General features: G+C 39.8%; 3 protein-coding genes across 4 annotated transcripts; 1 reads left to right on the top strand and 2 right to left on the bottom strand.

Annotated features, from left to right (window-relative positions):
- Window positions 1-7,837: 7,837 nt before the first annotated feature.
- On the bottom strand, window positions 7,838-136,327 carry SHC4 (SHC adaptor protein 4). The gene is made up of 12 exons (XM_043555463.1): window positions 135,273-136,327; window positions 96,503-96,573; window positions 65,922-65,985; window positions 62,697-62,816; window positions 52,523-52,576; window positions 48,194-48,245; window positions 38,258-38,381; window positions 36,312-36,483; window positions 34,146-34,206; window positions 24,933-25,112; window positions 16,713-16,966; window positions 7,838-10,262 (listed from the first exon to the last, which is right to left on the bottom strand). The coding sequence occupies exons 1-12, from the start codon at window positions 135,855-135,857 to the stop codon at window positions 10,107-10,109; spliced, it is 1,893 nt and encodes a 630-aa protein (XP_043411398.1). The 5' UTR covers window positions 135,858-136,327; the 3' UTR covers window positions 7,838-10,106.
- On the top strand, window positions 56,127-58,012 carry EID1 (EP300 interacting inhibitor of differentiation 1). Its single transcript, XM_043555464.1, has 2 exons — window positions 56,127-57,508; window positions 57,775-58,012. Exon 1 carries the CDS (start codon window positions 56,337-56,339, stop codon window positions 56,910-56,912), a length of 576 nt encoding a protein of 191 aa, XP_043411399.1. The 5' UTR covers window positions 56,127-56,336; the 3' UTR covers window positions 56,913-57,508; window positions 57,775-58,012.
- A 27,738-nt stretch (window positions 136,328-164,065) lies between the features above and the next one.
- SECISBP2L (SECIS binding protein 2 like) lies at window positions 164,066-229,931 on the bottom strand. Of its 2 annotated transcripts, XM_043555461.1 has the most exons (18): window positions 229,689-229,931; window positions 220,890-221,068; window positions 218,510-218,834; window positions 216,749-216,884; window positions 211,717-211,946; window positions 211,413-211,437; window positions 210,880-210,995; window positions 204,756-204,890; window positions 202,714-202,794; window positions 202,041-202,208; window positions 201,772-201,913; window positions 194,177-194,346; window positions 193,125-193,257; window positions 191,106-191,268; window positions 178,976-179,196; window positions 177,502-177,656; window positions 175,540-175,759; window positions 164,066-168,382 (listed from the first exon to the last, which is right to left on the bottom strand). In XM_043555461.1, the coding sequence occupies exons 1-18, from the start codon at window positions 229,710-229,712 to the stop codon at window positions 167,706-167,708; spliced, it is 3,300 nt and encodes a 1,099-aa protein (XP_043411396.1). In that variant the 5' UTR covers window positions 229,713-229,931; the 3' UTR covers window positions 164,066-167,705. The 2 variants fall into 2 exon arrangements, with proteins under 2 accessions (XP_043411396.1, XP_043411397.1); XM_043555462.1 differs by lacking the exon at window positions 204,756-204,890 and having other exon boundaries at window positions 229,689-229,920.
- Between the last annotated feature and the right edge of the window lie 1,060 nt (window positions 229,932-230,991).

The raw sequence follows: 230,991 nt of genomic DNA, 5'->3' as shown, positions 1-230,991 counted from the left end.
TTGGTAGCACCGGGTTCACCTATCTTTTTACCTTCCTCATACATACGAGAAAACCCTTTCTGCTATGGTATGGAGAAAAATGGTTGTTTAAGGCTTTTCATAATCTGACTAGTTTTCTTCCCACCCCAGTGATGCCTACACTGACCCCTGTAATCCCATCAACTAACCTAAGGTTATGCCATATAATAGGTATTCACTCAATCCATAGCAATAACTGAGTGAAATTACTGGCTGAGCTGCCTATCGTTCCCAGAGTGCTTTTGTTTTGCTCACGCTCTTTCACCTGTATTGCCCTATCTTACTTACCTACTCAGTCTTCAAGATAGATGAGCACCTCCTCTGAAGACTTTCACGACACACTTCCCTCCCTTGGCAGAAACAACCCTTCTTACATCTGTTTACAGTATAGGTATCTTATGGTGCTTATTATCTTCTACAATTAGTTGTGTGTCTGATTTACTCAGTTCGATGTTAATATCTTGAGGTACTGACATTGCTCCTTGGACATCAAACATGCTTCATAGTCCCTGGTGGGCACTCAAAGTTGTTAAGTGAGCAGATAAATGAATGAACAAATAAATGAAGGTTTCTGTGCCAGAAAATGTGAGTAAAAGGCATTCAGGTAAATGGCAGTTGTTGAAACCTGAGCCAAGGTATCTGTTAGTGGGAACTAGGCTTGGATTAAGAGGATGCTAAGTAATCCCTGCCCACAAACATAGAGGTGAACACATAAAATATATAAGGGGGGGGGGGGCAAAGCACATGAGGAGACAATGTTTATAATCCCTTACACAGTGCTTTAGAATTTGGTAAGTTCTTTCTCAGACAGTAGCTCATGTGTTCCTCACAACAAACCTGTGAGGGGCTAGGACAGGTAAAAAAATGACTAAATAAATAAATAAATAAGTGACTTGTCCAAAGCTACACAGCTAATGTGAGAGGAAGAATTTGAATACATATCCTTTATCTCCAAATCCAGAGCTATTTGTATTTAATATTATATTAAATGTGAGATTTAAGTACGTATGTCACAAAAGATGCAAAGTAAAGAATAAATCAGAGCCTCTTGTCTCTAAAAATGGATTTGGGTAGAGTTTTATAGGTATAATCAATGAAATGTTCTTGACTGCCTATCTTGTGTAGTTCCTGGCCTCAATGCTTGAATATAAAGTGTGAGGCAGGACCCTAACCCTCCAGATAATCATACTCGTTAGCAGTGCAAGATGCTTACATAAGAAGGCAAATCTCTCTCTCCCTCTCTCTCTCTCTCACACACAAACACACACACACAACACACACACACACACACACACACACACACACAGTTTACTACATGCAATATAAGAATGGGTGATGATTCTGGGGAAAAATGAGCATTTAAGAAAGGATTTATCTGACCAAGTTCTTGGAAGAAGAGGAAAAGAGAGTTAACAGGAAGGTTGTTAGCATGAGTGATTGTAAGGTGATACCAGACCACCAAGAGTAAAGGTATGAGTGAAGAAGTACACTGAAAAGGAGCAGCCAATAGAAGAGCTTGATGCCTGAAGAAATAGGAAAGCCATGCTATAAATGTAAGGTAAGGTGTAACAAGGAACAAACTTGACATGTCCAGAGAAACACAACCAGACAAAATCATTATGGGGCAATAAAATAAATGTGGGAAAAGAGAGAAAAACTGCCAAAGACCTTGAGTGCTAGACAAGATATTATTTCTGGAATGTTGGGTCAATATTTATCTTGCATTTTTTAAACAGACACACCTGTGAGCTGGGAGGGACGCTACCTCTACCAGACCTGTTTATGTTTCTAGGGGAAATGTCATGTTGCTGATGAGATATGGTCCTTCCCATTCAGAACATATATAAAGGTGGAGCTAAACCATCATTCCTCTTTCTTCCAATCTTCTCTTTGGTGCCAAAGCTATCAGGTCAAAGCAAAGCCATTATGAAATAAACAGTGCTATCCTTAAAAGAACACTGAACTTAAAAATGATCCAAGTTTAAGTTCTAGCTCTCTCACCCACTAGTTTTTATCCACAGTTTATTTAACCCTGACCCTCAAAGTTCTTATTTAAAAATAGGAATAATATCTACTCTGCAGGATTGTAAAAAAGGATGAAATGATATTGCGTCTAAAACGTAGAAATGCTATTTAACTGAATGTTATTTAACTGAGGGAGATCAGAACATTATTTGTAACACATTCAATAATATTTTTTGAGCATCCACTTTGCACCAAGCAATATTCTAGAGGATCATTTAATACTGACACATGGATCAAAATGCCTGCCCTAATTAACCCCTAATCACCGAATCTACTCTGGTCCAAGGTCACCGCAACTTTAGTACCATCACTTCCCCACCACTCCAAGACCTGGCTGTACCTGATTTGTTCAAAGGTAAGCACCAGACCCAAGCTGGGCCACTCATATTCCCTTCCCAGGTAACTGAAATAAGACGTAATGAAACTGAGTCAGGTGGTAACCATACAGAAGAGAAACAGACTTTTAATACAGTTGTCTGTATTTTATGGGAAATATACCACTTCCATTTATGGAAGTATATGTATATTGTGGAGTCTAGACTGAAGATCATGAACTTGCGTCACTCAAAGCCATAGATCTGTCTGGTTCTAAAACATTGTGAAGTCTAACAGTTAAGCTTTTCCTTGGGTTCTGTGATAACCTGAACCTTAAAACACTTTTTGACTTGAGCTGACTTGGGTCATTTAGGGGTTGAATAGTGTCCCCCCAAATTTTGTGTCCACCCAGAACTCAGAATGTGACCTTATTTGGAAATAGGATCTTTGCAAATGTAATTAGTTAATATAGATAAGGATAGACCCTAAATCTAAGACTGATGTCCTTAAAAGAAGAGGAACCTGAAACTAATGTAATATTGTGTGTCAATTGAATACACACACAAATATATATATATATGTTACTGTAGTACAGAGTTCACTGTTAAAATGTGTAATTTCCTCAAAAAAAAAAAAAGAAACAAGAAGAGGTAAAGACACAGAAAGACACACAAGGAGAAGACAGCCATGTAAAGATGAAGGCAGAAGTAAGAGTTATGTTGCCACAACCCAGGGAAAACACCCAGGGCCACCAGAAGCTGGCAAGGGATTCTTCTCCAGAACCTTCAGAAGGAACATGGTCCTGCCAACACATTGATTTCAGACTTTTAGTCTCCAGTACTGTGAGAGAATAAATTTTCTTGTTTTAAGCCACTTAGTTTGTGGTACTTTGTAGCAGGAGCCCCAGGAAGTTAATACAGGTGGGTTTTCATTCCTTGGAACAAAACATTTATGACTAAGATGCATCTGTGACAATAGATCGTATCTGAAAAGTCTAAACCAGTGATTCTCCAAGTATGATCCACGGCCCACTGCTGGACCTCAAGGATATTCCAGACGGTTCATTAAATGATACAAACCACAACAGTTTCTTCAATTCTCATGGGAAAATAACTTGCAATTTTATAGGCTTTTATTTTTATATACAACTAAAGTTTACCTACTAGGAATATACCAAGTAAGATAATGAGGGGTTACTAATGCTTAGAAATTGTTACAAGTATCACATTATTTAAGCTCACCAAGAACGGTTTTCATCACTTCTATGTGCAGCATTATAAAACTCCTGCTTGTGCATACTTGAAGATAACTGAAATACTTTTGGGGGAAGGGCATAAATATTAGGGTCATTCCCAGGCAATTGTGGGTTTTAAGGGTTATTATTCCCACATCTTAATTATGAACTATCTTTGCTTGGCTTAATATCAATTAAATTTGTTGTAAGCTGTTTGGTTAACTCAACTGTGTGTACTGTGGAACTATTTTAATACATGAATTTCCACTTTTCCTATAATGACTTTAAAATAATATCCAAGTTCAGGTTCCATTTTTGTCATTAGTCATCTATTAGTAAAGTCATCAATTTGTAATTCCTCTGAAGTTTGCTTATACTCTCTGGAAATGTGTTAGATATAAATTTGTTCTGTTTAAATAACTGACAACACACTATCAAGGAAAGTGATAAAATTACTCATTTTTTGAAAAGTTCATAGGGCAGTATTTTTGAATATAAAATCATATGAATGGTATTTCTCCCTTAAAAGTAAATAAACAATTCCTATCATTCCTCTTCAGTTCTTTCTTGTCATTGAGTTATTTTTCCACTACCTAAACAAACAAACAAACAAATAAAAAGGGGGGTTGAGGGATGAAAGTTATGTGGGGTAATAGGTCTTTCGCCCCTTCCGTGGTCTTTGGTCAAAAGTGTGAGAGCCAATTGCCTGAACCTAATGTTTAGGATTCACACCCTGGTTTTGAATCAGAAAACCTATCAGAAGAAGTGATGGCGACCATTTGATAAAGATCCAAGGCTGCAAAAATTATATTGGAATGTGAAATGCGGACCCGCCCAGATGCCATATTGCTTCTGTTACTTGAAACAGTAGGTTGAAAAGGAAAGAAAGAAGTACCAAAACAAGATCATAAAATTGGTGTGTATTTGAAATGCTTACGTAACTCGTTCAAAGCAGGTTAATGAGATACGATGTGAAGCTACCATAAGAAAATAACAAGATTTATTTTTTATTTTTTTAATGTGTATTCATTTATGACAGAGAGAGAGAGAGACAGAGAGCAAGTGGGGGTGGGACAGAGAAAGAGGGAGACACAGAATCTGAAGCAGGCTCTAGGCTCTGAGCTGTCAGCACAGAGCCCGACATAGGGCTCTAACTCACAAACTGAGATCATGACCTGAACCAAAGTCTGACGCTTAACCCACTGAGCCCCAGGCACCCTGAAAATTACAGGATTTCTTTAAAATGTTCATGTATTTGAACACTTAGTCCAGTAATGGGACACATAAAGTTATTTGATGCTCTTCTGCCTTGGGTTAGGTTCTCAAAAGTGAACCTTGGGATGGAAATTTGAGTGCATAGATAGGATTTATTAAGGAAGAGCTTTCCAGAGAAAGTTGTTAGGGAATGAGGAAGCAGGACAGGAAAAGGGAAAAGCCAAGCAGGCACGTGCTTTCAGGAGATGTGCCGGCCAGTCTGACCCCACAGGGAGCTCTGGAGTTTAATCAGGATGGGACAAGAGAGGCGGGCTTTCCCACTCTTGCACTAGTGATGGTGGCAAGGAAGAGGAGAAGGAAACACAGGCACTTCTGGCTCCTGGTGACTCGAAGCAGCTCCCCTTACCTGAGGCTGTGCCCAGAAACAAAAGTCAATCACTCTGCAGGCAGTTAGGAGCAAAACACACAGAGGCCGGCAGTGGGGCATGCAGAAATGATTCCAGGAATCTGAGAGGGGCTGGGCAGAGCTGGCAATGCCTGGCATGACATCTGTGTTTGCCATCCTTTGATCTTGTCAGCGTATCTCCAGAGGTGATATCAAACATGTTTGAGGCCCTTCATGAAGGTGGCTTCATGCAGTTCATCCTGATGACCCCTCCTAGTCCTGACATGACAGGACCTAAGATGATCCTACCACCACATTCAGCGAAAGTGCCAACATGAAAGTAGTTTTACCCCAAACCTTTTTTAAATTAAACTTTTTATTTTGGAAAAATTGCACATTCACATGCAGTTGTGAGAAACAATACAGGGAGATCTTTAAGCTTTATCCAGTTTGCACCCATAATAACATCTTTTTCAAAACTATAATACATTATCACAACCACGATATCCACATTGAATACAGTCAAAAATCAAAAAACAATTACATCACACAAGGATTCCTCATGTTGCCCTTTTGTAACCGTACCCACTTTCCTCCCCACACTTGCTCCCTCCTTAATACCTAATCTATTCTTCATTTCCATAATTGTATCATTTCAAGAAAGTTACATAAATACAGTCCTTACCTATAGTAAGGACTATAGTATGTAACCTTTTGGGATTAGCTTTTTTTGCTCTGCGTAATTCTCTGGAGATTCAGCCCAGTTGTATGCATCAGCAGGTTATTCCTTTTCATTGCTGACTAGTGTTTCATGGTATGCCTGTACTACAGTTTGTTTATCCATTCACCCATTGAAGGAACATCTGGGATGTTGCCAGTTTTAGGTCATTACAAACAAAGCTACTCTAAAAATTTCTGTCCCAGTTTTTGTATAAACGTAAGTTTTCATTTTTCTCTGTGATCTAAGCCCAGCAGAATTACTGGGTTGAATGTTAGCTGTACATTTAGTTTCTTAAATGAACTACCGGGGCGCCTGGGTGGCGCAGTCGGTTAAGCGTCCGACTTCAGCCAGGTCACGATCTCGCGGTCCGGGAGTTCGAGCCCCGCGTCAGGCTCTGGGCTGATGGCTCAGAGCCTGGAGCCTGTTTCCGATTCTGTGTCTCCCTCTCTCTCTGCCCCTCCCCCGTTCATGCTCTGTCTCTCTCTGTCCCAAAAATAAATAAACGTTGAAAAAAAAATTTAAATAAACTACCAAACTGCTTTCCAGAGTAGCTGTACTATTTTACATTTTCACCAGGAATGGATGTGTGACCGACTTCCTCCTCATTGAGCCAGCATTTGGTATTGTCAACATTTTTCATTTATCCATTCAGATACATGTATAGTAATATCTAATTGTGATTTTAATTTGCATTTCCTTACTGGCTAATGATTTTTTTTTAATGTTTTATTATTTATTCTTGAGAGACAGAGAGACAGCGTGAATGGGGGAGGGGCAGTGAGAGGGAGACACAGAATCTGAAGCAGGCTCCAGGCTCCCAGCTGTCAGCACAGAGCTCGAAGTGGGGCTCAAACTCATGAACCATGAGATCATGACCCAAGCTGAAGTCAGACGCTCAACGAACTGAGCCACCCAGGTGCCCCAATTTTTTTTAAAGTTTACCTATTTGAGAGAGAGTGTGTATGTGTGTGTGTGTGCACATGCAAGGGGAAGAGAGAAAGGGAGACAAAATCCCAAGCAAGCTCCTCTGTGCTGTCAGTGCAGAGCCTTACACAGAACTTGATCTCACGAACCGTGAGCTGATTTTGACCTGACTGGCTAATGATTTTGAACACATTTCATGTGCTTGCTTGCCATCTGTGTATCTTCAGTGAATTGTCTGTTCGCGTTTTTTGTCCACTTTCCAATGAGATGTTTTTACTGTTGAGTTTTGAGGGCTTTTTTTTTAATACATTCTAGATACTAGCCCTCTGTCAGATAAGTGGTTTGCAAATATTTTTTCCCAGTCTATAGTTTGCCCTTTATATTCTTTACAGAGTCTTTCACAGAATAAAAATTTATTATTTTGATAAAATACAATGTACTCATTTTTCCTTTAATGGATCATATCAAGTCTAAAAACTCTTTGCCTGGCCCTATATCCTAAAGATTTTCTCCTGTGCTTTTCTTTCCTAAAAGTCTCATAGTTTTACATTTGATGTTTAAATCCATAATCCATTTGAATTAATGTTTATGCGAAGTGTGAGGTTTGTTCTCTTGCCTACAGGTGTCCAATTACTTCAATACCATTTGTTGAAAAGGCTCTTTCTTCCATTCAGTATAATGTCCCCAGCCTCCTCACTGTAGGGTCACCAGGGCTGTGGGAGTCCCTCTACTGGAGGCCACACCTCCTAAAAGGCAGTCTTTCCACAGCTCTCTCTCTCCAGATTCTGTTACTGTGCTCTCCACTTATCCATTCGCTAGCCCCAGGGCACCTCATTCTCCCTGGTGGTTTCCCCATACTCTGCCCACACCTTTGTAAATAGTCCCTTTATTAAACTCTCCTCAAATTACCCAATTTAAGTGAGCCATCTGTTTCCGGTTAGGATCAGGATCCTGCAAATAAATTTTCCACATCCCAAACATCAGACATAAATACCGTGAATTGTCACAAAGAAATAATCATTTATTTTTTTTTGAAAAGTTGTTTACAGGTATTTTATAGGCAAATGGATTTCCACTTTAAAACAGATGAAGATAAATGTGTGTCATTAAAATAGCATGCAATCAAACATTTCTTCTGCTGTTTCATTCTGGTTTAACTGTGTCTGTGGTACTTGGTAAGTGCATTATTTGCTTATCTAACTACTATAACATTACAGTCAAACACGCATTTTCCATGTACTGGTGCCTCATGTACCAGTGCCCATGTACTACTCACATCATTTATACTCTTGGCATCTATTTGTATCAGAAACTTTTCCTTGTGACCCAGTTAACACTCTTTTCAAACAGACTGAGACCACAACCCTGCTCTGTCTCTGAAAGGTGACTGGATCACCCATAAATTTCTATGATCTACACTCATGCTAACCCCCTTTGTGAGGATGGACAATCAAGAACCAAGGTATATGGAAAACTGATGAAAGAGACATTATTTTCTAGTTGTATAAAAGGAAACAAACCTACCTATGCAATCAGTGGCAGTAGAAGTAGAATAAAATCATAAACCTTTACAGAAAAATATTAGAGTTCAGTGCACTTGGTTTCTGATGATTTCTACCCAAAAAAATTTTCTTGTATTTTATTTAAAACTTAGCAAATATATCGCAATTACAAAGGTTAAGTTGTATCTACAGAGCCAAAATGAAGTGGGGTTAAGGCAACTGTCCAGATTACTCGGGCTAAAAAAAACACCCCAAAGTCATGGCCAAACCATTATATGCAAAGGTGACTAAAAGACTGAAGCAGTTTTCTTCTACTCCAAACAACCAAATCCACTTCTACCATCATCCTGATAGCACTCCAAAGGTTCAATGTCTTTGACTAAAGGCTTGGGGTCTCTGCTACCTAAATGTTGATTTCAGTTGTGCCATTTGTTCTGGGAGTATAGATGCAGGCTAAAGGAAAAAGCTCAAGCTTTCGTCTTAATGACACAAACTGATTATCAACACTGACCCCTAATAAATGGAAAATTTGCTTCTTATACACTTATGTTACAGCTGAGATAGACTTCTAAATTCACCTAGCCCAATTCCCTTATTTCATAGACAAGGAAATGGGCATCCAGATAGGTTTAGCAGCTCGCTCACAGTCACATAGAGAAAACTGTCCAGCACTTTTCTCTACACAACACTTAATTATACCCTCAGATCACCAGTGTACTTACATGTGGCAAACCTTTCCAACTGCTTCATTCAATATGTCTTCTCCCTTCTGCATTTTGTCTGATCATATCTAGAAAAGATGCTAAGGATACATGTAGATTCAGTCATAGCCAATCAAGAGGATATTTCTCCATACTTTCAAATAGAGTCAATACTTAAATAAGAATGAAACCAATTTGGATATTGAATATGAAGAACACTGGTTTGTCTGCCGTGTTTTAAATCCATGCACGCATGAGCTTCCTTTGTGGGAGGGGAAGGGTAAGGAAAGGGGGAGAACCACATTGGAATCAGAAATGACTGATAGATTTGGGTTCTTCAGCTTGCTCTGTGCTGCATACAAAGTGTCCAAATAGCAAAGACTGAGAAATACTAGGCCAAAGAATTTAGGCCCCAACCCTTGGCTAGTAAATGAGACAGGCCAATGAAACAGACCAATGTTTTCAGTGGCTTTTGTTTTGATTCCACTGGCATAGACACCATCCAAATTCAATGTCAAATTTATTTGATCATTGTAGTGAAAGTGCTACTAAACAGAAAATCTGATAAAGTCAATAACTATCAAGCAAATTGCGTCTTATTTTTGTAACAAGGAAAAACTTTTTTTTTTGGCAAATAGTTCTATAGTTATAGAATATGAAGACACTTAGAACTAATCTCCCCAATATGAAAATGTCCCCAAATTATCAAGTTGAAAGGCACATACCACTGCCCCAGCAGTTCATCCAGGTAGTCTCTAGCATGGGAAATTTTAATTGTGCTTTTAGCTTGCTATCGATGCAATATGGCCTTAAAAAGTGACATCTGTGCATATGATAATTTCTTCTCAGATGGACCAATCCTCTTCCCCTTTTCTGATTTTCACTTTCTGAAGATCGATCTGTGTTAGTTCTTTATCATATAAAGGACATAGTCCATGATGCTCTTGGGAAAATGTAGTTCACAGATTGTGCTCTATTTTATCTATCAAGCAAGTTTGGATTATCTTTGTATCCTAACACAAAATGAACTTTCTTGAAATATCAGTGTGATGGTACTTCCATATTGTCATTTGTTGGAATGCAGAAGTCCTGGATTATTATCTTTTCTCACTGGCTGTTTAAGGCTTACTTCACTTCCAGAAGAGATGATTGGCAAACTATTATCCATGTGGTATCTGATAAGGTGGCCAACATTATCAAACACATGATCCTTGGTCCTTACCTTGAAAAGGAAGCACAAAGTCCTTAGGTTAAATGATAATAGCTCCCCTAAAAGACGTAAACAATCAGAAGGAAAAACAGACATATCCTTGAATGAGATACTTGGGCTGAATGAAAAAAAGAAAAAAAGGAAAGGTATTTTCCAACTCTATATCCCTTAGTAAACAATTTTCTCATTCCTCATTACCTTTTTAAAGCAATTTTCTGTCCCAGTCAGAAAAATGGTAAACATCTGTCACACAGTTCAAATTTACAACCAACCTGTTTGCCACGTTACTGTTTGATATATTCTATCATGTCACCATTCCTATAAATATTTAACTGTATACACAAGCATGAATCCCAGGATTACAATTTTGACCCAGCAAGCAGACTGCTTCCAAAATATCTTGTGTCTGTAGGAAGCAGGCCCTTCTGGAGAAGTCCTGCCTCTCCGTGGAGGCTGAACACAAATCCTGTCTCCTTTAAGAAGCCTCCTCAGACCTTCCCAATAGGTATTCTTATCTCCTTCCTGCATTCTTCATAGTAGCTGATTCATAAATATTTGCTACATGGAACTTCTCGTCTGCATGCCAAAGCAACTCAGTTTCCCAATGCCTGCCTTCTCCTGAGGACTTTCCTCCCCAGTATTACTGTATCCTCACCCTGTGCATGGGCAGAAGATAATACTCTCCATCATGACTCCATGGGCCATAATATAGTTCTGTTTGGAGGGTGGCTGGGAACTGTCAGGGAGTGGGAAGGCATGAGGTCAGAGAACACCTTGTTATGTGATTCTGCTACTTCTCTACAAGGGATTTTTAATTTCTGCTTAGATATTGATTTTCAATGTATTAAAAAAAATACACACTTATTGGAATAATTGACCTCATTTGAATATGATTATGAATTAGATACTGGTAATGTATCAATGTTTAAATTTCTTGATTTTGATCACTGTACTGTCTATGTAAGAGAATATCCCTGTTCATAGGGAATACACACTCAAGGATTAGGAGAAAAAGGGCACAACGTTTACAATTTACTTATCAAACCAAGACTTGGAAATATTTTTATATCCTTCATCTCAACCCCAACCCACGTCACATGAGCTGATCAGTTCTGCCAGTTTGTGTTGTTAATTCCAGTTCACTCTGCTATCCTCTCTTTGTTTCTCCTACCTCCATTCTGGTTCAGACTTTCACTAGTTTTTACCTCAGATCCCCTAATTACACTCTTCTCTAATCAATCCTGTATACAAATGTCAAATTAATCTTCCAGTACAGGGCTGGGACACCTGCGTGGTTAGGTCAGTTAAGCCTCTGGCTCTTGGTTTCGGCTCAGGTCATGATCTCATGGTTCACAAGTTCAAGCCCCACATTGAGCTCTGTGAATGATAGTGTGGAGCCTACTTAGGATCCTCTCTCTCTCCCTCTCTCTGCCCCTCCCACGTGTGCTCTCTCAAAATACATAAACAACAACAACAACAACAAACTTCCAGTGCAGGGATTATAAACTATCCACTCTCTAGCCAAACATACCAGGAGCTGTTTTAGTTAGCTGGGGGGGGGGGGGGGGGGGGGGGGGGGGGTAAGGCAGAGGTGCCCAATAAAGAGTTTTTAAGTATTTTGAATCAAAAATGGGGAGACTTCCTATAAAAATTTAGTTTTGCGGTTTCTTTGGGAAAATTAAATCTGGCTACACTGGGCCCTTCCTCCAAATGGCAGCAACTGACTGAGGCTGAGTGTGACGGTCCCCCTTACACAGGACATGTGCTTCCCAGTTAGTTCATTACAGCCCACCACACTCTATGTTCATTCCACCATTCGCCCAGCTTTACGCACTTATGATACGGGCCAGGCCCTGCAAACATTTGCTGCTGTGACCCCAAACACACTTCTGTGTGTGTGTGTGTGTGTGTGTGTGTGGAGAGAGAGAGAGACAGACAGAGAGAGAACAAAACCATAACATGAGACCTACCCCACGAACAATTTTTTTTTAATTTTTTAAAATGTTTTATTTATTTTTGAGAGAGAGAGACACAGCATGAGCAGGGGAGGGGCAGAGAGAGAGGGAATCCGAAGCAGGCTCCGGCTCTGAGCTGTCAGCTCAGAGCTGTCAGCTACCCATCCAATAAATATGGATCATATGTGAATTCCATTTTTAATTTTTTGAGGATACTCCGTACCATTTTCTACAACAGCTACACCATTTTACATTCCCACCAATAGGACACAGAGGTTACAATTTCTGTACACCCTCAACAACACTTGCTATATTTTTGGTTTTTTGTTTTGTTTAATATTTATTTATTTATTTTATTTTTTAACGTTTACTTATTTATTTATTTATTTATTTAGAGAGAAAGAGCATGCACATGTGTGAGTAGGGGAGGGGCAAAAAGAGAGGAAGAGAGAGAATTCTAAGCAGACTCCACATAGAGCCTGATGTGGGGCTCCATCTCATGAACCATGAGATCCTGACCTGAGCCCAAATCAAGAGCTGGACTCATAACTGACTGAGCCACCCAGGTGCTCCTGTTTGTTATTTATTATGGCCATCCTGATAGGTATGAGGTGATATCTTACTGTGAATTTGCATTTCCCTGATGATTATTGTTGTTGAGCATCTTTTCAAATACCTGCTGGCCATTTGTATGTCTTCTTTGGGAACGTGACTATTCAAGTCATCTGTCCATTTTTTAATCAGATTATTTGTCTTTTTGCTACTGAGTTCAAAATTTCATCATATGTTTTGAAAATTAACCCCTTATCAGATATATGGTTTGAAAATATTTTCTCCCATTCTGATTGTTCTTCGCTCTGTTGATTGTTTCCTTTGCTATGCAGGATTTTTGTAGTTGTATGTAGTCTCACTTGTCTATTTTTGCATTTGTTTGTATTTTTCAGTGTTATATCCAAGAAATCATTGCCAAGAACAAAATCATGAAGTTTTTCCTTATGTTTTCTCCTAGGGGTTTTATAGTTTCAGATATTACATATAAGTCTTTTATCTATTTTGAGTTAATTTTTCTGTGTGGTGTAAGATAAAGGTCCAATTTTATTCTTCTTCAGGTGGATATTGTTTTCCCAAAACCATTTGCTGAAAGAGTATTCTTTCCCCATTGTGAATTCTTGCCAACCTTTGCAAAGATCATTTGATCATACATAAATAGGTTTATCTCTGGGTTCCCTATTCTGTTCCATCTATATATCTCTCTTTACTCCAGTACTATATTGGTTTGATTACTCTAGCTTTGAAACCATAAATGTAATGTCTCCATCTTTGTTCTTCTTTCTCAAGATTGGCTATTTCGGGTTCTCTGTGGTTCTGAGTGAATATTAAGATTGTACTTCTATTTCTGTAAAAACTGCTATTAGAATTTTGATGGAAACTGCATTGAATCTGTAGATTACTGTGGGTAGTAATGACATTTTAACAACATGAAATCTTCTTATCAATGAACATGAGATGTCTTTTCATTTGTGTCTTCTTTAATTTCTCTCAGCAATGTTTTGAAGTTTTCAGTGCATAAGTCTTTTGCCTCCTTGGTTATGTTTATTCTTAAGTATTTTACTCTTTTTGATAGTATTGTAAATGAGATTATTTTCTTAATTTCCTTTTCAGAGTGTTATTATTATTTACACATGCAACTGATGTTTGTATGTTCGTTTTCTATTCTGCAAGGCTGCCACACTTGTTGATTAGTCATAACAGGATTTTTGTGGAATATTTAGGATTTTCTACATATAAGATTCTATCACCTGTGAAGCAATTATTTTACTTCTTCCTTTCCAATTTGGATGCCTTTTATTTCTTTTTTCTTCCCTAATTTCTCTGGCTAGTACTTCCAGTACTATGTTGGTTGTAGTACTTCACCACTAAAAGTGGTGAGAGGAAAAGATTTCTGTTTTTTATGTGGGGCATGATATTAGCTGTAGGCTTTACATATATGGCTTTTATTATGCTGAGGTCATTTCTTTCTACTCCTAGTTTGTTGAGTGTTGTTTTGAGTTTTTTTAATCATGAAAGGGTGTTGAATTTTATCAAATGCTTTTTGTTCATCGATTTTTATTCTTCATTTACTAATGTGGTGTGCCATATTGATTGATGTCCTTTGTTGAACCTTCCTGGCAATCCAGGGATATATCTTACTTGGTCATGGTGTATGATATTTTAGTGAACTACTGAACTTTGTTTGCTAGCATTTAGTTAAAGATTTTTATATATGTTCATTAGGTATATTGGCCTGTTTTCTTTTCTTGTAGTATCTTTTTCTGGGTTTGGTATATGGGTAAGGTAGGCTTCATAAAATGAGTTTGTAAGTATTTTGTCCTCTTCAGTTTTGGGGGGTGGGGAAAGCTTAATAAGCATTGGCATTCATTCTTCTTTAAATGTTTGAAAGAATTTACCAGTGAAACCATCTGGTCCTGGGCTTTTTTTTTTTTTTTTTTTTTAATGAACAGTTTTTGATTAGTGATTCAGTCTCCTTACTAGTAATTCATCTGTTCAGATTTTCTATTTCTTCATGAAGAAATCTTGGTAGGTTGCATATTTTTTAGGAATTTATCCCTTTCTTCTGGGTTATCCAATTTGTTGGCATATAATTGTTCTTAATCTCTTATAATCATTTAATCTCTATGGCATCAGTTGTAATGTCTCCTCTTTCATTTCTGATTTTATTTATTTGCGTCTTCTCTCTTCTTAGCCAACCTAGCTAAAGGTTTGTCAGTTTTGTTCATCTTTTCAAAACACCAACTTGTACTTTTGTGGATTTCTCCTATTATTTTTCTATTCTCTTTCACTTATTTCTGCTCTAATCTGAATTATTTCCTTTCTTCTGCTACTTTTGGGTTTAGTTTGTTCTTTTTGTAGTTCCTTGAGGTGTTAGAATGCTTATTAGAAAGCTTTCTTTTTTTTTTTTTCAGTGTAGGCATTTATCACCATCAACTTTCTTCCTATTGCTTTCACTGTGTTTTGTAGATCCAGTGTGTTTTTCATTTCCATTTGTTTGCAAATATTTTCTAATTTCCCTTTAATTTTTTCTTTGACACTGGCTGTTCAATAGTGTATTAATTCTGCATATTTGTGAATTTTCCAGTTCTCTTTCTGCCATTAACTTCTAGTTTCATTCCAGTGTGATCAGAAAAGATACTTGGTATAATTCATTCTTCTTTAATTTCCTAATGCTTGTTTTGTGACCTAACATGTGATCCATCTTAGTATTTGTGATCTAACAGGTGAATTTTCTGAGTATGCTTGAAAAGAATGGGTATTCTGCTGCTGTTGGGAGGAATGCTCTGCATATGTCTGTTAGATCCATTTGGTCTATAGTGTTGTTCAAGTACTTCTGACTGCAGGTTCTATCTATTGTCAAAAGTGGGGCACTGAAACCTCCCACTATTATTGTATTACTATTTCTCCCTTCAGTTCTGTCAACGTTTGTATCATATATTTGGGTACTCTGGTGTTGAGTGCATATACATTTATAATTGTCATATCTTTCTGGTGAATTGATCTCTGCTCAGGTCATGATCTTGGGGTTCGTGAGTTTGAGCCCCACGTCAGGCTCTGTGCTGACAGCTCAGAGCCTGGAGCCTGCTTTGAATTCTGTGTCTCCTTCTCTCTCTGCCCCTCCCCCACTCTCTCTCTCTCGAAAATGAATACACATTTTAAAAATGCAAAAAATAAAATAAAGTGAGTCTCTTCTAGACAGCATAGAGTTGGATCTTGCTTTATATCCATTCAGCTAGTCTATACTTTTTGACTGGGGAGCTTAATCCATTTACATTTAAACTAATTATTAATAAGGAAGGACTATTACCATTTTGTTAACTGTCTTTTGCCCAGGATTGTTTCTGTCTACAGGCATCCTCTGCCCAGCCATACATCTTTTATCGACTTAATATCATTCTTCTGCTCTGTCTGTTCCTGTGCTTCCTTTCCTATTCTCCAAATGTACCCCTTTAAAAAATTTTCTGTCCTTCAAGGTTCACCTTACATGTCAGACGCTGCAAGAAGCCTTTTCAGTGTGCCTCAAAGACAGTATTCCTCTATGCTGAGAAGTACCATAATACTTTGGTTGAACCATTCTTATGTCATTCACACTTGTGTTATAATTATTTAAGTATCTGTTTTATGAAATTATAAGCGCCCTGAGAGCAAGGACAATGTATGTAACACTGAGCAACAGTCAACTGTGAATCTTTGTACTTCCATGTAGTAGGTATTTATTTAATTCACTAGATTGAACTGAGAAGAGTGGAAAGAGCTGTCCTCTACCTGAACCTCCAGGGTGGCTCCCTCTCAAACCCCTCCACTGGCCTCTAGTTAACACTTCCTGCTCCAACTGGAGGGTTCAAGAAAAAGGAAACCCTTAGCCTTATCATGTTTCAATATCAGGTTTGGGACCGATCATTCAGAGTAACCTTAGTTACAACAACCTATGAAAAACATAAGAGGTCAATGATACCTTGCCTTCAGGATCCACCAGGAGAAGATGCTTTGCCTGGCCTCCCTGAAGTCCACTTAGCACATACTGACCAGGAGATGTTGCACTTTCTCGAACCAAAAAGTCCCCATCCTTTACCAAGAGGCTCTCTGCTGCCTTCCTGCTCAGCTTGCCATGGTAGCAGTCTTCATTCCGCAGCTGCTGCTTAATGTGTGGCAAAGAATGTGAGCTGGCAGGCTGGGCCGTGGCACCTGGCTGAACAGTTTCTGGTGCTTCTACAGTCAAAACACAAAGAGAGGCATCACCAAGCTACCTCCTCCTTCATTCATTCATTCATTCATTCAGCAAATATAACCTGAGGCCTGTGTGTCCTGTGAGGCCTGTATAACTGTGTGTCATGCACTGTTTAAATAATGCTGCTTCTAGAACAAGTGGAGTTTTTGTTTCCAGAACTTCCCACAGGCTTTAATTTAATGGTAGGACCAAACATTGCCTTTGGCTTCTGTTGGCAGGAAAGACTTGACCAGGTGCAGGAGTTTTCCTTTCAGATGAGAAATGGGACTGACCTGTGAGAATTGCTTTCATAACTGCAGAGAGAGGCACTCTATGTCCCAGGGGCTGTATGTTAAAGAAAAAAGAGGCTTACGCAGTACCTGGATCAAAGATAACTTTGAACACATTCCCAAACTCTTTGAAAATGCCTATGGTAACTTTGGATTATGCCCACTTTTTAGTATTTAGCTTTTTATTTTTTAAACCAAATTACTAATGTGCTTCAGAGATACCTCTGACCAAAAACTTCAAAGCTATGCTGAACCTCACAGCATTCCTATTAAATGACCACTCTGGTGTTTGTGTCACTCACCTGTGTGGATAAAGCACAGTTAATCAGGTAAAATAAGGCAAAGCATCAAGGAGGCCATGGTGTGATGCAGTTCCCCAATGTTCTGCAGAACAAATACTCTCTAGAGTTGAGGGCAGAGGGGATGAAAAGGTATATCTGGGTGGCATGTAATAGTATTTCGATACTCATGGCAATAATAATTATTATGCAGTCCTCATTTATCATATATGATAGGCAGCGCTCAGTGCTCTACACATATCTTGTTCGGTTCTCAAAACTAGACAGGCAAGGAAATGGATCTTTAAAAAGACCACATGAATTACTCAAAGTCACATTGCTAATATGTTGTAAATCTGGGGTTTGAAATGACATCTATTTGACTCCAAAGCCCAGGTTCTTAATCACCACAGTCTAAAACCCTTGCCTTAAAAGTGAAAATCTTTCCATTATCAAAAGTGGTCTAGCCAACTCTACTTCTGCAGTACCTACAATGGTCCCAAGTAAAGAGCAAGCCTGGGGTGCCTGGATGACTCAGTCGGTTAAGCATCCGACTTCAGCTTAGGTCATGATCTCATGGTTTGTGGGTTTGAGCCCCCCATCGGACTCTGTGCTGACAGCTCAGAGTCTGGAGCCTGCTTCAGATTCTGTGTCTTCCTTGCTCTGCCCTTCCCCTGCTCACACTGTCTCTCTCAAAAATAAATAAACATTAAAAAAAAATACCAAGGCTATCAGGATGATATACAGCATCTCCAGAAGTAATACAAATTCTTAGGTCTGAATCCAGGTAAAAGTTGTATGGTTTACATGGCAAATTTACTAGGAAAATAACTGCAGAAATCAGACTTTGTCTATTTAAATGCAAAGGATCTTTTGCATAGAAGCCACACTTCATCTTTATAAATGCAGAAGTGTGTTTCCATGTCCTTATGCAAGGGTCTTGCAAATGAGAAATCCTCTTAACTCTAAGTTCTACAACTTACACGTGACAATCTCATGAAGTCATTGATACAGGCAACCAGTCCCTGCAGACATAACCCAATTCTCCTGTTAATATGTTATAGTTTTGTCGCTACTTAAGAACTCCTCTCTGCATAGCACGATTATGATGCAGCATTCACAGATGTGTCTTTTTGAAAATATCTTGAGTCTGTATTTAATGGCTGAAAATATTCTCCTCCACAATCAGGTCTATCTATTGTTGCCAGAAAAAGGCTGAAAAAACGTGTCCAGATTTGATAAATAATAAATGAAGTTGGCCTTAGTGCTGCTTGCTTTGAGGCATAATAGAGAACTCTGATAAGTAGTTGCATGTGTGTTTGTGTATGTGAGAGGGAAAGTGTTTGTGTGAGTGGAAGAGAGATACATGCATGCGTGCGTGGGGGCACACATCTTAGTGCATGATGGCTTTCAGTTTATTCTGAGATAAGGGTGGAGAGCTTTTGGACAAGGACAAAACAAAAGAAAAACAGACATGATATCATCTTGAAAAGAGGCAACAGATCATGGGCCAGCCTGAGGATATGGACAATATTTTCCTAACACAGTTTCCCAGATTAGCACCAGAATAGCACACACTGTGCTGGGACATTTCAATCATCTAAAAATTTGCTGAAAATCTACTTTTCCTAAAACTAGAATATCTGAAAGATTTTTTTTAAATTTGTTTTAATTTTAAAAGTTGTGCATGCTACTTGTTTTTAAAATCTGGGAAACACAGAGAAACAAAGAAAAATAATCATCTGTGGTCCCATCACCAAATACAACTACTCTTTAACATTGTGGCACATTACCTATTAGCAACTCCTTTCTCACATAATGTTGACTTTGAGAAAGATAATCATAATTTAAATCTAGTTATTTACATAAAACTCCCATAGAAAATTTAGTAAGTTATTGCCTTGATATAATTAATAACATATTTTCTCAGAAGTAGTGAAGATCAAGGATGCAACATGATTACAGCCACTCTACATTTAAGTGAGACCTAAAAAGAAAAAAGTGATAGGAATCATAGAAGAAAGCAATCATGTCATCTTGCAGTTCCCAAAGCAACTGAAAACATATTTTTCACAATCAGAAATTTGGGAAAGCCCAAGACAGATATGAATATCCACACCCATAAGTATCTGATGGGCAAAACCTCAGACAGGGAGCCTAGGGCTTAAGGATGAGAAAAATATCTGACAAGCAAAATCAAATTAAACAATTGCACGTAATCCCAGTGATAAAGAATAAGACATTTAAAGAAACCAATGTGAAATGTGAAGACAGCATACTGATGCATTCAATTTTTAAGTAGCACATGTGACTGGGTATTTCGGGGGAGAAATGATTATTATATTAACAAAGGGCTGAAAAAATAGATGTCCATCAATAAGGGGATGATTATATAAACTATGATATACTCATATAATACAATACTATAAAACAATTGAAAATAACAAAGATTTGTTCATCCAACATAGGAGGACATAAATATGTAAAGCAAATATTAACGGACTTGAAGGGAGAAATAGACAGCAATACAGTAGTAGTAGGGGACTTCAATACCCATTTTCAACAATAGATAGATCATCCAGATCGAAAATCAGTAAGGAAACTTTCGACCTCAAAGTACACATTAGACCAGATTGACTCAACAGACAGTGACAGAACATTTCACCCAAAAGCAATAGACTATATACATTCTTCTCCAGTGGACATGGGACATTCTCCAGGGTAGGTCATATGTTAGGCCACAAATAAGTCATAATACATTTTTTAAAAATGAAATCATATCAAGCATCTTTTCTGACCACACTGATATGAGAAATCAATTACAAGAAAACTAGGTAATTCACAAATATGTGATTAAACAGCATGTCACTAAACAACAAACGGGTCAAAGAATAAATAAAAAAGTAAATCAAAAAATATCCTGAGACAAATGAAAATGAAAAAAAAACCTATGAGATCCTAGCAGAGGCAGTTTTAAGAGGGAAGTTCATAGCAATTAATACCTCCATTAAGAAAACAGGGGTACCTGGGTGCTCAGTCAATTAAGCACAGAATTCTTGATTTGGGCTCAGGTCATGACCTCACAGGTTCCTGAGATTGAGCCCCAAGTCTGGCTCTGTGCAGACAATGCGAAGCCTGCTTAGGATTCTCTCTTTCTTCTCTCTCCCTCTCTCTCTCTGCCCTCCCCTGCCACTTGCATGCATGCACATGTGCTCTCTCTCTCTCTCTTTCTCTTTCTCTTAAAATAAATAAACTTAAAGGGGTGCCTGGGTGACCCAGTTGCTTAAGTGTCCGACTCTTGATTTCAGCCCAGGTCATGATCTCACAGTTCGTGAGTTTGAGTCCCGAGTTGGACTCCGCACTGACAGTGTGGAGCCTGCTCAGGATTCTCTCTTCCTCTCTCTCTCTCTGCCCATCCCCTACTTGCACATACTCTCTCTCAAAATAAACTTAAAAAAAATTAGATAGTATCAATACTAGTAATTCCCTTCTGCCAAGTTTGATGAAAATAAAGATCGTGTTGAGCTTTTCCTACACAGTGTGATAGGGTTAATTGGGGAGCCCAGAAGGCATGCTTGGGAGATACTACACTCATGCCTCAAGATTTGTTTTTGTTTGTTTTATTTTGTTTTACTGAACTAATCAGTAAGCTTTTGACTGGAAAAGGGAAGCTAAGTATGCCTAAGTACGGAAAGAAATATCAGGAAATATTAAGGAGGAAAGGTTAAAAAGTATATTTCAGATATTTTGCAGAAATTTATGTATAAGGTTATCCCTACTCTATCTTATTTCATTTTATTAAATCAACACTATTTATACTTTTAGAGTTGGAATTAATTTTTTTGGAGAGAACAATTGCATCAGGGGGGCCAGGAGGGCTATGGTACACTATATCCTAATAGGAAATAAAGACTGAAGAAGTACCTGAAGCCTTTATTTAAACATGTTCCCTCCAAGTCCGGGAGAGGCAAAAGGATGACAAAAAGGCTGAAATCAGTAAAAATGCATTTTGACATTAAAATTTTGGACAAAGCTGGCCTTATTTACTTTCAACTAATGACAGGAATGTTAATATACATTGATTTTACTTTTTCATATTATTGAGTTGTCCATGACAAAAGACAAAGGTTCTTTGTTTACATTATAAAGATTTTTTCCTGCTATGCTGTGCCTTTTATTCCCATGATGTATTCATTCCATAACTGGAAGCCTGTTTCTCCCACTCCCTTTCACCATTTTGCCCAACTCTGTTCTCACATCCCCTCTGGCAACCATCAGTTTGCTCTCTGTATTTATAGGTCTGATTCTGCTTTTTGTTTCTTTATTCATTTCCTTTCCTTATAGAGCCCACATATGAGTGAAATCATATAGTGCTTGTCTTTTTCAGTCTGACTTATTTCTGACTTAGCATAATACCCTCTAGGTCTGTCCATGTTGTTGCAAATGGCATGATCTCATCCTTTTTTATGGCTGAAAAACATTCCATTACACCACACACACACACACACACACACACAGCTCTTTATCCATTCGTTTATTGAAGGACACTAAGTTGCTTCCATATCTTGACTGAGTTATAAAGATTTTTAACATTAAAGATTTGCTTATAAGGGAACTGCAGTTATGAATCAATGAATATCCCAGATCCCCTAACTCAGGCCACCCACTAAGTGAGTTTTCTTTTTTTTTTAAGTTTCTTTATTTTGAGCCTCAAAAAATTAAAAATAGATCTACCCTATGACCCAGCAATAGCACTGCTAGGAATTTACCCAAGGGATACAGGAGTGCTGATGCATGAGTGCACTTGTACCCCAATGTTTATAGCAGCACTCTCAACAATAGCCAAATTATGAAAAGAGCCTAAATGTCCATCAACTGATGAATGGATAAAGAAATTGTGGTTTATATACACAATGGAATACTATGTGGCAATGAGAAAGAATGAAATATGGCCCTTTGTAGCAACGTGGATGGAACTGGAGAGTGTGATGCTAAGTGAAATAAGCCATACAGAGAAAGACAGATACCATATGTTTTCACTCTTATGTGGATCCTGAGAAAATTAACAGAAACCCATGGAGGAGGGGAAGGAAAAAAAAAAAGAGGTTAGAGTGGGAGAGAGCCAAAGCATAAGAGACTCTTAAAAACTGAGAACAAACTGAGGGTTGATGGGGGGTGGGAGGGAGGGGAGGGTGGGTGATGGGTATTGAGGAGGGCACCTTTTGGGATGAGCACTGGGTGTTGTATGGAAACCAATTTGACAATAAATTTCATATTTAAAAAAAGAGAGAGAGAGAGACAGAGAGCATGAGTCAGAGAGGGGCAGAGAGAGAGAGGGAGATAGAGAGAATCCCAAGCAGGCTCCATGCTGTCAGCACAAAGCCTGATGGGGGGCTCGAACTCACGAAATGTGAGATCATGACTTGAGCCAAAGTCGGATGCGTAACTGACTGAGCCACCCAGGTGCCCCTAAATGAGTTTTCTAATAATACACTGTTGCTTTGAAAAGTCCATGAAATGGAAGCCATCAAGCATATACTCTTATCAAGTTAGTTTTAATACCTGAGGTCCAGAAACTTTTTTCAAAAAACTACCTCCCCTAACAAATATTACCTTATCCATACCGGTCACTGTACAATGGACTGTTAAATCCACTGCAGAAATCTGAACTGATTGCATATTCCATCATCCATCACACAAAATGTATCATCCAGATGGCTCTTCAATGAAAGACAGGTGCCCCAGGTGTCATCAGCCAGCCTCCAGCTGACCGCCCCTTGAGGGTCTGCCTCACCTTCAGGGAGCTGCCTTTTGCCCAAAGGCTTGCCCTCCCTCGTGTGGCCTACACCCACAGACTGAAATAAATGGGATAAAAGGCCCAGCCCTTTGGCGCAATGTGGCACAGCCCTGACGCGCCCCCTATTCTCCCTGTAGGGTTGGCTGAGGCTCCGTCAGGGCTACATAGTGACTTTGCTTCTCCATCTGCCCAAGCCTGCTTCTTCCCCCTCCCTTCCCGATAGTGATCCCAACAAGTACCCTGCATGCCAAAGCTCCATCTCAGTGTTCGCTTCCAGAGAATCCAACCAGGTTGTTTAGGTGCCAAGACTGATCACAGAGAGCTTGCAAGAAGATGGCTCACTTGTCACCTGGCTGGTAATGAGGACGTCTGTTTCTTAGTCTAGGAGTTAAGGTGGTCTGGTGAAGTCCCGGCTCAGCAAAATCTCCTTCTAAACTTCATCTTGTTATTGCTCACGCTAGCTGGAAAGTTGTCTTTGGCCTTTTGGAGAGACTTCCTGGGCTACCAAAAGGACTTTCCAAAGGACTGGTTCTCCATCTTTGGAGTGAACCAAATGTGGTTCACCCAAATTTGAACCCAACACACTTTAATATTTTATAAAAAGCATTATTTATTTATTTATTTTTTAGTTGATCCTAGGCTTTTGGTTTGTTTTGCTTTTATTTATTTATGTTACTGTGTACGCATTTACCCCTGGAAGCAATTTAGCAGGAAAATGATATCTGTCTTATTGCATTTAACTCACAGTATATGGCTGAAGAAAGAAGCCATCTTATTTTAGTGTTCCATAGATGACTTACCAAGGAGTTTCGAAATGAATAAAATTAAAACCATCACTCAACAGAGCCAAATAATGGTCACTGTTCCTCACACAAGCCCACAAATTCAAAATTATCTCCTGGCTTTGACCATCCTTCCTTCAGCAAGAGCACACAGCCAAAACCAAAAGTTGGGACCCAGTTTAAAGTATTTGAAAAGATTATTCAACATCAAAGACCCCAAACCTTGAAATCCATAATATCTCCCAAATTAACTGTGGTACAAGATTGAGGTAAGAAAGAATCCTTTTTGCTCCCTGAAAATGAGACCAAGGAAATAGTCTTCCTGAAAATGAGAGCCAGTATAGTGAGAAGAATAGTGGCCCCCCAAAATGATACATTCAGATCCTGATCCCCAGTCCCTGTGAATGTGGCCTAATTTGGGGAAAGGGTTTTTGCAGATGTAATTAAGTTAAGGATTGCGAGATGGGATCTTCCTGGCTTTAGGGCTCACCTAGTAGAGAAAGGGATTGTCCTAGAAGAGACAGGAGAGCGGTTTGAGAATGGAGGTGAAAGCCATGTGAAGACTGAGGCAGAGAACTGATGTGTCCACAAGCCAAGGAACACCAAGTGTTGCCAGCCATCAGCAGAAGCTAGGAGAGAGGCATGGAGTGGATCCTCCTCCAGAGCCTCCAGAAGGAACCACCCCAGCTGACATCTTATTGAGGACCTCTGGCCTCCAGAACTGTGAGAGAATAAATTTTCACTGCTTTAAGACACTCAGTTTGTGGTGGTTTGTTACAGCAGCCACAGGAAACTAATACAGATGGCGAACAGCTACTTACTCTGACGGTGCCACGGGCTCCCCAGGGAGTGAGCTGAGCTTTGATTTGGGGAAGAGCCAAGTGTATTTTGAAGACCCTGTGTATTTATGTAGCAGGGGTCATTGAGGAAATCCACTCGACACGTGTGCTTCATCAATGAGGCATCTCGTTGGCACTGCCCTCCTCTCTCCTGTGCGTTACCTGTAGTGATTAGTTAATGATCAATGGATCACGTTTTTACTTTGTAAACAACATGTAAAATTGTGTTTGAGTCTAGAATTGATAGGAAGGGAAAAGCCACCCTCATCCTATACAGATTTGAATACTGATCTCTAGATTTGACCTGTAAAAACAAGATAAGCACCGGGCTTTGAAGGAAAGCACCATCTCTTTGGCCTCCCAGGCCTTCCCTCCCCATCCCTCTGCTGACCCACTGCTTCAACACCAGACAGGAAACAAATCAGGAAGACCCAGGAGAGGAACAGCCAGAGAAAAAAGGGAGCCAGCTGTCTAGCAAACAGCACAAACCGCACACAACACTGCTCAAGGCCGCAGTCCAGGAACCAAGAAAACACACGTGCCATACAGAACTTGAATATCTATTATTTAAACTGCTTTTCAAAATAAGATAACAAGAGAGAGGGAGGCAAACCACAAAACACTCTTAAATACAGAGAAGAAACTAAGGGTTGCTGGAGGAGAGGTGGGTGTGGGGAGGGGCTAAATGGGGGCTGGGCATTAAGGAGGGCACTTGTTGGGATGAGCACTGGGTGTTGTATGTAAGTGAAGAATCACTGGTTCTACTCCTGAAATCATTATTACACTATATGTTAACTAGCTTGGATTTAAATAAAATTTAAAAAATAAAAAATAAATAAGTAAATAAACTGCTTTTCAAAAAACTCATTACATAATTATTAAGAATGGAAAGTCTGTCTCTCCCTATGCCCAAAGTTTTGTTTTGCCAAGCTGAGCCTTGTACCAACTGTTGACATTTATTCTGGCACTTAATGGAAAGAAGAACTCACCCCTCAGGATATCTCCTTTTTCCCTCTTACTCTGTCCCCTTCTCTTCCATTCTATTCCATATACTGTGGCCAAAATGATCTTTTTACAACTGAAAACCTGATAATATTTTTCAGCGGTTTAAAAACCCCTTACCTGCCTCCCATTGCTCTTTGGATACAGATCAAACTCTCCAACAAGCCCCAAGCCCTGGTCCTGGCTACCCAGCTTCCCTTGCACCCCCGTGCTCCTCAGTCACACTGACCTTCCTGGAGGCTAATCTCCACCTTAAGGCCATCTTCTCTGATTGACATGCTTTTCCCTCACCATTCTCCATCACCCTCACCCTTCAGGTACCAGTTTAAACATCTCTTTCTCAACAGAGCTTTCTCTGACCTTCTCAGACTAGATTAAGTCTCTCTGCTTTCCTAGAAGTTTGTTCACCTTTGAAGGCCATATCACAAGAGCAAATAATTCTATTGTGTCATTTTGTTTAATACCTGTACTACATCTAGACTGCATGTTCCATGAAGACAGAGATCCTGCCTCCTAACACATGCTTGCCACATATGACAAAAAATAGTTACTGAATGGATGGATATTAGCACCGTATTTCAGTACCTGGTGCATGAAGTATTTTGTACCATCCAGATGGTTCTGTTCTCAGAAAGCCAGGATAGAATATTTTTGTTTTTCCATTTAAACAGGCACATTTATATTTTTGGCCAGATGAGCTACAAGATCACCACCAGGCTGATCTGAAGTGGTGACACTGACATTCCATTGTCTTACCATAAAACATCAGTTTTTCTATTGTTTCAGTCATTAAACTCCTGGATGTGGTTCAGAAAGGACCAACTTTATACTGGATTTCACATCATGATGAGCAGTGCTATAATTTTTGTAACATAAAATATGGAAACCCAAGGGCACACCAAACAGGGGAAGCCCAGTCAGAAGGCTACAGGCTTACTACCTACTCCTCCTTTCCTCCTGGCCTGTCTGCCAGCTGTTACACATCACCGTGTCCCCTGTCATACCCCTGAGGGAAGAGTGAGATTTCTAAAGAAGGAGGGGTGGTCAGGGCACCTCGTTTCTTTGTTGCACTGTGCAACATATGGCAGTGTCCATTTGCTTGGTTAAGTGGATTTATGAATTATGTTATCTAGTTTAAACTTACGTCCATAAATGGACAAGTAGCTAAAAGATCACCGCAAATATCAAAGATTGAAGGTCATTCTTTTAATCTTATTACAGACTCCTCCTTGGCTGTATTATGAGCTTATAAACAAGAATGATCTAATTAGATAGGAACTTGGCCTCCCAAAAGTTAAAATTATCAGGATTTGAAATGTGGACATACGTCTATTTTCTTTATCAGTAAATGCGCTAAATGTATATTGGACCCTGAGATATTATCTAACAATAGTATTCAGCCACTGTAATTATCAAGGCATTTTAAAAATGTTTATTATCATTAACTCTAACTTTGAAATTTTCTATTTTCATGTGTGTGTTACATTTTTTTTAATTTTTATTTATTTTTTGACGGAGGGAGAGCAAGCAGGGGAGGGGCAGAGAGAGAGGGAGACAGAAATTCAACCAGGCTCTATGCTATCAGTGCAGAGCCTAGTGCAGGGCTCAAACTCATGAACTGTAAGATCATCAACTGAGCCAAAGTCAAGAATCAGATGCTCAACTGACTGAGCCACTCAGGCACCCCTTGTGTATGTTTTATAACACATGCATAACATATTAGCATATGTGTATATAACTTATACATGATTGGTTTATCATTTATTTAGGAGTGCCTGCTCACAAAAATGTACTGAAAGCAGACTATGATCAAAGTGTTGTGGGGCACCTGGGTGGCTCATTTGGTTAAGCGACCAATCTTGGCTCAGGTCATGATCTCACAGTCTGCGAGTTCGAGCCCTGCGTCAGGCTCTGTGCTGACAGCTCAGAGCCTGGAGCCTGCTTCAGATTCTGTGTCTCCTGCTCTCTCTGCCTTTCCCCCACTCGTTCTCTCTCTCTCCCTCTCTCTAAAAAATAAATAAACATTAAAGAAAAACTGTGGTAAGAGGTCTGCTTCAAAATCAACATGGACCTGAGTTCAAATACTTGTGATACTTCTTACTGTTTGTATGGTTTGGGGTAAGTTATTTACCTTCCCTAAGCGTCAGTTTTTGTATCTGTAATATGGGGATGCCTAGCTTAAAATATGGTTGTGAGGACTAAATGAAAGAACATGGGTGAGACACTTACTGAGAATGGTGCCTGCCTCATAGGGATGTAGTAGGGATTCGATAAATAGTTAATATCTGCTCATTTACATGTGTTCATTGATGCTGGGGCTCTGCACATGGTACTTCTCTCCTGCTGCAATATCCTCCCTCCCCTTTCTGTACCTAACTCCTATTTGTCCTTTAAGATTCCATCTCTTTCAAGAAGCCTCCACGTTAGGGGGCGCCTCAGTGGCACAGTCGGTTAAGCGTCCGACTTCAGCCAGGTCACGATCTCGCGGTCCGTGAGTTCGAGCCCCGCGTCAGGCTCTGGGCTGATGGCTCGGAGCCTGGAGCCTGTTTCCGATTCTGTGTCTCCCTCTCTCTCTGCCCCTCCCCCGTTCATGCTCTGTCTCTCTCTGTCCCAAAAATAAATAAAAACGTTGAAAAAAAAAAAAAAAGAAGCCTCCACGTTAGGGACACATAGGTGGCTCAGTTGGTTAAGCATCTGACTCTTGTTTTTGGCTCAGTTCATGATCTCATGGTTTGTGAGTTTGAGTCCTGTGTCAGGCTCTGTGCTGACAGTGCAGAGCCTGCTGAGATTCTCTCTCTTCCTCTCTCTCTGCTCACCCCCTGTGCTCATGTGCACAGGCTCTCTCTTTCTCTCCCTCTGAAAAATAAATAAACAAAAACATTAAAAACAAAAGAAGGGGCACCTGGGTGGCTCAGTCAGTTAAGAATCAGACTTTGGCTCAGGTCACGATCTCATGATTCATGGGTTTGAGCCCCACATCGGGTTCTGTGCTGACAGCTCAGAGCCTAGAGCCTGCTTCAGATTCTGTGTCTCCCTCTCTTGCTGCCTCTCTCCCACTCACACTCTGTCTCTCTCTCCCTCTCTGCCTGTCTCTCTCTCTCAAAACTATATAAACATTAAGAAAAATTTTTAAAAAGAAAAAGAAGAAGAAGCCTCCCCCTTAGACCTTCCCTCCCCCAGGCCAGGTCAAGTGCCCTCCATACTATAGGTGTCTGTTTACTTGTCTGTCTGTCTTCCCCTTGAAACTGCAAATTCCTTGAGTGCTTAAGGAGAGACTAGAACCCATTTATCTGTTGTATCCTCTGCATCTTCAATGACTGGTATGAAGTAGGTGCTCATGTTTGTCAGCTGAACAAACAGATAATGAATGTCCACTTGGTCTTCCTTTCTCGGCATATTTGACCCACGTTCTGAGTCAACCTTTAGCACAAGGCACTGACTCGTCTGCCCCTCACAGAGTATGGCATGAGCCGACCACATCAGGTTTACCATCCCATATGATTATACAAAAGCATCAATGTCTAAATCCAGTGTCTCTTGAAAACAACCATTCCTCTTTTTTTTTTTAATGCACTATTTCATTTAACTCAGCAATGTTGCCTTAAATTAAAAAAATTATAGGGGCGCCTGGGTGGCGCAGTCGGTTAAGCGTCCGACTTCAGCCAGGTCACGATCTCGCGGTCCGGGAGTTCGAGCCCCGCGTCAGGCTCTGGGCTGATGGCTCAGAGCCTAGAGCCTGTTTCCGATTCTGTGTCTCCCTCTCTCTCTGCCCCTCCCCCGTTCATGCACTGTCTCTCTCTGTTCCAAAAATAAATAAACATTGAAAAAAAATTAAAAAAAATTATATATTATATTATATTATATTATATTATATTATATTATATTATATTTCAGTCTATACCCAAAAATCTTTCTTGGCTAAAGTGTGTGGTTGATGAGAGCTTAACCACACATGACAACCATTATGCATTCCAAACTTTCTTTTTGCCAAGTATTACTCTGAGAACCTATCCAAGCTGCCTAAGAGAAGATTTGTGGCAGAAAATAAATACATACTATACACAGGGTATACACTGTAAGTACCAAAGTTTTTTAAGTACAGGCCCTTAGGGTTTGTGGTAATTTAATGTCTTTTTGATTAAAAATATCAATATTTCCATTTGAACTTGGAGGTCTGGGAAACATTATTCTGTTTTACTAATTAATTTTCTCCATAAGGGAATTTAATATTAAGAAATGGTATCTTTTATAAGTCTGGTGATAAATATATTAACTCCTTGAACAACCAGAAGCCTATTGCAGTATTTATAATATACTGGAATTCAAGTTTTAAATCATTATTTGAACAAATAAATGTCCTGGGAGGAAAAAGCCAAACCTTATTGAAAATATTTGCATAGGTGTTTCTCAAATGATTATGTCTAAAACTCTAGGAAAAGCCATAAAAATTATGCATTTGCTATTCTGGCAACTGCTATTAAATTGCTCACTGGTCAAGAATTTCAGATCAGTTTTTATTTTTATTATTTTTAGAGAGAGAGTGTGATCAGGGGAGAGGGGTGGGCGGGGGGAGAGAGAGAGAGAGGGGGAATCCCCAAGCAGGCTCCACACTCAGCACAGAACCCGACGAAGGGCTCAATCCCTTAACCCTGGGATTATGACCTTAGCTGAAATCGAAGGTCAGATGCTCAACTTACTGAGCCACCCAGGCGTCCCTCAGATCAGTTTTTCAACATATGACCAAGTAGTAACAGGCAGGCCTCAAGATAGGAACATCTGATTTCCGGGTATCTGTGGATGAATGGACATTGTAGTACTAAAGTCCTTCTTACCACAATAGGAGGAGCCTTGATTGTTGTGGCCTGTGGAGCAAGGGTCAAGCCCTTCAATCCCTCCTAGCATTCTGGGTCCCTGATGGAACTTAGAACCTGCTTTCCTTTTTCTGTTTGTTTGTTTTAAGTTTTTAATGCTTGTTTATTTTTGAGAGAGAGAGAGACAGACAGACAGACAAACAGACAGACAGACATAGAGTGTGAGCAGGGGAGGGGCCAAGAGAGAGGGAGACAAAGAATCTGAAGCAGGCTCCAGGGTCTGAGCTGTCAGCACAGAGCCTGATGCAGGGCTCAAACCCATGAACTGCGAGATCATGACCTGAGCCAAAGTCAGCCACTTAACCAACTGAGCCTCCCAAGTGCCCTGGAACCTGCTTTCCTAAGGAAATAAGGTTATAGCTCCATGATTTTCAGGGGAAGAAAGTATGCAGTTGGAGGACTTTTTCGAAACCACAAACACATCTCTCACCAGCCCAAGATCTTTAAAGGTTCCCAGCTATGAGCTGTTACCTTAGGGCCACCACAAGGAAGGCAGCTCTGTACTGGTTCCAGGATATCCCACAGTCAGAGTGCAACTGAAGAACAGGCACTTACTATAGAATTTTCTATTGGTGTGTTTGTCATCACAAAATATACATTTAAGCTTCAGTACAGACAAACCAGAACAGTAGAACGTGGTGTACTTATCTAGGAGATAGCCATCATGGCTAAAATTAATTCTGGAATTAATTCTAGAAAAATATGTGCCAGACTCCAAATAAAGGTTTATGAAAAAAGTCTGTTCATAAGTTTGGATTTGCTTATATTGGCTTAGGGCATATAGAAACCATGAAAGAATAAGGGGTTACATCGTTTGTTGGTTTAAAGGAGAAATAAAACTAAGGTAAATAGAAACAATAAACTGGATTCTATGACAAGGTTACACTTACAAAAAGAAATGTCTTAAATAAGATTGAAACAATACCTCTATATCTATTTATTCCTTTATAAATGTTCCTCAGGGTTCTATCCTATGTCCAAGACTCATCTATCTCGCCTCCGTACTCTCTCTGTGCAATGATCTGGGAAGTGGTCCTGGCACATTCCAGAAAAACCAGGAATGCTGGTTCCCACTCATACTGTTTTTTCTCTCTCTCTCCCTCTCTCTCCCCTCCTTTCCCATTTCCTTCTTTATGCCTGGATAATTCCCATTCATCCCTCAGGTCCTGGTTTGGTTGTTTTGTTGTAGAGGTAAGTTTAGGGAGACCCCCTAGAGCCCCTCAGATTAAAAAAAGTTACATTTATTCTTGGGAGAGAGAGAGACAGAGGGTGAGGAGGGGAGGTGCAGAGAGAGAGGGAGACACAGAATCCGAAGCAGGCTCCAGGGTCTGAGCTGTCATCACAGAGCCCAACACATGGCTCGAACCCACAAACCTCAAGGTCATGACCTGAGGTGCAAGTCGGATGCTTAACCTACTGTGCAACCTAGACACCCATAGAGCCCCTCAGATTAAGTTAGGTTTCCCTGGTATTTGTTCCCATAACATCTTAGGCTTTGAAACATCCATCTATTTGTAAGCATTTGATTTAGGTGTGTCTTACTTGTTAAACTACAGATGATATGAGTACCAGTTGTGATTCCATCCCTGCCGCCTAGCACAGCGCCAGACTCTAAAGAGGTCCTTGTAGTCACAGATGATGTGTTGAATAAATGAAGAATATAGAATGAGATCAAAGAGCATGTGGAGATATTTCCAAGTGAGCCTCAGCACAGGTACAAAATGATTATAATATTACAGGGCACATGTGGTAGGTTCCTGACTTTTAAACCCGTAGGTTAGGCATTTCCAAATAAGGAAAAGGAGGGAAGGTGGGAGGAATACAGATCTTAGGGAGCACAGTTGTAAAAACACATTTTTACTTACCATTAATTTGTTGTAGTCACATTACTAAAAGTTAGGTTAAAATTCTAAGTAACTTTAAAGAATGGCAAGGAATTTTAATGTCTATCAAAAAGAACCATATTTTTACACAATGGACTACTACGTGGCGATGAGAAAGAATGAAATATGGTCCTTTGTAGCAACGTGGATGGAACTGGAGAGTGTGATGCCAAGTGAAATAAGCCATACAGAGAAAGACAGATAACCATATGGTTTCACTCTTATGTGGATCCTGAGAAACTTAACTTAACAGAAACCCATGGAGGAGGGGAAGGAAAAAAAAAAAAAGAGGTTAGAGTGGGAGAGAGCCAAAGCATAAGAGACTCTTAAAAACTGAGAACAAACTGAGGGTTGATGGGGGGAGTTGGGAGGGAGGGAAGGGTAGGTGATGGGCATTGAAGAGGGTATCTTTTGGGATGAGCACTGGGTGTTGTATGGAAACCAATTTAACAATAAATTTCATATATTAAAAAAAATTTTTTAAAAGGAACCATATTTTTAAATAATTAACAATACTGTCTTAGTTCACTACTCCTACTATTTTTGCATGGTAGAGGAAGGTAGTAATCACAGCTGTACCTAAAACAATAAATCCTCATGTATCCCCTGTGTATAAGAAATAATAAAATGAATAGATTACATTGGCATAATTCCATAAGAAGTATGCAAGTATCCTTGGCGGTGACTACCTTGTAGGTGGCAAGTTCCTGCTAATTTGAGTCCCTAAGTGTGGTTATCCAACTTTATCCCCACAGTATTATTTATATCATCCAGTTATCCACTCCTCTAATGCTGCAAAACTTTGCTTCCCAAAGAAATAAGTACTTTCAGCAATTTATAAGTATTAAATGACTAACTAGCAGCAAAATTTTATGAAAACATACTTCCAGTCTGAGAGGTGATGTTCTACATTTGCATTGTGGAAAAGTTGTGCCCCACATCAATTATCGCATCCAGTAATAAGACACTGAATGCCCTGGGAAACGTGGGGTAGTTGGCCCCTAACTGGGACTCTCACCTTTCAGATTTCTTTTTGTTTTCGATGCCAAGCAGACAAAAAAGGTTTTATCTTAATCCTAATGGACTTGACAAGCATCAATTTTCACATTAGCTTAATGTCTGATCTTCTTTGAAGTGGAGCTGTCTTGAGTTTTAAGCAGAGAAAACACCTTTTCAGCGAGACTTTTCATGATGTTAAAGCAATCAAAGACCTCAGGAGGTAGAATGACAGTGTGGTCAAGCACACAAGAGTGAGGGGAAACCATGAGTCTCCCAAGTGACACACATGTGGCATTCTGGGCCTCTCAGAACGTGGGATGCAGCTGAAGCATTATACACCTGACTTTCCCATGAAGTATTTCAGAGCCAAGGCCACACACAACCATATGACTTACAAGGAACAACAAGAGTGGCAGATGGGGAAGGACAATTGTACCTACCTATTGCCCTGCTTTGTTCTAAACAGTTCTCGTACACACTGCTGCACTTGGAGTTTCCAGGCTGCACGAACAACAAATTGTGAGACATTTACAAACATGGTATACGTTCATAAACTTGCCAAAAAAACAAACAAAACACTAATAACAGTCCTGGAAGAATACAGCAGACAGCTCCACTTTCTGACATAGTTAGTGTCTGACAGGTAACAAAAGGAAGGTGAGATTTTGCATGGGGAACATAGACTCCTAAGATAGAGCACTGTGCGGGGGCTGCAGAGGTGGGTCTGAGGCAGAGGTGGTTGTAAAGGCTGCTGATGTAAGGCCCGCATCCTGAGCATCACTGCTTTTGTTAGGGAGGTCCTATTCCAGGACTCAATCCAAGTCTCAGCCAGAAACTGTGAAAGTGTGATTTCCAGGACACTTGTATAAACTCTCAGTATTTAGCAAGCCTCTATCTAACAGTGCATTGGCCGATTGGAGCCCTACTCTAATGAGGTTTGTGCCAGGCTCACTTTCCATCCTTAAAAATGTCATCCATCAAAGGGTTGCATTAATATATATATATATAGATATATAGATACAGATATAGATATATATAGATATATATAGATATACACAATTCAATAATGGAATGGGATCACTGATGCCTTTGAGAAGGGCAATATCTATCCTTTAGAAAGATTAATCCGGCAGTACCATGCAGAAGGGTTTGAGAGAATGAAACTGGAGACAAGGAAGGGGCTTTCAGAATCATCTGGGCACATGAAGGCCAGAACTTAGAAAGGTACAAGAGTAATGTAAGAGGTTGGGTAAATTCTATCAAAAGATTTCATGGTAGAATCTTCAGTCTTGAAGACTGAGTTGACACGGAGTCCAAAGTGTGAGATAAACAAAAGACTGCAGATTAATGAAACAGCAGCAGTGTCATTAATTAAACATGAGTAAGTCACTAGAGGAATCTGGTTTGGAGTCAAGGAGAAAATGCTGAATTCAATCTTACATAAACAAGTAATGGAATGCTTATGGCACTACAGCTGGAGAGATAAGTAATGGCTGAAGACAGAGAAGCTGGAAGACTGTGTATACAGGTGGCATGCCAGAGGAGAAACCAAGGGCAAGGCCAAGGGCAGAGCAAGGGTGGTAAAGGGGGGGGGGGCTGGGGTTTGAAGGGGAGGGGGTAGAAGAAAATAAAATATAAAAGAAAAGATGTAACTTACTTTGAAACAGCTCTATAAGATGACAGGGCAAATTTAGTAGAATGATAATTGTAGAATCTAGGTTGTGTATGTGAGTGTTCACTGTATAATTCTTTCAACTTTTCTGTGTGTTTGAAAACATTCATAATAAAATGTTGGAAGACATGAAAATGAGAAAAAAGAAGCAACTAGAGATGGGGGTTGAGAATGACACAATAGAACTGCTTTAGAAGCTAACAGAAGTTCTAAAATTAAGGGAGAGGCAGCCAATGGGTATCAAATTCTGTAGACAGACTCAGAACATTGAAGAAGAAAATTGATTTAGCAATGAAACCATCGGTGACCAAAAAAACCATTGGTGACCATTGTAAAAGTAATTTCTATCAAGTTGTCAAGCAGAATTCAGATCTTAGAAGTATAGTGTTGATGCAAAAACTGGTATGGAGATGATGGTTTCTAGAAGTTTGTGGGTAAAAGGAGGTGAGACATTGTAAGTTGGTTGGAGGAATCCAAATTCATTTGCAGACAGAAGATACTGGTAGACAAAGAGAAAATAAAGATTGAGACAGGGGTTGATAGACAGACAGAACAAGGGCAGAGAGTTGGAAGGTGGGGATGGGATCAGGAGCTCAGGGGAAGGATTGGCTGTGAAGGCAGTCGCTAAGGACGAGAAGCAAGGAGAATACGGGAAGACGTGGAGACGAGGAAAGGTGAAGTTGAATGTAACATGTTGGACTGCCCTCATCTTCCCAGTGAAAGGAGATGTGAAGTCATCCACTTAGGCAGCGAGGAAGGGGGTGGATTTGGAGTAAAAATGGTCCAGTGCAGGCTCCGACAGTGATTCATTCTCTGGCTCAGTACTGAGGAAGGCACTTTCTCTAAACTAGCATTTGGAAACTCAAATTAAACTCTCTAGTGACAAGGACAGAATCACATTGCTAAGTTCCGGTAACCATAAAGCATTACTTACCAGATAGCACAACTTTTCACACCGTATGGGGCAGTAAGCCATCTGTTCTGTGGCTTGGACTTTGATGCGCACATCTGAAACACCACCTGCAGGTGGCTGCTTCCCTGGGATTTCATTGTAATACTCATGATCTTCTCTCTCCACAGCAGGACCATCAAGAGGCACCTCCTCACTGCAAGGGAAAAAAGAATCCCCAAGAGACTGGGTGGGAATTCAAATGCTGTAGGGGAGGCAGAGGGATCAGAACCATGCAAATCATCCTGAAAAATGCTGCATTCATGTTTTAAAATTATAGCTGTGCTTAAGTGATGTCAAATATCTGGATGGAAGCAACCAGATGGTTGTTTAGCTTTCCATAGACAATTAAAGTGGGGCAAGCCAATGGAAAGTGCCAAGGGTGATGCTTTTGTGTCTCCTCCCAGTGATTAAGAGAAATACACACACACACACACACACACACACACACACACACACTCCTTGAATGTAAGTCATCTATGCCAGCAGGATACAAAATTAAAGTTTTCCTGAGTATCTTCAGCATGTTTGGATTGTACCATTTTGGAAATGTTTTGCTCAAAAAAAAATTAGATATTGGGCAGGGGGCCTGACCCAGTTTGTGAAACTAAGATGAAAAAAATAAGAGAGTTATGGCCAGCCATCTCGTCTGCACAAATCTGAAGAAGTATATGGGATTCATAAAGAAATATTAGAACCATATGTGCAAGTGGGTAGATTTATGTAAACATGCATTGTTTTAAAAACCGAAACAGGGCAAAAAAAAAACAAACAAAAACAAAACAAACAACTTTTCTTCCAAATTGGAATTAGTAGCTTTCTTATGAAAAAAAATAAATCAAGTCCTTTGGGATTGAACTGATTCTACTGACAAGCCACACAGTTTTGTTGGGTTCGTTACCTGTCAACAAAGTGATAGCACTAGGATGTAAGTGTCATCCTGGGAAAAATTCAACCTCAAGGCTTCCTAGGAACCCCCTCTCCTTTGCTACCCCAGACCACCTTAAAAAGGGAGATCTCCAAACCCAACGTTTGTTAATACACAAAGTAACTAACCTGGGGGGGGTGCATTTAAAAGTACCCAAGAGTTTTGTCTCTTGGGTATGAATTCTGCTCACTGTACTCTACACTGTTGGAGGCTGTCAGGCCTGAAGGGCTCAGCTTTCCTTGTAGACTTTCTGCGCCTCAGATAGAACAACCAGATCCTTGGGTCACATCACCTGCCAGCCCTGCCACAGTTTAACTGGAACTCATCTATTTACATTGCAAACTAGCAAACTAACAGCGATTCCTGCTATAGACATTTGATTCCTACTGTTTCCCTCTTCATTCTTGATTTTTTTTAATGTTATTTAAAAAAATTTTTTTAATTTTTTTAAAATTTATTTTTGAGAGAGAGAGAGAGAGAGAGAGAGCGCGCATGAGCAGGGGAGGGGCAGAGAGAGACACAGAATCTAAAGCACACTCCAGGCTCTGAGTTGTCAGCACAGAGCCCAACGCGGGGCTTGAATTCATGAACTGCGAGATGGGGTCCTGAGCCAAAGTAGGCCGCTTAACCGACTGAGCCACCCAGAAACCTCTCGATATATTTTTTTTAGTGGTATGCATGGGATCTGGGATTGAAACAATTCTGAGACATTTGATATCTGTTATTTTATGAAACTACTTAATTCATAGCTCTGTATGATATCAGAGAAACAGGGAAGACCCCTTCTTGGAGTGTCTCCTTTGATTTTGATACAAAGCAAGAGGAAATATCTGGACAAATACAAGAGAAAGAAAAATAGAAAATGTCATTATTAGTTTGTACTGAAACTGCCTATTTGTAAGAAAAAATTTACTAATTTCATTAGTTTGAAAATGCCATATTAATTTGAAAATACAGCAAAATAAATATAGCAAGTCAAATAATTATAGAACTCTTGGCTGACCTTTCACAAGAAGTATTCAAAGAAGGATTTTTCAAATACTGTTTAAACCGGAGTTCAAAAGCCTGCCCTATGGTGCTGATGACATCTTGGGCCATTCCGCTGCGGCATTCCAATATGTGGCAGGCTGCAAGTGGACGAACAAAAAGAAACTGTAATAAATTTTCAACAAGAAAAGGTTATAATAAAGTAAAAATATTTCCAGAACATGAACTGGTACTTGAATAAAAGGGAGTAGGTTTATAAGCTCTCTTCAGCTCTGAAATGGCAGAAAAGAATACCTCATATTTCATTTGCATCAAAGAGAAAAAACCATTCACAGTTTACATTTAAATATCTCAAAACACTGACAGATTTTGGTCTCAAGACAGGTTTTTGGGGGCCCCCATTTTTATAAAACCAGACTGATCCTAACCAATAACGTGACTCACGTTCAATGTTAGCTCTAGAATTCAATACCAGAGATGCTGAGGGCAGCAATCTGACAGGAAGGCTTGTGGTTGTGCTGTTGTCTTTGCAAAAATATAACTTTCCAAACCTTCTCTCCTCACTCAAAGTAGGGGATGAGCTGCTGGCAAAAACAGGAGCTTTATAATACCCCTTATTGCTATTTAAAAAATTTTTTTAACATTCATTTATTTTTGAGGTGGGGGGAGGGGCAAAGAGAGAGGGAGACACAGAATCCAAAGCAGGCTCCAGGCTCTGAGCTGTCAGCACAGAGCCCGAGGCAGGGCTCGAACTCATCAACCACAAGATCATGACCTGAGCGAAAGTTGGACACGGCTGACTGAGTCACCCAGAAGCCCCATGTCATTGCTATTATAAAGCAGTGATGGTATGGTAACCTCTGTCTTCACAACCCTACTAAAGAACTATCTCCATTAAGCATTAAAAACAAGATTTTGTGACAATGGCATGACCAGAAGATGTTAAAATTTTTTATTAGATACTTTCTCTGAGAAGCTGGTACTGGGAAGAGGAAGATTTTCACAATTTAAAGAAATAAATTATGGAGGGGGCAGCTGACAGAATATCACAAATGAGCAAATCTGCTGCTGCTGCTGCTGCTGCTGCTGCTGCTGCTGCTGCTACATAAAATCAGGAGCTTATGTGGAGAGACTATAAATTCACCTCCCACCATATGGAGTATCATTCTTGCTTCGATGAGAGTCTGGGGTCTTGCTTAGGGCCCTGCAATATGGAGATTTAATTGAAACGGAAGTTTCATCAGGATGACTTAAAGATAAAGGAAATAAATCTTGTGAGAAGTAAAATCTTTAAAATACATATTGATTTGTATAGCCTGAAGAATGGAGGGATGAGAAAAAGCTTAATAATGGTTAAATATACACAAGAACGCTGTAAAAACTGTTAGCTATTCTCTGAGAACAGCTTAAGCGAGTGCATGGGGAATTAGAATAGAAGCCCAGGAAGCCTCCTGGGTCTCAGGAACTGTGGAGCCAACACTGGGACACCTTACTAAAAGGGACAACAAAGGAGAGGAGAGAGAGCTGTCTTTATGGAATGAGCTAACTGTGCTGACTTGGAAGCATGGTTTTATGCTTTTGCATTCTCTTGGAAAGGATTTTGTATGTATGTAAAGTAAAAGGCAATTCATTGACATCTGATAGAATTTTCAGAGCCTATAAAAGTACACAATAGTAGTACCTACAACAGTGTTTCTTTTCTTAGCCTTATGTTATAATTATCTCAGGAAGGGGCTGGCTCCTAAGTAGCTCAATCAGTTAAGCCACCAACTTTGGCTCAGGTCATGATCTCCCAGTTCGTGAGTCTGAGATCCGCATCAGCCTCTGCACTGGCAGCGCAGAGCCTGCTTAGGATTCTCTCTCTCTCCCTCTCTCTCTGCCCTTCCCTGCCCTCTCCTCTCAAAATAAGTAAATTAAAAAAATAAGAATCTCAAAGAATCTCAAATAATTCTGATTCCAGAATTGACTTGATTTTAATTTAAAGGATTTAAATGAAATTTTTATAGAGTTGGTTTTTTTAATGTTTATTTCTTTATTTTTGAGAGAGAGAGAGCAAAGGAGGGGCATAGAGAGACACGCACACAGAAAGAGGATCTGAAGCAGGCTCTGCAATAAGAGCCAGATACGGGGCTCGAACTCATGAACCATGAAATCGTGACCTGAGCTGAAGTCAGACCCTTAACCAACTGAGCCACCCAGGCGCCCCAAATGAAATTTTTAGAAAGCATGTGTTTGTGTGTGTGTGTTCATGTGTGTGTGTGGGGGGGGGGCACAGTGGTATTACTAAATCAAACAATGCTAAGGTGTAAATCTCTAAAAGAATTGTCATTACCATTTCTTATAAGGTTATCCCTTTAAAGAAGCAACTTGGAAACTGATATAGACTTAGGAGCTAATTCTAGTTTTGAAAATCAAATTAAGAATGCTTATAGATGGGGGCACCTGAGTGGCTCAGTCGGTTAAGCATCCAACTTTGGCTCAGGTCATGATCTCACGGTTTGTGGGTTCGGGCCTCACATGGGGCTCTGTGAGGACAGCTCAGAGCCTGGAGCCTGCTTCAGATTCTCTGTCTCCCTCTCTCTTTGTTCCTCTCTCTCCCTCAAAAATAAATAAAAAACATTAAAAAACGGGAAAAAAAAGAATGTCTACCCTTTCTACCAAAGGAAAATGTTTGATCTATCTTTAGACTGTTATTTTAAATTGACCCTTCTTTTTCTCTGCAGTAGCTTCACACATGAGCAACACATAGAAGGTGTTTTAAAAATTGTGTTGAATGAATACATACTGATTTTCCTGAATCGCATCAATAATTCTAGTGTGAGAAGTTCTCTTCAGTTGCATTAAAATGACACCTGCAGCAATCCCCATAGTGGGAAAAGTTTCTACAGCCATTGAGTGGTGTGAATCATTGCTTGGTTTACTCATGGAGATATACTTAAATCTACAAGGTGCCCTTGGAAATGTGCTCTCCAACTGACCCAGTGTTACATTATGAAGTTGTGTTACATTCTGACTAAAAAAGGTTACACGCCCTTAAATTCTTTTGTTTTTCACCTCATAAATTTCTGGTCCAATTAAAAGAAAAGTCAAGATCCTAAATCATGTCAAAATGCAGAATATGATTTTTTCAATTTTATGTTTTTCTTAGGTTCAAGAAGATGTCTAGAGATGAAGACAAGGAAGATGAGAGAGACAGGAAATTCACACACACACACACACACACACAGAAACATGAAAGTGTGTCTCCCTTAAAAGGGATGAGAAAACAAGAATGCTTAAAAGAACTCTGGAAAGATTCAGATTCAAGTTCAAATTTCAATTATCCCACCATCTACATGACTGAACAAGTGACTTTGTAGCAATGTCCTCACCTGCCAAGACAGGGCACTGATTTTTTTTTTAATGTTTATTTTTGAGAGAGAGACAGAGACAGAGCACGAGTGGGGGAGGGTCAGGGAGAGACAGGGAGACCCAGAATCTGAAGCAGGCTCCAGGCTCTGAGCTGTCAGCACAGAGCCCGACGTGGGCCTCAAACCCACAGACTGCGAGATCATGACCTGAGCTGAAGTCAGATGCTCAACTGACTGAGCCACCCAGGTGCCCCAGGGCACTGATGGTTTTAAAGTCCCTCATTGCTTTATGGAGACCCCAACCTTCATCTGTCACAGTAGCTTCAGCCTTCTGAGGAACAGGCATGTGGGTTCTTGTGGCACGTGGGTACTCAGGAAGGAAAGACACAACTAAACCCACCAGCCGACCTCTACCACTTCTCACATCTAAAATGTTCTTACTTATCTCAACTCTTCTCATTCTGATACTTTGAGCATTTGGTCCTGTTCCTGGACTGATGCTACCAACACATTCTGCTTTGCTTTGGATGACCTCATTGCTGCCATATTACTTTTTCTGAGAAGATCAGACGACAAACAGTGGTGCCTGGCACCATGAAAGGAATGACATTGGACAGAAAGGTTGACCCTGTGCAGACGTTCTGTACAGCCTCACTATCTCCAGTGAACACACATGTTGTGATAGTGCTGTTGTTGGTATTCACAGACACACCACTCTGGGAAAATGGTCTTGGTTCTTTTTGAGGTTGGTCATGGGCCAGAATAGGGATGGGCTTTGAATCAAACACAGGTGTGCCCATTTCCCAGTGTTAGACCCATCTCCAGAAGCTTAGATAAGCAGCCAGGTTGGCCAAGAATTTACCAACCTTTAGCTAACGAGAAGGTAGAAAGACAAGTATATAAAAAGCCCCAACTGCCAAAAAAGAATGTGACTTTCCAGTGACATCATAACTTTGCATGGAGGTCTGAGATGGAATCAGATGCAGATATGAATTCTTTTCCCTCCACCTCGTAGCCAGACAGACCCATAACTCTACCTTTGGGTATCAAGCACTATATTAGGGAGGATTTTTTTTTTTAATCTTAGATACATATTCTTCAAACTTTATTCATTTGGTTTCCTAATTGGATGTTCATGGACAAGAGGCTGAGAACTCTTCTTAGAGGATAACAGGCCCTTCTTTACTAGTTTTATATTTATTTTTAATAGACCAGGGTGTTTTTGTTTTGTTTCTGTTTTTGCATTTTTTAATAAACTAGAAATTCAAAAGCGCAGCTTCTCAGGTCAACCACCAGATGGTGCTGTGGTACTGAAGCAAGGAGTCCTCCCCGCTTAGAACTCCGCCCAAAGAAGTAAGCCAGCGGTCAGTCCACAGTAAACTGATGTCACCAGGACAGTAGTCCATATATTTTATAACCATAACCATAAATGTAAATAAGCAGGCTAATTTAAATTATTTTTGTGGTCTTTAAAAACATTTTTTTTAACTTTCTTCAGAGACTGAAAACCATGGCCTTCCTATATACACCCAGGTAGACTGGGGCCTCTTCACATACCAGATTCAGAGAAACTATTTAAACCTCCCTGGACTACTACATATTTGGAATGAGAGGTGAAGAGAATATGTATTACGGGGCAAGCTGTGTTAGTCACTAAGTAAACTCAAAACATTCTTAGAGTGACTTACCTTTTCTACAGAAAAGGCCCTTTATAAAATGAGGCGTTCACTAAAGGGTCCCAGCAGAGATGGAAAAAAAAGGAGCAACTGCCCCGACTTGAATCTACTAATGCTAAAAGTGAATTGGGCAGATGAGAGATAGTGGGAACATTCAGGATTCTTAGCAAGGAGCCTGGACTCCTCTGCCTGACAGCTACGCTCTTCCTCATCCTGGAGGTCCCGCCCTCTGTCCCTTACCCATCCACTGACATCCTGCTTCCCAGGGGCACCTAGGGCCTGTTCATTGGCACACTGAAGGTTATTTTCTGCCTTCACGCCCCCTAACTCCTTTTCAGTATGTGACTTTCTGGGGTGCCTTATTCCAAGGTGTCTTCTCCCAGAGAAATTTGCTCTTCCTCCTTCTCAGGTGATACTCATCTCCTGATTTCCTCTCCTCCTCCTGACTACTCCTCTGGCCCTTTATGGTCTCCTCTTACCACTCCCGGAGAGCCTCAGCCCTCTTCTTTCCTGGTTCCTCCTTCAGTGATCTTGCTTACTCTTAGGGCTATGAGGCAGTTTTTCCAAACCTGCACCTGAAGGTCTGGTCTCCCTCTCTATCTCTCTCTGTCTCTCCCACCCCCACACTCCCTCCCATCTCCTTCAGCTCTACTCCCACCTTTCCGCCTCCCCGACCCTGAGCTTCTCCTGCCTGCTGAACATTTTCCCCAGATGAACCAAACTCATTAGATAATTCTGTAACATCTTCTTTCTGGTTTCACTATTTTCTTTATTTATTCAAGGACTTAGAACATTTTTTTTTCTTTTTTACAAATACAATAAATATTCATTACAGGAGTTATAGAAAATAAAAAGCTACCAAGAAAAAAAATTATGTAAATCTCACTATCTAAAGATAACTACTATTAATATTTTGGCATCTCTTTCTTTTTAATCTTTCCAATCTTTCTTCTCAGTATATCTCCCTACAAAATGTTACCTGGGGTCATGCTATACCCATTATTTCACAATCTCCTTTTTGCACTTAATAACATTGCCAACATTTTCCCCATGTCATTATTCACTCTAACACTAGCTGTAAATTGTTGCATAGTAGTACATCCTATGGGTTCATTTAAATAATTTGCGATTTATGAATATTAAATTAATTTTTTCTGTTATATAAATAACATATGACAACAATCTTTATTGCTTAGTCTTTGTGCATGTCCTAATTATTTCCTTAGAAGTTAAATTGCTGGTTCAAAAGTACTTCCCTCTTTAAGACTTTGGGTACAAATTGTCATCTTGCTCTCCAAAATGTTTGGATCTATACTCCTACCAGCATTGTTAAGAAAAACTACTACTCTAAGCCCCATCTTACCTTTTTTTCAATATTTAAAATTTGAAGATGAAATATGAGATCTATTTATAAGTTGATTCCTAACGAAGTAGCTAGTAAGCTTTTGAAAACTTTTAAATGTTTCTTGGTGCCTTGTAATGTTCTTTTTTAAAGATGTGCTCAGGACCCTGAATTGATTCACTTGCTTAATAGCTGGCTGAACTTAGGAGAATGATCTCACTTTCTCAATGCCAGTGTTTGCTTTGGTAACCAAAGGAATAAATTAATATCGACCTCCGAGAGTTGTTGTGAGGATGAATTGAGACAATGCCTGCCACATGGTGGGCATGCAATAAATGGTAAATGTTTTCCCCTATTTCCCTAGTGGATTGTCTTTTTCCAATTTGTAATAATCCCTGTTTCTTTAATGGCAACACCACTCCAAATCACAAGGATGATGATGATGATGATGATGATGATGATGATAGCTACCATTTATTATATACTTACTAGGAGCCACATATGGGGATATTTGCATTGCATATAATATCTCATTAAGTCCTCAGGAATATCTGATTTCTATTTCTTCACCAACCTTTATATCTAAATTGTTGCCAAGTTCCATTAGTTCCCATATTTGTCCAAACTGTCCCTTCCTCCCCCAGTGCAATGTAAACATTACCACTCCTGCCCAGGACTAATGAGATATCCTCAAAATTGGACTCTATAATTCCAGACTGCTTTCTGTCCTCCAGTATCATTTTCACAGATACAAATGCCAGAAAACTTATCACTTTGCAATTTCAGCAAAAAGGCAGAAGCCAGAATAATGGCTATAAAGCTCAAAATCTTTTGATGGCTCCCAGTGGCCTTCTGGCCAGCACTCAAAGCCCTCTACACTCTGTTTCTGACCTATCTCTTCGGCCATGGCTCCCCTACTTCTATTCCTTCACTTCTCTGCAACCCCAGCCTTCCACACACACTCACATACCACCCAAACACATAGCCCCAAGCTCTCATTACAGGACTTTTTCACCCACAAACCTCGACTGAGCCCCTGCTATGTTCCACACACTGTTTTCTGGACCCCCTCCTTCTCCAGGCACATCCTATTTCTCTCTGCCATTAAATGATGAGCCCAGGCTAGCCAGGAACTGTTTTCCTCCACAATGATTAGTTCAGCCCCTTTCATATTAGCATGTAATTAATAATTATTTGTGGGCTTGAAAATTATGTCAGCACCTCTGTGCAGAAATTAAAGTCCAGGGGCTGAGGTGAGTTGAAAGGATTTAACACCACAGGGTTGTGCAAGTAGGGGGTATGTTGACAACAGAGTGGCTTCTCACAGAAGTTTCTATAACCAAGATAAGTAAGAAAGGGAATGAGAGACTGAAAAAGGAGGCATAAGGATGATGAAATGCTAACATAGTAATCCAAGAAAATTACTCTGTGTTTCTAAGTCATCTGTCTTGTAGGTAGATCCATTCCCCTAAAGAAGAAAGCAAGCGACTGACTTGAATCTTAGAACTCCTCACCACTGCTTACTGAAAAGAAATGACATGCCTGAGCTGTTCAGCGACTGATGGTAAAGTTACCAAACATCTAGATTTCCTGATCTATTTTTTCTTTCTCTCACCCTGTCTTTTCAGGTTGAGAGAAAAGACTTTGTTGTTCAGAGGCCTTCCCCAAAATAGCATGCAGTTACTCTTTCGGGAAACTCAGGCTTAACTAAAAGCAGTTGCTCTTTTCTGGTATCTTTTGTTGTATTTCATTCTTACACCCCCGTTCCCCTTCACTAGTTCCTGTCTCTCCTACTCACCTTTGGTGATTATCCATTCTTCATTGTACAGTTTACAATGAGTCAGTTTCAACCGAGTATTGTGTAGTACTTGTCACCTGTTTCTTCCTTTCCATGTCATCAAGCCATATTCTTTTGGCAAGCATTTACTGAGTATCTACTACATGTCAGGTCTTGTGTTAGCAGCTGGTCCTTATCATTTCGTTTTTTAAAAGTTTTCTTTATTTCGAGAGAAAGAACACAGAGAGTGCGAGACAGAGAATCCCAAGCAGGGTCCAAGCTGTTAGCACAGACCCCAAGGTGGGGGTTGATCCCACGAACCATGAAATCATGACCTGAGCCAAAATAAGAGTCAGAAGCTTAACCGAACTGAGCCACCCAGGTGCCCCTTATCATTTCATTTTTTACTATAACAATAGCTTCCAAATAGATCTCCCTGTCTTATGTTTCTTCCTGAATCCATCCTGCTCCCAAATCAATCTTCGTGAAGCTCTGCTCTGTCAACAGAATTCTCCACCCATTTGCTTGAAGATTAAGTGCCTACTTATCAGCCCTCTGGATGCCTTTTAGAAATCTTTTTCTCTGGACCCAATCTGCTTTCTAGCAAATATGTTCTATTCATTTGCCCTCCACCCCCAGCATACCATGTACATTTCCATCTTTGTTTTATAGCTCTTTGAATTTCCAAATGCTACTCCATGTGTGTACTTAATAAATGGGGGCAGGGGGAACTCTATCCCTGGGGTGGCAGAGGATGCCACCCTAATAGGTTCTAGTCAAGGAGAAGAAGCAACCTAAGACTCATCCCTACGAGATTCTGAATGTCCCAGAGTTAGGGATAAGAAGCAACAATAACCATGTCTGTCTAAAGAGGTCCAATGATCTAAGGAACTTCCAGCCCTTCATCCAAAGTTTGACTGGGAGATGAGTTTCTTTAGGCAAACTTGCTAAATCCTGGGATGAGAAATCCAATCAACTTACTCTTTCATTCACTGAGATACTCAACAAAAATAGGTATTTTTGTTCCAACACCTATATGCTTGGCTTTGGGGTGAGTGCTTTGGAAACAACAGTGAATAAGGTAAACAGGTTCCTGCCCTCATGGAGGTTTCAGTAGAAAGGAAAGACATTAAACACATCAACAAATGGTAAATAAAATAACAAAAATGTGGGGTTAGTGTTAATAAGAAGAGAAATAAAGTATGATGATGCGAAAGGGTGGGATATGCTATTGGAGATAGGAGGGGCTATCAGTCAAAGAAGGTCTCTCTGAAGAAGAGACATTTAAGCTGAGATCCAAAACATGAGAAGAAGCCAAACACTCAAAATGACATGTCAGACTCTTGAACAGCAAAGGTACAGGCTCAACATACATGTGTGGTGCATGCGCACGTACATACACACACACACACACGCTTGCTGTGACTAATGTGGGCCAATTACCTCACTGGCTTGGGTCTCTCTCTATGTAGTTCATTCATCCATTGGGGATGCAGCAGCCAGCTCCTTCTATTATTATAACCAGAACAGCTTCTCTTTTGATTATACAAAAGATAATAAACCTTTTGGTATAAGGGTCCCTCAGATGACCGGGATCTAAATCCCAGCTACATAATTTTTCTACTTTGCTCTGCTAGCTGGGCTATTTATTTCCAACTCAAATTCACATAATATTTCTAGAACCCAATCCAGCACTCTAGTGATCCTCATTACCCTGTATATTGAAAAAAAAAAAAAAAACTCCTTGTTACATTTTAAAGTTGGTATATACCAGTTCTTAAGAAAATCTAGAAGTTGCTTTCCATACCTCGTTGATTAACTGGATCTTTAGCTACGTAGGCAACATAGTCTGTAGTATCCTATAAAAAAGGGAAAACGATTGCATTTAAAATGAATGGATTGTACTGTTGAAAGATAAGAGTACATTTAGGACATGATACTGAGGTACGGACTTAAATACAAATGTTTCTATTTAAAGAGAAAAGGAAAGCACCCTAAAAGGGAACATAAATATACACTGGGTAGTTTAGCAATTGTGGAGTCCTGATTCTCTGTCCCTTGGAGAGAGAAGTTGAAAATTAAAAATTTAGAGGCAGAGTTAGTGATACTTACTCACTAAGAATAAAAAGGAATCCAGATAGGGAATATATTGGTACAGATATTCTTAAAAAATGGTAAGGGACCATGACTCTCTCCTGTTTTGAAAGCTGAAATACCAGGGGTTATGCAGTCACAAAGGAGTCATAAACTGGGAGGCAGCACCATGATTTCCCAGTTGTCCAGACAGACACCATGTATGTCAGAAAATAAGTCAATTAAAGAGACACATTGGTTTTTGTGGTTGTTAGCTCGCTTGAGTGCAGTGCAAGTTAAGAAATAAAGCAAAAATACAAAGCATTTATCTGATCAATATATAGAAAGGAAAAATCATGTTTGAAAACGAGAACCCATGAAAACCCTAAGGATTTCAAAAAGAGGTGTTGCTGACGTTGTAAAAACAAGCAAAAAGCCACTTGGTAATTCTGACTTTTATTGAAAACAGTAAACTGATGAATGATAAGATCTTAATAATTAAAGATGCTTTTTGTTATCTCGGTTCTCAGGGAAAAAAATACACACAATGCCATTTGCAGATTAGAAGTATGACTCTCCAGAGGGAAGATGCAATCAACTGGCAGGAAATAAAAGCCCGTTTGTAATACCCTCAAGGACAATCACTTAATAACCCACAGTGAAACACACAGGAAGCAGATCTCAGGGTCAGCGTAACTTGTCTTCAGTTATTTTAAAAAATAACAAACACCTAAATAAATTTATCTTCTGCTAAAAGATAAAAGGCTTGAGATATCTTGTAAATAAATAAGGTCATATCTGTGAGCTTTGTTTTATATTAATTTAGAGGCAAAGCCACAGTTGCTGGGGACTTGGTTGCTATTTTTAAAACTGAAGGGATGGTAATGATGCCAGCAACATGGGTTGGCGCATTCGATGGTGGGAAAGAGGTTGTGGGACTTCATCCTCAAAACCGTCTCCAACAGTCTTACAGTTCTAAAATCAGTAACTGTAAATATCTGGGAGAATTTTAAGAATGTTAAAAGTAACGCACAAATAGTAAAAAAATATATACAAAAATATATTTGTGACATACTTGTAATGCATTTTTGAAAAAGAGAAAGTATTTCTAGATACAGAAGCATTACGAACGACTGTCTTAAGGGCTGACGGGAGGAAGGGAGTAAATTGTCTTTGAGAAGAGAGTAAAGGTGAGGGTTAGCAAAGGTCAAGAGGGAAGGAAGGATAGCTAATCTTTAACTGTTTTCATTTTTTGAAATGTTTATTTATTTTTGAGAGACAAAGAGACAGAGCACCAGCAGGGGAGGGGCAGAGAAAGAGGGAGACACAGAAGCTGAAGCAGGCTCCAGGCTCTGAGCTGTCAGCAAAGAGCCCAATGCAGGTTTTGAACCCATGAACCATGACATAATGACCTGAGCTGAAAATCAGATGCTTAACCGACTGAGCCACCCAGGCACTCCAAGAACAGCTAATCTTTTTTTAAACTCTGGAGGAAATCTGGTGGAAAGAAGGGTACTACTTTGGGCCACGGAGACTTTTAGCTTCTTACACCCAGTTAGCTGAGAAGTTGTAAATTTCTAACAGACAAAGCTATGAGCATGTGCTAGCAATAGTGGTGATAGCTATCCCCTATCACGCGGTGCCAGGCATGGTACTAGCAGGTTATACACATCAATTCGCTGAATTCTCACAACACTGTGAGGCAAGGGTGATCATTCCCCATTTTATAGATGAGAACCCTGAAGCTAAGAGAGACTAAATAAGTCAAGTCTCCCTGACTCCAAAGCCTGGCAGTTCATTTGGGGGACCTTGAATGCCAATGCTTATGATTGCCCCAGTTTTTTATTTTAAATAGAATTGCAGGTTTTCTTTCCAGCTGCAGAGAGCACAGGGGCCCCATTCAAATCAGTAGGTACAAACTTCCCCACAGGGGCTAGGAATTCTTTACCGTTTGTTTCTGGACAGTACTTTGGTGGGTTGAAAGTACTAAAGAACTAAAGGCACATGAAGACAATCTATTAGGACTGGGACAACTAGGATAGACGTCATGCAGGGCATGCCTAGGGTAAACGAGGATCTGAGTGCCAATGTGAACATGACAACAACTCTTGAAACTTGAAAGGGAAATTTAGAGCAAATGTCTGTAAATATTTTTAACACTTCACTTATACAACTCATTACTTTAAATAACTTAAGGAAAGTATTTGAGCTCCTTCGTGGATGACTGAGCTATAATGGGTTAGGAATAAAAGAGACAATGCTGGCCTCTTCAGGCTGGATTCAGTCAGCCCTCTCTGTACCAAACAAGTCCCTGGTTGTCACCGTTGAGGCAAAATTACAAGGCTTGGTGGATAGGAGTTCAGATTCAGTACCAGGCTCACACTGCAGCTAAGTGCTATGCTTTTTGCATACCCCCTGTTTGCTAATGAATCCATAATTAGCCATCCACAGAATCTCTTGAGGATGAGGTAGAGTTCTTAAAATCTGGTTTACATATTAATTAAATAGCACCATGGAACTAATATATTCATTTGGAAATAACTATGCCCAAAGCGGAAAGGTGAGGAAGTAGAGAAGCCTAAGGGGAAAATTAAGTATCCATTAATAAAAGAAAAAAAAAACCCAATGATCTGAAGTCCTACTATAAATACTGCTTTTCTTCCGTATGCTTCAGACAGGTTCTGAAGACAGGGTGTCTAGGTTTGACGTGCTTAAATATTTTGAATCACAGGTAGCCAGTGTGAAGACAAGTAATTATTGAAATATTTTTAAGAATAGGGTAATGTGAATAGCATTTAACTATATATTTCACACACTAAAAGGTTATACCAACAACCAAGTGAAGAAAGTTGCTTAAATACTTTAGATGCCAGTAAAGGAAGCAACGATTACAACAGAGTAGCTTTGGAACTTTATTTCCTTTTAGGATAGACCATAATTTTTCCTTTTGAATATTTAGCATAGAGGTCAAAACTCTGCAGTGACATCAGCTGCCAGATTTAGTTTTTACTACCATTCCATACCTCTCCTGGATTTCTGAGTTATATGTCCTATCGTTTATGGTCCTACATTTTATTCCTCAATTGGAAGTGAGAAACTAAATGTGGTGGCTAGAAAAAAATCAGCCGTTAAACTGGATTTTACTGCCGCATTTCTGAAGGATACAATCTGTAATAATAAATGCTCAGCAGAACAGAAGGCAATACATTGGCAGTAAGAACAAAATCTGCATGTGTTCCCGATATATTTTCTTGACCTTACTGATGTTCAATCATTCTAAAAGTCAGACTCAGTCCTCTTCTAGCTTCTGGATGTTTGCAGGTAGGAGAAAAATGTCATAATATCATGAAGCAGCAAAATCTTCCTTCTAACCCCTCAGTTCAAACAGATTTGTTTCTTCGTCAGTCTCAGGCTTCCTAACTTCAATGCCTCTCTTCTTCCACTCCGGTTCAGAAGTGATGTGGTAGGGAGTCAGGGAATGACCCTCCACTCTGTAAAGAAGGCTTGGAGACAGAGCACTTGCTCCGTCTCACACAATTCGTGGGAAATGAGCACCATGTGGCCTCTAGGGAGGAAGGAACTGCAGTTCTCTCCCACCAGCTGTGTGTTCCCTCTGTGAATTTCTGCAAACCTGGCTGCTCACTTTAGATTGGACATAGTTGCCTCAGTTGGCAGCCAGAGTGGCAAACAGGCTTCCCCTATTTCTAAGTCCAACTGCCTAATAGGAGCTGCCTGGAACTTTGTGTGAAGAAGAGTGCTGAGGGAGGACTGGTAACACATGTATGACATCCTTGATTTCCATGACTTAGGTGTTACCTACAAGAACAGTCTCGGATGATAACTCCATGACTAACAACACAATGGAAAATTATTAGCTCATTTGCTAATCTAAACATTTTAAAAATAAGTAATGGAAACTATTTTACCAAAGTCAAATTTTTGAATGCACATAGCTGTTCACAAATTGTAATAAAACACTGGAAAAGACATGTAATGGCTAACATGCTTTACATGGAAGTTCTTTTAACTCTTATAAAAAGGACTTTTATAAATCTATACTTACAGGATCCCCTCCAGAGGCAAATGAAATAGACTGCATATGATGATTTGCAATAATCTGTAAAACATAAACAAATTAAACATGTATGATGCTACAAATTAAATGCCTAGTTACATACAATCTAACAGTAATGGTCGTACATTTGTATGTTTTGTCTTTGCCTGCTCAGCATCCCTTTGGAAATTACTCCATCCACATTCTATAATAATCTCATAAGGTTCAAGTAGGTCTGACAAGCCCGTCTCACCAGCCCCCTCCTTATGGCTGGACACAGGATCCAGGCCTAGGCCATCAGAAAACACTATCCCTCTGGATACAGCAAAGCCAATCAATATCATGGGGGAGGAACTGAGACAGATAATAGGAAAGAATGCATCTTTCTCTGCCATTAAGGACCTTAGTTTAAGTCCAAAGCTTCTGGGATTCATCTTTTGCTGCCATGTGGGAAAAGCCTGATGGAAAAACAAAGTTTTCCCTCTGGAGAGTATCAGAGCTGAGAGTTAAAAAAAAAAAAAAAATCTGGTGGTAATATTTGTTTCATCACTTCAACCAATACATTTCCCCCCCTCTTTAGTTTTTATGCATTTTTTCTATTTTATTTATTTAATTTTATATAAGTTGGTTTGAATTGGGTTTCAGTCATTCATCACCAAAAGCATACTAAAGCACTAACATTAAGAATTTCAATATGATGTAGACTATCCAAGTGAACTGCATTAGTTAGCTGAGAAGACCACCTCTTTTCAGATTTTGCCTCTTGAGATTTTAGGCTTACTTATTTGGAAATCACAGAGTAATGACCAACTGACAGAGAAGTATTTGTCATACTGCTTTGAAGGTTCATTAAAATACCAACTGTGCACCAATTGGCTAAGCCTGTCTTAAGAAATGTTTAACATAATGTATACAAGAGTATAAGATACTCTTATATAAGATAGCCAGCAATTCTATTCTTAGATGTAGATCCACAGAATTGCGTAAATACAAGCACCAAAAACCTTCCCAAGAAAGATAATTACTGCCCTGTTTGTAGTAGGTCCAAACTGGAATCAATCCCAATGATGATCACTGTGATATTTAAACAATGGACTACTATGTAGCAAACACACACACACACACACACACACACACACACACACAAAACAAAACATATTTCTTGGGTAAAAGAAGCCACACACACACAAAGAATATATACTACATGGTTTAATTTATATAAAGTTCAAAAAACAGGCAAAAATATTTTATTCTGTTTGAAATCAGAACGGTGGTGCTCGTAGGGCAAAGAAAGAGAAAGCAAATGGTTTTCTGGAATCCTGAAAATCGTATATTTCTCGATCTGGGTAACGGTTACACAAATATGTCCATTTTGTATTAACCAAGCTGCGCACTTAAGATTTGTGCACTTTTCTGTATTTGTGTTTTCTATGTTTAGATTTCAGCTAAAAGTGATTACTAAAAATAAATCAATATACAAACATCAATGTCTTTCCCACATACCAGCAATAGCCAACTAGACACTGTATTGGAGTAAGGGGTACATTTTATGATAGTACCTGAGTATAAAATAGTAAGAATCACATAAGCCTTTTCGGAAAACTTCATTGAAGGGTATAAATAAGACACAAACAAGCAGAAAGATATATATTACTTTTATGGATGAGAAGACAATATTGTAAAAATGTCAATTCTCCCCCAAATTAATCTGTAAATTCCATGCAACTCAAATAAAAATTCCACCTATATCATTCCGGTAACTTTTCAAGCCACTTCTAAAATTCACATGGAAGAACAAATGTGCAAGAAGAGTTAAGGCAATCTTTTAAAGAACAAAGACACAAGATTTTTCTTATCAGCAAGACATATTGTAACACTGTAGAAATTCGTTTGAATACAAAGTCTAAAACAAACTCACACATTTGTTTTCTTTTAATACGATAAATGTGGCACCAAACAACCAACAAAGGACAGTGATTAAATCAGTGAAGTTGGCTGAATTAGTTGTATATGTGTAAAAAAATATACAAATGAATCCTGTCCTTATCGTACTTAGATAAATAAATGTTTTATCCACAAAAAAACCTATGCATGGGGGCCTGGGTTTCTCAGTCCGTTAAGCCTCTGACTTCGTCTCAGGTCATGATCTCACAATTTGTGGGTTTGAGCCCCGCATTGGGCTCTGTGCTGACAGCTCACAGCCTGGAGCCTGCTTCAGATTCTGTGTCTCCCTCTCTCTCTGCAACTCCCCTGCTCACACGCTGTCTCTGTCTTTCTCTCTCTCTCTCAAAAATAAACAAACATTAAAAAAATTTTTAACAACAAAATGTATGCAAACATTGAAGAAAAATAAAAGATCATGCTTGCGATCTTTGAAGTAGGAAAATCCAACTTAATAAAAAAAAAAGATATACAGGAAAAAAAACCCTTCAATTTGAAGGGTTTACATGAAAACTCATTTTAAAACTTTTATAGAAGAGACACCTGAAACCGGACAAATAACAACAGGGAGGGAGAATGTATTTGCAACTTGTAAAACAAAGTATTCATATAGTTTATAAGAAATTCCTACAAATCAGTAAGAAAAAAAAATAAACCAAAAATAAGGCCAGTTAATTTTCATAAGTAACACAAATGTTCAATAAACATGTTGAAAATAATCAATCTCCAAGAAATCAAGGCTATGGAAAATAAAACAAGGTATCATTAAATTGATAAAAGTGCTCAACAAAACAGTGTGTGGCAAGGATATGGATATTCTCAAACACTGCTGATGAGAGCTGAAATCTGTACAGCAATCTTGGAGAGCAGTTTGACAGTATGTATTAAAACTAAAGTATGCATGCTCTACAATTCCGCCTTTCCACTCCTAGGTTATTTATTCTGTAGAAACATTGGCACATAGAAACATTACCCATAGTTTATATCAAAAAATCGGAAATCACTTGTGTATGGTTAGGTCAACTATAGAATAGCTATACAAATGGAATGCTATGGAAAAAAAGACTCATCTATGTATACTAACAAAGCTAAATCTTCAAGTCATTGCTGAGGTGCTTTTTGTAGCTTGAAGAGTTAGGTAAGACTTGCAAAAAAAAAAAACCCCATACACACACAAGATTTTTCCACGAGGACATAAAGGTCCATATAAATGCAGAGGAAAAGAATTTAAAGAATACACACCAAACTGATTATGGTGGAAAGTTAACCTCCTGCGAAAATAAATGGAACCAAGTCCTTCTTCAGTATACTATCTTTTTAAAAAGATAGATAATATGCTTATTTGCGAATTTAACTTTTTTTTTTTTTTTTTTTATGGGGAAAGCAGAAGGGCTGAATGAATGGATCAGTTGTCAGCATGTTGAGAACACTGTGATTTGGAGGTGGGGATTTAGAAGTCATAAGCGCAGAGACCAAAGGTAGTTGGGGCAGATGCTATTGCCTGGGGCGGGAGGAAAAGGAGCAGGAAGAACGGAAGAGCGAAGGGGGAGGAAGAGCACTAAGCATAGTTACAGAAGCCACGTTATGGATTTTCAAGTTTACAGCATCATAATGCGCAGAACAGTTAGGGAAAGCGGAGATTACGTAACTCTCTAAACGTAGAGTCTACTAACGGAGTTCCAAAGGACCGAAACATACACCACAGTTCCGAAGAGCGGGGACCTCCCCCGCGAGGGGGACGCCAAACGGGAGGCGGTGTTTGGGGGTCGCGCACACGCACAGGGTCACGCAGGCGCACGGCGTTTGCGCACGCGCACAACCCCTCGGCCGCGTAGCTCCGATCTTGCAAAAACACCTTTCGAGAGGTTGAGCAGCTTGTACAATGTCGGAAATGAACGAGCTGTCCGAGCTGTATGAAGAGAGCAATGACCTGCAGATGGATGTGATGCTTGGCGAGGGTGACCTTCCGCAGATGGAGGTAGGCAGCGGGAGCCGGGAGCCATCCCCGAACGCCTCCCGCAACGGGGCCCAGCCACAGCTCGAGGAGGAAGGCCCAATGGAGGAGGAGGCGGCCCAGCCAATGGCGGAGCCGCAGGGGGAACGAGGCCTTGCTAACCGGCCCAGCCCTGGGGAGCAGCCAGGCCTGATCGCGGGCCCTGACTTCGAGAGCGAGGACGAGGGCGAGGAATTTGATGACTGGGAGGACGACTACGATTATCCGGAAGAGGAGCAGCTGAGTGGTGCGGGCTACAGAGTATCAGCGGCCCTTGAAGAAGCCAACAAGATGTTTCTGAGAACATCCAGAGCAAGGGAAGCAGCCCTGGATGGCGGGTTTCAAATGCATTATGAGAAGACCCCGTTTGATCAGTTGGCTTTTATCGAAGAGCTTTTTTCACTTATGGTTGTCAATCGTCTGACCGAAGAACTCGGCTGTGATGAGATTATTGATAGAGAGTAATTAAATGCTGTTATAAGAGGAGGAAAAGTTGAGGAGAGACCCAACATTCCACTGCCTTTTGGGTTCATTCCAGATAGTACCGTGCCAATGAAAAACTTAATCTTCAAAAAAAGATTTTTGTCGTTGTTTTGCAGAATAGAATAGGGCAGTGACTGCACAGTTATGAAAAAGAAAAAATTGTTAAAGAAGAAAAGGCATTTTAGGACTGTGGAAATCTGTTTTCAAGAACCTTCCTGAAACACCTGTGGCTTTGACTTTGTTATTGATCCAGATTATTCTCCTTGCATTGGGGAAAATATCTTTCATATTTCACTGTAAGGGATGGTTTTGCGAGAGTAAGTTAATGTCAAGACAAACTGCCAATACAAGAGCCCAATGATATTAATTACATGAGCAAAAGTAACTAATACATCCAGTTTAGGACACGAGATGTCTGAGTTATTTGGACTGAAAGCCCACTGAGAGAACTCTGAAGATTCCACTTTATGGTCTATCCAAGCCAATTATCAAAGGCTACATTTTTTTAGCGTAAAATAAATTGGGTGTTCTTCAGTATCCAAAAAGGATAAGCAAACCCAAAAAGAAATATGTATCAGGTGTGCTATATCTCAAAATGTGTTTTCAAGAGCATCTGAAATTTTGATTGTACATGTATCTTGATGATTTATAAAGCTAGTATGATCCATAATTCCAGAAAATTTATTGTCTTAACCATTTTTAAAACTCAAAAATATCCATAGTAAAATTTCAAATTTAGATATTAAAAAATATGTGAAAGAACAAAGAAAACAAAACTATTTCTAACACTCTTATACTAGAGAAATTGTTTTACTCGCTGTCTGTTTTTCATTTAACTTTACAGGTGAAAGACTTTGGTTGAACTTCATAAAATAAGAACTGTCAAAGGGAAAATGTCAAGTAAAAGGAAAGCCCTGCATCTAAAAAAAGACTGAACAATTATGCCCTCAATCTTTAAAGGTTTTAAACCTGCCCAGAAATCCTCATCAGTATCTGAAGTTTCCCTCTGTCTCCTCCTCTAATGAAGCTTGTTATTGGTTATGCACCAGCATTCGAGATAATAAAATTTCTTGTTCTGTGTATTTTGTTTGGCCAATAGTATTGTTCACATACTTTATTGAAATCCTACTTTTTATCGTATTATGCCATTTTATTTTATTACCGAAACCACTTTATGATTTAAATTTAACCACTACATGGGAAAGTGTTCCAGCTTCAAATACCTGACTTATAAGTTAATTTGTGGATATTAAACTTTGTAAATTCCTATAAGAGAATTTGCTAGCCTGAGAAAACCTGTCGTATTAACGAACATATTGCTGTGGTTATTGAGGTTCTGAAGTTGCATAAGACTAAAAATTGTGTCAGAAAGTTGTGCCCAATAAACAGTACATCAGTAGGTCTTAAGATCAGTAAGACCTTATGGCAGTAAAGGACACATCCAATACAACAGCACAACTCAACCTTATTTATGTTATAGTCACCTTTTAGGGAGTGGGTTCTTTTCTGTAAAAAAAATGGACTGAAGGGGCGCCTCGGTGGCGCAGTCGGTTAAGCATCCGACTTCAGCCAGGTCACGATCTCGCGGTCCCTGAGTTCGAGCCCCGAGTCAGGCTCTGGGCTGATGGCTCAGAGCCTGGAGCCTGTTTCCGATTCTGTGTCTCCCTCTCTCTCTGCCCCCCCCCCCTGTTCATGCTCTGTCTCTCTCCCAAAAATAAATAAACGTTGAAAAAAAATTAATTAAAAAAAATGGACTAAGGGTTGTAAACACTAGGCTTGGCGAGGAGAAGGATAGATAGATACATGGGGAAACAAACAGGAGGTGAGATGTTAGCACTTAACCCTCTTCATCCTGCCTCTCTCATGACTCACTTTCATTACATTTTCAAAAGGCTTGTAGCTGCAGTTAGATGCATCTGGATAGATAATTGCTTGTATGATGTGAATTAACTGAATTTGGTGGGGGCGGGGCGGGGGGGGTGGAGAAGGATGCCAGTACACAAGGAGCACTGACCAATTGCATTTACCTCCAGATAAAGATGTCAGGAAATCAAAAACTGGTCTTCATACCAGGAAGTGTGATTAGGAAATCTGTGATTAGTTTCCTCTCTGAGACTAAGGAGGGAACAAGAAGAAGGAAAAGAAAACTGCTCCCTGTTGGACCTGAAGGCTCATTTCCAGGGTAAAGACCTGGACTCCACAACTGACTTCTGATGGTTGGTTCCTTGGTCTTGGAAAAACAGGCAGTAATCTGAGAGCACTGAAATTAGTACTTGTTTGTATTTACTAAAGAAACCCCTTTTAGAATTGTAAAATCACTTTTTATGTCTTTTAAGCGTTAACACGTACTGGAAACAGCCTAGCTGGTTCAAATCTTGGCTAAATGGGAACTAAAAAAGGAGTTCTATAGCGATTCTGGTCCTGATTTTGCAAACAGGGGAGTGGGTGGGGATGTGGAATGGGTAGAGAGAATTTTAAAAAGCTTATGAGTATATAGGGTGATTTGGGGGGCAGTTTTCTGGATCTATCCATATATTATTATATAGTATTACATTATAAATGTTTGCTTAGATCAGACTCGCATTTGGCTGGCCTAAGGACACAGACTTACTGTGTTTGGCTCATGCTTAAAATTGCAATTCTTCATTAAAGACCAACATCTCATAATCCTGATAGAGCAACAAAACTCCCAAGATTTCCATCTTTTTTTTTCCCCCAAAAGGTTAAGATCTGGTAGCCCTTGACCAATAGTTATGTGGGATAAAGCATCCAATTCCCCATTCTAATCGGAAGATATTCTGTTGCCATGTTTCCCAGTATCGTCTCCCCAACATGGAGGCCAAGTGGCACTCACCATATATCATTATGTTTGCACCACTGTTTTTCTTGTACCTGCACAGTTAGCATTGTCTGCCTGGCCTCCCTATATTTGAAGTTCCCTCTCCTCATGGAGACTAAAGGATATCTCCATTTTCTGCCTGTTTTACCTTCTTTATCTCTTTATTACTCTTGGTAAAATTTCACTAGCTGTTAGAGTTGGTGGTAGGAATGTAGAAATGACTAAAGAATAGTGGGAGTGGAAGCTAGTCAGATATTTTTGCTTACATCCTTAACATATTGAAGTATATCAAGGAAGTCTGTTGCTTGAATTTTTAAAACGAGGAATATAGAAAAACTCCCTAGAACTTGCTTTTCCAAAATGTATTTCCCATCCCCAAATATGGCAAATTTTAAAAATCGCAAGCATTATGTGTTTAATATAATTTTATTTTCTGCCTCTGAGGTTCTTTAAGACATTTTCCGGGAGTGAATGGTTATATTCTTGAAGTTGTTCTCAGTGGCTGAAGATGAATGTGAACCATCCTACCCATAAATGCTCTGCCATCTATGAATGTACCTGTCAATTTTAACTTGTTTATGTTTTCAGTCCAAAGTATATCTTAGGAGTTGGGGGGGGGGGGGGAGGGAGACATTAGTATTTCTTGGTATTTATCTTAAAACTTCAAAGGGTAACTTTCTTTAAGGAAGATTGAGTTAATCATTTTCTCCTGCTACATCTATAAGGTCACTTCTCTGTTGCCTTCTCCCTTGAACAGTTTAGTTGCCCTATTAATGGGATTTGTAAAGCTTGAGTTGAAGCATCTATAGTGGCACATCTTTTTTTTTTATATGCCCTCCCTCCACCAGGGAGGAATGAAGGGGCCGTTTCCTCCAGGCCTGCAGAATAGTTCAAAATTATTTTTAAAAATCAGGACCTGGGTCTAAGGTCAATGAGATCCTAACTTTAGTCCCCACTCCAGCAGTGGGCTCAGCACAACCCCATTCCCTGCTACCAGTGCAGAAAAGATGTCCCACTTCCAGAGGCACTCATTGCTGTAACTGCTGGTAGTGGAAGCCACCCATGCGCCCTGTCCCTACTTCTATTCTGCCAGAACGATTATGAGCATGTGACAATACCCCTTCCAATTACAGTAGCCTGGAAAAGGGTAGTAAAAGAGAGAAAGAAATGAGAATAAACTAAGCCACCTACCACACACCACAGCCCTATTCTTCCTAAATTCCTAATTCCTCAGTCACCCCATAGAACTTTTTTTTTTTTAATGCTCATTAGGTTCTGCACAGAAGGCTGTCACCAGGACGGCTGTAGATTTGCTTACTCTTCCTCCCCTACAAAATTCTGAGATAATTCAAGTGCTTCTATACTCAATGAGATCTCATACCTAAAGGCATTAAGCACCCCTGGTACCACACACATGGGTGAAAACTAAAACTAAAATTTACATCTACAAATATCTTGAGGGCAAAGCATCTGAAAGACTGAACGATTGCTTCACCTTCCACCTAGATTTGTTGCATCTTCCAAGTATAGCCTCAAATGTTCTGCTCTCATTATACCAAGGGTATCACCTCTCTTAGATAACCAATCAGGGCCCAACGAGACAGAAATCTATTTTGAACTATTTTATATTAAGTATTTTCTCCTGTGGTGGTTTATACTACTGTGCAAGCAATGTATTTTATTCTGCTTTTGAATTTAGAAAATAAAGCAGACCTCAAAACTGCAAGTTTATGGCAAAAACATTGCAGAAAAAAATGTATATAACTGTACGTGCATGTTACTGAAAATTTTATGATTCTATGTTTTATGCTTTCCCTGCTAAGTACTGACTTTATGAAAATGTCTCAAGGAAATAGGAAAAATGTTTGAGTAAATAATAATAGGTACTGGGTGACTGGCTCTGTGCTAAGTGATTTACATCAATGGTTTTACTGAATCCTGTATATAATCCAGTGACACATATACTATTGCTAAATCCATCCTCTCAGAAACTATGAATAGGTACTATAATCTCATTTCACTAAGGAAGAAAATTGAGTGGTAGCATAACTTGCTCATTAGTGGCGAAGCCATGATTTCAACCTATATGTGACCTCAAAGCCCAAGAGCCAACTACACATTAAACCTTCTATGAGTCCCTGTTCAACAGTATTCCATACAGTAAAACCTTAAATACTAAGAACCTCGAATCACTACATATTAAACCAAGAAAAATTAGACTCTAACACCCATAAATAATCTGATATGAGAAATTTAGTTTAAAACATAAAAAGCAAGTCAAGAGTACCCTAGTTTAAGGAACACATTTAGCCCAATGCCTGTATATCTTTTATATTTGCTTCAGCAATGCTGTTCTTTGAGAAATAAGGTTCACAATGAGAACTCAGGCACACCATGGCATCACACATCATCAAAGAAGAAGAAACTGTGTTTATGTAATAATATTTTACAAAGCACTTCAAGCTTAAGAGTTGGAAGAAAATGTTTTATGCTTAAATTTCAGTTAGCTAGAATATTAACCCTAACATCACCCTTCCCCTCTGTCCTTCATTTGCACCCCCATCCAACACACAGTCTGTTAGTTCTGATAATGGATTTGCTTTCCCTTTGGGGAGCACGGGTGGAGAGTAATAACTGACTCAAGAATATGAGTTGCCAAATGGTATTTACCAGTTATTTGCACCTTAGTTCCTATTACAAAGCCAATTAGGTTGAGGCAAGTATGCAAGCAGTTAAATGCAGTGATGAGTTAGTAATACTGTTGTTCTAATTATTGTTATTCACAAATCCTTGGCAGATTTTTTTCCCTTGTGCCTTAACTAAATTTTAAGCACACTTTATCTGAAACTTTATTTTCTTTATTATGCCCAGGTTCTTCTAGAAAAATAGATGATACGTTAAGCTATAAATGACATTCATGATCTTACCTGTTGGTTGTCAATATTCATCAACGTGAGGCTGCATGTTGAGATGGTCAGTTTAATATTCATTCCCGAAAACTGAAGATTACTTTTGCCAAGAACTGTTGATAGGAACTTAACTGGAGGCTTTAAAAATAGCAAAACAATACTCTGAGTTAAGGATTTTGTTACAGGAGAATATTAATTTTTTAAGTGTTAAAAATGGGTCAAAACACACACTCTTCCTATTTTACTTTACACAAGTCAAATGAGATGGAATGCTTTATTTTAATGAAAACATTAAAAAAATTGGAATGCAGCAAATTCTTTAGTAAGCAGTGAAATCTGAGCCCTCAGAACTTTTCTCATATATTCCCTTCTCCCCAAGTGTTGGGAGTAGGGCCTGCTTTATATAAAAGGAATTCCTGTGAGAGTTTGGGCTAGCTGAACTCTCCAATCCTTTTGAAAACCAGAAGTCTAAAAAAAGAAAAAGTTGCTGGATTTTTTTGTGATAATTTATAAAAGTACAAAAAACATTCATATCAAATATATGGGACACAGTGAGAGTGATGCTTTGGGGGAGTGGAATATATAACTATAAACGCTTACATTAAAAAAGAAGAAAGATACCAAATCAAGAACCTAACTTTACAACTTAAGGAATTCAAAAAAAGAACAAATTAAACCCAAAGTTAGCAGAAGGAAGGAAATAATAAAGATTAGAGCAGAGATCAATGGCACAGAGACTAGAAAATAGAGGAAATCAATGAAACCAAAAGTTAGTTCTTCAAAAAGTTCAACAAAATTGACCAACCTTTTATATGGGCTAAGAAAAAAAGAAAGAAGACTCACATCACTAAAATCAGGAGCAAAAGTGGGGTGGGGATGCAACTACCAATTCAATAGAAACAAAAAGGATTATAAGAGAGTATTATGAACAACTGCATATCAACAAAGTGGATTCCCTAGACGAAATGGACAAATTCCTAGAAACATTAAAGTGATTAAGACTCAATCATGAAGAAATAGAAAATCTAGATAAACCTATAACTAGTAAACAACAACAATAACAGAAAATAACAAGTGTTAGAATGTGGAGAAATTGAAATCCTTGTGCACTATTGGTAGGAATGTACAAGAGTACAATTGCTTTGGAAAACAGTATGGCAGTTCCCAGTTCCTCAAAAAATTAAAAATAAAATTACCATATGACCTAGCAATTCTACTTCTTGTTATACACCCAAAAGAACTTAAAGCAGGGACTTGAACAGGTATTGGTATATCCATATTCATAACAGTGTTATTCACAATAGCTAAAACATGGAAAAAACTTAAGTATCCATCAACAAATGAACGGATAAGCAAAATGTGGTACACACACACAATGGAATATTATTCAGCCTTACAAAGGGAGGGAATTCTGACACATGCTATAGTATGGATGAATCCTGAGGACATTATGTGAAGTGAAAATAATCCAGTCACAAAAAGACAAATATGTATGAGTCCACTTATATGAGGTACTTAGAGTAGTTAACATCATAGAGATGGAAAGTAGAACAATGGCTGTCAGGGCTGAAGAAATGGGGAATAGGAAGTCATTGTTTAATGTATATAGAGTTTCAGTTCTACAAAATGGAAAGAGTTATGGGGATGGATAGGGGTGATGGTTGTTCAACAATGTGAATGTATGTAATATCACTGAGCTGTATATTTAACAATGGTGAAAATGGTAAATTTTATGTTACACGTATTTTACCAAATGTTTTAAATTAGGAGCAAAAAGAGTATAAAAACATAGTGTATAGAACAGTCCCTGGCGTGTAGTAAGTATGCAGTAAGTGCTAGCTATCAAAGGAAATTAACTCAAGATTTTTTTTTCTTTCCATGTGTACTTTCTGGAAACATGATAGCCTGGTTTGTTTTGTTTTATTTTGTTTTGGGGAGTAGACTCCCCATTTCTGAAATGAGAAAGTCTTAAATGATTGAGGCTATTTGTTGGGATCATGCAACAACAACAAAAAGTATCCTATTTGCAGAGGTTATGAGAGGCAGGAGGAGGCCAGAGGCTACTTTGGGGCCATGGGTTTTGTCAAAGTAACTAGGAATAGGGAGTTCTAATAGAATTCAAAGTCCACTTATTAACACTTAGTGTTTCCCATGCCATGTGGCTCATCTGAATCACTCTGGGTGACACTGAGTTCGGCCCTATGCAAACTAGTGAAGAATAATAAAGAATTAGGCAGGCGGGTGTGGAAATAAAGCGCTAAGCTGGAAATACGAAGACCTGGCTTCTATAGTTGGCTCTAAACTTCATCATCCTAGTAACTCAAGGCAAATCTCTTCTCTGAGACAGTTTAGTATCTGGCAAAATGGGAGGGTTGGACTGGAAGATCTCTAAACATTCCTTCTCTCTTAAACAATCTACAATTCTATGATTTATATAGTTATCTTAAGAACCTTTGCACCTCTCCTTTGGACATTCCAAAACAACTAAATGTTCTGCGTTGACAATTAAATGGCAATAATTCTATCTACCATTAGAGTTGAAAGCCTAATATACGCCCAAACACTGTGTAGACATCATTTTATTTAATTCTACACAACTCAATCAAGTAAGTGCTATTTTCTCCCACTTTACAGATGAGGAAACCAGTGATCCAAAAGGTGAAGTGACTTGTCCAAGATCACATAGTAGGTGGCAGAGGCAGGATTTAAACCTATGTAACATCAAATCTTTTGCTTTCTTTCAGCATGAAAATCTACTCACCCGTTATTATCTCACCTCTACTAGCACCCGCATTTCCATCTGAAAATAGGCTAAGGAATCTAAAAATTCTAAAATGTTAAAATGAAGAATAGATACATTATAAAGTATTGAAAATTGGAAGATGCCAAACTGGTCATCCAGTTCAACTTAACTTTACAGGAACAAAAATGGGGTCTCAGAGAGATGAGATACCATGCTCAAAGGTGAGTAAACACCCAGGCCTGGAATCCAGAATTTTTTACTGGAAACCCAGGTACTTTCTTCATTCTGTCACCCCAGGCATCACCATTTCAGACAGTGTCAGTCAAGTCAGAAAAACTTGAGAGATAAGACCAACTTTCAGTGCATCTCTGATCATGCCAACTGATAAAGGCCATTCTGGACCTTAGCTCATATAGTAGAATGAACTAACAACTATTTTGATATTCTCTTCCCCATAGTTAGGGAAACATAAAACAAGGAGAAACCACACCAATATTTACCTTTCGCTTTTTAACGGCTCCATTTGCCCCAGAGACAGCTTCACACAGGCGACTTATTGCTTCCCTGCAGAACAGAAACCATATAAAGACTTAGCACACTATCTAACACACAGTAAATGTTCAACAAATGTTAGCAAGTATTATGAACAAAATGTGCACACACATAATGGTGAGTCTGACATAAATGACTCTCTCCTACTCCTACCCTTATGCTGAAAAAAATCACTTTGCAATAAGGAATCCTATTATTTACCTTCTTCATCTCTTTTTTCCTTGGCTTTTCAGATTTGGTTTTTAGCAATGTTGATTTTTAACCAAAAAGGAGGAGTGGAACTTAGTTGTCTGGGAATACTTCACAGTTTTGCTTTTAGCAAAATCCTCTCTGTGGTGTTATGGATAAAAAGCTTCCTAGTATCTCAGCACCAAAGACAATTAAATACAAAAGAATCTGACACTAAAGGAAGTTTAAAGGGACTGGGAGAGAATTGAACTTCAAGGTGGTCTCAAATGGAGCCTTATTGACTGAGATACTGCTACAAGCCATTGAGCTTTCATGTAATTTCGCAGAAGAAATGAAAATCAATAACAAATTTCCTCCTTTGCTTTTTTTTTTTTCTGCCCTTACTCTATATTGCATTTCGTGAGAGAAAGGCACCACTAAAATATGTAGTTGTTCCTTAATGGAAGTGGTGAACAACCTGGCACCCTCCTCTCCAGAAATGCAGTTAGAACTAAAAGCTTTTGTCTCTGGAACTCAGCATTCCTAACGGCCCAAGCTTTCACTCAGCGTAATCTGAACCATAACCTCCTATCTTTCAACACATATATTAAACTTTTCACAAAGCACATCTCTAAGCTCTTTCCTGGATTCACCGGAAATCATTGTTTAAATTAGTTAACTGTATTAGTACACACACACACACATATGACCACCTGCAACATTGTATTAGTTTTTATATATATTTCCTGAAAATATTTTTTTGAGATGTTTTTGATTCCTAAGGAGGGGAGGAACACGCAGAGGGATGCAGCCCCATTAAAGAAATCTATCTCCCTCTCTATCTAGAGAGATATATAGATACAGACATATAGATATAGTAACGTGGATCTATGTCCTCAATGTTCTAGTAGATATATGGGAAAAACAAGTAGAATTCCAGAGACTCTAGGCATTGTTTTGGATTTATAATTTATATTTTAGTTCAGATTTTTTTTTTCTGGATAGATGAAATTCTTCTCTAAAGTATTCTCTTGTCTGATTTTTGCATAATTACCTACAACCAATACATAGAATGGCTTTTTGGTTTAGCGTATTTTCTCAGGATTTTGTATCTATGGTTTCTGTAGGATTCCAACCTTTGTTCTCTGGATGAAATAGAAGGACCGCTCAGAGAGTCAGACTCTTTTGTTTGGTTGGTTGATTGATGTTTGAGTCACCTTAATGATTATTCAATCATTGATGAGACACATAATAATTAATCTGAACTAGCCTCTGGTGTTGCCAAAATGACATGTCCAGGCACCTATGTTGTTGATATTTAATAAAAGGCGGTTATGAAAAAGGTATCAGATCCTTTACTCCATGAGAGCCAAATGAGGTGCTTTGGTCTAAAAAGCTCCTTGTAAATGGTTTGAAATAAAAGTAGAGACAAAGGTGGACATTGATACTGACAAGTATAACCACAGTTATTATTAGTTGTTACTTTTGTATAGCACCTCCTAGTTTCACAAAGTGCTTTCCCAGGCATTGTTCTCTTGATTCTCATACAGTTGATACCATCTAACAAAAAGTAAAGTTTTAAATGGGAATTAAAAGGAATGCTTTGTAGCATGAGTGCCTGTCAAGGACAGTTTGGAAGGATGAACCTTCCTGGCAGAGCGGAGTTTGGAAATTCCAGAGAGGGAAGAGCATGTGTAACAGCACGAAAGTATAAATTATCATATGAGGGAAACTACAAGTAGTTTGATATTGATGCAGCATAGAGTGTGGAAAAACAAGAATGAATAAGAGCTGAGAGATGGGATTAGAGTCTGAAAACTTTTTCTGTAAAGGGCCAAATGAGGGGCGCCTGGGTGGCTCAGTGGGTTAAGCGTCTGACTTCAGTGCAGGTCACAATCTCGTGGTCTGTGAGTTCGAGCCCCGTGTTGGGCTCTGGGCTGATGGATCAGAGCCTGGAGTCTGCTTCTGATTCTGTGTCTCCCTCTCTCTGTGCCCCTCCCCCGTTCATGCTCTGTCTCTCTCTGTCTCAAAAATAAATAAATAAACGTTAAAAAATTTTTTTAAAAATAAAGGGCCAAATGATAAATATTTTAGACTTTTCTCTGTTACAACTCTGCATTATAACTCAAAAGCAGTAAGAGACAATATGTAAACAAATGAGCATGGCTATGTTCCAATAAAACTGTTTCTAAAAGCAGGCAGTTGGCTATTTTTAGCCCAAGGGACATAGTGTGCCAACCCCCAGATCAGATAATTCATACAAAAGAGATAGACATAGTTCAATTTTTAAAAATCGGAAAATGTTCACATTCATTACAACTTTAAAATTGAAAATTAATACAACTACAAGATACTCACTTCACTGTCATTAAGTTAGCAAAAAAGAAAATGACAAATGCACTGTTGGGGAAGATGGGGAAAATTCCACGTCAGGCATACTTATCCATGCTGGGCGCCCTGATTAGTATCGATACAATCTTTCTAGAGAGTGATTTGGTAAAAGATGATAAATCTCTTAATATTTATCAGAGCTTTTGACAAGGGGAGGAGAATTTGTATCGAAATAGTATTGAGTATGTATACAGAATACATATTTATTTTAGAATAAAAAACCAACTCCATAGCTTGTGATATGGAATTTATCAATATAAATATTCCCACTTGGACTGTTAAGTATGAAGACTATAGAAATAAGGGGAGTCTATATAAATTAGTGGGCCGAGGGGCACCTGGGTGGTTTAGTCGGTTAAGCATCCGACTTCAACTCAGGTCACGAACTCGCAGTCCATGAGTTCGAGCCCCGTGTCGGGCTCTGGGCTGATGGGTCAGAGCCTGGAGCCTGCTTCCGATTCTGTGTTTCCCTCTCTCTCTGCCCCTCCCCCCGTTCATGCTCTGTCTCTCTCTGTCTCAAAAATAAATAAATGTTAAAAAAAAATTAAAAAAAAAATTAGTGGGCCAAAAGTAGAACTTGGAATGGCATATACACATTGGTAGCTACATAAAATTAATTCTGTCTAAATAGTGATATAGAAAGAGCTTATAAACAATGACTTGGTTTAGGTGTTTTTTGTATATATGGTTTGTTGTTTCCTATTTTTATTCTATTGATATTTATATGTCAACAATGTAAACAATGTTATCTTTTCCCTTCACTGTGCAGTTGATTGAGTAAATAAAAATATTAAAAGAATGCAAAGTAAGTTTCTCAGCAGGATTTTTGCTCATCTTCTGTCAAAATGTGAGGGCATGTCAAAGGTGTTCCAATGAAGGGGCCCCTGGGTGGCTCAGTTGATTGAGCATCTGACTTCAGCTCAGGTCATGATCTCACCGCTTGTGAGTTTGAGCCCCGTGTTGGGCTCTGTGCTGACAGCTTGAAGCCTGGAACCTGCTTTGTCTCTGTCTCTCTGCCTCTCCTCTGCTTGAACGCTCTCTCTCTCTCTCTCAAAAATTAATAAACATTTAAAAAATGAAAAAAAATATATGTCCCAATGAAGAGGCAACACAGCCTTTCTGTCTTTTGCCAACACCCACAGAGAGATGGATCAATGTACATGTCACAGATAAATAAAAGATCTTTATTTGTATCTCTGTCCCATTCCAGCTTAACCTTTAACTCCTCCATCTTTATGACTGCTAAATCCAGATTTATTTTTTCAGTTTATTTGGTAGACTTCCTTGTTTCCATTCCCCAAAGTTTCATAAAGAAGAAAAATCTTGACCGGTTTTAGCAATGCTTTTACAGTAGAAGCCCCTTCCTTTAGAATGATACACAATGCCATCTCAGAGAATCCGGGTTTTAATGAAGGAACATTTCCTATCTATACAGGCAGGCCATAAGTACCTTATGTACATCACCTCATTTCTTCTTAACAATGTCATTTCAAGATAGCTATTTTATATCCATCTTACAAATGAGGAAACAAAAGCGTAAAGAATTTAAATAACTGCTTCTGAATAATGCAGCTGAGAGTGGAAGAGGCAGAATACAAACCCAGGTCTGAATTCAAAACCTACACTCATTCAGGGAGTAACCATACTGCCATGTGCACGAAAGGGAGGGAATCCCACACTCCCAGGACCAGGAAAACAATGCAGTGGCGGGGGGGGGGGGGGGGGGGGGGGGGGGATGGGGGGAGCTTTTTGGCCAATCCTTACTCCAATGTAACTGGGGTAAACTAGCAAGGGACTAGTGCAAAGTGGCAGGGGTCAATTCCAGAAAAAGCCCAAAGGGATAACTCTAGCCCTTTCTCAGCCATTGCGTTCTATACATTGGCTGTTATCTCCTCATGGAAGAAAAGAGCACCCAGAACCCAGCTGTGTGCCCATGTGGGCAAGCATGCTCATGTATGCCTGGGCACACTCACTCAGATTTTAAAGTCAGGAGCACTACAAAAAAAAAAAAAAAAAAAAAAAGTACCGGCCAATATCCCTGATGAACATAGGTGCAAAAATCTTCAACAATATATTAGCAAACCAAATTCAACAATACATTTAAAGGATCATATGTTACTATCAAGTGAGATTTATTCCAGGATGTAAAGGTGGCTCAGCATGTGGAAATCAACCAACATGATGCTCCACATTAACAAAATGAAGTAAAGAAATCATATGATCTTCTCAATGGACGCAGAAAAAGCATTTTACAAAATTCAACATCCATTTATGATTTAAAAAAAAAAAACAAACTGTCAACAAATTGGGTATAGAAAGAACATACCTCAACATAATAAAGGCCAATGACAAACCCGCAGCTATTATCATACTCAATGGTGAAAAGCTGAAAACTTTTCCTTGAAGATTAGGAAGAGCATAAGGATACCTACTCTCCCCACTTGGTTCAACATAGTACTGGAAGTCCTGGCCAGAGCAATTAGGAAAAAATTAATAATAAAAAAAAGAAGTTAAAAACATCTAAACTGGAAAGGAAGAGGTAAAATATCACCATTTTCAGATGACATGAGATATTAGATAGAAGACCCTGAAGACTCTACCAAAAACTATTAGGACTAATAAGTTAATTCGGTAAAGTTGCAGGATATAAAAGTAATATACAGAAATCTGTTTCACTTCTATATACTCATAATGAACTATCAAAAAGAGAAATCAAGAAAAAATCTCCTAAAATCAACAAGAAACAACAGGTGTTTGGCAAGGATGTGGAGAAAAAGGCACCCTTGTGCACTATTGGTGGGAATGCAAACTGGTGCAGCCACTGTGGAAAACAATTTGAAGACTCCTCAAAAATTTAAAAATAGAACCACCCTACTTTCCAGCAATCACATTATTGGGTATTTACCCAAAGAATACAAAAACGCAAATTCAAAGGGACACATGCGCCCCTATGTTTACTGTAGCATTATTAAAATAGCCAAGATATGGAAACAGCCCAAGGGTCCACTGATTGATGAATGAATAAAGAAGATGTGGTATATATACACAATGGAATATTTTTCAGCCATAAAAGAGAATGAGATCTTGCCATTTACAATGATGTGGATGGAGTTAGAGAGTATAATGCTAAGCAAAATGAGTCAGTCAGAGAAAGACAAATACCATATAATTTCACTCATGTGTGTTATTTAAGAAACAAAACAAGTGAGCAAAGGAAAAAAAAAAAGAAAGAGAGAAACCAAGAAATAGACTCTTAACTTTAGAGAACAAACTGATAGTTACCAGAGTGGAGATGGGTGAAATAGATGATGGAGATTAAGGAGGGCACTTGCTGTGATGAGCATTAGGTGTTTTATGGAAGTGTGGAATCACTATACTGTGTCCCTGTATCTAATATAACACCATATTTTAACTAACTGTAATTAAAATAAAAACTGAAAAATAAAAAAAAGAATCCCACTTTCAATCACACCAAAAATAATAAAATAAATAGGAATAAATATAACCAAGGAGGTGAGAGACCTGTACACTAAAAAGTCTAAGACACTTTTGTGTCTTAGATTCTAAGATGAAAGAAATTGAAGAAAACAAAGAAAACACACATAAATGGAGAGATATTCCATACTTATGTATCAGAAGAATTTATATTGTTAAAATGTCCATAGAAACCAAAGTAATCTAGACATTCAATGCAATCCCTATCAAAATTCCATGGCATTTGCCACAAAACTAGAACAAATAATTCTTAAATTTATGTAGTACTACAAAGACCCTGAATAGACAAAATAATCTTAAGAAAGAAAAACAAAGCTGGAGGTATGATGCTTCCTGACTTTAAACTGTAGTACAAAGCTATAGTAATTACAACAGTAAGATACTGGCATAAAAACAGACACATAGATCAATGGAATAGAATAGAGGGCCTGGAAATAAACATATGCATATATGGGCAATTAATTTATGACAAAGGAGGCAAGAATATACAATGAAGAAAAGACAGTCTCTTCAATAAATGGTGTGGGGAAAACTGGACAGCAACATGGAAAAGAATGAAACTACACAACTATTTTACCCCATACACAAAAATTAATTCAAAATGGATTAAAGACCTGAAACCATAAAACTCCTATAAGAAAACATAAGCTCCTTGACATCAGTTTTAAATCTTTTTTTTTTTTTATCTGAATCTAAGGCAAGGGAAACAAAAGTAAAAATAAATGGGACTACATAGGATTAAAAGCCACTGCACAGTACAAGAAACCACCAACAAAATGAAAAGGCAGCCTACTAAATGAGAAGATATTTACTAATCATATACCAGTAATGGGTTAATACCCAAAATATATAAAGAACTCCTACAACCCAATAACAAAAAACAAACAATACAATTAAAAATGGGCAGAGGATCTAAACAATTTTCAAAAGAGACATCCAGATGGCCAACAGACACATGAAAAGAGGCTCAACATCACACTTTATATCAGGGAAATGTAAATCAAAACCACAATGAGATATTACCTCACACCCTTCAGAATGGCTATTTTCAAAAAGACAAGAAATAGGGGTGCCTGGGTGGCTCAGTCGGTTGGGCGTCCGACTTCAGCTCAGGCCATGATCTCACAGTTTGTGGGTTCGAGCCCCACATTGGGCTCTGTGCTGACGACTCAGAGCCTGGAGCCTGTTTCGGTTTCTGTGTCTCCCTCTCTCTCTGCCCCTCCCCTGTTCACGCTCTGCCTCTGTCTCAAGAATAAATTAAAAAAAAAAAAAATTAGAAAAAAATTTTTTAAAAAAGACAAGAAATAATAATTATTAGAAAGGGTATAGAGAAAAGGAAATCCTTATACACTGTTAGTGGGAATGTAAATTGGTGCAGCCACTGTGGAAAACAGTGTGGAGGTTCCTCAAAAAATTTAAAATAGAAATACCATATAATCCAGCAAATCCACTACTGGGTATCTATCAGAAGAAAACAAAACACTAATTTGAAAAGATATATGCACCCCTAGGTTCATTGCAGCATTACTTACAATAGCCAAGATATGGAAACAACCTAAGTGTCCATCGATGGACAAATGGACAAAGAAGATGTCTCTCTCCCTCTCTCCCTCTCTCTGTGTACACAGACAATGAAATACTTTTGCCATAAAAAGAATGAAATCTTGCCATTTGTGACAACATGGATGGACCTTGAGGGCATTATGCTAAGTGAAATAATTTAGAAAAGAAAAGGCAAATACAATACTGCGTGATTTTACAAAACAAAACCCAGACTCACAGATACAGAGAACAGCTTGGAGATTGCCAGAGGGGAGGGGCTCAGAAGGGGGGTGGGGGTGGGGGGCGGAATGGGTAAAGGGGATCAAGATGAAAGAACTTCAATTATAAAATAATTAAGTCATGAGATGTACTATATGTCACGGGGACTATAGTCAATAATATTGTATTAAATTTGTATAGTGGCAGATGGTAGCTAGACTCATTGTGGTGATCATTTCACAACATACTCAAATGACCAATCACTATGCTGTATGCCTGATACTAATATAATACCGTATTAAACTCCTTTTAAAAAAAGGAGTTCTAAAGTCGATCAAGGCATGTGGAAGCATTACAGACTCTGAAAATCTCTGGATATACAACTCTGCTCAAAAGAAAAAAGGTGAGGGGCGCCTGGGTGGGCGCAGTCGGTTAAGCGTCCGACTTCAGCCAGGTCACGATCTCGCGGTTCGTGAGTTCGAGCCCCGCGTCAGGCTCTGGGCTGATGGCTCAGAGCCTGGAGCCTGTTTCCGATTCTGTGTCTCCCTCTCTCTCTGCCCCTCCCCCATTCATGCTCTGTCTCTCTCTGTCCCAAAAATAAATAAAAAACGTTGAAAAAAAATTAAAAAAAAAAAAGAAAAAAGGAGAAACTTGTGCCTATGAACTTGCTTTTAAAAAGTGGCGATGGGGTGCCTGGGTGGCTCATTTGGTTAAGAGTCCAACTTCAGCTCAGGTGGTGATTTCATAGTTCCAGAGTTTGAGCCCCGCATCAGGTTCCTGCAGTCAGCACAGAGTCTGCATGAGATCCTCTGTCCCCCTTTCCCCTGTCCCTCCCCCACTCGTGGGTACCCTTGCACGCGCGCGTGCTCTCTCTCTCTCTCTCAAAAATAAATAAACATTAAAAACAAAACAAAAAGTGGTGATATTATACATCGGCGTTGATAGTAGCTTTACTCACAATAGCTAAAACACAGAAGCAACCCAAGCATCCGTGAATGGATGAATAGATAAGCAAAATGTTGTATATACATGCAGTGGAATACTATTCCTTAAAAATGAAGGCAATTCTGCAGTATGCTACAACATGGGTGAAACTTAAGGACCTCATGCTATGTGAAATAAGCCAGTCACAAACATACAGATACTACGTGATTCCACTTCCGCGAGCTACTTAGAGTAGTCAGATTCACAAAGATAGAAAGTAGAATGGTGGTTGCCAGGGCCTAGGGGAAGAGGGACTAGGGAGGACTTGTTTAATGGGTATAGAGTTTCGGTTTTGCAAGATGAAAAGAATTATGGGGTTGGCTGGTAGTGATGGCTGCACAACAATGTGAATGTATTTAATAGGACTGAACTGTACACTTAAAAAATGGTTAATATGCTACATTTTATGTTATGTGTATTTTACCACAATAAAAAAGAAAAAATACAAAGTGGTTGTTATTATTATTATTATTATTATTATTTTGGAGTTGAGACTCCAAAGAGTCACAGGCTCTCTCTCCAATGTTTGTACAAATTTTTCTATTCAATTTTAGGAGATCCTCCCTCCCCTCCCCCCACCCCCCCCCCCCCCCCGACCCCCACTCCACTACCCAGAAAACCATCTGTGGGGCTCTTGGGACTCCACAGATCCCAGGCTAAGAACCACTGCTTTAAAATAACCTCTCAAATTCTGCTTTCTCGGCTATCAGTGTTAACAAATCTCCCCAAACCCAGCCAGGGAAGACAGATAGATGGTTGCATTTTGTTGCCTTTCTTCACAAAGATCTTTTCTTTCCCTCAGACTAGGACCAAGAGATTAGCTGTAACATTTTCAAAAACAAATAGTACTTTGAATGCTCTTCTGGAGTTTCAGCCACACCCTCAGACACTTTACAAATGCAGAAGAAAAAGAAAACAGAGCCCAGAAGTGGGGATTTCCTCACAGGGCTGGGGGTGTCCCCGCCACCCCAGCTGCCTATGAAGCCCGCATTTCTACACAACCCTTTTGGAGCTGACTGGTCATGAGGCACTCTCCAGCTAGCAAACATTCAGCAAATGTCCTCTCTTGGAGAAGCAGAATTTTCAGAGTTTTAATGGCTCAAGATTTCCATCCTGGGAGCCTGCACTAGAAAGAGGCAGGAACGCCCCACAGCACCAACAGTGGCCACTTTGTTTATTGTTTTGCCACATGAGAGAGAAGGGGAGAGAAGTGGGCTGATGTAAGAGAATGAGAATGCCGTTGAAGATTTGCTTTTAAGCATTTAAAACCCTGCCTACGCCATAAGACCAAAAACAGATATTTTGTCTGTCTCAACAGAGTGCAAACTAATCATCCAAACAAAGCCACCTTTCTTCATCAACCCTTGGCCACTACAGTACTTAAGTTATAATTTTTCTGTGTCTTTAACCCTTAAAGAGTTAAGCTCTTCTGGAAGCAAAGTTGTCTAACCCCCCCTTGTTACAGGTTTGGAAGGCAATATCACAATCCAAGACAAAGTAGAGTGTTTGATAGAGGGACCGTTTGTCGGACAGACTGTTTCTACTAAATGTCAAAATGCAGCTCTTCAGTAAATAGGAAAGCCAGCAAATGTGTAACATGAAACCAGGCAAATGGCCCAGTGGGTTTGAGGCAACTCTCCCCATCTCCTGCCCCCACCCCCTGCCACACACAGAATGAAGGAATGGATTCAATTTTGTCCAGGCAAATAGAAATGAGAATAAATTTTAATCACAGCAAAAACCTTCCCTAAACAAAACACAAAAATAATGGGGCAAAACAAAGTCACCTATATTTCCCAAGGTACTTTCCTTAAAGAAAGCAGTTAACAATGTCAAAGGGACAGGTTGTCAATGTCTCAAAGTGCCCTCGTATTGATGAAGGGAGGGACTTGTGAGTACCTCAAGCCCCAGATCAGTGGGGTATTATGTTGTGACGTTGTTGTAGGGAAACTAGTGCCTTCTTTTTTTGAAATCTTTGCCTTCAGAACATCAAGGCCCAGTGATCTATGTGTTCAATTTTGTTCAGCTGGGTGAAATTAAAGACATTCAAAAATTTGTGTAGTCCCTCAGACAAGACACTTTAGAACAGGAGCCTGCCTCCATGGCGATAAGCAAACAATGAATGCAGTCAGTGCCCACAGACTGGTAGAAAATGGAAAGCTTCAAACTCCCTTTGTGCTATTATCAAGGGGCATCGCCTGTGCACTCTAGGAGGGTAGACAGAGCCCATAAAATATATCCTTTCATTTAGAAATAGGCACTTCAGGTCCCAAGATGGTCAAATAAAACCTTTCAGTACTGCCCACAGCATCTACTCCCACACTGACTTATCATGCCTCTCTGTTCAACCTGAATTATATTTAAAATCTGATTCTAAAGTACATCTGCAATTCTACCCAGCTCAGCAACCACAGAACACAGTTGTTCTGTCTGCTCTGGGATGCTGCCCTTGGGCTCTGATGCAAATGTTGACCCATCTAGTGCACTTGAATGAAGTGAAAGACCCCACTATCACACCTTCCCTACAAGTCTCCCCAGGTGATCAGAAATGAAGTACTGATTTTATCCTATCCCCACAATGATTTCCTGTAATGGAATCACATATTTCAAAACGCAAACAGCTACACCCACAAAAACACCTTCTAAGTGCTTAAGCCTTATGAAAATGACAAGAAAGAAACGGGGTTGATTTCATACAAAACACTCAGGAATTTGTAAATCTAAAAACTGTTTTCCATTACTTTGGGATAAACTAGGCTTTTTTTTTCTTTAATATAATTTATTGTCATGATAGCTAACATACAGTGTATACAATGTGTTCTTGGCTTGGGGAGAAGATTCCCATGATGTATCACTTACATACAACACCCAGAACAGACACACAGACCAATGGAATAGAATGGAGAACCCGGAATTGGACCCACAAATGTATGGCCAACTAATCTCTGACAAAGCAGGAAAGAGTATCCAATGGAAAAAAGACTCTTTTTAGCAAATGATGCTGGGAGAACTGGACAGCAACATGACAAAGAATGAAACTGGACCACTTTCTTACACCATACGCAAAAATAAACTCAAAATGGATGGAAGACCTAAATGTGAGACAGGAAACAATCAAAATCCTAGAGGGAAAAACAGGCAGCAACCTCTTTGACCTCAGCCACAGCAACTGCTTACTCAACACGTCTCCGGAGGCAAGGGAAATAAAAGCAAAAATAAACTAGGCTTTTCTAAAACAACTTTGTTTTAGACAAAATATTCAAAATACCATGCAGGCATGTCTTTGGGAGTGCAAGAGTGAACTGATATACAGTGTGATCACTTACAAATCAAAGCTCATTTTTTAAAAGGCCAAAACAGATCCAACTTCATCACCCACTTTATCCACCCTACTTCACTCCAAATGATGTTTATTTACTTCCAAAAAGTAGAGCTGCCTTCGAAGAAAGAAGATTGGCACTATTTAAGATATTTCAAGCAGTTTGCCATAGAAGTATCTATACTACTGAGCAAGATAGCAATTGGTAGAAAGAGTGTATAACTCCCACACTGCTCTTTTAAAAAAATAACTCTGATCATTTGAAAGGCCATTTGGCATATATATTATAGATTTTACCTGGTAAGTTCTCTCTCTTTTATTTATTTATTTATTTATTTATTTATTTATTTTTTAATTTTTTTTTTAACATTTATTTATTTTTGAGACAGAGAGAGAGCGCGCGCATGAACAGGGGAGAGTCAGAGAAAGAGGGAGACACAGAATCTGAAACAGTCTCCAGGTTCTGAGCTGTCAGCACAGAGCCTGACGCAGGGCTCGAACCCACAGACTGCGAGATTATGACCTGAGCCCAAGTCGGACACTTAATCGACTGAGCCACCCAGGCGCCTCCTCTCTCTTTTTTTTAATGTGTGTATGCACCCTTCAGAGGAATAAATAACTGGCCTTTCCCACTGTGGCAAATAATGGTAGGGCAAATATGCCTGCATACCTGCTAAAAGTTCAACAGCATAACCATTTAAGTAAGTAATGATTAAACTTTAAAGTTCTTTTTTAAAAATTTTTTTTTAACATTTATTCATTTTTTTTTACTTTTTTTTAATGTTTATTTATTTTTGAGACAGAGAGAGACAGAGCATGAACAGGGGAGGGGCAGAGAGAGAGGGAGACACAGAATCCGAAACAGGCTCCAGGCTCCGAGCTGTCAGCACAGAGACGCGGGGCTCGAACTCATGGACCGCGAGATCGTGACCTGAGCCGAAGTCGGCCGCTTAACCGACTGAGCCACCCAGGTGCCCCTTATTCATTTTTTTGATAGAAAGAGACAGAGCGTGAGTGCGGGAGAGGCAGAGAGAGAGGGAGACACAGAATCCCAAGCAGGCTTTGAACTGATAGCACAGAGCCCAACACGGGGCTCGAACTCACGGACCATAAGATCATGCCCTGAGACGAAAGTCAGACGCCCAACCGACTGAGCCACTCAGACTTTGAAATTCTTAAGAATCAACTAGGATGCTGGTTAAAATGCAGATTCCTGGGACTGTTCCTAGAGATTTTAATTCTATAGGTCTGGAGTGGGACCAAGAGCCTCCAGGTGATTCTTAAGCACATCAGTTCGTGCACCTCACAGTTGATTAAAATTTCTATTGGACTCACTGCACAGGATACCTGGTTTCTATGCTCTGCAGTTTCAGCCAGATGGTTGTGCCAGTAGATGCTAAAGAATTAGGTCACCTATTCCTAGCAGCTAGGTGAGGGATGGCCACATTGCCTGTTCACTTGATAATGTTCCATTTGGGGGAAATTTTGTCTTCGACTAATTCAATATGCTGGGAGAGATATTTGGCACAATCCTCTCCTCTCCCCTATCTCCTTCATCCCTGCCACCTCCTTGTGGGAAGGGCTTTCCCCAGAGGGCATCTAGAGGTCCTGAACATCTTTTCTCACATCAGCCCCAGAACACACAGGAGGTGATAAGTGACCTGCATTCTCTCTCCCATCTGGCAGTCTGGATGCCAACAGACCTCAGCCACCTATCCTTCAAAATGCAGGCAGTGGTTGTAGCAATGTGGACGGAACTGGAGAGTGTTATGCTAAGTGAAATAAGCCATACAGAGAAAGACAGATACCATATGTTTTCACTCTTATGTGGATCCTGAGAAACTTAACAGGAACCCATGGGGGAGGGGAAGGAAAAAAAAAAAGAGAGAGAGAGGTTAGAGGGGGAGAGAGCCAAAGCATAAGAGACTCTTAAAAAATGAGAACAAACTGAGGGCTGATGGGGGTGGGCGGGAGGGGAGGGTGAGTGATGAGTATTGAAGAGGGCATCTTTTGGGATGAGCACTGGGTGTTGTATGGAAACCAATTTGACAATAAATTTCATATATTAAAAAAATTAAAAATTTTTTTTTAAAAATGCAGGCAATGGTTCTCAACCTTGCCCGCACACTGGGGAAACACAGGGGAGCTTTAACAAATCCTGAAGACAGGATCTCATCTCCAGACTGATTTAATTGGTGCAGGGTGGGGCTTGGAGATTGGGAGTTTTAAAAGCTCCCTCAAGTGTTTCTAAGAGAGCTAAAGTTGAGAGTCTCTTAAGAGCATCAGTTGGCATGCCTTTCCTATAAAGGACCAGATAGTGAAAACATTAGGCTTTGCCAATGATACAATCTCTGTCACAACTACTCGATGCTGCAGTTGTAGCTAGAAAAGCAGTCACAGACAATACATAAATGAATGGGCATGATTGTGTGATGGTAACACTTATGGACACTGAAATTTGAATTCCATATAATTTTCACAGATCATGGAATATTCATCTTCTGATTTTTTTTCTGAACCAGTTAAAAAGATCAAAACCATTCTTGGGTCACAAGGTGGTAAAATCAAAATCAGACAGTAGGTTGGATTAGGCTCTCAGTTTGTGGTTTGCTAAGCAAAACCCAAAAATGAATGTTAGAGCCTTTGGGGTCATGGTCAGCTATGGAAAACCTATTAGAGCACAACCTTTTAATCTTTACAAAGATTATTTTTATATATTTTGGACTTGGTCTTGTGCAGTTTCTTGGTATAGGAAGCTAGTTTTATAAGAGATGGGTCTTCTTTGTAAATATAAGAATTATGGAACTCCTTTTACAAACTGTGAATTATCATTTTCCATTCTTTGTCCCTCCTATCAGTACTCAGTGGAGAAAGAGGAAAACTGAAATTCTTTTTTTTTTTTAGTATCAACTAAAGTTCATTAAGTGATACCATGTGCATTATACAGTGCATGGTACATGAAGAAATACAGAAGGAAACAAAAGTGCAAAATTACAGTAAGCATTAAAAGGAAAAAATGTTAAGGGCATTGATTTATCTATAATTCCACTTTTGCATGATAACAGGACCTGAAAAAAGGCTGCTTAACAGTGGACTCTGCAAGCATACAGCCAGAGTTGAAAATCTAGCTCTCTTACAAGTTTTGTGACCTTGAGCAAGTTATTGTTTTATCCATATAATGTCTGTCTTCTTTAAGAGATGCATCTGGGGGTGCCTACCTGGTTCAGTCGGTTAAGCATCTGATTCTTGATTTTGGGTCTGATTCTCAATTTCAGGTCGCGATCTCATGGCTCGTAGGACCAAGCCCCCCATTGGGCTCTGTGACGACAGCTCAGCTCTTGGTATTCTCTCTCTCCTCTCTCTCTGTCCCTCCCCACCTCGCTCTCTCTCTCTCTCTCTCTCAAAAATAAATAAATAAACTTAAAAAAATAAAGAAAGAGGAGTACCTGGGTGGTGTTCTTTCTCTCTCAAAAGTAAATAAAAACATGAAAAAAAAAGAAAGAAATGGTTCTAACCTGTTTTTACAATGCCTAGTACCCAGCTGAGCACTCTATGTGTTATAACTGGGGTGCTACAGATAATATGTTGTAGAAGAGGTCCAATTATGTCTGTTGTGCAAATAGTAATGGACAGTGCAAGTTTCTACACAGGCAGAATGAGTAAATGTTTAGACATCTCTATGGCACTGAAACACAGTATGATCCCTTTTCCCAGCTCCCCCTTCCACACAGAGGTACGTATTGCCCATGTTGCTGGAGTGTTCACCACTAATGGCTCACAGCTACGTTGCTTCCCCAAAGCTGTCTTCTCCTTAAGGCAGTTGCCTTGCCCACAGATGTGTCCCATCCCTAGAGACAGCAGGCATCCAAAGGCGGGTCAAAATTAATTCAAAGGCCTGGTCTCTTTGCCCATGAGATCTGCTCAGGCCTTTGTTGAGATGGCATCACTGGTCAACCTCCTGCATCCCTCACTCCCCCGCATGTTGATCCTGAGCGCCCACGCAATAAGCCTTCTGCATTTAACTCTCCACCTCAGCGTCTATTTCTAGATCCAACCTAAGCCCTCTAATGAGCTGCTGCCAGATTCCTGCCACCTTACATTGGCATACACACTTAACTAGAAAACGCCTTCTTTTTCTTTTCTTTTCTCTCTCTCTCTCTCTCTCTTTTTTTTTTTTTTTTTTTTTTTGTCTGTGTTGTCACCGATAACAATGGAAGAGATCATTTTCAGAGAAATTCTCATTAGTGGCTCAGATAATCTGGATCTGGATCCACCCTCTTATTGCTCAAACATATGTGAAAACAACCATTTTCATAGGGTAGGTGCAGTTCTCACAAGCCACAGCTCATGTGTAATTAAAGGGGTCAGAGCTGCAGACTTACTTTGTCAGGCAGTTCTCAGTTTTCCTAAGGAGAATACCAATAGGAAGTGGAACGAATCTGCCTGGCAGGTGGAGAGATGCACCAACTGTCCTGCATTTCCTTTGGCCACAAAGCTCTCTTTTTTATCAAAGAAAGGACTCTTTTCATCCTGAGATTAGTTTTAATGAATTTTGAGTGTCTTCCATCTGGCTCACTCTTCCCTAAAGGAAATGTATCATTGATTTTTCTGGCGATATATATACACATACATATAGCAGAATTAGAACTCGCTGCTCTGGCATTCCCCAGGCTTTGCCCTTTCCTTAACAACAAAAATGGAACCGTAAATGCCTCCAGATGCTTTTTGGGATCTTCGGGAGAACCACTTTTTCAAAATTAAGGGATTTTCATATGACCCCTGGTCCAATTATAAACCTCATTTTGAAACCACAGGATAGGGGTGCCTAGGTGGCTCAGTCAGTTAAGTGTCTGACTCTTGATTTTGACTTAGGTGATGACCTAACAGTTGGTGAGTTCAAACTCCATGTTGGGCTCTGCACTGGCAGTGTGGATCCTGCTTGGGATTCTCTCTCTCTCTCTCTCTCTCTCTCTCTCTCCCTCTCTCTCAGCCCCTCCCCTGTTCATGTGTATTCTCTCCCTCTCTCTCAAAATAAATAAATAAACTTTAAAAAACATATGGAAAAAAAATTTTTTTAAAGAAACCACAGGATATGCTTCCTTATACCTGTGATTCTCAAACTGTGGTTTCTTGACCAGCAGCATCATTAATACCCGGGAATTTGATAGACATGCAAATTCTTTTTTTCATATAATTTTGATATTTATTTATTTGTGAGAGAGACGGAGAGAGATGGAGCATAAGCAGGGGAGGGGCAGACACACACACACACACACACACACACACACACACAGAATCTGAAGCAGGATCCAGGCTCTGAGCTGTCAGCACAGAGCCCAACGCGGGGCTTGAACTCATGAACCATGAGATCATGATCTGAGCCGAAGTCGATGCTTAACCGACTGAGCCACCCAGGAGCCCCAACGTGCAAACTCTTGAATCAAAAACTCTAGGAGTGGGGTACAACAGTCTGTGTTTCAACAAGTCCTGCAAGTGACTAATTCCTTTGCATGCTAAAGTTTGAGAACCACTGTCTGACACAATCTTAGAAAGCGTCTGGTCCTACAAGTACCCTTACCTACAGATTTGTGAGTGTCTTTATGTAGGCCCTTCCAGGCAGTACTCACAAATAAGAAATCTGGCATACTGAACCCAAGTCAAATTCCAAATTGAACACTTCCTTATTCTGTCACTTCTGGCTGTCAGCATTTCCCCTTGCTTTGTTCCTTAAAGTTCTCTCATCTTGATGGAGGCAAGTACACAGGAGTCAGTCAACTCTGGTTTCTGGTTCTACCACTTATTAACTTGCTAGGTGACATTGTTGAATTACACAATTTCTCTAAGTCTCAGTATCCTCATGGGCAAAATAAGGTTAATAGTGATATCTATTTTATAAATGCTGGCTTTTGTTATGATGATAATGCTGCTGATAGTACCTATTACTTAATCATAAACAGCTCTGTAGATTGTTTGCTAATACTTGAAACTAGAAAGAAGTTGAAGCCAGTTCCATGGGACTTGAGAAATCTTTCTTTTCATCTGAATCAAGTCCTTGAGCTCCAAGGGTCTTTGAGCCAAACTGAGTATCTTCAGTGAATTTATTTTTATTCCTTTGTTTAACAATATATACGAGTGGGTGTCCATGTGTCAAACACTCTACCTTGGAGCTAGGAGCCTGACCCAGTTTTCTAAGAGCTCCTCATTCTGGAATTTGACCTAGTTCAGGATGCCAGGTTCCATGTTTGTAGATTATCTAAGTCTTTTCTGCTTTTCTCTGATTACCAGCAGTGACCATGGAGCCTTCAAGAACTCCAGAGTCACCTCAAGATCTGTGATCAAGGGTGGCGAAGACCTGAAACTTCTCCGTTAATCAATATATATTTATTGATCCAGCTATATTTTGGGCCTTGTGTCTTTGAAACCTACCAGGGCTATGGACCAGGTTTCCGTAAGAACATTAAAACCCAAAGATGATGGATGATGGAACTCTTATGATTGGTCTATTGAAGTAGAACCATGGGGGACCCAACCCCTTCCAGGCCAAACACAGTGTGGGACAAACTCTGAACTTTTTCAGGAGACTCCCATGCAGCTACAGCATTGATGTTTCTAGGAACACTGTTCAAAAAGCCTATTCTACTTGCACTGTTAAATGATTCAGACCAGTGTGCCTGTCAACATCAGAATTAGAAATCTACTTTCTTGCTCCTGGAAATTGGTACTGAGTATAAGTGAGAATGTTGGGGTGCTACAAATTCAGTACTGACTTCTATAGGAAACCAAAAAGGGCTACAAAAGGGACATCCTTAAACGCATTATCACCTGGCTGTGCACAGTAAAGAAGGCCTGGAGGGAAAAGATCACTGGAGAAAGTATTTCATTTCATTTCAATTGGAGCTAAAAACACTGGGGTCTCTCCCAAATGCATCAGCTTTAACATCCATGCATCTTAAGCTCTGAATTAATTTGTTCCTCTTCAAGCACTTGAGGCCATCCCCTACCATCTGTATTTAGGCCCAGACAGCTAACCATTCTCCCTTGGCTCAGTAAATGTGTATATATGACCTTTTTGAATGTGTGTGTTTGTTTGATAATATCTCCATATATGTAAATTTCTATAGACTCATCTGGATAAATTAGCAGGACCTGATTTTAGTTGCAACATATTTTTAGAAACCAGTTCATAAAGTGGATCACATTTTCCATGGAAAAGATGCTATAATTGGTAGTTTCATTCCTGATCAAATAATCCTCCGCAAATAAAATACAGATGTTGTAAACAACTTGTCATGGAACAACAATAATGACCATTTTACCATATTTACCTCTATAAATATCTGAAGCATTAAAACAATGCCCTAAGTCCTATAAAATGGAAATAAACATACACAATACCTATACATGCAGCCTCAAACTTTCTTTCACCCCACAAAAATACAGCTCAGTTGAATTATGTTCTAAAACTAATGTGCCAGCTATAATAACATGAAATATTTGATTACTAATTTAGCAAACCTTGGATTTGAGAGGAGCATTTTGGGGATGATTTAAATAATCCCAATCTTTCCTTGTTTTAAGGTGTCCAAAAAATTTGATCTAATGTCTTCTTTTCCCTTTGAGGTAGAAATCTATTTTTTACTGCATTTACTACCTCCATTTTATAAGCCTCTTTCTCCTCCTGCGTTTTCTGCTCTTTTTCCTCCTCCGTAGCCACTCCCCTTCCCAATATATGACTACTATGGAAATACTATGTTGTCACAATGCAACTCTGTTCTGGCCAAAGATAATTCCTCCAGGATTAGGTGCCAATCACTGTCTCACCTGGGAATTTGATATTTGGGACCCAGGGAACCAGAGATGGGCCTCCTGCAGAGGCCTCAGGACCCAAAACCACTGTCCTACTAGTTGGTTCACTCATTTTTCGGGTCCCATGAGCTGCCCCAATATCCTTCCAAGAAACCTTTCTTTTGGCTTAAGCTAGGCAGAGCCATTTTCTGTTACTTCAGGCAAAAAGACTTGGGGTGCCTGGGTGGCTCAGTCAGTTAAGTGACTGACTTTGGGCTCAGGTCATGTTCTCACAGTTCGTGAGTTCAAGCCCTGCGTCGGGCTCTGTGCTGGAAGCTGTTTCAGATTCTGTCTCTCTCTCTCTGCCCCTCCCCTGTTCGCACTCTGTCTCTGTCTCTCTCAAAAGTAAATAAACATTAAAAAAATTTTTTTTAATGAAAAAAAAAAAAGACTCTTGGGGTGCCCGGTAATTCAGTCCCTTAAGCATCCGGCTCTTCATTTCGGCTCAGGTCATGATCTCACAATTGTGAGATCAAGCCCTGAGTTGGGCTCTGTGCTGGGCATGGAGTCTGCTTAAGATTCTCTCTGTCTTTCTCTCTCTCCCTCTGCCCCTCCCCCGCTCGCTCTCTCTCAAATAAAATAAAAGAAATAAAAAATAAAGCAAAAAGACTGTTACTAAATATACCTGTGACAAATAGAGGCACTTAAGATTATTCTTCCACCTGAAGGCTCAGGTCAAAGCAAGTACTACTCATACTAAACAACCTAGAAAATTTGTACAACAAATGACAAAAATATGTAACAAATTAATAAACACTATATAGTTTCACTTTAGGTATTAAATGTATGACAGGAAAACCCTATATACCAAACTGTTACTCTTGGTTCTCTCCAGTGATTTGTCTGTTTTTTTCTTTTATTTTGCCCTACTTTCCAGTTCCCACAATAAGTCAGATTTACTTTTTGTAATTAGACAAAAAAAATAGTGAAAGAATTTTAAGAATGAGATGTCCCACAGAGGATTGACATCGGTGATAATGATCATAGCCATGCTGTTCTCTCACTTACAAGTGATTTTTAGGAGCGCCTGTGTGGCTCAGTCGGTTAAGTCTCCGACTATGGATCAGGTCATGATCTCATGGTTCATAATTCCCAGCCCCACGTGTCTGTGTTGACAGCTCAGAGCCTAGAGCCGGCTTCAGATTCTGTGTGGGTATGTGTGTGTCTCTCTCTCTTGCCCTCCCCTGCTCTCTCTCTCTCTGTCTCTCAAAAATATATAAACGTTTAAAAATTTAAAAAAAGAAGTGATTTTAAAGATGACTCAGGCCTGCTGTTATTCCCTCAATTGTTCCCCACTATCTTAATCTATTCGTAGCTAAAAGAGCAGTTTCTTAGCTTCAAAGCAATGTCACTAGGAAACATTAGGAGCGAGAGTACGCGGGTTTGAGCCCCAGAAAAAATGCTTTGTGGTCTAGGGATGGTCACTTACTTTCTCTAAGCCTCAACTTCCCATTTAGCTTCCCTTAGCTTTAAAATGGGGAATCACAGGGGCACCTGGGTGGCTCAGTTGGTTGGGCATCTGACTTCGGCTCAACTCATGACCTCGCGGTTTGTGAATTCGAGCCCCACATCGGGGCTTGCTGCTGTCAACCTCTCAGCACAGAGCCCACTTGGGATCTTCTAACCCCTCCTCTCTTCCCCTCCCCTGCTTGTTCTCTCCTCAAAATAAATATTAAAAAAATAAAAATAAATAAAATGTGGAATTACAGTGTTCTCTGAGGGTGTTTGTGTGGTTCACAAGAGATGTACAAAGATACAAAAGCCCTGTGCGATGGGAAACAAACACGAGCTATTGGTACCTACTCTCTCCTCCAGTCCTCCAGCAGCCCTCTCGGCCAGTGTGGCTTTTGGCTGGGCTTCTTCATCAAGAAATTAGAAGAGTCCACTCTGCACTCCTTACCAAATTCACTTGGCTGAGGATGGGCTGGAAACTCAGGCCCTGAGGTCTCAGTTATCCTTCTCTTAATGGCTTTGTATCCTTTCAACAAAATAAAATTCATTTATACGATACTGAATCCTACAAAAATATAATCCATCTAGTACCTATACTTTTTCAAAAATTGTAGTAAAATACACCTACCATAACATTTACCAATGTGGCTATTTTTAATATAGCTCAGTGGCATTAAGCACATTCATACTATTGTGCAATGATCACCACCATCCGTCTCCAGAACTCTTCGTCTTCCAGACTTCCAAACTTACAAATTAAAACTCTGTCCCCATTAAGCACTAACTCCCTCCCAACCACACAAGCCCCTGGCAATCCCCATTCTACCTTCTGTCTCTGGATCTGACAACTCCAGGTACTTCATATAAGTGAAAAATTACACAATATTTGTCCTTCCGTGACTGGCTTATTTCATTTCACATAATATATTCAAGATTTGCTATGGTCTGAATGTCTGCGTCTCCCCAAAATGTGTATGTTGCCATCTTAATGCCCAAAGGTGATGGTTTTGGCAGGTGGAGTCTGTGGGAGGTAATCATGCCATAAGGATGGAGCCCGCATGAATGAGACTGGTGCGCTTACAAAAGAGATATCACCGAGCTCCCTGGCCTCCCTAGCAATGTGGTTAGTCTGTGATTTGGAAAAGGGCCCTCAGCCAGCCATGCTGACGCCTTGATCTCAGACATGCAGACTCCAGAACTGTGAAAAATAAATATCTGTTGTTTATAAACTGCCCAATCTGTGGTACTTTGTTACAGAGGCCCAAATACATTAAGACAAGGCTCAGCCATGTTGTAGCACGTGCCAGTTCTCTTACTTTTTTTTTTCCAGCTTTATCGAGGTATCATTGACAAATAAAACTAACATTTTTAAAGTGTACAATGTGATGATTTGATATACATATACGTTGTGAAAGGACTCCCACAATCAAGTTCATGATCACATCCATCACCTCCCATATTTAATTTTTGTGCATGTCTGTGTGTGTGAGAACACTTAAGATCTAGTAGCAGCAAATTTCACTTATGCAATACAGTATTATCAGCTGGAGTCCCCATGCTCTGCATTAGATCTTCAGGTCTGACTCATCTTATAATTAAAAGTTTGTACCCTCTTACCAGCATCTCCACATTTTCCCTCAACCCCCAGCCCCTGGCAACTACCATTCCACCCTGCTTCAATGAATTGGATGTTTTTGTTGTTCCTTTTTTTTTTTTTTTTTTTAAGATTCCACATATAAGTGAGGGGCGCCTGGGTGGCTCAGTCAGTTGGGTGTCTTACTTCAGCTCAGGTCATGATCTTACGGCTTGTGGGTTCAAGCCTGCATTGGGCTCTGTGCTGACAGCTCCGAGCCTGGAGCCTGTTTCAGATTCTGTCTCCCACTCTTTCTGCCCCTTCCCCACTCATGCTCTGTCTCTCTCTCTCTCTCAAAAATAAATAAACATTAAAAAAAATTTTTTTAATTCCACATATAAGTGATACCATGCAGTATTTGTCTTTCTCTGACTTATTTCATTTAGCATAATACCTTTCAGGTTCATGCATGTTGCCACAACTGGCAGCATTTTCTTCTTTTTTAAAGCTAATATTCCATTATGTGTGTGTGTGTGTGTGTGTGTGTGTGTGTGTGTGTATCACATTTAGTTTATCTATTGTCCATTGGACAATAGATACTTGGGTTGTTTTTGTGTATTGTGAATAATGCCGCTCTGAACATGGATATACAAATATGTTTGAGTCACTGTTTTCAGTTCATTTAGAACTACACCCAGAAGTGAAATTGCTGGTTATATGGTAGTTCTATTTTTAACTTTTTGAGAAACTCCCATACAGTTTTCCATAGTGGCTGCACCATTTTACATTGCTACCAAGAATGCACAAGAGTTCCTAATTTCTCCACACCCTTGCTAACATTTGTAATTTTCTGTTTTGGGGATTTGTGTGTGTGTCTCTGTGCTTTAAATAACATTCTAATGAATGTAAAGTACAACCTCATTGTGGTTTTGATTTGCATTTGCCTAATGATGAGTGATGTTGAGCATCTTTTCATGTGCTTATTGTCCATTTGTATATCTTCTTTGGAGAAATGGGTTAAGTCCTTTGCCTAATTTTTCATAGAGTTGTTTGGTTTTTGTTGTTGTTGAGTTGTATAAGTTCTTTATATATTCTGGATATTAACCCTTTATCAAATATATGATTTGAAAATACTATTTCTATTCTGTGGGTTGCTTTAGTAACTATATTTCTTGGCCTTACACCTGTTCATTCAAATAGTAACTGTGCACCTATACTTGAAATACACTGTGCTAATGACTGAGCAAAACAATGTCATTGACTTTCATATTCTCTCTCCCTTCATTTCACACTGTCATGCTATCAGAACCCCTCCCAATGCTTGGAAACATTTTTTTTTATTACTAGATCTTTGGAGTCTTCTAAAAGGAATTTAATTGACTATTTCATCTCAGATATCTGAGAAATGAGATCTCAGTACTAAATAGGCTGTGAGGAACTGGGGAGCAGTGAAACTTGAAACTAGAAGAAACAGTCATTGTCCATACACCCATACACACACACACACACACACACACACAGCCCAAAACCTCCAGCAAGAGCTTCCTGACATCTACACGTGTGAGACAAGAAGCACGTCCACTTGCATCAGTGCTTGCCAAAGAGTGTTTGACTGTTAGGTTTTACTGTAACTGTTCTCACCAGCTGATAAAGGTTATAAACCTTGACCCTGGGACACTGGACCCTTACTGAGGTCTTAACATTCTTTCCTGACCAATGAACAATGGCACTTGTTTTATCCAACCACATACATTCCATCTCAGCCAGAGTGCTTGTTTTCAATCCTTAGCATGACCACCATAAACAAAAACTTAAAAACTCCTGATTTTTTTTTTCTCCTCACCACTCTCTTCAGCAAATTTCTTCATTAAGGAGTGTTCCTTTGCCTGGCAAGTTAATGGACTCAGTCTTTTATATTCACATATGGCAGTCTTTATTTTGTGTGCTCTGTGGGCTACAATCCTACTAAGTCCGGTGATCTCCTCACAAGTCAACAAAGAACCCACACACCAGATTCGGTACAGTTACTCCGTTTTATTCAGAGATACACTCATCCACGGGTAGCTGCAACCGAATCCCATTCCTATAATCCTCAGGACAGTTAGCTAAATGCCAGCCTGTTTTCAAACAGATATCTTAATTTAGCCACCAAACATACAGATATTTGACCTCTACAGAATACTTTCCCTCCTCATGCTCACATTTCTTAGAAACTATAAACACAGGCCTTTATGTAAATGTTCAGCTGCTTCTTGGATCTGCTTTACATCAAATGGTTGCTAACTCTCTCTCTCTCTCTCTCTCTCTCACACACACACACATTTGTCTCTGAAGAACTGAGTTTAATGCCCTGTTGAAGCCAAAGAATCAAAATTTCAAGATAGTGAATTAAATTTGCAGAATCACTGTTCATTAGCAGTAACGTTTCAAACAGGAAATTAGTCCAATTACAATATCCTCTGAATTATGATCTCTGCTTCCTCATTGCCTTATCTAGTACCAAATCACACAAATAGCCTGCTTAGTGTCTATGGCAGCAGTTCAAAAAACAATGTTACCCAAGGTTTTTCTTCCCTCGTGGAATGGAATGGAATGGGGCAGATAAATATTCCATGACTTGTGGCCCCTTAAGATCTGCTAGAGAAAATGAATCTTAAGCCAGGATCCCCAACAGGGAGCTTTACCACCCATTGTCTAACAGCTCCCCATGTTCCTTCGTAGACCCCCAGGGATGATAATCACGGGAATGAGGCAAACCCACTGCCAGCTGCTGCTTCCCAGCTGTCCTGGAGCCTGGCGTGGGCAGATCCCATGCTGGGTGTCTCATGCTTAGCCTGGCTGATTTAATTACCAAATATGAGTTACAAACATAAGACAGTAAATACAGGAAGCAGAGAGAATAGTAAGACAGTGATCTGGAGATCCCTCCCACCAGCACTGTGTTCTGCCCCTGGAAGTAAGTGATGTCCTACAATAAATGCAATGAACTAACTGTCCCCTCGACAGTTTCCTACGAAGTTCTGTTCTTTAGAGTTGAAAGTCAAGCCCTGTCCCACCAGCTCCACTTGGTGGCTCCACCCTGATACACATGTTTATCCCTCCTTTAGTATCTGAGGTAGGTTCCTAGCTAGACACAAAGAAGGAGGCACCTCTAGGGAGAGAGGGAAGATTTTTTTCTCCGTTGCAAGATGTGGATGCTTACTCAAAGGAGGGAAACCAGGAGTTAGGTTTTAATGACCTGATTTATTTTGTGTGAGTGTGTATGCACGTGTGTGTGCCCCGATTTAGATTGAATGAGGGTTTTTGTTTTCTTTGGCTTTGTTTTAAAAACCATGATAGAAACCCTTTTACAAGAGAGCAAATGACTATATCATCCTTGTCATGATTTTCACTTTCCCTTTCTCTTATTTCCTATTGCTATTGTTTTCAGAACAAGTTGAAGACAACTGTGGCTGTGAGTCTTTGTCGTCCTAATGATCTTGTTTCTCTTTTCTACCAGGAAAACCTCCTCCTTTGCCCTTTTGCCTGAATACCTGATTACTAAAAACTAAGATCCCATCCTAAATCAGTCAAGAGAATAAATGCCTGGGTAAGAACTAGTGCAGGAACAACAGTAAAAGCCACCCACGGGACTTTTTTGGGGGACTAAATCTGGAGTCAAAGTGGAGGGGCATGATGGAAGCTTTGAAAGGGGTATGATCCAGGGAACTGCTGAGAAAGTGAATGGCCTCTTATCCTTTTCTTCTTTTCTCTGCTCTATTTGAGTATTCTCTGTGTTCTAGAAACCCTGTGCATTGAGGCCTCAAACAATTGGCAGAAAAGTCCGTCACGAAGACAAGAATGCTACTCCGCCTTTCTTCTGTGTTCAAATGCTGACCCACCTGTTATATCAGAAATCATGGCTCCTCCTTTATTTTCAGGAATTTCCTGTTACTGTCTCCCGATTATCTGGAATAACGTATTAACTAATTTAGAGATGGTGAGACCATTTATCATGGGTGGGACATCAGCCTGAAATATCATCATTGGAATCTGTAGTGGCAGTTAGATACACTAGTTTATTAGCATTCACACCTGATTGATTTTATGTTTATGTTTGACAGTAAATATAGGGAGATAGCTGTGGTCCTACAAAATGACTTCTTTCTTTTGGAATTCTAACTGGTCCAGTGAAATCTTTTTTCTTTGATTAAGTAGGATTATGAGTTAAATGAAACTGTGTGAATATGTGACATTTAAATTTAAAATAGCTTGAAACCTAGGGGCATGTGGGTGGTTCAGTTGGTTGAGCATCCAACTTCGGCTCAGGTCATGGTCTCGCAATTCCTGAGTTCAAGCCCTGTGTCGGGCTCTGTGCTGACAGCTCAGACCCTGGCGCCTATTTCAGATTCTGTGTCTCCCTCTCTCTCTGCCCCCTGCCCCATTCACACTCTGTTTCGTTCTCTCTCAAAAATAAATAAACATTAAAAAATTTTAAAAAGTAGCTTGAAACCTGATTAAACTTAATGTTTTAATGATAACATCTAAGACCGTTGGTAATAAAGCAACTTGAAAATTGACCAAATGTCAAAATACATATAAGTGGGGAGAAGAAAGGAGAATGAGCTAAAAGAGGGAGAGAGAGAGAGAAGAAAAGTAAATATTTGGGAAGTGGGATAGGAATTCGAGGTTTTCAAGAAAATAAACGACCCTTAAGCTTGCACAAACCTGCCCAGAGCACAATCTACCATGCCTGAGCCACACATGGACACATCCACGAAGAATAATACCCAGATACCATACAAGGCACCTTCCCCAGGGTGTGTACATTAGTTATAAACTGAATCTTCACAGAATAGAACAAAATAACCTGTTACCATTTACTAAACAATAGGAAAATATAGACTTACAAGCTCACAAAGATGCAAAAAATAGATACTAAAAAAAAAAAAGACACTACATGACTGAGAGAAAGGAATATCAAGCAGTCAGTTCTGCATAGCAATCTAGGAATACACACCAAATGCTTTCAAAGCAGTTATATTGTTTGGTCTGGTGGTAAACCTTGAGGACATCGTGCTAAATGAAACAAATCAGTCACAAAGGGACAAATACCACATGATTCCACTCACATGAGGTACCCAGAGTAGTCAAATCCATAGACACAGAAAGTAGAATGGTGGTTGCCATGGGCTAGGGGAGGAGGGAACGAGGAGTTACCATCTGGGAAGATGAAAAAGTTCTGGGGATGGATGGCAGCAATGGTTGCACAGCAACATGAATGTACTTAATGCTACTGAGGAGTGCACTTAAAACTAGTTAAGATGGTAAATTTTATGTGACACGTATCTTATTACAATAAATAATAGTTCTGCATATTTAGCAACAGAGAAATGCTCAAGATGGTAGAAATAGTATCAACTATTTTCCAGATTTTCTATAAAAATCGCTGTAAGTTCATGTATGAGAAAAAGACCAGAAAGTTATCCAAAACACAAAATGTGGGTAGACATTATCTTAGGTAAGATTCTGAGTGATTTTCTTCTTTCATATGTTTCTGTATTTTCCAAATAGTTCTAAGTAACCATAGGGTATTGTTATACCCAGAAAATAAAATTTAAAAGCCCAGCCCCGGGGCAGATGGTAACTACACTTTGGTGAGCACAGCATAAAGTGTAGAGAAGTTGAATCGCTATGTTGTACACCTGAAACTACTGTAACGTTGTATGTCAGTTATCCGCAAATTTTTTAGAAATATAAAAATTAAAAAATAAAAGCCCACCCCCTACATCTCTATCCCCTTACCCTGCTTTATTAGTACAGTAATGGCGCTTATTACTACATGAAACTATATTGTATATTTATCTGTTTCCTTGCTATAGTCTTGTTCCCCCAGCTAGAACATAAACTCCCTGAGGCCAGACACTTCTGCATCCTTAATTCTTGAGCAGTTTCAGGCATTTAATGGGAACTCCATAAATATTTGAGTGAAAGAAAATGAGTAGATGAATGAACACAAAATCGGTCATCCTCAGGTAAAGACAGTGGGCATTCCTTCGTCCTGTGCCCCCATTCCAGGTACCTGGGGTGGCCACTCTGTTCCTCTCATCTGTAATCTGCTCGGCATCAGAGGAAGGGCTTTCTCCAGGTTAAGGATTGTGAGGATGAAAATAAAGCCTGGACACATCCAAAGTAGAGCTAATAGAGGAGAAAGTCATCTAGACACCAGGTCACTTGCAGGACAGTTGAAGGGACTGAGAAAGAGAAAACTCCAGCAAGAAGAAATGCAGCTATCTCCAAATCCCAGGAGGTAGTCAGGTGGAACCACGCATTTATTCAATAAACCTCCAGCGAGCCTCCTCCAAGTGCCAGGGACTGAGGTGGCCACCAAGAGTACAAACAAAAGTAGAATTAGATTTCATCTGTGAGACTCCAAAGGAAATACTGAAGGTTGCTGGGGAACTTGGGAAGACAGATTTGAATGCATCACAGAGAGTCTAAAATAGCATTTCCTAAAGAGCATTTCATGGAATGCTAGGGTTCCGTGGGATGTTCCTTTATGTTACATGAAAAAAGGACTCTGGAACCATGTAAGTTTAGACAATCTTGAGATAGACTTTTTAAACTACTGCACAGGGCTTCTTGGGGTTTTTAATATTTTGGTGGATACTGCCACTCTCCTAAAGAGCAATAGGATTCCTTTTCCCAAAAGTTTGAACCACAGGACACCTTTTCCAGGCCTACAGTTTCATGGGGTGAGTATTAGGAAGAGTTACCCTCTCTTCATAACGAGAACATTCACCTTTGGAAAAGGTGGCCCGCAACCACAGATGCACACGGTAGCACCACACAGAACAGACTCCCAAGGCTTCATCCTAAATCACTCACATCAACCCAGTGCTCTCACCTCTTCCCCTCACCTCACAATTACCCCACTTACCAGTGGGGGCATTCACTTGTTCCTCTTTCCAGTCTTGCCTTGAACTTGATCTTAATGAACCATGCTTTGTATTTCTGCTTCTGACTTGTGCTCTGTGTAATGACTCTGGTTCTTCCCTACACTGTCTAGGGCCACCCTGGGCAAGGCTCCCCTGGTTCAACCCTTCCATGCAGCTCACTGTATACAGAGGAGGAAGACTCAGACAAGGAGTAAGTGGGTTCTCATGTCTCACAAATGGGGAGAACTTGGGATTTCTGACACAGAAAATTCTTCCCCGGTCTTCTTTCCAGCTACTTCTTCAACATGTCTGAGATTCTATAATGTTCAATTTCCAGACATAATCTTAAGTACTTTTGGTACCTGGGAAACCAGCTATTTCTATGACTGCATCATCTTATCAGTTATTATATGGAATGCAGATGCTCCATGACACAACTGGGAAATCTTTCACATGATGAGACAAGCCCACTCATCCAAGGTCACTGGGCTATTTCCTACCTTCCAGCCATTCAAATAAAAGCCCATGGTGACTTTGGAGGCTTGCATGAAATACCTGCAGGGAAAAACTATTATGACTTCAAACCACAGCACTCAAAAGTCTGCCTTACTTTTGTTCTCTTACCTTGTAACTTGCGTTCTCATTCCAAAATCCAGTGACCTCATTGACTGTAGCACTTCGATACAGCCCATGTACTGGAATAACAAAAACAAAACAAAACAAAAGGGTAAGTAGGAAAAAAGCTAGCATGATGACATTTCTCATCTTCATGGTGACTTCCTAGGAAACACCTTAAGTCAGCTTCTGATATCAAGTTACATTCTCACACTCAGTCTACCATTGATATTTCTGACCATTAATGGGCACATGCCTTAAGTTTCAGTTCAGTTATAAAACATCAGCTAAATCCAAACTATGATACCAGGAATGCAGCTAACAAAGACAATGTGAGTTCATTGGTGAAGAGCATGGGCTCTGGGGCCAGACTGTGTGAATCTGAATCCTAGCTCTGCCACTTATTATTTATGGAACCTCAGGAAGTTACTCGACTTCTCTGCATTTCAGTTTGTCACTGATAAAATGGGAGATACTATTAGAATTGCTATGAGTTAATTTTTTTCCACATGGGTGAAGGTCTTAGGACAGCACTGGGTACCTACATGTGCTCAATTGTTATGTGAGGCAAACACTACAGCAATGGAGAATCTTCTGAGGAGATAAAACAAGCACATAAATGCGTAAATACAGAATTCAGTAAGATCTTCCTTTTTCACAAGATCATTTACTACAAGGGTTCAAGAAAGGGAAAAAAAAGTAATTTCCCACACAATGAATTAGTAAATTTACCTTGAACATGGAGTATTAGAAAAGGAATTGTGCCTTATAAGCTAAAATACAGCTTATATGTCCTGTGGCAGCAGTGAGAACCATGATAGGCTATGGTAGGAGAGGGAGGTGTTGGTCAGTGTGTATGTGAGAGAAGCCTCATGTCAGCAGCAGTATGGAGGTGGGTTATTAGTGAGGATGTGCCTGTCAAGGGGGAAGTAATGAGAGCCCACACCGAGGAGAGATGGTGGCAATAGGAAGGAGGGGATGAATTCAAGTGACATCACGGAAATAGATACTACATGATTCGGCAGTTGATTTGATCTAGAGAATAAGAGAGAAGGATGAGTCAAGGATGACTCAGACGCTTCCAGCCAGGGTAGCAGAGGGAACAGTGATTCCATTAACAGAAACAGGAAAACCAGGAGAGGGGAAGATGATGAGTTGGTTTGGGACCCGTTGACTGAAAGACATCAATGGGGTATCAGGAAATGACAAGCCTGCAGTTGAAAATTGGATTCTGGAATGGTGGAGAAGAATTAAGCCTAGGGATGCAGACTTAGTAGTCTTCTGTGTAGCTTTGCCAAGTGAGGCTGTGGGAGTAAATCCTCTTAGCAGAGCCTTAGCTGACGAGGGAGAGTGTTTCTCTGAGAATGAGCTCGGAAATGTTATGAGAGCCAAGCGGTCTGATTGAAAGTGATCTGTCAGCTCCTTGGAAATTATATGCTTCCTGTTTAGCTTTCCTTTGGAAGTCTTCCAGGCTCCCTCTGCTTGGAAATGGCAAGAGCAATGTGGAAAGATGGCAGGATCTGGGAGGGTGGGGGCCTTCCCAGACACTTCTTGTAGTATTTCTGAGCAAATTCTGCAGATTTAGCATCCTAACAGCAGGTCAGTCTACCAAATGTTGCATAGCCTAGTGCGGGGGAGAGGACCCTGGCCAGAACAATCACCTGGCCATTCTCAGTCAGATTCCTGTTTGTCACATTCTTCTTGGGTCTCCAGTATTGACACACAAAAACATTTTTGAACACTTCATACCAATCACACCTAACTTCCCAAGGATTGAACACCAGGGAAGTAAGTGATGTCTGGAGAGTTTCTGTTCAATAACCCATAAGACTTATTAGGGGAGGAAAGCTAGATTTAGGGGATGTGGTAGAAAGCCCATCTCAGAACAATCAGGAAAGGAGATTTAAGAGTCTGAGCTCCATGTCAAGGTGCATTAAAAAGATTGTTGTCATATCCTCCCTGGCTGCTCCAGCTTTTCATGCCCCTCAGTGTCTTCTTCCATTTCAAAACGTAGCTCCTGCTCCTCTGTTTTCTGTACCCCTCACCCTAGAAAGAATGAGCTCCCCACACAGGTGGGATATGGGTCTGGGCTGATCTCCAACTCCCCCAGGAGGCTGCGTCAGTACAGATGTGCGGGGCATCTTCAGCTGTAAATCATCAATTTAAGATGAGGTGATAATAACCAGCACACTTTTGGGAAATGTAAACAAACACCAAATTTTTCCACTTAAATTTTCAGCCAGAGTAAGTTTTTCAAAAATACACCTTAGGGGCACCTGGGTGGCTCAGTCAGTTGAGCATCTGACTTCGGCTCAGGTCATAATTCCAAGGTTCGTGAGTTCGAGCCCCACATTGGGCTCTGTACTGACAGCATGGAGCCTGCTTGGGATTCTCTCTCTCTCTCTCTCTCTCTCTCTCTCTCTCCCTCTCCCTCTCCCACTTTCTCTCTCTCTCTTTCTCTCTCTCTGCTGTCAGTGCAGATGCCTTCTTCGGATCCTCTGTACCCCCCCTCCCCGTCCCTCCCCTGCTTGCTCTCTCTCTCTCAAAAATAAATAAAACATTAAAAAATACACATCAGACCATGTCCCTCCATTGCTTAAAACTTCTGACATTTATTATCAAAACAAACTTGTTACTATAAACCCCCAGACCCTGCATTTTCTGGCCCCTGCTTACCATCTCCTCAATGTCATCTGTGTCCTTCTCCTCCTATATACTTCGTTGCCACATTGACCTTCTTTCTATTCCTCAAATACACCCAACTCTTTCCAAACACAGGGACTTTGCACTTGCTGTTTCCTCTCCCCTCATTGCTATCTCTGCCTAGTTCTTCTTCATTCTCTAAGACCGACTCCTTCTTATCCTTTAGGTTTTAACTCAAATGTCACTGCCCCAGAAGCCCCTTCCTGTCACCCTTCATCACAGCCTTCACTCATCACCTTCATGCCACTGTTTTTCAGGTTTACTTGTTAGCTTGTTTGTATATTGCTTGTCTTGATTCCTTTGACTGTAAACACCATGGTCAGCACTGTATTCCCAGCACCTGGGATAGTGCCTGGGATATGTTGGTACTCAATAAATACTAGCTGAAAGAATGAGTAAAGCTTCTATTGCTCAACTCCAACAGTATCTTTAAAATGAGCACAGGGAGAGAAGAGACGGAGGAAGGTGAAGGTTTGACTGGTCTGTCATCCTAGGGGATAAATGAGGAGTCCAGGAGAAATGAAGACTCAGAAGGAGACTCAGGAGTTATAAACCAGGATGATACCTTTGGAAGACTTCTGGATTTCTTTGTCATTTCCTCTGTTTATTAATTTTGTTAGTCCCCATCTTAGAGACTGGCAACAAACAGCCTTAATAGAAGAGGTTTTGTAGTGAAGTGGGAGGCTGGGGGGAACACGCCCCCTTCTCAGGCAGTTTAGCGGCAGTGGGAGGGGAGAGCCCTGGGTGATAAAGTGGATGGTGGGGACTTTAACAGGAAGGGAGAGCAGGCTGCATATCAGACAGGAATGGGAAAAGAGGCAAAGAGAGTCAGGTGGAATATGGATGCTCCAATGCCAATGAGGCTTAACACCCATGTGAGGGACAGTGTCATAGTAGGGGCAATTCTCAGTCCAGTGAAATGAATCACCAATGGTGGGATTTGGGTTATCAATGAGGAAAGGGGTTTTTACTGGAGAGAGAGAGAGAGAGAGAGAGAGAGAGAGAGAAACAGGGAGAGAGAGAATATTCTAAGGCTTTGTTCTTAATCACACTTTGTGGCAATAACCACCTCGTTGCTTCCTTCTGAGACAGACCCAAGCATTGCTTCCAATCCCCTTTCCTTCACTGAAACCTCGGTTTTGTTCCATACACTTGACTGTCAGCAGTGGCACAGGTGATACTTTCTGCCAGCCTCACTGTCATAAACTGAAGTTTCTGAAGACACAGGAGTCATGCCTGAGGAGATAGGACAACAACTACAATTCCTCTTCCACCATGGGTGTATGTGGAGAAAGCCACTCTAAGCAAAATGAAGGGAGGGAATCAATGCCTGATTTTTCACAATTAACCTGGATCCCAGAATGGACTTGGTCTTCCCATGAACTCACACAGTTCATTCTACTCAGAAACCATTACTATGAGGAAGCAGGGAAAGGGCAGTACATAAGTTGCTTTCTTTGTTTAGCAACCTGATGACTACATACGCAGACAGTGGTTGAGTGTCGAGGCCTGGGGAAGGAGAAATTTAGTCTGTTGGTTTAGGTATAAACTGGGAATGACGATACCTCTCACTCATTTATTAAATGTGGATCTGAATAAGATATGGTCTCTGTTCTTAAGAAACCCAGCCTCATAAGGATAGGAGAATCATGAAAGAGATGATTTATCTTCTCTTTCTATGAGTTGAGTCATTATTGTTAATTCCATTTAATAGAAGAGGACATTAAGGTCTATTAAAGGGAAGTGCCTGGCTCAGTTTCATTTATTCAGTGAGACTGAATCGGGGTTTATTCCAGAGTCTGTAGCCCATTCCTGGGACTCTGTGTGTAAGCCTTGTATAACAGGAAAAGAAAAAACAGAGAGGGTCATTGAGCTGGCTCCCACTGACTCTTCCTTTGGTCTACTCAGGTAGGTAACAATGAGATGAGCCTGGGGCCACGGTAGTGAGAACAGGATGAAACCAGCTTCTTCTGGGGACCACAGGAGGTGGCACATGAGACAGAAGACACTCCCTAATTCATGACCCCGAGAGGACACCGAAGACCTTTATTAGAGGCATACAAGCTTGGTGAGAAAGTAGCATAGCTCAGCAGTGCTCAGACAACCTTCCCATTCAGCACCTGACAGACAGCTTACCTAACTCCCAGCCCATGCTCTCTCTTCATGCCCCAAGGCAACAATAATATTTTTGTACTGTCTGAGCTTCAACCACTTGCTCCCAGGGAGAGGTGAACAGCCTATTCATAGCTGTGTGTATCCTGGGCTTTTGAAGACATTACTGGGGTTTTCAGAGAGGAGGCATGATAGCTAGCTTATGAGAATTTCTCATACTGACTCTTTTACAGAATGAGGACTTTGACTCTATTACCCAAAGAGAACGGATATATATTCTTATATCCTCAGAAAGAATGTCTGAAGGACACATGAGAAACCATTAACGGTGATTACCTCTGGGAATGGGAGAGAGGCAGGTTTTTACTTTTCACTTTGCAGTTATATTGTTTGTTTCCTTAATAAGTAGGTAGTATTATTATTGGGTTTAAAAATTAATAAAGCCGAGGCATCTGGGTGGCTTAGTCAGTTAAACACCCAACTTCAGCTCAGGTCATGATCTCATCATGAGTTTGAGCCCTGCATCAGGCTCTGTTCTGACAGCTCAAAGCCTGGAGCCTGCTTCGGACTCTGTGTCTCCCTCTCTCTCTGCTCCTCCCCTGCTCGTGCTCTGTCTCTCTCTGTCTCTCCAAAATAAATAAATACTTTAAAAATTAAAAAATTAATATAATAATTATATTATCATAAAAGTTAATTATATTATCATAAAATTATATAATTATAAAAATTAACATATTAATAAAGTAATACAAGCCTACCTTAACCTGTAGGAACCACAGCTTATTAATTACTAAGTAGGGTGAAATCCATTTTTTTTTTTCAATAGCATACAGTATTCCTTCCTTAGAATGTGCCTGCCTCTGTGCTAGGAGTACAGGAAAATACTGTTGAAGAGAAGGCTTCAGGCATAGGCCCTGCATTTCATAAGACAGGGAAGAATGACACTCTGAAACCATCAGAACTTTGACCTTCATGCAATAAATGCCTGACAATAGTAGAGGCCACCAATGCTCCCCCAAAACACTGCAGGACTTTTCTGCCACCTTTAAATAACTTCCAGTTTTTCCCACTAAAAAAGGGGGGATTAGAGGGAGGACATTCTCTTCAAATCTTGAGACTTTGTCTCCGCTTCCTTTCTTTCTACGCATGTCTCAACTCACTATAGTAGTTCCTGGCCTCAAGACTCTACTGAAACTGCCTGAGCAAACCGACTACCTTCTCATGATCCATTCTAGAGAACCGTTTCTGTTCTCCGGTTCATCTGCCTAGGGCACTGCCATTGCCGACCTCTACCTACCTCCTTCTCTTTCCTCTGATCTTCTCTCCCTGCTTGGCTTTCATGAGAGCATTTTCTCTGATTCCTCACCTTTATCTTCTGACTGTTCCTTCTTAGTCTCCTTTGCTAGTTCCTTATTTTCACCCCTGTCTTTTCTTTAAACAATTGTCCCTTCTCTTCTCATGCTATACCATTGGTTCTCAACCCTGACTGAACATTAGAACACAAGTGAAGCTTAGGAAATTCTGATTTCCAAGTTCTACTCCAGTCCAATAAAGTCAGTCTCTACCGTGTATGCCTTCAATTATTACCTGGGTGCTGATGGCACAGAGATTTCCAACACAAGTTCTTTTGCATGCTTCTGACTAGTATAATTACAGGAATATTCCAATTTCATCTCAAATTAAATATATCCACATTATACTTCCACTTACATTTCTGATCTCAAGCAGTGTCACCATCTACCTACTTACGTGAGCCAGACAACTCAACTCTTCCCCTGCTTTTAAACCTGTCACCCAGTCAGGGGCTGAGCAGTTCAAGCTCCATATCAACTGTCTTCTTCCCTCAACTCCACCTCCTGCCCCAACTTTTACCATCCTCATTTAGGCACGCTCTGCCTGTCAGTTACATCACATCATGTTCAATGCACTTGAAATAAACTATATCCATTTGGCTGGCAGTAAGCAAGAGAACAATCTCTTTGTTCAACCCCGTAGTCCCAACCTAGACTTTGACCTCAATTGCCCTAGGGAAAGGGGACCTCCCTGTAAATACAAACAAAAACATAAGACACTGACTCTGACCTTTGACAGTCCAGGAGTACAGATGTGGGAGATCTTAGGGACTGTCCAATGTATTCTTTACCTGAGTTTCACCCTAGTATTGAATTTTGAACATAACCCCAGGACGACAGTCTCTGGTGCCCCACCCTTTAAATATGCTTTTTGCAATGCAGCTAACATCTTACTGAAACTCATGTCTGGCATGATATCACTCCATCCTTATCCTACTCCACTCCCACTTAAAAACTTTACAGGGCCTCCATCCTCAAACAGAGCTTCTCAAACTTTATAGAACTTCAAAATCACCACAGAAATTTAAAAAGCATATTTTAAAAAGCAGATTCCTGGGCTCTGAGAGATTCTGCTTCAGTAGGTCTGAGAAACTGCATTTTAATAAGCACTCAGGTGATTCTGCTACGGGTGGTCCAAGAATCACCCTTTAGAGAAAACACCAGTCCTCAGGAAAAGATCCAACTTTCTTAGCATAGTGGACAAGTTCCCAACTATCATCATGCAAAGGTCACTTCTTTCATGAATCCTCTCCTCTTCTCCCCCTTCCTTACCCACAATCTTGACCACACTCCCTTTCCTAAGTCCTCCTCTGCACACTCTATGGACTTCTAGCAGAACTTTTATAAGACTCTAGTTGCCCATATGGCACTTTTTTTTTAATGTGTGTATCTCTTTTAAAGCAAGAATGGTGTCTGTTTCTTCTTTGTATCCCCAGTGGAGAGCCTAGCTCACCAATGTTCCTGAGATGAATAAGATATAGCTTGAATAACTTTTTAAAAAATGTTTACTCACTTTTGAGAGAGAGAGAGAGAGAGAGAGAGAGACAGAGACAGAGTATGAACAGGGGAGGGGCAGAGAGAGAGGGAGACACAGAATCTAAAGCAGGTTCCAGGCTCTGAGCTGTCAGCACAGAGTCCAATGTGGGACTCGAACTCACAAACCATGAGATGATGACCTGAGCTGAAGTCGGACACTTACCCGACTGAGCCACCCAGGCACCCCTGGCTTGAATAACCTTTGAGAAAGGATAGGATATGTATATAAAAATTATCATATTAGGGGCTCCTGGGTAGCTCAGTTGGTTGGGCATCCGACTTCAGCTCAGGTCATGATCTCATGGTCTGTGAGTTTGAGCCCCGCATCAGGCTCTGTGCTGTCAGCTCAGAGCCTAGAGTCTGCTTTGAGTTCTGTGTCTCCCTCTCTCTGCTCCTCCCCTGCTCACGCCCTGTCTCTCTGTCTCTCTCTCAAAAATAAACATTAAAAAAAATTTTTTTAATTATCATATTAAACATTTAGATACTATTAATCCCTTATTCAATTAAATCTTATATAACTTAGATTTCCCAAAAGACCAATCATAAAGGTCAAAAACTCATTGCTTAATAATTACAGTGTTAATGATTGAATTAATCCAGATATAAGAAAGTAGCCAGATGAGGACAAACTCAGAACAAAATGGCCTAAAAGTAGGACAGAACCCAAACTACGCACTCCAGTCCTTTGTTGCTATTTGGGAAACTAGATCTGATTTTTCACAGGAAGTCAGAGTCAGACTTTATCTGTAAGTTTTCCTAATTTCAAAAACCAACAGGTCACAAAGAACAATACAAAAATGATATTAAGAAACAATTTCACTGTAATAGAATTCTTTTTATTCAAAAATAATAAAATATTTATGAATAAATTTAACAAATTAAATGCAAAACATATATTCAAAACTATAAAATATCATTAAAAGAAACTGAAGAAGATCATAACAAATGGAAAGATATCCCACATTTATGGATCAGATTATGTTGTTAAGATAGTAATACTCTCAAAACTAATCTACAGATTAAACTCAATTCCTATCAAGATCCCAGATGGCTTCTTTGCAGAAACTGACAAGCTGATCCTAAAATTCAGAAGGAAATTCAAGAGGCCCAGAATTGCCAGCACAATCTTGAAAAAGAACAAAGAGGACCCAGATGTCCCAATTTTAAAACTTACTACCCAGCAACACAATCGAGACAGGTGTGGTATGACATAAAGATAGACACCTAGATCAAAGGAATAGAATTAAAATCCAGAAATAAATACTCAGGTTTACTGTCAACTGATTTTTGACAAGGGTGTCAAAATAATTCAAAAGGGAAAAGGACAGTCTTTTCAACAAATGGTGCTGAAACAACTGGATATCTACATTAAAAAAAAAAAAAAGCAGGAAATTGGACCACACGCCTCATACCATATGTAGAAGTAAACTCAAAATGGATCCAAGACCTATGTATAAGAGTTAAAATGATAAAATAAAATAGGAAAAACTCAGGCCCTTTGAAAGCACAAGAAAACAAGAAAATAGATAAACTGGAGTTCATAAAAATTAAATACTTCTGTGCTTCAAGGGACACCATGAAGAAAGTGAAAAGACCACCCACAAAATGGGAGAAAATATTTACAAATGATATATCTGATAACGGACTTGGATCTAGAATACATAAAAAATTTTACAACTCAATAATAAAAAAAAATCTTAATAAACATAAAAGGATGCTCAATATCATCCATCAACAGGGAAATGCAAATCAAAATGACAGTGAGGTATCTCTACATGCCCTCTGAGATAGCCATCATTTAAAAAACAAGTGTACCAAAAATAGCAAGTGTTGGTGAAGATGTGGAGAAACTGGAACCCTCATACAGTGCTGATTTGGGAATGTAAAATGGTACTGTCACTAGGAGAAACAGCTGGGCGATTCCTGAATAAGTTAAACTTAAAATTACCATATGAGGGGCACGTGGGTGACTCAGTTAAGTGTCTGACTCTTGATTTCAGCTCAGGTCATGATCTCAGGGTTCATGAGATCAAGCCCTGCATCAGGTTCTACACTATCAGTGCAGAGCCTGCTTGGGATTCTCTCTCCCTCTCTCTCTGCTTCTGCCCCACTCATTTTCTAAATAAGTAAGTAAGTAAATAAATAAATAAATAAATAAACAAACAAACATTAAAAAAATTAAATAAATATATAAGTAAATAAAAAGAATTACCATATGACCTAGCAATTCCACACTTAAATATGATGAAAACTGAAATCATATCTCCACACAAAAATCTTGCACATGAATGTTCATAGCAGCATTATTCATAATGGCCAAAAAGTAGAAACAACTAAGTATCCATCAAACCGATGAATGGATCAACAAAAAGGATATATCATGCATTGGAATAGCATTTGGCAATAAAAAAAGAATGAAGTACTGATTTATGCTACAACATAAACGAACCTTGAAAGTATTATTCTAAGAGAAAGGAGGCAGTCATAAAAGGCCACATGTCACGTGATTTCATTTATGTGAAATGTCCAGAGCAGACAAACCTATAGAGCTAGAAAAGAGGGTTGGAAAATCTGGGAGGATGGAGGGTGGCTGCTAAAGAGTACAAGGTTTCTTTGGAGGTTGATGAAGATGTTTTAAAATGGGTGGTATTTGCACTAAAAACCATTGCATACTCTAAATGAGTGAATTGTACGGTATATCAATTACATCTCAATAAAGTTGTTACCAAGCAACAGTAACAGGCCAAACAACAATATCTGCAAGACAGTGTGTGACCCTGATGTAAACTGTGCAGGGAATATGTATGAATGGATGAATAATGAATAAATAAATGAGGCATCAGAAATCATTAAAGTTGTTTGAAGTCTTCTCCAGCACTCTTGAGGCAGAGTTCATTGCTCTTCCCTTGGGCTCCCGAAGCATCCTGGTCACACCCCAAGGTTGCATTCACCCAGTGGTGCTGCAATTTATCTTTTTAAATGTCTATACCCACAGCTGGACTGTGGGCTTCTCAAGGGCAGGGAGTGAGTCTTAGTCATCATTATCCCCAGCACCTCTTACAGTGCAATAAATGATTTATTCGAACGAAGTAGCCAAGAAATGATATTCAGGAAGTCTCAAAATAACCTGCATCCTAACTGGACCATCTGTAATGTGTTCCTTCTTAAAGGGGTATGTTGCCAGTTAAAATAATCCTCAAGTTAAGCTGGTCAAAGCCCTCCTTGTGCCAGATTTGAGTCAGTACGTGTGTTGTTTGAGAAGGGAATGGAAAGTCCTTCCCCTTATTTAGTGGAAGGGTTTTAGGAAAACCTGAGCAGGTAGACAATTGAGCTGCAGGGCCCCTCCTCTGGAACAGGGAACAATATTGGGGAGCAAGCTTAGAGGGAGTTCATTGAGACAAACAAGAAGACAGGCTTCAGTGAAAGAGGCACCAGTGGTCTTGGCAAAGACTGAGTTTTCTTAGAGTGATCCTATAGCACTTTTGAAACTTGCATCCAATAGCGCAAAGCAGCTGACACCTTCCCTCTCTCTACCATTCTCTGTTCTCTTGTATTTGTTTTTCTTCAGAGCGCTTATTGCTAACAACATCATGTATTGGTTTGCTGTCTGTCTCCCCTGCCACTAGAAGATTAGTAGCAAAGAGCTAAGACTGATCTGCCCTCAACATCTAGAATGCTACCTGGCATGCATAACATACTTTGGTTAATTGGTTAATTATACTTCAACTACACACATATACGCTTTGATTGATTGAATTGAATATATGTCTAAAAATCCAAACACATACCCTGCTGAAAGGGCCTTCTCCTGCTCCAGGTTCAAAAGCCTGACTATCTGGATTTATTCATTAATTTGCAGTCAGGGTCTTGGCAACCAAGAAATTTCAACCCTCCGAGACCTCACTGTTTACAAAGATGAAATCTTCGAAAAGTAAGTTGTGTGTTCTGCTTGTTCTTCCAAAAGCAAGAGCTGCCTTGGCTGGGTTCCCGCCCGAACCAAAGCTGGGCTATGAAGGGGGCAAATCTTGGCACCCTTGGCCACCCTTCATCCTCTATGCTCTTTCCCAACTAAGCAGACTCCTTGGCCCACAGCAGATGGAGAAAACATTTGCTGTTTTAAAGTCCCTCAAGGCAAGCAGAGCTGATAATGTCTTAAATATATTATCTCATGGGGAAATTTTAGAATTAAATAAGGAAAGTTTTAAATTGATTCAGAAGTTTCTCTTTGACAGTGGGCAACCCGGGATCCTGCAAATAGAGGGTCTTGGGTTCTAGAAGCCCAGATAAGCAATAAAGATCTCAGTCTGGTTGGTACTTTGATGACACTCTAATATACTAGGATATGAGCTATCTACAACTGGCCAAAGAAAGCTTCCAATTTGTCTGAAAAAAAGTGCCTGTCATCTGTGGGCGAGGAAAGTATGACAGCCATCCGCATCACATGAGACGGCTAAGCTGTGCCGCATACCAACAGGCCTACTCCCATTGAGAACCCCTCACACACGGGGATTTTGTTGAACTGAGAGAGGTTTCATCTCTGCCTACAGACTTTAGCACAGACACAGTACTCAGCTGGAAGTCATCCTTCTGGCAAAAAAAGCACACTGAGAACTCTTGGAGGGCTATGACCTGTGGACCTCTCGCAGGAATAACTTGACACCCACGTGGGTGGAGATTCCGGCAGCTCTTTCTGCTTCTGGGCATGGCCAGAAGCACCATCGGATATGCGACCACGTGCTTTTACACAGAGATTTACACTGTTTTCACAGTGTTATCTCATTGGATCCTTACGATAAAATTATGACAGACCCTGAGTAAGTGTATGATACTCCTTTTACAGATGGGAAAACTAATTCTTAGAGGTTTGGTGTTCTGTTCAAGGGCCACAGAGCTGGTTAATGGAGAAGAAACCAGGTCTCTTTATGCTTAAAGCTGTGATATGTTGTGTTATCTCCCTGACCTGGAGAACTTTACTATCTCAGGAAGACTCCAAGCCCTGCATCTTTCAAAACTGCAAGATAGTAGCTAGTGTGTTGGACACTGACTTAAGAGATCAGTACCTCCTATCGATGTGGCATCTGCTGACAGCAATTCCCCCATGGTACCTGGGTCAGGTAGGAGTTTTTCCTGTGATGCTTACCCCTACATCCCACCCCCGAAGTGTCCCATGATCCGTGATGGGTATAGTCTGGGAAGATATTTAAAATGCAGATGAATTCAGGAAACTGAAAATCCCTCGATTAAAGATACTACACTGTGTCTCTCCTCCACCCACCCACTCAAACCCTCATTCTAAGTAACAAGGAGCTGAAATTGCTCTATCCCTAATACCTAGAATACTGCCTGGCAGACAGCAGCCCCTCAAAATATACATTGGTTGATTTAATTGAATAGGTTTTTAAAAATCCGAACGTCTACCCTGCTGGAAGTTCCCTCTTCTGCTCCATGTTCAAAAGCCTGAGTATCTGGACTTTTTCATTCAATTTTTTTTTTTTTTTGACATCAAGAAGAACGGTAAGGCCAACCATCCTCCATGGGTGGTAGATGCTTAATCTCATAGTGACTTGAAGAATGATTGCCATATCCACCACCTAAGACACTAAGTACTGTGCTTCATTCCACACCATGTCAATTATCCTCTGCATTTCTTGGAAAACAGGAATTGCATTGTCCAAAGGTGAATTCTCCTTAACCAAAATATTCTCGATGTGCTCTTTGCAGAAACCTCTTAAGGGCCTTGTATCTAATATTCCATTTTAATGTTTATCAAGATTCAAAAGCTTCACCCAATAGCTTTGAGCTAAGGCCCTGGTGGGGAGTAACCAAGTGTTAGCACTGTGTCCCAGTCTCCTAAGAAACTTTTAAGAGATTTTTATCACTGTGTAGGCCTAATCCTAGGAGATGGGAATCCTGTTTTCTATTGTTCTTGGAGAAAGTCTCTAAAGTGGCTGGACTGGTTCCTCATAATGAAAATGAGAATTAGAATACTGGCCCTACTCACATCAGAAGCTTTTGTAATACTAATTGACGACGCTCTCCTGATGAACCCAGTGAAATCCCAGGTTGTGTCAAAGCACTAATACATTCACAAGAGAAGTCTTAACAGTGCTGCTTACAGGAAGAACAGCTGAATAATTGATCCCAACAGCCATTTAACTAGAGACCTATGGTTTAAAAAGCAAGTTTCTCTAAATCACTGGAAGACCTTCATTCTTCTGGACACTTTATCCTTCCCTTTTGTCTTCATTTAGCTACTTCCTCCACTCCTTTCTTTGTGTATGTGGGAGTTATTAGGGCTGTTGTACAAGTACTTCCAATTTTTTGCCTTCCTGGTACATACTAGGGTCACACTTCTCCTGCTCCTTTGAAGTTGGTGCAGCTCCTGACTTGGCCAATAATATTCAAGTAGACTAACACTTTGAGAGCGGTTTTTCACATATCCTTTCTCCTGCCATTGGAGACTTCAGTCCGGGTCCCTAAGGGAGAATAACACAGAGTAGAGCCCCCAGCCAATTTGCTGTGGACACATGGTATAAGCAAGAAATAAACCTTTTTTGTCAAAGCTGCTGGAAATCTGGGATTGCTTGTTAATGGAATGAGCTAGTCTATCACAACTATGATAGTAACCACGAAAGAGAAGAAGGAATATGCCAGAGTTTAGGTACATGGGCTTTGAGAGTTAAGCAGGTCTGAGTTTGAATCTCAGCTTTGCATGTACCAGCTGTGAAGCTTGGGGCAAATCACTTTACATCTCATCTCACCCTTATCTGTAAAATAGGGAAAATAGCTTATCAATTCCACAGGGTTATTACAAGTTTCCAATATGGTAATGCACGTGTGGTGCTCAGCACAGTGACTGGCACATGGAAAGGGCTCAGGAAATGGCAGTGACCATACTGGAATGACAGTGTTGTCTTTCCTGATCCTCTTCAGTTCCACCTGCTTCCTAGTTTGGGGAGCTGATGAGTAAATCTCAACTACTGTGAAGGGACTCAATCAAGACTACTCTTTATAGGAGTGTGATAAACACCACGATGCAAGGTTCTATGGGAATGTGTAGGAGGAGCTCCAACCCAGCCTCAGGGAATTGGGGAAGATTTTTCAGAAGAAGGGATGCTGGTATGATTCATGAAGGGCAACTAAGGAGAGGTTGGAGGAGAGATTTCCAGGCAATGAGCATAGCATAGCATGGTAAGGGCAAGAATATGGAGTGCTACAAAAATACCAAAGACTTCAATATGACTAAAATCCAGAGAGGTAGTTAGTTGTCTGCCCACACAATTCAGTGGGCTCTTGGTAGGCAGAAACTGGGTCTGATTTACTTGCATTTTTAGAATCTGGCACCATACCTGGCACATAGTAGGATCTCAATAAATGTTTACAGAATGTCTGATGATTATAAACAAATTTTAGGCTACTCAAGCTTAAGCGTGATGCCAATTTCTCCTTATTCTTCCATAAGTTTCCAAACAACACTTCTACCCAGCCCACTTCTCAGACCCAAATAAATACAAGCTAAAAATATAGCCCAGGTCATGAATCATAAATGAGATGGAAAAGCAGTGACTCACAGAAGTTAATCTGCTTCCCAGGAGAGTGTTCCTGGATGTCCTTTGCTCTGAAAGGTGAGGCAAAATGCCAGCACCATCGCTGCACGGATAAAGCTAATGTAATTCCCAGGCCTGCCATTGGGCACCCATCTGGTATTCTAAGGCTCCCATTCAGAGGGGCCAAGGGGCAGCAGCCCTGTGCATCCCACACAAGACAGCAGAGGGATGGGCCCAACACAGAGGCTAACACGTGTGTGTTCAAGAAAATGGTATAGAGCCCTATCTACTGTCTCAGTGGTCCAACATGTGCACCATCTTGTTGGCTATGGTCTTAATTTGGTTACAGCTGTAGCCAAGGCAACACCTGTGCAGAATGACTTAGCAGATGACCAACCAATTATGTTTGTATCTTTGTTTAATTAAGTCGGGAACTCTAATGTAATTGTGACAGTGTGTGTAGGGTCCCTTCTGCCAACCCATAATCACTTAAAATGTTACATCTTTGGGGATTTAAGACCTTATTTGTCAGTTATGAGCTCCTTAAAAATATTAAATAAATTATACCCTACACCCTCAAATCACAAAAATCCGACAGGCTTCAGTATTTCGGGGCCTAGAGGTTTTGATTAAATCGAACTTTATTGGAGGAATACTACACATTCACAAACAAGAGAATCTGCAAGTACCACTAGAGTGGAACAAACTTAACAGCTCCATCAAACTCTCTCTTCCATCCCCTTTCCCCCACCCAGCAGTGTCTGTACCCACCCCACCCCCATTTTAGAGATTCAAAGACCCTTAAACTTTTGCTCCTGCCCCTACCTATCAAATTAAATCTCACTCTCAGAAAAAAAAAAATCTGAAATCTTAGATAGCAGTATATATATATATATATATATACACACACATATATATGTATATATATAACTAAGTTACTATTAAAAACCATAGATATGACATAATTAAGTATTACTGGAAAAGGCCAATGTTTTTGTCATCAGTTGTCATACTTAGTCAAATATGATGTCCCCAGCAGGAGCATTTGTATATGGTGGTTTTAATCTTTCTGGCTCTCTAGGATTATAACCATGCCTGGTGTGTGGTCATGTTTGGAGGCCATGGTGGCCAAAGAACCTCATTCATACTATCCTTTTCCTCTAAGTCACAGCACTCAAGTCCTCCATGAATGGCCGGTTGTTCTGCTATGCTGAAACCACAACTCCCATTAGTCAGTCTCCCACATGATGATAAACTGCTGAATGACGTCGTACTAGTTTTCAGCTTTTATGATGTCTCTGAAAAAGAAGCAGCCGCCAACAATATGCCTTTGCAGAATTGCAGCCCAAATGTTAATCATCTCTCATTACACTTCTTTTTACTTGAAACACAAGGGTTTTCTGTAGCTCAAGCCAGTGAATTCTGACTCCTGATAATATGACTAAAAGGATATAAGAGTTTAAGGAAATTTAGAGATTATCCATTCAAACCCCTCTACTTTTCAATGGATAAAAAATTAAGTGGCTTATCTGCTGTCACTCAGCATTTAAAGGGCAGGCAGAGTAGAGTCCACTAAAGACACAAAACAAAAGTTGGAAACATATAAGGAGAACCAGATGAGTATGATATGGTAGAAGTCAAGGACACACAGAGTTTCTTGGAGAAAGAGACTGTTAAGCGAATTCAGGGCAGTGAAGATGACCAATAGGTTAAGAGGCTGGAAAATGTCTACTGGAATTTGCAAACTGTTGGCTTTAATTGTTGGCTTCTGTTGGTCAATATCAGTAGAGTAGAGGAGTAGAGGGCAGCGAGCAGGGGATTGAGAGGGTGATATAGAGGGGAGGAGTAAACCAGAAAGCATAATGCTTTGTTTTTATTTTTGCTTCGAGAACTTTATATTTTAACAACAGAGGAAAGATAAGCTACGGAGAGGAAGTTATTTAAAAAATGGGACAGACTTGCGCATGCTCATATGATAGAAAGGGTGACAATAACAGGAGAGCGGAAAAGGATGCAAGATCGCAGCCCCCGGGGAAACAGAAGTGGAGACTATCCGTGAAATGTGTAAGTCCTGATTCAAATAAGTTATTATAATAATGAGTCAGATTCTCCCAAGTGCCGGAATCAAACAGCTTTCAAAAGTTGAAAGAAACATTTGCCCTTTTCATATGTCTGGATACTATTTGGGGATTCTTAAATATTCTTATAACCCCTCAGGACTGAGCCTATGTTTGTATAAATGGAAACACTGTTAGGATGGACAGCACAAGCCTATGACTTTAGTTAACTGTAGGCTTGCTTCAGAATTAAATCTAAGGGGCATCATGATGAGGGCTAAAAAGGGATGACCTAATAAAAGTCAATCTTTTTACAAAAACAAAGCCCTAGACTCACAAAACCTTTGCACTGGAAAAAAATATTTGTCCCATCCCCTTATTTTCAAAGCATTTAAAAGACTTGAATAAGGTCATGCAACATCACAAAAATCTAAGCAGGTATAAAAATTTGCAAATCTGTTAGCTCTATCACACACATCAAGTTCCCACCAAATTCTAACATAGATTTTTGAACTAAACTCAAATAATGCCTTTAGAAAAGTCACACCTTCAGAAAGAAACTCAAATAGAAATTCAGATTCAATTCAATGCTGATTTTATAGCTTGTACTCTTTTTTTTTAAAAAAATCTCAGCATCTTTAGCTGAAGAGAAAGAAAAAAGTGCAAGGAAGATCTCTATTTTCCTTTAAAGCCCATTAGCACGAGGTGGATTATTAGTACTATTGGTTATTACATTAAGTAATGACTTTCTATGGGGTGCCTGGCTAGCTCAGTCGGTAGAGTGCGACTCTTGATCTTGGGGTTATGAGTTTGAGCCTCATGTCAGGTGTAGAGAATATATAAAAATAAAATCTTGAAAAAAAAAACTAATGACTTTCTACAAGGATATATAGTTCAATTTAACAATCCAAAGGATAGGAATGTGAAGATTCGAGGGGCAGGGAAAGTCAAGTGGTTAGAGCCAATAATGAGGAGTCTAGTTCAGGTTTGAAATTCTCATGGAAATCAAGAAGTTTCTCTTCTTCCCTAGCCACTAACTACATTTCAAACTTCCAACTATTGCCCTAAATACCCCTGACCAATGGCATTCACGAGTACACAAATGGGAACCAAGAAGAGTAGGTGATACCATGCAGATGGCTCTAGGCCAGCCATTCCCATAGTACCTGAAGAGGGTCTCTGTTCATAGCATCATTTCCTTTAACATTCTTCTGAAACCCCACATCCTCCAGAATGTCCTCTGATGCTCCCACTGAAGAGCTGGATGCACAATTCAACCATTACCAACAACCCTCCTTTTCAACAGTCTGAACCTACAAACTCTGAAACGGTCCAGGGAGGGGCTGATGTAAAACTGCACAGCTTTGAGTAGAACAATGTGTGGTGATCTGCCTTTGTCTCAACCATCTAAAACATGAGTTCCAAGGAGGCTTGTCCTCAACGCAGGCAGAGACTCTGGGTTGCCTACCTATATCCTTTCCCCCTTTTCTCTTTCCTCCTTTCTTCCTTGCTAATAGAACCCCCAATGTGCCCAGCTTCAAAACCACCATTACCCAGCTTCCTGTGAAGGCAGGAAACCAGGGAGATATAAAAGGATGTCATCAGGTAGGACTTCAAGGAAAACTACTTATAACACAGCTAGGAGGTGCCCCATTTTTGTCTTTGCTCTTCCTTCTTCCTACTGCCTGGAAAATGCTCCCATGCCACAACCTTGAGTGAGCCTGAGGATGGAAGGTGTGTGCTAAGGAGGCCAAACAGAAAGATGGAAAGAGTCTGAGTTATTGATGACTGTGGGACCACTATGTGGCCTTGACCTACCTACCTATGGACTTTTTAACATGAGTGAAAAAGAAAGCCTCTGTCTTGTTTAAACCCCAGTTATTTGAGCCTTTGTGATAACCTAATCCTAAGAGATACAGAGGCCTTTTGACCCGTGCTGTGCAGATGGCATTTGAGGAGTCAGGGTTCCTCTGCAGTTCACTTCCGACCAAGTGATAGCTCTGTGAACAGGTTTTAGACTAGAATCAGTTCAGTAGTTCTTCAGCAGATTTTCCTATGTACCAGGAAATTAACATTTTAATCCCTATTATATGAACGTAGTTTATAAATGACACCTTAAATGGAAGTGTCCCACTTGACAATGTCAAATGTCCTAAACATGGCTGAGAATACAGAAGCAAGTGACCAAAGAGATTTTTTTAAAATTAGGTCAGGGGAGCCTGGGTGTCTCAGTCATTTAAGTGTCTGAATCTTGATCTCAGCTCAGGTCTTGATCTCATGGTTTGTGAGATTGAGCCCTGTGTCTGGCTCAGTATTGACAGCATAGAGCCTGCTTGTGATTCTCTTTCTCTCCCTCTCTCTCTTTCTCTCTGCCCCTCCCTCACTTCTGTGTGCGCAGTGCACACACATGCACACTCTGTCTTTCTCAAAATAAACAAGCATTTTAAAAAAATTAAGTCAAAGACTAAAGCTTATGCTTGTCTTTTTCTCTTAGGAGAGCATTTCAGTCCTTCATTCAGAGCCCATTTGCTCTTGATTCAGATACAGTGTTAACAGGTCATCCTCTCAGGAGGCCAGAAACTCAAACTGAAATGTTGGGAGTCTCCTAAAGACAGGCTCCCTGTCAAGAGCAAACAGTGCCAGCTGGCTGGACACAAGGAATCTGAAAAATTGTGGATATATGGACATATAAATTCAAGAAGCTCAGCCATTTGGAGACACAGTGTGCAGGGGCAACCAGCTCATCACAGTTATTAGCTCCTGTGGGTATGTCCTGGGTCCCAGAACAACCCCGTGACTGTTACACTTGATCTTGGCCAAAAGGCCGAGAAGTCATAGTCCCATGACTATTAGAATGGACCATTTCCATCAGAAGAAAAAAGAGGTTATATTCCAATCTGTACCCACTCATGGGCATAGACCCAAGAAAGTTGAAAACACATGTCCACACAAAAACTTATGCATGAATGCTCATGGCAGCATTATTCATAATAACCAAAAAGTGAAAACAACCCAAATGTCTATCAATTGATGAATGGATCAACAAAAATGTGGTGTATTCATACAATGGGAAATTATTCAGCCATAAAAAGGGATGCAATGCTGATGCATGCTACAACATGGAAGAATTTTGAAAATACTTTGCTAAGTAAAGGACACCACACACAAAGGACCACCTATTATGTGATTCCATTTATAGGAAATATCAAAAGTAGGCAAATCCATTGGGACAGAAAATAGATTCATGGTTGCCAGGGGCTGGAGTGCAGGAATAGGGAGCTTACAGGTAACTGGCTTCTTTTTGGAATGATAAACATATTATAAAACCTGATAGTTGTTATTGTCTCACAATTCTGTGGCTATATTAAAAACCACTGAACTGTACACCTAAAGTGTTAATTTTATGGTATGCAAATTATATCCCAATAAAACCATAATAAAAAAAATAAAACATAGATCTAGAGGAAAAAATCTGGCATTTCCTCTCAAAAAAATTTTTTTTCATTGAGTTATCAACCATCTCTGAAGAGAAAGGGGCATATAATCTTCATTATGCAGAGGTTTCCAAGTAAAGTATTTTAAGTTTTAGAAGACTGACTTCTAAAGGGAGAAGCTTCAGTTATCTGAAAAAGTCAATGATTTCCTGGTGATGTCAACTAAATGAGTTGACTGTATCAGGACTCCTATTGGTGGGTGTTGACAGTGTCTGTGGGCACCTCATTCAGAAGAAACAGCCCCCCTCTTAACTCACTTGAACAGTTGGGCGATGACTCACAGACTTTCTGTCCTTTCCCTCCCACAGGGTTGCTCAGTGTGTGTAGGAAGCATTAACTCACTAGCAGGTGAGCCACCTCAGAACCTTTCAGGAAGTCAGCAGGGTATAAATCATAAAAAATATATGACCCATGAGTGTGCACATTATGCTTCCTGGAGTCCTCTGGGATCAATCCTTGTGCCCTATCAGGACCCAAGGGCCTCCCACAGCCACACCCACGTCCTGCATCATCATCCTTCCAGTACCTTCTCCCTCCACTCCCTCCCCTCCCCCGCCCACTCTTCCTCCTTCTTTTCTCAGGTAATAGCCTCCTTAGGAAATCAGATTCTTATATTTTACAAAGGGAGACTTGGAAGTTTGCCACACATCCCTGGCCAGAATCCCTTTCCTTTGCTCCATGTTGGAGTTTGCCACATGGCTCGCTCCCCCACTCCTCAGTCATCTTTTTTGCTCTCTGTCCACACTATGCACATTCTGTCCACAAATCATTCCTACCACTGGACTAGGCACGGTGACACAGTGCTTGCAATCTCAGCCTTCATTTCCACAGAATTTTGCAACTTGTTACGGCTCATCATAAAAGATGAAGAATGTAAGATCTGCTGTTGAATAAAGGTTTCTTTGTTTTTGAGTGAACAGCTTATAGCTACTCCAGATGGGTTAACATATTTTTTTAAAAACTCGTCTCTGTATTTAAAGGGATTAAGAAGAGATACTTGAAATAACTTAGACGTGTCCTGAGAGTCCAGCATTATGTAGACAGCCATGTGTTGGCTCCCATGAGCTGTCTATCCATGATGCATATGTTGGGGAGTCGGGGGGTGGCGGGGGGAGGTGCAGTCAGAGGTACTCTTAAAAGTTTTAAACATTTATTCCAAACTTTCAAGACTTCCAAGATATTTTCTTTTCAAATCAAAAAGTCTTTCCAAGTATGTCTTCATTTAGCCAGAATAAGTATCTTTAACATCATTTCAGAAACCAAAAGAAAACCAGCACCAAAATAGATGAGCCTCTGGTCAGGGTACTCCCTCCATCCCCTGAAGGCTCCTTCCCTGGCTAAAGTACCAGGCTTAGTGCTCTCCAGCAAAGTCACTCAGTTCCAGTTCCATGGGCAGGAGAAAGCAGACCCTGCCTGCCAGGGGATATTCCTCCACAGTTGGCACCTTCTTTCATCTGTTCAAGGGACATCACATACAACTAGTTCAACTTCTAGAAGCTGAGTTGAAGTTGAATGGTGAACAATACATAAAGACCCTAAAAGAATAACGTTTCTAGCCTCAAATAAGCTCATTGGCTCACTATAATGTCAGTAAAAGATGCACACCATGGGTGTCTGGGTGGTTCAGTTGGTTAAGTGGCTGACTTCAGCTCAGGTCATGATCTCATCGTTCATGGGTTTGAGCCCACATCTGGCTCTGTGCTGACAGCTCAGAGCCTGGAGCCTGCTTCAGATTCTATGTATCCCTTTCTCTCTGCCCCTCCCCTGCTCTCTCTCTCTCTCTCTCTCTCTCTCAAATAAATAAATAAATAAACATTAAAATAAATTAAAAGATATACACCAGAATTTATTTAATTCCAATGTTATCGTCTAAGAGAAATACATCAGACAAAACCATAGGCTTTGCTTTCTAAAACAATATGCGTGCTTACCTTTACAGATACGCACCCATATATTGGGGTGAGTTGTGGCAGGGTAATCTTACTTAAAACCCTCCTACTTTGCTGGGGAAATGGTCTGTCTTGATGGATGCTAGCATCTCCAGCTACATTAGAAGTGGAAGAGCGTACTCCTAGATTAAGGACCAGGACCCCTTGTACTGGGAGCCCCCACCTCCAGCTTTGTACCAGTGAGGAGAGCAGCTGAGGAACAGAAGACAGCAAGTTGAAATAGCATAGCAAATATGAAGTTCTCTTCCCAGGGTCAGGAAGTCAGAGAATTGTCTCTCAACAGAAGAGTGGCCAGAAGTGTGGCCATTTCTCTGGGACACTATGCTGTTCCCACGGGATCAGCACGTAGTGATGTGTGAAAGTGCCCCCGTCTACCAGTCAGAGGGGAAAAAGCACAGTGCACAACAGTGTGCATACTATAATCTTCACCTGCATCAACAAGTATGTTTATATGTATATATAAATATGCAATGCTTGGGGCACCTGGGTGGCTCAGTAGGTTAAGCATCCAACTCTAGATTTTGGCTCAGGTCATGATCTCAGGGTTTGTGGATTCGAGCCCTGCAGCAGGCTCTCTGCTGGTGGTGTGGAGCCTGCTTAGGATTCTCTCTCTCTCCCCCTCTCTCTTCCCCTTTCCATCTCTCTCCCTCTCTCTCTAAGTCTCTCTCTCTAAGTAAATAAATAAACTTCAAAAAATAATAATAATAAATTAATTTTAAATATGCAATGCTTAAGAAGAATTCTTAAAGAATACAAAAACATACTGTCAATACTGGTAATTACCCTAGAAAAGGGACATTCACCTTCTGCCTTCTGCATTATTTGAATTTTTACCAAAATAAGTATGTATTACCTTTGACACTTCAGAAAATACAATAAAGAAAAATTAGATTAAACAAAAAGTTCAGAAAAGTTAGTCCTCATTACTCTTCCTCCTTATTGTATTAAAATTTATTTATTTATTTATTTATTTATTTGAGAGAGAGAGAGAGAAAGTGGGGGAGAGGGACACACACACACACACACACACACACACAGAGAGAGAGAGAGAGAGAATATCTTAAGCAGGCTCCATGCTCAGCACAGAGCCCGATGCAAGGCTTGATCCCACAACCCTGGAATCATGACCTGAGCCAAAATCAAGAGTTGAATGCTAACCAACTGAGCCATGCAGGCACCCCTAATTACCATTTTATTATAAACAATACAGATCAGGACCAGCCAAGTGAAGAGACACATAGGGGAGGGTTTTGGGAGTATATCCACCACAGAGATTCTGTGGCTTCTTCTAGTGAAATTAGGGCATGTTACCCTCTTGGCACATCGATGTGTTTACCAACCAGGAAGCTCTACTGAGCCTCAGTGTTTAAAGTTTTTATTGGGGCTTCACTCTGTGAGCACAACTGATTGAATCATTGGCTATGTAATTGAACTCACTCTCCAGCCCCCCTCCTACAACTTCCCTTCTCTGAAGAATGGACTGATATCACGTGGCTCAAAGCCCCAACCCTGTGACCACATGGTTGATCTTTCTGGCATGAGCAGCCCCCATCCTGAAGCTCTAGGGGCCCACCATATGTCACCTCATTAGCATAAACTCTGGTGTGCTTGAAGAGGGGTTCATGACTAATGAAGATACTTCTATCATTTGAGAAATTACAGAAGTCTTAGAATAGACATGCCAGGAACCTGGGACAAAGATCAGGCAAATTCATGCTTATACAATAAGTGTTTATTCAGATTTTTTGCCTGTTTTTTACACTGGGTTGTTTATTTTCTTATTGTTGAGTGTTAACTGTTCTCTAAGCATGTGGTTTCTCTTCTATCCCCCAAGGCACTACCCTTATTGTAATTAAAAACAATACAAATCAGAGAACAATCTCATTCACGGGATCACGGGATCATGTGGCCTTTGCATCCCCAGAAATTCTGGGTAAATAAGAGTTGAGACATATCCATTCTGGTGAGTAGAGCACCTTTTTGCTAGGGCGTATTTCCAATAGTGAGTGTTACTGCACCTGAGAAAGATATATACTTTTTAAATGAAAACAAAAGCTACAGAGAACAAATGACATCTGCCCTTGTAACAAACTTTATTCTATTTGTTCATGTTTCCAAAATGCTATGGAGATACAAAGGGCACCCTATAAAATGCAGACTGTTATTAAAAACAAAGAACAGGGGTCTTCACTGAGTTGTAAGCTGGCAATAATGTTGACACCAGTGTGAGTAACTCAAACCTCACATGTTCTTTATTTTCTTTATAAAGAGAAAGGTTTAGGCCATAGATGAGTTTCTTAATTTAAACTTCCATCCCCAAAGATAGTCTTCTAGTTGCTGATTCCATTTCATCTACTGAAAACAGGATCTTGGATAGGATTCTGCAGGGGCAGTCAGGATACCTGCTGAATTCCTAGCTGTGTTTTTTTATCTTCTAGTTTGCCTTGGGACACTCTCTATATATCATTTTCCCTGATATATACACACTCTCCCATTTGGAGAGTTAAGTACAACAGTATTCGTTAAATGCTGTCTGCTCTTCAAGGGCAAGATGGTGTTGTCAAGTTTAGTAGGAAAAAAAAAGTAGAATGTAAAACATGCTCGTCGTGATGACAAAAATTGGAAATGTATCCTGAGACGTATCAACAAACCAAGATGCTGAATTGTTAGCACACAATACTACAATAAAACTCTGTTAACTGGCTGCCACTCAACCAACTTGCCACAGCCCACAGATATGCTACATCTTCTTGCAGCTACAATTTGGACTGTAGACTCCCTGAGACCCCAGGTGTGTTTGAGCCTCACCTGTATACAGCAGTTGTAATTTGCTATTGACATCACATCATTTAAATAGATAATAAATAAATTGAAAATATATGAGTTTATATTTTTTTAAAAACATAGTTATTTCTGGGGTGCCTGGATGGCTCAGTCAGTTAAGAGTCCAACTCTTGGTTTCAACTCAAGTCACGATCTCACTGTTCGTGGGTTTGAGCCCCATGTCAGGCTCTGCACTGGCAGCACAGAGCTTGCTTAGGATTCTCTCTCTCTCTCTCTCTCTGCCTCTCCCCCACTCATGCTGTCTCTGTTTCTCTCAAAATAAATAAACTTTTAAAAAACATAGTTATTTCTATGAAAATTAAGTCACAAGTTTTGAGAAGATTTTATGAAGGCAAGTTGCTTTAAAAAAAAAATAAAACTAAACTACATGTGGATAAAACAACTCTAAAAGATTTTAAAAATGAAATGTTCTGCACTCAGTCTGCTTTGAAGATCTCTCTAACAGTTTATATCACTTCAAAGACACTGAAAGGAATGTAAATGAGGAACTATGGGTAGAATTTATACAAGAACAATGAAAGGGGTATTTAATTATTGTATCTATAAAACTGGGAGAAAAGGCCTTGACTCTATACCACAAATGTACATTTACATGCATTTCATTGAAACATCAAAAGTACAGGTGAAACATTTCCATCAGAGAAGAGGCTTTCTACTATATAATATTAGGAAACACTCCATTCTTTCCACCCTTGGAAATCGCCTGAAATATCTGTCTTAATGGCATGGTTATCAGATCAGGATGGCTAATTGCTTGGCTTGACCCACAAAGTGCACACCACGCCTGAACTCTCCCCAACACTGCCTGACTGCTGGACACCTCCCTCTTGTCTAGATGACTTTCTGTGACGTCAGACTCAATGTGTGGGAAATTGAACCTCCTGCCTTCCCTCTCAACACTGCTTCTCCTCCTGTGGTCCTCTGTGTCTTTTAAAGAGGTTATCTCCCCTCACACCAGCCAGGTCTTCAACTTCAAAACTTCAAGCAGGTTGGGATGATTTTGGCCTCCTTCTTTGCCTTCATCATCAAAATTGTCTTCCATAATATCACCACCAATGTTTCTTTACTTCACTCCCTCTATCAAGACCCTCATATAGACACTTCTCTCCTTGACTGTTGCTGTAACAGCCTTTGAAAGGGCTTCCCTCGCTTCCAGTCACTCCCTTCTCTAGCAAAAATAAATCCCATGCCTCTGCTCAAACTCTTCAGCCTGATATTTAAGTGTTATAAGCTGGCTCAAACCTTAGTATTATCCACCCAGCTTTCCCAAGCAGCCTCTACTCTAACCAAACTAAAATCGCTGCTGATCTCTATTTTCTTATCTATGTCCCCTCCATCTGGAATACCCCTTATTTTTATATATTCCCTGTGGTTAAACTTCTATCCAATCTGTAGGGACCATCTGAAATGCCATCTCTCCTGGAAGATGACCTCCCTGACCACCCAGCTAGAAGCTGTCTCCACCTCCTCGAGTTCATTACGCTGATGCATCAAACTATTTTCTACACGTATATATCATTTTCCACCTTGTATCATTCATCTCCTAGTTTCAACTGAAAGCTGTAAGAGCAGCGTTTCACAAAGCGTGTTTCATGAAATTGTAGTTCCATAAGAAGCTGGTCAATAAGTTTTAAAATGCTACCTACTCTAGTCCTCACCTTAGAAATTGCAATGGGGATGGGGGGAGATGGATGTGTATGAGAAATTTTATAAAGGTGGGATTGACAGGGCTTGATAACTGAAGGCTGTGTGGAGTGTGACAGTGAGTGATGTAGAAATGCCTCGGACTTCTGGCTTGGACGACTGGGAGATGCCATTCACTGAGAGGGCAAGAGGAGAGAGTGCAGTTGCGGGGTATCCAGTGGTGTCTTTGGTCTGCGATAGTTGAATTGAATATCTTAGTGGAGAAGGGAGTAAGAAAATAAAAGGCCAAACTTGTGGCTCTTTCAGTTCTCATATATCTTCACAGATTCTGTGAATACTTCACGGATTTGGACACTGTGTTGTCCAACATCTTTTTCCTCAAAACTCTCCCCACCTCTCCCTAGATAACCTTGTCCTCTCTCCATCCTGCTCCTCGCTCTGCTAGTTCTGTCACCAATGTCTTCTCTTCCTCCCTCTCCACACAATATGTAAATGCTGTATCCCAAAGCCCTCTCTTACCTGCACTCTCCCTTTGGTAGGCTTGTCCATTCCTTAAGCCTTTATGACAACAGCAACAAAAATGACTTCTCCTCACTCCTAACTATTCTATTTTTGGTTGGAGATTTCCACTTGGATGCTTTGAGGCCATCTTGAATGCATCACATGCAGAATGGAACTCACCCTTTACCCCCACACCCTTGCTGCCTCTCCTCTTCTTCCTGTAATGGGTCTCACATCTGGCCTCATTCCCCTGCCACTGCCTCTGCTCCCACCCTGCTTCTTCCTGGGCCTCCCTTTCCCCAGTCTCCCTCTTCTTGGATCCTCTCTGAGCACTGCAGCCCATATGATCTCTCTAAAACATAGCACTGAATTTGTCAAAGTTCTGAGTTTATCCTTAGGCTACTAAAAAAAAAAATCAATGGTTTTCTGTTGGAAACCCAACTTTTCATATACTATACAAGATTGTTATAGCTTCAGTCTATCTTATTTTCCCACTGATATCCTACATATATCTCACACACTGTCCAACTAAGTCAAATCACTCACCATTCCCCAAACATGTCCTCTGTTTTCCCACCTCCATGCCTTCACTCTTGTCATTCTCTTTGCCTAAAATGCTCTTCCTGCATCTCTGCCCATGGAAACTCTACCTATTTCTCAAGATTCAGTTAAGATGCCTACTTCATTCTGCAATCTTCTCTAATTATCATCCCTTTTCCTCCATGACATCCCACATGCTTTACTTGGATCACTTTGGTGTCATGTATTATGCATTGCCTTGCGTTACAGTAATGTGTGTGGACATCTTTGCTCCCTTTTCATACTGTAACCTCCTCATGCAAGAATTATGCCTTACTCATCATGGTCATGAAAAAAACACTGACCTAGGAGTCAGGAGACTTGAATTTTAGTCCATGCTCTATTCTCATGAGTCCGGTGACCTTGGATAGCTTAACTCACTGTGAAATAGAACTTTGTAGTCAATGTATCAGTCTGAGTCCTGAGTCCAGAGTTAAAGGCGCCATGCTGAGAGGAGAAGAGAGGAGGGGCAGTGCCTTCCAAGGACCTGAAGTTGTCACTGGGTTAAGAAAAATTGTCTGAATTATGTATTTCACCATTTCCTAATGAATGATTCATATAAATTATTATCTGATGACATTGAGGAAAAAAATCCAATTTCTGGGGTTGTCCTTATAGCACACAGTCTTTTTCCTCAAGTTGCTTGCTTTCTGGAACTTCTTCACCTCTAACTAAAGGAAATTTCCAACTCTGAGACAGGCTCTGTTCTTACAGTTTACTGGTAAGTTACTTGTTAAAACTGCTCATGCATTTCCCGGTGGAAATATGAAGGTACCAATACTGGGAGGATACCATGGTTAGATACCATACTAGCCTGTAAATGCCATTTAGCCCAGAGTGCACTTGAGTCAGGGTTGAGTCTGCTGCAACATATCTGATCCATGGCTGACCTGCCCCTCTCATTCCCACCCCTTGAGATCCTGATGTGGAAGCCATAGGTGTATTGGATGAGTGGCGGTGAAGAAGTTACCTATAACTTTTAGAGAATTTGTGCAATTCAAAAAGGAGAAAGAAGAAAACTTGAGAAAATTAGAAGTATCTTAGGTTAGATTTGTCAAAAGCTAAACGACTGATCAACTGTTTATTCTTCCATTCCCTATTACCTCCCAGTGCACATCCCAGGGTCATGTTCTTCACCACCTCAGAGCTGCTCAGCCTCAGTACCACCAACCAATTGAGCCTGAGAATTTTTTTATGGTGGGGACTGTCTGGTGCCCTGAAGGATGTGTAGCTGCATGCCTGGCCTCTATTCACTAAAGCCTAGCAGCACCCACCTCCTCACCAGTAGTGACAACTAAAAATGTCACCAGGCATTGCCAAGTGTCCCCTGAGGGGCAAAATTATCCACAGCTGAAAACCGCTGCACCAAATGGACTCAACAGAGGTTTTCAAACTTTCTGTGCTACAGATTCACATAGTGAGTGTGTTAAAAATGTAGGTTTCTGGGCCCCAGCCTCAGAGATTCTGATCCAGTAACTTCAGGATGGGCATGGGAATCTGCATTTTTAACAAGTATTTTCTTTTAACTGATATCAGTGGCCCTTGGGAAATCTGGGGAAATACTAACAATAAGTAAACAGACATCTTTCCAAAATGTAGGTTTTCACTCTGCTGCCCTGAGGGAGGAGGAAAGCCGACCAGCAGGCAACCGTAGAGAGGAGAGACAGACAGGCCTGCCCTGGTGAGCACCACAGGAAATACTTAAGGAAGGAAGGTCCTCCAGGGAGGCACTGCCAGCCAGGAGAAAGGATGCCAAGGGACACGGTAAAATGTCAAAGTCACATTTAGTCTATTTCAATTCATTTTTGCCCAAAAGTGTTCTTGGCCCTTTGAAAGTTCTTTCTCCACCACTCCACATGGGACCTATGTGGAGGTCTCTGTACTAAGCTTTTTATATGTTTTTTCATTTAATCCTCTCCCTCACCATAGGAGAAAGCTTATCAGCTTTTAATGTTATGTCTCTGGAAAAATTCATTGTCCCAAAGAACTGATATACAAACTAACTTTTGACCCACAACGTCTTCATAAAATAGGGATGGCCTGTACCAGGCCTGGGTATCTGCTATCTTTAAACTCTGCAACTTGGTTAGGACGGGCAAAGGCTCTGTTCATTGGGATGGCAAGGCATCTCTCGTGTGCTCACCCAGCCCCAGGACTCTGTCCCATTACATAGAGAAGTCCTGGTGTGTTGTCCAAGAAGAAGACATTCTCAGCCTTTCACCCAGATATTCCAAATTGGAAAATGAAAGACAAAGGGTTTCCAAGCATTTTTCCATTTGGATGCCACAGGTAGGTATGCAAGTCCAGTCACCCTCGGGGGCAGACAGGTGACATAGGTGAGTGAAACCGGGTGAGACTGTGGCTCCTTGGCCCCCTCTGGCCATCTGCTGACAGTGGGATGGCTGGCCCAGGGCTGCCAGCTCTTCTGAGAAGCCAGATATCCAGAGTTTAATATAGAATTTTTAAAATTTTGGCAACTAATCACAAAAAAACCACAATTTGACTAAACAAAACATGTCATTAAACTGTTGGTTTATGAGCTCTGCGTTCTAGATTCTTTCCTGGGTAGGACACTACCTGTACTATGCATTTTTCTCCTCCCCTCTCTCTCTCCCCCCTCCCTCCCCTCTGTGCCTCAATCCCATCAGCCTCCCACATGTAATATTAATTTCCAACTCCTCCCAAGAACCTTCAGCTTCATTTCCCATCAGAACCCTTGGCTGCCAGTATCTGACCGTGACAAATGGAAGCAGTTCTTTAAACTTCACTCCAGTTTGCCCACCTCTACAGGTGGGCTGTGCTTTCCTTTAGTGCCCTTCTGCTGTGCCCTCCCTCCATCAGCACTCCCTTTGGTTGCTGGTTGCTTCTGGATTTCCCATTCACTTGCTTAAAGCCATCTGTCATCCCTGTTCTTTGGGGGCAGTGATGGGAGGAGGGTGGGTATCCATACCAGTGGGTCTCAGAGCATTATGGACCCTCAAGCTGCATTCTGGAGAGACTTCAAGGAAGTGGAAGGCTTACCAAGGGGAATGGCTGGAGGGGCGGCCAGGGAGGCTGGATTCTCAGCAAGGGGCTCTCAGAATGGGTAAGGACTCTGGTGTGTACATGGAGATCTAGACACAGGAGTGCCTCCTGTCTTTAGGAGACTCTCAATATCCTAAACAATGAACCAAAGGTTAGAGGCATTTCTTCATTTAGGGGTGCAAAATAAGCCCCTCGATTCATTATGTGATCCTGGTGACAGGTTGGGGGAAGAATTATGACCGAAACTGAAATTATTTCCAGCCAAGCAAGAAAGGGCTTGGTGTCAGATTTCATGCGATTTTTAAAATATATCATTTTCAATGACATTTCTTGTACACACCTGAGTTTATGGTTACAAATTTATACTTATTTGTCATCATGGCTATGATATCAATAAATTTCATATGATTTCAACTAATGTTCTCAGTCAAAAATCAAGTTCCCCGAGGCTTCCTGACTTTTCCAAATACCTGCTTGCTAAACTCTCCTGTTTCAGATATAATCTTTTCATGTAATGGTCACTTGTGGGCAACACTAAGGCCTGCATCTTTTGGTGACCACGATCTTGATGCTTCAACACAAATCTGACCAGATCCCTCTTATTCTGCTTCTGCCACCCCCCCCCCACACACCCCAAAATCTGAATCTTTTAGGAGAGAGGAAGAAATCCCAGGTACCTCATATGCCTGCTACTAGGGAAGGGAGTCTGGAATGGCCTAGCCTCATGAGCTGTGTGCATCATTTAGATCACCATTCTGATGGAACAGTCATATTGGGAAACAGACTTGGTTCAATAAATCTGTGTGGTAACATGGCATTGGCTTTAGAGTAATATGAAAATGCAAGTGAAAGGAGAAGCCATATTAGGGAAGTGACCTCCAAAAGTTGTGGAAGATGAATTAATGGAAGCCAGTCCATGCACATTGGACAAGTCCTAGTTCAACACCAACATGTTGTCACCCACAGGGACCTCCTTATACAAAAAAGGTGAAAAATTGACAAAACCAAGGCATTTTGGACTCCTTGTCACTCTTCCTTGCTTTTTCCTTCTCATTGATTTTTAAAGACAATTTTCCTATTAGAAAAAAAAAAGTTCTCATTCTAGTCGTTTTTTAAAAAAGCACACACACAGCATTTTAATCAATAGAGACATTTGGTATAGCACATTTAGTTCAGGGAGTGGGGACAGGTGAAGCAAGATGGAGGTAAAAAAAAAAAAAAGTGCTGTACACAGAACAGGGAGTTCTTGTCTGGGCTCCACAACTAGCCATGTGGCTTGGGGCAAGTTACTTCTTTGGCAAGTTATTTCTTATTTCTGAGTCTCCATTTCCTCAACTGCAAAATGAAGGTTTTGAACTTTGGGATCTCTAAGCCTCTTTCTTCCAGTTAATGCTCCAGTGGTCAGGGTGGGCAAGGACTGGACAGATCAAAGGATATGTGAGGGTTTAAAAGGAATAACAGGAACAACAGGTCAAATCTACCAGGATTTTTCTAAATTCTAACAGAATCTACTTTTACATTCACTCCAAGAAAGAAACAGGAAGGAAAATATAACACCCTCAATGAAAAATTGTCAGTTTTAGATGGAAGTATTTCCTCCTGCCTGTATTGCCTCCCTTTCAATCACCAATAACTTAGACAAGACAGAAATGAGCAGAGGCAGAAAGCCATCTCTGTTAACCTATGGGGGCCAGACCCATACCAATCAGGTCTGCCTTTATTTTGCATAAACCATGGGACTATCTCTTCAGGGGTTTCCCAGAGTTATAAATCTCCCTCTTTCAAGGTTAGGATTACTAGACTCTCTATGTGTCTGGTAGGGCCTTTTTCTCTTAGCACTTGTGTCCAGAGAATATCGAGAAGGGTTAACTCTTGCTGTTCCTATAGTCCTCAGTTGGACATGAAGCCCTGGCCTGGCCTGACTGACTATACCATGTGAGCAATGATCCTAGTCACCACCATTCACTCTGGCCTGCCGCCTGACCTGGCCTGCCCACTCTTCCCTGGAATCCTACACTTGGATGCTTTTCCATGACATGACCCCTTCTAGAACAGAGCACCTGTGCCCAGGACACCCTTTTCTGCTATATTGGTGAAGCCAGCTTAGTGTTAGTAAGAGGGTGCTAAGAACATTTCTTCTCTCTATTAACACAAAGGTGTTAAAATTTATTTCCTTTAGGAAACTGTCCTGAATCCATTTTCTAAGCAAAAAAGATCCTAATAGAAGGAGATTTCAGACCAATTGGGAAAGGAGACCTGCAGTCTCAGGATCTTAGGCAGCATTTTGTTCAAAACTCTTATTTTAAATATGAGGCAATGAGGCCCATAGAGGTGAAATGGCTCACCTAAGGTCACGCAGCTGGTTAGCACCACAGCCATTAATGCAGATCTCGTAACTCCTATACCTGTGCCCTTCTGTGTGAAAGATATTGGGGCATTGTGGTACCATGGACTACATGTAGTCTAGACAATAGACAATACCAGTCTATTGGCTCAGTAATAAGCCATAACATTGGACAAAGGAGGATGGATGATAAGAATATGCTGTGAGCTTTACAAAGGAAGTAAAGAAAATTCCTCAACAATGAATTCATATTTGCATGCACAGCTGATGAACCCAATACCCAAGAACACTTATAGGGGCAAATCCATTGCAATACATGTACTTGGGGACTGTTATGGTTTGAGTTACATCTCCCTCAAAAATAAGTTGAAGTCTTAACCCCCAGAATCTATGAATGTGACCTTATTTGGAAGTTAATATAATCAAGTTAAGATGAGGTTATACTGGATTAGCATGGGCTCGAATCCAATGACTGGTATCTTTATAAGAAGAGGGAAATTTGGGGGCGCCTGGGTGGCGCAGACGGTTAAGCGTCCGACTTCAGCCAGGTCACGATCTCGCGGTCCGGGAGTTCGAGCCCCGCGTCGGGCTCTGGGCTGATGGCTCAGAGCCTGGAGCCTGTTTCCGATTCTGTGTCTCCCTCTCTCTCTGCCCCTCCCCCGTTCATGCTCTGTCTCTCTCTGTCCCAAAAATAAATAAACGTTGAAAAAAAAAAAAAAAAAAAGAAGAGGGAAATTTGGATATGGTCACAGAGGCAAGGAAGCCTTGTGAAGACAAGGCAGAGATTGGAGTGATGCTTCTCAAAGCCAAGAAATGTCAAGGATGGCGGCCACCACCAGAAGCTGTAAAAATAAAGGAAGGATCCTCTACTAGACCCTTCAAAGAGAGCATGACCCTGCCAATACCTTTATTTCAGACTTCTAGCCTCCAGAATTGCCAGAGAATAAATTTCTGCTGTGTAAGCCACCTAGTTTGTGATACTTGTCACAGCAGCCATAGGGAAGTTGTTGGGGTAAGATGGGTTGAAGTGAGGAGACTGAAATCATGCAAATAAATGCAACCAGGCAAGGTCTACAGGTCGGCCCTATAGTAAAGCTGTCCTGCCCAGTGTGGTCCTTTTTCTATGACACTCCTTTCCACAAACTTCCAGGTCTGCCTGTCTTGCTCTGAGGTGCAGTGAGAGGGTGGGAAGGGGAAGAGCCCTGGAGTGAGACAAACCATGGTTTGAACCCTCTCTTATGTTCACTTAGGTTGGAAAGTGTGGGGTAGAGAATGTACTTCTGAGGGCTCGGTGTTGTCATTTGGAGATGGAGCCTCTCTTGGAAAGCTATGGTCAGAACTATTGGACTGGCCTGTGGTGGCTCCGGCATGGTTGGTGTCTTTGCCTCTGTTTTATTTAGGCTTTCAACAAAATTATAAGTAATTTGGGGGTTGGGAATGGGCAAGGGAACTAAGGTTTTAAATACCTCCCCTATGAAGAAGGGAGCCCTGGAGTCAGCAAATAGTGCCTGGGTGACCTATAGACCAATCCTCTCATTTTAGAGATGAGTCATGTTGTATATTTTCCATCCTCACAGACTGTGCTGGGCAACTGGGGGACCTCCAAGTGAATGTTCGGTGATGGATAAAGTGACTTGGGAATATCTCATAAAGAAATGAGCCTTAATCATATGGTGAGAACAAAGTTACTATTTGGTACCATTTAACAAACTTGTACTCACCTCACTGCTTTGCTCAGACTGGGGTCTGGTTGTCCCATTTCTGGTGTGATATATCTCAAAGAATGGTTTGCTGGCCTACTTTCCTTGAGAGATCTTCAGGGGGTTCAAGGTCTAAACTTAAGTGAAAGTTACTCAAACATAGGTGCTCAGAATTCATAAAATGTTTTCAGCTGCATAACTGATTCTATATCTATATCCTTTCCCTCAAAAGGAATGCAATACCTTCCATTTCTACACAAGCAACTGTCTTCTTCCTTTCCCTGTTTTATCGCTCTCCCTAGCACTTATTACACATGACATATTAAATTTACTTATTTATTCAATCAGGCCCATCTCCATTCACTAGAATGTGAGTTCCATGGGGGCTCTGACCTGGTCTCTTTTATTCATTCATATATCCCCAGGGCCCTCAACAGTTCCTATCACATAGTTGGTTCACAATACATACTTGTTGAATAAACAAGTGAATGAATAAAAAAAAAAGTTTGGGCAGGGGGACGAGCAGTCACATGATATGGATGAGGAAGTTGAATACGTGGCTACCTTTTGCCTACAAAAGTTGCCTCTAAGTCCACTAGCCATCAAAAATCTCTCTCTCACTTCCCTGTTCTGATTCCATCATCACTAAGCAACTTTTGATTTACATCTTCCTATGTGCATCTTCCTACAGATGGGAGTACAAGGATCACAATTCAGGTGAACTTGGTATGATAATTTTTAACTGTAAATTAATATGTTGGTATTTCATTTTTTTAAATTGGTTCACATCTAAAAGAATGCTGAGGAACAGGATCTCACCCAGGATGGAAACCTATGTTGAAAAGAGCAAAGAATGGCACACAGGAGACTTGAGTTTAACTCTCCTTTTGATTCACCTGTGTGGCCTTAAAAAAATCACTTCTCTGGACTTTAGTTTCCCTATAGAGTCATTGAACATGATAACTTCTGAGTCCCTACCATCTTTCAAAGTTGGGATTTTATAAAAATTAATAAAGTAGGCTCTTCCATGTATTTTGACTTCCTATGAGAAGTGATAGCTGGTGTCTCATGTCACTGTCTATTGGCAACATAGTGTGGGTCATTTGGGTCAGGGGGGTCAGTGTGTTCCCTCGGGTCAGTTATCATCACCATGAAAAGACAGATGATGTCCTCATTAAAAATCTAAAATGCAGTGGAAACACTCCCTAGGGAAGGTGGCGATCACACAGCAACTCTTTTCACATTAAAAATTGTACAGGTGTGTAGGTGTGGGGAGTGGAAGGCAGTATAAGAGGGAAGGAAAGGCAAGGAAGAGGGTAGAGGAGGTCTAGGTGATGGGAAGGCAGGTGCAGAGAACACGGGTTTGGAGTTTCTCGTTTTCCCACTAGAACCTGGCAGACACTTAGGTTGACAAATGAGAAGGTGCACATGAATTTTTAGTAGATACATGAAGTCCATTATGAGCCATGTCACTAAGGGGGAGGGCAAGAACTGAGTGTCCCATAAATTTATCTTCCTTAGAGGTTTTATTTATCCATTTGCCAATGCTGTCTCAAGCCTGCTCTCTCTGTAACCCTTTCAGCATTCACCATCTGGCCTTCCTTGAGACCTTAATTGTTCATTTATGATAGTTATCGGGCTATCTCTCAAATTTACACCTTCAGATCAGGCTTCCCACCTGAGTGTCAGTCTTATATGACTGCTTACCTACAAATTAATACCACTTAGATGTCATTACTTTAAACATAATATGTCAAAAGCGAAGTTAGCATGACCCCCCCCCTTCCCAGCTCACTCTGTTTCTATCAATGACATCACTAATCCTATTCTGAGGCTTAAATTTGGAGTTATTTTTCACTCCTCAGAACCTTTCCTCAATAATCACCTGTAACCTTCATAAACAACAATAACAAACTCACCAATCTACCCACTCTTCAATAAATGTTCACTATTCTACTATTTGTATTATGAGGTGAAATGATCTGATCAATCACCCAAGACTGTGGAGGCTTCCCACAGAGGCTCTGGCCTCATCTCCTTGTTCACACCTCCACCTTAATCCATGTCCCCATCCCTTCACGCCTGAACTCTCAGAGTATCTTTCAGACTGACCTCCCAATCTCTATTTTTTCCCTGCTTCCATCAATCTCAAATAAATTCAGATCGATCCTTTTGGAAACACTTGCATCAAGTCACAGTTTGCCTACAAACCGAACGACGGTTCTTGTTTACCCATCGCAGTATTTACAAACTCCTCCTTTGACATTTAAGAGCTTCAGTCAACTGCGCGCTCTTCCCCAAGCTACCCACGATCTATATTTGTCTTTATTCAACTCACATTTGTTTGAGCACCACCTATGTGTCAGCCACTCTGTGTCACCCACCAGCCTCCAGTATTCCCCACCTCCATGAACGCCAGGTTATATGATCCTCTGCTGCAGCCACCACAGTGACACCTGCACCTGCCTTTTAGACTGCTCACGTTCTCGCCCCGCCAGGAATCTCCTCCCTTCTGCCGATCCAGACCTGCTATCTCTTCCAAGACACACCTCCTGAAGGTCTCCCTTGTGAGTGAATCCCAGGCCACAACAACCTTTCCCTTTCTCTGTATTCCTTCAGCATCCGTACACTAGTTATCTATTGTGAGCATTATTCTCTTATTATTTCACATGCATTTGTTGGTCTCCTAGACTGAAATGTGGACTCCTGAAGAGCAGGAACCAAATCTTCTACTCTTCTTTTACCCACATCTGGAATGAGCCCGGGCAAATATGAGACCAGGGAGGACCCTGGTTTTGCACACAGCTCATAGACAAGGCCCACTTGCCGCAGTGTAGGCAATAAAGACAAAAAGGGGTGGCACCAAAGACCTAAGACTGGCTCCTAGCACAAGCATAGAGATCCAGCCATGTTTTGAGAGGTGCCTGTTAAATGCTGAATTACATTTATAAAAATAATTCAAGTCCCTTACGCATCATGCATTCCTCTAGCACAAAAATCTCTACTGAAATACAATGGCCGATAGAGCCTAGCAGGTCTCAGTCACTAAACAGACTTGAAATTCTTGACTCTTCTTGGGCAGATGCTACGTCCAGTAGGGACAAGAAGGTGCCATCTCCCTGTCTCTATCAGAAATTATCCCTACCCCCAGAAACTACCTACAAATTAGCACGAGTTCATATCCTTGAACCAAAAGTTATCTGACTTCAATACAAGTCAGATATTCCTAGGGAAACCTGTAAGCCCAGGTCCCTTCTTCTCCTCGGTCCAGTTACACAATGTCTTGTCCAAACCTAGACCCCAGCCAGGGTGTGCAGCCCCTTGCGTAACTCAGGGAAGATGCCCTTTCCCCAGGAGTTCCTAGAAGGGGGATAGAGAGGGAGATAGACTTACCCTCACATAGTAGTTCATGCCCATCCCCAACAGGTGCTGCAGAAAGTGCCTGTCCTGCCTGCTCCCTGGGGTTGGCTCCCCAGGGCCAGGAAGGGGGCAGGCATCGGGAGTTAAGGCAGCTGCCCTGTGCCCCAGCAGGTCTGGTTGCGGCAGAGGTGCAGAGCCAGCCCTATTTGGACTGGTTTCAGGGGAAGCTGGGCTGCTGGGTGCCGGGTCCTGGCTTTCCTGGAGCTTCAGCCGGGGCACCTCTTTGGTACCCAAGCAAAAGTTTTTCAGACTCAGCAAGGTGGCTGGGTTGGCCAACTTCACGCTGGCCATGCGAGGGATCAAGGTGCACAATGGGGTGGGGCTCTCCTGGGACGCCAAGGTGGCATCTTCAGCCGGCAGGTGAGGTGCCAGGGTGGGGTAGGGAGGAGGCGCCGAGCCCTTGCTCCCCACTGAGCCTCCGGGGCTGCTTTCGTCCAAGGACGTGATGGACTCATTCCGAAAACGGCTGTACTTGGCCCTGTGCAGCATCCCGGGGTGCCCGAAGAGTCCTACATACAGCACAAGTCCTGCCAGGCTGTCCTGACCGCGTTTTCGCATAGCCTTGGCAGTGCTGAAACAGGATACTGTTGCATAAATCGCCTCGTCGTCTGCTAGATAAACGGCACGGAAAGCAAATGCCTCAACGCCCCGTGCCACTGGCGGCAGCCACCTCTCCAACTCTGCTCTCGCCCTCGCCCACCTCGGCTCCCAGGCCCTTCTGGGTGACAGCCCGGGGGAGGGGCGGGGGCCGGTGGGGGTCAGATAACGCCTCCCCAGTTGATTTCAGTCCCTCCCTGGCCCCAGCGGCAGCATTCGGTGTTCTCGCCTTGGATTCCTTGCTGGGAAAGCCTGGACCGGGCTCGCGGCGGCGGGGATCGCTCACGGCCAACTCTCAGGCACCGAACCGGGCCGAACACGGGCCAGCCCGTCCCGCCGCATCGTCAGCGAGCCGTGCAGGAGCCTTGCAGAAATATTCAGCGCCCCCCACCCCCAGCCTTCCCTTCTGCACACAGGAACTTTCAAACCTGCTCCCTCCGGCTCCCACAGGGCGGGGCAATGACTGGCCTATTAACCCTTTATTTGTTCCAGTGATTGTTCATTTAAAAAAGAAAACGTGTATGTGAGCCAAAGCCCTTCAGCCTGAGTTCGTTGATTCTGACGGCTGCCCTCTCTTGGAAGATCTTGTCTTGCATCCCGTCCGGGCCACAAGCCAGAAGTACTAGCGACGGGCACTGCTCCGCATTATTTCTTGGACTTGCAATCCCTCCGTGTTCCTCAGATCTCCTCCCAGCCTGCCCACCCTAGCTCAGAGCCTCCCTCCCTCCTGGACTGTTCTCAGGAGCTTCTTTTAGGAGCCCGTCGGCAGCAGAAGGCTGAGATGTGCAGGATGATGCAGAGTGTTGAAATTTTTATGAATGAACTTTGCTGAATGAATTTCGCTCTGTGTGTGCAAGCTAATAAATCTGTGAATGAAGCTGAGAATAGCTGTAATTGACTGATGGTCTCAGGGGTGCTTGGGTTTTATCCAATCAGGCGGCAGCTTGATGACTCATGCACCATAAATATACTAAACTAGTAGCCAGGAGAAATAAAGCTGTAAGGAGAGATTTTATTTTGTGACATCTGATGAAAGGGTTAAAAGGAAAGGCAATCGCTACTAGGAATCCTCAGAAAGCTGGGTAGCCGCAGGTTAAAAGGGACTAATTTCTTTTTTGTTGAGATGGCGGGGAAAGCCAAGCAGAAGAGCTAAAATTTAGATCCATTGTTCCACGGATATTAGGACATATGGTACACAACTCCGGTGGGAAGCCGTGATGCATTTTTCTTAGAAACACAGTTCTTTTTTTATTGATTGCTGGTTCCATCTCCCGTCTGGTGCAACTTCCTGTACCTATCAAATGCATTCTGAAGACATGATGACAACTGCAAAGGCTTAGCACACAGGAAGGCAGGAAGGGAGTCAGGAAAGGGAAATACAGGTTCTTTTAGGAATAGAGAAGAGGAAACTGCTGAAACATGGGGGAAGATGTGGAAATCACATAGCACAAGGGACAAGAAAATCTATGCGGAAGGTTACGTGTCTCTGTTGGCCAAATCTCTTACATCTGAAATTGTTCATTAATTTAAAAATTAAAACAAACTGGCAACCATGGAAATCAGGGATGTCACCTTCATTGTCTTACTGTCCCCAAGGCTGCATTAGGCTCATGTGTATTCATGACTTTGGTGGCCTGAGCTCCCTTGGGATCTAAACACAGGTTCTGAATTAAATGGTTGCTCATGATCCACCGAAAGCTATCCTTGCTGGCTTCCTGCTCCTCCCAGGTAAACAATGCACCTCTTCACGTCCTGTCTGCCAAAACTGTTAAGATGTGTTTTTCCTTGGGAAGGCCTTTTTGCATCTTCATCAACCTCCCCTTCAATCCTTGCTGACCTCTTCTCCCTATGCCCACACATTCTTCTGGCAAAAGTCAGACAGTGGCTAAGTCAGTTGGACCTTGCATGCCCAGGGGCTGAGGAGACAAGCTCTGGGCAATGTGTGAAGTAGCCTTCTTCTTTTTCTTCCTTCCCCTTCTCCTTTTTCCCCTCCCAGACATGATTGCTTCCTTGCTGTCACAGACCCCCATGCTATGCAGCCTTGAGAAAGGTACTTTACCTCTCTGTGCCTGAATGCCCTCCTCTGTTAAAAGCAGCTATCTACTGGGAATGTTATGAGGGTTTGTGAGATAACACTAATCCCCATGAAGCACTTGGTACAGTGTCTGCCTCACTGAGTACCTGCCAGTCAGTGTAAAGAAGGGCCATTTGAACCAGGGCCACCTGACCCTGAAGCTGGTCCTCTCATCCCCTGTGTCTACACAGAGTCTACACCATTGTAGACAATTGAAAACTGAGCACAGAGTAGGAGATGCTGAGAAGCCAACACCATTCAAGGAAACAATTTCCTAACAATTGTGTGGGCCTGGAGAAAGAAGGAACAACAGAGCCCCCCTGATTAATGGGAGTCCTTGCTGAGGTCTTCATGACTGGAGGATGGAGTGTTGAGGGCAACCAGCTCACCGAGATAAGCACTGTGCTGGCCAGACTCCAAGGGCTCACATCAGCCCGCATTCCTCAGGAGGACTGAGTGTTAGGAGAGTTGAGGGGCAGGGTGGATCAGGTGGGCCTAGGTAAGATAAGAAAGTGGCCATGGCTACCACGGGCTGCTTCTCTGTCCCTGGGGACCCTGGAGACCCTTGCTGTCCTAGGCGGCCCTGCCAGGGCCCTTTATGAGGGTGAAAGAAACCAGATCTAAAACCTGGGAGTGGGAACAGCCTCAGAGGCCAGTCAACACAGCCAGGCATCTCTGAGTCCGGAGAAACGTTGAAAAGCTGCCCCTTCAGTTCAAGAGAAGGCTCATTAACTGAGTGCATCTCCATTCCAGGTAGGAGGGTAGGCAAGGTGGACGGTTTCTTTCTTCCCAGAACATTAGAATACCCTCTTCAATTAGTAATGATGAAAATAATTAAAATCAGAACTACTATTTATGGAACAAAAGACAGTTTACCTGCATTCTCATTCAATCATTGTAACAACTTCCGGAGGCTGGGACTGTTTTCATCCCCACTTTACAGAAGTGGAAACGAGACTCAGAGTAAGTTTAGTGAGGTGGCCAAGGTTTCCTGGCTATGGAACAATGATGACGGATCCTTCCATCAGCTCTGACTGCAGAGCCGATATTGGTAGCCACTGTAGTCTGGAGAGCTCAAGTCTACGTCCAAGGCCCATTATCTCCACGTTGCAGAAGAGGCAGTGAAGGTAAGCCACTCTGGTTTGCTGGCTGGTCCAAGCCTCACAGCCAGTGAGCCTACACAGCAGATCTAGTGTAGAACTGAGCCCTGACTCACTTCAACCACACGCTCTCTCCCACTGTGATACCAGCCAGTGTGTACAAGGAACTAACTGAGGGTTGGTGCTCACTAAATGTTAGTTTTTGCTCCCTTCTCCTCCTTGGAGATCATATCTATAAAAGTCACCCTAAACAACTCACAGGATTGCCAGGAGTAAAAATATGAATAATAGATAAGAAAAACCATTCCTGTCATTAAATCATCAGGGTACCTTAACCCCTCTCATCATTGCCTTTGGAAAACAGGATTCTGCTTAGACCACTACATATGCCTCCTTTGCTTAGAGACATCTCCCCACCCAAAGTTGTCTGCTGTGAATCAATGTTCTGGCTTCTTTAGGGACAGCCTGCCCAACCTGGGTTTCTTGGATGGAACAGGCAGGTTCAAGGAAGAGCTTGGTCAGGCTGGACCATGATAGGATTTGCCAGGTCCTGCTAGGATTTCTTAGAGGAGTGGGAAAGAAGGGGGCCAGGGCAAAAATGCCTGGCCAGCCCTTGAAGATAGCCCCATGTGAGATTTGGGGTGGAGGCAGGGTGCGCTGGAGAGTGCAGAGAAGTGGGGACAGAACAAAAGAGAAACAACTCTGGGGGACAACAGGCCAATTGCTACTCTGGAACCAAGTAGAGAAGGTGACATTTGAGTACTCTGTGGCACAAGGACTCTTACTCCACCACCAGCACCATGTCTAACACAAAGCAGACATACCCCAAAAGAACTTGCACTGAGGATGAGTTCAACTGCCCATCAGTGAGTAATGAAAACACTGCTGAAGCTCTATTTCAGGGAAAAAAGAAACAAGACAGTATTTACATAAAGTTCTTGGCAACGACCAGTTTAAGAATGGGTAAGTGAAGTGGTAAGAGGAAGGGTTGAGTCTCAGAGTCAGGGCCCTGCTGCACAAAAATGGAGGCAGGTCCATTCCTCTGAGAGTTATTATCAACTCCTAAAGCAACATCTTCCTTTTGCCTTCTGAACCAAATCTTTCAGTTTACCTACAGTCTTCAGCCTTGGCAAGTAAACAGCTCTCTGAGGATTGTTATTGGCCCTTACTGGCTCTTCTCAACCCAGGGCCTGCCAAAAATAGCACAGGAAAACAGGTATTTTCCTATCTGTTGAAAATGAGATAATGTACCTGGAAATGCTATGTAAAGTGTTAGACATCATGCAGATGATACACAGGTGAGTTATTCAGGGTCCACAAAAATCCAAAAGAACAGTGATTTAAACAAAAAAATTATTTTCCTGGAGGTTGCAAATCCAGGGATAGGGTCAGCTCTTGGCCACCCTTAAAGTACAGGTGACCCTTGAACAACACAGGGGTTAGGGATGCTGATCCCCTATGCAGTCAAAACTCTGTGTGTAACTTTTGACTCTCCCAAAACTTAACTACTAATATCCTACTGTTGACTGCAAGCCTTACTGATAACATAAACAGTCAATTAATACATATTTTGTATTTATATGCATTATATACTATATTCTTACAATAAAATAAGCTAGAGAAAAAAATGTTATCGAGAAAATCGTAAGGAAGAAAAAATAGATTTATAGTACTGTACTATATTTGTTGGGGCAAAAATCTGCATATAAGTGGACTTATGCAGTTCAAATCCATGTTGTTCAAAGGTCAATTGTAGATCTCTCCTTCTCATTGTCCAAAATGGCTGACGGTGCTCCAGCCATTTCATCTGCACTCTGGGTAGCAAAATGGATGACAGGACAAAGAAGGACATACCCACTCACTTTAAAGAAACATCCTGAAAGCCCAATACAATGTTGCCACTTTTATCGCATTAGCCAGAATTTAGTCACATGGCTGTCCCTAGCTGTAAGAGAAAAGGAAATCTTCATCCGAGAATGAAGAAGTCTTTTGTCTGATGCATATAAAATCATGGTCTGTTACTGAGGCAGGAGAGGAGATTGGATAGATAGTAGTATCTCTGCCATGGTTATATTCTCAGATGACCTTCTACTTTGACAGAAGTTAAAGCTAGCATAGGATAAAAATGTCTTTGGTCAATGTGGCCTATTTCCCCCCCCTTTTTTCTGCACCTATGCATACTTGCACACACATGCACATGCACACGCACACGCACACACACACACACACACACACACACACAGCTTAAAAATGCCCACATAAAAGCAGGTGCGGTCAGAATAGAAGCTTGCCTCCATACCCAGTGGGCCTGGGGGAGTCTCTAGGCCTGTGAAAGGAGGTCACATGCTTCCAAGGCCAGCAGCAGGTGGTGACAGGCAGTACATCCAGGCCACTGCACACGGCAGTCTCAGTGGTTAATGGGTCAGGGATATCTTACAAGGAGGAGTGAGTGGGTTGTGGGACAGGTGGTCAGAGCATAGTCATCAGGAGGTGTCTGACTCAGGAACAGGATTCCAATTCTAATTGTGGACTGGCATAAGAAAAAGGCAAAGACAGGGTCTTGGTCAGATTGAAATTCTGGCATTGTGAGCTGGCTAATCCAAACTTCACTTCCAGTTCTCATTTCCTTTGCCCACCTCTACAAGGAAAGGCTAAATACCCACTTTCTCAGGCTTCCTTGCAGCTGCAGGGATGGAGGCATATGACACAGTCTGGTCTATGAGACATAATGAAAGTCTCATGGGTCTTCTGGAAAAAAATCTGTCTTCCTTATAAGAGGGGCAGAGAAAACTGAAGCTTACCCTTCTTTTCCCACATCTTCCTGTCTTCAGTGCGAATGTGATATCTGAAGCTGTGGCAGCCACATTGCAACCATAAAGGAAAGGCCAAACAAATTATCAAGCCTATGGCTTTGGCATCATTGAATCACGGAGACACGACCAGAAACCATCTTTAAATATGTTGTTATGTGAGAAAAATAAACATTTACCGGTTTAAGCAGCTCAAGCAGCTAGCTCTTGGTTAAGTGTTACCTGTTACTTACAGCCAAAGTAATAACATCTGATACAACAAAAATGGCAAGACCAGAGATGCAAGATGAGCAAGGCCTCTGGGAAGTTATGAGAGGACACCATGGAGTCTGGTAGAAAAAGTCCAAATGCTGGAGCACCTAGGTGGCTCACTCAGTTACAAGTCCAACTCTTGATCTTGGGTCAGGTCATGATCTCACAGTTCATGAGTTTGAGACCCACATCAGGTTTTGTGCTTGTGGTACAGAGCCTGTTTGGGATTCTGTCTCTCCTTCTCTTTACCCTTCCCCTGCTTGTGTGCACACACTCTCTCTCTCTCTCAAAATAAATAAATAAACTTAAGAAAGAAAGAAAGAAAGAAAGAAAGAAAGAAAGAAAGAAAGAAAGAAAGAAAGAAAGGAAAGTCCAAACACAATAAGCCAGCCCAACTTGGATTCGAATCTGGATGCTGACAGTATGGTAGGGCAGACTAAAAGCCTCCCAAAGATATCCATGACCTAATACTGGGAACATGGCAAAAGAAACTCTGCAGATGTAAAAGGTGGTTCTGGTCACCAAATTCCAATGTTTGTGTGTGGAGCAGGGAGTTTCCCCCACACCGCCAAGTAATTCTTGGTGACACCAGCTGGGTGTCCTACAATTCAGCTCAACTCCAACACTATCTGAAGATAGCATCAGATCCCACAGGTTAAGATTGCCCTCTCCAAGACTGCCTTCCACTCCAGATGCCAGGTTTTTACCTGGGCTTCTGAAGACTGACTATAGATTGGAGGTTCCAATAACCCCTTCCTTGGATTATAGGTTAAAAGTACAGGGAGGGACGGAGGGAGGGAGGGAGGAAGGAAGGAAGGAAGGAAGGCAGGAAGGAAGGAAGGAAGGAAGGAAGGGTGGGAAAGAGGAAAGAATGAATGAATAAAAGAAAGAAAGAAAGAAAGAGAGAGAGAGAAAGGGAGGGAGGGAGAAACATTGGTTCCCTAAAGCCTCATGCAGTCCTGCCAACACTTTTATTTTAGCCTGCTGGAGACTTTTGCTCTAACATACAGAGTTTAATAAATAATAAATATCTATTGTCTATCGTGTAAGCTAAGTTGGTGGTAATTTGTTATGGCAGCAATAGAAAATGAATATGGAGGGGCATCTGGGTGGCTCAGTTGGTTAAGTGTCCAACTTCGGCTCAGGTCATGATCTCACAGCTTGTTGGTTCGAGCCCTGCATAGAGCTCTGTGCTGATAGCTCAGAGCCTGGAGCCTGCTACGGATTCTGTGACTCCTTCCCTCTCTTCCCCTCCCCCCTCATGCTGTCTCTCTCTCTCTCTCTCTCAAAAATAAATAAACATTAAAATTTTTTTTAAAAAAAGAAGATGAATGTGGATTTTGACATCAGGGGTAGGGTGCTGCTGTGACAAATACAGAATGTGGAGTGGCTTAGAGACAGGGCGACAGGGGAGTGCCTGGACAAATTTTAAGAGGCATAATAAAAAAAAAAAGCCTACATTTCTCTGAGTGGACTCTTAGTAGAAATATGGACATTGCAGGTACTGTGGATAAGGTCACAGAACAAACTGAAAAACACGTTATTGGATGCTGGAGGAAAGAGAATCCTTGTTAAACCGTGACAGAAAACTTAGTGGAATTGTGCCCTGCAGTTGTATGAAAAGCAGAATTGTAAAAAATAAAACTGAACACTTAGCAGAAGGGATTTGTAAGCCAAGTGTTAAAAGTGAGGCCTAGTTTCTTCTTGCTGCTGTTAGTAAAATCAGAGAGGAAAGTAATAAATTGAAGGAAAAAAATGTTAAACAAAAAATCCCCAGGATTTGGTAGGTTTGGAAAACCCTCAGACTATCTGGATGGCAAAAAATGCTAAAACTTAAAAAATTCAGTCAGAAATGTGTGCTCTATAGAAAAATGCCAAAAGCGTGACACCTCAGAGAGATCAAAAGGTCAGAGTATAAAGTCACACTCATAATACCTCCAATCAAACTAGAGAGCTTAAGGTGTGTTCTCTCAGCCATATCAACAGAAGCCAAAAATAGAGATGAGATTATCTTGGAAAGGTCTATGAATAAGCCTCTTGTCTAATGGAGTAAATCCCCATAACGCACACGGGAGACCCACAGGTTCCTTGAGAATGTCATACCAACAGAACACCGCGGCCTCGAACTGAAATAGACAAAACCCCTGTCAAACCGACAAAATTCTATATGCAGAAAATGGGCTGATAAAACTGCTCGGCCACAAATACATGCTAGCCTTTGTGAAAAAGGAAGGCTGATACAGAAGACAGCCACGAGCTCAGGGGACAGAACCACAGCCACAACGGATTACTGCCACACCTTGACACCTAATGGAATTTTCTCAACTGGATCTAGAAATTGCTTAAGACCAATAACTCTTTTTTTCTTTCAAGCTTCTCTCTTTTTTTTTTTTTTAAAGATTTTTAAAAAAATCTTTATTTATTTTTCAGAGAGGCAAAGACAGAGTGAGAGTGGTGGAGGGGCAGAGACAGACGGAGACACAGAATCCAAAGTGGGCTTCAGGCTCCGAGCTGTCAGCACAGAGCCCAGTGCGGGGCTCGAACTCATGGACCGTGAGATCATGACCTGAGATGAAGTCGGACGCTTAACCGACAGAGCACCCAGGCGCCCCAAGCTTCTCCCTCTTTGAACTGGAGTGCCTACAACTGTTATCCTAAGTCTGTCCCACCATTATATTTTGAGACCAGATAATTTTAGTTTTACAGGTCTACGAATGGAAAGAAATCATGCCCCATAATGGATCATTACCAGAGCTTCACCCATAACTGATTTCAATGATTTACATGATAAAACTTGGGACTTGTGAGCTGATCAGATTTTGGACTTTGAGTTGGTGCTATATACAAGGTTGAGACTTTGGGGAACCTGGATGGAGGGTGAAAGTATTTTGCATGTGGGACAGATGTGAGCTTTCGTGGCCAAAGGACAGAATTACTTAAGGGAAGTTAGAATAATAAATTTGCATTGTTTAAGCAGGAAAGTTTATGGTAATTTTTCATGGCAGCAATACAGCCAATAATACTAAGACAGACACCTTGTATAAAGAGTCTGGGGGAAAGAAGCATTTTGCACCCTGAAATTAAAAAAGCAACAGCTACCAAAATAAATAAGTAAATAAATAAATGAAAAAAAAAGTTTTCCTCATCTAATTCCAGTCCCCCAAATAAATGATATCTTCATTTGTGCTTGTCAGAACTGCAAGCTTGGGGGTGCCTGGGTGGCTCAGTCACTTAAGTGTCTGACTTTTGATTTCAGCTCAGGTCATGATCTCACAGTTCATGAGTTCAAGCCCTGAGTTGGGCTCTGTGCAGCTAGGAGCCTGCTTGGGATTCTCTCTCTTCCTCTCTCTGCTCCTCCCCCATCTCTCTCTCTCTCTCTCAAAAATAAATAAACAAAACAAAGAACTTCAGGATTAACTGTAGGAGGTGTTTCCAGTCTAATCTTCCACTCCTGAAACATACATTTAAGAAACATACATCTGCTTTGTCAATCTGAGCCTTCATTTCTACAAAGTAAACTGGGGATGGAAATGCATATTCTTTGCCAAGGTATCAAGCCGTGGACTGCTCATGGCTCTGAAAAGCTATGGACTGTTTACTGCTCATTGGCAGGGGTTCTCTTCATGGCACTAACCTACTGTAATTGAAGAGAAGGCTGAACCATACTATCACTGCTTAGCTAATGAAGTAGTAAAGAAGTTTTCCGATGATATGCTTTTCTTCAACCATCATACACATGTCCATGGCTTCTATTCATAACCAATACTAAGCCTCAAATTTTCTTTCTAGTCTAAGCTCATAAGTTCCAGATTCAAATTTCAGACAATTTTCAAACTCAGTGGGTCAAAAACACAGGCTTCTACCTTGATCACCATCCTTTTGTCCATCCAGCTGTCATCTCAGACTCCTCCCCCTTCTTGCCCCATATCTGATCACTCATCAAATCTGTCCATCCTATCTTTGAATTGCCTTTTGATGTTATACTCAATTTTCCATTCATATATGTTCCCAAAGAAGTCAAACCCTGGTTATCTCTGAGACTTTCCCTTCACACAACCCACACACTCTTGTCAGAATTATCTTTCTTTCTCATTTAAAAGTATGATCAGGAGCACCTGGGTGGCTCAGTCAGTTGAGCGTCCAACTTCAGCTCAGGTCATGATCTTAATGGTTTGTGGGTTCGAGCCTCTCATTGGGCTCTCTGCTGTCAGCACAGAGCCCGCTTCAGATCCTCTGTCTGTCTCTCTGTCTGCCATCTCCCTTTCATGCTCTCTCCCTCTCTCTCAAAAATAAACATTAAAAAAATTTTTTTAGGTATGTTGATATCAGTTCCTGAATTAAAACCCTTAATGACTCCCATGATTTACAGAATAAAATTCTAATCCTTCACCATGGACAGTCCTACTAGCTTTTCAACCTCTTCCCCGGTCATTATTCCCTGAAAATCCTATTTCTAGGGGTGCCTGGGTAGCTCATTCGGTTAAGCATCCAACTCTTGATTTCCACTCAGGTCATGATCTTGTGGTTCGTGACTTCTAGCCCGCATCTGGCTCTGCACTGAAAGCACAGAGCCTGCTTGGATTTCTGTCTTCCTTACTCTCTGCCCCTCCCCCGCTTGCTCTCTAACTCTCTCAAAATAAATAAAAAAATAAATAAATGAAAATCCTATTTCTAGCAAGTCATGCTACTGGCACTGCTCAAGGACAAAGGGACTATGTGAAAAAATGACAGTATTCTGATACAACTGTCCTGAGAAGTTCAGCTAATTTCTCTCCCCCATGCACTCTCTTCCTCGTCTTTCTCAGATCCTAAGTGCTACATCTTTCAACTTCTCAAAATCTGTTCCCAGATTCTTCATTCACCCTGGGGCAAATGATTGATAACATTTTAAAGTGCTGTTGGTGGTGACTGCGTTTAAATAGATTTTATTCAGCTCATGAAAGAGGGACCAAACCAGCAGGATGGTGACTTTGGTTCAAATATGGATTAGCAGGGGTTTACCTGGTTTACAGTCTACCAGGAAAGGTATGATGAAGTAAGTATGCCAAATTACAGACAAAATTGGTTCATGTTCGACAGGGTGATAAAACCAGAACCTTTGGGGTTACCTTTTCTACTGGACAAAAATTATTTTCCTCTGTTCCAGACAGGGTCTACAAGTTAACATGGCAGAATCTGAGCCCTTGATTAATAGTAAAAAGCAAAGTCAGAGATATGGCTATCTTCTTCCAGATAATTAAATAATTCTTGGTTGAGCTTGTTAAACAATGCTTCAGTCTAACATTGAAAGGATATACTGTCTACCTTTTTACCTTATTCTCCAGTGTTTAATGATTTTTCCAAAACACATCAGTGGAGGCGATCAAACTGAAGGAACTTCTGGCATTAGTCAGTAGATGTAAATGAGTAGATTAGAATTCTAATATGTGTTCTTCCCCTTGGTACCAACTGCAAATATAGCTTTGCTGGTAAAGAGCATAATTAAATTAGGGTGGAACTGCTCTGAATGGCTAATACCATCTGATGAGTTCTGTGATTTTTGAATCAAAGATTAAAATTTGATCTACTGGGGTTTACTCTAGTGACCCAAGGCTAGCCAAGACTTTGAAAAGCAAATCAGGCCTTTTCTCTGTCTATCTTTTCCTGGAGAACCTGCAAGGGCAACCTGGTCATGCAGATGCAATCTGCAACAAGGGGAAACCATTGGTTCTGGAACAGACAGATGTGAATTTGAATCCTAATTCAACCACTCAGCTCATGGGCTCTGAAACCTAGTTTCCTCACTTGCAAGTGGAAAATTATAAGTATCAAAACCAGTGGAGAGATGGGGGTTCCTAAATGTTGGTTCCCAAACCAGGGCTTGTCTGTGAAAAAGTTTTTGCCAGTTTAAATAGAAATAGTAATAATTTTTACAGCATCTAACAGAAGAAGTGAGCTGTAGAATAAGATTTTAGACTTAAATGTAAATACTGTTATATTTTAAAATTTTTGAGATTGTCCTTCCTATTTTGTGCACGTGGTATAGTATTTTTTTTTGTTCGGAAATAGTTTTTTAAGTGGTTTTATGTGACAAAGTAAAAGATGGTAGTCATATGTCCATCTCCAAATGATTTTTTTAAGTTTATTTATTGTTTTGGGAGAGACAAAGAGAGAGAGAGAGCACAAGTGGAGGAGGGGGTAGAGAAAGAAGGAGAGGGAGAGAATCCCAAGCAAGCTCTGCACTGTCAGCAAAGCCCGATGCAGAGCTTGATCTCACGAGCCGCAAGATCATGGCATGAGCTGAAATCAAGAGTCAGACGCTTAACCAACTGAGCCACCCAGACCTCCCTCCAAACGATTTTTGACACTGCTCTGGGAACCACGGTAAGAGAGTGTGTGGGATTACTTTGGGAACTAAAAATGTGTGTATACAGTGAGCTCTTATTATTGTAGTAAACAGTGCCACTGCTTGCATGGTGATGACAATATTATCCAGCTGGTCCTAAAGGTTCCTGAAGGTCCTAAAAGTGCCACACTAAAGCAGTGCCTCCCCTGGGAGTCTAACTGGTGCCAGGCATCTCACAGAGAAAGAACGTGGGGCCCTTGGGCAGCATGGGCCTCTGGGTTAAACCCTGGCCTTCTCTTCAAGAAGAGGAATTTCATCCCATTTTTACTTCCTGGAGGTGGGGAGTTAACATCATGATAGGACCCTTACTCTTTAGTGACTACAGCACCTCCCTGGCCTAAGAGTAAGTGATGAGAGAGGGAGGAATCCAGTTTGCTGTAGGAGAGCGGGAACAGAAAAGGAAAGGAGGGCCTGGTATTCATATTTGGGAACCTGTGAGGGCTGGTGGAGCTCTAACTGGCTGGGGTAGGTTATGCAGCAATGTTTGCAAGGGAGCTGGGACAGCCCCAGGACTTTTGTCAGGATAAAGGATGCTGGAATAATCCCAGGGAGTCCTATTGGCCTCTTTGAACTGACCATGCATGTTTTAAATTCCTTTTTTCCCCACTGTATATAGATGTACTTCATTGAAAGAAACAAAAACAAGCCAGGGATGAAAATCAAATTCACTCATATCCAAATTTAGACACACTCGTGCTAACATTTTAATATATAATCTCAGTGTCTTTTTTTCCCTATGCAAACTTTTTTCCAAACAAAAGTAACATGATATTGCACCTATAGTTTTCTACCTTTTATTCCATTAAATAAAAAAACCAACATTTTTCTACGTCACTACAGGTACCATGTTATTTTAATTGCTATGTGGTGACATTATGCAAATGTGTCATAATTCAACAGAGGGTGGGGGGCATTTAGGTTTCTACCCACACAGGCGCAGACACACAGACACAGACACACAGACACAGACACAGACACACACACACACACACACACACACACACTATAGGGCAGTGATAACTCTTGTATCTAAATCCTTCCATATAAAATGTTAATTGCTGACTCTAGATAATGTGTATATGAGGATCCCACACTTTGAACTTTGCTGCATGTTTGGAATTTTTTATAGTAAGATTGGAATGAACAATTTTTCGTGTCCTTGAATACATAATGAGTTCTTATAAGTAGCATTGCTGGGTCAAAGAAGATGCCAGTTTTCAAGGTCGAAGACGTGAGCTGGATGATCGGTTTCCCGGATGAACTCTGGCACGGAGGCATGGGCTCCTCCCTGGCCGTCCCAGCGCTCCCTAGGAGCGGAGCCCAAACTGCTGCCCGGGGCTGCGCGCCTCTCCCGGGAAGCCCGGCGGCCGCAAGAGCGCCCTGTCTGCGCTTTCGCACGGCCTCCCTGGAAAAGACAGCGGAGGGCCAGTCTGCCAGGCGCGCAGCATCAAAGCTGCAGGCGCTGGGAGAAGAAAAGGGCCAGTGTGCATTCGCGAAACTCAAAAGCCCTTCTCCAGGCACAGCAACTCACGGGGGAGGGGGAGAGGGCGCTGAAACTGCGCTTTAACAGAGTGGGCAGTCAGGCTGTGGGTGCCCCGCCAGCACAAAAGGGCCTCAGTGCTGGAGAGGAGGCCGCCCCAGGGCTTGGTGGCAGCATAAAGGGAAGCTGTGTCCCTGCAGCACTCAAGTTCACCTTTGTCTCCTAAGTCCAAGTCAAAGGAAGGTTACAGAAAGAGCCTGCAGGCTCTCCTCCCTCCTCAGGGGTCTGGTCGATAGGAATGGCCAAGTTCATTCCCCAAGATGCTGGGAATTCAGATGAAAATAGAAATGCGCTTGCCTGCTAGCTGGGACAGCGGTCAGTGTTTATGTCGATAGCTGTGTCCTCCCCTAGGGCCAACAGGAGGGGGGAAGCCAGCACAAATTACTGGAACTCACAGCCCTAAGGGGACCCAGGCAAACATGGTACATGCAATAAGAATTTGCTTTTGTTTGGGAGCGGGACACAGATTGGAGGTGAGTGGATTTCTTTCCACCAGACCCTAGGCAGCTATGGGCAGTACAGATGTTGCTGCTGCCTCTTCCCAAGAGAGAAAGGCCACGTTGTATTGTGGCCAGTGACCAGCAGGGGAAGGTCAACTGCTGAAGGTTAAAGGCACTCTTTCTTGCGCCTGACCTCTGCTGCGTCTTCTCCTAGAGCTGGTACAGAATCAGCCATGTTGGACAAGGTCTCTGTTGGCACTTACAGGGGAAAAACTGCTCTTGCCTGAATGACCGAAGTACTTACAGTGGCTTGAAGCAGAGTGAGGAGTACCTATAACCAAGAGCCACTCACAAGTGCCCCACCCCCACCCTGCGTAGCCACACACCCCAGTTGTACATAAATTTTGTAATCCTTCTTGCTATAGAGAGGTGAGATAGCTAAAAAGACAAAGGAGCTAACACACAACCTCTGAATCCCAGACCTCAGTTTCATTCCTAAACTTTGCCACTACTATCTATGACTCTGCACAGTTAACTTAACCCTATTCAATTGTCTTCTCTGTGAAATGCACGTATGATAATCTGCTTCAGTACAGTTGCTATTAAGATTGAAGGGAGAAAGCATATGTGAATGCATCTAGCATAGTAGACAGTTTTCAAATGAAGTTTTTTTATTCATTTGTTTTTAAAACTTAGTTATTCCTAATATTGTTCCAAACAGATTTGAGGCTGCCTGCCCAGATAAAGAGAGAACTACACCATAAGTAATAAATGAATACTTCCAAGTTTTGCTCTGTATAATTCTGATTTCTTTTCATCCTTACAACAAGAATGTATTCATCCATTAACTTGTGAAATAAATATACTTAAGAACCAAGTGAAGATAACAAGTAAGGAAATTAAGGTGACAGCAGTGGTAACAGTATATAAAGGATTTGATACAAAAGCAAGTAAATTTGTTGGAAGTCGGCTGCCAATTTAATTATGAGCTCCCAAGCAATCCAGACAAAGAGGGAAACATGATCATTTTCATAATTCATGGTGTCCACTGATGGAAACAAACCTGTTTCTCAAAATCACAAGCTATTTCTTTAGAAATTTCTTTTGGAAGTTTGCAAAAATAGCCCTTCTCCCTGTTGGTTAGTGCTAAGAGTGTGGAGTGTGTGCTCCGGACTCAGAACACACATTTATTACTAAAAAAAGAAATCTTAAAAAAAAAAAAATGTTTATTTACTTTTGAGAGAGAGAGAGAGGGAGAGAGAGAGACAGCGCAGGTATGCTCACCAGAGGGCGGCAGAGAGAGGGAAAGGAAGACAGAGGATCCAAAGTAGGCTCCGTGCTGACAGCAGAGAGCCTGACGTGGGGCTCAAATTCAGGAGCCATGAGATCATGACCCAAGCCAAAGTTGGACTCTTAGCTGACTGACCCACCCAGGCACCCCTAAAAAAATCTTAAAAATTCTTTTTAAGTTTGCATAAGTAAACACTGTACTTTTATGAACAACAACAAGGCTCTTTAAGAGTAGAGAGAGGGGGCGCCTGGCTGGCTCAGTCAGTTGAGCCCCCAACTCTTGATTATGGCTCAGGCCATGGTCTTGTGGTTTGTGGGATCAAGCCCCATACTGGGCTCCATGCTGGGCATAAAGCCTACTTAAGATTCTCTCTCTCTCTCTGCCCCTCTCTCCCACTCACACACACACACCCTCTCTCTCCAAAAAAAGAGAGAGAGAGAGAGAGAGAGAGGGGAGTGAATTTGATAATAGGGTTCCTTTTCATAATACTCTTCAATGATGGCCTGATGTCAATGTGCACCTCAGTGAGGGCACTCCTCCTAGCAGCTTGCTTAAACAACACCTTCACCACCACCAAAAACTACAATAGCAGTGCTCATTTACTCTCCCACAGTCCTGTGACTTGATCAAGGCCCGTGCTAGAAGATGATAGAGCAGAGATGCCAAACCAGGTTTGTACACCTGTACACTTGGTTCCATCACCATTGAATAACTCATGGGCAACTGTAAGAGAATCAGAGAAGAAGAGACCTATTATCTTATAATGACAGTATCTAATGGGCCAGAGAAAAGCAATGAGGATACCTAAGTTAGTCAAGCTAACTTGAGCATGAAGGATTTGAGCTGAGAGGCTGAGAAAGAAGAGAGAAAGCGTTTAGGAAGCAATGGGGAGAATGCTAGAGAGAAATGGTTGGGTAAATCCCCAGACTGGAAGCCTGAAGGAAGACACGGACAATAGAGATGTAGGTCATGAGAGCTGTATCATCTACTCGGACGGCCATAATAAAATACCACAGACTGGACTAAACAATAGACTTTTTTCTTATTTGATTTATTTTTTAAATTAATTTATTTTTAATTTACATCCAACTTAGTTAGCATCTAGTGCAACAATGATTTCAGGAGTAGATTCCTTAGTGTCCTTTACCCATTTAGCCCATTCCCCCCTCCCACAACCCCTCCAGTAACCCTCTGTTTGTTCTCCATATTTAAGAGTCTCTTATGTTGTGTCCCCCCCGCCCCCGTTTTTATATTATTTTTGCTTCCCTTCCCTTATGTTCATCTGTTTTTTCATCTTAAATTCCTCATATAAGTCATATGATATTTGTCTTTCTCTAATTTCGCTTAGCCTAATACCCTCCAGTTCCATCCACATAGTTGCAAATGGCAAGATTTCATTCTTTTTGATTGCTGAGTAATGCTCCATTGTATAGATACGCCACATCTTCTTCATCCATTCATCCATCGATGGACATTTGGGCTCTTTCCATACTTTGGCTATTGTTGAAAGTGCTGCTATAAACACTGGGATGCATGTGCCCCTTCGAAACAGCACACCTGTATCCTTTGGGTAAATACCTAGTACTGCAATTGCTGGGTCATAGGGTAGTTCTATTTTTAGGTTTTTGAGGAACCTCCAAACTGTTTTCCAGAGTGACTGCACCAGTTTGCTTTCCCACCAGCAGTGCAAAAGAGATCCCCTTTCTCTGCACCCTTGCCAACATCTGTCATTGCCTGAGGTGTTAATGTTAGCCATTCTGAGAGGTGTGAGGTGGTATCACATCGTGGTGTTGATTTGTATTTCCCTGATGATGAGTGATGTTGAGCATTTTTTCATGTGTCTGTTAGCCATCTGGATGTCTTCTTTGGAGAAGTGTCTATTCATGTCTTTTGCTCATTTCTTCACTGGATTATTTGTTTTTTGGGTGGCAAGTTTGATAAGTTCTTTATAGATTTTGGATACTAGCCCTTTATCTGATATGTGGTTTGCAAACATCTTCTCCCATTCCGTCAGTTGCCTTTTAGTTTTGCTGATTGTTTCCTTCACTGTGCAGAAGCTTTTAATTTTGATGAGGTCCCAATAGTTCATTTTTGCTTTTGTTTCCCTTGCCTCCAGAGACGTATTGAGTAAGAAGTTGCTATGGCTGAGGTCAAAGAGGTTTTTGCCTGCTTTCTCCTCGAGGATTTTGATGGCTTCCTGTCTTACATTGAGGTCTTTCATCCATTTTGAGTTTATTTTTGTGTATGGTGTAAGAAAGTGGTCCAGGTTCATTCTTCTGCATGTCGCTGTCCAGTTTTCCCAGCACCATTTGCTGAAGAGACTGTCTTTATTCCACTGAATAGTCTTTCCTGCTTTGTCAAAGATTAGTTGGCCATACGTGTGTGGATCCATTTCTGGGTTTTCTATTCTGTTCCATTGGTCTGTCTGTTCTTGTGCCAGTACCATACTGTCTTGATGATTACAGCTTTGTAATACAGCTTGAAGTCTGGGATTGTGATGCCTCCAGCCTTGGTTTTCTTTCAAGATTGCTTTGGCTATTTAGCTAAATAATAGACTTTTATTTTCTCATGGTTCTGGAGGCTGCAAGTCCAAGATCAAGGTGCTGTCAGTGTTGGTTTCTGGTGAGACCTATCTTCCTGGCTTGCAGATGGCTGCCTTCTTAGCTGTCCTCACACAGCCTTTCTCTTGTGTATGTGTAGAGAAAGAAAACGTCCTGGTGTCTCCTCCTCCTCCTAAGGATGCCAGTCTTGTTCGAATAGAGTCCCACCCTTACGTCCTCCTTAAATTTTTCTTACCTCCTTAAAGGCTCCATCTCCAAATACAGTCACGTTGGGAGTTAGGGCTTCAACTTAGGAATTTTGAGGGAACACAATTCAGTTCATAACAGGAGCCAAAGGTGGGGTGGCTTTGGTGTCCCCAAAACATAGGAAAGGAGAAAATCCAGATCTGCTAATGAGAACTATTCCCTCAGGCCTAGAGGCTACTTTTACCTGGTATAGAATGTAGAGCGAAAGGCTTTTTGGTTCAGGGCAGACCCTGCACAGGTTCTGACAAGGGATCGACATGTGGCCTCATGGCCACCTTAGCTAGTTTGAGAACCCTACCAATCAAACTCCTGGCTTGGCCCCATATGAGCTGTGTGACCTTCGGCAAGTGACTGAAGCGCTCATATCTGTTTGCTCATACAGTTTCCTTACCTGTAAAACAAGGCTAATAATAACTACCCAGTTCACTTCAGAAGGTAGAAAAGTGAGGTAGAGTCAGGAGCAGCAGTAGAGAAGAGCAATTCCCAGCCTCCCTCTGCCACACACACCAAATGGCATATAAACATGGTAATCTACTATGAAATAAAATGAAATGGTGGATGGACAAGTGCTGAGTAAGCTAGAAGGTGCCCTAGAAACGATGCAAAGGATAATGTCAACAACAGGGATGATGACAGCAGCAGAAGCTCTATTCTATCTGGCATTTTGTCAATTCAACACCCACTTGGCCACCTGGGTGTGAGAAGTACATGGGCCACCAGCGCCCCACGAGGGGACTGCCCTGTGATTGCCAGGCTGAAAAGGAACTGTCATCCCTTTTCCTTCAATCACGTGCCCAATTAATTACTTCCTCCTCTGCTCCTGGTCTCTCCATCCCTTCCCTCCAACCTCCCTGCAAAACTTAAATGTTGGGGAGGCAAGAACAGGCAGCAATGAAGCCCCAAATCCTCCCAAACTAGGTTGGGGCCAGTCCGTATGCCCCCTTCTTTTTACTATCACAGTGGCAGTGAGGGGCGCCTGGGTGGCTCAGTCAGTTAAGCATCCTGAGCATCCGCTCAGGTCATGATCTCATGGTTCATGGTTTGAGCCCCGCGTCAGGCTCTGTGCTGACAGCTCAGAGCCTGGAGTCTGCTTCAGATTCTGTGTTTCCCTCTCTCTCTGCTTCTCCCCCGCTCATGCTCAGTCTCTCTCTCTCAAAAATAAATACACATTAAAAAATACATATTTTAAACAACTGTCAGTGAATCAGGGGGTACGCACTGAGGCTTGGTGGTCTGTCTCCCCATAGTGATGGATGCTCTGGGGGGCTGGGGCTGCCATCTTGCTCCTGTTGCTCAGGCCTAGCCCAGTGGCTCAGACATAGCAGGGCTCAGTGTGCGCTTCAGCAGGCTGAAGAGCAGGGAGTGAATGACGCCCAGCATCCCTGGTGTCCCAGTCCTAGTGACACTCTGGGGAGCCAGATGGTAAGAGGAGAATGAGAAGGAAGTTGCCAAAGCCTCTGCCTTGGGAGAAGTTCTCTAAGGCTTGGTTTCTTCCCGTGAAAAGGGAGTGATACCAGCCTCACAGGGAGACCGTGAGCATTTCGTGACGAGTGAGATGCCAACAAGTGGGCCTGGCACGCGGTAAACCCAAAGGAGGGGCGCCACTGTGGTCCTTGTGTCCGTGGAACGCTCGCCCCCTCCCCAAGCCGCCTGGGCGCCTGCTCCACATTCCTACTGTGGCATTTGTTCACACGCAGAATTCAATATTAGAATTACTAAAATCACTCTTTACTGAGTGCCTGTCACGTGCCAGGCACTGTTGCAAGTACTGCACATTAGTTCACTTAATCCTCACAATTCTATGTTCCTGTTGTATACATGAGGAAGCTCAGGGCAAGTTAAGTGACTCTTTCAAGATGGGATTTGAAGCCCAGAACATCTGAATCCTGATGCTCTTAGCCTCTACATAAATTGCTTCCCACCCATTCTGAGGTACTGTAATTTGTTTGCTTAGGTCTCCTGCTAGTTTAACTCATAAGCATGTGAAGGGCCAACACCTTGCCTCACTCACCTCTTTTGTCTTTTACCTAGCATAGCATCTGGTGCACAGCCAGCACAGAGGAAGCAGCCACTGTTTACTGAACACATGGGTTATGTACTAAACAGGTAACAGGCACCACCTCACTTACGTGTTAGGAGTTATTATGCTCATTTGTCAGATGAGAAATCTGAAGCTCAGAAAGGTAATGTAACATGCATGTGATCAGGGCCAGTTCTGCCCTCCATCTGCCTGATGTGGAAGAGCATGTGCTCAACTGTAAGATACACTGCCCTCCCCCCAACCACATGAGCATTATTGATCCTTATGGAAGACAACTCCACTTGCAGACGTGGAAAATACATATCCTTAAGTAAATAGAAGCTACCTCTCACTTATTTTACGTACACACGCGTTTATACAGGTACACATATACATTATTTACATGCATACATAAAGGGCCAGTATGTGCATAAAATTACAAATTTATTTTCAGTTTCTTCATCCATCAAATGGGTCTAGGCATAGCTGCCCTACCTCCCCCACAGGGAGGTGTGTACAACCCTGCACATGCAATACATTTGTATATCATAGTTGCATACCCAGGGCACATCTGCTCACTCTGGAAGCCTGAGGACCTTGTAAAAAATAGCATGGACTTGTCAGAGATAATTGGCATTTCCAGGTTAGAAAAGAGGTTTAAATGCTTAGCATAATGAATCTAAATGCACCAGAATGAAATCTCTCAGCAAAGAGTTTGTTATTTCCCTTTCTTTCACTGTAACACACCCAACAGGGAGTGGTCTCACGGCTCTGGTTAAGAACAGTTACAGAGATGAGAAGATGGCCCTTCTCCGACCAGTGGAGGTAAATATGAAGAAGACCACAGGAGTTGCTGGTGGTTGGTGGTGCTGCCCTGTTGCTGTCTTCTGCTGGGTTACAGGAAGATTCCAGGTGCAGGGGAAGCCGCAGCATCTGTGGTGTCAGGGGGTAGCAGAGTTTGGCAATCCGTGACTCCAATGCAGCGAGCCCAGCTTTCTTGGCCAGATAACAAAGCTTTCCTTACAGAATCTGGTTTTCAAAAATTAGAATTGGGTGGGGCGCCTGGGTGGCGCAGTCGGTTAAGCGTCCGACTTCAGCCAGGTCACGATCTCGTGGTCCGTGAGTTCGAGCCCCGCGTCAGGCTCTGGGCTGATGGCTCAGAGCCTGGAGCCTGTTTCCGATTCTGTGTCTCCCTCTCTCTCTGCCCCTCCCCCGTTCATGCTCTGTCTCTCTCTGTCCCAAAAATAAATAAACGTTGAAAAAAAAAATTAGAATTGGGGTGGGGGAGAACTCCAGAGGATTTTCTAGTTTCTGGGGCACAAGATGGAGAGGCAAGAGCCTGGGGATCGGGAAGTCTCCAATCCAAAAGTCTAAGTGACCTGGGGCAAGTGTCTTCACCTCCCTGGGTCTGTTTTTCCCTCTGTAAAGGAGAGGATTGAACTGAATCATCTCTTTGGTTCTCTCTGTACCAAAAATCCTATGTCCTAGAAACTCTGCCTTGGGTTTGGCTCATGTTGTCCTTCCCCACATGCTGCCAGGCCTGTGTCCGTCTTTTTGACAGACGGAGGAATCTGCTGTGTTTCCTCATCCCTGTCATCAGCATCTAGAGGCCATACACAGGAAGGTGTCTATCTATCCTGACCAATGAACACTGCAGCAGGGGAAAGTGCCGCTTGCTTAACATCAAGGAGACCTTGAGTCTCCCACTGTCCCTCTGGGGTAGGACTATGGGTAAGAAACAGATCATGCTTGAACACACGTGTGTGTTCTCACACACACACGTATATGTTCATCTCTATGTGTTAGTAGGAGGGGCCAGGAAATTGTGACCATACACCTATCATGCTGAGTTATATACACTTTCTCCTAGAAACAAGGGGAGGTCACAACAGCGGTGTCCAACCCATGTAGCTGAAACACTATGTTTGCAACAGAGTTGTGGAGATGTTTCTATCATTTCAAATCCCACACGAGTGATATTTAAGGGCTTTGGGGATTAGTGTGGAAGTATTATCAGCACTTAACATGGTTCCTTTGGGAAAACGTTCTGAGTCCCAAGCAAACAGTTTATACGTTCTCAGCACACAACCATGTGTGAATTGGAACAGCATAAACTCCTTCCACCTCTGCCATGGTACCAAACTCAATGGGCACATAATCAGCAATGATCAATTAATTCAATTAACATATAATAAAGTTCCCCATTTCATGACTTAGCAAGTCACCCTAGGTGTTTGAACAGTATGGTGACCAACTCTCCCCAGGTTACCTGGGACTGACATTGGTTTTTAAAATTAAGTCCCACACCTGGGGAACCTCTCGCTCCTCAGGCAAACAAGGATTTGAGGATGTCTTTAAGAAGAGAGGGAATCCTTTGTAGGTAGGGACTTTGTGCTCCATTCTCCCTCCAAAGAACATAAAGGCTACTTGGGCATTTCCAAGCCCGTGTCCAGTGATCCTCCCGAGGGCCATGGTTCTGGGCAGCTGTTCCCTGAGAAGCGGCTGGAGTAAGAGGCAGAGGCTTCAAAGTGTCTGCCTCAGAGATATGGCTCACCAGGGCAGGGAGCTGGATCCCACTTCTCAGTGTTGTATAAAACATCATCTTTGCCAGTCTTGCCTGAGTCAATCATGCGGTCAGGACCAGACCAGCCTATTCTGCAGGCCTTCTGTTAGCACTTGACTCATGCTTTTCTTGGAACAGTCACTCAGCAGCCCTTGCCAGAGGTACCTCCCTGCCCTTTTGCTCCTCACATAGCCTCCTCATGTGATGGGAGAACATAAGTGGGATATGTGGGAGGAGGCACTGGCATGTGATCAGAAGCTGTGGGTGAATTCTCCTTATCCTCTTCCCCAGGAAGTGAGAGGGGTGGGGAAGGCCTGTTTTATCCAGAAGATCTGGATGATTCTGGCTAAGTCTACTCTGGAACATTAGAGAATGTCTAAACAGATGCCAGAAACAGAGGTCAAGAACATTTGAATGCAGTGAGTACATGCCCACTGATTTGGGGCCCTGAACCCATACAGGACTAATCCAGCATCCTGACATCGAGTTAGTACAATTTCTCAATCTCTGCATTATTGACATTTTTGGCCACATAATTCTTTGCTGTGGGGTTGCTGTGGGGTGCTGCCCTGTGCATCATAAGATGCTCACCAGCATCTGTGGTCTTGACCTACTAGATGCCAGGATCACTCTCTCCAGTTGTGACAAACAAAAGTGTTTCCAGACACTGCCTAATGTTCCCTGGGGAGAAAATCACCCGGGGTTGAGAACCTCTAAGTTAGAGCAGTCCAGACATCCCTTGTGTTTTCCAATCTCATGGAAACTTCACAGTCTAAGCAACAGATTTTGATGCATGTTACATAAAAAACTAGATCCTCAGGATGTTCATCATTTTTGCAGAGAAAGTACTGTGGGGCCACGTTTTGGAGAACTCCATGTTCCATGGTACAACACTTTGGGGAAATGTTGCCTGATATATAATAAATCTTTTCCCTCATGGAGAGTCAAAATGCATTAGGATATTGGAGTTTCTAAAATGTCTAACAGCAAGGAAACTCATTCAACACTGACCCAGACTTTGCTTTTTCATGGCCACCAATGGCAAATTGGAGATTCCAATCTTAAAATCCAAGCACCCCAAACCATCGAGCCACTCTTAATCCCAAATCCAAAATCCCAAGGAAGAGACCCATTTGCTTAGCATAGATTAACTATTTTAAGATCCCCAGCCCAGTCAATGGTCTCAGCATTAGTTAACTGTCAGCTACTGTTGCAATAAGAGATTATATCCCTGGTGAGGGTGGAACAGGGTGTGTGTGGAGCCATTCCCTAATGAAGGGACGTACTAAGCAGACACAGCAATAGATCCCTAGCATAGTTCCTTAATAGCAATTTTCTTTAAAAGTTCCTTTCTTTTTTCTTTGTGCTTTTCTTAAATGCCTAGGCAACTTTATCATCTTGATTCCTGTTCAGATTTCATGGAAATTGGTGGCAACATTCCTAAATTGCTGCAAAAGTTATAAAGACATGAAAAAATGTCTTAAATTCTTGGATTAAAAGGGACAGGTTGCTCAATATTTCCAGGTTAGAGATAAGGGTCACTGTAACTGGCAAGGTGAAGTCAGCTATATATATATAGGTACAGAGCTTTATACTGATTATGTCCCAGGTTGGCTACCATGAATAGCCAGATGAAGAAGAGTCTTTGAAGACACAAAGCAGACCAGGGCATCATGATCAGGCTTACTCAATTTCTATTCTGAGCAAGGGATGCTATCACTTTAAACACTGTGTTCTGGTTGCTAAGGAAACCAGATAAGTGGGTTGCCAACACAATCTTCAATCTTCCTATGAAGATTAAAGCACCTTGCTCCAACTAGAGAGCAGATGGGGGAGGCACAGGTGCGAGACATACTTCTTATTACTGGGGGAAGGGTTAAGCCAGGTGAAGGATGAAGGGAGACAGTTTCTAGTTCATGGAAAGAAGATAAAATTTGCAGCTACCAGTTATTTAACAAATCTTAACTCTTTGCTACATCAATCAAGATACAGGTTTAAGCCTGACTTCTAGTTGCATTTCTACAACTAATGTTCTTTGTTAAGATACCAAAGTGAGATTTGGTGCCAAGTTTGGAAGTCACTTACAGAACAGAAAATGGTTGCATTTTAGTCGGCCTGTTCCTTTTGGTTATTCCTGTATTTCAAGCATATAAGAGTATAAAGAATGATATACCACATTCTCATACACTGATCACGGAGCTTAAAAATAAAACATTATAGATACACTGGAAGTTGCAGGTGCATTTTTGCCCCCTTCCTGGCTAATCTCATAGAAATGTCTTATATACCTGTCACCTCCCTCTATATGCAAACTGTAGTCATTAAATTTACGTTTTCAGCTATAAGCAATATAGGGACATGAAATACAGAGTAACTCGAGGGAGCCCACTATTCTAGGGTGAGGCTCTTCTATTTGGGATTTGGGTTATTTTTTCCTCCAACCCCAAACTCTAAACCAATGTAAAAAAAAAATAGTAGTCAGAAGTCAGTATGTAGGAGTGTAAATGCTTCAGAATATGACTGCATTGCCAATGCTGATTTACTTACTTCAGCCTTCATTTATTCATTCAACAGAGATTTACTGAGTGCCTGTTTTGTGCCAGGCATTGTACGAGGCAGAGAATAAATCAGGACAATAAGCCAAAGACCCTGCCCACACAGAGCGTAGTAGGGGAGAGACAAGATGAATAAAATCGATAGGATGTTGAAATGCAGCAAATGGAAATGGAAAAAAAAAAAAAGTGGGTTTGAGGAAGAAAGTGATGAAGAGATTACAATTTTGGATAGGGTAGTCCCTGACTCCCCTGAGGCTTCACTATGAGGTACATTTGTCAGAAGCTCACCATCTGCCTTACAACACTGGTTCTAGAAAAGAGAAAGCAAGGAAGAACAAAGACAGGGATGATGACTTCTGACATTTCTCCTGTAATTGAGAAACCAAAGATTTTCAAACTTTTCACTCATTTATATTTAACCAGAGGTAACAAAACTGCTTAAATATCAATTCATTATCCTATACTCAAACTGATTGTTTGCAACGCAATGCAAGTGCTCCAACCGAGGTAAAAAGAGAAGAAAGACAAGCAAAGATAACCTAGGGAATCTGTACGTGCCTAAGCAGGTACCACTTTTCTTCCCATCTCTGTTCCCAGAGTCAGTAAGGGTGCAATTAACACCGCCTGAAATCATAGTCCCACTGTAAGGCTGTCGTTATTACCTGTTCCCTCTGGGTAATTCAAGGCCATGGCCAAGCTTTGACACCTCCAAGAGAAGGAAGCACTCATTCCTCAAAAAAACCCAAACAACCTATACCACTCCAGGCTCCAACCCATAGCTCACCAACATACAATTCCACCCTGTCTTTGGTTTCTCAGTACTAACATAAAGAACACGAGGCTCAGGTAGAAGCTCCAAATTTCATGCAATGCAGTATCTTCCTTGCTCCAACCCTGCTTCCAGACTGAAACCTTGGATCCAGACAATTAGTTGACTTGTAGCCACAGTTATCCAATCCATTTTTGTAAGAGTGAATGTCTCTCTGTCTGCCACTGGGTTGCCAACTAATTACTCAGTGTAATGGCGAGTGGAGTGAGGAGAAATACAGGGACTGAGACTTGCTCCTGAACTGAAACATCTCCCATCTTTCCAAACCCTGCACTGTGAAAGCAGAGCATGCTTTGGCCCTACATTCCATGAGGCTGCCACTTATAATGATTATGCAATTAGCCACATGCCTTAGTTCATACATGTGACACCAAAAGAACCCACGTTAAACTAAAATATTGAATTGCCAAGATAATTTAGAAACGTCAAAAGACCTAACAGCTGATCCCAAGAGCTAAATGTCTGAATCATGTTCTCTTTCTAAAATGAAATGTAGGATTCTAGAGTTCTGAGTTTAGCCTTAGAACTAAGCACTTTTCATGGCAAGGACTACTGTTCCAGATACTTCTCTCCCATCTCTCCCCATTTTAAACAATTATTCGTTTTACTGGGTAGACTTTGACTTTTCAGGTGCTGTGCACACCCTCTTCTGTTCAGTTAAAGAAAAACTGATCGCTGTTAGGAAAAGAACAATTGGGAATCATACAAATGGTGGTCCAAAAAAGGAAATATTCTGATACAAATGATGAGGTTTCCCTCCTTTCTCTTTGTGATCAGCAAAAATCCATTTCATTATGAAAATTAGTGATCCTATTTTCTAACAGGTGAGTCTACTCTTCGGATTCCATACATTTCATGGTGACATGGTGACAAGGGACCACTCTCATTAAGTGATCAGGTGAGACTCAATAAATCTAGTCTCTAAGAAAATCAGTTCAGTCCTGGTATATTTCAAATTCCAGAAGACGCCTGACAAAGGTGAGAAAAACACTCGTTTGCAACTGTGAGCATTTTGTGCTAAGGAACAACAGAGCATAGTGAGTAAAAAAGCATGGCCTTCAACGTGGAAGGAGTCTGAATCCCAGTTCTGCCGTTTACCAGCTGTGGGACCCCGGACAAGTTACTCATCATCTCCCTGACGGTTTCATCATTTAAAAAGTGAAAAATAGCGTTTCCTCATAAGGCTGTAGTGAAGATTAAATGAGTTAATACTGGGAAATGGCTTAGAACAGTGCCTGGCACAGAGTAATTTGCATAAAAAGGAGAAGAAATCTGTAGGATTTCTCCTGACACCAGGATGGTCTCCACAGATGCCTTGGCCCGTGCCACAGCCTACACCAACCCCCAAATGGAAATTTTTACTAGTAACTTCCTCCTGCAGATTTTACAACCTCCTCTGGCAAACCCATGAGGGCACTAAGCAATGCTAGGAGTCTTTTTTTCTCTATCCCATATGTTGGGCAAGTCATGAATTCCTTAAGTACTTATTCTGAAATGATAGACTACATTTCAATAATCATTTTATTAGTTACAGAAGAATCTCAACTAGTATTTACATAGTGCAAAAAAGCTGTTATTACCCTAAAATGTGATATAACAATTATCCTTCAAACAACAAAAGAACAAGATGAAAATCTTTTCATGTTACAATTCACTAATTTTGCTTTTTTTTTTATTAGAGCATTACAATTAAGACATTAAATTATAAACTCATGTGGTATATTTAGAAATTAAATTACAAAATAACACAAATACTTTTAAGGTGTGTTGTGCCAACAAAGTTTAAATTTTTATCATTAATTAAGATTCAGATTTCAGCTTAGGTAAACCATTTGGCTGATTCTTTGATGTTTATAAAGGCTGGAAGGGGCAAAGGAAGAGGAAGATGTCTTTAAATAAATTATGTCACAGAAAAAATTTTAAAGCAAAGAATGATTACGTTTTTAAATGGAATAAGTTAATGTTCTAACCTGTTGGCACAACGTACAGGAAATACTTAAATGACAGGTTTGTTGTTTTTTTAAAGCAAACAGCAGCTTTACAAACAGTAATACTTCTTTATACATATATTAAAGTAACAATGTGTTAAGATTTAACAGTTTTATGTTGAAGAGTTGAAAAATGAATGTAGAGTTCACTACTCATTTGTACATTACGATACCCGCCCCACCCACCTCCCCCAGCTTATTAAGAAATCAGACAAGTACATTATTTGAATATTAATTTTTCAATACTTAAACTATGTGAATTCCTTTTGACTAATTCTTTTCCAAATACTGGAAGCATATAAAATACCCTCTCTGCAAAAATGACCTCCAATCAAAGCCTTTAAAAACTTTTCAATGTATAACACACATTATTTTTCCCATGTTTAGTCAAAAGAAATATATTACATCATTTACAAACATATTTAAACCAAAATTAAGCTAGTGTGAACATTTGTCTTTTGAGAAGTAATCTTCACAGCAAACAATCCTACTGAAGCAGAAATCTAGTTCTGGGAGTGCAATTCATATTATAATTCATATACTTATGTACTGAAATAGAAATCTAATATTAATTATTGCCATAAAACAACCTCTACACACTAAGAAAAAAAATCACTATGGTTTTCATTTCTTGTGATAATGAACCCCTACTCTTAACATTAGGTCTCCGAAGAGGCACCCACTCCCAGTTCTGAACAAAAAAACGAAAAACAAAAAAACCCCACTTTCCTATTTTCACACCTCCTCCTGTATAGAATACACAAATTCCAGAATTTATCTAAAGGAAACAAATTAGAAAGACATTATTAATACTTATTTAAGCATACTATCGACACAGTAGCATCTCCTTTAATAAATTTTGGGTAGTCCTCTAGAGGTGACCTGTCTCGTATAAAAAAGGCTGTGGTCCCTTGGGTTTGCCGGCAGAAGATCCTGCACGTGCAAGAGCATTTATCGAACACAGAATTGAACACTTCTGAAGTCTATAGTAAACTTAAAAGTTACTGGTGTTCTGGAGATTTCCTCAACTTCTCTTTTGATACAAATGTCAAAAATGTAAAACGACAGTTCTCATTCAGAAGAGATATAAAATGTAAGAAACCTTTGAAAAGCCAATACCTCAAGATCAAGAGTCATCTGAATCACTGACACCGAGCAAAGGAAATTTACACCATAAAAAGTATGAAAAGTTTTTAAATTCACTTTTAAGATTGTCAGTAGTTCAAAATCTCTATCATTTCTTTAAACCAACTAACACTTCCCAAATGTGAAGACACAGTAAGATCTGCCACATCTATATCCATGATTACTATTTCAGAGGCTTCATTCCTTACATGCTGTGTTCCTTTAAGTGCTAAATACTTTGTGCCTAAGAAGTCTACACTGGAGAACAGTTTAGACAGGGCAGTACAATAATGTTCCCTTTTAGCACACTCATAAAGTTGACACACTGGCATTTTCTATACAGCAATGCTCCTAAACTTTCACAATGCACAGATACTAAATAATCACCCAAGAATCTGATCTCTCTAGCATTAATGCCAGCATTATAAAACATCAAAACTAGTGCAGTAGTCTCAATGAGTTCAGTAGAAAACCTGCCCAATTCTTCTCTCCTGCCTCTGTGAGGCAAAGCCCTACCCCATGAAATCAGAGCAGGGAAAATACCCCTCCCTCCTCAGTTCTGTAACTGCTTGTGGGAGTTCTTGCTGGTGCCTGTGTGCTCGTGTGTGTGTGTATGTGTGTGTGGTCAGCTGGAAGCTAGGGATGGGGGAAGAGGTTGGAGGGAAGAGAGAAAAATAGGTAATCTATAATTCTCCCAACATTACATAAACTTGTAGAGGTCACTACCAGGTGACTGACCAGCAAATAAAACATTTAGCTCAGTATGTTTAAATTCTCCCAAGCAGATATACACATTCCTGGAGAAGGGCAGAGATAAGTAAGAGTGATCAAGAATTAATACCTGCCTAGATCTGTGTCCTCTAAATTATCTTATAGTTTCAGCACAATTAGAACAACTTTCTCTCTTCTTCAATACTTGCTTTTCCAAGCCTTGATTATCAGGATATATGTTATAAGTTGTGTGAAGTTCCTTTCCCTGACCTCCTATCAGTAACTATGGTGGGTGTTACATGGCAGGTGCTCAGGGCTAGGGACAAAATATGTATTTTTTTTTTTTTAAGGTGAAATGATTTTTCACTCAGGACAAGTTTGGATACCTAATCAAATCCAGATAGCAAATCTAGAGGGTCCCAAATCAGAAGCATGCAAGAGAACACACCAATATAAGACTTTGTTTTGTAATAGTTTACACGTAAGTGCTACAGTCATAGAATCGGTTACAGTTATTCATCTGCCACAATCTGCCTAACTTGATGTAAATACGAGTATGTACAAGAGCATTCCTGAGGTAAGTAAGAAGTAAATAGGAGACAGAACCTAGAAGGTCCTATCGTGGGTGACTTTTCACTATTAAAGACAACATCTATCACTTCCCACAAGTAAGGCCAGCTCCAATGTATCGTGGTGGTTCCTTTGCTAACCTAAGTATTGGAGGGTCTGTTTTAGCCCACTGCAACTTTAATCACAATGATCAATGGCTTCTGAAATAAGCATCTGTGGACCAAAGAAAAGTTACATCAATTTTTAACACAAAACATTCGTGAACTTAGTTACCCTCCGCTTTTTTTTTTTTTCAATTTTCCAAATCTACCTCCAATTCTTTTTTAAAGAAGCCCAAACAACTTCTGATCAAATTAGAGTGAAGGAGGCAGTCCTGAAGCAAACACTGGTAACTGCTCTTAGCCTTAGAATCTGGATCTTTAACTTTCAAAATGACTCTAAAGAGGCATTTCAAATTTACTTTCTTTTTTAAAACCTAGTTGTCTTCTATTTTTAATCATTATTTTCCATAACAAAATAAGCTCTAACAATTCTGAATTTCCACACAGCTCTTAGAATGACACTTAGATGCTAATTAAAAGCTAAGCTACAGATTATAATAAAACAAGTAAAAGACAGCTACAAAAATATTTGTCAGAAATTAAATACATATATTAAATACTGGACAGTGCAAAATGTTGAGATGAAGCATAAAAGATAATGGCTGCAACCCTTACACAGTTGGAGACAGACAGCTGACATTTCCTGAGTTATAGACTTGGGGGCGTATAATTAAGATCAGAGGGCTCGTTCCGTGCGCTGCAGCTGCTGGGCTTCTTCTGCTGCTCCTGACCTGCCTGGTGGTCAGTAGTCCAGGCCTCACCATCTATCCCTGGTTCCGGCACTTCAGGCGCCTCTGCCTCCTCTTCTCCACTTTGCTCTGCATTGTCTTCCTCAGAACCATTAAGGGTTTTTCCAAGCTGAAGAGTCTCCATTGTTCTCTGGGTCTCAGAGACCCAAGACTCAATTCTACTATTGAGCTGTACTTCTACAGATATGGGTTCATGAGTATAATCCTCCTCCTCCTCTTCATCATCCTCTTCTTCGAGCATGCCAGGTACAAGGGTGCTGGTGGTGCTGGTGATGGAGGAATTCAAAAGATCTCGGCAACTGCCATCCAAAGAACCGGTCTCTGTACTCTGCTGGGAGGCCCACTCCAGGTCATCTGGCTTCGCTTCCTCTTTATCGCTCACTGTTGGTTTCCCAGGGTTTGTAGCTGAGGTAGTACCACCTGCAGCCTGTGATGACGGCTGCTTACCCACAGGGGCTGTGTCAAACTGAAGTTTACTGGGTTTTTCGGATGTGCTATGCTTAGAGGAAACCTCTCTCTCATTTTCTGATGTTTCTAGTCCATCTGACGTTTCCACCATGTTTCTCCAATTTGTTTCTGCAGATACCAAACAGATTTTTAAAAACCAGAACACGGTTTCAGAATCATGCAACTCTTAAAAGAGGGAAGAACAAAATTTGTTGGCTCACCAACTGGTTGGAAAACTAAAATCTTAGTTTATTCTAGTACTGGTTTAAATGTTATAAAAGGAAAACAATTCTCAAAAATGTACACTTAAGATAAAGAAACAAGGAGGCAAAAGTAAGTGTATTAATGCCTCAGATGCACAAGATCTTATACCAACAGTAGCTCACTGGTGTTTAGATATAAAATCCGTATCTTCATGAAAATCAGTGAATTGCCGTTTTATTCTTTTTTCTTTTTTGGCTCAGAGGTGTACTGGGCCCAATGATCCTCAAGTCACAGATAGCAGAGCCAAGATATCCAGCAGAAATAGTTCTAATTTGGCATGTTTGTGTCATGCTCCCACACCAAGTTATGGGAGAGTTGTCTTAAACTGCAATGGGACTTATGTTTCCATTGATAAGCAAACAAGCCATCCATGTATTTTTAACAATTGTGAAAATTTGTTTTAGAATTTATGTAGCTGGGCTTACCAAGTGAATTTGGTAGCTAAAAAAAGAAATGTTATTACATAATACAGTGATAATAACCTAAGTTATTTTTAATGACAGGAAGTCAATTTAAAGGAAAAAAACATACAAAGAATGAGGAGACAAAAGACAGCTCTTCTACCCCTTTTTTTCCTGTGTTTATTTTTCTTTCATTTTTTATTATTTAGGTATAATGGACATATTATATTAATTTTAGTTGTACAACATAATGGTTTGGTATTTATACATATTGGAAAATGACTGCCTTAACAAGTCAACATCTGTTACCACATAGTTACCAAAAAAACACTTTTTTCTTGGGATGAGGATTTTTAGATCTACTTTATAACAATTTTCAAATATGCAATCCAGTATTATCAATTATGTCTCCATGTTGTAGGTTATATCCCAGGACTTATCTATTTTACAACAGGAAGTCTGTACCTTTTGACACCCTTCACGCACTTCACCCACTCCCTATGACTCTGGCACCCACATACACGTACAAGACACACACTCCATCTTCTTTATCCATTCATCCACTGAGGGGCACTCAGGTTCTAAGCTACTGTGAATAGTGATGAAATGAAGAAGGGAGTATAGATATCTCTTTGGGATAATGATTTCATTTCCTTGGGTATATATGCAGAATATGGACTAAAAATCATATGATATTTCTATTTTTACTTTTTTAAGGTACCTCCATACTATTTTCTGTAGTGGCTGCATCAATTTACATTCTCACACTGTACAAGGATTCTCTTTTCTCTACATCCTTACCTGATATTTTTTGTCTTTCTGATAATAGCCATTTTAACAGTTGTCAGGTGGTGTATATATATGTATCTTGTTGTAGTTTCAATTTGCATTTCCCTGGTAATTAGTGACACTGAACACCTTTTTATGTTGGCCATATGTATGTCTTCTTTGGAAAAATGTCTATTCAGATCCTCTGCTCACTTTTTAATTGGATTGTTGGTTTTTTATTATTGAGTTGTATGAGGTCTGTGTATATTTTGGATATTAACCCCCTATCAGATACGTGATTTGAAAGCATTCTCTCCCACTCAGTAGGTTGCCTTTTTGTTGATTCCCTCTGCTGTGTGCAAAGTTTTTAGTTTTTTGATGTAGTCCCACTTACTTATTTTTGCCTTAAAAAAAAAAAAAAACAGCCCCCCTTCTATTTGCACTATAGCTGCTATTTGCAGTTTAAGTATAATGGTCAACCTGTAGTGATAAAGCAAGTTTATTCATATTAATATAGTGAATTTGACTGTCACCTACCAACTATATACTGATAAAGACCATATTTTGGGCACCTGAAATCAGGGCACATGCTTTGGGAAAAAAAAAAACTTTCTTTTCTATAGTTAATTCAAATTAGGAATAGGTCCTTTCCACTCTTCCACCTCAAGAAAAAAAAAAAAAACACAATAAAAACCAAACCTATTACTCCTCTTATATTCTCATTCTTAGTTAATAACATTATCATTTTCATAGTCTCAAAGCAAAAGAACACACAGTAATCCCTGAAACCCTATCTTTTGCCCTGACTATATCTCTTTATTCCATTGAACTCATAATTACACCATCTCACTTCTATCTCAAAAACTACTAAATTTGGTCACTACTGCCTTAGCTCAAGCCTTCTTTATCTTGCTATACATCTACATATAAACATAACTGGTTTTGTGAATTGGTCACATCACTGTCTAACTGGCTTTCTATTACCCTAGGAGACAATCCAAACACCTTAGCTTGGCATAATCAAAGCCCTCCATGATCTGACCCTTACCTGTCTTTCTGGTCCCATTCATTATAACCCTTGGTCACGCATTCTATGCTTGGGGTCTCTCTGAATTCTCATTCCTCCCAAAGTCATAACTTCTGTTTACAATTTCTTGCTTTGCATAAGCTGTTCTTTTCACAGATGTTTTCCTCCTTTACCCTTCAGACTCCCACTCATCCTTGAAAACCATCCTTAAATGTCAATTCTTTTCTGAAGTCTTTCCTGACTTTCCACTAACCTAAATTCCCACAGAACTTTTTGCATACAGTTCCAAAGTACTTGTTTTGTGTTTGCTGTGCCACCCCCCCATCCTTCCCACTCGCACTCATCTCTGTGTCCCTATGGTTGGCATATAATAAGTGTTGGAGACAAAAAAGCCTATTAAATGAAAAATGCCACACGTATATTTAATTATGCCCCCCCCCCCGAAAACTTTAAAAAGGCATACATTTTTTTGAAGTTTTAGATGCACTTTTACATTCCTTCTAACAGTTTTTTTTCCTCCTTCAAAAGTTTAAGAATTCACTTGGGGTCTCGGAAAAAGTTCCACCTCTCCCTTGGCCATGAGTCAAAGAACAGGAAAAAGGAAGGTCAGGATACTAGGTTAGGCTGATCTCTCTCCAGGATCAACTTTGGGCTTTCATGTACTTGGACAGGTGAGCTGAAAGCCCACACGGTTCCTTGGTAAAGGAAAAGGAGATATGACCTTAGAAGCAGAGACAAAGGATTCTGCTATTTAGCCATCAAGAGACTTGTCACAACAATCAAAAAGCCACCTAGATCACACATCCACTGGGGAGGGAAGGCCTATGATCCCACCTTAAAGTAATAGGTGAAGCTTGATCAACAGTTGAGGAGTGCCACAAACACATGAATACAACATGGAGAAACAGAAGAATAAGAAAGTGCCATCATTCTCTATGGGATAGGAGAAATCTGATTGGAATGGGGAGGGGGACAGTCTAAATCCAGAACAGAACCTCTAGAAGTCCACTTATGATGAAGGGAACAGGAAGCAAGTTAAAGGCAGAACCAAAGATCTCAACAAACCTGGAAATGGCACTGATCCAAACCTATCCTGCTTCTGAATTGTTTATTGTAGAACTTACTCAGTAGAGCTCTTCTTTGCTTATTAATCCCTCTATGCTTTCCTGTTTTGTTTACTGAGTCCTTGTTATTTGTTTTTTAAACTTTCAAATCAGTAGTGATTTATCAGAGGATGAGATGTGTGTATTTCTCCTTTCAGTCAGTACTCACAGGGAAGCAAATGAGTTCAAGAAACTACAGAAGAAGGGGTGATAGTAGAGAATGAGCAGGAAATTCAGGATAGAAGGACTACACATCAAGGCTGTCCCCCTCATAAGTGGTTACCGAAAACCTATTATATTATCCTATTATGAATTCATAACAACAGACAGGGAATACAATCACACTGGCTAAGAATGCAGATTCTAGAGACGGATTCACCCACTGCATGGCACTGGCAAGTTATTTACCTCTCTTCATCTTAGCCTCATCTGTACAATGCAGTACACTATTTCTTATTTCATAGGGTTGCTCAGACAACTGAACACATTAGCGTGAAATGCTTGGAAAAGTGCCTAGCACATAGTAAGAATTCAGTGAGATATTATGTATCAAGTGGCCATTATATGCCAAGTTCCTATATCAAAGAACTTACAACTTAATTGGGATATACGTTCAAAACTATTTGTTTCAGGTAATAAATATGATAGAATTGAGACTCAGCACAGGTGGAAGGAAAACATAAGCAAAGAAAACAAGGGTACACAAAGGACAGTAAGACTGTACTATCACAGGAGGTTTTCTAGTCTACCAATGATTAGCATCCTTTTCCAAGCTTTGGTTTTCTTTACACTCGGTGGGGCGGGGGAGGAACATTTTAGAAACCCGGCATCTTCCAGAAATGGAAAACGCTACTTGCTGTCTACCCAACAGTCATTCCCCGTTTTCTTCCTGGATAACAGAACCCCCAAACTTGGGATGAACTCGAGCCTAGTCCCAGAGGATGAATTAAAATAGCTCTCAGACTATCATGGTTATCCTATCCCTCCTATGCCAAATACTCCCTTGCCCTAGTCTCCCTTGCAGCTAAAAGTAGTCACAAGATTGGTTCTAGCCAAATGAAACAAAAGAAGTCTTCTGAAAATGGTTTCTTCACTGATAAAAGGAACTCACTGCCTGAACTTCCTGCTTTTGACTACTAATGCCGAGAGCCACAGCAGCTACTTATGAACATGAGATGATAAGCACAGGAGAAAAAGCTACAGACTGAGAATGGAAGAACAGAAAAAAAGAAAGAGCTAAGGACTTTCATGACACTGTGAAATACTTAAATATACTAACTTCTTAGGCCACATTAGTGCGCTTTCTATTTGTTGCTGAATACATCTGATACAAAAAGAATAACTTCATACTTTCTTCTCAATGTTATCTTTGGTTACCTTCCACTCATTTTGTTGGTGTCCTGATAAATCAGCTCATCTTCAAGATTCTGTCTAAATCTCTCCTTAGGATCAACCATTAGCTCTACTAAAACAAACAAACAAACAAACAAACAAACAAACAAATGACAACTACAGGCCCAAAATGGTGTCACTTAGAGTGAGTTCCCAAACTGAAGTTTAATTCCCAAATTGCAGTTTCAACTTCCTGTACAAATGTGGCCTTAACCAGTAAGTCAGGAAATTTTTCCATCAGCACCAATGAGTCCATCACCTGGGTCCTCTCCATCCCCCAAAGAAAGATGAGGTAATCTGCATAAGACCCCTCCCGTGTTCCCCCAGCAAACAGTCGCCTCTAGAAAAATCTTTTTCTCCTCCTAATGACTTTCTTGCCTCCCCCCTCTATAAAAACTTTCCATTTTGTACAACTCTTCAGAGTGCCTCTCTACCTGCTAGACGGTGGCTGCCCAATTCATGAATCATTTAATAAAGCTAATTCAATCTCCAAACACATTGGTTGAATTTTGTTTTTTAATAGCTCATAGAATTTTAGCTTTGAATGGAACCTTATAGATGACCTAGACGAACCCTCCTCATTTCACTAAAGAGAAATCTGAGTCCCAGAAATTAATCAATTATTTCTCACTCCCCTAGGCAGAATGTGAAAAAGCCAAGGCTTCCATCTTTGAACACTTTAAATTTGGTGCTTTTTGAAAACATCTCCTAAGTCTTTGAGGAGAGAGGTTCTTTTTAGAACTTTTCTTTTCATGTGCCCAAATGAAGATCACTATCAATTGCTCAAATCCAGTTTTATGAATTTACCTTGCAGTTTGCTTTTGAGATCTGCAGATCGTTATACAGACAGAAGCAAACTCATTTACAAAGCTGGCACTTTATCTTCTTTATTTTCAACTGGTGTCAACTTCAGACAAAGATACACGTCTGCCTCTAAGCCAGTAACACTTAACCTTGGTCTGAGGTTTCCTAAAGTCCCACAGTAACTTGTTCACTGCCTCTGGCCTAGAATTGTCAAAAGCATTCCAAACATTTAACTACAATTACAGACAGAAGACTAGCAAAGGGAGTGTGAGAAAAAAGGGAAAAAAATGAGGGTCCGTTTTTTTTAATGTTAAATTTTAGGTGGTGACATGCTATTCAATAAACTTCTAGAGGAAGAAAGAAAGAAAGAAAGAAAGAAAGAAAGAAAGAAAGAAAGAAAGAAAAAAGAAAAGAAAAGAAAAGAAAAAAGAAATGAAAAGACAAGAAAAAGAAAAGAAAGAAGGAAGAACCAGGAGCCACGTTAAAGGAGGTGGCTATACTATTTTTAAAAAGAAAAAAATTGGGAAATGAATTAGAAACTAGATCATGAAAAGTGGGGAACTTAAAGAGTTCAAAGTATTATACAGAAACAAGGCAAGGAAACTACTAAAACATATAGTGCAATAAATAATGTTATTTTAAACACTGTATGTTAAAAAAAAAAAAAACACAGGCCAAAAATGTCATCACTGAGGCCAAATCACCAAACCAGAGCTTAATATCTAACCTAATCCCAGTTTCGACCTCCCCTAGAAATAGAAGTCTGAAGAATTTTCTGGTCAGCACCAGTGAGGTAATCTGTCACAAGGGCCCTCTCCACCCCCAACAGGAAGATGAGACAATCCACCTAAATAAGACCCCTTGCCTATCCCCCTCAAGGAAGGTGACCTTGCCAGACCTTGGCAGGAAGGATCCTTTCTTTTCTTTTGCTAATAACTTCCTTGCACCACCCACCTTCCTATAAAAACCTTCCATTTTGTACAGCTCCTCAGAGCTCTCCCCTACTTGCTAGATGGGATGCTGCCCAATGCACAAATCACTTATGAAAGCCAATTAGATCTTTAAACTTACTCAGCTGAATTTTTGTTCTTTAACACACACAAATGCTGGGTTTTCGTCTATATTCCTTTTCAACTAGCATCAAATTTAACTCAAAACAAATGTCATAAGTCTAGATTTTATAAGCTTACAATCAATAATATTCAGGTCTTTTGTTTACTTAGTAAATACAAAACTTCAATAATAGAATATCAGCATGAAACCTCCTAGAATTTACTTAGTTATAGGTCACAAAGTATGACACATTTTGACTTTCAAATCCCTTTGGAGATTCTGGAAATGTGACTGAATTATAGGATCTCACAGAAAGTCTCAGCCCCAAACTGTTTCCTAATGTTTAATGGACATGTTTAATGCAATTTCTTAAACCAAAACTCTGACCAAAATATGAATAATCAGTAAGGTAAAAACAAAAAGTAGCATTTATTTCAAAATTTCAATCATCTGAAATGTTATATAACAACTTACCATATTCCTTTTCATTTACTTCAGAGATGGGTTCAGAAATAACACTGCAGAAAGAAATGGCGCTGGCTGCAGAGGGGTTCCGAGAGTGCCCCATGTGGTGTGGCACCTTCTTCACATTCTTTAAGGCCTCCTCAGCTTGCTCTTGTTCCATTGCGGCAACCATATCTTTGTATGCTTTCCTGGCTTCCTCAGTAAGTTCCACTAACTTATTAAACAGGCTCTAAAAAGGGATTTTGATTAGTCCATTTTTTGTTATGCTTTTTATTCCTATAATTAACAATAAATAGGGGCACCTGGGTGGCTCAGTCACTTAAGCATCCAACTCTTGATTTCAGCTCAGGTCATGATCTCATGGTTCATGAATTCAAGCCCCACACTGGCCTCGGCACTGTCAGTGCAGAGCCTGCTTGGGATTCTCTTACTCCATCTCCTCTCTGGATTCTCTCTCACTCCATCTCTCTCTGCCCCTCTCATACTCTTTCTCTCTCAAAGTAAATAAATAAAAACTTTAAAACAAAACAATAAATAGTATCTCTACTGTTTCAGGATCAGACACACTTTCAATGAGCACAAATGGTATGCACACTGCAGAACTTTATAAAATACTCTGTAACTTTCAAATATTGTTTATATAATTCTCATAAGTCTGAGAAAATGTCTTTTTTTTTAATTTCTTTTTTAATGTTTATTTATTTTTGAGAGAGAGAGACACAGCGCAAGCAGGGGGAGGGACAAAGAGGAGGGGGAGGGACAGAGAGAGAGGTAGACACAGACTCCAAAGCAGGATCCAGGCTCCTAGCTGTCAGCACAGAGCCTGACGCAGGGCTCAAACCCACGACTGTGAGATCATGACCTGAGTAGAAGTCAGATGCCCAACTGACTGAGCCACCCAGGCGCCCCTCTGAGGAAATTTCTTGATTCAATATTAGTCACTAATTGTGATATACTAAAAGTTCTTGCAAAGTTTATCAATTGAACAACTGCACCCTTTAGTATCTGGCACTACAGTGAGTACAAAGATCACTGGAACACCATTCTGCTCTCAAAGAAACTTCCATATGGGAAGTTGGGAGATACCAATGATTCAAGCAAGGTACCTTATCTTAAATGCCTTGAGATGTACAAAGTATTTTGGCTTTTGGAAGAAACATCAAATCTAACTGCTGAGCATTAAACATTTAAATATCAACATTAAATATATAAGTATAAAATACATAATAAAATATATAAAATCTAAACATTAAATCTAAACACTAAATATTAAACATTTAAATATATAAAAATAGTATGGATGGGAAGAAGGAAAATGGTCCATGAATGGTGTTACAAAACACTTCAAAATCAAGTTCATAAAAAGGTCTTAAAATGTTATCAGTTAATAAGTATTAGGGAAGATAAATAACTATTCTAATTATTAGTTATCAACCTATTATTATTATTATTATTATTACTTATTATCAGCTCCTATGGGCAAAGCTTTATTGGCAGACTAGGAGAAGAAGATAAAAGTATCGTGAGTGCAGAATTATTCTGACAATTGGTTAGGACTCCATTTGCTGAAAGAAAATCCTCTCCAATTAAAGCATTCTTCTCTCTCTTGACTCCAAGTAGCACAAAATATAGCCTTATATAAACTGAAGAAAATTATTTTATATTGTATAATATTGGATATCTTTACCCAGCAGTTAAATAAATTCTCAGATATTACAAAATTAAACCCAGAAGAAAAAAAACACTGTGGGAAAAATAGGAGCTAATATGTTTATAGCCAAAATATTGTAGGATTAATTTGTATAAATGGTTTCAACACTAAAAAGGAAATGTGGACTCAAGAATTTTCCACTCATCCCTGGGAGAATCATCTCACTTCTTTAAATGTTTAAACATAACACTGGCATGTGTCAACAGAAAATGTATGGGGGGAACAGGAGGGAGTGAGGGAGTGCATCCTCGAAGTCTTACCTCAGCACCAAAGTAGTTGAAGATTCCCACTACACTAACCGGAACCAGCTTGTTCACACAGCGTCCTAGAGCTTTTCTTCCAAGCGCAAACACAAAAGGAATTTCTTGTTCCCGTGCCATGGCTATAACATTATAGAGAGCCTCATCCAGTCCACCTGAGAAAGTCAACACATGCTGAGGTTTTAATTTACTTATTATTTTTTCCCCCATTAAGTAGGCTTCACACCCAGCATGGAACCCAACGTAGGACCTGAACTCACTACCCTGAGTTCAAGACCTGAGCTGAGATAAAGAGTTGGAGGCTTAACTGACTGAGCCACCCAAGTGCCTCTAATTTACTTATTTCTTAAATGGAGGTATTTTAGCACCCAACAGCTAAAGCATAAAACACAGCAGCAAAGGATTCTATGAATACTTGTGGCACTTCTGCTGTTCCACACATTTTCTTATTGGAATTTATATATCAATATATATACATATTTTCTTTCTTTTTTTTTTTTTTTTAAATTTTTTTTTTTAATGTTTATTCATTTTTGAGACAGAGAGAGACAGAGCATGAATGGGGGAGGGTCACAGAGAGAGGGAGACACAGAATCTGAAACAGGCTCCAGGCTCTGAGCTGTCAGCACAGAGCCCGACGCGGGGCTCGAACCCACGGACCGTGGGATCATGACCTGAGCCGAAGTCGGACGCCCAACCGACCGAGCCACCCAGGCGCCCCCATATTTTCTTTCTTTCCAATAAATTTTCCAATTCTTCAATGCCAATTTTTGTCTCTCCATAGGGATTAGTATAGAGGGAGTCAAACTTCAATACAATAAACATTTATTAAAACAGAAATTAAAATTGTTAATAGTGACTGATGTCTTTATTCTCTCAGCTCAAGTAGCAATGAGACAGACATATACTACTATTTTTATTGGCATTTTTCCCCTGTGGAGACCATTCCTACTACTGTTACTTCTGCATCTGTCTTCTCCAATTACCCAAAGTGGCTCCTCCATGAAAACAGACAAATCAGGGTGCATGAAACAGTAAAAAAGTATTGTGTGTGGGTTCGCATAAGAGCCTTTACATGCAACTGCTCATTTCTGAGGCAAATCACCATAAGCAAGAGCAGAGAACTTTAACTTTTATCAAAGGAAGATAATCCAAGAATTTTAAAAGCAGAATACATTTGCAGAAATAAAGAAAGGTACTCTTATAAATAAGTCCTCACTCTGATTACAACAGAGGGGACACTTGGGGAATAAAATCCTTAACTAGTGTTCACAGATTAAGACTTTATAGTCTGATCTCAATTTTATTACTTAATTTAGGTAATGAAAGATTTCACTTTCTTTCATGTTCATCATTATGTTTCATATCTAATCTCTGCAAAGAAAGACATATGGCTTCCATTTTACAATTCATTGTATATCCTACAGTTATACTAAATAAATATCAAAACACTTCAAAAGTAAAATGTTCATACCTTTTGACTGGATTTTTTCACAGTTTGGAGAAATTATAACACACTTGATCTTATTTAACTTCATATGCTTAGTAACCTCCCTTAGACCCATAACCAGCCGTCTCCTTGCTTTTGCTCTTACAGGATCTTTTTGGTAGATGCGTTCCTGAAAACTGACAAGCTCTTGAAGAAGAAGAGTCACACATTCATCAATCTCTTTACAAAGAACCTGATTGCAGTACCTGTAAAGGAAACCAAAAACAGGTAAGTCCATCCTAATTTATTTTTCTGAAATTATAAAATTATGTTAGGAAAAAAAAAATATCCAATAAGAGGTTTTCATTAAAAAAATCAACTCCTTAAACTCTCTTAATTAAATGGGCAGAAAACACGAAGAGACACTTCTCTAAAGAAGACATCCAGATGGCCAACAGGCACATGAAAAGATGCTCAATATCGCTCCTCATCAGGGAAATACAAATCAAAACCACACTCAGATATCACCTCATACCAGTCAGAGTGGCTAAAATGAACAAATCAGGAGACTATAGATGCTGGACAGAATGTGGAGAAACGGGAACCCTCTTGCACTGTTGGTGGGAATACAAACTGGTGCAGCCGCTCTGGAAAACAGTGTGGAGGTTCCTCAAAAAATTAAAAATAGATCTACCCTATGACCCAGCAGTAGCACTGCTAGGAATTTATCCAAGGGATACAGGAGTACTGATGCATAGGGCCACTTGTACCCCAATGTTCATAGCAGCACTCCCAACAATAGCCAAATTATGGAAAGAGCCTAAATGTCCATCAACTGACAAATGAACAAAGAAATTGTGGTTTATATACACAATGGAATACTACGCTGCAATGAGAAAGAATGAAATATGGCCTTTTGTAGCAAAGTGGATAGAACTGGAGAGTGTTATGCTAAGTGAAATAAGTCATACAGAGAAAGACAGATACCACATGTTTTCACTCTTATGTGGATCCTGAGAAACTTAACAGAAGTCTGTGGGGGAGGGGAAGAAAGAAAAAAAAAAGAGGTTAGAGAGGGAGAGAGCCAAACCATAAGAGACTGTTAAAAACTGAGAACAAACTGAGGGTTGATGGGGGGTGGAAGGGAGGGGAGGGTGGGTGATGGGTATTGAGGAGGACACCTTTTGGGATGAGCACTGGGTGTTGTATGGAAACCGATTTGACAATAAATTTCATATTTAAAAAAAATATATCTTAATTCCTATAGCAAATTAGAAAAAAGAAGAGTTTCTCTGGATTACAATAGATCAGCTTTTAAGGAAAGAGTGGATTATCCTCAAATAAGTACTACCCAAACTGCCAATTATTAAGGGTATAAATCCAATGTTAACCTGTTATTTGATAAAAAGAGACATAATGTTGCTGGTAAGAAGATGTAAAGTTATTTCATTCCAGGGAATACTAATGATGCATTTAGTAGGAAAGAATAATTTCCTAGAAGCTAACTGAATGGCCTCATACAACGAAGTCATCCTCCACATTCAGATAAGTCACAATCTCTGGGAATTGGCTTCCTTGACCATAAAAATAAGCAATTAGGTAAGCTGGCCTCAATGATTCCTCTAACTCTGAAAATCTATGGATGTGGCAGATGAACTCAGTAATTAAATTGAAACCAAAACCAAAGAGGTCTTGAGGTAAAGTCACATGCCTTTATAGTAAGCAAAGCAACTGAACAGGGCTCTTTGTGAGATCAGGTATGGCTATAATGTGAGAAACAGACAGGCAGTGAGTGAGGCCACTATAGTACTTAATTTCAGGGATAAGGAAGTCATCCAAGCTTACTTACTCCTATTTTTTTCAAGTTCTCATCCTTAACCTCTACTATAAGCCAGTACTTAACAACAAGGAGAACTGGTATAATTTATAACCTAAGACTAACCATGTAAGTAAATTTCCACTTCTGAATTATATTACATAGTAGAAAAATCTAGGCCTGCCCTTCTTTAGTGGGGGGAAAAATTCTCCATTTTTTTTCTTTATGTGAGAAATGTTTAAATAAGTAAATAAATGTGACACTACTTTGGAAGAGAAGATACAGGTGGACAGACTGAGGAAAGAATAACTATCAAAATTTGCAAAATTAAAGAATGCACTTAAAATTCATCAAAAATGTGGTTTTCTTCATTCTGTTTAACTTTCAAGCTATTTCATACACATGTAACATTTTATCCTCAAGTGTTTCCTTTACTCCACATCTATTATTTGACATTTAATCAACTTTCCAAATTCAGGCAAAAAGTATTAACTCAAAATCAACAGTATAAAGAATGGCAACAGAATAGGAGGATCAAGATAGCAGAACAAGAAGATCCCAAATCATCTCCTGCCACAGACACACTAAATTACAACATCATATACAACTCTCTCTGAGAATGACTGAAGAACAGCAGAATAGCTCTTCTACAACTAAAGTGAAAAAGCCACACCAGGCAGGTAGGAAAGGCAGAAAAGGGGTCGAGTCAGGACCCACATCCCCTGCTCAGTGACCCCAAGCAGGAGGGATATCACCAACACAGAGGCTATCCTCCCTAAGGAGCAAAGGGTTCAAATCATATATCAAGCATGCCCACTCTTCCTGCACCAGGAAGATGAGGCCCCATAACATCTGGCTTTGAATATAAGTGGGGCTTAACTCCAAGAGAGCTAGAAGGCTAAAGGAAATGGAGATTCCTCTCTTAAAGGGCACAGGCACAAACTCACTGGCTACGCGACCTAGCACAGAGGCAGCAGTTTGAGAAGCGCCTGGGCCACATATGAAGATTTGCTAACTTTAGGGCATGTGCAGGAGGAGCAGGGGTCTGTGGGAACTTTTTCCTGGAACAGAAGCACCGGCAGGAGCTATTTCTGTCACTTTTCTGATACTTTGCTAACACCGCTTGCCCTGCCTCAGCATTTCCCTGTGGACCCACCTCACCCAACATACTGGCCCCAATAGGCATCCCCCTCAAAGTGGCTCCCACCCCACTACATCTAGCAGGTAGCCTCAATCAGATCCCATTCCACCAGACTCAGTGGCCAGCCTAGGCCAGGTTCAAGGCTCCCTCTAAAACAACTCTCATGCCACAACACTCAGCCAAGTGGCCTTGACTGCGATGGGCACCCCCACAAAGCAGCTACTGCCCTGCCACACAGTAGGAATCTTCAGAATGGTGCCTCCCAAACCAGCTACAGCCCCGACCAGCAAAATGCCTGCAACCATTACAGCAGGGCCTTTCAGCCAGGTGCATCTGAGGCCAAACCCACATACCAGTGCGAACCCAGCAGTCACAGCCCAACCATAACAAGAGGGTACATGCAGTCCACATAAGGGACGCCCTTGAAGTACCTGGTTCTGGGGACCAGGGGACGCTGTGCTTCAAGGCCCCACAGGATGCCTCCTACATTAGGCCACTCCATCAAACCCTGAAACATAGCTAATATACCTAATACATCAAAACAAACAGCCAGGCAAAATGAGAAGACAGAGAAATATGTTTCCAATGAAAGAACAAGATAAAACCTCAGAAAAGAATGAAAGAATTCAAAGTAATGGTCATAAAGATGTTCACCGAACTCAAGAAGAATGGATGAACATAGTGAGGATTTCAACAACAGATACAAAATATAAAAAAGGACTAATCAGAGCAGAAGATAAAATGAGAAATACACTAGAGGAAATCAAAAGCACATTAGATGATGCAGAAGAATGATCAGTGATCTGAAAGACAGGGTAGTGAGATTCACCCACGCTGAAGAGCAAGAAGACAAAACAATTTTTACAAACGAGGAAAGGGGCATCTGAGTGGCTCAGTTGGTTAAATGTCCGACCCTTGATTTCAGCTCGGGTCATGATCTCATGGTTTGTGAGTTCGAGCACCCATAGTGAACTCTGTGCTGACAGTACAGAGTCCGCTGGTGATTCTCTCTCTCTCTCTCTCTGCTCCCCCCCCCCACCAAAATAAACCTTTTATTTTTTTTTTAAATGATAGTTTAAGAGACTGAGACAACATCAGGCACACTAACATTTACATTATAGGGGTCCCATAACAAGAAAAGGGAGAGAAAGGAGTAGAAAGCTTATTTGAGGGAAATTAGGGCAGAAAACTTGCCTAACCTGGGAAAGAAAACAGACATCCAGGTCCAGGAAGCACAGAGAACCAAAAATAATATGAATCCAAAGAGATCCACACTAAAGACACATAATAACTAAGATGTTAAAAATTAAAGATCAGGAGATAATCTTAGAAGTCACAAGAAAAAAACCAACTAGTTACATACAAGAGAACATACATAAGATTATCAGTTGATTTTTCAACAGAAACTTTGCAGGCAGAAGGGAATGGCACCATATATTCAAAGTGGCAAAAGGAAAAACCTACAACCCAAGAAATTACTTGGCAGGATTACCATTCAGAATTGAAGAAGGAATGAAGATTTAAAGACAAAAGTTAAGGGAGCTCATCAACACTATACTGCCCTTATAAGAAATGTTAAAGGGACTTCTTTAAGTGGAAGAGAAAAAGCCACAACTAGAAATAAGAAAATTTTAAAAGAAAAAAAATCTCACTATTAAAAGCAAATCTATTGTAAAGGTAGTGAATCAATTACTTATAAAGTTAGTGTGAAGGTTAAAAACCAAAAGTAGTAGAATCAATGATATCTACAATATTTAGTTAAGGGATACAAAACTAAACATGTAAATAAAGTATGTCAAAAACAAAATACTGCAGGGTGGGGAAAAATGTAGTACTTTTAGAACGTACTGTTTTTTTTTTTTTTTTTTAAATTTTAGAGAGAGAGAACATGCACAAGTGGGGGGGGGGGAGGGAGGGAGGGAGGGAGGGAGGGAGAGAGAGATGAGAAACAGAATCTCCAGGAGCCTGCATGCTGAGCATGGGACTGACCCTGGAATCATTACCTGAACTGAAATCAAGTCCAACTCTTGATTTTGGTTCAGGTTGTGATCTCAGGAATCATGAGATCAAACCCCACACTGGGCTCTGCACTGAAAGCACAGAGCCTGCTTGGGATTATCTCTCTCTATGCCCCACACCTGCTTGCATTCTCTCTCAAAATTAATAAACATTAAAAAAAAAAAAGTCAGACGCACAGCTGACTGAGCCATCCAGGTGCCCCAGAATGTGTTTGAACTTAAGCAATCAACTTAAATAAATTTACATACATAAGATATTATATATGAACTTCATGTTAAACAAACCAAAAGCCTGTAATAGATATACAGGAAATAAAGGAATCTAAACATAACACGAAAAAAGTTGTCAAATCACAAGGGAAGAGATCAAAACAAACAAAAAAACTACAAGAATTATAAAGACAACCAGAAAACAAAACAAAAAAAATCACCAGTAAGTACATACCTACTGATAATTACTTTAAGTGTAAATGGAAGAAATATTACAATCAAAGACTCAGGTGGTTGAATGGATAAAAAAGCAAGACCCATCCATATGCTGCTTGTAACAGACTCAATTCAGACCAAAGACACATATGGACTGGAAGTGAAGAGATGGAAAAAGATATTGTATGCACACAGAAATGAAAAGAAAGCTGGGTTAGCAATAGTTACATCAGACAAAACAGACTTTAAAACAAAGACTATACAAGAAACAAAGAAGGACATTAAATAATAGATGGATCAATCTAACAAGGGGATATAACATTGTAAATATCTATGTACCCAACATAGAAGCACCCACATACATAAAGCAGATATTTTCAGACACAAAGGTAAAAATCGATAGTAACACAAGAATAGTAGGGAACTTTAACACTCCACTTACATCAACAGAGAGATCATCCAAAGAGAAAATCAATAAGGAAACCATGGCCTTAAACAACAGATTAGACCAGACAGACTTAAGAGATACATAAAGAACATTCTATCCAAAACAGCAAAATATACATTCTTAAGTGCATATGGAACCCTCTTCAGGATGGATCACCTGTTTGGCCACAAAATTAGTCTCAATACATTTAACAAGACTGAAATCATATCAAGCATCTTTTCAACTACAATGGGATAGAATTAGAAATCAATTACAAGGAAAAAAAAAAAAAACCCAGAAAAAACACAAATGTGAGGAAAATATGAGGAGACCAAATAACATGCAAACAAATAACCAAGAGGTCAAAGAAATCAAAGAGGAAATAAAAAAATATCTTGAGTCAAATGGAAATGGAAATACAACTTCCAAAATCTGTGGGGACAGAGCAAAAATAATTCTAAGAAGGAAGTTTATAATGTTATATAGGCCTATTCTAAGAAACAAGAAAAATCTCCAATAAACAATCTAACCTTACATATAAAGAAACTAAAAAAATAAGAACAAAGCCCAAAGTTAGCAGAAGAAAGTAAATAATAAAGATCAAAGAGGAACTAAATGAAATAGAGACTGAAAAAGAAACAATAGAAAAGATCAATGAAACCAAGAGCCAGTACTCTGAAAAGATAAACAATATTTATATAGACCTACATGGGATTATGTTAAGTGAAATAAATCAGAGAAAAACTACCATATAATTTCATTTATATGTAGAATCTAAAAACCAGTGAACAAATAAAAAACAGAAACAGAACCATAAATACAGAGAATGAACTGACAGATGCCAAGGGGTGGCAGGTGGGAAGATGGGCAAAATGGGTGAAGAGAAGGGGAGATACCTGCTTTAAGGTATAATGGAATGGTAAGTCATAGGGATAAAAGGTACAACATAAGGAATATAGTCAACATTATATGATGACACGTGGTAGCTATACCTGTGGTGGGTGTAACAATGTAAACTTGTCAAATCATTATGTTGTACACTTGAAACTAATGTAATAATGTGTGTCAATTATACTTCAATTAAAAAAAAAAGAAAAAGATTTAAAACAAGGACAATGATAAACCTTTACCTAGAAGGACACCTCAAGAAAAAAAGAGGGGGCCCAATAAACAAAATCAGAAATAAAAGAGAAGTTACAACTAACACCACACAAATACAAAGAATTACAAAAGATCATTATGAAAAATTATACATCAATAAATTGGACAACCAAGAAGAAATGGATAAATTCCTAGAAACATAAAATCTTCCAAAACTGAATCATCAAGAAAAAGAAAATCTGAACACTGTTTACCAGTAATGAAATACCATCAATAATAAAAAAAAAAAAAAAAAAAAAAAATCCCAGCAAAACGTCCAGGACCAGACAGCTTCACAGGTAAATTCTACCACACACTTAAAGAAGAGTTAATACCTATCCTTCTGAAACTCTTCCAAAAACAACAGTGTAGGAACACTTGCAAATTAATTCTATGCGATACCAAAACCAAAGACATTACAAAAAAGAAAATGACAGGTTAATACACCTGATGAATATAGATGCAAAAATCCTCAACAAAATATTAGCAAACCAAATTCAGTAATATATTAAAAGAATCACACACCATGATCAAATGGCATTTATTCCAGAGATGCAGAGATAATTCAATATCCACAAATCAACTGTCATACACGTTAACAAAATGAAGGATAAAAATCATACAATCTTCTCAACAGATGCAGAAAAAAACATTTGACAAAAATTCAATATCCATTTATGATAAAAATTCTCAACAAAGCGGGTACAGAGAGAACATACCACAACACAATAAAGACCAGAGATGACAAACCCCCAGTTAATATCACGCTCCACAGTGAAAAAAATGAAAGCTTTTCCTCTAAGATCAGGAAAACAAGACAAAGATGCCCAGGCTTGCCACTTTCATTCAACACAGTACTGGGAATCTTAGTCACAGCAATCAGAGAAGAAAAGTAAATAAAAGGCATCCCAATTGGCATGGAAGACATGAAATTGTCACTATTTGCAGATGTGCAAATAGTTAGAAATTTGTCAGAAATTTCTATTCGTTAGAAAATACTAAAGACCACACCATAGAACAATTAGAATAAATTAATTCAGTAAAGCTGGAGGATACAAAAGTAATATACAAAAATCTGTTCCATCTCTACACAGTAAAAACAAACTAGCAGAGAGAAAAATTAAGAAAACAATCCCATTTACAACTGCATCAAAAAGAAAAAAATACCTAGGATTACCTAGGAATAAACTTAACCATAGAGGTATAAAACCTGTACTCTGAAAACTGTAAGACATTGATGAAAGAAACTGAAGATGACATAAATTGAAGACAAACTGTGCTCACGGACTGGAAGAACCAATGCAGTCAAATGTCCACACTATCCAAAGCAATTTATAGATACAATGCAATCCCTATCAAAATGGCATTTTTCACAGAATTAGAACAAATAACCCTAAAATTTGTATGGAATCACAAAAGACCCAAAAAGCCAAAGCAAATCTTGAGAAAGAACAAAGCTGGAGGTATGCTCCCAGATTTCAAACTATACTGCAAAGCTATAGTAATCAAAACAGTATGGAACTGGCATAAAAACAGGTCAACAGAACAAAGAGTCCAGAAATAAACCTACACTTAAACGGTTATTCCATGACCAAAAAATCCAAGAATATAACGAATGGGGAAAAGACTGTCTCTTCAACAAATGGTGTGCAGAAAAATGGACAGCTACACGCAAAACAATGAAACCAGAACTGCTTTCATACACGATATACAAAAATAATCTCACAATGGATTAAAGACCTAAATGTAAGACCTAAAACCATGGAACTCCTACAGGAAAACAACATCAGTAAATTCTTGAACATCAGTCTTAGCAGTTTTTTGGGTTTTTTGGATCTGTCTCCTCAGGCAAGGGCAACAAAAGCAAAAATAAGCATTTTTTTGTTTTGTTTTCTGATGAGACTGTATCAAACTAAAAATCTTTTACACAACATAGGAAACCATCAACAAAACAAAACAGCAACCTATTGAATGGGAGAAGATATTTGCAAATGATATATAAGAGATTAATATCCAAAAAAAAATTAATACCCAGATTACATATAAGGACTCCTACAACTCAACATCAAAAAAACCCAAATAATCTGATAAGAAATGGGCAGAAGACCTGAATAGACATTCCAGAAAAGACATACAGATGGCCAACAGACACATGAAAAAATGCTCAACATCGCTAATCTTCAGGTAAATACAAATCAAAACCACAATGAGGCATCACCTCATGCCTATCAGAATAGTTAGAATCAAAAAGAGAAGAAGTGGCAATCCCTATCAAAATAATACCAGCATTCTTCACAGAGCCAGAACAAACAATCCTAAAATCTGTACGGAACCAGACAAGACCCCAAATAGCCAAAGCAATCTTGAAAAAGAAAACCAAAGCTGGAGACATCACAATCCCAGACTTCAAGCTGTATTACAAAGCTGTAATCATCAAGACAGTATGGTACTGGCACAAGAACAGACACTCAGATCAATGGAACAGAATAGAGAACCCAGAAATGGACCCACAAACATAGGGCCAACTCATCTTTGACAAAGTAGGAAAGACTATTCAACGGAATAAAGACAGTCTCTTCAGCAAGTGGTGCTGGGAAAACTGGACAGCGACATACAGAAGAATGAACCTGGACCACTTTCTACACCATACACAAAAATAAACTCAAAATGGATGAAGACCTCAATGTAAGACAGGAAGCCATCAAAATCCTCAAGGAGAAAGCAGGCAAAAACCTCTTTGACCTCAGCCATAACAACTTCTTACTCAATATATCTCTGGAGGCAAGGGAAACAAAAGCAAAAATGAACTATTGGGACCTCATCAAAATTAAAAGCTTCTGCACAGTGAAGGAAACAATCAGCAAAACTAAAAGGCAACTGACGGAATGGGAGAAGATATCTGCAAACCACATATCAGATAAAGGGCTAGTATCCAAAATCTATAAAGAGCTTATCAAACTTGCCACCCAAAAAACAAATAATCCAGTGAAGAAATGAGCAAAAGACATGAATAGACACTTCTCCAAAGAAGACATCCAGATGGCTAACAGACACATGAAAAAATGCTCAACATCACTCATCATCAGGGAAATACAAATCAACACCACAATGAGATACCACCTCACACCTCTCAGAATGGCTAACATTAACACCTCAGGCAATGACAGATGTTGGCAAGGATGCAGAGAAAGGGGATCTCTTTTGCACTGCTGGTGGGAATGCATACTGGTGCAGTCACTCTGGAAAACAGTTTGGAGGTTCCTCAAAAACCTAAAAATAGAACTACCCTATACCCAGCAATTGCAGTACTAGGTATTTACCCAAAGGATACAGGTGTGCTGTTTCGAAGGGGCACATGCACCCCAGTGTTTATAGCAGTGTTATCGACAATAGCCAAAGTAAGGAAAGAGCCCAAATGTCCATCGACAGATGAAAGGATAAAGAAGATGTGGTATATATATACAATGGAGCATTACTCAGCAATCAAAAAGAATGAAATCTTGCCATTTGCAACTATGTGGATGGAACTGGAGAGTATTATGCTAAGCGAAATTAGAGAAAGACAAATATCATATGACTTTACTCATATGAAGAATTTAAGATGAAAAAACAGATGAACATAAGGGAAAGGAAGCAAAAATAATATAAAAACGGGGGCGGGGGGGACACAACATAAGAGACTCTTAAATATGGAGAACAAACAGAGGGTTACTGGAGGGGTTGTGGGAGGGGGGAATGGGCTAACGGGTAAGGGACACTAAGGAATCTACTTCTGAAATCATTGTTCACTATATGCTAACTAACTTAGATGTAAATTAAAAACAATTTAAATAAATAAATAAATAAAGGCAAGAAGCATTGGTGAGGATGTGAAGGAAAGGGAACGCTCATGTACTACTGGGGGGAACAGAACTACCATACAATGTAGCAATTCCATTTCCTGGTATTTACCTGAAGAAAACAAAAACATGAATTCAAAAAGATATATTCACCCCTATGTTCACTGCAGCATTACTCACAATAAACCAAGACATGGAAGGAACCTAAGCATCCACTGATAAATGAATGAATAAAGAAAATGGGGGTGTGGCTATGTGTGGAATATTGTACACTGTGTGTGGCATATTATTTAGCCATAAAAAATAATGAAATCTTGCCATCTGCAACAACGTGGATGGACCCAGGGAATATTATGCTAAGTGAAATAAATCAGAGAAAAACAAATATCATATGATTTTACTTATATATAGAATCTAAAACACAAAACAAGTGACCAAAACAGAAATAGATTCATAAATAGAGAATAAAATTGTGGTTGCCAGATGGGAAGGGAGTGGAGATACAGCTGAAATAGGTGAAACACGAACTTCCAGTTATAAAGTGAGTACATCACGAGGATATAAAACACATCATACAGAATATAGTCAATATTATTGTAATAACTTGGGTGACAGATGGTAACTAAGACTTCTCATGGTGATCATTTCATAATGTATATGATGTCAAATCACTATATAGTACACCTAAAACTAATTATCATATTGTGTATCAACTACACTTCAATTAAAAAAAACAAAGGAACAGAACAAACCAATATGGTTTGGATTCATACTGATTTTTCATTCACCCTGGGATTTTTTCATATGTCATTTTTAAATGTAAAATCAATCCATCTATACAAATGTTAAAATCCTAAAATCCTTCATAGGAGTAACTTCTAGTTCAAGATTACTCACTGATGGGCATTTTAAAACAGAAATATTTGCTTAAAAACAAACAGCTTCATGTAATATGTTTACTTCATGGAACGGGGTCTTAGAAACTTGTAATTTATTCGTTACACAGGGTTTTTTTCTGAAAGGCCAATAGTATAAACAAAAAAGCAAAAGCATTTGAGGAGGAAAAACTTCCTACTAAGGCACTGTATATGTAAGATATAAGAAGTCAAATTTCCAGGTTTATTTATAAACACTATTTGATATAAAAAGAATATTTACTATGAAATCACTTTCATATGAACACTGATAGCTGATAGAAGTCAAATGCTTTAAATACAATAAAACTAGCTGCTAAACATAATTTGAAGGAAGAACTTAAATATCTTTGAAGTGCTGCATGCTCCACCCATCAAGTAATGACAATACTGTATTCAGAACTACAATCAAGATACTTAAACTATTAACCTCAATAATGAGGCTAAAACTTACTCTCTAAATCTTTTGCTGTGGATTTTGGTTATTGTAGAAGATGCCATCGGACTGCCTATCCCAGAACTAGCCGGAGAGCCTTGTGACACAGGTGTCATACAGTATGGAGAATTCTGACTTGCTGGAGAGAGCGAAGTATCACTGGGCATGCTCAGTCCAGTATCTGTGGAGATGTGGGGTGAAGGGAAAGAATTTAGAAATTTTAAATGCTGAAAAGCTATCTACTGATCAATGCTTAGAATGGCAGCTGTCTTTCGTATAACTTCCAAATTCCCCAGAAGCTAACGAGTTGGACCTTGTTTATATCACAAACATTTCTCATATACTACAAAAATGAAGTCTTCCTATTATCTCTTAAAACATACTCTTAAAAACCAAGTACATGGGGCGCCTGGGTGGCGCAGTCGGTTGAGCGTCCGACTTCAGCCAGGTCACGATCTCGCGGTCCGTGAGTTCGAGCCCCGCGTCGGGCTCTGGGCTGATGGCTCAGAGCCTGGAGCCTGTTTCTGATTCTGTGTCTCCCTCTCTCTCTGCCCCTCCCCCGTTCATGCTGTCTCTCTCTGTCCCCCAAAAAATAAATAAACGTTGAAAAAAAAAAAAAATTAAAAAAAAAAAAAAAACAAAAAAACAAAAAACCAAGTACAGCCGAGCCTGTAAGTCTCTACAGAAGAGAGGAGAGAAAGCCAAATGATCTAAAACATGTATTCTTAGAGGATTTAAATTGAAGAACAAAGGTAATAACTTTTGAACCTCTTTCCAGATCATATTACCCATCTCCTTCGTCTCAATTTTTTCACCTATTTCTTAGAAATACATTTTTTAACTGTCTACAAATTCCCATTGCTGCTGGCAGTGATGAATTCTACCTCACTCATTCTCTCCACACCACTCCTCATTTCTTCAGACACCACCCCAGTTTCTCTCTCATTTGGTCTTTGCTTCTGTGCTCAGGCAGCCTCATTCTTTAGATATACCACCTCTTGATTTCACTGCCCCCTTCATTTACTGCTTCTTTCTTAAACAGTTAAATTCAAGAAATGAGTTATTTTTTGTACTCCAGTCCACTAATTAGCAAGTCACACATGTATCTTATCTCCCTACCAATGATAAGCTTTTTGGAGCAGGACAATCCATTCTTTATTACATTTCCTGACCTTCTACCCCCAACCCAGTTACTGAAGTACACATGGTAAGTGTTCAATAAACACTTGAATGAATGTTGAATTCATCCATTTTTGAATGAATGGATAAACCTAAATACAAAGGCAAGGATATTTAATTGAGAGAAAAGGGGAATGCTAGCCAAATATGTCCTGGCTGAACAATCTTTAGAAGCACTCATTTTTCTACACAATGGAACACTACCAGTTAATATGTGGAAATCAGACTTGAATGTGTTGCAGAAAGGAATATACATATACCAGCAGAAAAGGGGACCTAGCCAGGGATCTCTTTAAATCTTTCTTCCACAGCAGTAAAAATACCAGAAAGAATGTACAGTTTTGCTGAGGTCCCATTCAAAATGATATGTGCTGGCTACTGTATGGGACTATATCTTATTGATCAACTGAATTCTGTACTACAAAAGGCTTTGTAATTCTTTACTCATTGTGGTATATGTATTAATTCATAAAAGCAAGAAAGAAAATCAACAAAAACAATTCAATGAAAAATAGTCCTGTGACGAAAATAGCCAGTAGTGTTCTAGATACGAAAGAAGACAAAATGAAAGAACTATGAGTTACATAAGATACATTGGTGAGATCATAATTATTAGTGTATACAACAAATTCAGGACTCAAGCCTCAAAAATGCCACAGTTCTGCTATATAACACCTGCCCCTTCCCCCTGCTAAATATCTCCCTATAGAGGCATCTTCAAAACAAACCACTCTCAAAAATAAAGAAATTTACATAAAATATGGAGCATATCCTCCAATTAGGATAATAACTAGTGATGGCTTATTAATTAAAATACTCTGAACCATTCCACGAGAAGGGAGAAAGGGACAATCTTACCTTCCTGGGAAACAATCTCCTGTGGCAAATCATCAATAAAATCTAAGTGCATTTCTATTGGTTCCTCAGATCCCAAAAGGTTGTGGTCCACAGTTAAACGGCCCTTCTTTTCCTCTCTTTCTTTCAAAATAACCTAAAAGTCATTACCAATCTTTAATTACTGATCACTCTTTAAGAATGTATAGAATGATTAAAATGTTCACTATTACACAGATACAGTTCACTTAAAAATGGACATGAGGAGTTTGGTTGGCTACATGTTTAGTTGGCTACAAACAAACTGGCAAAAAAAAAAAAAAATGTAATTTTAGGCCCTGTAGTTGAAAAAGGTACCATATCCAAAATAAAGGAAGGCAATTATGCTGTATAATGCTACAGCTATCAAACCACACCTGCTTCACGCTTTAACTCCTGATTGACAAACTAGAGTTTCCACAAAAATGGATAAAATAACAAGTGTGGAAACCAGGTCATACAGTTTAACATTAAATTTACATTTTGCAGTTTTCAATTATTTGAACCTGGATTATCTCATTCTGCTCCTAACAATACTGAGTTAGGGGCACCTGGCAGGCTTAGTTGGTACAGCATGCGACTCTGGATCTTGGGGTTATTGAGTTCAAGCTCCATGCTGGGTGCAGAGATTACACCCACAAAAATAAAATACTGAGTTAAACAGAGCCGATATTATCCCAACTTATAGATGAAGAAGATAAGGGTAAGAAAGGTTTGCCTAAAACTATATAATTTAGTACCAGAATCTAGGGCTTCTGATTCCTACAGTCCAATGTTTTGGATGCTAAATGTTTAACTTCTTTTGCTTTTTTTTAACCTTACAGAAAGAACTCATCCTCCAGGGTTTTGTTCAATATAGAAAGATAATCATGATGCTGATGATATCCCCAACTTTCAATTAACTATTCATCATAAAGATATACACCTATAAATATCTCATAACAATCTGTTGGCTAAAATGCCACAACTACTTTTGCAAAACATTTTAAATCCTTAAATTTAACTTGTAAAATAAACATCTCCAGGTTTCGGTTTACCTTTTTAAGTGCTGTGGGTCGTTTTAGTTTAGCAATTTCCTTCTCTTTTCCTTTCTTTGCTTTAGAGGAAGTAATGTCCAAAGAATTAAAGGATGTCAAACATGGCTGACTTTTGGTTAAGGGTTTTCTGTTAGTAGAGTCTTTAGTGTGAAAAGAAGCTGCAGTGACCACTAAAAACAAACAAGAACATTAGCTTTACTATTACAGCCAGCGCCGCATACAATGAACATTTCTAATGATAAATCTACAAGAACATCCTCTTCTTGTGGGAGAATAGACATCATAATAGTAGGAGTAATACAGGGCCATGCAGTATCTCTCAGGTACAGCTTTTATGCATCTGTTTAACCTCCATAAGATAAAGATGACAAAGCCAATGCAGGTAACTAATTTAGCAATCCAAAGCAGGGACAAATAAATTATTAGTTCTACTCCACAGCAGCAAGCCTCAAGCATGGCAATTCTTTGCAACTGGTCTCCAGGCAGAACCACTCTACCTCTGCAATTTCAAAACTTTGCACCTCTCCTTATTCCTACGGAATCTTACATAAGAATCACCCTTATATAGGGCACCTAGGTGGCTCAGTCTGTTAAGCTGACTTAAGCTCAGGACACGATCTCATGGTTCATGAGTTCAAGCCTGGCATCAGGCTTTCTGCTGTCAGCACAGAGCCCACTTCAGATCCTCTGTCTCCCTCTCCCTGCCATTCCCCCATGCGGGTGTTTTCTCTCTCTCTCTCTCTCACTCTCAAATAAACATTAAAAAAATTATTAAAAAACCATCACCCTTTTATATGAAATAGTCTATCACTCCTCATTTCCATCCACCAGTGAAGAGTGATCTTCCCCTTTGGCTGCACTCTCAGTACTATTCAGCAGTTCTTTTACACCTGATTGATACCCTCACCCAGTAGTGGTGACCCAGTCCTTTAGCAGTCCAAGGACCTTATCCTCAATCCTAGTGCTCTAGCAGCAAAGCTCTCCTATTACTCCCCTGAGAAGCTGGCATAAACGGATATGCCAGGCACCTGGGTTGTTCAGTCGGTTTAGCATCCAACTTTGGCTCAGGTCATGATCTCACAGTCCGTGAGTTCGAGCCCCATGTCAGGCACTGTGCTGACAGCTTAGAGCCTGGAACCTGCTTCAGAGTCCATGTCTCCCTCTCTCTCTCTCTCTGCCCCTCCCCTGCCTGCGCTCCCTCTCTCTCTCAAAAATAAACATAAAAAAACATTAAATGAATCAACGCTCCTGTATCCTTTGAATAAATTCCTAGTAGTGCTATTGCTGGGTCGTAGGATAGTTCTATTTTTAATTTTTCTGAGGAACCTCCACAAGGTTTTCCACAGCGGCTGCACCAGTTTGCATTCCCACCAACAGTGCAAGAGGGTTCACTTTTTTCCACATCCTCACCAGCATCTGCTGTTTCCTGAGTTGTTAATTTTAGCCACTATGACCGGTGTGAGGTGGTATTTCATTGTGGTTTTGATCTGTATTTCTCTGATGATGAGTGATGTTGACCATCTTTTCACGTGTTTGTTGGCCATCTGGATGTCTTTTTTGAAAAAGTGTCTATTCACGTCTTCTCCCCATTCCTTCACTGGATTATTTGTTTTTCAGGTGTTGAGTATGGTAAGTTCTTTATAGATTTTTGGATACTAACCCTTTATCTGATAGGTCATTTGCAAGTATCTTCTCCCATTCCATCAGTTGCCTTTTAGTTCTGTTGATTGTTTCCTTTGCGGTATAAAAGCTTTTTACCCTGAGGAGGTCCCAATAATTCATTTTTGCTTTTTATTCCCTTGCCTTTGGAGATGTGTCAAGCAAGAAATTGGTGTGGCTGAGGTCAGAGGTTGTTGCCTGCTTTCTCCTCTAGGGTTTTGATGGCGTCTTGTCTCACATTTAGGTCTTTCATCCATTTTGAGTTTATTTTTGCGTATGGTGTAAGAAAGTGGTCTAGTTTCATTCTTCTGCATGTCACTGTCTAGAGACTGTCTTTTTTTCCATTGGATACTCTTTCCTGCTTTGTCAAAGATTAGCTGGCCATACATTTGTGGGTCCAATTCTGGGTTCTCTATTCTATTCCATTGGTCTATATGTCTGTTTTTGTGCCAATACCACACATACTGTCTTGCTGATTACAACTTTGTAGTAGAGTCTGGGATTGTCATGCTTCCCACTCTGGTTTCCTTTTTCAATATTATTTTGGATATTTGGGGTCTTTTGTGGTTCTATACAAATTTTAGGATTGTTTGTTCTAGCTTTGAGAAGAATGCTGGGGCAATTTTGATTGGGATTCCATTGAATGTGTAGATTGCTTTGGGTAGTATTGACTTTTTAACAATATTTATTCTTCCAATCCATGAGCATGGAATTTTTTCCATTTCTTTGTGTCTTCTTCAATTCCCTTCATAAGCTTTCTAGAGTTTTCAGCATACGGATCTTTTACATCTTTGGTTAGGTTTATTCCTAGGTATTTTATGGTTCTTGGTGCAATTGTAAATGGGATCAATTTCTTGATTTCTCTGTTGCTTCATTATTGGTGTATACAAATGCAACCGATTTCTGTACACTGATTTTGTACCCAGCGACTTTGCTGAATTCATGTATCAATTCTAGCAGCCTTTTGGTGAAGTCTTTCGGGTTTTCCATGTAGAGTATCATGTTGTCTGCGAAAAGTGAAAGTTTGACTTCTTCTTTGCCAGTTTTGATGCCTTTTATTTCATTTTGTTGTCTGACTGCTGATGCTAGGACTTCCAACACTATATTAAACAACAATGGTGAGAGTGGACATCCCTGTTGTGTTGCTGATCTCAGGGGGAAAGCTCTCAGTTTTTCCCCATTGAGGATGATATTAGCTATGGGCTTTTAATATAGGGCTTTTATGATGTTTAGGTATGTTCCTTCTATCCTGACTTTCTTGAGGGTTTTTACTAAGAAAGGATGCTGTATTTGTAAAAATGGTTTTTCTGCATCTATTGACACAATCATATGGTTCTTATCCTTTCTTTTATTAATGTGATGTATCACACTGACTGATTTGCAAATATTGAACCAGCCCTGCAGTCCAGGAATGAATCCCACTTGATCATAGTAAGTAATTCTTTTTATATGCTATTGAATTCGATCTGCTAGTATCTTGTTGAGAATTTTTGCATCCATGTTCATCAGGGATATTGGCCTATAATTCTCCTTTTTTTGTGGGGTCTCTGGTTAGGGAATCAAAGTAATGCTGGCTTCATAGAATGAGTCTGGAAGTTTTCCTTCCATTTCTATTTTTTGGAACAGCCTGAGAAGGACAGGTATCAACTCTGCTTTAAATGTCTGGTAGAATTCCTAGGGAAGCCATCTGGTCCAGGACTCTTATTTGTTGGCAGATTTTTGATAGCTGATTCAATTTCTTCACTGCTTATGGGTCTGTTCAAACTTTCTATTTCTTCCCATTTGAGTTTTGGTACAGTGTGAGTGTCTAGGAATTTGTCCACTTCTTCCAGGTTGTCCAGTTTGTTGGCATATAATTTTTCATAGAATTCTCCAATAATTGCTTGTATTTCTGAGGGATTGTGATAAATCCATTTTCATTCATGATTTTATCTATTGGGGTCCTCTCTCTTTTCTTTTTGAGAAGTCTGGCTAGGGGTTTATTAATTTTGTTTATTTTTTCAAAACAACAGCTCTTAGTTTCATTGATCTGTTCTACTGGGGTTTTTTTTGTTTTTCTGTTTTTGGATTCTATATTGTTTATTTCTGCTCTGATCATTATTATTTCTCTCCTTCTGCTGGCCTTGGGGTTTCTTTGTTGTTCTGCTTCTAGTTTCTTTCAGTGCACTGTTAGATTTTGTATTTGGGATTTTTCTTGTTTCTTGAAACAGGCCTGGATTGCAATGTATTTTCCTCTCAGGACTGCCTTTGCTGCATCCCAAAGGGTATGAATTGTTGTGTTTTCACTTTCATTTGTTTCCATATATTTTTTAATTTCTTCTTTAACTGCCTGGTTCACCCCTTCATTCTTTAGTAGTATGTTCTTTAACCTCCATGCATTTGGAGGTTTTCCAAAAATGTTTATAATAGCATTTTCAACAATAGCCAAATTATAGAAAGAGCCTAAATGTCCATCAACTGTTGAATAGATAAAGAAGATGTGGTTTATGTATACAATGGAATACTACTTGGCAATGAGAAAGAATGAAATCATGCCATTTGCAGCAACACAGATGGAACTGGATGGTGTTATGTTGAGTGAAATAAGTCTGTCAGAGAAAGACAGATATCATATGTTTTCACTCATATGTGGATCTTGAGAAACCTAACAGAAGACCATGGGGGAAGGAAAGGAGAAAAAATAGTTACAAACAAAGAGGGAGAGAGGCAAACCATAAGAGACTCTTAAATCTAGAGAACAATCTGACAGTTGATGGGGGTGGGGAAGAGGGGAATATGGGTGATGGGCACTGAGGAAGGCACTTGTTGGGATGAGCACTGGATGTTGTATGTAAGCGATGAACCACAGGAATCTACCCAAAAACCAAGAGCACACTTTACACACTGTATGTTAGCCAAAATTATATATATATATATATATATACATATATATATATATATATGTATATATATATATATATATAAGTTAAATGTACATGCCACCTGAGAGGAGGCAGAAGGCATCCTAATTCCTGTTCACTGTGTATCACCACTGTGTATCACCACCTCTCCTCTTAATCCCATCTCAGGGGGCGCTTGGGTGGCTCAGTTGGTCAAGCTTCTGACTCTTGATTTCAGCTCAGGTCATGATCTCACAGTTTCATGAGTTCAAGCCCCACACCAGGCTCTGCACTGACAGCGTGGAGCCTGCTTGAGATTTTCCCTCTCTGTCTGACACTCTCTTGCTCATACTGTTTCTCAAAAATAAATAATAAATAAAAATCTTTAAAAAAGAAATCCCATCTCAGGATTAATTTCCCAAGGATCTTGCTCTACGCATTTCCCCTTCATCTTTCAAGGTCTTCCTCGACCCCCAAATCTTTTCCCTATCTCCCAACAAGAAGCTAAATCTTCTGTATATAGAAGAAAGAAAAACAAAAAACAGACAAACCAACAAAACCATTCCCCTGACTGGCTTCCCCTCACGCTAAAGTACTATCACTCCCCTTTCCTCCCTTACTAAACTTCTCAATAGTCTGCTTTACCAGTTATTTACACTGATGTGGATGCTATCTAATTGTAGCTGATTGACAAGGTAAGCTTAGGATCCTTCTACGTGGCCATTTTCCCCAGAGGTCCTCAAGAGTCTGCTTTCTGGTCTCTGTCCTACCCATGTGCTCACAAATGCTATGGTCAAGATCACATACAAGCTTGCAATCACTAAATCTAATTCTTCTTGCTGTCCTTTAAATCTAAGCACACCACAAGACTTTAGCCTTGAATATATTTTCCTAACTTTTCTTTCCCCTAACAACCTTATGTTGCCATAACAACCTTATGCTACACTTCTATCTGTCTTTGAAACTCACTGACTTCTAACCTAAACTGCACATAACTACAATTTAAATAGGCACCATCAGGATATCCCTAACTAGCATTTCAAACACAACAGGGCTGGAGTCTATTCTTCCCAACAAAAATTCTTCTTCCATGATCCCTGTTTGATATCATTATAATCACCACAATCCTCCAACGAGGAGAGTTTGGAGTCCTCTTTAACCTGTTTCCACATTCCATCAGTTAAAAAACAAACAAACAAAACCCTATCAATTCCTCATAATCTTTTGACATACCTACAATAGTCTCACTCTTTTCTTGGACTTCCCAAGAAAGTCCATTTTTTTGCAATCAATACTTTCTCATTTAAACACTGGTGACAGGTTAGAGGTTAATCTCATTTCCATCTGACAAGAATTATACTCTCCCTTCAAAGCCCAATCCAAATGTTATGATATATGAAGTGATTTGTAACATCCTCCCCATACCTCTCCATTGACTATTATAAATCACTCTTCTCTTCTGAAAGTTCATAAAACTTTGCTGGTATCCTTCCTAAGGCACTGCTCTTTATTAGTTATTTATGTATGTCTTTCTCCCCAACTAGATTATTAACTTTTTAATCTGTAATTCCACAGTCCTTGACATGCTTTCCATGTAAATATTTACAGTTGTATAAATTAACATTTGCTAAATAAATCAAAGTTATAACAATAAAGCCATCACAGGTTAACAATCTCTTCTCCACAGTAATTAGTTAACATTTATTGAGTGATTATAACCCAGATACTCTTCTGACCACATTACATGTACCATCTCATTTACTCTTCCAAACAACCCTGAAGTAGGTACTATCATTACCTCCATCTTAATGTCAGGAAATAACTTGCCAAGGAAATACACAGAAGAACAGATTTCAAACCTAGGCAACTCAATTCCAAAGCCCCTGCTTGTTGCCATGAGGCCGTACTGCCTCCAGAATACTGCTAACTGTCAGTTCCACTGCTATAGTCCTTTACTCTTTCAATGAGATGTAATTGCCTCTCTCTCCAACTCAACAACATGCAACTCAAAAGCTCAGTACATATTCAATACTATTTTTACTAACAGTTACTCAAAGCTAAGGTTTATACTGGACACGTAACTAGCTGTAGGTATAAACATTCTGCACGTAGAACTAAAGTTATATTCTGTTAATTATCTTCTGTCTAAAGACAGACCCTTTACATAGGAACAGAAGAAACAGAATATTCAATTCTGCGTCTTAACATCTGCTTTTTGTTGGTGCCTTTCCCCTTCCTTTATCTTACTTCTCTTCCTCTCTAACTAAGGCTATGAAAAGAAATAAGGGAACACATAACTGCTGAATTTTAAATCTGATAAGGTTTGCTAAAATATACATTACTGTTTCAGTAGAAAGCCAAATCATTCATATTCTCTCTCTCTCTCTCTCTCACACATACACACACCTTGATCAAAATTCCTATGTTTCCCATTATCCAATTTAAAAGTTATAAAGCCAAATTAGTTGTGATTCTTATTTCAATCTCTGAGGAAGAAAAACATTAGCTGGTTCACAATTACACCAACTGACATTTGTACAGAGACCCGAAGGACCTGAAAGAACAAACCACACATTGATATATGAGGAAGGAGAATTCTGGGGAAAGGAAATAGTAAGCACAAAGATACTGAGCTAGGAGCATGTTGGGTGTGTCTGTGGAACAGCAAGGGGGCTGACTGGCTACAGCAGTGTGTGCCAGAGAGAATGGTGATGGGGGCAAAAAGGTTACAGGATCAGCTAAGATGTGGCTTTAGTCAGGACTCCAGCCGTACTCCAAGTGAGATCAAGAGCTACTGGAGGGTTCTGAGTAGTGGAGTGATAGAATCCTATTCATATTTTTAAAAGATCACTCCTTTCAAGATAGAGTGCAGTTATAGCAGGAGGGAAAGGTAAGTAACAGGAGGTTACTACAATGCAGTACAATGATGGGGCGATGAGGGTAACAGAAGAGCTGGTGAGAAGACTCTGGATTTTTCAGATATATATAATTTAAATTAACAATATTCAAAATATATTACCAAAAGCAAACAGCAAATTCCTCAAATAATGACATCACCTGTATATGACAGAGGTCTGGTATTAGTAATCTGCCGTGCTTTCATCGCTTGTTGTTGTTTTTCCAGAGCTGCTAGCATGTCCCCCAAATCTAGCTGCACAGGTGTTTTATTCTTTTTTCCAGCTGCCTTTGATAAAGCTTCCTGCAAGGTAATACGAAAACATTTATTTTTTGTGATAGTATGAAAGTGTGGCAATTTATGATGATTATATTTGTCTTTCTGTCCCCAAATCTACCAATTATATTTGTTCACAAAAATGAATAAATACCTGTAGTTTTTTTTGCTCCATACTTATTTCTGAATATTCTTGAGCCGTGGCAAGGGCTGCTGCTAAAGCTTTCTTCTTCTGACTTTTTGCACGTTTAGGAACGGAAGTTGTAATGGGAATTGGAGTCTGCACTATATTGATTGGTGAGTTTTCAGGTAAATCATCCAACTAAGATAACCAGACAAAAACACTGTTACTGATTCCACAAAAGACTACGTTAAGGAAAGACAATCCAGAATATGGGGTGTCCTCCAGTATAACTGGACAGGACTCTTTGAGAATTCAATGTCATAAAGAACAGAGTAAGATGATGTGATCATTCCAGACTGGAAAATAATAGAGATAAAACAGCTTACTGCAATTGGTGATGCTTGTCTGGATCCTGGCCTGAAAACAAAATAACTCCCAAGTAAGTCAAGTTTTCCAACAAGTACGCTGTATGATCATTTAATTAATGGCATTGTCTTGTCTGTAATAGAACTATGGATTTTATAGGAAAGTGTCTTTGTTCTGGCAATGCTGAAAATAAGTATGAAGTACTAAATACATGGTTTCTTGTCTACCATGCTGCCCCCCATGTCTTTATACTAAACTATAATACTTCTTTTCAACATAACCGTAGTTCAAAAGATGTTCAAGTATTTTGCTTATCTTTTTAAAAAGGGCCACTTACTACTTTTGAAGAAAGTTTCTGTTGAATAGTATCATCTTTAGCATTTCCATTCTCGTTTAGCTCTCGAAATCCATCTTCATCCTGAAACAGTTCCACATGTTAAGTAAAAGCAGTTCAAAGCAATAAACTCTTAAGAAAAACATTTTACAATGTTGAAGAGTAATAAAAAATGGGCAAGTAATTTTTTAAATTCTAAAAGTAAACTATTTAAAGTCAGTCTTAAAAAGGAAATCTCATCTCTCATGTTATAATACAGCTAATTTCATTATTCAACAATGGGGGCATATCTGCACACGTCCACCCTTTGGATTTCTATATCTACCATACCATTTTTATTAGTTCTACTTAAAAAACAAAAAGTTTATTAATGTGTCTTGAGAGAGAGAAAGAGAGAGAAAGAAAGAGAGAAAGAGAGAGAGAGAGAGAGAGAGAGAGAGCGCACACGCGTGTGTGAGCAAGGGAAGGGCAGAGGCCGAGAGAGAGAATCCCGAGCAGGCTCCGCACCGTCGGACTCGATCTCACAAACTGTGAGATCATGACCTGATCCCAAATCAAGAGTAGGGCACTTAACTGACTGAGCCATCCAGGTGCCTCTAATTAATTCTACTCTTTTTTTTTTTTAATTTTTTTTTCAACGTTTTTATTTATTTTTGGGACAGAGAGAGACAGAGCATGAATGGGGGAGGGGCAGAGAGAGAGGGAGACACAGAATTGGAAACAGGCTCCAGGCTCTGAGCCATCAGCCCAGAGCCTGACGCGGGGCTCAAACTCACGGACTGCGAGATTGTGACCTGGCTGAAGTCGGACGCTTAACCGACTGCGCCACCCAGGCGCCCCTTAATTCTACTCTTAAAATGGGTAGGTAATTGGAAAGAAATTCAAAAAGGATTTTATCACATGTCAGATAATTTGGAAAATATTTTCAACAGATGGCTTAGTATGAATTTCGTAAATATATTCCCTGTCCTGCAATACTACACACACCTGTCAATAAGGTTAAAAAGCTAAGAAATTTTTTTTAAAACCCTATTCAAAGTAATTTCTTCACCAATCTCCTCCTTTACAGTGAAAATTATACCTAATATTAACTAAATATAAGGATGGAACCAATTACATGGTTAAGTGCAAATAATAAATCTGTCACATGTACTGTTCTTCATAACTGAATAACATAACTCCCAAGTCCTTTAGGTCAATTACTAAGTTTATCTAACATATTATTCATCTCGAGCCTCTGGCCTCAAGCACATTTTCCAGTTTAATTTCCATCTATTGACCCATTTTATAGAAACTATGATCCAAAAAAAATGACTTATTCAAATGAGTTATAGGGGATGCTGTTCACCATGTTGACACAACCAAATTCTACCCATTCTTTAAAATCTGTTCCAACGGTTATCTCCACCCTATTACAAACTCAAAGGGATTTGTCCTTCCCTTCAATTCCGACCACACCCAAGCATTAGGTATGCAGGCATCTATGTTTCTCTGCTGTACAGCAACCTCCCTAAGGCTACTATGTTTATTCAATGTATCACTCATAGCATCTTATTTTACACATATAACAGGCCTCCAATAACAGCCATATAGACAAATAAACAATAAAAATATGGCACAGACTTTCTGCCTAGTACAGCAACTAAAATAGCTTTGTTCTTCTCCAAGATTCTCCCACCTAGCAGCACAAATTAGCTAGACTAAACCATCCAAATCTAAAAAACTTGACAAAGAGACTAAACAATAATAAGAAAAATTAGGGAGAAAGTTTCATAGTAGGTTTAACCCACATAAAAACAAGTTTTACCTCTACATGTTACCTCAAAATACTCATAACAAAATTTATAAAAATAAACATTAACTAAGTTAACATTATACTATATATATATCCAAGACAAAAATGAATCAGTACTTCTACTTAATTTATAATCTAATATCAGAATCATGTGTTAAGATATAAAAAGTACTTATCATAATGTAAGAAAATTAATTTCTTAATGGGAACATTTGCTATGACAGTTTATAAATAGAGCCTAAAAAAATACCTCAAAATATAAAGACTCAGAATTTGAGTCGCCTCTATGAGATTGACTGGTGTTTAACTGCTTATTATCTTGTCTCTTTTGCAAATTCTGTCTTCTTTCTGAGGAAGTACTATGTCCTCGGCATCTGAATCCAACCTAAGTAAGCCCCAGAAGGAAAAAATATGTCTTATTATTTTAAGTGAACATTTACCTGAAATATAACACACAGAAAAGTACACAAAAGTAACTCAATGAATTTTCACAAAGTGCATGATTTATTATAAAATTTACATAATTTATTTTGACAAAATATTAAAATGTGATAATGCAAGTTAGATTCCCCCCCCCCCCCATACATGAATGCTGATCAGCTTTATTTATAACAGCTAAACACTGGAAAAACCCAGATGTCCTTGATTGGGAGAACAGTTAAACTCACTGTGGTACATCCACACTACAAAGCAAAACTCAGCCACCAAAAGGAACAAACGATTGACATACTCAATAATCTGGATGAATCTCCAGAGAATCACACAAGTGAAAAATCCAATCCTAAAAGGACTATATGAGTTCACTTATAAACATTCTTGAAATGACAAATTATAGGAAGTGGGAAACAGATCAGTGGATTCTAGGAGTTAACGAGAGGCTGGTAGGGAAGGTAACAGGAGTGTGGCTACAAAAAGGAAAAACATGAGGGAACCTTGCAGTAACAGATCTGTTCTGTATCTTGACTATATCAATATCAATATCCAGGTTGTGAGAATGGACTACAGTTTTGCAAGATGTTATCATGGGGACAAAGTGCACATTACCTTTTTATTAAACTATGATAAGTCTTCTAATATCTGTGGTTTTATTAAAAAAGAAACAATTCCTAGGAAAGGTTAAAAATTAAAACCCTTATTTACAAGAAAATAGATTTAGGAGAATAAAATTTTCCTTCAATGCATAAATCATCATCCCATTAACAAATCTGTGAAATGTTCAACTGTCATAAAAGCAAGATTAAGAATCTTAAGACATTTCAAGCCCCCCCCCCCTTATGCCAATGCAGCCAACATGAAATGCATCTCTTAACCACAACACTTAGAAGATGTGAGAAGTATCTTCATTACCAGTTACCAAAAATTCTAACAATAAACAGAAAATGAAGCAGATCTGGACCAGAAGGTACTAATATACAGGCTTTGGATGATGAAATCAAAGTATGCACACAAAGACCTAGAACCACCTAGCAATTCCCATGCTATGCAACTGGTCTAAAAAGACTTGCTGATAAATGGATTTTTTTTTTTTTTTTTTTTTTTTAAGAAACAGAATTTTTAAAGGCGGCTGGGTGGTTCAGTCGGTTAAGCGCCCAACTCTTGCTTTCAGCTCAGGTCATGATCTCACGGTTGATAAGATCGAGCCCATGTCAGACTCCAGGCTGACAGAACTGAGCCTCCATGGAATTCTCTCTCTCCCTCTCTCTCTGCCCCTTTCCACTCTCTCTCTTGCATGCATGCATGCTCTCTGAATAAAAGAAAGAAAAAAAGAAAAGGAAAGAAAGAAAGAAGGAAAGAAAGAAAGAAGGAAAGAAAGAAAGAAAAGAAGGAAGGAAGGAAGGAAGGAAGGAAGGAAGGAAGGAAGGAAGGAAAGAAGGAAGGAAGGAAGGAAGGAAGGAAGGAAAGAAGGAAGGAAGGAAGGAAGGAAGGAAGGAAAGAAAGAAAGAAAGAAAGAAAGAAAGAAAGAAAGAAAGAAAGAAAGAAAGAAAGAAAGAAAGAAATTTTTATACTCTTTTGCAAGGTAGGCTGCATGACAGAATAAGCCAGAAGACAGTCGTACTGCAAATTTAATTCTTCTACTCAACTACATCCTATAAATATCTCTTAAGAAACTGGATAATTTTCCAGATACCCAAAAGTTTCTCAATTTTAAATATTCACCTCATTTTAAAACAGGCTCATAAACTTGGACAGAGAAATGGACAGAGGCATACATAAGCAATGAAACAAATCTCAGTAAAATCTTAGCTAGCATATAAGCTGGTTGCTACATGAATGTTTTCTGTAAAATTACTTCAACTTTACTATTTAGAAATTTTCAGAAAATATTTCAAAAATTGGTTCACGAAAAGCAGCTCATACAAGACTAGTAAAACAAATGCAATTTATAATGTCTAGGTAAAAAAGAAACAACTTAATTCAAAAGTTATTAACATGTAAGTAAGTGCTAAGACTCAAGCCCCAAAACAGGGATGACTAAAACACAAGAGATTAATTCTTGAGCACAACTTTTCTTTCTCTGGACAGTCACTATCACAAAAAAGTAAACGCAAACCTGCCCTCCAAAGGCATTAAAATTGTATCAGAAACAAGCCCTATTGTAAAGCAGTTAAGTATATATGCATTAATGTTGCTGCAAACACTAAAACAATTTTTTTTTTTAATTTTAGAGAGAGAGCGAGAACATGCAAGTGGGAGAGAGGGAGAGAGAAAGAGAATCTTAAGCAGGCTCCACACTCTGTGCAGAGCCTGACATGGGGCTCAATCCCATGATGCTGGGATCATGACCTAAGCCAAAATCAAGAGTTGGATACTCAACTGACTGAGCCACCCAGAAGGCCCTAAAGATGAACTTCTTAATGCTATTTAAAACATAAACTTGTGGGGCGCCTGGGTGGCTCAGTCGGTTGGGCGTCCGACTTCGGCTCAGGTCATGATCTTGCGGTCCGTAAGTTCGAGCCCCGCATCGGGTTCTGTGCTGGCAACTCAGAGCCTGGAGCCTGTTTCAGATTCTGTGTCTCCCTCTCTCTCTGACCTTCCCCCATTCATGCTCTGTCTCTCTCTGTCTCAAAAATGAATAAATGTTAAAATAAATAAATAAATAAAACATAAACTTGTGTATGGCAATAATAATGAGCAAAGTCAACAATGAAAATGAAAACCTAGCAAAATATTTGCAACTCACATTATGAACTGAAGGCTCCTAAAATTTTTTAAATTTGGTAAGAGCTTGATCAAATAGATTTAAAAAAAAAATTTTTAATGTTTATTTATTTCCAAGGCAGAGAGAGACAGAGCATGAGTGGGGGAGGGGCAGAGAGAGAAGGAGACACAGAATCTGAAGCAGGCTCCAGGCTCTGAGCTCTCAGGACAGCCTGACGTGGGGCTTGAATTCACAAACCATGAGATCATGACCTGAGCCAAAGTAGGTCGCTCAACCGACTGAGCCACCCAGGTGCCCCTGATCAAATTGATTTTAAAAATGTACCAAAAGGGAAAAAAATAGATCAAGATACAAAAAAGAAAAAAGGAGGGGGGGGGGGGGGAACAAAAGATATGACCAAACAAGTTCACAAAAAAAATACAAAGAGCTGATAAACATATGGAAAGATGCTCAATATTAATATACCATTCTCAACTAACTGGCATAAATCCAAAATCCTGAAAACATACACTCTCTAAAGCTATATGGAAAAAGGCACTCTCTACATTATTGTCAAGGCTTAAATGGTATCAAATAACAGAAGTGATTTAACCTTTTCACCCATCAGTCCCTTATCCAGGAATTTATTTTGCTGCTATACACACACATTTCTAAATGATACTGCAGCATGTCTATACCAGCAATAATTTACAAACAACTCAAGTGTCCATTAATAGGAAGACTACAGAAACTAACAAGGATATATCCATACTTCAAACAGGAGTTTTTTTAGAAGTGTGGAAGTCCTCTATGTAATAATATGGAAATGTCTCCAAGATACATTGTTAAGTGATAAAAACAGCACAGAACAGAGTGGGAAAAACATGAGATACATAATTATATTTACATAGAATGACATGAAAATATACAAAAAAAAACCTAAATGAAAGGAAATTATAGGGAAGAGAGGACAAGGGAAGACAGGGTGAAAAGGAGTTTTTTTTCATTGTATAATCTTTTTCATGTCTTCTATTTTTCAACCAACTCACAAAATAAAACTTTTTTTTTTTTTTTTTTAATTTTTAGATTCTATCCATTGTTTAAAATTAAGATTACACTGAGGTCCTTGAGCGACTCAGTCAGTTAAGCGTCCGACTTCAGCTCAGGTCATGATCTCGCGGTTCGTGAGTTCAAACCCCACGTCGGGCTCTGTGCTGACAGCTCAGAGCCTGGAGCCTGCTATGAGTTCTGTGTCTCCCTCTCTCCCTGCCCCTCCCCTATTCCTGTGCAGGCGCACATGCTCTCTCTCTCTCTCTCTCAAAAATAAATATTAAAAACAATTTTTAAATCAAATTATTAAAGTAAGGTTACATCAGAATACAGAAAGAATCTGTTCAAATGTTAAAACACTGGTAAAAATATTAAAAGAGTTAAAACAGCATGGTACAGGTACCAAAATCTGATAAATGTAACAAACAGCCCAGAAACAGCACCTAAAACATAAGAAATTAGCAAATGAGTAAAAGCGTAGAACAAATCAGATAAAAGAATAGATTAAAATTTTACAACTGGTTAACTACTCTGAAAATTGACACCATTATTATATCATGCATCCAAATAAATCTCAGATAAAAAGGTCTTGCAACCTTATGCTACAAAAAAAATAGAAAATATAAGTGAATTATTTATTTCACTTCTAAGCGACTTTTTAAGCCTGTAAACAATCAGAAACCACAAAAGGGGAATATATTTTAACAGAAAAAAATTATTCTGAATATTACAAAACAAACACAAACTTAAAAAAAATTTTTTTTTTAATGGTTATCTATTTTTGAGAGAAAAAGAGACAGAGCAGGAGCAAGGGAGGGGCAGAGAGAGGCAGACACGAAATCCATAGCAGGCTCCAGGCTCCAGCACAGAGCCCAATGTGGGGCTGGAACTCACGAACTGCAAGATCACGACCTGAGTCAAAGTCGGACACTTAACTGGCTGACCCACACAAGTGCCCCACAGATACATACTTAAGAATAGGTCTAATAACCTATCAGAAGTAGGAAACACATTGCTCAACATCTGGCTTCAGTTCTTCTGGAATGAAGAGAAATGCAAAATAAACAAAACCTAACAGACTGCATATATGTATTTGCATTATTTTTTTTATTGTTCTTTTACTATTCTTCACCACACTGGTATTATTACCTCCCCTCCAGTGGGCTATGGATACCAAAAGTAATAGTCTAGTAAGTTACAATTTGAACATAAAATGTCAGCACTTAACTACCATTTTATAGATTTTATCTCATCTACATAAACAATTCTTGTTTTAGCTCTTTTGTTTCTAATCAAATAAAGCTAGACTGCTTCACATGCCTGCCACAAACAACAGTGACTCCTAACCACAGAGAAAAGGGTATTATTCTGCTTGTTTTCCTGACATTAGGGTGCATATGAAGCACTTCATTTCAGCAAATGAGCAGGCAAGTATTTGGTCTACTTAATCCGTTAGTAACTTACTCTTATTTCAGTTCATCCACAGATCTATTCATAGGATACTCATAGTGCCTTAACTAGATTTAAGGAATCCAGGAAGTCTATCTACAAATTGAAAAAGAAAAATGCTGACCAACAAACAACTCCCTGATTTCACATACAACCAACGCAGGAAGACAGTTCCTGAAAATCTGTGGCAGTATGTAACATGCTCTGCTGTACTCCAGGTAGATATTGTTCTCCCACATCACAGCATGAGGCGGCTATCTCTATGGCACTAGAACAAGCAGAGAGCATGTAGCTTGTGGTGTTCATGGTCAAGTAAAGCCATATGAACAAGACCACAGTTCTAAAGTTCAAATAATCAATATTTATGGCATTAAATGCTTTTAAATTTTTTATATGGGTAAAAAAGTCATGGCAGATGAAGCATGCCTAGAAGATATTCATTCTCCTTTAAAAATATGAAATATACAAATATATTTCTTAAATAGAGTTAAGTACAAAACGGAACATATAACTATATACGTGCCACTTAGAGTCAACATTTTGTCATTTTGTTTCATTACTTAAGTATTAATTTTATTAGCTAAGCCATTTTAAAGTTAGATATCATGATATTTTACTATTACTATAATTCAACACACAACTCCAAAAATTAAGGACACTGCTCTTCAAGACCACTATACCATTTACAATAATTCATCTCACACTAATCAAATTTCTCCAACCTAACTGAAATTACCTGTGAATTATTTCTTTGTTCAGTCTGCCTTCCACCTCTAGAAAATGTCTGATTTTTTTCCATCCAAGGTTTTTTCTGAGTTGCCTGGCAAGTTACATTGGACCAATTTACACCACCTGTAACCAATAAGATTTAAAAAAAGTATTTATTTATGAAAAATGCCAAAACGTAAATTATCCCTTAACTTCATGTATTGAAATTCAGTCACTATAAACTAATACTGGAAATTTCTCTACAAACTTTAAGTGGTATTCCAGTTCTTAGTAATACAATTGCCATCTCGCAGAATACCTCCGGCTGACATTTTCTCAATTTTCATCTGTACTTTCAAAGTTATGTGAATCTCTCTGGAAGATTACTAAATTTTTTTTTTTTTTTTTTTTTTTGCAACATCTGTACTTTCAAAGTTATGTGAATCTCTCTGGAAGATTTCTAATATTTTTGTAGCATCAGCAAGCTTCATGCTTAAAAGCAAAACTTTGACATGGAAAAAGAAGAAAGTATAGCAAAAACACTATGTAAAAAATAAGTACCTGTACATATAGATGATTCCGCATGCTAAAAATAAAAACAAAAAAGACAATTATTTTCTGCTTAAGAGTCAACACCATATGCCTTGCAAAATGTTTCATAACTTAGTCTAGTGTAAAGCATGCTTATCATAATCTTAGAAAAAATATTTATCCATAAATATTATTCACATTAATATACAGAATACATTTTGATCCATTCTATTACTATAGGAATTGTTAATGAAAATAGATACTTAATCTTTAGCAAGGATAAAAAGATATTGACATAGATGACTGATAAAGAAATCAAAGCAGTGTTACATACATTCACGGTGCTAGAATCCGGATTTCTCAAAGCCCCTGCAGCAGGCTGGTTGTTACTGTGTTTGGGACTGCAGTAGCCACTATCACTGTCAATGTCGGCTTCACTAGCCCCCTGCTCACTAGAGGATTCGGCAGTGGGATGGGATGCTCTTCTCCTCCTGCCTTTGGACTTCCAGAGCATTGTGGCAGAGCTCTCCGAGAGAGATTTGTTAGCAATATCTGACGGGAAATCTATAAAGCAAGGAAGGTGTGACATCTCTTTGTGAGGATCAAGTTGATAAATTCTTGTTAAATTATCATTAAGGTCATAAGAAAATGAAGGTATCTAACTTGGTAAATGGAGGAAAAAAGCAAAACCTTTTTTGAAAAGCTCAAAAGATACGATGTTCCAGACAAGTTGGTTTACGACATGCGTATATTATGAAAAGAGAATAAAGTAGTTGCAGAAATATTAAAACCACTTAAGAAAAACATCACCAATCGTTTTGAAGTCCACTGCATGCCCCCACCAACACTGCATCTTCTTCCTCCCCCAGGGTTACATTTATTTGGAATTCTGGATTTACCACTTCCTCACTTTTTAATATAGCTTTTTCATGGATTTTTACACTCCTACAACATAAATCATGTGATTTTGCACTTTCAGCTTTATAAAAATGAAATTATACTGTCCATTTTCTTTTGCGATTTGCTTCCCAGTCCTGCCCCATTCCCCAACATTAGTTTAGACATTCCGATGCATGTGGCTGTAATTCATTAATATCATTAAAATCTAGGATGCCCGTGTATGAATATACCATACCATATATTACTTATTCTTTGTACCAGTGATGGGATACTTGGGCTGTTCTGGGGTTTTGCATTATTGAGTAATACTGCTGTAACCATTCTTTTTTTTTAATGTTTATTTTTTAGGGGTGGGGTGGTTAGAGAGGCTCCACACTGTCAGTGCAGAGCCTGATGTGGAATTCCAACTCACGAACCTGTGAGATGATGACCTGAGCCAAAATCAAGATGCTCAACCTACTGAGCCACCCAGGTGCCCTGTGCTGTAACCATTTTTATACATATATTTGAATGTGTTTGTGTGAATATGGAAGTTTTTTTACAGTAAATACTGCCAGGCCTTATGGGATACACATATTCAACTTTACTTTGTAATGCCAAATCATTTTCAGTCACACTGTTGAAACAGTTTACAGCCCAACAGCAGGATATAAATATCCACAATGATTAACATATTCACAAATACTTGATACTATCTTCTAGGCCATAATTTTTGCTGTTAGATATAGAGAGACAGCTCACTGTGGGTTTTTCATTCATATTTTTTTGCCTAATAATGAGGTTTGATATCTTTTCTCATGCTTTTAGCCACTAATATTTTCCCTTCTGTGAAATACCTAATTTTACTTTTGAACTGTTTGACTTCTACCAATTTTTCTAGTGAGTTGTCTCTTATTTTGTATTTCACAAATTGTAATCAAAAGACATTATTAAAAAAAACCTTCTACAATTTCCTCCCAACCCAACAAATAACAATTTTCCTTTTTCCACATTTCTGCCTATAATTTTTACAAAGCATTAATATAATTATATGAGTTGTGCTATTTAATATTACACATACGTTCTTCATAATTATAATGTAAGAAGGCTCCATATTATTCCACAGTGGATGTCCTGCACTTCTCTTGACTTGTTGCCTGTTACTAAACATTAGGAAGCTTTCAGTGTGCTACTGCAATTTGGATCTTTCATCAAACAGTCCCTTTTCTTTTTAGGGAAATACATCCATTTTGGATACATTCACAGGAGAGGAACAATTGAGTCAAAGGAAAAATTCCTACAGTCCTGCCAAATTGTTTCATCCCCCTGGTACTGTGTCCCAAGGGTCCTGAGAGTAATGTGGGATCATTTTCTTATTGTTCATACGAATTTTTTATGTCTTCATACTAATACTCTGTCACTTACAGGCATGGTAAGAATCTTTTCCAGTTTTGTGGCTAATTCTTTCACTCACTTTTGACAGAATTTATTTCAGAATTAGTTCCCTTCCTGCTGTCATAAAGATATCTGCCTGTATTTTCTTCTACTGTGGTTTCCCATTTGTCATTAATCCACCTGAAGTAGATTTGCATGGGCTGTACGTTATCTGTAATGCTATCTCTGTCATTTTCCATATGTGTTTCCACATACATATGACTCTGTTTCTGGGTCTCCTGTTCTAATTTTCACGTGCTGCATTTTGCATACTGTATTTTTTGTATAACGATTTAAGATAATGTAATAGGTCTTGATATTTAGAAGAAAAGTTCTTTTCTTCTCAGATGATCCTTTTAGAATTAGTCTGTCAAATTTCCCAAAATTTCCTATTGAGATTTTGATTAGAACTATACTGCTAGCTTCACAACCATCATCCTGACTGGAGCCATGGAGAAAGTCGGGTTATTGTCTCCATATCATTCCCCAGTTGAAAACCTTTGACGACTTCTTATTGCATTCACAACAAGATCGAAATCACATAACCTGACTTATGAGCCCTAAATCATCTGGCCTCTCTCTAACTCTCCAGCCTCAGCTCATGAGTTGTCATTCATTCATTTATTCTTTTATACTTATTAATTCTTTCACTCACTTAGCAATTATGTGTTGACCACTGTCCTGGGATTTAAGTGAATAACACAAACTAAAATTATTGCTTTCTTGGAGTTTATATTCTATCAGTACTCTAGAGTGATCTGGCAATGGGACACAAATAATAAACAGGATGAAAAAAGAAAATTAAAAAAAAAAAAAAGAACTACACAGAATCTACAGACTGACTTAAGCAAAAATGACATTTGCAGTGTCAAATCATCCTATATGAACAGGTTGCTTTTTTTAAATGTCCTATTATAAAGTTATAATTTTCTGCATAAATTTACATTCCCACTAACAGTATATAAGAATTCTTTTTTCTTCACATCTTCAGGTGCACTAGTTATTTGTCTTTTTGATTCTAGCCACTCTGACAGGTGTAAGGTGATATCTTGCTGTGGTTTTGATTTGCATTTCCCTGAGGATTAGTGATGCTGAGCATCTTTTCATGTGTCTATGGGCCATTTGTATATCTTTGTTTTTGCTTTTTGCTTTGTTCTTTATTTTGGTTTGGGTTTTTTGGGGGGGTTGTTTTGTGGTTTTGGGGGGTTATGAGGTTTTTTGTTTTGTTTTTTTATTTTAGAGAGAGAGGGGCAAGCAGGGGAGAGGGGAAAAGGAGGGAGGGAGGGAGGGAGGGAGGGAGGGAGGGAGACAGAGGAGAGAGGAGAGAGAATCTTAAGCAGGCTCCACATTCAGCAAGGAGCCCAATGTGGGGCTTGATCCCATAACCCTGAGATCGTGACCTCAGCCAAAATCAAGGATCGCATGCTCAACTAAGACACCAGGCACCCCTATATCTTCTTTGGAAAAATGTCCATTCAGGTCTTCTGGTCCACTTAAGTCAATTATCTGGGGTTTTGTTTTATTTTGTTTTGGTATTGAGCAAATATTTGGGATATTAGTCCCTACTGGATATATCATTTGCGAATATCTTCTCCCATTCAGTAGATTGCTTTTTGTTTTGCTAATGGGTCATCTTTTCATTTTCTAATTCTTATGCTTCAGAATACTGTCTTTGTGGTCACTTAATGAGCAAACTAAAGGAGTAAGGACTTTTAAAGCAGTCCCAGTGTTAAAAGCAGGTAGAAGTCCTTCTGACTAGGAACAACTGCAACATAGAAAGCTGTGTAATATGTTACATTGTGTTCCTTTTCTAAAGCCACTCCAAGCATTTGTTAGTCTGTTAATCTCACTGCTTTATGAGCTACAAACTACATACAATGACCGTACTGCCAATAAGATTGCTTTTTAACGGATTCCCAGATCCTTTCTGACTCCTAAGAGATCTAAGCAATTGTAAAAAAATAACTGAACTCATGTCTAAAGAAAAGGTACAGCCCAAATGAAAGAAAGTATGCACAGGGTGCCTGGGTGGCTCAGACAGTTAAGCGACCAACTCTTGATTATGGCTCAGGTCATAATCCCACAGTTAGTTCATGAGTTTGAGCCCCGAGTTGGGCTCTGTGCTGACAGAGCAGAACCTGCTTGGGATTCTTTCTCTCTCTCTCTCTCTCTCTCTCTCTCCCCCTCTCTCTCTGCCCTTTCCCTGCATACAAACATACATAAATTTGCATATAAATTTATTTTCAGCCAGACCAAATTGCACAGATGTGGAGATTATAGAGGCGTAAAAAGTAAATGTGCCTTTGAATAGATCTAATTCTTGGTCTTGGATCATTAACAAGAATTTTTACTAGTGTCAAAGACAATGGGTGAGAAGAGATAGTTATCTACTCTATAGCTATTAAGCTAAGATCAAAGATACAAATTGGAATTTAATGATATAAACTAGAAAATAGCTACAATATTATAAGACTATTACTTTTATCTCTTACCAGGATAAAGCTTTCTTAATGTTTATTTAGTCCTCTAAAAAACCCTGGACAAAATGATTTCCAACTAGCTCAAAATTTTTATTTGCTTGACAGGATACAGGTGCCACTCACAGGTTTGGTTCAGATCTATGCTAAAATACGGCATAGAAAACTTGCCAAGTTCTTCCTATAAAGATACTATACAATATTAGAATATTTTATAAAGGGTTTTAACCTAGTTATAAAAAAAAAAAAAACATACAATTTTGACCTCTGCCAAAATGAGTCCTCAAATTCCTACAATGTCTGCAAAATTCTATCTCTGATTTCTGAAATGCTCCACTACTCTAAGGGAATAAGGACACCTCAAACCCTAGTCAAAATTGCACATTAGCCAGGAAGCAAGTTGACAGAACATTACAAAGATGGACTGCTTTTATCCTTGCTAGAGAATTTCACAAAGTGGCAGGATAAATGGATGAAAGTCTAGAATCCTGAGAAGTGGTACAGTCCATAATTATAAAGTCAATACATGACAACAGATAAAAATCAGTGATGTATATGTAAGAACCCTTGCCTTACCAGTTTGCTGTGAAGCATCTACCAGAAGCACAATTTTTGATCGATTATCAGGACCTGCTGCATTTGTCTCTTTCTGAGTAGCTACGTTTTTCACCAGTGGCCTTTTGCTTTTTATGTGCTGTTGTAAAAGCTGTTGCTGATTTAAGCACCAAAAAAATAAAAATAATAATTTAAAATCCTACTCAATGTACTAAATAAACAGTATAAAATACATACCCACTATATAACACACCTAAATGTATGTTCTAAATTAGTGGCTCCCAACCCATGGGGAAAAAGAGGGTTACCGTGTTAGGAATTCATGAAATTATCTGTAGCTAATCATAATATATTAAATAAGGTATTGTACACACAATTTAATACTGTTTTTCAAATAATCGTTAACACTATGACTAATAAATTATTAATTCATTTTTAACTGTTACTTGCACTTTATATTTTCTCAATCAGTAATAAATAATAGGAATATAATATCATATAAGGGGCTGTAAGTTTTTATTTAGAAGGGTAACAGAAAGGGTAGTAGCTTATCCAAGGGATAAATTTTACTTTCATGATAGCAAAAAAGTACAAAAATAATTTCTGCTTTAGAGCTTAAAAAGAAAATATAAAAAGGCTGATCCTTTCCTTCACTTTTTTAATCTGACTATTCATCACTTAGGTGTGATTTATATAATAGAACTCTGAATTTAACTTCCTAAATTCAAGTGCTAGAAATGTAATTTGAGAAATTATGTTTCTTCAACATCTAAAAGTTATATACTACTATTTTATTTTACATTCTTCAGAAGTCCCAAAAGTATTTCCCTTGACCCAGTATTTCCATGAACAAAGACTAAAAGCTTTTTAAAGCAACCTCTGCTGCATGTTTGTATTTTAATGTGAAAAGTATGGCAGAGGACAGCAAAGACTTTTCACTGAAGAAGCTGGTCTAATGGAATCTAGGAAAGCATCAACTCCTTAATGAAACAGTCGTAAGATGCATCTAAGAAATCACTCTGCCTTCAATTAGCTAAAAAGTGCTGAGAAGAAACATGGTTTTTCTTATTTGCTTTGATATTAAGGCCTCAATATAAAGGTAACCTTTTAGTTAAGAAACAGTTACCTACAATAAAACTTAAATCTCCTGTGTTTTCAAGATCTTCATGTCTCCCTCATTTTTTGGTTTTTAATTTAGTCAAAAGGATGATCTTGACTAAGAGTGGCTTCACACATTTATCTATCATTTTCTTCAGCCCTAGGAGACCCTGTGTTCAATAACATAGCAAAGCAACACTTGAATAACAAAGTGCTATTGCTACTAAAAATTCACAGAATAGAAACAATGAAGTTGAAGGGATTTAATAGTATCTGATAACCAGACAGTATCATCTGATTTCTGAAGACTGAAATATATGAAGTGCATTAGTCATTCAATACCACTAGCATAGGATCCAAACTAACCACTTAGAAACACCGGTGGCACTATGCAATTTTATCACTAAATTAAAATAATTTGGAAATATTTGTGTATTATAATTATTTACAACTCTCTGAAGGAACCTGAAGATAACTGTAAATCATATCATCAATTAAGAATAAGGCACAATAAAAAACGGGAAAAATCATAAATGCTCTACCCTTGACTATTTTATATTAGTGAATGAAATGTTTTAGAGTAAATTCGCCATTAAAGGTTAATCAATACAAGTAGCAATTACTTACATTATTATTAACAACAGAAATATCAAACATAAAAGCCAATCAAAAGAAGTCACTTACTTTTGGTACAACTGGTCCTCTGTTACCATTTCTGCTTCGATGACTGGACAATGGGAAGACTTGTCCAAGCTGATTTGGACGCTCAGGGCATTCTGTGGTTATGGTATTTACAGTATTTGCAGCCTGAAAGGTGTTGGAGTAAGGTGTAGGAAAAGGATGATAGAATCCCATAACTTGGGCACATGGTGCTGGCATCAGCTGATAATATGTATACTCTGTAGAAACAGGTGGCTGAGCAGATATAATGGGGTAGGCAAGGTATGGTCCAGCAGGATTTGGATTGGGCTGTTGCCATCGCATATCATTGTTATACAATGGAAACTGTCTGTTAAAATCAAATGAAAACAGAACATATCTATTGACAAGTCTAAAAGTAATACTAAAGCACAATCTATTTAATTTGCTTAAAAAAAAAAAGGTATAGAACAGTGGCCTCATAATAAAAAAGATAAAATTATCATCTTATAAATTTCTTTGCTGTAATTACAGATTTTTAAGTATGTGTAATAACAACTTAAATGACAGTATAAAGGAATTCAACCTGATAGTGTTATTGCATTCCAAAATTTTAAAACTACATACCGTTCTTATTTATAAGTCAACCCCCTCAAGGTATTTCTGCCTAGAGGTTAAATACCTAGCCACTGTATCTGCCAACAAAGGCGGTCCAAATTTCCCATCCGATGCTAACTATGACAGCCTTCTGCAAAAAGCAGAGTAAGGTGATCACTGTGTGTAAGGTGATCATGACAGTGAGTGATCTGATTCTTCCACCTCTCATTCTTCAGCTCAGTCCCTGGCCTCCTACTCTTCTTCCATACTGCCCCAACCATTTGGCCAAGTCAAGCTCTTCTCCAGGCTTCCCCCAGTGGCAATGGAAGCAGGTTTCAGGTCCAAGGGAAAGAAAAGAAGAGGCAAGCCTGTCCACTGCCATCTTATCCCTAACATTAGAGCTTTCTCTAGTGCAATTCCTACAAAGCATCAGCAAGATTCTTCATTTCTCAGCAGTTCTTACAGAAGATTGCTGAAGAATGAGGGGTCATGGGGGAGGTGGAGCATTGAGCTTTTCCTCACTACTCCCACAACAAAGTGCAATGGATAAATGTTCACTGCCATAATTTAAAAAATATTTTTAAATAATCTGCTGCCTTATTTACTCATGAATTCTCAGAGATTATTTGGTACAGTAAGAAAAATTAATCATACTTTACATTTGGCCATTTTATCAAATGCAAAAATAGCACTATTACATTTGGCTTATAAGTCACTTCGAACACAGCCCAATATAGGTCAAAATTTTGTGATATAATGCTAACTTCAATTGAAAAGGATACCCTACTCTTTGTTCAATCCACAATACTATAATTTTAGAGATTATTAACTGGAATATTTAATAATATCTGATACAATAGTTCTTGGTCTCATATCTCTCACATTCGGAATATCTGAAAGAATGTGCCCTGACACACTAGTGTGCCACATGATGGCTTAAAGAGGTCTAGATTGCCTTTGCCTTCAGGGTGGTGGGACAGAGGCTAGAGCCCAGCTACCCCATCATCCATTGATCCCAGAATGCTAGAGATGCCTAATTTTCTATGTGTGATATTACTCGAAAGAGGCTGAAAGTACTTTTAGACAGCAACAAAATGAACTACACCAATGAAGTACTAATCACTCAGTCTAAACAAGGTTAAAAAGGCTATCATGACTATAACAAGTTACACCCTAACCACTAGGTCACACATTATCTGAATTGCAAGCATTCTGCTAAATCACCCTGTGACTATAGCACAGAAGCTAAATTTAAACTAGAATCAGAGCCTAGAAATATATGTTAACCATAAAAGCTTCAATGTTAAGGACTATCCCTTGGTATTTTCTTCTCATGCCAGACTGTCCTGGAAATTGTGATTAGATACCTAATCTTAAAAAAAGGGTTTCTGCTCATCTCTTTCTGAAAAATTCTTCCTCCCTTTGTACCAATTTATTTCAAACTAACTTTAATGACTTATTATTGAAGATATGCCCAAAAAACTCCATTCCCTCTTAGAAAGACTGAGAAAACAATCTATGTTAATAATTTTCAAATTTCTACATCATTTGGTTTTATTTACTTCTCTTAAAAAAGAGAAACGGCTAATGTTTAAAAGGCACCAAAGGTGGGGTGCCTGGCTGGCTCCAGTTGGTGAGGCATGGAAGTCTTAACCTTGGCCTTGTAAATTTGAGCCCAGGATGGGTGTAAAGATTACTAAAAAATAATAATACTAAACCTAAAAAAAAAAAAAAAATAGAAAAGGGAAAAATTAGAAAGTATGCCTCTCCAACTGCTGTATTTCCCTACCCACCCCCATGAAAAAGAAAATAATAATAAACAAATTACCTATTGGACTGGTTTTCCTGCACAAATGGATAACAAGTAATCAGGTAGCTTGGAATTGGAGTTGGTTCTACACCAGAAACATTTCCATTATCATTTGGAAGTGCCATAGGGATCATAAATGTATCAGGATTTTTCTTCTGAGGAATAAATGGCTCTACCTCAGCTGACAGCTTGACATTCTTCAAAAAGAAAGTAAAACACACTATTAATACATGAGCAAAAAACTTAATATTAATTCACGATTTAACAATAGAAGACTCAGTGTTTACAAACAGTAATTAGATCTCCTCAGTATTTACAAAACATCCAAAGGAACAGCAATGTCAAATTAAAATAACCAAATATGGTAGGCAAAGATATCAAATAAAACAGGAGAAAACATATCAAAAGTTGCTGCATTTTAATGAAATCATTTCTTACATAACCAAAGCTGTTAAAACAATAAAGAGTGTAAGGCAGTCAGACTTGAGTCCAAAAATAAGGCTGACAGTAAGAAAACTAGCTCTTCAGACAAAACAACATGCTTTTAACTAATTTTGTTGAGGGGAAAAATCATTAAACAGAGTTCTGAAGATAATCACCTTATACTTGTTTGAATAGTCTAAAAAATAGACTATTTCTGTCCATTTTAGGAAACTAGATTAGTATGGTTTAATTAAAAAAGAAGGAAAGTGTCTACAATTAATGAAAAAAATACTTAACATAAGTGCAAAAAACTTTTCACAGTTAAACTGAGAGAAAAAGAATGAGTATATCAGTTTTCCAGTAGATAACTTGAGTAAACTGAAGGAATCCAGAACTCCCATTTTAGCTTATTTTATATCTTTTTTTTTAATTTTTTTTAATTTATATCCAACTTAGTTCACATATAGTGCAACAATGATTTCAGGACTAGATTCCTTAATGCCCCTTACCCATTTAGCCCATCCCCCCTCCCACAACCCCTCCAGTAACCCTCTGTCTGTTCTCCATATTTAAAAGTCTCTTCTGTTTTGTCCCCCTCCCTGTTTTTACATTATTTTTGTTTTCCTTCCCTTATATTCATCTGTTTTGTCTCTTAAAGTCCTCATATGAGTGAAGTCATATGATACAGGTCCTTCTCTGACTAATCTCACTTAGCATAATACCCTCCAGTTCTATCCACATAGTTGCAAATGGCCAGATTTCATTCTTTTTGATTGCCAAGTAATACTCCACTGTATATATATATACACACATCTTCTTTATCCATTCATCCACTGGTGGACATCTGGGCTCTTTCCATACTTTGGCTATTGTTGATGGTGCTGCTATAAACATTGGGATACATATGTCCCTTCGAAAGAACACACCTGTATCCCTCGGATAAATACCTAGTAGTGCAATTGCTGGGCCGTAGGGTAGTTCTAATTTTAATTTTTTGAGAACCTCCATACTGTTTTCCAGAGTGGCTGCACCAGCTTGCATTCCCATGTAACGTTTCTTATAAAAAAATCTACAGAAACTTATAAGATATATTTTAAAAACTCAAGTATTTTAGGAGGAATATGTGGGTGACAAAACTATAAAGACAAATAAATAAGATCCACTAAGGTGAAGTTAGGAATTACTCATATGAAATTACTCCTATGAAAGGGAGTTGTGATCACAGGAGGCACTAGAGAGCTTCTGAGTGCCTGGCAAAGCTCTATATCCTCACTTGGGTGATAATTACCAGGCATTCACTTTATATATAATTCATTAAGCTGTACATTGTTTTTATGCAGTTTTCCTTCTGTATTTAACAATTTTTTAATTATAAAAAGAAAAAATCTATAAGCACATTCTGCAAAAGTAGAATGTTAAAAACCACATAAATATTACAATCTAAAAAGATACTAAATCTTTAAGAAACCAGTAAGTGAAATGCAATCCAATGTTTCAAGCACTGAAATCAATTACAAAGCAACAGTCCTAACTAGAACTTTTTCCCAACAAACCCACTAGGGTGGAATTTATTGGAAGCTCTGAGCAAGGCAGAGCTCCTAGAATAAATTTCAGGCATGTTTCTCACAAAAGAAATCAGTAACAAATCCAAGAAAATCTGAAGACAAAATCTGAAGACTTGATATGCTCCATAGAATAGGCAACTTTTCTTCAAAAAAATATTCTCTAAAAAGAATCCCCTAGAAATATTCAGAATGCTTGTAAAAAAAGGCGGAGAGGAAGAAGCAATCTGAACTATTTACAGCAGTATTAACTCAATAACCTTCCTACCTGATTTAACTTTAAAATCTACTTTTATAGTATTAACCAAATCCAAAATAGAGACAGAACTTGCACTACAAATACAGTATCTATGACCTGAAGCTGGTTTCTTGAATTTCAATATTGGAAGCAAAAACTCCTTCAAATGCTTAAATAGCCTAAGTCACTAATTTTCACTGTGATAATCATCAGAATTCAAAAATTATTCATGTAAGGTATAAAATATCAATGTAATAAATGGGCCGAAAATGGGGGGGAAAGCTGATTTTCAACAATAAGGCAAAGATAATGGAAACCTGCTTTATATAGTTCATGCATAGGCATAACGAGAGGGAAAACTTAAATCACATTTAAGGACACTAAAAATGTAATTTTTAGGATTTCTTTGAAAAATCAAAAAGTCCTTTGAACATATAACTCTCTGAACAATTTTATAAATCTGTATTAGAAGGCATTAAGACTCTTTTTAAAAACAAGGAACATGATTACATAAAATTTCTATATGAAAAAGACAAAATACTAATAGAAAGAAGTAAGATAATTTAAAGATCGCCAAGTTTCCTGACACCTCCTGCCAAAGACCAACTCATAAAGTACACTGGTAATAACAAATTCAAATTCTTGCTTGTCAAAAGTTGCAACAAGTTTTTATATTTAGTGTCATTTTACTCTATAAGAGTTTTATCAACTTATCAACCCGCTTTCCAAAATGTGGCATGTATAACTTATAACTGGTATCTGTACATATACACCGCATATACCCTTAAATATTAAAGTTTGCAATGATTTCTATTCTCAGTCCAATTCTAATATCAGAGTTCAACAATAAAACTCACAAACACTGAAGTGATCCTTTGTTTTTAGCAAAAAAAGAAAAGCTGCTGTAGTCAACAGCTGCACAAACAGAAGATGTCACTAGTAGGAACAGACTGGCAAACTTTTTCCTATAGTTACAACTCTGTATGGTCTTAAAAATTGTTTGTTGTGACTTTGGGGACTTCAGTATCATACACTAAAATGAAGCATCTGCTATTCTCAGTCCTAAAAAGTAATGTTATGATCCCGAACTACTCTTAAATTCCACATAATAACGTCCATATAGGCAATATGTTAAGTAAGCAACAAATTCTGGCAGTATTTCAATTATGTTAGTATAGAAATCAAAGAAAAATGTCCTACATGGTGGATAACAAAACATTATGAAAAAATGAAAAAAAAACGAAACTACTTCATATAATGATATTCCTCAGTTTGAATTTGTTTTTTAGTCTTTATTTTTCAAAGATCTTTTAGAAATCAGAAGTTTTATAACAGGGAGTTGTCTCCTTAAAGTAAATATAAATATAAAATAAGTTTAAACCACACAAAGTCTATTCCTGTACTACTATTTGCTTTAAAAAAATATCTACATAAGTAAAATTATCTTTATCTTTCAGAAGTTATTTCAGAATTTTCCAAATTAATGAAAAATCATAATAATCCCAGAAAACTGTACGGGGAGGGGGGGAGGGGAAACTTAGGCAGTTTCACATTCCTTTTAAATTTAGCATATATTAAAACAAATGTCAATAATAAAACTTCTTTGATGTGAATAATCTAGAAAACTCAAGAATTTATCAGAACATGAAACTATAAAAACCTTCTTTAAAGAGTATATTAAGCAAACACATTCAAATCACTGACAGCCTATATAAATTCAACAAATATGCATGGGGTACATGTTCTGGAAAGAGCACTGTAGTAGACTGCTTTAGGGGAAAGGGGCAAACATTACTACGAAGCACACAACAGCAGGAAATGCACACTAAACTCCTCTGAGAACCTCCAGAAGAGAGCATATATTTTTCCAAGATTAAGCAATAGAAAAAAACACCCACTTAGAATCAAAACTGAAGTAGAACACAATAAGGCACTCTCCCACAGTGAACTTTCAGAATTTTACACCTACAGAAAAAATATGATCATGGAAACCCTCTGCATCCTTTCTATGTTAAGGTAAAAACATGACCTAGCAAACATTAAGATATTTTACATCTCATGGCTAAAGAAAAACATCTTCTAAAGGAAAAAATGACTAATGCTTAAGAGATACCTGCTGGCTGTATTGTTTCTGATTGGAATGGCTTATATGGAAAGTAAACACTTGCCAAATTAATTGCAGTAGTTATAAACAAAAGTTTTGCAAGACTCAAGAAAATATTGAGAAAAAAAATCAAAATATTTAATTTAGATGGCTCACTTGATTTACTATTCATACCTTTTCATCTTTTCTTAAAATAGACCACACCTAATCCTATTAAAACATGACAGTACTTTCCGAAAAACCAGCTTTCCAAATTTAATACTGGTTTTTGATTATCTAACTTATTAATTTCTGGTTTTATATTTCTTCTTCTCTCTTGCTTTGATAGGGTTTTCTCGCTACATCTAGTCCTGAATGCTTAATTTTTATTTACCTTTTAAAATGTTTAATAATGAAAGCATTTATGACTATGCATTTGCCTCAGAGTATAGCTTCAGCCATATCCCATAGGTTTTTATATGTAGTATTTTACTACTTTTTCAATAATCCATAATTCTACTTTTTTATTTCCTCTTTGATTTAAGGGCTTAAGGAAAAATGTCTTTAAATTTCTAAAGGTCATTTTCACTAAATGAACATTATTAACTTTCTTTCTGACTACAAAAGTATTATTTTTAAAATCTGTTAAGACATATCATTTACTGATACTCATAAAGGCCAACTACAAGTATTACTGAATAATGTTTTATAGTAACTTATTTAGAATACATCTAGTTTACAATGCAGATACTATTTGAAGTTTATTATTTAAAGGAAAGAATTACAAGCCAGGGGATTTTGTATCTTTATCCATGAACAGCATTTTGCATGAAGTCATATATATTTGCTACATGTTTGCTTTTCTAAGAGTTAAAGACATTGGTGATCAATAGTTTTGTAAATTCTTATAAAAGAACTCATCTAATGTTAATGTACTAAAAATTAAGCCAATGTTTGAATTATTTGATAATACAAAAGAAACTGCAAACTTCAAATGTTCTGTCTCTTCTAAGCCCAGAAGAATGTTTCCTAAATGTTTCCTAAAAACAGAAACATTAAGCCTTTATAAACAAATGAACTCCATCATTTATTCCTCACATCCCTTTACACCAACTTTTTTTTAAGGACCAAAAAAATTATTTTTTGGTATCATATGTGCATATTATAACATATAATGCATTATGCCAACTAATAATGCATTATGCCAACCATAATATTATTATACCAACCATAATAATGCATTATACCAACTAGTATCTGTTCTTAGAACACCTAACTCTGGCAGTTAAAATTAAGCTACTAGTTTTGATTTAACACAGTCTTTTTATAAAACAGTACTTCTAATATCCTCTTCTGATTATAACATTCTTTCAAATAGTCACTTTTGCAATTAAGACTATTATCTAGCATGCATTCCCAGTAACTTATTATAATCTTGATCAATATAGATACAATTTGTTCTTTTATATCAAGATTTTATTTTATTTTTTTTTTAAAGAGGTAACTTAAGATGCCTGGGTGGCTCAGTTGGTTAAGCGTCCACCTCTTGATTTTGGCTCAGGTCATGATATCACTGCTCATGAGATAGAGCCCTGTGTTGGGCTCTGTGCTGACAACATGGAGCCTGCCTGGGATTCTTTCTCTCTCCCTCTGTCTCTGCCTCTCCCTTGCTCATGCTCTCTCTCTCAAAATAAATAAACATTAAAAAAATAAATAAATAAAAATAAATTTTTAAAAACGGTAATTCAAGTACAGCAACGTGAATGGCTTCAGGCAAAACATACTTTTTTTTTTTTTTTTCTTTAAGTTACACTTGTAGGGGTGCCTGGGTAGCTCAGTGGGTTAAGCATCCAACTTCAGCTCAGGTCATGATCTCACAGTTTGTGAGTTTGAGCCCCACGTCGGGCTCTGGGCTGACCACTCAGAGCCTAAAGCCTGCTTTGGATTCTGTGTCTCCTTCGCTTTCTGCCCCTCCCCTGCTCACACACACACAGGTTCTTGCACAGGCAGGCTGTCTCTCTCAAAAATAAACATTAAAAAAAAAAATTAAAACTATACTTGTGCAATACTCCAAGGACCTCAATTAGGTTAACATGAAATGCTCAGTTTACACAAAGTACTGTTTTTTAAAAGCCAAATTTCTATGAATCGCTAACTTCTACAGTATTATAATAAGTCTTAACGCTGTAGGCATTCCCAAAAATTCAAAATATAAACTAACACTGGTTTCAAATGAAAAAGCAAACAAACATTTTGTGAGGGGAAAATGTAAATTCACCCATCACATATATTTTTAGTGACTTTTACCTATCTAAATTCACTTCTTTAGTAAAAATATAAAAGTATATTCCACATAACCTGAAAAAGTCATTACATTACTTCATGGTATAGTGAAAACAATCAAGAACTCCACAAAGCTATAAATAACTAACTGAAACTTGGGGAAATAAATATCTGAAACCTGAACAAAGTAAAATAAAATAAATATCTGAAACTTGGAAAAAAAAAAAAAAAAGAAAACTTCACAAAGCTGAGAAGTCTCAGTTCTAGCCCCTAATCTACCATTAAGTTAATGGTTGTTAGCCTTTTTTCAGTGATTGATTCCTTTGAGAATATGATGAAAATAATGGAGACTTGCCCCAGAAAAATGCTAATATAAAATGAAGCACACTCCTTCCAGGTCATCCATGGACCCCTGAATTAACTGCTTACAGCCTGAACAAAGCAAAGTAGCATCACTTTTCTGTGTCTGTTTCCTGTGAGTACGTAGCACGCGGGAATACAGAGTGGTTAGAATTATTCTCTTACTTCAAGTTTAGGCTGGGGACGAGGCAGGAGGCACCAGAGGTAAAAAAGGAATTCTTCAACGGAAAACCTACGTTCACGATTTCTTTATACTCCTTAGATTTCTACAAGGTTTTAATAGGTTGTGGACTTTGGAAAAGATGTAGGATGAAAGAGGAATAGGTTCTCTAGTTTAAATAATTTGCTCATAGCACTTGCTGTTAAGATAATCACACACAAACAGCTTTGCTAAATAGTTAATTACATTTCCTCTAAGATGAAAGGAACCATAAGTATACATATGGCAGCATTACTGGTTACAGTTCTGGCATCATGATGAAGGACCAAGAGTTTAACCTTTTCATTAGTGACACACATACAAGAAAAGCATTCAAGAAAATTTCCTATTCAATTGTCAGGCTTTGAAATCAAAGGCATTTCTGATAGATGCCTTAAAAAAATATTTTTCATTAAATTGGATACAGGCTATACATAGAATACTCTGGGTCACAGCAAAGCCAAGAAGTTCCCATCAATTTTGCTTTGGTAAGTCCAGGTATTATTTCATAAAAATCATTTGTGTTTTCAAAGTCATATTTTCATAAAGCTTTAATTTAAGCTTTTGTAAAAACAAATATACACAACTAGGAATCTGCCTGCAAAAAGAGGCCGATTTCAAAATCAAAATTGCCTTTGACTAGCTACAGATATACATATACAGCAATTTGTGAAATCTTGTCTCATTTATCCAGATACTAATTATCTATTTGTAAAATAATTATGCAAATCACTAATCTCTTTTTCCTTCATCTATTTGCCTAGCTCATCACTGGGCAAAGCCCTCAACTGATGAGAATGTATAGTGAATAAACTTCGATTTCATCAAATTAAGTCGTTCCATAAAGGTCTCAAGGATGGAAAATACTAGCATCCTTGGGGGGGAAATTATTATTTTGGATTATTTACACTGTCATCATCCCTGCCTTCCAGCAACTACTCGCACGGACAATCAAGAATTTAACGCATTTAAAAACAAAACAGAATACTAATTGAACAACTCCGTGAACATGAAAACGGGCTCGGAAATGAATTCACACTTCGGATCAAACATTCTTAAAATATAAGCTCGATTTTTAAAAAATAGTAATGTCTGCAAGATAAATGGACAGAAAGGCAGGGAAAAACCATAATATTTCATATCTTAAAGGAAACACCTCCCTAAGACCACGACGAGAAACAATGTTTTGCTCAATGGAACGTAGCTCTAAAAAGCCCGTAACTCCCCTGCATTTGTAGTTATCACACATTCTCTGACAAGTCTTTCCGGGTGAGAAGCCTTCGAAAGCTTTTCCACCTTGAAAATACATTCCAGAACTGAAGGGTGGGGGGAGAATTACTCCTTGGAAGTTATAAACCCTCCTCTCAGGAGAGCCCTGACAAGTTGGGAGTCTTCAGGCCCTTTCCACCAAACCACGGAGGAGGGGCAAAAACGAATCCCCAGCCCTGACGGAAGGGGGTAACCAGGGCTGAAAAAGCCCCCGAGCCCGAGGCAGCATCTGGAACAATGCTGGAGTGGGGCGCCGCCAGGCTCTCAGGCGAGGGGAGTCTGCACCCGCAGGAACTCGAGGGCTCCAGCCGTCCGGGCCCAGGCTCAGAGACCAGGGCCCGCCGGGGAGGAAGCGGCGACCCCCAGCACCCGGCCGGGCCTGCCGCCCGAGCCCTCGTACCTGGTCAGCGGGGGCTCGGTCCATGGCGCCTGCAGCCGCAACGGGCCCGCGTTAGTCGGTGTGGAGAGCGCCTCGGGCCGCTTTCTCCATGGCCCCCCGCTCGACTCGAGACCGGGTTCAGGACCTCCGCCCCTATCTGGCTGGCCCCGACGCAGAGTCCGGCTACGCCACTGGCCGAGGAGGTGGCTCCAGCTCCAGGAGATGGAGGAGGCGGTGGCAGCTTCGGGGAGGGATCATCTGGGACGGAAGCCGAGGAGGGCCTAAATAGGCGGAGGAGTAGTTGAAAATGGCGGCACGCGGAAGGGCAAGGAGGGGGAGGGGCCGCGACGGGGCGTGGGCGGAGCGACTGCCAAAGGCCTGAGCTGGTGATGGCCGGAGCCTGGGCTGACTGACCCGCAGGCTGAGGCCAGGTGGAGATTCCTGAGAGCAGGTGCCCCAGACTACTCGGCGCTTTGAGCCAGACTTCACCTCTGGACTGTTAAACTGGAGGAGTGTCGGGCCACTTGGGACCTAGGCCACCCGGGTTCCAGTCTAAAGGAACCTCAAAGACTACTTCACTATCCCAAACCACCTCTTAATAACGTTGTAAAAGCTTTTAGCTGCCCACTGTACTTTATGATCCTTCCCTATGTTATCCAGCCAAAGGGAATCACGACTATAAAGGAAAACACCATAGAAGGGCCACCATAAAGAAACCTAGTCAGGAGGCTCCACAAATGCTTATTGATTAGGTAATTCATTGTCCAGTCCAGGCTCACCTCTATACTCCCCTCCATGCTGATCGTGCCTATCTCGGAATCCCTAATTTTAGTCCGTCTGTACCACACCAGCCAGCAGGTAACTATGTAACCTGCTATGTTTCTTTCCTCCCTGTGCTTATTGATTGTTCCTTTTATTTCCAGTCCATTAGCTCCTTAAAAAAGAGACTATTCGGATACTTGCTAAGCATGGCCGATCCCCTCTGGGCATCTCAGACATACCCTCTAACACATACCTCAACTCCAGGGTGAAGAAGAAAAATAAAAAGTCATACAAGCTAAATTATACTTGCAAGAAGGAAGAGAGTGGAGGTGGCTCCTGTTTGAGGGACTGGAGTGGTGAAATACAGCTGGGAAAGAGATTTTTTTTTTTTTCCTAAAGTTTGTTTATCCAATAGAGAGAGAGAATGCGGGAGGGTCAGAAAAAGAGGGAGAGAGAGCATCCAAATCAGGCTCCCCATTGTCAGCCCAAAGCCTGATGCAGACTCGAACCCACAAACCATGCAATCATGACAAGCCAAAATGAAGAGTGGGAAACTTAACTG

Source organism: Prionailurus bengalensis, chromosome B3 (genome assembly GCF_016509475.1).
Source record: "Prionailurus bengalensis isolate Pbe53 chromosome B3, Fcat_Pben_1.1_paternal_pri, whole genome shotgun sequence".
In the NCBI taxonomy this organism is placed as follows: Eukaryota; Metazoa; Chordata; class Mammalia; order Carnivora; family Felidae; genus Prionailurus; species Prionailurus bengalensis.
This window is presented reverse-complemented; position numbering and strand designations above follow the sequence as displayed.

Coding starts and splice junctions, on each gene's coding strand:
- SECISBP2L (XM_043555461.1), bottom strand. CDS start 229,712: ATGGACCGAGCCCCCGCTGACCAG. Junction 202,209..202,713: donor AGAAACTTTCTTCAAAAGTA/GTAAGTGGCCCT, acceptor TGGTTATCTTAG/TTGGATGATTTACCTGAAAA. Junction 175,760..177,501: donor TCAACTACTTTGGTGCTGAG/GTAAGACTTCGA, acceptor ATCCCTTTTTAG/AGCCTGTTTAATAAGTTAGT.
- EID1 (XM_043555464.1), top strand. CDS start 56,337: ATGTCGGAAATGAACGAGCTGTCCGAGCTGTATGAAGAGAGCAATGAC.
- SHC4 (XM_043555463.1), bottom strand. CDS start 135,857: ATGCGAAAACGCGGTCAGGACAGCCTGGCAGGACTTGTGCTGTATGTA. Junction 62,817..65,921: donor GAGCCGTTAAAAAGCGAAAG/GTAAATATTGGT, acceptor CTATTTTTAAAG/CCTCCAGTTAAGTTCCTATC. Junction 38,382..48,193: donor AGATCCAGTTAATCAACGAG/GTATGGAAAGCA, acceptor GTCCACTTGCAG/CCTGCCACATATTGGAATGC.